Genomic DNA, 288,358 nt, shown 5'->3' with positions numbered 1-288,358 from the left:
AGTAACCAGTGCCGGACTGGGGTAACTGGGGCCCACCAGAGGAAATGATCCTGGGGGCCCACGGATGAAGAACCAGTGAGAAACGACATGTCAGTCAGTGTAAATGCAGGTTTTAAAACTGGGGGCCCACCGGAGGATTCTCCGGTGCTCTGGTGGGCCAGTCCGGCACTGCAACTAGCATAAAACAGGTCTTTCACATGTATTTTAAGATGTTTTTCTTCCATATGCATGTAGCTAGAGCATGGTCAGTAAGGCTCTAAAACAGGGGTAGGGAACCTTGACTCTCCAGCTGTTGCAAAACTACAACTCCCATCATGCCTGGACAGCCAACGGCTGTCCAGGCATGATGGGAGTTGTAGTTTTGCAACAGCTGGAGAGCCAAGGTACCCTACTCCTGCTCTATAACACTTGAGTACTGTACATCATCCTAACATTTTTCTTACAATGTGAATGCATTAGCCTAAGAAAAATTCTAACTCCATTTCTTTGTAATTATAAGACTGTGTATTGGGATATGCAGATGGGTTCCTACAGCGGCAGCTTACAATGTACAGGAAATAGCTTGGTGGAAAACAGGAACCTGGACTATAACATGTAATCAGACTAGTGGTAGAAAAGAACAAGGACTGCGCAGATATCAGCTTGGGCCGTCATACAATCGACCACAATGCATCATAGAGATCAGCAGAGGGCTTAGAGGAGTCGCATGAAAGCATTTCCCTGTTTATTTTATTTATTTATTTTTTAAAGAACAGGATAGAATGTCCACAAAGTGACATTCCTGAGGACAAGGGCAGATGCAGATAAACATAAGGTAATCTCAGGGAAGCAGAGCAACGTTTTCATAGGCCTAGTAAATGTAAAGGAGGTGAATCTAGGATCGGTGAACGGACATTATAACTGGTGTCAGAAAGTTATATAGATTTGTAATTTACTTCTATTTAAAAATCTAAAGTCTTCCCATACTTATCAGCTGATGTATGTCCTGCAGGAAGTAGCGTATTCTTTTCAGTCTCTCTGCTGCCACCTCTGTCCATGTCAGGAACTGTCCAGAGCAGGAGAGGTTTTCTATGGGGATTTGCTGCTGCTCTGGACAGTTCCTGACATGGACAGAGGTGGCAGCAGAGAGCACTGTGTCAGACTGGAAAGAATATACCACTTCCTACAGGACATACAGCAGCTAATCAGTTTAAATAGAAGTGCATTACAAATCTATATAACTTTCTGAAACCAGTTGATTTGAAAGAAAAAGATCTTTTTTAAGAGTACCCCTTTAATCCAATTTTTGCAGTACCCCTCCCAGGAAGGCAAAAGCAATGGCGTGACATACAGTAAGAAGCAAATACAACCTGGATCCACTGTATAATAGAACATACTAAAATGCAACGTGGTTACAGCAGTGTTGGCGTTTTTTTTTCTAATTCTTTAAGTTTTCATTCATCTTATCATACTTTAACAATTCCACTTAAAAAAGTATTTATAATTACAAAAATTGTATAGGCTGTTGGCGTTTCTCACCACCAGGTGAGTTAGCGTCTATAAGAAGCAGGTTCTTCTTCTAGAAAGAATGTCTGATGTCAATTATCTATGTTTCTAGGTGTAAATGTTAATATCCAATATTAGAATGTCAACTACTGCCATGTTATAAGACAATACTTTACTATAAACAATTAAAATTATTTATTAAAAAAAAAAAGTAGAAAAAAATTCATTTTGTCTTTGCAGCGGCGGCACTGTCCTAATGATTGGCTGAGCGGCCGGTCACTTCAGACACTACCGGGAGCAGGCTGAAGCTAGCGGATATAGGGGAGCCCAGAGAGGTATGTATAGTTTAATTAATATGTATGTTTTTTATATATATAATTTAATACTGCATGGTGAAATAATAATACAATGATGAAATACGAGAAGTCATACTTATAATTAATCAAGTATGCAGATAGACCAACAATAAGAACTAATGCAGTGATTTGATTGTATAATTATATACATTATTTTTATATGTTGTATTATTTCTCATTTCCATTTTTTCTTTCTCTTTTTATATATAAAGCTAGATCTTAAAGGGGTAGTCCACCCAAAAAAATTTTCTTTCAGATCAACTGGTGCCATAAAGTGCCAGAGATTTGTAATTCACTTCTATTAAAAAATCTTAAGTCTTCCAGTACTTATTAGCTGCTGTATGTCCAGCAGGAAGTGGTGTTTTCTTTCCTGTCTGACCCAGTGCTCTCTGTTGCCTCCTCTGTCCATGTCAGGAACTGTCCAAAGCAGGAGCAAATCCCCATAGAAAACCCCTCCTGCTCTCCAGACTGGAAATAATACAACTTCCTGTTGGGCATACAGCAGCTAATAAGTACTGGAAGGCTTGAGATTTTTTAATAGAAGTAAATTACAAATCTCTGTCACTTCATGGCAGCAGTTGATTTGAAAGAAAAAAATTTTGGGTGGACTACCCCTTTAAGTTTACAATCTGAAGTTTTTTGTGTGTTGAGCAAATTAGAATATACCACTCCATTCTACCTATGCCAACTGTCTCTTGAGAGCCTACCACCTCTTTCTCCCAACACTTTTAATCTCACTATAGTTCTAACAGGTGCAGAACTAGGTAGTGCACTCGAGACTTTGACATATATCAGATTGTCCATAGACTTTGAAGTTGAGCACACCACACTATTTTCCTTTCCCAATCAGGGACTTGTTTACACCAGCTGTCTCAGAAGGGAGGGGGGAGGAGGGGGAGACAGAGAGAAAACCTCACACACAGATTTTTGTGTCTTCAGCAGAAAGCAGCAGCTTAGAATTGGGGGAAGGAGAGTGAATAGAGAATAACAAGTATGGAAGGAATTGTTAGCCTCAACATGGGCAGCAACATATCAAAAGTTATGTTTGAGTGGAATACCCCTTTAATGCATTGTTTTACAATATAGGGCCCTGCAATGAACTTTTCAAGTCTTATGGACAACAGGTTTTACGCCCACAACAACACTTTATCATTAGAACATCTTTTTTTTATATTTTAAACATATTGATGTCAGCATTGCTTTTACATTAGTGGGTATCAAGTCTATTTTTACTGGTTATATAGGTACAAGCAGATCTAAGCCTTGGAGTCCGGAGAGCCAGTAATATAACATCACAGTCTGACTGCAGATCACTGCTGCCTTATCTGCCCCCTGGTGGATACTTCGCTAAATAGAATTTGAAAATAAAATCACAGTTCCACAGTTTTAGTGAATGAAGTCTGCATATATTTTTGTCCAGTCACTGCCTGTTTACACTGCAAAACAGAGACAAGATTCACTTGTACTATTTAAAGTGATATTATCACCCCACCCCCCCCTTACACCATTCACAAGCTTTGATGATGCATATTCAATATACACCTGTATAACACTTGTCTGTGTCTTCTTTCTACTCAAAAATTGCTTCCTTTTATCAGTGGGCAGTGTCACCTGGGCGGGGCTTTACAGCAAGTTAGGGCCCTATTCCACCGGACGATTATCGTTAAATCGTTCGAATCTAAACGATAATCGTTCGGTTTAAATGCAGTTAACGATTAACGACCGAACGAGAAATCGTTGATCGCTTTATAAGACCTGGACCTATTTTTATCGTTGCTCGTTCGCAAAACATTCGCAAATCGTTCGCATTGAATAAGACATCGTTCAGTCGTTCGCAATAGATACGAACGCAATAGCGAAGAAATAGCGAAGAAAAAACGATTGCAAATAAGATCATAAGTAACGATTATCGTTCAATGGAAATGAGTGAACGTTTTCAGGTCTTTCGCAATAGCGGTCGTTTGAGATCGTTAATCGTTAACGATTATGCGAACGATAATCGTCCAGTGGAATAGGGCCCTTAGGCAGTTACCCACCTGGGAGATGGAGCCCAACTGCCATGAAGCCCCGCCTAGGTGACACTGTCCACTGATAAAATGAAGCATATTAGAGGCCCTATTCCACCAACAGATCTGACGACAGATTATCTGACAAACCCAGGAACGGACTATAATCAGAGAACAGGTCATAAAGGAAAGACTGGATTTCTTCTCTTTTCAAATCCACTCCTGGGTTTGGCTTCAAATCTTTGGCAGATAATCTGTCGTCAGATCTGTTTGTGTAATAGGGCCTAAAGGGTATATTCACACGAACGGGCTCGCAGCGAGATTCTCGCTGCGAGCCCGGCAGGTCCTGGCAGTTCCCATACACTACATACTTGCTGCGGTCTAAACGACTGCAGCGAGTATGTAATTATACCGCCCTTAACCCCTTCTGCTCCCGGCCGGCTCCGCCGCTGTAAGCATACATTACCTGTCCTTGCTGCACGGGTTCTGCGTCCTGCTCTCCCGCCCGGCCAATCAGTGGCTGGGGCTGGGCAACACACTAATTGGCCGGACAGGAGAGCAGGACGCCGGACCCGTGCAGCAAGGACAGGTAAAGTATGCTTAAAGCGGGGGAACCGGGCGGGAGCAGAAGGGGTTAAGGGCGGTATAATTACATACTCGCTGCGGTCGTTTAGACAACAGCAAGTATGTAGTGTATGGGAACTGCCAGGACCTGCCGGGCTCGCCCATGTGAATATACCCTAAGAGTAGAAAGAAGACACAGATAAGTGTTATACAGGTATATATCATATGTGCACCATCTAAGCCTGTCTATGGTGCGGAGCAGCACACAGAGTAAGAAGGGACAGTATCACTTTAACCTTTAGAGGACCGGGCCAATTTAAATTTTTGGCGTTTTTGTTTTTTCCTCCTTGTGCATAAAAGGCCATAGCACTTGCATTGTTTCACCTAGATACCCACATGAGCCCTTATTTTTTGCGTCACTAATTGTACTTTGCAATGACAGGCTGAAGTTTTGCATAAAGTGCACTGTGAAAAAAAATCTGTATGTATATTTCTCAAGTCGTTACGATTACAATAATATACAACATGTATAACTTTTATATTATCTGATGGCCTGTAAAAAATTCAAACTATTGTTACCGAATATATGTTCCTGTATTTAGGGTTACATAAAATACATGTAACAAAAAAATATAAGTGCACGTGAAAAGCAGATATATATACATAGTGGTAAGTATTACAAATATAAAAGATACATCAAATTGGAACATATGGGTTAATAATCACTCAGTTAGTCAGCTTGTTGAATAACCGAATGAGTGCATAGGGGCAGACATGCTGGATAGTCCATATTGTGAGCGTGACGGTGGAACGCACAAAACTCGCGTGCGTATACGAGACCAATAGGAGCCTTTTAGGGTGTCTTATGTCAATATTGATAATATGTTTATAGAGGCATAAATGTACATAAGTAGGAGCGAGTGAGTTCAGCACACAGTCTCAGGCATCACGGTGTTGCTTTCCTCTGGGCACATTAGTCAACAAGCTGACTAATTGAGTGATTATTAACCCATATGTTCCAATTTGATGTATCTTTTATATTTGTAATACTTACCACTATGTATATATATCTGCTTTTCACGTGCACTTATATTTTTTGTTACATGTATTTTATGTAACCCTATATACACAGAAATTTAAAGTTTCACTTTATTTTTCACATTGATTGATTAATTTATTGTGTGTAATTGAGTGCCAATATATACCATACACTGTTTGTAGTATTCACTTGCCTGAGAAAGGACCCCATCGACGGGTCTGAAATGTCGCTGCTTGTTGTTATGAGCCAATAAATCTTTGCACGGATCACATTTTTGGAGTGCTGCAGTCGATTTGATATTTGGTTTATCATTAGCTATATATAGCTTTCTATATAATATCTTTAAATCTACCTATTTATTATCCATCTATCCGCCATGCTTCCACTATCACATATAAGTGCAGCGCTAAGAGCACAAAGTCCTGCAAAACAGCAGCGTGGCCATATAGTTAGCATATAGTTGGTATGGTTGAAAAAAGACACATGTCCATCAAGCTCAACCAAGGAGAAGATTAATGAGGGAAAGAAAAGGATGATGGGTAGTTACTATATTCTATAGTTAGTTGTGGTAGCATCACCATGGCAACCACAGACGCTGTATGCCGTGCAGTCACTGACAGTTGCAGAGCGGTTGTAGGACGTGTGCAGGTTGTGTTAGTGTAGTGAACCACATGTGTCCCTCTTTGGTCGTCCAAAAAGTTGTGCTGGTTACAGGGCCGGTCTCAGCCATATCACATCTACAGCTACCTGTACTAATGTCCCGGTCAATAAAGGGTTAATATATCAGATCAATGAGGGCACCTGTAGTCACCATGGCAACCGTGATTGATTATATCATGAAGAAGGTCCACTGTGGGCACCTGTGGTAACCATGGCAACCATGAGCTGTGGGGACAATCGCTTATATTATAAAGAAGGCTCACTGTGGTCACCTGTAGTCACCATGGCAACCATGAGCTGTGAGGACAATCAATTATGTCATAAAAAAGGTCCACTGTGGGCACCTGTAGTAACCATGGCAACCGTCAGCTGTAAGGACAATCGCTGGGTTCACACTACGTTTTTTTATCCGTTTTTTTTTATCCGTTTTTTTTTGCAAAAACAGATGAAAAACGGATAGAAAAAAACGGATGCAAGTGTGTGCATCCGTTTTGATCCGTTTTTCCATTGACTTCCATTATAAAAAAGAACGGATCAAAACAAGATCAACCTAATTTTTGTGTCCGCTAAAAAAAAACAACGGATCCGTTCACACACGCATCTGTTTTTTCTATCCATTTTTCAGCCGTTTTTTGCAAAAAAAAAAAAAGGATAAAAAAAACGGATTGCAAAAACGTAGCGTGAACCCAGCCTTATGTAATAAAGAATGTTCACTGTGGGCACCTGTAGTCACCATGGCAACAGTCAGCTGTGAGGACAATTGCTTATGTCATAAAGAAGGTTCCATAAAAGAATGGCACACTGCCTGGATCACTGCCTGCCATCTTAGATGCACCAGAGGACCTTGAGCTTTACTACTTTACTCTTCCCGACCCTTCATGTAATTTCAAGGTTCTAGCAAGGTGTTGTCTGCTTTAGACTACCCCTTTAACCCAGTCTCCACCTTCTTGAGAGGTGGACCTGGGTCTATAAGGGAGAAAGGGTACTTCCACCCAGCCACTAATAAGGAGACAGATATGGCAGCCAGATCTATCTCACATCCAGTGTAGTATATTTATAGTCTATTTTTGTTGTTATTGTCTGTAAATCAGATCAAATTTATAAATTCTTAATATTGGTAATACCTTCTAAGCCCGGGGAAGGGTAATTCTCCCACCATGGGTCCCTCAAGGTTTCCTCCACAGGGGGTCTTTTACTTGAGTGATGGAGGGTGACCTTTCGTGAGTTGGGGGTCTGTAGTTTTCAGTGTCACGTGATTTAAAATAAAACTGTAACCAATGCGTTTCTTTGGTTTCATTAATTTTGTTTGGGAGTTTGGGGTCCATCACACATTGCAGAGTCATAAAGCCGGACATCTGCCCGCCAAAGTTATACCTCCTCGTTTCAGGTGACTGGCTGATATCTCTCTATACGTTCACAATCAAAACCGGAAATTCAGGGAAATGGCCTATTCACTTCTCAACCAATGCCCGGCTGTTTAGGACACATTATTTTAACCCCTTAAGGACCCCTTAAGATTTAACCCCTTAAGGACCAGGACAATTCTAATTTTTCTGCTTTCATTTTGTCCTCCTTGTGTTTGCATTTTTTACCTACACACCCACATGAGCCTTTACTTTTTGCGCCACCATTTATACTTTGCAATGACAGACTTAATTCTTCCATAAAATATGCTGTAAAAAATTATTTGTACAGTGAAATTGAAAAAGAAGGTGCATTTTTTTTTTATTTTGAGGGGGTTTGTGTTTACACTGTTTGCCATATGGTAAAATTGGCATGTTATCTATGTTCCTCAAGTCAGTACGATTACAATGATATGTAACTTGTATAAGTTTTATTTTATTTGATGGCTTTTAAAAATATGAAACTTTTTTAAAAAACTAAAAGTTCTTCAAATTGCTCTATTCTAATCCTTATGACGCTTTTATTTTTTGGTCTATGGGGCTGCGTGAGGTGTAATTTTTTTTCTGTTCTTTATATTAGTACCTTGCTTGCATATATGTGACTTTTCGATCACTTTTTATTACAATTTTTCTGGATTTGATGTGACCAAAAATCTGCAATTTTGTCGGTTTACTGTGTGAGATGACGGGCGATTACGCACATGGAGATACCAAATATGTTTATTTATTTATTTTTATTTATAAAATGGGGAAAGGGGCGTGATTTTAACTTTTATTAGGGCATGGGGTTCTTTATTTTATTTTATTTTTTTAATATACATTAATTTGAAGTCCCCCTGGGGGACTTCTAAACCAACTACACTGATCTCTCATAGACATCAGTGTAGTATACTTAATACAGTACTGATCAATTAGATCAGTGCTGTATTACTCTTGGCTGCTGAAGCCCAGGTCTATGGATTACCAAGTCGGGATCAGCATCAGTCCGTCTGTGGTCACCATTGTCACTCTAAAGTGCCGTCACTCAGCTTTTCCAGCAGCCTGAATAGAAAGCCTGTCTTTATGTATATGGGGGGATTTATCACTATATAACTAGGAAAACTTGGAATTCAGCAGGCTAGGAAAGCTGGGTGCGCCAGAGGGCAATTTTGCAAAGGACAACCTAAAGGCTAAGGCTGGCCCTGGGCGCTGGGATACTGCAGCCTCAGCTACTATTCAGTTCAATAGTTGCCGCTATACTGAGTATGGAGCCTACTGCCTCCACCTCCCTTCTAAGTGTACTGCAGTCATTGAATAGCCAGCTCCCCACCAATCAACTATTGATAGCTTATCTTGTTAAAAATATGCTAGCAATACAGCCGTATTTTCAATGTAATAATGTGCTGCATTAAATTCAATGGGAAATTAGACGGCAGAGCACACACCATAATGAATAGTTGCCATAGCTGATTCCAACCATCAAAATAACAAACATCCTCATTATCTACAACCTGCCTTTGCAAAAAAAAACTGCATTTTTTAAAATCTGTTCACGCATTATTTTCACTCAAAATTATGGTCATTTTGTGTGTGAACATAGCTTAAGGGTTACATTCACACATACTCAATCGACTACTGATTTAGGCTATGTTCACACAACATACTCAAAAACAACGTCCGTTCCTTTCCTTCTGCAATGAAATGTATTGAAGGTAATGCAACAACGGCGGTAGTGTTCACACGATGCCTTGAACAATGGGTGTTGTTCAATACATTGTTTGAAAACAATGGCCGTCGTTGCATTGCCTTCAATGCATTTCATTGCAGTTTTAATGGAAAACAATGGCCGTTCTTTTCAAAAATAGCACATTGTTTGAACATAGCCTGATTTAGGCAAAATAACGGACACTGTTTTTAAAATAATATAATTTTAAAATATTTGTTTTACAATGACAGCCGCCACTAATGTTCATGATCATTATTTACGGCCATCAGTATCAAACAACGGCCATTATTTGGCATAAAAAAGACGTAGCCTATAGATACTAAGTAATTTATGACTTAAAAACTACTCTAATGATCCCTCATATGACCAGGGCTTCAGGTTACAGTATTTACAAGGGATTTTCCTCTTGGGCCGATGTAACTTGAAACCAGCTTCCCGGTTCACTGTCACATACAAGGTCACTGCTGATCTGTGTGAGTGTGATTGGCTGGAAAATACCTTTATTACTGAAGAGCAGGCAGTGATTGCCTGTATAGTAGCACCTCTCTACAGTATAGTGCAGTGCTACACGTTCTCTACTGCTCTTTACCTGCTCCAGGTTTAGCTTCTCTGTTCACATTATAGAGAGTGATTCACCAGTTTCCAGCAGCTAACCTGACTTTTACAGTATAAACTGCTATTATGGAACTTTAACTATTTTTTTAATTTTTTTTCACTTTTTTATTTACTTTTCCATAAAAATTTTTGTAAGAGGGATAGTTTTTGAAGGCAGAAACATTTTAGTTTCAACCACCCACACAACACATTTTCCTGTATAGCTCTACGAAATGCTAACCTTTGCTGCTCAAAATGACTAGAAATAATATAAAATAGCTACATATAATAGGTACCATAAGCATCTTATATTATTAGTTAGCAAGAAAAAAACAACTTTCAAATCAACTGGTGCCAGAAAGTGCCAGATTTGTAATTTAGTTCTATTAAAAAATCTGTCTTCCCGTATTTATCAGCTGATGTATGCCCTGCAGGAAGTGGTGTATTCTTTCCAGTCTGACACAGTGCTCTCTGCTGCCACCTCTGTCCATGTCAGGAACTGTCCAGAGCAGCAAATCCCCATAGAAGACATTGAACCAGAAAACCGCTGGGTGATCTTCACTGCAGTTGAATTTGGATGCGGGCGCATATGTGTGTGCCCGCATCCAAATTCACCCCTGCACTCAATGGCTCGAGCCGCACACTCCATTGTGTGCACTGACAGGTTTTGTGTGGCCACTATTCATTGAATAGCGCCCGCAGAAAACTGTCATGTCAGTTGTTTGCGGCGCCGCTAGGGATCCCGGCTGGAGTGTACACTATGTATATACACTCAGGGATTCCATAGAAGGCAACACAATGTAAGTTCAATATTAATCACGGCCGTTGTTACAACGGCTGTGATTCCTACAGAACTTACGTAGCAGGAACATAGCCTAAAACTGTAGAAGCCTCTGAAAAAGCACTCTGGTTATGTCCATACTTCCATCTATTGAGGATGGTAACAGTGGAAGGTCTGTTTGCATTTTTTGTTACCCATAAAGATCCTTTTAGTTCACTGGTGCTAAATGCGTAGTGTAAAATAGTAGAAATTTGCATAGTTCACGGTCATAGATCAGGCAGGCAAAAATGTAGCACACAGAATACTCAACGCTCTGTAAGGAACAAGCTTTATAAAATACACTACAAGGGCCAATACAATCATATCAGCTTAACTTTTAGTCATTTTTAAACAATTCTCTTTGTAGTAAGGCAGGGATAGGGAACCTCCAGGCCTCCGGCTGTTGCAAAACTACAATACCTATCATGCTTGGACAGCTGAAGCTTTAGCTACAGGGGCATGATGGGAAGTGTATAGTTTTGTAACATCTGGAGGGTCAAAGGTTCCCCATCCCTATATTAAAGGGTACCTGTGACAAAGCTGATATGTCCCCACCAGTATGCCGAAGAAGTTGGTACCAGAAGTTGCAGTGGATACCTCCTACGTCACCCAAAGCATCTGATTTGGCCTGGGACATATCCATGGCAAACCAATTGTCCGGTACCAGCTCATTGATAGGGACATACAGTATAAGCTTTGATATGGTTTAAAGAGACTCTGTCAGTAGTTATATGGCGTCCTACCTCAGGGCAGCATAAACTAGTGACAGAGAAGCTGAACAGAATGATGTATCACTTACATTGTCCTGTGCAGCTGATCCTGAGATCTCCTCCTGAATAACATGGACAATAAGTAGTCCTCTCCATTATGTGCATGAGCCCAGTAGTCCTGGATATTCATGAGAAGCAGAAAACTCCGCCCACCAGCTGCTGATTGGCAGTTATCTATCCATGCTGTGTATAGGAGTCAACTGTCAATCATCAGCTGGAGGGTGGGGGGAGGGGTGTGGCAAGAATCTTATTCTCCTGCATATTAGGAGAACGGCTGAACAGAAAAATGTAAGTAATACACCGATCTGTTCAGCATTTATATCATTAGTTTATGCTGCCCTCATTTAAGGCAGTATATACCTAGTGGCAGATTCCCTTTAAAGGGAATCTGTCAGCTCCCGGGCACTACCTAAGGTGCTGACAGTGTGCTGTAGCTGGCAGCCCCTAGTGAGCATGGTGCCTTTTTGGTAATTTTCCGTGCAGCGGATTATGTACAATCTTATGTCACAGAGCAGTTGTTCGTGCCACACTTGACATGCATCCTTCTCCCTCTTCATGAATAATCAATGCTGCCCGGCCTCCTGCTCACTCAGCTGTCAGATTGCAGATCAGTCCTCTGTAGGCAGGTTATGTCTGAAAGAAACACTCAGGTATAATTGAATCTCTCCTCCCTAATGTGTTGGAGCTGTGGTCTAGGGGTTACTCACCTGTCTAGAGACCTGCAGCAGTTCATTCTCTGGTTTGAATCTCCTGATGGAAAATAAATAGAGGTCTTTTTTTCTGATTATTGTATCATTTTTAAGTATATGTTCACACACAGTATTATTGCTCAGTATTTTGGTCAGTATTTTGCAACCAAAACCAGGAGTGGATTGAGAACACAGAAAGGCTATGTTCTCACACTGTTGAAATTGAGCGGATGACCGTCATTTAATGGCAAATATTGTTGTTTTAAAATAACAGTAATTATTTGCTAATAAATGGCAGCCATCCACTCAATTTCAACAATGTGAGAACATAGCCTTTCTGTGTTCTCAATCCACTCCTGGTTTTGGTTGCAAAATACTGACCAAAATACTGAGCAATAATACTGTGTGTGAACATAGCCTTAAAAATGATACAATAATAAGGAAAAAAAAGACCTCTATTTAATTTCCATCAGGAGATTCAAACCAGAGAATGAACTGCTGCAGGTCTCTAGACAGGTGAGTAACCCCTAGACCACAGCTCCAACACATTAGGGAGGAGAGATTCAATTATACCTGAGTGTTTCTGATCTGCAATCTGACAGCTGAGCGAGCAGGAGGCCGAGCAGCATTGATTATTCATGAAGAGGGAGAAGGATGCATGTCAAGCGTGGCACCAACAACTGCTCTGTGACATAAGATTGTACATAATCCGCTGCACGGAAAATTACCAAAAAGGCACCATGCTTACTGGGGGCTGCCAGCTACAGCACACTGTTAGCACCTTAGGTAGTGCCCGGGAGCTGACAGATTCCCTTTAAAGAGAAAGTGGAGAGGAGTCAAGGAAACAGTGATGTCTAAGACGTCTTCAATGGTTCATCATCCAGTAACTAATTATCAGGGAATATTTGAAAAAAATACCAGGTGTAAATGTAGCCGTATAAAGGCCATTGGAGCAAGAAGTTTCGTATGGTGATACAACGGTCACGCCAAAAAATTCCAATTAGGTGTATGGGGCGATCCATGATTTTTCAATCTCTATCAACTTTTTTTGTACACTGGAATATAAAACCAGGAAGAAAGGTGATGTAGGTGTGTGGCACATTTACTGATGTCTGATAAACAGAGATCACCATGTGACCCAAGGGTTGTTAGGACAACCCTGGAGAACCTGCACAGGCAGCATATGGAACAGGTAATAATTTGGGAGGAATATAAATGTCTGGGGGCCTCCCAAGACTCCACGTTCAAATTACTTTAGTGGAAATAAAAGTCAGGCATGATAGAATTACATGATAGAATCTCTCTGTTATGTCCAGCACGTGACCCGCGGCTCTATTCATTCCTTTTGAGCTGACGGAAAGAGCCTAGAACATCGCTCTTCCGGCCTACTCGGCTCTTTCCATTGCTCCATAGGAATAGATAGGGCCGAAACGGCGGGGGGTACAGAGGTCGGACCCCCTGTGACTTTCTTCATTTCCCCTATCCTGTGGATAAAGAAAAAGTGAATTTTTCCTGGAATACCTCTTTAAATTTGGTGCAATAGGGTCAGCGGGAGCGGGAAGGGGGGTCTGGGATATCAATGGGGAGGGTTTCAGTTTTGGATGTAATACACTTGGTCAACAAAAGAGCGGGCTGTCCCCATACTATTCTGCCTATAGACAAGAATAGTATACGGACTGATCCCCTGTAAACGATGACGTTCGGTCTGCAGCAACCACTAGGTGGAGCCTATGGATTTATAAAGCCTCCATTGTATATGTCAGTATCTGTATTCCACTACAATTTTCGCCGTGTTTGAAGGGAAGCATTACGAGCAGTCCCTTACTGGCTCCTATAGTCTTTCCTGTCTCCAATGATCTTACACTACAGATACAGCTGACAAAGGTCGGTGAGAACCCAAATGTCCTGACGGGTCTATTATTATTAACGTTTGTGCTGATTCTCTAAGTGATGGAATTTCACCGCGTCTGCAGAAAATAAAGGAGCATTTTCCTTAATGCATTAGGAGCCTGTACGTCCCTCCTCTCAGCACCCGTCACTCACCCCGGAGTGCTGACCTTACATTAGAGAACTGACATTCTAGGAAAGATGGGATCAGGATCAATTGTTAACACCACCTGCGATAGTACCTAGATGTGGAAGCCGGCAGGTAACTACCATGTGACACAAGCTCGTGCTCAGGTGTCAGGTGTCACGCTTCAGGTACAGGATACATACCGGTTTTCGGGTGGGTGTTACTTGCACAGATTGATAAAATTCAGGCTGAACCCGGCTGCTCCTCTTGATCTTTCGTTTTCTTAGAGGGGAAGATGTATCCTGGTCGCTCTGGTGGATGTCATCCAAGGGCTTGGTCTCTTCCACACGGGCTCGGGTATACCTCCGCAAGTGACGAGGGCTTGACCTGAATCCCTAGCAGAAAAATAGGAAGTCTTGTTATATATAGGAAAGCAAAAAAAAAAATGTGTTTACAGGTTACTGGAAAGCTGCAGTAAATGAGTAAATGCACACCCAGGTTAAAGGTAGGCAGGGCGAAATGAAAGTGTTTTTTTCTTTTGCAGCTTATCCTCTCAAGTGCAGAGTTGTATCCCTTTAGGGTCCTATTACATGGAGCGATTCTTAACGATTAACGACTAACGATAAACGATCGCAAACGAGATTGTTTATCATTAACCTGAAATCGTTCACCATATTACACAGAACGATGGTCGTTACTTACTACGATCGTTATTGCGATCGTTACTATGATCGTTTATTCCTTCTGATCCCAGCAAAACAATGAACAATGTGCAATTACACTGAACGATTAGTTCACGAATGTGGAATTACAGCGAACGATTAGCGAACGATTAATAATAATTTTAGGTTCAGATCTAATTCAACGATCAACGACCTACGAACGATTTTTCGATCGTTGCCTGCAATTACACAGAACGATTAGTGTTTAAATTCGACCGATATAACGATTTTTCGTCCCGTGTATTAGGGCCCTTATCTACAAGGTCCTCGCGTATCCTTCCCTTTAGGAGTACCAGACCTTCTGACGCGGGGTACTAGCCTGCACGTACAATGTGTGAGACTGATGGCACGTGCAAAGTTATTACCCTTAAAAAAACGGCCAATGTTGTATGCAGAAATGACCTACTTCAATTATGGGAATAACCCAGAGGGAGCCGTCCTATTATAGAGCGATACAGCGGCAGCTCAGAGAGTCCATCAGCAGAATGCTGGCGACACAAGGAATCCTATCTACCTGCAGCTGCCCGTCTCTGTTATCGGACAGTGGTAGATGGAGAGAAGAACTTTTCTGATAATATCTGTTCTAGGTTTCATCACTAGCAAAGACGTGTATTCTTTACTGTAAGAGGAGTGAGACTATGGGACTCTCTGCCATATCATGGTGTCATGGTTGATTCATAAATGGAGAAGTCTGGCCATTTTTAAAATCCAGCAGCCGGCAGGGGGAGAATTCATTATAAGTACGGACTTACCTCTCCCTGTGCCCGAGGTGAGTGGTGGGACCAGCCTCAGGATCCCCACTGGAAGGCATTTTCCCTGAGTTGTGATGACAACTGTCCCGGCTGATGGACTGGCCACTCAGCCAATCAGAGCAGCCAGTGACCGAGTGGCTGAGCGGCCGGTCCATGACCACGGCCAGGTCGTGACATGTGCAGTGCCGAGAATAAAAGTGTCCGGACTTCTCCTTTAAAGAGGTTATTTAGTGACACAGTGCTCTCTGCTGCCACCTCTGTCCATGTCAGGAACTGTCCAGAGCAGCAGCAAATCCCCATAGAAAATCTTTACTCGAAAGAATACACCACTTCCTGCAGTACATACAGCAGCTGATAAGTACTGGAGATTTTTTAAATAGAAGTAAATTACAAATCTCTGGCCCTTTCTGGCACCAGCTGATTTGAAATAATTTTTTTTGTATGAAATACCCCTTTAAAGTGCTGCCAGCAGAGTCTGCCAGCAGCTTATCCCTGTTTCCTGTAAACATATATGTGTGATTTCCTTAAAAACATAAAGTGAAGGTCATCTTTAGAAGTAGATGATTGAGTACTGTTAGCAGTGCCCTAATGTAATGATATCAGTATCCTTTACTTTACAAGCATTTGAAAAACTCCAATATAGGCACCATCAGTAGATTATAGACAACATCAACAGAATATACATACCATCAGTAGAATATATAGACACCATCAGTAGAATATAGACAACATCAATAGAATCAGGGGCGTAACTACCACTATAGCAGCCATAGCGGCTGCTATGGGGCCCGCCGCATCAGGGGGTTTAGTGGTCAGTCGGGGGGGGGGGCCCAATCAAACGTTTGCTATGGGGCCCAGCCATTTCTAGTTACGCCCCTGAGTAGAATATATAGACACTATCGGTAGAATATATAGACACCCTCAGTAGAATATATAGACACCCTCAGTAGAATATATAGACACCCTCAGTAGAATATATAGGCACCATCAGTAGAATATATAGGCACCATCAGTAGAATATAGAAACCATCAGTAGAATATATAGGCACTATCGGTAGAATATATAGGCACCATCAGTAGAATATATAGGCACTATCGGTAGAATATATAGGCACCATCAGCACAAGACTCAGTGAGATTCATTGACACCACAATTGCCCTACTATTTATTCTCTGCTCCTTTATAAAGGGAGTGATACCTACAGTACAGTGAATCACTATGGGAAGTAGCTATGGGATGGAACTCCACTACACTGGCAAGACTGGGAAAAAACATGGACACTTTTCCCATAGGAAATGGCTATAGATGTTTCCAGCTTATACAATGAACCCTGGAATAATGGAAGACTTGTGTGATCGCACCTTCCTGGCTATGTCCTCCCCTCCCATAAAGCAGCGGTGCCTATGTAATTATATGTATAGATATCACATTGCAGAATTACTCATATTCTTATATATTACAGAAATAAATGCTGTGACACTGACCTATACTCTAATGATACCCGAGGGCTAAGAATAAGGAAGCTAATCTAGTAGATATAGTGTACACGTATACATTTACATTGACGCTGCACTTTATGATCATATACTACATGTGGTTATCTACACAGATAGCTGGGAAATGCTATATACACTATATACACCCAGGCATCCATTACCTACACTATACACTATATACACCCAGGCATCCATTACCTACACTATATACTATATACACCCAGGCATCCATTACCTACACTATATACTATATACACCCAGGCATCCATTACCTACACTATACACTATATACACCCAGGCATCCATTCCCTACACTATACACTATATACACCCAGGCATCCATTACCTACACTATACACTATATACACCCAGGCATCCATTACCTACACTATATACACCCAGGCATCCATTACCTACACTATACACTATATACACCCAGGCATTCATTACCTACACTATATACTATATACACCCAGGCATCCATTACCTACACTATATACACCCAGGCATCCATTACCTACACTATATACACCCAGGCATCCATTCCCTACACTATATACACCCAGGTATCCATTCCCTACACTATACACTATATACACCCAGGCATCCATTCCCTACACTATACACTATATACACCCAGGCATCCATTCCCTACACTATATACACCCAGGCATCCATTCCCTACACTATATACACCCAGGCATCCATTCCCTACACTATACACTATATACACCCAGGCATCCATTCCCTACACTATACACTATATACACCCAGGCATCCATTACCTACACTATATACTATATACACCCAGGCATCCATTACCTACACTATATACACCCAGGCATCCATTACCTACACTATATACACCCAGGCATCCATTCCCTACACTATATACACCCAGGTATCCATTCCCTACACTATACACTATATACACCCAGGCATCCATTCCCTACACTATACACTATATACACCCAGGCATCCATTCCCTACACTATATACACCCAGGCATCCATTCCCTACACTATATACACCCAGGCATCCATTCCCTACACTATACACTATATACACCCAGGCATCCATTCCCTACACTATACACTATATACACCCAGGCATCCATTACCTACACTATATACACCCAGGCATCCATTACCTACACTATATACTATATACACCCAGGCATCCATTACCTACACTATATACACCCAGGCATCCATTCCCTACACTATACACTCAGGGGCGGATTAACTTTACCATAGGCCCCGGGCTGTTCACCAGGCCTGGGCCCCCCACCCCACTGTAACTATGGCAGCACTAGCCTTGAGTTCATAGTACAGGATAGATAATGTCATGATGTCCTGATTTGTGCAAAATTGCCATAAAAAAAACAGTGATTTTTTGCAAATCATGGCAGAAGTGTAGCCAGGAGACAGTACACCACTGAAAGTATAAGTCTTTTTGGGTGGTCATGGGCCCCCCAGGGGCTCAGGGCCCCGGGCTGCCACCCAAAACGCCCCTATTATAATCCACTACTGTATACACTATATACACCCAGGCATCCATTACCTACACTATATACACCCAGGCATTCATTACCTACACTATACACTATATACACCCAGGCATCCATTACCTACACTATATACACCCAGGCATCCATTACCTACACTATACACTATATACACCCAGGCATTCATTACCTACACTATACACTATATACACCCAGGCATCCATTCCCTACACTATATACACCCAGGCATCCATTCCCTACACTATATACACCCAGGCATTCATTCCCTACACTATACACTATATACACCCAGGTATCCATTACCTACACTATACACTATATACACCCAGGTATCCATTCCCTACACTATACACTATATACACCCAGGTATCCATTACCTACACTATACACTATATACACCCAGGCATCCATTCCCTACACTATACACTATATACACCCAGGCATCCATTCCCTACACTATACACTATATACACCCAGGTATCCATTACCTACACTATACACTATATACACCCAGGCATCCATTCCCTACTTTATATATTCCTGTAAATACTTTAAGTAAATGTATCATCAGGTACATTTGCTTTAAGTGTTGCACATGAACAGAACGGCGCCAGTACCACGCCCCCTTTTTTTTAACAGTAGCCTGGTTCCCGCACACAGCGTTGCTCTATCACCAAGCATCGGTCTGGACTGGAGCACAGGAGGTGCGCCAGCCCGCCCTCAGTAGGAGGAAACCCCCCCCCCCCCTGCTATGACAGAGTTCTCCCACTGGGGGCGGCCCGGAACACCTCCGGTACTTCAGCCCAGATCAGTGCTTGGTTATAGACCAACGCTGTGTGCGGGAACCGGTTCATAAAAAGGACCGCGGCACCATATTCCTTGCAACAGCGCCATTCTATTCAAGTGAACACTTAAAGCAAATGTACCTGATGACACATTCGCTGTAAAGCAGACACCAATTTTTATTTTCAGAAATAATATATTTGGGGTTATGGTAGAGTGAAAGACGCCATTACTAAGTACAACTATTCCTGGAAAAACAAACCCTTACATGGCCCTGTACATAGAAAAATTAAAGTGAAAAATTTTAATTGGCGCGGTCATATGGGTCGCCAGGTCATTTTACACCGGGTCATGAGGGGTTAAATCGCACATCCAGACCCCGGCCACCTTCACCTAAAAAACATTTCCCAAATCGTCCTTTTCTCCCCCGACTCCACAACACTGCTAGTCAGTGCTCTCATCATCTCCGGCATGAACTACTGCACCATCCTCCTCTACGGCCTCCTATATATATATATATATATATATATATATATATATATACACCTTGAAATGCAGATAGTAAAAGCTCCTCTCAGCTCCTGGACACCTGATCGGAGTCGGAGAAGGACATGACAAGGACGCAGCGGACACTGGGTGACAATACAAGATAAAACCAACAAACCATATAATAGACGTTACTGTCAGGTTGTCGGCACACACCGCTCCAAATAAACACAAGCCATAATTATATCTTCCATGGTGACTCAGAAGTGGGGGTGCAGTGTGCGGCCTACTGAGGGAGACTCCTCACAGCTGACCCCGCCACACACCATGACTACACCGTCTGGCAGCCATAGCGGCATTTCTCCTGCATTGCCTCATATATCCCACATCATCAGTCTCAGTAAAACATGGGGGGGAGGGGGGGTTACCAAATTAACAAGTCGTGAGAACTATTTAAAGGGGATCTGTCTGCAGCTTTTGCCTGTGTAATGGAATGTATGTGTACAATAGGGCTTCTTACCTTAAGGGCCCTATCAGCCGATCAGGCCCGACTGTCACTCTGTGTAATGGAGACAATGATCAGCCGATGAAACGATCATCGGCTGATCGTTTCTTTAGGCCCTGACCTAAAATCATTGGCTGTCGACCGCACATCAATATGTTTAATAGCAACGGCTGACGATTTAACAAACAGTTAATACATTACCTGGTCTTCTCCAGCGCTCTGCTTGCTCCGTGATTGGCTCCGATAGTCCGCTCTAAAGCTTCAGTGTGCGGCACTGGGGAGGAAGCAAAGGGCAGAAGGAGACCAGGAACATGGCCAGGTAATGTAAATAATTTGGGCAAGTGCTGCACGGACATCGCTAACGATGTCCTTGCAGCCCTTGCTAAACGATTATCAGGCCGTGTAATAGGCCCAGTAAACGAGCAACGATCTAGGCGATTGGCGCTTGTTCATAGTATTGATCAGGCTGCCACTGTCTAATAGGACCCTCAGGCCTTATTCACACGTTCAGTAAAGTTGTCCGTAATTGCAGATCCATAATCACGGTTCAACTTAGAGCACATGGATTTGTATTGGGCTATTCACACAGTCCATTTTAATTTTGACCCGGATAGGCTCCTGACTATGGCACAGGAAGGGCCCTGTTACAATTTTTTACATGTAATTACATATACTGCTCCCCCTGCTGGACCCTGCAGGTATAGACCGGGTCGTGACATAACATTTTTTTTTAGAGAAATTGAAGCCTGCCTGATCTACTAAATTGAGGGAAATAGCACTATATGTGCATTAACCATAATTGGTGTACATTAGGAATTTGTCTAACCTTCATTATGTAATAACATATTAAAAAATAGATTTGGGCCTGAGTTCTCCTTTAAAGGGAACCTGTCACCCCCCGTGCCGGGGTGACAGGCTCCCGACCCCCCGTTAGAGCCCCCTATACTCACCTAATCCCGCCGGGTCCCGCTTCTGGAGGTGGTCGGGTGATTGAGATCTCAGTCGCTGCAGCCCGGCGCGCGCGCTTCTTAGATGAGTCCAACGCTCATAGAGAATGGCGGAGCGTTTGACTCTCCTGTCATTCTCTATGGGTGTTAGACTCATCTCTCAGCGCGCGTGCCGGGCTGCAGCGGCTGAGATCTCCGTCACCCGACCACCTCCAGAAGCGGGACCCGGCGGGATTAGGTGAGTATAGGGGGCTCTAATGGGGGGTCGGGAGCCTGTCACCCCGGCACGGGGGGTGACAGGTCCTCTTTAATACGAAATGCTGCTCACAGTGGCCATGATTTTTAGCCCAGAAACAGCCCAATGAACATAGTAGAGTTTACATACTGTATACTGAAGTCAGAACAGCAAAGGGTTCAGATAATATATCATCAGATTTAGAGTTTAATAAATGATTCATCCATGTATTCATTATGCATCACTTTGCTAGGGGCATTCATTCACATATTCTCACTTACAATATATCAATTAGTTGTGTAACACGCTGAAGCAGGGACGGGGAACCTTCGTCCCTCCAGCTGTTATACGTCGGATACTTGACAACGAGGGATGCCGCTTCATAGCCCAACAAGTTGTCAATAGGCCAATTATCTTGAAGGTGCAGAACGGGGTTATATTGTGACTCCATTTGTTTATTTCCTTGACCACACTTCAGGTGGCTGCTGTCATGTGTCATGCAGGTAAGGTGCTGTGATATCACATCTGGGTTTGTAATGTGATATCACAGCACCATCATCATTTATGTTTCCCCACCCTTGGCAGGGTAGTCACTGTGTGATGTCACACATATATGATGAGGTGTTACATCTTGCCTTGCAACAGAAAAAAAGAGGTCATGTGACATCTGTCTCAGAAGGGAGGGGGAGGGCAGAGGAGTGGAGACAAAGTAGACCAGGAAGTGAGGATTTTCAGCAGCCTCAGGATGTAAAGGCCCTATTACCCCAAGCGATTATTGGCCGTTATGGACGATAATAGCTTGGTGCATTAGCTACTGTTGAAAGGCACCGATCAGCCAATATGCGCAATGTCGACTGATCCTTGTCTTTCAACATGTTAAAAAAAAAATTAACAATAGCGACTGTCTACTGGCTGTCGCTTCATGTAATAGGAGTTGCGGCAGAAGACCACTGCTATCTCCTACGGGCTCCCCAGACAATATGAAGATCCTGCACCTCCCCACGCCTTTCTGCTCTTATCCGCTCGCTGTCGGTGCGTGTAATAGCGCCGGCAGAAAACGGATATTGAGGAACAAGCGAGCGCTGATCTGAAAGGTCGGCGCTTGCTTGCTCCACTTAATCGGCCAGTGTAGTAGGAGCTTAAAGGGAACCTGTCACCCCCACTGGAGCCCCTTATACTTACCCCTTCCCCGAAGTCCCAGTCCCGGACCCCGTCCCGCCGCCGAGAAATCCCCGTTGGAAGCTGTGCTAGGAGCAGTCATTCCCTATGGGCGTCGGACTCATCTCTGGTGAGCGTACGCACAGCATCTGACACGGATTTCTCGGCGGCGGGACGGGGTCCAGGACAAGGACTTCGGGGGAAGGGATAAGTATAAGGGGCTCCAGCGGGGGGTCGGGTGGGCTTCACCCCGGCAGTCGGGGTGACAGGCTTCCTTTAAGTCAGGATGTGCTACAGACAAACGGCGCAATTCATGTAATAAAAACCTATTACAAACAAGAAATGAAGAAAAGGTAAGAGGCACTCACCATTTTGGAGTCTTCTTTGAAGTTTCACTGCACTGCAGACAGCAAGGATGCCAAACAACTAGTGAAACGTGCGCCAGACGCTTCACTCCCGCATGCGTGCTTCTCCAGCTGTCACACGTTTCACTAGTTGTTTGGTGTCCTCGCTGTTGTCGTGCACTCCGTTAAAGCTATAAAGAAGACTTCAAAACAGTGAGTGCCTCTTACTTCTTCTTCATCTCTGGATGATCATTCAGCATTCTGCATTTCTTTGATTAACCCCCCGTTAGTCATCCGGCTCCACATCTGCACTATAGACTGATCACCTAGAACTCTAGTAGTGCAGATTCTCTCTGAACAGCGTTTATTACCCAGGGTTCCCCTTTAAACCCACTTGTGATGTCACAGCAGATCCTCTAAGGTTGGGTTCACACTGTATTTTTCCAGTCCATTTAACGGATTCATTTTTAAAAGGTTACTTATAACGTACAGAAAAACGTGGTTAAAAAGCCGGTTCGTTCTTCTTTTATAATGCAAGTCAATGGAAAAACAGATTGCACAACATTGCATACGTTTTTTGCGTAGCTTTTTTCAATAAAACAGATATGTTAAACAGACTGCAAAAACGTAGCGCAAAGCCAGCCAAACAGACACAGTACTGATGTCACAGTAGCTACCCGGGCAGACCCCAATAACAGGGGGCACCATTAGAAGAACAGTATATGGGCTAGCTGTACCAACCCACCAGTATGGATATACTATATGGGAGGGGGAGCGCACAGGGGGATATATACTACTGGGGGGGAACTCACAGGGGGGCTATATACTACTGGGAGGGCTATATACTACTGGGGGGAGCTCAAAGGGGGGCTATATACTACTGGGGGGATATATACTAATGAGGGGAGCGCACAGGGGGCTATATACTACTGGGGGGCTATATACTTCTGGGGGGAGTGCACAGGGGGTCTATATATTACTGGGGGGAGCTCACAGGGGCCTATATACTACTGGGGGGATATATACTAATGAGGGGAGTGCACAGGGGGCCTATATACTACTGGGGGGCTATATAGTACTGGGGGAGCGCACAGGGGGGGCTATATACTACTGGGAGGAGCTCCCAGGGGGGCTATATACTACTGGGGGGACTACATACTACTGGGGGCGCGCACAGGGGTCTATATACTACTGGGGAGCAACAGTGGGTTGCGATGAGTACCCCTGATATAAAGAAACACTGCCCCAGTGTAATAAAAGAGTAATTAGAAGCTGCTATTATTTATTTTAAAATAGCAACAGCCCCCCAGTGTCCAGGACCCCTTAACAATGTACACATATGGTATGTCTGCCCCTCATCACTTTTAGGCTATGTTCACACAATGTACTTTTTATAAAAACAATGGCCGTTCTTTTCACAATAAAATGATTTGCATTGTAGTCAATAAAAACAACAGTCGTTCTTCACGCAATGTATTGAACAACGGTAGCTTGTTTGCTACGGCCGTCGAACGGATGATCATGTCAATTATTTTTGGCCGTCGTCCATAGAGTTCAATGCAATTTGCATTTAAAACAACGGCCATTCTCTGTATGTTGTGTAAACATCTGTGAGTACTGCAAGCCTTTCCTTCTGTGAGATATTGCTATGTATGTGGACTTTACACTTGTTGAACCACCTGTCTGGGTGTGGATATATAAAAGACAGCGCACTACCTCCGCTCTTGTGATTCACATTATTTTTATAATACCTCTATTTGAAGAAAAAGTAATAGCTTAAAGGGGTAGTCCAAATAAATATTTCTTTCAAATCAACTGGTGCCAGAAAGTTATATAGATTTGTAATTTACTTCTATTTAAAAATCTTGTCTTCCCATACTCATCAGCTGCTGTATGTCCTGCAGGAAGTGGTGCATTCTTTCCAGTCTGATACAGTGCTCTCTGCTGCTACCTCTGTCCATGTCAGGAACTGTTCAGAGCAGTAGCAAATTCCCATAGAAATCCTCTGAAGTCCTCCAGACTGGAAAGAATTAACCACTTCCTTCAGGGCATACAGCAGCTGGTAAGTACTGGAATACTTGAGATTTTTTAATAGAAGTAAATTACAAATCTCTAGCATGTTCTGACACCAGTTGATTCAATGCAGTGCAGGGGCATTACCATCCAAACAGCATCTGCCAGCGTCCGCAAAGCCCCGCACATGGTGCCATCCATTAATGTGCCCACACAGTGCCAGGACACAGAACTGAGTATTTAGATAGAACTCCTAGCAGCAGTCAGTAACAGACTGTATATAGGCGTCTATGTAACTGTCACTCATATATACTTACTAGAGATGACTTTATACCAGGTCCCAGTTTGCATGGTGTTTGACTAAGATATATTTGCCGTCTATTTGCTGGAATAATTTACTGTGGATCTGTCAGATATTTACATGTTAAGCTTCCTCCAGGCGTTACGACAGACGCTGCTCTCCTGTACTGATCGGCGTATGTTCACACCTATCACCAGGCATCTGTTCTACTCTGCAACTCAACTTCTTTTCTTTGCCACTAAAAGGGGTTTTACTATAATTATAACTTATCCACGCACCATCTATGGGACAGCGGCACGGATCCTGGACGGCTGCTGACACTCCTATCACTTACACTAGGATTTGGGAAATCCGTACAGTCATAGTCTCTTTGCTATTAGTGCAGGTGCGGAGTATCAGTCTGGTAACCGGGCTCACAGGGGGCTAGTACAGTCGTGTCCTAGCTAAAGGGAAGGTATTAATGGTTTTCCTTTTACTACCGCGTTTCTCCATAAATAAGACAGGATCTTATATTATTTTTTTTCTCTGAAAAAAGGGATATAGGTCCTATTTTTGGAGAAACCCAGTATGTCCCTACACTGTAGCCCCCACTCTATATGGCAGTTAGCAGCCATACTGTAATTTCCCCTGTAGTTAGGCCTCCATACTGTATACCATTCCCTTCTCTATAGCTCTTCCCCTATACTGTATACATAAAAATGAAAATTCCGCTGTGGATATGTAATCCTATAGACCTTCACACTAGCAGGATCCGCAGCCGATTGTGCTGCAAACTCGCAGCGTGAAATCCGCTGCAGATCCGGTACATGTGAAGCTAGCCTTAAAGGGGTAATCCAGGGGAGGGGCACTTTTTCGCGGGTCCCGGTTCCCGGCCACTTCCTGGTGTCTGACGGGGGCCCAAGACGTGACGTCTCAGGTCCACTCAGCCAGTCAGTAAAGGAGGCGGGATCCGTTTCAAGTTCGCTCAGATCCCAGGGACCGGAGCGCCACGATGCAGGACCCGCCGCTGGAACCGGGGAGGTGAGTGGACGTCTTTTCCCTCAGCCACGTCCCCCCCGGTCCCAGCAAAAAAGTGCCCCCCCCCCCCCCGCAGGAGTACCCCTTTAATGTGTTTCCGGTAAGGAAGGGCTTATTGTGGCTTAGACTGCAATAAAGGTAATAAGAAAGTATATTTCCCGGCCCAGTCCCTGCTGCTGCTATATTCCCTGGTGTCCAGTCCCTGCTGCTATATTCCTGGGCGTCCAGTACCTGCTGCTATATTCCTGGGTGTCCAGTCCCTGCTGCTATATTCCCAGGCATCCAGTCCCTGCTGCTATATTCCCAGGCATCCAGTCCCTGCTGCTATATTCCCGGGCGTCCAGTCCCTGCTGCTGCTATATTCCCTGGTGTCCAGTCCCTGCTGCTGCTATATTCCCAGGCGTCCAGTCCCTGCTGCTATATTCCCGGGCGTCCAGTCCCTGCTGCTGCTATATTCCCGGGCGTCCAGTCCCTGCTGCTATATTCCCAGGCGTCCAGTCCCTGCTGCTGCTATATTCCCGGGCGTCCAGTCCCTGCTGCTGCTATATTCCCAGGCGTCCAGTCCCTGCTGCTATATTCCCGGGCGTCCAGTCCCTGCTGCTGCTATATTCCTGGGCGTCCAGTCTCTGCTGCTGCTATATTCCTAGGCGTCCAGTCCCTGCTGCTGCTGCTATATTCCCAGGCGTCCAGTCCCTGCTGCTGCTGCTATATTCCCAGGCGTCCAGTCCCTGCTGCTGCTATATTCCCAGGCGTCCAGTCCCTGCTGCTGCCGCTATATTCCCGGGCGTCCAGTCCCTGCTGCTGCTGCTATATTCCCGGGCGTCCAGTCCCTGCTGCTGCTATATTCCCGGGCGTCCAGTCCCTGCTGCTGCTATATTCTTGGGCATCCAGTACCTGCTGCTATATTCCTGGGTGTCCAGTCCCTGCTGCTATATTCCTGGGTGTCCAGTCCCTACTGCTGCTGCTATATTCCCAGGCGTCCAGTCCCTGCTGCTGCTATATTCCCAGGCGTCCAGTCCCTGCTGCTGCTGCTATATTCCCGGGCGTCCAGTCCCTGCTGCTGCTGTATTCCCGGGCGTCCAGTCCCTGCTGCTGCTATATTCCTGGGCGTCCAGTCCCTGATGACATGTCTGTCCGAGACAGGAACTATCCAGAGCAGTAGTAAATCCCTAATGAACACCTCTCCTGCTCTGGACAGAGGTGGCAGCAGAAAGCACTGCGTCAGACTGGAAAAGATACACCACTTTCTGCAGGTCATACAGCAGCTGATAGGTATGAGAAGACTTGAGATTTATAAATAGAAGTGAATCTAAAAAGTAAAAAACTACCAGTTGATTTGAAACCAGTGGCGTAGCTACCATAGAGGCAGGCCAGGCAGCTGCTATGGGGCCCCTGCAGCAGGGGGGGCCCAGGGATGCCCAAGGAAGATAAGAACCATCCAGTGCACTTCTGCTTAACCCCTTATGTACTGCAGTGTGTAAGTGTTACATTCTGCAACATAAAAAAGGGTTAATATGCAGAAGACAATGAGATCTCTGCTTCACGGCTCTGACAACCCCTGACCTCTGTTCTCAGAGTTCAGCGCAGAGGTCAGGGGTTATCAGTGCACAAGCTGTGAAGCATAAATCTCCTTGTCTTCTGTTTTTAACCCTTTTTTTGTGCTGCAGCATGTAAGTGAAGTTTGGATCACTTACACACTGCAGTACATAAGGGGTTAAGCAGAAGGTAGTCTGCTCCTGCACTATGGCTCCTAATGGGCCCTTATAGTTAAATACAGTGCACCGACAGAGCAAGCAGCCATTGGCTCTCTGCTCTGCCAGTCACTATTGTGATTCTGTCTCTGGCAACAAGAGATTTTTTGGCCACATCACCGAGTATATATATATATATATATATATATATATATATATATATATATATATATATATTACTATGACATAAAGTAACCAGATGGAACTTTCTGCAACTTTTCGCCCCCATAGAGTGGTATGAACAGTTACATGCACACATTATGGAGATAAGGAGACGGTGGTGAGACGGCCGGGAGCAATGTGGTGGACGTTCTGCTCCAATCCTGCCAGTGGCGGCTGCGGGCACAGGGGTAGTGGGCACAGACCATGGCATTGAATGATGCAGTTACCTCTGAGCGGAAGTGATGGGATCTCAGCAGGGCATCTGCAAGGAGAGAAACCCACAGTCAGTGACAGCCATTGACTTTGATAGGGATTATCAGACATTATCCTCTTATACACCCTGGCATGGCAGACTGGCATGGGGTGGCACAGCTGGTAGTTTCCTATAGGATGGGTGGAGACCAGTCTGCCGCAGTCCTGTAAGGAATCTGCCACATGGACAGGCTGCCCTCCTCCTCCTGGCAGCACTGGCAGCTCCTAGTGACAGCCGACACATCACATGACACACAGGGAATAGTGTAAAGATGGTGTCTTACATGTCCTACCTCTGCTCCGGGGCCGGTAGCTGAGCACCGTCCGCATCGGGTGTCTGCCCTTCTGGAGCTTGCGGTGCCAGCAGAAGAGGAACGAGATGGTGGCGATGGTGCCCAGCATGAGCAGCAGGAAGAGCAGCGCGCACTGGATGCTGTAGGGTCGGAGCAGCACCAGGAAGGCAGCGGCGATCATGGTGGCGGAGAGCACCGGGGTACACCGAGCACTGAGTACACCGGGCACCGAGCACTGAGTACACCGGGCACCGAGCAGCCTGGGACTCAGCTACATGGATGAGGCTGTGCTCGGCGCTGTACACCGGGGGGGGGATGGGATCGGTGCTGTACACCCGGGGGGGATGGGATCGGTGCTGTACACCCGGGGGGGATGGGATCGGTGCTGTACACCGGGGGGGATGGGATCGGTGCTGTACACCCGGGGGGGATGGGATCGGTGCTGTACACCCGGGGGGGGGATGGGATCGGTGCTGTACACCCGGGGGGGGGGGATGGGATCGGTGCTGTACACCCGGGGGGATCGGCTGCGGCACGAGCGGCGCTGCACACTGGATGACAGCCACTCCAGAATAAAACTTTATCTCCCAGAGTCCCCGGCTGACTAGTCACCTCAGCATCAGCAGCGGCCGGGGCAGGAGGCAGGATGCTCGGCTCCTCCTCCTCACAGCGGCGCCCCTCCCCCCCCCCCCCCCCCCCCCCCCCTTCCGTGCTGCAGAGACCGGAGAGAGGATGGTGGCTGCAGGAGCCTTATACTCTGCCTTATATCCACTCTGCCTGCCATCCCACCTACCATATACTCTGCACACCATCTACTCTGCCTGCCATATACTCTGCACACCATCCACCCTGCCTGCTATATACTCTGCACACCATCTACTCTGCCTGCTATATACTCTGCACACCATCCACCCTGCCTGCTATATACTCTGCACACCATCTACTCTGCCTGCTATATACTCTGCACACCATCCACCCTGCCTGCTATATACTCTGCACACCATCTACTCTGCCTGCTATATACTCTGCACACCATCCACCCTGCCTGCTATATACTCTGCACACCATCTACTCTGCCTGCCATATACTCTGCACACCATCTACTCTACCTGCCATATACTCTGCACACCATCCACTCTACCTGATATCTACTCTGCCCACCATATACTCTGCACACCATCTACTCTACCTGCCATCTGCTCTGCACACCATCCACTCTGCCTGCCATCTGTGGTGTCCCACCATGGGTGTTGCTATTGGTTGAACCCTTCACAAAAGCCTGTACTTATTGTAAGTCAGTGGTGATGTAGTAATGATAAAGTTTCGCCACTAGATGTCGCTATTACAGATATATGCACTTAGCTGCACGGCTGAAGTATAGAAAGGGTTATTGTTTATCTGTCACGTGGATCTGTGAACCTATGGGAGTATCTTCTTCTTCTGTCCTATCATCTCTTACATTACTTCTTCTTCTGTACTTTTCACCCACTCACAGCACATTTTAGATATGCTGGAGATAGGAAGTCACATGGGTAGAGGAAGTGTAGAGGTCTGTAGTCACTAGACTCTGTAGGGGAAGGACGCAAGCCAGAACGCTCCCTACAGTAGTCCCCTTTGGGCCCTGCCCCTCTGCCAGGTCCCCTCAGCCTTCATAAGCAGTCTTAGGTTCCTGTATGGTGAGGAAGCAAGCTAAGACACACCTAACAGTTTCTCCTCAAGCACCTTACTAAACACTATGCAGTGTTAAGCCCCTCACAGACCCTCACAGTCAGAGATAATCTCAACCAACGTCGTGGACTAGGAGAGCCACAGTGCAGGACAGTATCCACAGACAGCAAACAAGCTAGGAACTGATCCGGATAGAGCAAAGTTGCTAGAAGCCTAGGAACTCTATCTAGCAGCGTGGTTGTTAGCAGGGAAACGTTAGCATTCCACTCATCCCAGGTAACAGGGTCTGGGGCTTGTGTCGCCCTCATAGGACGGGTCACCTGACACTGGTGGGCATAAGGTGGTGTGAAGACCCAAAGGTCAAAACACGGGCACAAGTATTCTCTACTTCTTCAGTATTCTTCTACCTCATCTTCCAACATCCCGGCAGAGCACAGTACTACTTGGGTGAGGACTCTCACGACATCCTCCTCTCTGCTCCACTGATTCTTCTACGTCTCCCTAAACATGCAACTCAGTCAGCACGACTGTGCTCTTCACTATACTCCTATCACAGATCTGGATCCTGTGTTGTCAAGTGTATTATCCAGTGTTTTATCAAGTATAACATATCCTGTCAATGCAAAGTTGTATGTTCTGCTGCACACAAGAACTTCCAGAGTAAACAAGAGATTATTTATGGTAAAGAGACTGTGATTCTTCTCCCCGCACCAACACAGTATACACGCACTCCTTGGGACATTTCCCCTTTCTGTGGGTGGCGATACCGATAGTCCGTGAGGGTCACTACACCACTCCGGCCCACCGTGATATCATCACAAGGGACCCCGTAGCAGGTCACTGACCACAGGGGAACAAGGTACAACCGGCCCTTTAAACTAAAAGCAGGTGTGCCACCATACTTGTGTGCCCAACCGGCCCTGGCGTCACGACATAACATTACTCGGCCCGGCTATATCTCGGCCAACCACCACTGGAGTGGCATCACACTCTACCATCTAGCAAGTGACTGGCCATAGCTCCACCATAGCATACTATCCCTCCTCCATCCCATGCTATCCCTCCTCCATCCCATACTATCCCTCCTCCATAGCACACTATCCCTCCTCCATAGCATACTATCCCTCCTCCATAGCATATTATCCCTCCTCCATAGCATACTATCCCTCCTCCATCCCATGCTATCCCTCCTCCATCCCATACTATCCCTCCTCCATAGCACACTATCCCTCCTCCATAGCATAATATCCCGACTCCATAGCATACTATCCCTCCTCCATCCCATACTATCCCTCCTCCATAGCATATTATCCCTCCTCCATAGCATACTATCCCTCCTACATAGCATACTATCCCTCCTCCATAGCATATTATCCCTCCTCCATAGCATACTATCCCTCCTCCATAGCATACTATCCCTCCTCCATCCCATACTATCCCTCCTCCATAGCATATTATCCCTCCTCCATAGCATATTATCCCTCCTCCATAGCATACTATCTCTCCTCCATAGCATACTATCCCTCCTCCATCCCATACTATCCCTCCTCCATAGCATACTATCCCTCCTCCATAGCATACTATCCCTCCTCCATAGCATACTATCCCTCCACCATAGCATACTATCCCTCCTCCATCTCATACTATCCCTCCTCCATAGCATACTATCCCTCCTCCATCCCATACTATCCCTCCTCCATAGCATACTATCCCTCCTCCATAGCATACTATCCCTCCACCATAGCATACTATCCCTCCTCCATCCCATACTATCCCTCCTCCATAGCATACTATCTCTCCTCCATCCCATACTATCCCTCCTCCATAGCATACTATCCCTCCTCCATCCCATACTATCCCTCCTCCATAGCATACTATCCCTCCTCCATAGCATACTATCCCTCCACCATAGCATACTATCCCTCCTCCATCCCATGCTATCCCTCCTCCATAGCATACTATCCCTCCTCCATCCCATACTATCCCTCCTCCATCCCATACTATCCCTCATCCATAGCATACTATCCCTCCTCCATCCCATACTATCCCTCCCCCAGAGCATACTATCCCTCCTCCATAGCATACTATCCCTCCTCCATAGCATACTATCCCTCCTTCATCCCATACTATCCCTCCCCCATCCCATACTATCCCTCCTCCATCCCATACTATCCCTCCTGAATAGCACACTATCCCTTCCCCATAGCATACTATCCCTTCTACATAGCATACTATCCCTCCTCCATAGCATACTATCCCTCCTCCGTCCATACAATCCCTCCTCCATAGCATACTATCCCTCCTCTATAGCATACTATCCCTCCTCCATCCCATACTATCTCTCCTCCATAGCATACTATCCCTCCACCATAGCATACTAGCCCACCTCCATAGCACACTATCCCTCCTCCATAGCATACTATCCCTCCTCCATAGCACACTATCCCTCCTCCATACAATACTGTCCCTCCTCCAGAGCATACTGTCCCTCCTCCAGAGCATACTGTCCCTCCTCCATAGCAAACTATCCCTCCACCATACAATACTGTCCCTCCTCCATAGCATACTATCCCTCCTCCATAGCACACTATCCCTCCTCCATACAATACTGTCCCTCCTCCAGAGCATACTGTCCCTCCTCCAGAGCACACTGTCCCTCCTCCATAGCACACTATCCCTCCTCCATAGCATACTATCCCTCCTCCATAGCATACTATCCCTCCTCCATAGCATACTATCCCTCCACCATAGCATACTATCCCTCCTCCATAGCATACTATCCCTCCACCATAGCATATTATCCCTCCTCCAGAGCATACTATCCCTCCTCCAAAGCATACTATCCCTCCTCCATAGCATACTATCCCTCCTCCAGAACATACTATCCCTCCTCCATCCCATACTATCTCTCCTACATCCCATACTATCCCTCATCCATAGCACACTATCCCTCCTCCATAGCATACTATCCCTCCTCCATAGCATACTATCCCTCCTCCATAGCATACTATCCCTCCTCCATAGCACACTATCCCTCCTCCATCCCATACTATCCCTCCTCCATAGCATTCTGTCCCTACTCCATAGCATACTATCTCTCCTCCATAGCATACTATCCCTCCTCTGTAGCATACTATCCCTCCTCCATAGCATATTATCCCTCCTCCATAGCACACTATCCCTGCTCCATTCCATACTATCCCTCCTCCATAGCATACTATCTCTCCTCTATAGCATACTATCCCTCCTCCATCGCATACTATTCCTCCTCCATAGCATACTATCCCTCCTCCATCCCATACTATCCCTCCTCCATCCCATACTATCCCTCCTCCATCGCATACTATTCCTCCTCCATAGCATACTATCCCATCTCCATAGCACACTATCCCTCCTCCAGAGCATACTGTCCCTCCTCCATAGCATACTATCTCTTCTCCATAGCATACTATCCCTCCTCCATAGCATACTATCCCTCCTCCAGAGCATACTATCCCTCCTCCATAGCATACTATCCCTCCTCCATAGCATACTATCTCTCCTCCATAGCATTCTATCCCTCCTCCATAGCACACTATCCGTCCTCCATAGCATACTATCCCTCCTCCATAGCATACTATCCCTCCTCCAGAGCATACTATCCCTCCTCCAGAGCACACTATCCCTCCTCCATAGCACACTATCCCTCCTCCATAGCATACTATTCCTCCTCCATAGCATACTATCCCTCCACCATAGTATACTATCCCTCCTCCATAGCATACTATCCCTCCTCCATAGCATACTATCCCTCCTCCAAAGCATACTATCCCTCCTCCATAGCACACTATCCCTCCTCCATCCCATACTATCCCTCCTCCATAGCATTCTGTCCCTCCTCCATAGCATACTATTTCTCCTCCATAGCATTCTATCTCTCCTCCATAGCATATTATCCCTCCTCCGTAGCATACTATCCCTCCTCCATAGCATATTATCCCTCCTCCATAGCATACTATGCCTCCTCCATAGCATATTATCCCTCCTCCATAGCACACTATCCCTCCTCCATTCCATACTATCCCTCCTCTATAGCATACTATCCCTCCTCCATCGCATACTATTCCTCCTCCATAGCATACTATCCCTCCTCCATAGCATACTATCCCACCTCCATAGCACACTATCCCTCCTCCATAGCATATTATCCCTCCTCCATACAATACAATCCCTCCTCCAGAGCATACTGTCCCTCCTCCATAGCATACTATCTCTTCTCCATAGCATACTATCCCTCCTCCATAGCATACTATCCCTCCTCCAGAGCATACTATCCCTCCTCCATAGCATACTATCCCTCCTCCATAGCATACTATCTCTCCTCCATAGCATTCTATCCCTCCTCCATAGCACACTATCTCTCCTACATAGCATACTATCCCTCATCCATAGCATACTATCCCTCCTCCAGAGCATACTATCCCTCCTCCAGAGCACACTATCCCTCCTCCATAGCACACTATCCCTCCTCCATAGCATACTATCCCTCCTCCATAGCATACTATCCCTCCTCCAAAGTATACTATCCCTCCTCCATAGCATACTATCCCTCCTCCAGAGCATACTATCCATTCACCATAGCATACTATCCCTCCTCCATCCCATACTATCTCTCCTACATCCCATACTATCCCTCCTCCATAGCATACTATCCCTCCTCCATAGCACAATATCCCTCCTCCATAGCATACTATCCCTCCTCCATAGCATACTATCCCTCCTCTATAGCATACTATCCCTCCTCCATAGCATACTATCCCTACTCCGTCCCATACTATCCCTCCTCCATAGCAATCTGTCCCTCCTCCATAGCATACTATCTCTCCTCCATATCATACTATCTCTCCTCCATAGCATACTATCCCTCCTCCGTAGCATACTATCCCTCCCCCAGAGCATACTGTCCCTCCTCCATAGCATACTGTCCCTCCTCCATAGCATACTATCCCTCCACCATAGCATACTATCCCTCCTCCATAGCATACTATCCCTCCACCATAGCATACTATCCCTCCTCCATAGCATACTATCTCTCCTCCAGAGCATGCTATCCCTCCTCCATAGCATACTATCCCTCCCCCAGAGCATACTGTCCCTCCTCCATAGCACACTATCCCTCCTCCATAGCACACTATCCCTCCACCATAGCATACTGTCCCTCCACCATACCATACTATCTCTCCTCCATAGCATACTATCCCTCTACCATAGCATACTATCCCTCCTCCATAGCATACTATCCCTCCTCCAGAGCATACTATCTCTCCATAGCACACTATCCCTCCTCCATAGCACACTATCCCTCCTCCATAGCATACTATCTCTCCTCCATAGCATACTATCCCTCCTCCATCCCATACTATCCCTTCTCCATAGCATACTATCCCTCCTCCATAGCATACTATCCCTCCTCCAGAGCATACTATCCCTCCTCCATAGCATACTATCTCTCCTCCATAGCATACTATCTCTCCTCCATAGCATACTATCCCTCATCCATAGCATACTATCCCTCATCCATAGCATGCTATCCCTCCCCCAGAGAATACTATCCCTCCCCCAGAGCATACTATCCCACCTCCATCCCATACTATCTCTCCTCCATAGCATACTGTCCCTCCTCCATAGCATACTATCCCTCCTCCATAGCATACTGTCCCTCCTCCATAGCATACTGTCCCTCCTCCATAGCATACTATCCCTCTACCATAGCATACTATCCCTCCTCCATAGCATACTATCCCTCCTCCAGAGCATACTATCCCTCCATAGCACACTATCCCTCCTCCATAGCACACTATCCCTCCTCCATAGCATACTATCTCTCCTCCATAGCATACTATCCCTCCTCCATCCCATACTATCCCTTCTCCATAGCATACTATCCCTCCTCCATAGCATACTATCCCTCCTCCAGAGCATACTATTCCTCCTCCATAGCATACAATCTCTCCACCATAGCATACTATCCCTCCCCCATAGCATACTATCCCACCTCCATCCCATACTATCTCTCCTCCATCCCATACTATCTCTCCTCCATAGCACACTATCCCTCCTCCATAGCACACTATCCCTCCTCCATAGCATACTATCCCTCCTCCATAGCATACTATCCCTCCTCCATAGCATACTATCCCTCCTCCATCCCATACTATCTCTCCTCCATAGCATACTATCCCTCCTCCATCCCACACTATCTCTCCTCCATAGCATATTATCCCTCCTCTATAGCATACTATCCCTCATCCTTCGCATGCTATCCCTCCCCCAGAGCATACTATCCCTCCCCCAGAGCATACTATCCCACCTCCATCCCATACTATCTCTCCTCCATAGCATACTGTCCCTCCTCCAGAGCATATTATCCCTCCTCCATAGCATACAATCCCTCCTCCATAGCATACTATCCCTCCTTCAAAGCATACTATCCCTCCTCCATAGCATACTATCCCTCCACCATAGCATACTATCCCTCCTCCATAGCATACTATCCTTCCTCCATAGCATACTATCTCTCCTCCATAGCACACTATCCCTCCTCCATAGCACACTATCCCTCCTCCATAGCATACTATCCCTCCCCCAGAGCATACTATCCCTCCTCCATAGCATACTATCCCTCCTCCATAGCACACTATCTCTCCTCCATAGCACACTATCCCTCCTCCATAGCATACTATCCCTTTTCCATAGCATACTATCCCGCCTCCATAGCATACTATTCCTCCTCCATAGCACACTATCCCTCCTCCAAAGCACACTATCTCTCCTCCAGAGCATACTATCCCTCCTCCATAGCATACTTTCCCGCCTCCATAGCAGACTATCCCTCCTCCATAGCATACTATCTCTCCTCCATAGCATACTATCCCTCCTCCATAGCATAATATCCCTCCTCCATAGCATACTATCCCTCCTCTATAGCACACTATCCCTCCTCCATAGCATACTATCCCTCCTGCATAGCACACTATCCCTCCTCCATAGCACACTATCCCTCCTCCATAGCATACTATCTCTCCTACATCCCATACTATCCCTCATCCATAGCACACTATCCCTCCTCCATAGCATACTATCCCTCCTCCATAGCATACTATCCCTCCTCCATAGCACACTATCCCTCCTCCATAGCATACTATCCCTCCTCCATAGCATACTATCCCTCCCCCCGGAGCATACTATCCCTCCTCCATAGCATAGTATCCCTCCTCCATAGCATACTATCCCTCCTCCATCCCATACTATCCCTCCTCCATAGCATACTATCCCTCCTCCATCCCATACTATCCCTCCTCCATAGCATACTATCCCTCCTCTATAGCATACTATCCCTCATCCATAGCATACTATCCCTCCTCCATAGCACACTATCCCTCCTCCATAGCATACTATCCCTCCTCTATAGCATACTATCCCTCATCCATAGCATACTATCCCTCATCCATAGCATACTATCCCTCCTCTATAGCATACTATCCCTCATCCATAGCATACTATCCCTCCTCCATAGCACACTATCCCTCCTCCATAGCTTACTATCCCTCCTCTATAGCACACTATCCCTCCTCCATAGCATACTATCCCTCATCCATAGCATACTATCCCTCCCCCAGAGCATACTGTCCCTCCCCCAGAGCATACTATCCCACCTCCATCCCATACTATCTCTTCTCCATCCCATACAATCCCTCCTCCATAGCATACTATCCCTCCTCCATAGCATACTATCCCTCCTCCATAGCATACTGTTCCTCCTCCATAGCATACTGTCCCTTCTCCATAGCATGCTATCCCTCATCTATAGCATACTATCCCTTCTCCATAGCATACTATCCCTCCCCCAGAGCATACTATCCCTCCACCATAGCATACTATCCCTCCTCCATAGCATACTATCCCTCCTCCATAGCATACTATCCCTCCTCCATAGCATACTATCTCTCCTTCATAGCATACTATCCCTCCTCCATAGCACACTATCCCTCCTGCATAGCACACTATCCCTCCTCCATAGCATACTATCCCTCCTCCATAGCACACTATCCCTCCTCCATAGCATACTATCCCTCCTCCATAGCACACTATCCCTCCTCTATAGCACACAATCCCTCCTCCATAGCATACTATCCCTCCTCCATAGCACACTATCCCACCTCCATAGCATACTATCCCTCCTCTATAGCACACTATCCCTCCTCCATAGCATACTATCCCTCCTCCATAGCACACTATCCCTCCTCCATAGCATACTATCCCTCCTCCATCCCATACTATCCCTCATCCATAGCATACTATCCCTCCTCCAGAGCATACTATCCCTCCTCCATAGCACACTATCCCTCCTCTGTAGCATACTATCCCTCATCCTTAGCATACTATCCCCCCCAGAGCATACTATCCCTCCCCCATAGCATACTATCCCACCTCCATCCCATACTATCTCTCCTCCATCCCATACTATCTCTCCTCCATAGCACACTATCCCTCCTCCATAGCACACTATCCCTCCTCCATAGCATACTATCCCTCCTCCATAGCATACTGTCCCTCCCCCATAGCATACTGTCCCTCCTCCATAGCATAATATCCCTCCTCCATAGCATACTATCCCTCCTCAATAGCACACTATCCCTCCTCCATAGCATACTATCCCTCCTCCATAGCATACTATCCCTCCTCCATAGCACACTATCCCTCCTCCATAGCATACTATCCCTCCTCCATAGCATACTATCCCTCCTCCATCCCATACTATCCCTCCTCCATAGCATACTATCCCTCCTCCATAGCATACTATCCCTCCTCTATAGCACACTATCCCTCCTCCATAGCATACTATCCCTCCTCCATAGCATACTATCCCTCCTCCATCCCATACTATCCCTCCTCCATAGCATACTATCCCTCCTCCATAGCATACTATCCCTCATCCATAGCATACTATCCCTCCTCCATCCCATACTATTCCTCCTCCATAGCATACTATCCCTCATCCATAGCATACTATCCCTCCTCCATAGCACACTATCCCTCCTCCATAGCTTACTATCCCTCCTCTATAGCATACTATCCCTCATCCATAGCATACTATCCCTCCCCCAGAGCATACTGTCCCTCCCCCAGAGCATACTATCCCACCTCCATCCCATACTATCTCTTCTCCATCCCATACAATCCCTCCTCCATAGCATACTATCCCTCATCCATAGCATACTATCCCTTCTCCATAGCATACTTTCCCTCCCCCAGAGCATACTATCCCTCCTCCATAGCATACTATCCCTCCACCATAGCATACTATCCCTCCTCCATAGCATACTATCCCTCCTCCATAGCATACTATCTCTCCTCCATAGCACACTATCCCTCCTCCATAGCACACTATCCCTCCTGCATAGCACACTATCCCTCCTCCATAACATACTATCCCTCCTCTATAGCACACTATCCCTCCTCCATAGCATACTATCCCTCCTCCATAGCACACTATCCCTCCTCTATAGCACACTATCCCTCCTCCATAGCACGCTATCCCTCCTCCATAGCACACTATCCCTCCTCCATAGCACACTATCCCTCCTCCATAGCATACTATCCCTCCTCCATAGCATACTATCCCGCCTCCATAGCATACTATTCCTCCTCCATAGCACACTATCCCTCCTCCAAAGCACGCTATCCCTCCTCCATAGTATACTATCTCTCCTCCATAGCATACTATCCCTCCCCCATAGCATAATATCCCTCCTCCATAGCATACTATCCCTCCTCTATAGCACACTATCCTTCCTCCATAGCATACTATCCCTCCTCCATAGCATACTATCCCTCTATAGCACACTATCCCTCCTCCATAGCATACTATCCCTCCTCCATAGCATACTATCCCTCCTCCATCCCATACTATCCCTCCTCCATAGCATACTATCCCTCCTCCATAGCACACTATCCCTCCTCCATAGCATACTATCCCTCCTCCATAGCATACTATCCCTCCTCCATAGCATACTATCCCTCCTCCATAGCACAGTATCCCTCCTCTATAGCACACTTTCCCTCCTCCATAGCATAGTATCCCTCCTCCATAGCATACTATCCCTCCTCCATCCCATACTATTCCTCCACCATAGCATACTATCCCTCCTCCATTCCATACTATCCCTCCTCCATAGCATACTATCCCTCCTCCATCCCATACTATCCCTCCTCCATAGCATACTATCCCTCCTCTATAGCATACTATCCCTCATCCATAGCATACTATCCCTCCTCCATAGCACACTATCCCTCCTCCATAGCATACTATCCCTCCTCTATAGCATACTATCCCTCATCCATAGCATACTATCCCTCCCCCAGAGCATACTGTCCCTCCCCCAGAGCATACTATCCCACCTCCATCCCATACTATCTCTTCTCCATCCCATACAATCCCTCCTCCATAGCATACTATCCCTCCTCCATAGCATACTATCCCTCCTCCATAGCATACTGTTCCTCCTCCATAGCATACTGTCCCTTCTCCATAGCATGCTATCCCTCATCCATAGCATACTATCCCTTCTCCATAGCATACTATCCCTCCCCTAGAGCATACTATCCCTCCTCCATAGCATACCATCCCTCCACCATAGCATACTATCCCTCCTCCATAGCATACTATCCCTCCTCCATAGCATACTATCTCTCCTCCATAGCATACTATCCCTCCTCCATAGCACACTATCCCTCCTGCATAGCACACTATCCCTCCTCCATAGCATACTATCCCTCCTCCATAGCACACTATCCCTCCTCCATAGCATACTCTCCCTCCTCCATAGCACACTATCCCTCCTCCATAGCACACTATCCCACCTCCATAGCATACTATCCCTCCTCTATAGCATACTATCCCTCCTCCATAGCATACTATCCCTCCTCCATAGCACACTATCCCTCCTTCATAGCATACTATCCCTCCTCCATCCCATACTATCCCTCATCCATAGCATACTATCCCTCCTCCAGAGCATACTATCCCTCCTCCAGAGCATACTATCCCTCCTCCATAGCACACTTTCCCTCCTCTTTAGCATACTATCCCTCATCCATAGCATACTATCCCCCCAGAGCATACTATCCCTCCCCCATAGCATACTATCCCACCCCCATCCCATACTATCTCTCCTCCATCCCATACTATCCCTCCTCCATAGCATACTATCCCTCCTCCATAGCATACTGTCCCTCCCCCATAGCATACTGTCCCTCCTCCATAGCATACTGTCCCTCATCCATAGCATACTATTCCTCCCCCAGAGCATACTTTCCCTCCTCCATAGCATACTATACCTCCACCATAGCATACTATCCCTCCTCCATAGCATACTATCCCTCCTCCATAGCATACTATCTCTCCTCCACAGCACACTATCCCTCCTCCATAGCACACTATCCCTCCTCCATAGCACACTATCCCTCCTCCATAGCATACTATTCCTCCTCCATAGCATACTATCCCTCCTCCATCCCATACTATTCCTCCTCCATAGCATACTATCCCTCCTCCATAGCATACTATTCCTCCTCCATAGCATACTATCCCTCCTCCATCCCATACTATTCCTCCTCCATAGCATACTATCCCACCTCCATAGCACACTATCCCTCCTCCATAGCATACTATCCCTCCTCCATAGCATAATATCCCTCCTCCATAGCACACTATCCCTCCTCCATAGCATACTATACCTCCTCCATAGCATACTATCCTTCCTCCATAGCATACTATTCCTCCTCCATAGCATACTATCCCACCTCCATAGCACACTATCCCACCTCCATAGCACACTATCCCTCCTCCATAGCATACTATCCCACCTCCATAGCACACTATCCCTCCTCCATAGCATACTATCCTTCCTCCATAGCATACTATCCCTCCTCCATAGCATACTATCCCTCATCCATAGCATACTATCCCTCCTCCATAGCACACTATCCCTCCTCCATCCCATACTATCCCTCCTCCATAGCATACTATCCCTCCCCTAGAGCATACTATCCCTCCTCCATAGCATACTATCCCTCCTCCATCCCACACTATCCCTCCTCCATAGCATACTATCCCTCCACCATAGCATACTATCCCTCCTCCATAGCATACTATCCCTCCTCCATCCCACACTATCCCTCCTCCATAGCATACTATCCCTCCTCCATAGCATACTATCCCTCCTCCATAGCATACTGTCCCTCCCCCATAGCATACTATCCCTCCTCCATAGCACACTATCCCTCCTCCATCCCATACTATCTCTCCTCCATAGCATACTATCCCTCCTCCATAGCATACTATCCCTCCTCCATAGCATACTGTCCCTCCCCCATAGCATACTATCCCTCCTCCATAGCACACTATCCCTCCTCCATCCCATACTATCTCTCCTCCATAGCATACTATCCCTCCTCCATAGCATACTATCCCTCCTTCAAAGCATACTATCCCTCCTCCATAGCATACTATCCCTCCTCCATAGCATACTATCTCTCCTCCATAGCATACTATCCCTCCTCCATAGCACACTATCCCTCCTGCATAGCACACTATCCCTCCTCCATAGCATACTATCCCTCCTCCACAGCATACTATCCCTCCTCCATAGCATACTATCCCTCCTCCATAGCATACTATCCATCCTCCATAGCATACTATGCCTCCTCCATAGCATACTATCCCTCCACCATAGCATACTATCCCTCCTCCATCCCATACTATCTCTCCTCCATAGCACACTATCCCTCCTCCATAGCACACTATCCCTCCTCCATAGCACACTATCCCTCCTCCATAGCACACTATCCCTCCTCCATAGCACACTATCCCTCCTCCATCCCATACTATCCCTCCTCCATAGCATACTATCCCTCCTCCATAGCATACTATCCCTCATCCATAGCATACTATCCCTCATCCATAGCATACTATCCCTTATCCATAGCATACTATCCCTCATCCATAGCATACTATCCCTCCTCCATAGCATACTATCCCTCCTCCATAGCATACTATCCCTCCTCCATAGCATACTATCCCTCCTCCATAGCACACTATCCCTCCTCCATCCCATACTATCTCTCCTCCATAGCATACTATCCCTCCTCCATAGCACACTATCCCTCCTCCATAGCATACTATCCCTCCTCCATAGCACACTATCCCTCATCCATAGCATACTATCCCTCCTCCATAGCACACTATCCCTCATCCATAGCATACTATCCCTCCACCATAGCACACTGTCCCTCTCCAGCAATGTACTGCAGGTCTCTCAATCACCTTGAAGCATTTTCTGAGTGATGCTGCCACCTGCTGGCAGCACTTTTATTTTCTTTAAAGCAGTGACAATTACAGAGGTGAACTACCCCTTTAGTGAGCATTATCAATAAAACTGCCCGTTATTTTGAAAAATTTTCAAAAATTGTATGGTCAACTCAAAACATGCGATCAACGACACAAACAAATTTCCGTTAGTTGTTTGTTCATTGCCTGCATACACGCACTATGTTGCCATAAAGCATGTCACTAAATGCAGTTAAGAACAGCCCAGGCAAGAATGTACCCCTTAAGTCTAAGAATTTTTTTTATTTTTTGTCAAGGATTTGTATTATTTTAGACAAGTTGGACAACAAAGTGAGCACATTGTTTAGAATGCATGGTCAATGGCAAAATCACATTTGTATGCATTCCTCCTTAGAAGTTTCGGTAAAAACACACACATATTTTCTGTACCGTCCATTGCCAGTGCATACTGTCATATGCGAATTACTGTGTAAAAGGAGCAAAACAATTCTGTAATCCAAATTCATCACCTCCAAATGTAATGTCATAATAACTGGATATTCTCTGAATTTCTAATGTATACATCAACAATTCCTAAAAAAAAAAAAAAAGCTGTATATGCCTCATAAATATAACGTACACAACCCCATTGCTGATGGAGGTCCTGACCATCTGAAGTCCTGAGGTTGTACAATAAGGTGTGGACCTCTGCCCAGTGCACTGTAAGGCCTTATTCACACGTTCAGTAAAGTTGTCCGTAATTGTGGATCCACAATCACAGTTCAACTTAGAGCACATTGATTTCTATTGGGCTATTTACACAGTCTGTTTTAATTTTAATCCATATTCCATTCCGTAAAAAAAGGACATGCTCTCGTGCGGATTGTCATTGCGCTACGGATTACCAATAGAAGTCTTTGGGATCAGTATTTTTCACAGACGTCACGGCTCCTCATTAACCCCTTAAGGACAGGGCCAATTTCCATTTTTGCGTTTTAATTTTTTCCTCCTTGTACTTAAAAGGCCATAGCGCTTGCATTTAGCGCTTTTATCCTTTGGTCTATGGGGCTGTGTGAGGTGTCATTTTTTTGCACTATGAAGTGTACTTTCTATCGGTACCTTGATTGCGCATATGTGACTTTTTGATCACTTTTTATTACAATTTTTCTGGATTTGATGCGACCAAAAATTCACAAATTTGCACTTTGGATTTTTTTAGCGAAATCAGTAATATAAATTAATAGTTTATTAATAAAATGGGAAAAGGGGGGTGATTCAGACTTTTATTAGGGGAGGGGATTTTTTTATTAATAAAAAATATATATATTTTTTTACACACTTACTAGAAGTCCTCCTGGGGTTAGGGTTATTCCCCCTGGGGTTAGGGTTATTCCCCCCTGGGGTTAGGGTTATTCCCCCCTGGGGTTAGGGTTATTTCCCCTGGGGGACTTCTAGTATCACTACTCTAATCTCTCATTGAGATCTATGCAGTATAGATATACTGCATAGATCAATGAGATCTATGTTCTATTGCTCTCGGCTGCTGCCACAAGCAATAGAACGCCAACCCGGGATCAGCGGCATTATGGCGCAGACCCCGGCCGGGTACAGATGCGGCGATCGCTCCTCCGTGATCACGTCGATCCCCTCACTATACCACCAACGATGGGAAAAAGGAGCCTTTTTTTTTCATATTCAATAATTTTATTAAGAAAAAGAGTATACAAAAGTATTGGCGAAGTGCCGATAGCATCACATTTCCAACAATACAACAGGAAAATCAAACAATTGAGCGCACAGGCTATAATCTAATAACACTTCTTCAAGATACATCAGTAGAGATGGTTAGTGCCTAAATGACATAACAAGTGAGGGAGAAGCCAAACGGCAGCGGAAGACCCCATAAGAGCACATAGTGTTCCACTAATTATTAGGGAAACCCAAAAAAACAATTCCCATCATAATAAGCCTGTTACGGCAACTTCAAGTAAGAACCGAGAAAAAAAAACAAAAAACAAGTAGAGATAAGCAGGAAAGTATGAGAACGTAACCAGAAGAGGAAAGAGACAAGAGAAAAAGTAGAAGAGCCAATGCCAATACAGACCTTTCACAAACCCAAAAAGAGGTGTCCCAAGCAAACAGCACTTATAGGGACCTCAGACTAATGACCAGGGCGGGAGGCGAGACTACTATATTCCGGTGAGTCCAAGAAACTCGACCAAGGCGACCACAGTGAAAAAGGAGCCTTTTAAATGCAGCTGTCAACTTTGACAGCTGCATTTAAAAAGGCTAATTGCCGCGGTCCCGGGCTGCAGATAGCACCCTGGATCGCAGCGGTTCAGAGCGGGGTCGCCGCGCTAGGTTTCGCCTCAGGCGGCAGAAAACCTAAAACCTAGGATCAGCCCTGCATCCTGCATATAACATAACCCATTTGATCTTTGTGAAAATATGTGTTGGTCCTAATAGGTTAGCCATGTTTCCCTGCCTGGAACGCCTTCACCTTAGTGACTAATAAAAATTATTAATTTCCTTCAAATACGGTCAGATAACGTCCCATCTCATGAAGCCTCAGAATAACCTACACATTGCCCATCTTCATTTGTTTTTTGGTTTAAAGCTCCTCTTTTTTTTGTCCTTATTTTGCCTTCTATAGCTGCTTTCCCAAAACAGAATTGGGCTCTTACCATGTTGTGCATTATTTATTGCCTAATCCCTTCCCCATCCGCAGGAACCTGCAGGCCTTTCTATTCCGGGATGTAAATAACCCTTTATAGAAGGACTTTATTTGGCGCTCGGTTAGAAATAGTAACCTCACTTGTCCTATGCGTCTCTGCACAAAATATTATCAGTCTATCAGTGTATAGCCATTTATACCGGCTAACACAAGGCCCCGTCTATCAGCCAGCTTCCACTACTAAGCCTGTAAAAAAATAAAACATCACACAATAGAGAAAAGTCTTTTAATATAAGAATAACACCCCCACGCCTCTCGTTGACCATTTTATAAAAAAAAAAAAAAACAATGCTGGTCATCAGTGTAGTCCACCAAATACAATGCAATTCTCTGGATACCGATATCTAAAAAACAAAAGGAAAAAAAACACAAAAAAAAGGCCAGGAGCAGAACACCCATCATTGTGACAGGTGTTCTGCCCCTTACAGTATGCAGCATTTTGGCAGATGCTGCTTACAGTCTGCCACAGAAGGGGTTAAGTGAACTTAACCCCATGGGAGCAACATTGATGTCACAATGTACCCATCCCAGCAAGGAAGGGGGTTAATTGCCACCATTCCTTGCTGGGAGGGGTGCAGTGCTGGGGGGAGCTCTATTGATACTGACCCCGACATCTGCTATCTTCAGCAGAGCCTGGCACACTGGGCTACAAGTGACTATTGAAAGCTAGAGACGGGACCTCGCTGCAGCTGCTGATTGGCTGTCATGGGTCATTTCAGCCAATCAGCGGCTGAAGCAGTGTCCCTGCTCAGCCGCTGATTACAAGAAGACGGGGAGACGACTGGGGGGTAAATTAACAATTGCCTCAGTCCCCCACCCTCCTAGAATGGAGAACAAGGGGGTGATTTAACACCCTGGGGACCAGACTGTGCCGCTCTGCACGCCCTCCCCCTGTGCGTTGTGTCTGCCAACCACTCCAGAGCAAGGACTTAACCACTTCCTTTCTGAAGAGGGTGCATTTAGGTCGGCAATTTGACCCAAACACAGACTTCTGCATTTTTGGGGAAAAACACTGACTTGAAAAACTGTTTACAAAAAAAAATCATTCAAAAATCAAGTAAAAAATGGCACAAAAAAAACGTGCCACATTGGCATTTTTTGTGGCTTTTTTTGTTTTTCATGTTCGAGGAAAACCCATAGTATAACGTCATAGGCCAAAAAAAATATTAAACAGAAAACAATATCAAATATATGTACTAAAACATAAAAATCAAAAATTAAAAAAAAGTAGAACTTGCCCTTCCATCAGTTTTCTTCATCGCTTAAACAGGGCAGAGCCAGCGGTGCATACAGCATCCAACTGGCCGACCAAAGGCTCGGAGAATCCTCAGTGGGCCCCCAGCTTTAGAACCTGACTGACATGTAGTTTCTCAGCCCTCTCCTTCTGCAGTTCTGACTACATAGAGAAATTTGACAAAGGAAGAACCAAACTCCAAATGGGGTGGCTTGTTTTTTTGCCATTGAAAAATATTACTGGTACAAGCCTCTGTAAATACCTACCAGCTTTGTGGCAACAGATAAATCTGAGGATGAGGCTCCTGGAATAGAAGCATCTGGGATGACCCCAATGTAAGGGTCTACACAGGGCTGTGAAATCGGAACAATCAAAACGTTCCATCTTGACGGAATATGGTACCAATGGAAACTAGAGATTGTGTCCTTAAAGAAGCAGTTAACTTTTTTTTTTTGGGGGCCCCCCCCCCGGTAGCCTGCGGCATGTATACTTACAGAAGATGATCGGTGTCCCACGGCGTAGCTCCGGTACCGTCCCGCGGTGCCGTACAAATCCGGCGCGCGCTCACTTCCGCCAGCGCTGTGACTCCTCTTCTCGGCCTTGTAATTTGAACGCCGGAAGTCACGCGCTTCCATAGAGAATGCATGGAAGCGAGTGACTTCCGGCGTATAATGACAGGACAGAGCAGATGACTGACAGCAGCCGGCAGAAGTGAGCGTGCGCCGGATTTGAACGGCACCGCGAGACGGGACCGGAGCTACGCCGTGGGACACCGATCATCTTCTGTAAGTATACATGTCAAAGGCTACCGGGCGGGGGGGGGGGGGGGGGGGTCCAAAAAAAAAAAGTGAACTGCTTCTTCAAAGGGGTTATCCAGGTAACAAAAACAATATTCTAAACAATCCCCCTTACCAATACCACCCTATGTCTAATATACATGCATAACCTATTTTGCATATTTTGCACCCTTTCCCTGTTTTTTTTTCTCATTCTTATCCGCTCTTGATGTCTAAAATCCTCTACTCTGGGTTCACTCTGACCAGGCTCAGCTCCCTCTTCCCCCCTCCCTTGTAGTCTGAGGAGATGTGATCTCCCCTCTGGGGGGCGGGTTAGCTGTCTATTGATCTGGTAACCCAATCCTCAGGAGACATTATCTGAACATCTCCATGCACCTGTGCTGCTTCCATAGACTTACATGTGTCCCTGAGCCTAGGTTTCTGTAATATGAAAAGTTATTGTTCTACCTCTGCTTGCTGTCAGTGAATGCAGCTCAGGGGGAAAAAACAGCCCTGTGTTTACAGAGCAATAGTAATGACAGCAGTGGGCAGGAAAGAAAGCTAAGGAGGCGTGTGCACAAATGGACCAATCAGGGAGATGCATGATGTAGCTTACTGGCTGGCGCCATCTTGGATATAGATCAGTTTTTAGAAAAAACTGAGTAAGAGCAGATACTGTAGCATTTAACCCCTTTAACCCTTAGGCGACCCTGGACGTACCTGTACCTGGGCGGTCCCGGGTGCCGCTCGTAGCCCATGGCCGCTAATAAAGTAATCGGATGCAGCTGTCAAAGTTGACAGCTGCATCCGATTACTTGAATGCAGCCATCCCTGGTGTCTAGTGGGGTGTATCTCTTCTCCGGGACGTTGTCCTGGAGGAGCGATCCACACATCTTACTGCGTCCGGCCATAATGGCGCTGATCCTGGCTCGGCACTCGATTGCTTCCGGCTGCAGCAGCTGGAAGCAATCAATGTGCCTATCTCATCGATCTATGCTGCATATCTATGCAGCATAGATCTGTATGAGAGATCAGTGTACTTATACTAGAAGTCCCCCAGGGGGAATAACCCTAACCCCAGGAGGAATAACCCTAACCCCAGGGGGGAATAACCCTAACCCCAGGGGGAATAACCCTAACCCCAGGGGGGAATAACCCTAACCCCAGGGGGGAATAACCCTAACCCCAGGGGAGAATAACCCTAATCTCAGGGGGAATAACCCTAACCCCAGGGGGAATAACAGTAACCCCAGGAGGGAATAATCCTAACCCCAGGGGGGAATAACCCTAACCCCAGGGGGAATAACCCTAACCCCAGGGGGGAATAACCCTAACCCCAGGGGGAATAACCTTAACCCCAGGGAGGAATAACCCTAACCCCAGGTGGAATAACCCTAACCCCAGGGGGGAATAACCCTAACCCCAGGGGGAATAACCCTAACCCCAGGGGGAATAACCCTAACCCCAGGGGGGCTTCTAGTAAAAGTGTAAAAAAAAAAAAAAAGTGTTATTATCAATAAAAAGCCCCCTCCCCTAATAAAAGTCAGAATCACCCCCCTTTTCCCAGGTTATAAATAAAAATAAATAAATAAATAAACATGTTTGGTATCGCCACGTGCGTAATCGCCCGAACTATTAATTACTCACATTCCTGATCTCGTACGGTAAACGGCGTCAGCGCAAAAAAATCCCAAAGTGCAAAATTGCGCATTTTTGGTTGCATCAACTCCAGAAAAATTGTAATAAAAAGCGATCAAAAAGTCGTATATGCGCAATCAAGGTACCAATAGAAAGAACACATCATGGCGCAAAAAATGACACCTGACACAGCCCCATAGACCAAAGGATAAAAGCGCTATAAGCCTGGGAATGGAGCGATTGTAAGGAATGTATATTTGTTAACAATGGTTTGAATTTTTTACAGGCCGTCAGATAAAATATAAGTTATACATGTTATATATCATAGTAATCGTAACAACTTGAGGAACATGCATAACAAGTCAGTTTTACCCCAAAATGCAAGCGCTATGGCCTTTTATGTACAAGGAGGAAAAAACGAAAACGCAAAAATTGAAATTGGCTTAGTCCTCTAAGGGTTAATAAGGTATGCACAACACAAGACCAAATATGTTTATTTAGAACGTTGTAAAGGGGGTGATTTCACCTTTTAGTGGAGGGAGGGCGATATTTAAAAAAAACAAAACATTTATTATTTGTCAGATTGATCAGGCAGTACAGTACAAGCAGACCCACTAAACATCGCATTAAAGTAGTCACAGCTCTATGTCCCTGCAGAATATTACACCCACAGACCCTTCTCTGCAGAACATTGCACCCAGAGTGCGGTGACCTCCTGTAGATCACACTGCACAGACACCCTGGTAACACAAACAGCTGACAACTCCAGCAACCACATAGTGACAGCCCGGAGCCCAGCTGACAGGAGATGGCCCCGCCCACACCGGTCACATGGCTATGACGTCATCAAAGGTCCTTTCGCCCACTTGGAAATAGCAACTACACGCGGGAATCTGTAACTGTAAAAGTCCCGGGAGCGGGAGCGGCTGCCGGTAACGGGGTGCGGGGTGACGGTGAGTACCGGCCGTGCAGGGGCTCGGTATACTGTATACCTTCCTACAGATAGTGAGTGATGCATAGCGGGGTTGTATATACTCAGTGTGCTGTATATTATATACAGAGTCCCGGGTGTTATGGGAGCCAGTGATGGTGCACACCTGCCCGCCCGCCTCCATTCTCCTGCACTGAGTGACAGGGCGGCAGCAGTGAGGGTGTCAGACTGCAGAGAGCACGGGTGTCCCCCCCCCCCCATTATGTGTGTATCCCCCCCCCCCCCCAGTATGTGCGTATCCCCCCCCCCCCAGTATGTGCGTATCCCCCCCCCCCCAGTATGTGCGTATCCCCCCCCAGTATGTGCGTATCCCCCCCCCCCAGTATGTGCGTATCCCCCCCCAGTATGTGCGTATCCCCCCCCCAGTATGTGCGTATCCCCCCCCCCAGTCTGTGCGTATCCCCCCCCCCAGTATGTGCGTATCCCCCCCCCAGTATGTGCGTATCCCCCCCCCCAGCATGTGCGTATCCCCCCCCCCAGTATGTGCGTATCCCCCCCCCAGTATGTGCGTATCCCCCCCCCAAGTATGTGCGTATCCCCCCCCCCAGTATGTGCGTATCCCCCCCCCAGTATGTGCGTATCCCCCCTCCCCAGTATGTGCGTATCCCCCCCCCAGTATGTGCGTATCCCCCCCCCAGTATGTGCGTATCCCCCCCCCAGTATGTGCGTATCCCCCCCCAGTATGTGCGTATCCCCCCCCCAGTATGTGCGTATCCCCCCCCCAGTATGTGCGTATCCCCCCCCCAGTATGTGCGTATCCCCCCCCCCAGTATGTGCGTATCCCCCCCCCCCAGTATGTGCGTATCCCCCCCCCAGTATGTGCGTATCCCCCCCCCAGTATGTGCGTATCCCCCCCCCCCAGTATGTGCGTATCCCCCCCCCCCCCCAGTAATGTGCGTATCCCCCCCCCCCCCAGTATGTGCGTATCCCCCCCCCCCAGTATGTGCGTATCCCCCCCCCAGTATGTGCGTATCCCCCCCCCAGTATGTGCGTATCCCCCCCCCCCCAGTATGTGCGTATCCCCCCCCCCCAGTATGTGCGTATCCCCCCCCCCCCAGTATGTGCGTATCCCCCCCCCCCCAGTATGTGCGTATCCCCCCCCCCCCCGTATGTGCGTATCCCCCCCCCCCAGTATGTGCGTATCCCCCCCCCAGTATGTGCGTATCCCCCCCCCCCCCAGTGTGTGCGTATCCCCCCCCCCCCCAGTGTGTGCGTATCCCCCCCCAAGTATGTGCGTATCCCCCCCCCCAGGATGTGCGTATCCCCCCCCCAGGATGTGCGTATCCCCCCCCCCAGGATGTGCGTATCCCCCCCCCCAGGATGTGCGTATCCCCCCCCCAGGATGTGCGTATCCCCCCCCCAGGATGTGCGTATCCCCCCCCCCAGGATGTGCGTATCCCCCGTCCCCCCCCCCCAGTATGTGCATATCCCCCCAAAGTATGTCCGTATCCCCCCCCAAAGTATGTCCGTATCCCCCCCAAGTATGTGTGTATCCCCCGTCCCCCCCCAAAGTATGTCCGTATCACCCGTCCCCCCCCCCAGTATATGCGTATCCCCCCCCCCCCCCCCCCCCAGTATGTGCGTATTCCATCCCCTCCAGTATGTGTGTATCCCATCCCCCCCCCCAGTATGTGTCTCGTATTCAGGCATAGCAGAGCTAAATGTCAGATGTCAGCTCCTGAGCCCATGTCGTTAAGGGGTTAAGTGTCAGCCATCCACTCAATTTCAACAGTGTGTGAACATAGCCTTTCTGTGTTTTCAACCAACTCCTGGTTTTGGTTGCAAAATACTGTGTGTGAACATGGCCTGATACTGGAGTGTCTCCATTTGGGTCTCATTCAGCATCCATAGCTGTCATTGCTTCTCCTGTCTCGTTCTGTACAGATGTCCGATGATATAGACATGCTAGAAGGAGAAGACCGCAACAGTGAGGATGACATCCAGTTTGTCAGTGTAAGTATAGGAAACACAATGCATACTTTTTCATGTTTTTTTTTCCTGTCATTTTAATGGTACGTTCTTATAATTCAGATTTATCGAGATAGAAGTGGTTTATCCAGAATCATCTGGAGCCGCTGTGGCCCCTTTGTTCTGGTTCTGGCCCGAGCCGTCTCATAGCATTAGTGATATCTGGCACCCAGCCTGGACTATATCATTGCCAGCAGATAGTCAGACCAGTAGTCGTCCTGAGTCACGGTGATATAGCAGGTGACTAAGGGTCCTATTACACAGGACGATTATTGTGTGAAATATCGTTATATCGTTCGAATTTAAACGATAATCGTTCTGTGTAATTGCAGACAACGATCGAAAAATCGTTCGTATGTCGTTGATTTAGATCTGAACCTAAGATTATGGTTAATGGTTCGCTGTAATTCCACATTCGTTCACTCGAGTTCCGTGTTTATTCACTAATCGTTTAGTGTAATTGCACATTGTTCATTGTTTTACTGGGATCAGAAGGAATAAACGATCATAGTAACGATCGCAATAACGACCATCGTTCTGTGTAATATGGTGAATGATTTCAGGTTAATGATAAACAATCTCATTTGCGATCGTTTATTGTTAGTCGTTAATCGTTAAAAACCGCTCCGTGTAATAGGCTGTCTATATTACGAGGCGGCTGCCGGCTATTACAACCTTACACCCAGTCAGTAGCAGATACAAGGATTTCTTCTGCCAGAACTGCTATCTAGAATAAATGTTATACTATGTTTTTCTGTACAGGAAGGTCAGCTGAGACCTGTTCTGGATTGCGTTGACTTACTTAGTAGCGACGATGAGACTCAGGACTTGTACATAAATGTAAGTGTGAATTCTCTGTGTGTGTGGTCTGTATTTCAGTAGTGTCGTACTCTGCAACTGATTTTCTGTTTTGCAAATACCTTTCTAAGGGTGCCTTCACACCTACCGGATCCGCAGTGGATCTCACTTCTGCGAATTCGGAGCGAGATCCACTGCGGATCCGGTACCATTCACCCTAATGATAGCACATACCCGCATTGACATCCCGCTGTGAGTATGAGCTTTAACCCCCTGGTGCCCGCAGCCCCGCCGCATCCCCGCCTCCTGCAGCTCCGCCGCTGCCCCTATCAGCCCCGGCATCCCCAATCGCCGCCCGCAGCCTGCCCGCATCCCCCATCATCCCTGCATTCCGCACGCATCCCCGATCACCCCCTGCGAGGATGATGCGATCGGGGATGCGTGCCGGCTGCGGGGATGATTGGGAATGCGGACGGGCTGCAGAGATGATGGGGAATGTGGGCAGCGATTGGGGATGCGGGCGCCGGGGTTAAAGCTCATACTCACAGCAATCCCGCTGCGGGTATGTGCTATCATTAGGGTGAATGGTACCGGATCCGCAGTGGATCTCACTGCGAATCCGCAGCGTGAGGATCCGCTGCGGATCCGGTAAGTGTGAAGGCACCCTTAAAGAGATTCTGTCAGTAGGATTATGGTGTCCTATCTCAGGGTAGCATAAACTAGTGACCGAGAAGCTGAACAGAATGATGTATCACTCACATTGTCCTGTGCAGCTGATCCAGAGATCTCTCCCTGAATAACATGGACAATAAGTAGTCCTCTCCATTATGTGCATGAGCCCAGTAGTCCTGGATATTCATGAGAAGCAGAAAACTCCGGCCACCAGCTACTGATTGGCAGTTATTTTTCCATTCTGTGTAAAGGCAGTCACCTGTCAATCAGCAGCTGGAGGGCGGGGGGAGGGGTGTGGCAAGAATCTTATTCTCCTGCATATTAGAAGAACGGCTGAAAAGAATGATGTACGTAATAGACCGGTGTGTGTGTGTGTATATATATATATATATATATATATATATATATATATATATATATATATATATATATATATATATATATATATATGTGTGTATATAAAGGCTAAATAACAAATATGTACCCCTACATTTTCCCAAACAGACCTATATACAGATGAATGGCAGTGCAGTAGGAACCCCCACCCCAAACCTTTCACGCACTTTTTACCTCGAGATATTGATACCCCTTAAGAAAGCCAGAAGTGAAAAGTGCATGGAGGTCTGGGGGTGAGGGTCCGTTCTGCTTTCCTGTACTACTATACATATATACCTCAGCTCTGTGTCATTTTGTAACCAAAATACCGCCCCCATGTGGCTGAATGACTTTATACACTCACCGGCCACTTTATTAGGTACACCATGCTAGTAACAGGTTGGACCCCCTTTTGCCTTCAGAACTGCCTCAATTCTTGGTGGCATAGATACAACAAGGTGCTGGAAGCTTCCTCAGAGATTTTGGTCCATATTGACATGATGGCATCACACAGTTGCCGCAGATTTGTCGGCTGCACATCCATGATGCCAATCTCCCGTTCCACCACATCCCAAAGATGCTCTATTGGATTGAGATCTGGTGACTGTGGAGGCCATTGGAGTACAGTGAACTCATTGTCATGTTCAAGAAACCAGTCTGAGATGATTCTAGCTTTATGACATGGCGCATTATCCTGCTGAAAGTAGCCATCAGATGTTGGGTACATTGTGGTCATAAAGGGATGGACATGGTCAGCAACAATACTCAGGTAGGCTGTGGCGTTGCAACCATGCTCAATTGGTACCAAGGGGCCCAAAGAGTGCCAAGAAAATATTCCCCACACCATGACACCACCACCACCAGCCTGAACCGTTGATACAAGGCAGGATGGATCCATGCTTTCATGTTGTTGACGCCAAATTCTGACCCTACCATCCGAATGTCGCAGCAGAAATCGAGACTCATCAGACCAGGCAACGTTTTTCCAATCTTCTACTGTCCAATTTCGATGAGCTTGTGCAAATTGTAGCCTCAGTTTCCTGTTCTTAGCTGAGCAGAGTGGCACCCGGTGTGGTCTTCTGCTGCTGTAGCCCATCTGCCTCAAAGTTGGAGGTACTGTGCGTTCAGAGATGCTCTTCTGCCTACCTTGGTTGTAACGGTTGGCTATTTGAGTCACTGTTGCCTTTCTATCAGCTCCAACCAGTCTGCCCATTCTCCTCTGACCTCTGGCATCAATAAGGCATTTCCGCCCACAGAACTGCCGCTCACTGGATGTTTTTTCTTTTTCGGACCATTCTCTGTAAACCCTAGAGATGGTTGTGCGTGAAAATCCCAGTAGATCAGCAGTTTCTGAAATACTCAGACCAGCCCTTCTGGCACCAACAACCATGCCACATTCAAAGGCCCTCAAATCACCTTTCTTCCCCATACTGATGCTCGGTTTAAACTGCAGGAGATTGTCTTGACCATGTCTACATGCCTAAATGCACTGAGTTGTCGCCATGTGATTGGCTGATTAGAAATTAAGTTGTAACGTGCAGTTAGACAGGTGTACCTGATAAAGTGGCGGTGAGTGTATATGGGTCCAACAGAGGTGGACTCTAAACCTGCCGACCATCACATGCATCAGAATCACTGGTGAATGTAATTTACATTTTCCAGTTTTCGTTTTTCTTAGTCAGGTTCTTAAAGCATCACTGTCAATTCAGAAAACTTGACATGTCATAGAGACACGTAAAAAGTTTTGATTGGTTTGGGTCTGAGTGTTCACACCCATACCGATCAGGAGATAGAGTCGGGAGAAGAGGAGCTGCAGAGTCACGTGATCAGTCGGACTTACAATGGAGCCTGACTGATCATGTGACTCAGAGCCGGGAGAGGATGCGCTGCAGCGCGTTTTCTCCCAGCTCTATCTCCCGATCAGTACGGGTGTGAACACTCGGGCCTAGACCAATCGAAACTTTTGACATGTCTCTGACATGTCAAAAGTTTTCTGAAGTGACAGTGACGGTTTAAGTTTGTTATTAAAATGTCTGTTTCCTCTGTAATGTAGAGACCCATAAAGGACCATGTGGATCGTCACAAAGACCGAGTGACTTCGACCCTGGATCGTCTTGCGCGCCAAGTTGAAGAAGAAAAACAGCACAAAGCTGACAAAAACAAAGCATTTCAGGTGAGTTATTCTGAACAGTCATATGAATGTCGTTTTTCAGAGATTTTAAGAAACTCTGTAATAGGTTTTATTAAGCAAAAGAGTTTCCTTCTGTTCTGAGAACGCTGTTTTCCTACCTCCCCCCTCTTCTCAGGATTTCTGTGTGCATTATGTCCTATGAAGAGGGAGGGGTAGAGTGGGATGGATGAGCACAGAGAGGAGAAAAGCTGTACAAAACATCATCCTGCAATCTTCTCTCGCCAAGCTCCCAGACCAGTACTGAGCTTTCTGACAGTCTCCCAACGGCAGGGCTGCTTGTCTGCTCACCCTACTCTATCTCCCTTGGCTCCTTCCCGCTCCATAGATTATAATGGACACAGCAAACCCGTCTTCACTTTGCTGCTCTCTAATGAAGAGTGTGTGCTTTATTAGCTTTAGCTTTGTCTGTCCAGGCATGGTGGGAGTTGTAGTTTTCCAACAGCTGGAGAGCCAAGGTTCCCTATTCCTGGTGTAGATCATCATTAAACCCCATAATACTAGATAAAAGAAACAAAGACATCATGAAGACCCCTGAAATCAGATCCACTACTCCCCTCCAGTAACTCCTCCGCTTACAACACTCCCTTGGCACATATGGGCCTCTGGCATCCCACATCTAGGGCACCTAGAATTAGATCTGAGTCCTGTCTTATATAGGAAGGTTGGAGTTCTGTATACCTTGTAAATCAAATACAACTGGCATAGATGTGGTGCGCCACTGTGACCTTTGAAAAGGTCATTCCACAGGGAGCTGCTATTGTCTCCTGTATCTACTGGTGTCAGGTGACGCTGCAATGCTGTACAGATCACTTTACAGCAGCTTATCTTATCACCAGACACAACAGGAAGTCTCGGCTTAGTTTCTGTTCAAGTGGTGAGAATGAAAACTGCAAGATGTCAGGATTATTTTATAATATAGATAGAAAAAATGGAAAATTAGAAATGTCACCAAAAATTCTTAAAAAAATATGTTTAACATAAAAAAATTATTAAACCAATAAGTCATTGTCCGGAGACACATTCGCTTTAATTTTAAACGTAAAAACCCTGGAACTTGTTTTTTAACTCCGAAAATCCAACTTTCTTTAAACAGAGATTTGGTCCCCCCTCCCTGCTAATCCACAAAAAAATATCCCAATGGTTTTAGTTTGCGTATTCTGTAGAGGTTTGGTCTCTTTTCACGTAGTGTGCCGCTTTACAGAAGATACGTTTTGTTGTGTAGGAGAAGATGAACCATCAGCACGCTCATGGTCTGCAAGAGCTGGAATTCATCAAGGATCTCCCTGGCATGCACGATGCGCGGATGTGCGTCAACGAGTGGCTGAAAATGCCGGGTAAGCAATGAAAAACCGGATGCAACTGTGTGCATCCGTTTTGATCCGTTTTTCCGTTGACTTCCATTATAAAGAAAAAAAAAGCTCAAAATGGACCCGTTTTTCTTTAGCATACACAAAAACATGGTCGACCTCATTTTTATGTCCGTAAAAAAAAAAAACGGATCCATTTTTTTAAATAATGAAAGTCAATGAAAAAAACGATCGAAAATGGATGCACACAGTTGCATCCATTTTTTTCATCAGTTTTTCAACCATTTTTTGCAAAAACGTAGTGTGAACCCAGCCTCATTTGGCCTCAAAATGCCCGTTGTCAAAATGCTGAAAAAAAGACTTGTGAGTAGTCATAGGCTATATGTAGATTTTCTGCTGATTTTATTGTACACATTGTAAGGGGTGACATTTGTGGTAAGATCTGTTTTTGTGGGAAAACCCAGACAGTCAATCTGTCCTCAAGCAGATTGATCTGGGCTGTTGAGTCATTGGAGATGACCCTATCTGACTGCTTGACCAAAGGGGCCGCAGCACTGCGCCTTCATGGTCTGAAGCTCTCTATATAAGTAATAGCAATTACATAGCAGGAAAGATCTTTCTTTTAGTATGATATACCTGACAAGGTTAATATTACGGACATGATAGTAACATAAATTCTTCCATTTTAAAATGTAAGGCCTCAGACCGGGCAGTGTTTCCGCCAGCCGAAGAGTTTTCTCTAGATCCCATGAAGACAGTCCCATAAGGAGTCAGCCGATCACTTGTCCTGTTATGCACTGCAACAGAAGGTTTGACAATGGACAACTGCTGCTAGGTCATCTCAAGAGGTAAGAGGAATACACAGTCTTGTCTTACTAAGCCAATATACATACATGTCGGGAAAGGATGTCCGGATGAGCCCTCTCCAAGTGCAGTGGGCGCCAGCTATATTTTACAGCAGACACTTTCCAGCAGCTTCTGTGATAAAACTTCAAGTGACCCCCTTATTCTATGTGCAGTTCTCCACACCATCCACAAGTCATAAGACTGGTCTGGTTGACGTTCTGCTTCAAAACCACTTCCTTTCATTAGTGGACAGTGTCACCTAGGTGGGGCTTCACAGCAGATGGGACATCTCCCCAGCAGGGATATAGGGCCCATCTGCCACAGCCCTGCCTAGGTGTCACTGTCCACTAATAAAAGGAAGGGAGAGAAAGGGCTCTATTAAACCGAGCGATAATCTGCCAAATAAGGCCCATTCAGCAGGGAACGGGTATTGAACATGACATCACAGGACGTAAAGAAATCAGAGATAAGCCAAAAACCAATAATCTGAGTGCGTATACAACATACAACACCCACAGTAGTCAATGCCATGCTAGTTTATTAAAAAAGTCCAGATAAAAACTATTTTTAAATTTTTTCATTTCTTAAGGTTTGATCACTCCCCATGTGACCCGACTATCGCTCTTCATGGTGTGTGTGATAACTTATACGCCTGTGTTCTGTGCCTGAAGCGGTTTCCGAGCATCAGAGAGTATAATGATCACCTCTCAGCAGCGGTAAGTTATCTGCAACAGAAAGAAACATCAGAGAACGATTATGTTCCTAATAATATTTACATTTCATTTGATAAGAAAACTTGTGCAGTAATGTTAGTAAGGCCGGGTTCACTCTATTCACTATTATTTTCATCCGTTTTTATAGAAAAACGAATGAAAAAATGGATGCATTTGTGGGCATCCGTTTTGATCCAATGTTTATCCATTAGCTTCCATTAATCAAAACACTTCCTTTTTTAGCGTACACAAAAATGTGGTCGACCACGTTTTTGTGTATGTTAAAAAACGGATGCATTTTGATCCCTTTTTTTTTTTCCTATAATGGAAGCCAATGGAAAATGACAGATCAAAGCGAATGCGCACAAATGTATCTGTTTTTAATCCATTTTTACAAAAAAACTGATTATTCGTTTTTAAGTGTCACTGTTTAAATTTTTCTGCAGAAATCAATAGTGCAGGCGATTTTTAAGAAACTTTGTAATTAGGTTTATTAGTCGAAAAATGCATTTTTATCATAAAAAAAACAGTTTGAAACTCTCCCCCCTGTCTTCATGGTTGTCTATGGAGAGGGGAGGGGTGGAGGGAGATGAGGCACCAAAACAGGACAACAAAGAGTTAATTTACAGCTACATCACTGGGCTATCTCCTCTGAAGTCAGCGCTGACCTCTCTGACCTCTGAGGGCTTTCACACAGGTCCCGCTGTGTAATCTTTTCTTCTCTGCTCTCTGCTGGTGACTAATCTCCCTCCTCCCCTCTCCATAGGTTACACAGGGATCAACTGATGTAAAAGAGTGGAGATTTCCTGATAATGAACAGTGAATGAGAGAGAGGAGGGAGGGGGGGGGGGGGGACCTGGGGAAAGTCTTTTTGAATGCAGATAATGGCATATTTGCCTAATAAACCAAATTACAAAGTTTCTTAAAATCGCCTGGACTTAATAAAAAAAAAACAAAAAAACAGTGACACTTTAAAACAACAATGGCCATTTAATAGGGTTTCCAAACTATGGCCCAGATTTATCAAAATGTGTAAAATAAAAATAAGTATGAACAGCCCACAGCAGCCAATCACAGCTCAGCTTACATTTTACTAGATCTGACAGCTGAGCTGTGATTGGCAGCTATGGGCAGTTTACATGGGTTTCTATCTTACACACTTGGATACGTCCGGGCCTGTGTATGTATATGTTTGATGTTCCTTACTTTTACATTGATGATTTGTGAGTGAGATTAGTTTTTAAACTGTCGAGTTTTTTTTGTTTTTTTTTTCTCTAGGTAAATTTGGCGGATGGCCATGAAAAGCAAATCCCCTCACTGTGTATCCAATGCTTTGCCTGTCCGTGCTGTTTTCTACTCTTTTACCAAAGAGATGAATGTCTGAAGCACATGTCTCTGAAGAATCACTTCAAGAGAACCATTGTTTTCAGAGGTATTGGTCTAGGGACTTCATATTTGATTTTCACATCTGGAATGCTGTAGAAAGTTTATATTTTCTGTTCGTAACTTATTATTGTTTGTATTAAACATTCAACTCAGTTTTCATTAGCACAACCTCCTTACTAGTGCACATCCTGTAACATAATTTCTATTTCTGCTGTACTATCTGGCAGGCTTTTCAGCTAAATTTATCATCTTCCAGCTTTGTGGCTCCTGTGGGTGTAGTGATTGGGGTTATAGTAAAGAAGGGGTAGACGGGAGAAGAGAGTAGGCTGAATTGCTGGCACAGTTTTTCAACATTGTGACTTGGTGTAAGAGCATTGCTTTGGTGTAAGAGCTCCCTGTACTGGGTGGGAGGGGGAGTGGGGGAGGGGCATGGTCTGTATAGCAGGAAGTCTCCCTCACCTTCCAAATCATAGCAGATCCACTTCAGGCTGAGGCTTACATCAGGGGACAGGACTGTGGAAGTAATCTCTCCATAGCTGTAACCCCTCTCTCCCCGGACAGAGAGCGCTGCATGTATGTGCCTATATATGCCCTGCTCATTCCTTCATGCTCCCTGCAGTCTCTGTCAGTCATGATTGGTCCATGCTGAACACACCCCCTTCCCCATTGCTGCGATGTGACCACACAGACCTCTGACAGCAGCCCTGCTTATCTATTCTAGCCTGTTGTACTACGCTACTGCATTATGGGCATCTGCAGCTCCATCCTGTATCTACAAACTGCTGCTGTGTTATCAGGGTTATGCACTTACTATACATTATGCACAACATGTTGATTGCTATACTGTACAGTAACTTATAATATCACAGATTCAGCTGCTTCTAAATGTTTGTTTCATTTGTTTTACATGTTATTCAGAATATAAAATCATTATTTTTGGGGTGTAAAACAATTTGTCTGCATTTCTATGATTTCTTATGGGAAAATGTGCTTTGGTTTAAGAGTGGATTTGGATTACAAGCGCCGTCCCGGAACAAATTATGCTCGTAATCCAAGGCACCACTGTACTAGGAAACAGTATTAGGGTCTATTCACACGTACAGGATCTGCAGCTGATGCAGATATCAGTGAAACTAAATGAACATAGCATCAAACCTCCCGCAGATTCTGTACGTGTGAATGGACCATAAGGCCGGGTTCACACTGGGTTTGCAATGCATTTTCCTCATCCATGTTATGCAACAAATGGATGATAAAATGGATGCATTTGTGTGTGCACCCATTTTTCAATTGACTTCCTATATATATATATATATATATATATATATATATATATATATATATATATATATATATATATATATATATACACATATCTCATCTCTCTCTCTCTCTCTCATATATATATATATTTATATATATAAAATCAAATCGCATCCTCTTTTTAGTGTACACAAAAATGGGGCTGATCATTTTTTTTTTTTTTTTTAATGGAAGTCAATAGAAATTGCTGCTGTTTTTTTTAAAAAAAAAATGTCAACATGTTGCAAAACAAGATACCAAATCTGTGGAAAAAGATAGGGGTTACTTCCTTGGGGGGGATACAGTCGTCTTGTACGTCAGCAGATCTGCAAATATGAAATGGTTCACAACTCAAACATGCAAACTCAACAATATAAACCCCATTTTTACCATAGAAAAAAATGGTACTGCCACTAATGTAGTGACCCGTATGATAAGGAAAAATTATTTATAGTGCAAAGAGTATTAAGAATGTCAATAAATTACATATACCCTGAATTGGAAATAATAAAAACTGCCAAAATCCAGCCCTTAAGTTCAAGTTACATTGTAATGCCTCTTGTGTTTCTGTTACAGATGAGAAGGGCGTCCCGTGTCCTATTCCTATACCGACATTTGCTAAAAACGTTCTGATCGGCCTTTGTAAAGACGTTCCTTACCAAACTGTTTGTACATCTTGTCGTCTTGTGTTGCGCTCTCATGTAGAACTCAATGCACATTTCAGGTGTGTATGTTTATTAAATTATTATTATAACTAACAAAAAAAAAAACAAGAAATAAAATTCCTGTGCTGTTTTTATTATTATGGGCTGCCAAATCATAGGGATTTTAATATTTGGCTGACTGCTAGGCTCAGGTAGTGTCAGCCTGATGGAGGACGCCTCAGTCTATTTACCCCTCCTCCCACTTTGTTTACACCACTTTATGAAATAGAAGTTTAGTGTCATGACATAAAAAAACAGTAAATATATAGTTAAAGGGAAACTATCATCAGGTTAGACTAATCTAACATGTCGATTGCTCCCTATAGCGCACGGGGTGCCTTCATGCTAAGTGCAGATCTTGTGCAGTTTGTAGTTAAATCCTGCTTCTGGTAAGGCCATTTGGAGCACTGGGGATGGGGCTACAGCCCCCAGAGCACCAATCTGACTTGTCCCTGATAATCATTAAAAGGGGTGGGCCAGCCGGGGGATGGATTGGTGCTCTGGGGGATGGTAGCCTTGCCCCAGTACTCTAAACGAACTAAAAAACCTTCTGACAAAAGTGGAAATGAGGAACAAAAAAGTTGATTTAAGTTTAAATAATAGATCTTTAGGAACTTAAAGGGAACCAATCACTGGAAAAACGCATATAGAGCTTTTGAAATGTGCTGTTAGAGCACACAACACACTTGCCACACGTGTTTCCATAGCCTCCGTGCCTTCCCCGTGTAAGCCGCAAAGTAACTTTATAAAACTGGCGCCCTGTATGCTAATTACCTGAGGTAGTCACCTGGGCGGTGTTCGGCTAGTAGGTAGTCACGGTCCCCTGGGCGTTCTTCCGCTGTAATCACGCCCCTCTGGGCGTGATTCAAATGTCAGAGTGGCTGTGGCGTCACTCGGGAGCGCGCCGTGCCCAACGTCGGCGCGCTTACGTACTGATGCCGGACGCCGCCGCACATGCGCAGTGCAGCCGCTTCCATTCCGGTTGGACTGCGCCTGTGCAGAATAGCCTCGAACTCCGGCTAACAGGCTATTCGAGGCTATTCTGCACAGGCGCAGTACCGCCAGAATGGAAGCGGCTGCACTGCGCATGTGCGGCGGCGTCCGGCATCAGAATGTCACAGCTACTCGGCCATTTGAATCACGCCCAGAGGGGCGTGATTACAGTGGAAGAACGCCCAGGGGACCGTGACTACCTGCTAGCCGAACACCGCCCAGGTGACTACCTCAGGTAATTAGCATACAGGGCGCCAGTTTTATAAAGTTACTTTGCGGCTTACACGAGGAAGGCACGGAGGCTATGGAAACACGTGTGGCAAGTGTACTGTGTGCTCTAACAGCACATTTCAAAAGCTCTATATGTGTTTTTCCGGTGATTGGTTCCCTTTAACCCCTTAAGGACCACTGGCGTACATTTACGCAGTGATCAGTGTATTCAATCTAATGTAGTAATGTAAAAGTGTGAAAAAAAAAATAATCTATAAACGTTTTAAATGCCCCAAAGCCCCTCCACCAATAAAAGTGAAAATCACCCCCTTCCCTTCCCATTTTATACATAAAACACATAAAAAAATAATAAGGTTAATTAACATATAATATACTGTAGCGTGCGCAATTGGCCGATCTATTAAAATAAAACAATATTATTCCTGCACGGTGAACGGCGTGAACAAAAAGCGTCCAAAAAAGCAGGGATTCTTTTTATGAAATCACTTTTTATGTTTAAAAAAATGAATAAAAAGTGATCAATACGTCTGATCTAGAAAAACATTTTACTAATAAAAACTAGAGATCATGGCGCAAAAATTGACGCCCCATACAACCCCGTAGGTTAAAATAAAAGAAGCGCTATAAGAGTCATAATTGGGCCATTTTAAATACACCTATTAGCAAAAAGAAAAAAACATTTTACTGCTAGTAAAAATAGTAAAACTTTAGAAAACCTAGTAAACCTGCATATCGCTGTGTTCAGACCAACCTATAGAATAAACAAAAAATGCCAGTTTTACTGTAAAGTGCATTACGTAAACATGGAACCCCCCAAAAATTGCGGAATCGCATTTTTTGACCCAAATTCACCACATTAATGATATTTTGGGGGTTCCATCATTCATTTAATGGCAGATTAACAATGCCATTACATAGTACACCTGCTCCTGAAAAAACAAACCCTCACATGACCCTGTAGGTGGAAAACTAAAAGAGTTATGGGTCTTAGAAGGCGAGGAAGAAAAAACGAAAGCGCAAAAGTTACAAATGGCCCGGTCCTTAAGGGGTTATAGAAGAGGTCCAGCCGGGGGGGGGGGGGGAGGGGGGGGGAGAGAAAGTGCTTAGCCGGACTTCTATTCTAATAATACTGTTACTTTTGACTTCCAACATAAGTTCACTTATACCGACACGATGCTAGCTCTGCTACATTCAGGAGCATATGCCAGCCGTGCATAGAAATGTGGTCACACTTAGGTAAAGTTCACACAAAAAACCTAATGGCCACAAAGCTGCAAAAAGCAAAAAAAAAAAACCAAAAAAACAAACCTCCCTTAGTAAGCTGTGGGATCCGTTCATAATGTAAAAGATAGAAGAAACTGACCTTTTATTATACACCTATTGTCAATTCCAGATGAAATGCATTCTTATTGTTCTGTTCAATTTAGAACCCAGTGTCGAAAGGCCGGTCCTGTTTCCCTCTCTGAGAAAAGCATCGGAGATGTCGCCACGGTGTTCCGACTAAAGGCCTATTGTCCGTATTGTAAACAAGCTTTAAGCACTGACGCCCACATCACAAAGCACATAGAAAGGACCAACCATAAGGTAAAGCGCATTGCCTCCATAGAGGAATCCATCCTCGCCTTCTGTTACATCAACGAAGGAACTAAAACGCCTTCCGATATCCGCCTGTCTGCAGCCAATGCCAGACTCAAACCTTGCACGCTTAAAAGGACTTTACGCGACGCCGATGTTCTAAGTAATATTTTACCGAAATGCAAAAAAGAGAGCAGTACGTCAACTATTAGCGGATGCCCTGTGAAGACAGAGGCGGATGTCCTGGTGAAAGCGTGGTTCTGTGAGTGCACGCAACAGTTCCCATCGGAGAAACACGCCGAAGAGCATATGATGACAGCCAACCGAATCAGTCACAAATGCCTGGTGTGCGGCAAGCTTGCTGATAATCTGGGCATTATCCACCTACATATGAGCAGGTTCCATGGCGGGGCGCATCTGAGTAATTTCCGCTTCTGGTGCCAAATTTGCCAAGTGTTGCTGGAAAGAATTGAAAATGTCATGGCGCATGTTTCAGACTGTCATGGAGGTCATTCATTCTATTATGAAGATGATGTGGTGGAGCAGCCAGCCACCACTGCTGAAGCAAAGACGCCTCCCCGTGTACCATCAAAAGACGAAATCCCGGCCGAGCCACGGCAATCTTCTAAGGGCTCGTGGCAGTGTCATATATGTGAAGAAATGTTTGATTCGGAGGAGACGGTTCAGCAACACTGCAAGTCTTTAGCCATACATCAGTTCCATAAGTACATCTGTGACACTTGCAAAAAGAAATTTCACAAGCTCGAAACGTTGCTCAGGCACTGTCAGCAGCAACACGATGGAGACCTAAAGCTGAAGTATTTCTGTGGCCTTTGTGAAGATCTCTACTTGGATGAAGAGCGGGAGTTTCTAGACCACTACGAGAGCTTCCACGGCTTAGATTATGGCTTTGTTTCAGATCAGGTCCAGTCCCCGTCTAAAAATCCGGAAGTGCCATCTACTAGCGCGGACGGGACAGAGAACCGCCTGACGTGTGGCTGTCTAACCAAATACACCAACAAAGTGAAGAGGAAGGAGGACGGCAAGCTATGCTTGAGGAATCTGTTTGAGAAAGGAAAGCTCTGGTATAGCTGCTGCTCATGCCCGGCCACTGAACAAACCCTCGAAGGAATAAGCAGCCACTTGTGTGATAAAAACGGGGAATCCAGCGGCACTAACTTTGTCGTGAAGTGCAGCATTTGTGCAAAGTCCTTCAACGATGCCAGTGGTGGTCACCTCCATTATCACCATAAGCATTGTTTCCTCGTGAAACCGAGCATCAGTAGTAATCCTTGCACGTCCAAGGACGAGGTGTTCATCTTCAAAGGCAGTGACGCAAGTGGAGAGAAGAAGCCAATGACGGGGAAAACCAATGCAAAGTTACATTACGAAGTTACTGGGAGATCTCCAGCGCTCTCTGAAAACGTGCCCAGGTCCTCTTCTGTTCATGAAAATGGAAAAGTGCCCGTGGGAAGTAGGGGTACAGGTATGGTACTTTCCTTTTTTCACATAGAATTTCACATATTTGGGAAGATCAAGCTTTTGCCCATAGGAACCAATCACAGCTCAGCTTTCAAATATTAAAGGGGTTATCCAACTTTTGAATTTTTTTTTTATATATTGCTTTTTTAGTAAACATAATAAACATGTTATGCTTACCTTTCCCGGTGCAGCCTCTCCGGTGCCCCCACTGACTCTGGAGGGGCAGCCTGCTCAGCCAATCACTGACTGAGATGGGACAGCCCTGTGGCCAGTGATTGGCTGAGTGGGCTGTAACTACTGAGACGAGTTCATCTTGGAAGTAGCGGAGCTGCAGTCAGCGGGGGGACATCGGAGAGGCCACATTGAGACACCAGGGGAGCACAGATAGGTAAGTATAACATGTTTATTATGTTAAACCAACAGGTCAGTAATATTTATAAAAAAAAAAAATTTAACCACTGGATAACCCCTTTAATGAGTCTGGTATAATGAAAGCTGAGCTGTGATAGGATCCTTTATCTAGGGTCACATAATACTTTAACTTGCTTTGGCATTTTTCATAATGCCACAAGATCAAATATATACTGCAGTATTTCTGTATTCAGTCTGTCATTTGAAAGTTTCACAGGCCACCTATTAGGCCCTAACCAAAGTAAAGATGGCAGACAATGGGCTTTCATCAGGCCCCTGGCTGCTATAGAATACCTGTCATACCTGATGAGGTGGCAGAGAGAGATGCCACCCACTGACCAACCTCTTAGATGCCTCAGTCACAATTGACCAATTGAAAGTTTTTATAATAAACTTTTTGTAATTTTTTTTTTCTAATTTGGCATTTTAGTGTCTATTTTAAACAATCATGAAATCTTAAAGTTTTCATTCATGGAATTCACCAGGAATGGGACCTATTCGGGGACTATGCAATATTTTAGCGTCAGCTGATCTGCAAAAAGGAATATTCAGCCAGATTTTGAAAAATGTTTTGGAATGATGGGTACATCTAAAAAGAGAAATGGATGTGTCATGGTCAGATTTTTTGTGCCGAATTAGAACTTTTTTTTTTTTTTTAATGATATATTTTTTATATGTTTAGTTCTTTTTAGTTGAAGCCTTTTGATACAATTTCTTTAGGAACGTCTCCTATGATGTTGGAACCAGTTTCGGCTCTCCCTAATTGCAAAACTGAGAGTAATGAAGTAGAACTGATGGATACAGGTATTTTTTTTTTTTTTTTTAATCTTAGTAAAGTTTCTTCAAGTTACCTATGTAGTAAAGTTTCTTCAAGTTACCTATGTTAACATACAGTAATATATTGTGTACAAATTCATATGTTCACACCAGCAGACACATGAATAGGCTGTTTCTGAAGCATGGAACTTCATTGCTGCATGTGAATATACATTATTTATATAGGTGCTGCTGTGCAGGTACCTGATGTTTGCCGTCAATGGAGACAGGGACATGCACATAGTGTTTTTTTTTTTTGTTTTTTTTTTACTTGCTAATTTGTATGTTTTACAGACAAGTTAAAGAGACTCTGTCAGTAGGTTTATGGTGTCCTATCTCAGGGTAGCATAAAGTAGTGACAGAGAAGCTGAACAGGATGATGTATCACTTACGTTGCTCTGTGCAGCTGATCCAGAGATCTCCTCCTGAATAACATGGACAATAAGTAGTCCTCTCCATTATGTGAGTGAGCTCAGTAGTCGTGGATATTCATGAGAAGCAGAAAACCCCGCCCACCAGCTGCTGATTGGCAGTTATCTATCCATGCTGTGTATAGGCAGTCAACTGTCAATCAGCAGCTGGAGGGGAGAGGTTTGGCAAGAATCCTATTCTCCTGCATATTTGGAGAACGGCAGAACAGAATGATGTAACTAATACACCGATCTGTTAAGAATTTCTGTCACTAGTTTATGCTGCCCTCATTTAAGGCAGCATAAACCTTGTGACAGATTCCCTTTAAAGTATACATTTTCTGCCCCTATCTAGGTGTCGGGGAAAATGAATTGCCTGATTTGGAATTTCTTCAAACAATGACGCACATCGTGTTTGTTGACTTGGACAATTGGGCCCAGTTTTTCACTCATCTGCCGGGACAATTGAACCAGGGAACTTTTGTCTGGGGATTTCAAGGTAAATCTTTATATCTATAGTGTCCATATTGAAAATATTCTCAATTCAGACCAAATTTACTGCCTCTTCCGTCCTAGGCAGTCAGACGGAATACGCCCCATTAGGGTGATTTCACATGTCAGAATTTTTTCGTGCTGGACTGTCACAAATATGCAGCAAAAAACATATGCATTACATGTGGATTTTGTCGCATGATTCATTGTGGATCTTCCCGCTATACACAGAAAGTGGGGAGGACATTCACAAATCTACAACAAAATTCAATAATTATAGTTATACAAGAATATATATACCATTACCTTTGTTTGCAGTAGTATAGGGACGCTGTAAACACCATCTCTTGTTCCAGAGAGCCCAGCACAACTATGTGTAATATGTTGGCCCAATCATCATCTGCTCTGAATAGACATAACATATGACTATCTTTTTGAATAAATTTGTCCCATGTCTATGGCCGTCGGTTCTTACTTTTAAGCGATAGGCACAATAGACGAAGGATCTGTTTATTTGGATGTGTTATTTGGACAATGTTACATTAACATGGATCCTTGTATCTGTTTAGGTGGGAAAAACAATTGGAAGCCCCCCACGACCTGCCAGATCTATAAGTATCTCTCAAACACTGGCTGTTTTTTCCTTCATCCTTGTTGCACTAATAGGAAAGATGCAGCTGACTTTGCTATTTGCATGCATGTAAGTTCCAGTGTTTAGAGTGTTCTTTTTTTTTATTTTATTTTTTTATATGCATTATGGGTTTTTTCCGTTTGTAACTCTACAATCTCCAGCCACCACTAAGGGATCCCACTGCATATTGTGCTAGTATGAAAAAAAAAAAACCCTGTAAACTATATGCAGATGGCAAAATGTTGATTATGTAAATAAAGCTTGGACTCAATTACATCTTGGATGCTGTTGGACCACCACCTTATGTCATTAGGCATGTCACTGGTGAGACCTGCTGTGATCAGGGGATATAGCTGGGGAGAGAGCACGGTGACTATGCTATCCACTCCCCGGCAGTTCGCTAATTCCGATAATTTAGCCTCATTATAGTCTATAAGGCTAAATTGTTGGAATCAGCAAGCGGCTCGGGAGTGGCTCCCACAACCACCACGCCCTCTCCTGGGCTTTATCTTGTGATAGAAGCGGGTCGCGGCAGTGAGAACTGCCGTGATCAATAATTTTCACATGCCTGATGAAATGTCAAAAGTTACTTTTGAAGAATCTGACTCTTTAAAGGAATATTACCATCTGAGTGTGTTCTCCCCTAGCTATATCATAGGGAATAACAAGCTGATCGTTTGGGAGGTCAACCACCGGGACCCCCACCAATCCAGAGAATGGGGTTTCAATCGCCCCACAATGAATGGATTGTGGACTGTCCTCCATTCATTCTCTGTGGGACTGGCAATTCTTTCAAGTTTAGGGCTTATCACTCTATTCATTGCGGGGCAGTTGCGTCCCCATTCTTGAGATCAGTGGGGGACTCCCAGCGACAAATCTAACCTGCTGATACCTTCCTCCTCCGCGCCCCGTGTGCAATAGGGGGCTATGTCTCTTACCTTCCTCCTCGGTGCTGTTAGCAGTGTAGTCATCAGTCCAGAGCACTGTTAGGAGAACTGCCCCGCAATTGTGCAAGCCAGCCCGCTCCTTCTAATGATATTGGAGTGGGCAAAAGAGGGGCAGAGCACCGTTAGGAGCACTGACCCGCCCCTGTTACGTGAGATGGCTTGCGCTCTGTGGGCGTGGCAGTGCTCCTCAGGTCCTCCGGACTGAGGATTACACTGCTAACCGCACAAGAACTGCGCAGACGAGGAGGGTAAGAGACATAGCTTCCTCCTGGGCGCCCTATGCACAGTAGGGGGCTATCAGCAGGTTAGATTCATCTAGTTCCCCTTTAAAGAAGAACTAACCGTAAATTAGAAGATGAACCAACTGTTATGTTTCCATAGTGCACAGGACACTGAGAATGAAGGTAGCTTTCTTTACTTCATCCCTAGCGCCATTTTTGTTAAATCTTATTAATATGTACTGGGGCAGGACTACAGCCCTGGGTATACATTATATTGGTGACTATTGTGAACAGTTTGGCGACTGATGTTACACCTTTGTGGCTTTGTGGTGTTTGTGCTTTCAGGCCGGTCGCCTAGATGAGAAGCTGCCCAAACAAATCCCTTTCACCATCCTTTCCGGTGATAAAGGTTTCTTGGAATTGGAGAACCAGCTGAAAAGAACCCAGCGGCCCTCTCATATCCTTAATCCACACCACTTAGGGGGAGACATGATGTGCGCCTTACTGAACAGCATAGCCGAGACATCACAAGGTATCCACCCTTTATTACGTACAAAAGGCAACAAGTATTCAAGACAAAAATTTTGACTGCTTACCTAATAAAATTGCCCATGTTCGCGATTTTTTTTGTATATTTTCCTTTATAGTCATTTATATCAGTAGTGAGTAGAGGCCCAGGCTTTTGTAAGTGAGTGACTGCTATGGGGCCCCATAGCATAAAACTGTACAGGGCCCCATGAATCCTGTACACACGCCCCTCCCTTTGTTCTTCCAGCTCTCCGGTGCACAAGTGACGTCACCAGGGAGCTGGAAGAACGAACACCAGGAGACTGAACCGGGCCAGGTGAGTATGTGTATGGGCAGGGGTTTATGGCTGAAGGTACGATGCAGCCTCCGGCCCCAAGAGACTGGCAGGGATCGAAGCCAGGGGCTTCTTGCTCAGTCGATTAGAGCACTGCAGCATTTAATTGTAAGCGTTCATCACAAATCACTGTTAAAGGATCAGGGGCCTGCTGTCCCCCTTAGTGCACAGGCCCCGTAGCAGTGGCATGGTCTGCCTTTATGGTAACTACGCCACTGCCTGGTAGCCTATTCTCAAGTATATGCCGACCTAAAGAGGTACTGTACAAAGTGTTGTACATTTAGTTTAATACTTGCTATCTAACCAAATAGTGAGACCCCTTATAGCTCAGAAACAGAAGCGTATAACAAGAAAGCAAAAGCCCCAATGGAAACAAGGGACACCTGAGGCTACAAAATCATATTGAAAAAAGTTGATTGTTTTGGCCTCGCGTACACGTACAGATAAGTCGCTTAAGCGCTCTCTTAGAGTACGACAAGGGATGAGTTTTTCTTTTAAATAATAGATGTTTAGATGAAAAGATAAGTTGTTAATGCAATCGTACTTACGATCGTAAATATGGTCGTAATTGTGTTTGTATCTATATACTGTGAAGGATGAGTGTTTACGCTGAGAGATTTGAGAGCGATTAACAATGATTTTGAGGTCAGTTTAAAGATGCGATGAACAACATACGAATACATTTTCCTTCATAGTTTGATCATTGCTGCATTTACACCAGAAGATTATCGATTAATTTGAATGATTTTATGATCTTTTTTGCACAACATTCGTTCCGTGTAAAAAGCCCTTTAGGGTCCTATTATTCGAAGCGGTTTTCCGTTTTCTCTCCGATTAACAGGATACACTACGAGCGCTTTTAGGGAACCACCTGAAATCATTCACCATAATACACGGAAAGATAGTTGTTAGTTACGATTGCAATTACCATAGTTTGTACAAGACTTGTGCAAAATGTAAGTAAGGAAATGTAAAGATTTAACCAAAGTTTGCTTTCCTGGTTTACCTTGAGGAAAAGAATTTGTCTACCTACTGCATGAAGGAGCGGGCTAGCTAGACTCACTTTATTAGCTTTCATGAGAAGGTAAGCTGTATACAGGCAATTCTCTTTTTAATTTAGATAGATACAGTTGTGTCCTAAAGGGAACGTCTTGTATTTATTTTAGTGTAAGGGTATGTGCACACTACGGAATCCCGACGGAACACCCATCACAGATTTTGCAGCTCGCAGCCGTATGCATCTCCGCTGCTACCATAGGCTTTATTCTATGGTTTGACAGATTCTGCCTTCTACCCGAAGATTGAGCGGGTTCATTCTTTGGGCAGACGACGGAATCTGGCAAACCATAGAATGGAGTCCACCAGAGTCCGCGAGCGGGTGTGAGCTGCGGAATCCGCAATGTGTTTTCCATCTGGATTCCGTAGTGTGCACATACTGTAAATGAGGAGAGGGAGGGGAAAAAAGTGTACTCACCCTGCCCCAGTCACCTGCTGCTGCCCCTCACATCTGCTTGGTCCCGCTGCATGACGCTGCCTGGTCTCTTTCCTGCAGCAGTGTCTCGGCTCAGGAAGTGCCGTACAGCGGGACCAGGCATCATCAGAGCAGTGGCGTTGGGGGATCAGGGTAGGTACACAAAAATGAGTCATTGGAAAACCCCTTTAAATTCTTTACCTTCTAATAATATTGAGATTTTTGCTTCTTTCCTCACAGTTTTATGCTGCTTCAAGTGGACTATAAAAATCTCAGTGTATTACTTATTTAGCAATCTATCTAAAATAAATGTTTATACTAAAAACCTAATTTAAGCGAGATCTCACTTACTGACAGAGCCAGGTTTAGGAGAAGGGAGAAGTTGGGGTTGTCTGAATATTGAGGTGGGGGGGGGAAAGGGGGCTGCTGTTTACAATAGAAAAAAAACTTTCCATTGATGTCAGTGGGAGGTGTGAAAAAAGCATGGTTTTCAACAACCAGGTCATGTTTGTCTACATCAGGGATGGGGAACTTTTGGCTCTCCAGCTGTTGCAAAATTACAATTCCCATCATGCCTGGACATGATGAAAATTGTAGTTTTGCAACAGCTGGAGGCCGAAGGTTCCCCATCCCTGGTCTACCTGGTATAAGAAATAACATCACCACTTCTTCTGAGTAGTTCTGCCTTGAGCTCTCATTGAAATTACTGGGGGCTTAAAGTGACACTGTCCCCCCTTTTTTTCATTCTGACTTCTCTACACAGGTGTAAAGGGTAAATTTAGCAGTTTTCATACCTTATTTTATATCATACATCATGGTGCTTGTTATATCATACATCCATGGTGCTTGTTGGTGATTTTTTTTATCATCTGAGGATTGTGTTATCTGGGCGGGGCTTCACGGCAGAAGCGCCACTGAGTCCCGCCCACAAAGCCACCGTTGGTCCCGCCCCGTGACGTCATCGGTGCATAGGCCCTGCTGAACAGGCTAGCCCAAAGGTCTAGGCCCCACCCCCTCTAGGTAGGCACATACCAATGGCCGCTGAGGGGGCGTGGCCTATGTGACGATGACGTCACGGGAACGGGCCAACGGTGGTGTTGTGGGCGGGGCTAAGTGGTGCTTTATCTGTGAAGCCCCACCCAGATAGCACAATCCGCAGATGATAAAAGATCACTTTTTACTGGAACAAGCACCATGACTTATGATATAAAATAACGTATGAAAACTGCCAAATTTACTTTTTACACCTGTGTAGGGAAGTCATAATACAAAAGGGGGGGGGGGGCAGTGTCAAGAAGCAAAGAAGTTAAAACCAGATGAGTACCACTTACACGTATATTGGAAAGCAAATGTGCTGTTTTTAGTAAAGTAACTTACATCCCTGTACCAGTTTTCACCCCCATGTGTCTATTCACTGGTTTCCTCTCTGCACTGTGACATTGCTGTTGCTATGCAAAAAAATACTTTTAAACTTGAAGCCCTGTGCCAAACAGGAGTATCTGTGCCCTAACTTTGCACCACCCCTCCCGTCCCTCCTCCCCACCCTCCTCATCATTAGGAATGCCACTGAAACATTTTCTCCATGCTGAACATTGCACAGGTGCCTTAACGATCCAGCCCATGTGCCAGGTTGATACAGGTGAGGATTAGGAGACAATCTGCCTGGAGCATTCCTAATGATGAAGAGGGTGGGGAGGAGGGATGGAGGGGGTGGTGCAAAGTTAGGGCACAGATACTTCCGTTGGGCACGGGGCTGCAAGTTTAAAAGTATTTTTTTAGGACAATAACTGCATCACCTGCCAAACGGACCTCAGGACAGATCTTTGATTAAAAGCAGCTATCCGAAGGTACAAGTGGTTTGGGGGGGTCAGATGGTGGGTACAGAGTCACTTTAAATAAAAATCACCCTGAAGAACAACCTCAAAGCCTGCACTAAAATCTATCCTCAGTGATATTTTTAAGGGGTTATCACAAGATTACAACCGATTGCCTACCTAGGATAAACCATGATTGTCTGATTGCTCGGGGGTCTGCGTGCTGGGGTCATGGGGTTATTGTGGGTCCTACATGTGTGTAGAGCAATGGCCTCTGGTCCCATTCACTCTGGGGCTGACAGATCCTGTAGATGAGGGCCATAGCAAGTGGGTGAAGTGGGCATGCACTACTCCATATAGACAAGGCATTTGGGATCCCTATTCTCATATAACTGGCGCAGTCTTTTTTTTTTTTTTTTTTTTTTAACTGCCGCACGCACATGGCGCTGGTCTATTCCCGAGCGCAAGCCCGGCATAAAGCACTGGGGGCGGGACCACTCTGTAACATGGCTCCATTGATTCTCCCTCCCCCCCCCCCCCCCCAAAAAAAAATACACTTTTAGTTTTTTAATATTTTGGTAAATATTTTAAAATTTGTAAAAAATGTTTTTATTTATTATAAAAATACAATTTTCTCTTTACAGACTCTGATGACGAGAGAAACACAGCTGCATTGGCTGAAGGTTTGTCATTACCATTTTTCGTCCAATTTAATGGGATCCTGTCAAGTTGAAGATGCAATTATATACGCCAGAATCATATCCGCCAGCAGCATGATATAGAGCGGAATACGCTGAGCAGACCGATTTTATATAATTATTTTGGGCTAGTCAGGCCTAATATTTAGTAAAAATTGGGGAAAATAGTTTTTCTTTCATTAGGCACATACTGTCTTTACATATACTAAAGGTAAGATAGGAAACCATTCTATAGGCCAGCAATACGAAACTCATCTTATAACTAGATTGCTGTTTTTTTTTCCACAGAAGCCAACATTGAAGAAGCGATCAGAAGAAGCTTGGTGGAAATGTAGAGGGAGGAGAGAAGCTCTGTGAACATTGCGCCTTAGTATGATTAATAATAATAATAATAATTTCAGAGATGCATCCCAGCGGTAACATCCAGGAGTTTCTCTAGGATTTCTCCCATACGTTCCTCTCACATTTTTCTTTCTGTATAGTTCTCTTTATATTGTCTTTTATAGACTTCTCTTAAAGGTTTGTTTTTTTTCTTGTTTCATGTCGTTTCCCAGTTCTAGGTTGTATAATATTTTTGTTATATATCTATATATGTGTGTGATATAATGTGCTAATAAATATGTATACTCACATTTAAAATGAGTGTAATTTATCATACTACAGACGATCAGACTACAAAATAAATTTTTGTAGGCACAGACTAACGCAAGTTGCCTTTTCCTAAGCCATTTTTAACGATCAACAAAAAACGATCACAAACAAGTTTGTCGTTAACTTGAAATCGTTAAGCATATTACACAGAACTATAGTCCTTAGTTACGATCATTACAACAATCATCTACTAATCACAGCAAATGAAGGAATAATTTGGAATTAGACTAAACAATTAGTGAACAAATACGGAATTAAATTATGTGCCGAAAGGACAGGGAGGGCCCTGTTATTTTTACATGTAATTTCTACATATACTGCGCCCCCTGCTGGATCTTTCAGGTATAAACCAGGTCGTGACATCACTTTTTTTTTTTTATTTATTTATTTTTTAGAAAAATCGAAGCCTGCCTGATCTACTAAATTGAGGGAAATAGAAGTATATGTGTATTTCCCATAATTAGTGTATATTAGGAATTTGTCCTAACTTTTTTTATTTAATTTTATCAAGCAGTTTTTGTATTTTTGAGGCAGGAGTGGTTTAAAAGGTTCAGAAAATAAAAGGGAATGACTGATATTACTGTTTGCTGAATTTGCTTCTGGACTTTGCTTCTAAACTGTGGTTAAAATTTTTGTGTGTAAAGGCATCCTATTTTTCTATCAAGATGGCTGTACAAGGGTTCGTTTTTTTTCGGGGGACAAAATGTGCTTGTTAAAGGGGTACTCTGGCAAAAATCTATTTCTTTCAAATTAACAGGTTTGAGAAAGTTATATAGATTTGTAATTTACTTCTATTTAAAAAAATCTCCAGTCTTCAGTACTTATCAGCTGCTATATGTCCTGCAGGAAGTGGTGTATTCTTTCCAGTCTGATACGGTGCTCCCTGCTGCCACCTCTGTCTATGTCAGGAACTGTCCACAGCAGCAGAAAACACCTCCTGCTCTGGACAGTTCTTGACATGGACAGAGGTGGCAGCAGAGAGCACTGTGTCAGACTGGAAAGAAAACACCACTTCCTTCAGGACATACTGCAGCTGATAAGTACTGGAAGACTGGAGATTTTTAAATAGAAGTAAATTACAAATATATATAACTTTCTGAAATCAGTCGATTTGAAAGAAAAAGATTTTTGCCAGAGTACCCATTTAATGGTGCCCTTTATTTAACCATATAAGTATTAAAGGGGTTATCCGGCGAAAAAAAATTATTCACAGAATAACACACATTACAAAGTTATACAACTTTGTAATGTATGTTATGTCTGTGAATGGCCCCCTTCCCCGTGTTTCCCCCCACCCACGCTAGACCCGGAAGTGTGGTGCATTATACTCACCGCATGTCGTGTCGTCCACGGTCTCCGATCGTCAGCAGTGACGTCTTCTTCGGGAGTTTGTCGGATCTTCCCGAGTGCCGGCCACCCTCTGCAGCGTCATCCGAAGCTCAGCCGCGATTGGCTGAGCATAACTGTGCTCAGCCAATCGCGGCTGAGCGGCTGATGACGCGGCCACGTCATCAGCTGCTCAGCCGCGATTGGCTGAGCACAGTTATGCTCAGCCAATCGCGGCTGAGCTTCGGATGACGCTGCAGAGGGCGGCCGGCACTCGGGAAGATCCGCCAAGCTCCCGAAGAAGACGTCACTGCTGACGATCGGAGACCGTGGTCGGCACGCGACAGGTAATGTATAGCGCACCACACTTCCGGGTACACGGGTGGGGGTGGTGGGACACGGGGAAGGGGGCCATTCACAGACATAACATACATTACAAAGTTGTATAACTTTGTAATGTGTGTTATTCTGTGAATAATTTTTTTTCGCCGGACAACCCCTTTAAGAAACAAAAAAAATATTTTGAGCGGGAAAAGGCAAGCAATCCTGCCATTATGGGTTTTGTTTTTAGGTTGTTTACTGCTGCTTGCTGTGTCAGAGATGGTTTGCAAAGTGAACTGTAGTTATCTGTACTGTTTAGCGGTACCAATGAATTTTTGATCATTTTTCATCCTGATTGTTGCCCACCGGATTGATTTGTAAGATTGCTTGTAATAGGAGATGTTCCTGATGACTGGGGAATGGCCAGTGTTTTACCCACCCAAAGGAAGGGAGTACAGAAAATGACCTCTGTAGTAGTGTAAAAAAAAATAAAAAAAAAATATTTTAACGTATTGGGAAAAAAAACAACAAAAAATAACTAAAACTGAAAATCTGAAAAACAGAAACTTGCTGGATCCAAAACCACACGTGTCTAAAGATAATAATCCAAATCACCACTATCCAAAGATAACAGGCAGAAAAGCAATAAATCCAATGAAAAGTAATAGCATAAAAGAGGAAGAAGGACAAAGTACAAACACTGAGAACAGACCAGAGAGAAGAACAGAAAAAGGGAGGAAACGGGGAGGATTATGTTCCAGAGTTCCTTAAACATAACCTTGTTGCACACAGTACGGGTGGTATTACACGGGCCGATGGGGGCCCGATAATACCTGTAAACGAGCAGCGATCTGCTAGATCGGCGCTTGTTTACTGGACCTATTAAACGGCCCGATAATCGTTAAACTACGAGTAATAGCGGTGCGTGGCCGGCGACTGACGATATACATTACCTATCCACGTTCCAGGGCTGCTGCTGCGGTCTTTTTCTCCCCGTGTCCTGTACGCTCTAAGTTCAGAGTGGCCTGTGATTGGCCACTCTGAAGCTAGAGCGCGCAGGACCCGGGGAGAGAGAGACCGCAACAGCAGCCCTGGAACGTGGATAGGTAATGTATATCGTCAGTCGCCGGACGTGCACCGCTATTACACGTAGCGGTGCGCGGTCGGCGCCTGAAGAAAATAGATCCAAACCTATATCAACGATCAGCAGATGATCGTTGTCATCGGCTGATCGTTGTATTTATTACATGGAGCGATAATCGGCCGATTTGGCCGATTATTGTTCCGTGTAATAGTACGCTAAGCGTCCCAGGGGGACCACACCGACTCACACGCTTCCATTCTATTGTTTAGCGATGCAGTTAGAAAGTCCAATGTTCTCATGAACTTTAGTCGGAGCGATAATTCGCCCAATCAATCGTTTTACGATTTTGAGGCAACGATTTTGTTTTTAGAACGATCAGCATTTAGACGAAAAGATAAATAGTTTGAAAAAAAAATCGTTATTGTGATCGTTTTAAGATCGCTTAAGCCCATTTCACACATAGGGGGAATCTGTGAAAGACTGTTTACACAAAGCGATCTGCTAATTATTAGCGAAACGATTTGATAACATGTTGAAAGACCACAATGAACGATTTCTCGTTCGTCGCTTGATTGTTCGCTGTGTTTACACGAGCCGATTATCGATTATCGCTCAGGTCAGCACGTGCTTGCTGTTGGTGGGTGTAATAGCGGGGGGGGGGGGGGGGGGTTAGGGTTAGGGGCAATTGGCCCAGATACGGCTGATAATCTCATGGTATAATAGGGGCTTACGTCATACACTGATAGAACAAGAACATCTGAGAAGATCAATAAGGTAATATACACAGTATCTACTAGAATAACTTATCAGTACTTATCACCACCTATTACCGAAGATACAGGAAAGAAAAAAGGAACATTGACCCCTCTTAGGTTTCGCTTTTCCAGACATTTCAGTCTCCACCTTTGGCTTTCTTACAAGATGCCTCTTCATACCTGAGACCTGTAGGGTTAATAGTATACATCAGTGATTTTCAACCTTTTTTTGAGCCGCGGCACACTTTTTATACTTAAAAAATCCCGGGGCACACCACCAACCAAAATGGCACAAAATGACACTAAACAGTACATATTATACATATAGTTAATAATATAGATTCTAAATGTATTTATACTCACTCAGTGTGAAACCTGGGCCTGTTTTCTTCTCCCCCCTGTGCTTCTCTCCACCATACTTCTCTCCTGTGCTTCTCTGCACCATACTTCTCCCCCCTGCTTCTCTCCCCCATACTTCTCTCCTGTGCTACTCTCCCCCATGCTTCTCTCCACCATACTTCTCCCCCCTGCTTCTCTCCTGTGCTTCTCTCCACCATACTTCTCCCCCCTACTTCTCTCCTGTACTTCTCTCCAGCATACTTCTCCCCCCTACTTCTCTCCTGTGCTTCTCTCCACCATACTTCTCTCCTGTGCTTCTCTGCACCATACTTCTCCCCCCTGCTTCTCTCCCCCATACTTCTCTCCTGTGCTACTCTCCCCCATACTTCTCCCCCCTGCTTCTCTCCTGTGCTTCTCTCCACCATACTTCTCCCCCCTACTTCTCTCCTGTACTTCTCTCCAGCATACTTCTCCCCCCTACTTCTCTCCTGTGCTTCTCTCCACCATACTTCTCCCCCCCTGCTTCTCTCCTGTGCTTCTCTCCACCATGCTTCTCTTCTGTACTTCTCTCCACCATACTTCTCCCCCCTGCTTCTCTCCTTCGCTTCTCTCCCCCATGCTTCTCTCCACCATACTTCTCCCCCCTGCTTCTCTCCTGTGCTTCTCTCCACCATACTTCTCCCCCCTGCTTCTCTCCACCATGCTTCTCTTCTGTGCTTCTCTCCACCATACTTCTCCCCCCTGCTTCTCTCCACCATGCTTCTCTTCTGTGCTTCTCTCCACCATACTTCTCCCCCCTGCTTCTCTCCTGTGCTTCTCTCCCCCATGCTTCTCTCCTCTATACTTCTCCCCCATGCTTCTCTCCTCCATACTTCTCCCCCATGCTTCTCTCCTCCATACTTCTCCCCCATGCTTCTCTCCTCCATACTTCTCCCCCCTGCTTCTCTCCCCCATGCTTCTCCCCACCATATTTCTCCCCCTGCTTCTCTCCTGTGCTTTTCTCCCCCCTGCTTCTCTCCTGTGCTTCTCTCCCCCATACTTCTCCCCCCTGCGCACCACGCAACCGCCCACATTATAATCCGCCACTGATCGCTGCGCATTGCCGGGGAACAAAACACAGGGGCACCATAGTTTGGGGAACTTTCCCCGCAGCATACCCGACCATGTGTCGCGGCACACTGGTTGAAAATCACTGGTATACATAATACATAGAAAGCAATTCTTTCCGGCACAATGATTTGGCACCTTTCCTTGTTTGAATTGCGCCCCATCTCACGAATAATAAGAGGAGATCACTGTGACATCTTCTGGTAGAGACATTCTTATGTAATTCATTGTATGTTGCCTACTTATTACATGGGAGAAACCACTGCACGTGTGCGAGACCTTGTGGCAAAACATACATCAGATGTAAGAATATTCTGTTACCAGTACCTTATCTTCTTCCCACAGCATGTATATAGCAGCCTTCAGGAGACTGGACCTGGATACAGTAAGTATAGCTGTTATATAGCTGCCTTCAGGAGACTGGACTTGCATACAGTAAGTATAGCTGTTATATAGCTGCCATCAGGAGACTGGACCTGGATACAGTAAGTATAGCTGTTATATAGCAACCTTCAGGAGACTGGACCTGGATACAGTAAGGATAGCTGTTATATAGCTGCCTTCAGGAGACTGGACCTGGATACAGTAAGTATAGCTGTTATATAGCTGCCTTCAGGAGACTGGGCCTGGATACAGTAAGTATAGCTGCCTTCGGGAGATGGATCTGGATACAGTAAGTATAGCTGTTATAGCTGCCTTCAGGCGACTGGACCTGGATACAGTAAGTATAGCTGCCTTTGGGAGACTGGACCTGGATACAGTAAGTATAGCTGTTATATATTTGCCTTCAGGAGACTGGACCTGGATACAGTAAGTATGGCTGTTATATAGCTGCCTTCGGGAGACTGGACCTGGATACAGTAAGTATAGCTGCCTTCGGGAGATGGACCTGGATACAGTAAGTATAGCTGTTATAGCTGCCTTCAGGCGACTGGACCTGGATACAGTAAGTATAGCTGCCTTTGGGAGACTGGACCTGGATACAGTAAGTATAGCTGTTATATATTTGCCTTCAGGAGACTGGACCTGGATACAGTAAGTATGGCTGTTATATAGCTGCCTTCGGGAGACTGGACCTGGATACAGTAAGTATAGCTGTTATATAGCTGCCTTTGGGAGACTGGACCTGGATACAGTAAGTATAGCTGCCTTTGGGAGACTGGACCTGGATACAGTAAGTATAGCTTTGTTTTACAGCATGATTACAAAAAAATGAAACTTGCTCTATATCACATCTACTGTTGATTTAGATATTGAAAGTTATAAAAAGTTATAACGACAGCGACACTTAAAGAGAATTAAGATCGTTTTGGTTATAAAGCGTACGTAGGGGTAAGTTCATACCTAGGTATTGAATGGAGTGTCGTTGCCAATCAAATGGGAAAGAGGCTTGTAATTTGGAAATAGATGACTGCGGGAGATTAATGTGAATCCTTTTCAACTCCACAGGAACTCCAACCCCCCCGAACTTCCCCCTCAGGAAGAGGCAATGCCCAATGGAGGATTGGGAGAGTTGGCATGGTAGCCACAGGGGGCTGAGGTAGGTGACTATAGCCTGTTTCTTATTTTTACACCAGCCATAGAGAATTTTCCTTTTCTCTGGACACCCCTGTCATATTAAAGGGGGCCATTCACCAGGACTGATGTTATAAATCTAGTTTCCTACCATATGTTTGTTTCAAGAACCGAGATGAGTAGATGCATGAAAAAACGCCATACACATACACGGCCCTCTTCACTGCTGACAGCCAGACACCACACATACATACCCCCCCCTTCTGCTCACGGTCTGAGACCACACATACACAGCCCCCCTCACCCTGACACCACACATACACAGCCCCCCTCACCCTGACACCACACATACACAGCCCCCCTCACCCTGACACCACACATACACAGCCCCCCTCACCCTGACACCACACATACACAGCCCCCCTCACCCTGACACCACACATACACAGCCCCCCTCACTGCTGACACCACACATACACAGCCCCCCTCACCCTGACACCACACATACACAGCCCCCCTCACTGCTGACACCACACATACACAGCCCCCCTCACCCTGACACCACACATACACAGCCCCCCCTCACCCTGACACCACACATACACAGCCCCCCTCACCCTGACACCACACATACACAGCCCCCCTCACCCTGACACCACACATACACAGCCCCCCTCACCCTGACACCACACATACACAGCCCCCCTCACCCTGACACCACACATACACAGCCCCCCTCACTGCTGACACCACACATACACAGCCCCCCTCACCCTGACACTACACATACACTGCCCCCCTCACCCTGACACCACACATACACAGCCCCCCTCACCCTGACACCACACATACACAGCCCCCCTCACCCTGCTGACACCACACATACACAGCCCCCCTCACCCTGCTGACACCACACATACACAGCCCCCCTCACCCTGCTGACACCACACATACACAGCCCCCCTCACCCTGACACCACACATACACAGCCCCCCTCACCCTGACACCACACATACACAGCCCCCTCACCCTGACACCACACATACACAGCCCCCCTCACCCTGCTGACACCACACATACACAGCCCCCCTCACCCTGCTGACACCACACATACACAGCCCCCCTCACCCTGACACCACACATACACAGCCCCCTCACCCTGACACCACACATACACAGCCCCCCTCACCCTGCTGACACCACACATACACAGCCCCCCTCACCCTGACACCACACATACACAGCCCCCCTCACCCTGACACCACACATACACAGCCCCCCTCACCCTGACACCACACATACACAGCCCCCCTCACCCTGACACCACACATACACAGCCCCCCTCACCCTGACACCACACATACACAGCCCCCCTCACCCTGACACCACACATACACAGCCCCCCTCACTGCTGACACCACACATACACAGCCCCCCTCACCCTGACACCACACATACACAGCCCCCCTCACTGCTGACACCACACATACACAGCCCCCCTCACCCTGACACCACACATACACAGCCCCCCCTCACCCTGACACCACACATACACAGCCCCCCTCACCCTGACACCACACATACACAGCCCCCCTCACCCTGACACCACACATACACAGCCCCCCTCACCCTGACACCACACATACACAGCCCCCCTCACCCTGACACCACACATACACAGCCCCCCTCACTGCTGACACCACACATACACAGCCCCCCTCACCCTGACACTACACATACACTGCCCCCCTCACCCTGACACCACACATACACAGCCCCCCTCACCCTGACACCACACATACACAGCCCCCCTCACCCTGCTGACACCACACATACACAGCCCCCCTCACCCTGCTGACACCACACATACACAGCCCCCCTCACCCTGCTGACACCACACATACACAGCCCCCCTCACCCTGACACCACACATACACAGCCCCCTCACCCTGACACCACACATACACAGCCCCCCTCACCCTGCTGACACCACACATACACAGCCCCCCTCACCCTGCTGACACCACACATACACAGCCCCCCTCACCCTGACACCACACATACACAGCCCCCTCACCCTGACACCACACATACACAGCCCCCCTCACCCTGCTGACACCACACATACACAGCCCCCCTCACCCTGCTGACACCACACATACACAGCCCCCCTCACCCTGACACCACACATACACAGCCCCCTCACCCTGACACCACACATACACAGCCCCCCTCACCCTGACACCACACATACACAGCCCCCTCACCCTGACACCACACATACACGGCCCCCTGGTACAGGCATCTTAATAGTTGAACGCAGTTTGCCAAGTAGAGATGCTGATGTGCCCGGATCTCCAGAGGGTTACAGCATGGCAGGATATCAGCCCAAGCCGCCGGGCACAGCTGTGTTATTACAGACCGGGAGAACGGCTGTGGGGGGCAGGGAGGAGGGCAGCGGGGGGCAGGCGGAGGGCAGTGAGGGGCAGGAGGAGGGCAGCGGGGGGCTGTGAGGGGCAGGAGGAGGGCAGCGGGGGGCAGGCGGAGGGCAGTGAGGGGCAGGAGGAGGGCAGCGGGGGGCTGTGAGGGGCAGGAGGAGGGCAGCGGGGGGCAGGCGGAGGCAGGAGGGGGCTGAGGGGGGCAGCAGGGGGCTGTGAGGGGCAGGCGGAGGCAGCAGGGGGCTGTGGGGGGCAGCAGGGGGCAGGAGGAGGGCAGCGGAGGCAGTGGGGGGCAGGAGGGGGCTGTGAGGGGCAGGAGGAGGGCAGCGGAGGCAGCAGGGATCCGCCCAGGTCCTTGTTAGGAAATGTCTCATCAGTCCGGCCGAGATGTGTCTAGAAGGATCCTAGCGGAGCTGCCATAGTGCCCGGACTGCAGCCATTCATTACTATAGGGGAGATGGCACAAGCCCGGATCCAAGCCAAGGCGAACGACGGGCAAAACGGGGGCAAGTTCTGCCGCTCCCTGTCCATGGCGGCCCGGTCCTGTCACCTGCTGGAGACGCTGGATGACCTGGAGATGAGGTAACAACCGGCGGGACAGGGCACTACAGCCTGGATATATATATACTCACATATACAGCCTGTCTCCTATAGCAGTATATATATATATATATATATATATATATATATATATATATATATATATATATATATATATATGTATATATTAGCAGTATATCCATGTATACTCATATATCATACAGCAGTGGGCACGGGGGTCTGTGGCATGGGCATAGTGCTTGGCATGAATACACTGGTCCCTGTGTAATATCTGCTGTCCTGTCTGTGACCCCCAGCACAGCCGCACAGGGACTGCAGGGACTGTCTCCTGGAACTGGGCACATTTACCTTTCAGAATCCTGGGAAAGTTTGTTTGGGACATAACAAATCTATCTATATTTATTAATATCCTGTATCACCATATACGCCTGATTATTGCTAGTGTTATAACTATCTCCAGCAGTACTTATAGGGACTCTTCACACAATAAGATTGTCAGTACCTTTAAGCCAAAACCAGACGTGGGTCTACAGCATAATAAGGAGCAGATGACGTAGTTATATATATATACACTGTGTGCCATTCCTGGCTTTGGTTAAAAATACAGATGTAAAATACTGCCCCAGATACGGCAGTATACATGCGGCGGCTGGAGTTGTTTGGCGTCTTCTTAGCTCCTCTGGTTTCCCATGGACGGTGGTCGGGAAAACTGCCAAAACCTTCCGCAAAGAGACAAATAGGACGCGCTGTAATTTCCGTAAAGTACATTGTGTCTGTAACAATGTCCTGGGACGGCTGATACACTATACTGCATGGTGGATGGTGCCTTATCACACTGGACTGTGACTGTACGACCACCACATCTACAGGGGGGCAGCACTAGAGAGAAGCGCAGGGAGAAGAGCTGAGTGGTGTCTGCATTGTGTAGAATCTTAGGAATATGATCCGTGGCGGCTGATGCAGGGTTGGGCCCACAGTGTTTTTTGTGAGATTTTTGGTGAGGCTCACCTGACAGGTTCGCTCTCGTTTGCTCCTCGGAATTGCTGCGTATATTAAGGGCTTAAAGGTGTTATCCAGCGCTACAAAAACATGGCCACTTTTCCCCCTACTGTTGTCTCCAGTTCAGGTGCGGTTTGCAATTAAGCTCCATTTACTTTAATGGAACTCAGTTTCAAAACCCGACCCAATCTGGAGACAACAGTAGGGGGAAAGTGGCCATGTTTTTGTAGCGCTGGATAACCCCTTTAAGACTAGATTGTTGCCTCCACCAGGGCTCGATCCGGAGCCTCCATCGGGGAGTCTGTTTGGTACCACAGAACTGAGCCGGAAGGTCCATCTAAGAACGGACACGAATTTCAGTGGGGTCCGTCCACTCTCATCCCACCTGACATCCATTTATTTTACTGGTGGGTGTGTGACGGATCTGTGACGGATGTGTGACAGATACGGGGGGGGGGGGGATGTTTTGTACAAAGGGTTTGCAATTTTCGTACACCAGAAACCTGGATACAACCAAGAAATTCCATACACCCAGGATAAATTCCCTCTAAACTTTTTATATAATTTTTTTTTTTTTTATTGACCCTGTCACTTGTCCTGGGAACAGACGTATCTGACCTGCAGTCTCCATTGGCAGTCCATAGAGACTGTCTCCTGCAATGGGGAGTGAAGCTCTTAGCTGAGCGCTTCTCAGGACTATGGAGGTCTCAAAACCCAAAGAAAACAAGGAACCAGCCCGGTTTCGAAACTCCTTGTGTTTTCAATAAAAGTGAAGTTTATCCTGACCCGTGTGACCTGCGCCTTGCCCGTGTGACCTGCGCCTTGCCGAACCTCTGCCTGTATGGAGTGCGGTGGTGTTTTGGATTTGATCTGATCAAAACATTTGACATGTCATTTATTTAATTATTTATTTATTTTTAAAGCGACAGGAACACAGCATGTTCTAGGTATGGTGTTTTTTATTTTTTTTCCTGTAACCTTTATATATAGGACTTCAAAAATTCCTGAAGAAAACATATATATATATATACACATACATTAGAAAACAGACATTCATTGATGTTTTAAAATCATTTTTTTTTTACACTGAAAACATAGTGTTAGCGAAAGATTCCTAAAACCACATATTTCAGCATCAGTACATGCTGGGAGTTGTAGTTGTGATTGCAGACCGCCGGTATACCGCTATACCGCAGGCAGCAGCTGTGACTAGCTGCCATATTATAGCTGCTCTATTCTTAGAAGACAAAATCACATCACTTCCATCACATTTCAGGAGCCGCGTTCTTGTCAGTAACGTGACGGACACCAGGACAGAGCTCCAGCACATCGGCGGCTGTCTTACAGATGGAAGCCCTGATGCAGATGTGAGCAGAGCCCTAGGCCCTATCTTACTGTCTTACTCAGTTTATATACATGAACAGATTTCTTATGCCATTTGTTAAAGGGGTTGTTCACCCAGTTTTTAACTTTCAAATCAACTGGTGCCAGAGATTTGTAATTTACTTCTATTAACAAATCTTCAGTCTTCCAGTACTTATCAGCTGCTGTATGTCCTGCAGGAAGTGGTGTATTCTTTCCAGTCTGACACAGTGCTCTCTGCTGCCACCTCTCTCCATGTCAGGAACTGTCCAGAGCAGCAGAGGTTTTCTATGGGGATTTACCGCTCTGGACAGTTCCTGACGTGGACAGAGGTGGCAGCAGAGAGCACTGTGTCAGACTGGAAAGAATACACCACTTCCTGCAGGATATACGGCAGCTGATAAGTACTGGAAGATATGGGACTTTTTAATAGAATTAAATTACAAATCTCTGGCACTTTCTGTCACCTGTTGATTTGAAAGAAAAAAAAAAAAAGTTGTGAACAACCCCTTTAAGCTGCAACACTCTGATATATGTGTCCTATTGTGTTCACATTAACCATAGCTGGAATGAGCTGCCCGGGGAGGCTGCTGTTTTCCTGTCGCTGAGATGCAAGGTTTTGCGCAGTAACAGATGGCGTTTCTCGTCATTGCGTCCCCTAAACCTCTGTAATAGAGTTTTATACCAGCCGAAAAGCCATCTGGAGACGGACAGCGCACAGCTGTATTATTACACTGAGAAGCAGAGGATTAGATCCTGGGTTACACAACCGGCTTGTCTGCTCGCTGGGCAATGACTGTCTGCTGCCTGGCAAAAAACCACAATCACAAAATAGGAAGTATAATAATAATAAATAATGATCAAAATCGTTATTTGCTGCCGTTATTATTAAAAGACAGCTGTCTTTCGGTGCTAAAGTGACGGCCGTAAAAAAAAAAAGACGGCCGCAAAATGACGTTGTGTGAACAGTCTAAAGGAGTATTTGAACTACTGTCTTTAATTCTTGTTTTGCTGAGTCTGTTGGGCTGTGACCTCACACGTCCATGTCAAGTGTGGCAGTAATACGTGCGGTATTTACGGACAGTCATGGAGAGGATGTACGTGTGTAGCACGGGGAGTGACGGGGCAGCGGGAGATGTTTGCATCTGTAGATTACTAGGTGGTCTCTTTTAGTCTTGGGATCCTTAGATAATCACAAAACTTCAGTCCCGTTGCCTCCTGACGCTTATCCTCCCCCTCCCCGACACTTCTGAAAAAAAAGAGGTCTGCTTGGGGGTTCCCCTTTAAAGGGGTTGTGTCATTAAGGAAACTAGATCTAAACTGATGCATTATAGGAAATTAAACATATTTCAAATATAAGCTAGCACTAATCTTCTAGATCGGCGCCCGCTTACTGAGCTTATTACACCGCTCTATGATATATATATATATATATATATATATATATATATATATATATATATTTCATGCAGATCTTGCTTGTATTCTGATGTATAAAGAAAAAAATGATGCTATACTTACCTCTCCAGGCTCCCCCCATTGTCATCCTGCCTGTTCCCCGCTCACCGCAGCTGGCACTTACACTGCCAAACCAGTCTCTGCAGTGACAGTCCGCTCAGCCAATCATTCACTGCGGGGCTGTCCCATCTCGGCCAGTGATTGGTTAAGGGTTCTGTTACTTTAGAGACTGGTTCATCCCTGTAAGCAACAGCTGCAGTAAGCTGGAAAACAAAGCCAGGAGGACACCAGGGGGAGCCTGGGGAGGTAAGTATAAGATTTATATCTTTATATTTTTGGGGTTTTTGGGGCCCTTTGGGTTTGGTCCTGTGACATTGGGGTTGCAGGGCCATTCTATGTCCTCCCTTCCCTGCTTGCGCTCGCTTTGCAGGGTTGGTGGTCGCTGATCGACACAGTGTGGAGTTAGTGTAGGGACCCATGTGAACCAGGTCACCTGCACGTGGTACATGAGGCAATATGGTTTGATCAAATTATATACCAACATCCTGGTGTTGGTTTGCGGTTTGTGAGGTGCAGTAGCTCCTTTCTCTCCATGTCATATTAATATCTTTATATACTTTCATCAGCCGTCGGCTGCACATCAGCTGTTAAACAGAGCGATGGTGCGGACAGCGGTTAACTAGAATATTTATTAATCTGCCATTTCTGTCCCTTTTTTTTTTGCGGGTAAAAAGACGGGACCAATAACTGTGTGAACAAGGTCTCAGGGTGTTTACATATAGTGTAGATTGGTTGCAAAAAAATTCTGGGACTGCGCCATTCATCTGAATGGGTTTTTCAGAAATCTATTCCCTTACTGCAGAAAGAAGTGTATTTATATGTATAGAACAGACTTGTCAGTCACAGACGAAATCGACCACTTGTGAACGCAGCCTAAGGCATTCCAGGTTCTTCCGCAGTTCCATGTGTTAATGCGAGAAGCTCGCAATGCACTGGAGAGAATGACTCTGAGCATCTGGATATTTGCCTGCCCAGCAGATATTACTGGAATGGTGATGACACCACAGCGGGCAGACGGCTGAAGCCGGGACTCCTGTTACTTGCTTCGTTGTCATGATCATTTTTTCTAACTTCCCAGTAATGACTCAGGTTACTTAGGAGATGTTCTTTGTTGCAGCCACCACATGGAATATGAGTGTAATTGTACGTGTAGCCGCATAGCTCAGCAACTACATCACTTATTAGGCTCTGTTCTCTGGAAAAGAAGTGATCACATCTGCGTACTTGCCAACCGTTTAGCTGGGACTGTCCTGGTTTTGATCAGACAGTTCCAGGAAATTAATGTCCTGGGTATGTCCCACCAAGCTCCACCCCCATGACGTCAGATCCGCCCCCCCCCCCAAGGCCTATAGTTAAAAGTAAACTGCTCTGCCAGTCACTGTTGTGGCCAGAGGGGGCATTCTGCCTCCAGCCATAAAAGGCGGCTGTTCTCTTCCACTGCAGGACGTCACTCGTGTATCCTGAAGAAAGATTAGATTTTGTGCTGCAGGGAGCCAGGTGAGTATGTCTTTTTTTTTTTTTTTTTATTACTACTAAGGAGGGGGTGGCAGATGACACTGAAAACATTGAAGACAATGGTTAAAATACTTAATTTTATAGTACTGAGTGGAGAAGCAGCAGGAAGTTCTTTTTGCTGCTTTTTTGATCTCCTCACTGTCTTGCACGAGACCCAACCAGCAGCACCAGAGAGGAAGCTCCTTCCTGGTCCCGTCCAGCCTGCAGAGAGCTGCTGTGTGTATAGGCCCTATCGGAGAAGTCTTCATGATGAGAAAGAAAAGGAAAACTGAGTGACTGTGATCAGAAAAGATGCCCCCTGTGAGTCACTGAATGTAGTTGCACTGTAATCACTTATCTCAATCATCTTCTCTGTCCGTGCAAAACTGCACATAACATATGTTTAAATAGTCAACCAAATAGTACAGTCCTTAGTGTGCATGGCAAATATAGACACCCAAGGATACAAACACGTCTTTTAGATACTGACCACAAGTGCTCTGGGAGACTGCAAATGTCCTTTTTGGCTTGTGGGTGCGAGTAAACTTTATATACCAACTATTGTCTGACTCCAGCACTATCACTACGTTGACCACATTTGCAGCAGAGGTTGTACCACTACATATACACACATGGTTGCACTAAATATGTTTTAGTCTATCTTTACTGTTAACCTAAATGACATACATACGCCTATGGCTAAAAATACTCCGTACAAATGCGAAGTGCAGCACTTTGTGCGACCTCTGGTTGAACTGCCCTGAATGTGACTCTTCGAAGGCCTCAACCAACCTCAAGATCCCCACGGCCTGCATTGCTGGTATCCATTACACTCCCTTGGTGACCTCTATAGACAAGTGTTCAGAGTGCATTTTTTATGACAGTAAAATCAGGAGTAAAGGGTCATGTGATGTGACTATAAAATGCATTTAAAGCCATAATAAACCATGTAACCCGGACAGGTGTTTGGTGATAGCTTTAAAAAAAGAATCGTGCTGAGTCTGTTTACCTACTGGATGGGCCTTGAACGGCCGGCACCTGCTTCCTGCCTGTCTACTATGTGTTGTGTGTCCTCCGTTTCACGGAGAGAACATAGAATATGTGAATGCAGCCTAACACCAAACGATTATTACCAGTATGGCCAATAATTATTTGGTGTAATAGGGCCCTTAGGGTTATATTACACGGCCCAATATTGGGAAGGAAGCGAGTACTAACCTGTCAGATCAGCAATTGCTTCCTCGCTGCCACTGCTATTACACACAGACAGAGTGCGGAGGGGGAGGGTGGTGGAGGGGCTGCAGGAGGGGCTGCTAGGGTGTCCCATTAAATAGAGCAGGGGTCTGCTGCCACCCCTACTATTAGGGCCCTATTCCACAGGACAATTATCGTTCGCTTAATCATTAACGATAAACGATCCAAACGACCTGAAATCGTTCACCCATTTACATGGAACGATAATCTTTACTTATGATCGTTCTTGCGGTCGTCTTGTTGTCGCTATTGCGTTCGTCACTACTGCGAACGACCGAACGACGTCTTATTCAATGCGAACGATTTGCGAACGAGCAAGGATTAAAATAGGTCCAGGTCTTATTAAACAATCAACGATTTCTCGTTCGGTCGTTAATCGTTAACTGCTAGTCAAATGAACGATTTAACGATAATCTGAACGATAATCGTCCCGTGGTATAGGGCCCTTAGACTTTCGATGTCTTTATAGTTTTGGTAACACATTGAAAGACAATGATGTTGCCTTCTAACATGACCTATTACACCAAACTCTTATCCGGAACAGCTGGCAATCGGCCGATAATCGTTTAGTGTAATAACCCCCTGTTCTAGGCTCTTTATTAATGTCTTCGAGCTGATGGTTAATAGGTAGTAAATTTGATATGGGATATGTCACAGAATACCTAAGTTGTGGACTTGTCATCTTATTCTAAGGAGTAATTGGTGCATAAGATATTGGGGGGGTCTCCAAGAATAACACTAGATGGTGGGATGAATTCTGCAGCTGGGGTGGTTGCACTTCTGCGAGGGGATGGTAACGGGATAGCATGCTGTGCCTGGATAAAGAAAGAATCAGAAACGTGACAGATCCATTGTCATGTCCCTCATGTTACAAAAATAGAATCTGTGATGTCAGAGGAAACATCTCTGTATGATACATGTGAATGAGTGCTTATGCAGCATGTGTTTTGTATTCTGCAAACCCGTTCACAGGGGTGTAACTAAAATTTCATGGGTCCCAGAGCTAATTTTGCCCCCCCCCAGGATTGTAACTTCTGCTGTCACAGCATAACCACATATCACCAGCACGAAGGGGGACATTAATTAGGACAGGCGTACTCGTCTTAAATTAGTCCCCACCTGATTTTCCCCAGCCGAATTCACTAAGAGACGCACACCTCTCACTGGCCATGTGCCCGTCCCTGCACCCGTGATTTACAGGCGTATATAATTTATATTGACAGCATTTGGTGAACACGCTTTTACTTTTATAGGATGGTGGGCCGTGAATGTTTAGTAGCAATTTTCAAAATTTTTGTGAAAATTTCAAGCTCAGAACTTTTTTCTGAGTTCAGTTTTTGGAGTATATTTTAGAGACCTGTATACTAGAAATCCTCAAATTTCTCCTGATTTTGAAATCTTTACCCTTTCGAGTATTTAAATTGACATTCATACCATTTTTTTTTTTAAAACCCTTTGGCCATTTCACAGGAATATCTGCAAAGTAAGGGTGCGTGCACACTACGGAATTGCCGTGTATTACCCGCGGCGTATTCCGTCGCTCGTCCACTAACGCGGCGGCGCGCATTTCCGCCCGTGCCATAGCATAGACACTATTCTGTGCACAGGCGGATTACGCATTCCGCCGAAAGAAGTGACATGTCAATTCTTTCGGCGTAATGCGTAGTCCGCCTGTGCATAGAATAGTGTCTATGGCACGGGCGGAATACGCCGCGGGTTATACGCGGCAATTCTGTAGTGTGCACGCACCCTAAGAGTGAAAAGTTTGAATTAGCAATAGGGGTCAGACATTTTTAGAAAAAGAAAAAAAAACTGCCAGGGAGGAGGTGGCTGAACATAACAACAGGCACTTACCTCCCCAGCTCTAGTGCTGGGGTCCGCTGTCTTCCACTCGGGCTCCCGGCCGCTTCCTGGTCTGACGTGTCAGCCCTGCTCAGCCAAGGCGGGACCCCACTACAGCCGCTGACTGGCTTATCGGACCTTACATGTCAGACCAGGAAGCGGCCGGGAGCCCGAGTGGAAGACAGCGGACCCCAGCACTAGAGCTGGGGAGGTAAGTGCCTGTTGTTATGTTCAGCCGGCTGTTTAAAAAAAAAAAAAAATGTCCAACCGCAGACTTCCCCTTTAACCCCTTTTATTTTGAACATCAGCTACTGACAATAAACTGTGATAATTGACTATTTCATGGGCAGATGGTGAGAAGTGTCCCTGAGATGAGGCGGTGAGGATCCATACTTTCTGAGTGTATGAGGTTCTGCTTCCTTTCGTACAGAGAAGAAGAATAGCAGCAATAATCTGTATATCATCCATTATGGTATCTCTTCCTAGAGTGCAGTCCCTGCGTGACTCGGCATCCGCTCTGGAGCTGGAGAAGGAGTCTCTAATAGAGACGATTCACAATGTCAAGAACAGCCAGGACATGAGGAACATAAGTGATGGTAAGCTATACATTACTGAAGGATCTTCTAATGGGAGGACACAAGGGATTCCGCTGCTATAATACATGGAGACGGCCAGCTTCCTGGGCCACATATGGCTTACAGCTGACAATTATTCCTATAGTGACCTCTGCGATTCTTCCCTCATATATGGCTTAGGATGTGCTTCTTACAACTCCCATCTATCCATCCATATCATCAGTTAGCCCTGAATAAAATGAAATCAGATATTTATACCTATTCCTATAATGTAGCTGTCATTTCAAACAACTTATCAGAAATAAATAATACAAAACGAAAGTCCGTAATAGATTTTATTAGGCAAAAGAGCTTCCTTCTGTACTGACAAGGCTGCCCCCCCCCCCCCCCCCAACACACACACACTTCCTATCAGCTCATTATTAAAGGGGTTGGCCACTTTATAGTAAAATAGTTTAGTGTACAGTATTAGTAAGTGTTCTCACTGTATATACTGATAGCAGCTCACTGTGTACTCACTGTATATACTGACAGTATCTCCTTGTGTACCTCATAGAGCTAAAACCAGATTCCCCTTATCCAGGCTGTGCTCTCTTGCTCTGTGGTGATTCTGTCCATAAGATGGCCGACATGGAGCAGAATGTGACCATGCCCCACCTCCCAGTGTCCACTACACCTATAGAGGACACTTGGGGGTGGGGCATGGTCACATGCTCCTCCGTGTCTGCCATCTTATGGACAGAATTACCACAGAGCAGGACAGCACTGCCTGGAGGAGGGGAATCTGATTTTAGTTCTATGAGGTACACAGGGAGCTGCTGTGAGTAAGTATAATGAGTACACTTACTAATACTATATACTGAATAATTTTACTATAAAGTGTATAGCCATCTACAGCAGAATGAAGCAGAGTGAAGATGGGTTTGCACTGCCCATTATAGTCTATGGAGGGCCAAAGTGGAGAGATGAGAAACAGCCTGTGCAGACTTTCTGGCCAAAGAAAATGCTGGATCGACATGTTACACTGCTCAGTGCTGGTCTGGGAACTTCTGAAGGTTTGCTACAGTTAGGAGTGCAGGATATTGTGTGTGTGTATATATATATATATATATATATATATATATATATATATATATAAAAGGCAGCACCACACTGCAGCTGAGTATAGAGAAGGCAGACGCAGGGATGGAGATTGCAGGGAGGTAGACTGGCATATACTAGTGATAGAATGGTCAGATATAGTCCTTCTCCTTGTATACATACAGAGGACAGGGCATTCTGTAAACTCACCTGAAATAAGTTACATTTTAAGGGTATGTTCACAATGAGTTATTGTGGCGGATGTCTCCGCTGCGGAATCCCGCCTGCCTCAGTGTCCCATAGTTTGTCTATGGGAAAGCTCGCGCACCTCTGCTCCCGCCGCTCTTCAAGCACAGAATTCCGCCACATTTACTCAGTGTGAACATACCCTAAAGGGGCATCTTATAAATCATTCCAAAATGTGGTTAAAAACGTAGGCCTACATGTTTCAGGAGAAACACCCCCTTTTCTCCCGAAACATGTAGGCCTACTTTTTTAACCACATTTTGGAATTTTTTTCTATGCTGCAATAAAAGATATTCGTAAATGGAAGCTGTGGATTTCCTCTATTTTTTCTACATTGGATTCACCGGGGTGCAGCCCGCTGCTATCCACTTCCTCCTTTCAGGATACCACACCACAATCTGACAAGCCAACTACCGTGAGCTGATTTACTTGTATATATTGGACTATCTTATAAATCAACAGGTTTCAGAAACTTATATAGATTTGTAATTTACTTTTATTCAAAACGCTCAAGTTTTCCAGTACTTATCAGCTGCCGTATGTCCTGCAGGAAGTGGTGTATTCTTTCCAGTCTGACACAGTGTTCTCTGCTGCCACCTCTGTCCATGTCAGGAACTGCCCAGAGCAGGAGAGGTTTTCTATGGGGGTTTGCTGCTGCTCTGGACATTTCCTGACATGGACAGAGGTGGCAGCAGAGACTGGAAATAATACATCACTTCCTGCAGGACATACAGCAGCTGATAAGTACTGTAAGACTTGAGATTTTTAAATCTATATAACTTTCTGAAACCAGTTCATTTGAAAGAAAAGGATTTTCTTTTATAACTTTTATAAAAGTTTATTTCACTTGACTCTAACTTGCGCTCTTGTCATTCACTCACTGTTATATTTATTTAAATGTCAAAGGAGAAAGAGAAGAACTGACACTGACAGCAGAACGTCTGATGGACCGCACAGTGACTGTAGAAGTCTCGGTGGAAACCATCAGAAACCCCCAACAAGCCTCGTCCCTACAGCAAGCCACCCTGATCATTGATCAGATCCTTCAGAAAGTCATGGACAACCTGGAGGGCGGCAGGAAACAGCTGATGTCCCTGTACGCCGCTTGTACTTCTGATGTCCCATCTGCACCCATCGACCAGAAGTTCCAGTCCGTCATTATAGGATGCGCCATAGAGGACCAGAAGAAGATCAAGAGAAGACTAGAAAATCTTATCAGGAACATTGACAGTTCTGAGAAGTCTATTACACTGCTGGAGAAGCAGAAAGCGGCCCCTTCCCAGAACAATAAGATGTAGGAGGAGACGGGTGTGGTAATGGTGGACACCACTGCAGAGAGGGAAGGCATCAAAGGAGGATACTGCAATCTAATGTACCTGTATGGCGGTAGTCATTAATATTCATGGAAGTGCATTCTAGCCGAAACCTCAATCACTTGACTTAAAGGGCTTGTCCTATTAAGCCATCTCTATACTATATTATAGGATATGGCTCTCATGGATAGAGGGGTCACATGGGACATCACTAAGAGCCGGAGACACTGACTTGTAGAAGCTATTTCTCTAGCTGATGTGATACATCCATCATCCATGTATTACTACATGAACAGCCATTTATGTGAATAGTTTTTATGTAGTACAACATTTAGGCTGGAGTCATACACAGAATGTTAAAAAAAAAACGCTGTAATTTTTGGCGCCTTTTAATCCAGTTTTCTGAGCCAAAGTCAAAAATGGATTAAAAAAAAAGAATAAAATAAAAAAAAAAAAAAAAACTCAGGCTGGGTGCACGCTGTTTTTGCAATCCGTTTTTGCATTTGTTTGCATCCGTTTTGATCCATTTTTCCATTGACCGCCATTTAAAAAAAAAAAAAAAGGATCAGAACGCAGTTTTTTTTTTTTTTTTTTTTTTTTTTATAATGGAAGTCAATGGAAATCAAAACGGATGCACACAAATGCAAAAACGTAGTGTGAATCCAGCCTTAGGCCATGTTTACACAACATATAACACCTGCCATTCTGTGACCCGGCTGGGTGTTACTGAAGATCATCCCGGCCGGTACTGCAGTAGTGGCCGGATGATCTTCACTTCTGCTGAATTTGGATGCGGGCGCATTACTGTGTGCCCACATCCGAATTCCCTGCTGCACACAATGGATCATGCGGCCGGAGTTGCACGCTCCATTGTGTGTACTGACAGGTTCTTTGCGGCTCTATTCATTGAATGAATGTCAGTTTCTTACGGCGCCACTAGGGATTCCGGCCGGGTTGTATACTATGTGTATACACTATGGCCGTGATTCTATAGATGGCAGCACAATGTAAGTTTCATATTAATCACGTCGTTGTTGCAAATCGGCAACAACGGCCATGATTAATATGAAACTTGCGTTGTGTGAACATAGCCTTACCCTGCAGCTGAAACTGTTCCTCTAAAAAAAAAAAAAAATCATGTGTTTACTGGGGGTCTTGAGAGTGGTGGGATGTCTATGATCATAACCCCTTTAATAGTTTCATTACCTGGGACTTCCTAGGGATTTGATTGTCTGAATGTGGTTCAATCAGGCCGTATCCATAAGATAGCATATCAGCATATCCCCCAGTTCAGCATTGACATTTATACTCAGATCAGCCAAACCTTGATATTCATCAGATTAAGAAAAGCAGAAGCCACTACTAAGCTGTCCTGACTGCGGCCGATCACTCAGGAAAACAAGGGCTGACATGCCCGATCCTTCTTGTGGAAGCAACCAGTCCCCGGTATACTCACTGTGACACTACAAGATGCCGTATACTGTACTGCCGTATACTGTGACACTACAAGATGCTGTATACTCACTGTGACACTACAAGATGCCGTATACGCTGTATGTGTCTTTGGCAGATGGTCATTTTTCATGGCTTTGCACAGATTTTAGCTTAAAACCTAATAGAAATTCATTTTAAAGACTATATAATAAAACTTGTATAATGGAGTTACTGACAGGCAGATACCTGTGTATTATTGCCTTGTATAACACAGAATGTGGGGACAATGCCATCTCTGGGTTATGTGGCAAGGATTTACAAGGTTTTTACAATGCAGGAGAAGAGTAGTTTTTAATTTTTCCAATACATCCCCTGTTCGGATTCTGCACCGAAACATCTTTAGGGTCTGTTCACACTGAGGAATAGGCGAGGAATTGAAGAGTAAAGTTTTTTTGCTTGAAATATCCTCTTGTTCGAGGGGAAAACAGAAATTCAAAGCCCCATTGACTTCTACGGGATTTCTCTTGCAGAATCTGACGAAAGATATGTCAATTGTTTTGGCGGAAGTGGAACATTCTGCACGTAAATTCTGCAGTGTGAACAACAGAGCGAAAATCCAATTGAACACAATGGGACATTGCTCTGTACATATATTACAGGCGGAATATGCGTAAAATTAAGCGCAGATGCAGCTTGAAATTTCAATTGTGAACATACCCTTACACCAGTGCCGGACTGGCCCACCAGAAGACCGGAGAATCCTCCGGTGGGCCCCCAGCTTTATAACCTGCACTAACACTGACTGACATGTCGCTTCTCCTGGTTCTTCATTGGTGGCCCCCAGGATAATTTGCCCTGGTGGGCCCCAGATACCCCAGTCTGACACTGCCAGCACCCCCTCTCTGCAGACCAGTCAGGATGGGTCGTATTTTCCACCATGTTATTATACGCCACAATTATTTAGGACCTCATAGTGTGTGGTGTTTCTCTATTACACAGTCACAGCTCACAGAAGTTTCAGAATTATTACTATAGCTTGGTGCACGGGTCGTTGATCCTCGATTTTAGAAGCAGACGTGCCATTTTGCATCATGTAACTTCATACATAAGGCATTACGGGGTGTTCTATAGAAATTCTCATTCATGTGACAGTATACACTCCTGTGCACTTAGAAATAAAAAACTACTAACTAAGGAAATAAATCATCTCCTTGTCATTGGTTTTCTCTGCAAAAAAATCCAGAGTTGTTTATTAAACTATTGGGTCACTTACTGTTTGCTGCTGTAATAGAGGGATAACCTGTCATGTGATGTCCAAAATGTGCGGCAAATCTCGGTAAAGGTGGAGGCTACATGTCACATACACAGGATCCCCACATTGGTGCTGAGCTGCTAATGTAAAAAAAAAAAAAAAAAAAAAAAAAAAAAGCGTTGTACCTAACGGTCGCTCATCCAAATCCAATTGAAGTATCCGCGTGGATTCCGCAGTGTGAACATGTTTTTAATCATTTCAGTAATTTGTAAACAGTCCTCAGGTCACAGCCATAATGGGAAAAGGCAGAGAATTCTTTATTGCGATAAGTGTAATGGTTTACTCTACAATGTCCCATGGGAACAGCTTCACAGACACTGTCAAAGAATACAAAGGGAGCAGTTTTTGGGTTCGGCCTTTTTTTTTTTATTGTATTTGGTCAGCTACATAAAAATACAGTGGTACCTTGGTTTAAGAGTAGCTTGTATTAAGAGCATTTTAGTTTAAAGAGGATGTACCGCCAGGTACATCCTCTTTAATCTGAACCCACAGATCGAACGGCGCCGTCAAGGGGAAGCCGGTGCCGTGGTCCGTTTTTTGGACCATGGCCCGATTCCCGTGCACGGCGCCGTTCTATGCACCGGAACCAGACGATGCTCAAGCAGTGGAGGTAGGCTGGGCCGTAGTTTTTCAAAATTGTAACTTGGTGTAAGAGCATTGCTTTGGTGTAAGAGCTCCCTGTACTAGGTGGGAGGGGGAGTGGGGGAGGGGCATGGTCTGCATAGCGGGGTCTATAGCACTGTACTCTGACCCAGGAAGTCTCCCTCACCTTCCAAATCATGGCAGATCCACTTCCGGCTGGGGCTTACATCAGGGGACAGGACTGTGGAGGTAATCTCTCCATGGCTGTAACCCCTCTCTCCCTGGACAGAGAGCGCTGCATGTATGTGCCCACACCTGTCCTGCTCATTCCTTCCTGCTCCCTGCAGTCTCTGTCCGCCCTTGTGTTTCCCATTCTCCCTATTCTAGCTATAATGTGCCTGCACTTACACTGCTATACACACTGCTGTATAGAAAGGTTTTTGCCATTGTCCTCCTGCACAGCTCTGTGATTCTCACTTCTTGATTGGTCCCTGCATCTCTATTCTAACCTGTTGTACTACACTACTGCATTATGGGGATCTACAGCTCCATCCTGTATTTACAAACTGCTGCTGTGTTATCAGGGTTATGCAGTTACTATACATTATACTCCACATGCTGATTGCTATACTGTACAGTAACTTATATATCACATATCCAGCTGTTTCTCAATGTTTGTTTAATCTCTTCTACATGTTATTCAGAATAAAAAATAATTATTTTGGGGGTGTGGAACCAATTGTCTGAATATCAGTGATTTCTTATAGGAAAATGTGCTTTGGTTTAAGAGTAATTTGGATTACAAGCTCAGTCCCGCAACGAATGCTCGTAATCCAGGGTACCACTGTATATGTATAAATATAATGCTGTTTTCTGCTTTGCCACTAGATGTCAGCACAGAGCTAAAACCAACATTAAATTATCACCTTATAATACTTTTTAATGTGTCTGTAAATAAATACATAAGTAAAGAATATTCCGTTTGGTCTGAAACATGGTGCTAGAAAGATAACGCTCATCTCCTGGCAGAACTTATAGGTGCTTCTGCCTAGCAGGATGCTCACTGGCACACAAGGATGGGGTTAAAGGGAACCATTCACCCCGTGGCCCCCGTTAGAAACAGACAAACAGTTACATAAAGGTCAATATACTTACCATATCGCTCCCGGTCCCGTCCCGGATCTCGTTGTTGACACGGAGAAATCGCTGATTCTTCTTCTCCCGCCCATTATGGTAATGAGCTGAGATGAGTCCAACGTCCATAGGAAACGACGGACGAGTCCAACTTATTCATGAGGTCCTCTTCTCGTCGCCGCCCATCCACGCCTCCTGGAACTTGATTGACGTCTTCAGTCTTCAGTCTCCTCACGAATTCCCGCGCAGGCGCTGTTGCGAAGGTCTCGTCATCTCTTCTGCGCCTGCGCAGTAAACAGGATACGTGCTCGTGACGTTCCTGTGTACCGCGCATGCGCGAAGTCCAACACGTCACTTCAGCTCTGACAATCGGCGCACGCGCAGTAAACATTGAAGCTGTGGAGCGGCTTCAATTGTGAACTGCGCATGCGCCGAAAACGACCGTCACGGCGCCTGCGCGGGATCCGGCGAGAAGAAAGAAGACGAGGAGGAAGAAGACCCGGCGTCAATCAAGTGTCGGAGGCGGGGAGTAGGCTGGACTTCGGGCCGGCGGCGCTCATTACCATAATGGGCGCGAGAAGAAGAATCGGCGATTTCTTCGTGTCAACAACGAGATCCGGGACGGGACCGGGAGCGATATGGTAAGTATATTGACCTTTATGTAACTGTTTGTCTGTTTCTAACGGGGGCCACAGGGTGAATGGTTCCCTTTAAGGTGATTTTCATACACCAGTGTTTCAATCAGTATTTATTAGGCAAAACGAGGGGAGAATCGAAAACAAAAAAGAGGTACGGATCTTTCCAGTATAGTTTTTATCTTGTTTTTTTCTGGTTTTGGCTTATAAATTCTGATGATAAATAGGGAGCAAATACTTCTGTGTGAAAGCTTTAAAGTGTCACTTTCATTTCATTTTTTATTTTTTGCAGAAATCGATAGTACAGACGATTTTAAGAAACTTTGTAATTGGGTTTATTTGGCAAATTTGCCATTATCTGCATTCAAAAAGACTTTCCCCACGTCCCCTCCCCTCCTCCTCTCTCTCATCCACTGCTCAGAATCAGGAAATCTTGACTCTTTTACATCAGTCGTGCCCTGTCTGTTCTATGAAAAGGGTAGGGGGAGGGAGATTAGTCGTCAGCAGAGAGCAGAGAACAAAGGATTACACAGCAAGGACCTGTATGAAAGCTGGTATTCAGAGGTCAGTGCTGACTTCAGAGGAGATAGCCTGGTGATGTAGCTGTAAATTAACTCTTTGTTGTCCTGTGTTGGTGCTTCATCTCCCTCCACCCTCCCCTCTCCATACAAAACCATGAAGACAGAGGGGAGAGCTTCAAACTGCTTTTTCATGATAAAAATGCATTTTTCGGCTAGTAAACCCAATTAAAAAATGTTTCTTAAAATCGCCTGTACTATTGATTTCTGCAAAAAAAATAAAAAAAAAAATAATAATTAAACGACAGTGACACTTTAAGAGTCAGTAATGTGGGTGAAAAGAATGGTGAGCATTGTATAGTGGCCACATTGTAACTGCTGGTATATGCAAACCAATGGCTGAAGAAGCTGGATGGTGCCCTAGGTAGTCCGGGAAACAATGGATACAGCCATAGGCTGCATCCAACTTCTTCAGTCACCGGTAATCAAATGCCAAATGATCAGACTCAAGGATGCTCGAGTTGCGCTCATCTCTACTGGTCACTAAAGTGCTGTAGGCCAGGCTTCTGCCTTTATGTGGCAGCACTCTAGCAGCCCAGCGTGGGTCTCCAGTGCTGAGATTGCACAAGCCTGGCTGTGAAAAAAAAATCACACATATTTGGTATTGCCGCATGTGTAACAACCTGAACTATGACAAAGCGAATATCGCGAAACAGCTGTCTTTGAGGGTGTTTGGCGTCCTCGCCGCCTGCTATACTATGTTTTAAAGAAGAAGATAATAAAGACTACTGCATTAACCGGTGAGTGCCCTTGCATTTTTCTATCACTGAAGAACCTGAACTATGAAACTTCACTATTATATATCCCACATGGTGGCTACAGACACTGACTAAAATACAGTGTGTGAACACCATTGAGCAGAAGGCTGTAGCCTTCTTCTGCTCGCTGGACAATCCCTTTAAGTAAGTTTTCTGTTTTGCATACCATCAATTTGTTGAGCTGTGAGGAACCCTCCAAGACGAGGTGGTTTTCTTAGATGTCCCGGCCACCTGAATGTTCATTTAGAGTTTCTTCCCAGAGCTTCACCTGCTCATCTTCAAAGGGAAAACAAGTGTCCAAACGCTCCTCTGGATTATCCAGTCATCCTAATAGGCATCCTATTGTTTTCCTGGGCAGTTACCAAGAGTCTTCTCTTTGTTATTATGCCCTGATCCTTTCTCATAAACCTCAGCTGTATCCCTGCTGCTCCTCAGGGCTCACAATATTCTGTGTGTTCAGATGATTATATGATTTATGACGATAATTATCGCTCTGTGGAATAGAGACAACGATCAGCCGATGATCGTGTCATTGGCTGATCATTTATTTAGGTTCTAACCTAAAATCATCGGGCACCGATCGCGCATCACTGCATGGAATAGCGATGCACTAGCATGTTGCAGGTCTCCTGCGCTCCTTCTTCCTCCCCCTCCCGAGCAGCAGCTTCCGTGCAGCCTGTCTGAGCTGACAGATCGCTCAGCCAATCACTGGCCAGGACCGCCGTGCGGTCTGTCAGCTCAGACAGGCTGCACCGAAGCTGCTGCTGCTCGGGAGGGGGAGGAAGAAGGAGCACAGGAGGAGACCTGCAACATGCTAGGTAATGTAGTGTTTAAACAAGGGCTGCAAGGACATCGGTAACGATGTCCCTGCAGCCCTCGCTAAGCGATTATCGGGCCGCGTAGTAGGCCCAGCAAGCGAGCGCTGATCTGCTAGTTTACATTATTGATCGAGCCCCCATCGGCCCGTGGAATAGGACCCTTGCCTGTCAGATTATCTGCCAAATATTTGGAGCCAAAGCCAGAAACAGACTATAACCAGAGATCAGGTCATAAAGGAAAGCCTGAGATTTTTCCTATTTTCAAATACATTCCTGGCTTTGGCTTCAAATCTTTGGCAGATAATCTTTCTGTGTAAATGGACCCTATTACACGGGGCGACTAGAGGAGCAAACAAGCTCTGTCAGCGTTTGTTTTCTTCTCGTTCCCTGCTCGCTGCTATTACACGTGGCGGCAGCGAGCAGGTAAGTGCAGGGGAGGCGCCCAGGTGATTACTGATCGTCCGGGCAGCCCATTTTGGATAGCAGCGCTCTGCTGCCACCGCTCCTATTCCACAGAGCAACGGCAGCAGATTGTTGCTGTATGAGTCGTTTGTCTTTCAACATGTTGAAGGACAAACGACTGCAACGTTCAGCCAACGTCGTTCATGATGGCTGATCGTTGCCTTCTATTACACGGAATGTCCGTTACGGCCAATAATCGTTCCGTGTAATAGATCCTTTAGTTTCAATAAACTGAATACGGTTAGGGTCACACTATGTTTTTGCAGTTGTTTTTTTTTTTTTTAAAAGACAGATGCAATTGTGTGCAATTCGTTTTTCCCTTGACTTCCATTATAAAGAAACGGATTATAATGGATGCTTTTTTTTAGCGTACCCAAAAATGTGGTTGACCAGATTTTTGTGTATGTTAAAAAAAAAAAAAAAAAAAAAAGCACATTTGTTTTGATCCATTTTTTTTTTAAATTTAATATTGGAAGTGAAAAAACGGATCTGTTTTTGCAAAAATAAATGAAACAAAAAAAAAAAAAACTGACTGTAAAAACATAGTGTGAACCCAATCTAACAAATGCGACCAGTGTGTTTGCCTTCTAAGGGCCCTTGCACACTAAGGAAATCACGCGGATAACTTGCTGCAGATTCCGTTGCTCCCCTGCTACTGCTTGAAGTTGCGCTGGTCCCATAGACTCCATTCTATGGTCAGGAGGGTTCCATCATCCGCCCAAAGAATTGACATGGACGGCTGAATCTGCCCAAGCATAAAATGGAGTCGTTCTGGTAAATTCACTTTAAAATAAAAATACATTTTGTCTGATTTACATCATATCGTCTCCTATTATGTTCCCTTATACTTTGTACAGTCAGGTTGGTGTGAGCTGAGCCTTCTGGGCAGTTATTATCCATTTTGCAGGAATGTGGTTTCTTTAGATGTCTTGGGAGAATCATAGGCTTGGGTCGTTGGGTGTGGTGAGGATTTCCTAAAGGGGGAGGGGGGGTCTCTGGTTATAAATTGACACCCACACCCAGCTATATATGCTGCCTACAAAGAGGAATCCTGAGTCCCTTCCTGTGTGTTTAAATTATATAGGTATGCGAATGGATCACTTCAATCCATATATTAAAGGGATTATCCAGCGCTGCAAAATCATGGTCACTTTTCCCCTGTCGTCTCCAGGTCAGGTGCAGTTTGCAATTTAGCTCCATTTACTTTAATGGAACTGAGTTTCAAACCCCACCCAATCTGGAGACAACAGCGAGCATATACTTTACCTGATCCCGGCTCCGGCTTGCTGAAGACACCGGGAACTGCCGGAGCCGGGATCAGGTAAAGTATATGCTCCGGCGGCCGGGGGGTTAACGGGGCGGGCTGGGGACAAACACGCACCAGGGATGTACATCCCTGCTACGATTTTGTCTACCATTGAAAGAATAGGGCCGGGATCCGCAGCGAGTCTTGCTGCAAATACGGCAAGTGGGTTTGTACCCTTAAGCTTTTTATACGACCTGATGCACACCACAGCGCAGATTCCGATGATGCAGTCCTTCTTACAATCTGCCGCCCAGTTCCCAAGATCTACAACATTACAAATATGTAACAAATATGGGAGTATGGGGCTGTACTCACCATCCCGGCCTGGCTCTGCGGGTGATCTCACGCTGCCCATGAACTCTGTCCTACTGACGGAACTGAGACAGAAGGTGGGAGTGGGTGAATACAGAAACTATAAGTCAATCACGGGAGATACCAATGTGCTGGGGGGAGTTGAGCCCCCCCCCTCCAGTGCACCAAAAGGCCTCATTTGCATATTTAGAAAATGGCGCTTATCTCGGGAACCAGGCTGTGGATTGAAAGAAAGACGGCACCATCGGAATCTGTGCAGCGGGGTGCATCAGATCATATGAAAAACGTATTTGTTGAAGTAGTACATTCGAGGGGTAAAGGGGTATATATCCATCTCAACTAATATAGATAAACTTGTAGGGCTCCTCAAGGTTAAAGAGTCTGTCTGAACCGGACTATTAGCAGAGACTCCAGCAGCCACGGAAGACGAGTACAGACCTCTGGCTGCAGAAGTGACCTATTAGTACCCAAGCAATCACATTGCAGGGGTGACAATCGGACACTTCACAGGTGCGGAACTTGTCCTTCATCCATTTCAATGCAGCATTAAAGGGGTTAGATGACTGGCACCAGCAGGATCGCTAGTGTCAGTCATTAGCAGCAGGGTTACCAACCCCCGATTTGTATGTGTTGTTTTCTTTCCAGTTTGACACAGTGCTCTCTGCTGCCATCTCTGTCCATGTAAGGAACTGTTCAGAGGAGAAGTTTTATATAAAAAGAAAACAACATTTCCTGCAGGACATACAGCAGCTGATAAGTATGAGAAGACTTGAGATTTTTAGACAGAAGTAAATTACAAATCTATATAACTTTCTGAAACCAATTGAATTGAAACAAAATGATTTTAGCTGGATAACCCCCTTTAAAAAAAAAAGTGACAAGTTCCCTTTAAGGTCCTTGGCCTGAATGGTCCAGGAGGAAACGCCACCCAAATCCAATCTGTCAAAGTCGTTTATTTACACAAAATAATGAACAAATATTCCAGAATACAGACAAGCAAATATGGATTCCCATCCAAACCATTCTAGTAAATTATAACAATCCAAGCAGAAATCCTCTAAATGTACTAAATAATTGTGGTAGTGTATAGCCGTGACTTGTGGTAGTGTATAGCCGTGACTTGTGGTAGTGTATAGCCGTGACCTTGCATCCTGTCCTGCACCTGCTAGTTCCTACAATGTCTGCACAGTCCGTACCCACATGGTTTGGAGAGGTTGCCTTTAATGTGCACCTGAGTTGAGGTTTGTCTAAACATTAACCATTGAAGTGTTAGATATAATGTTCTACTTACAAACAGCGCTGTAAAATATATATATAAAAAAAACTATTCATACACAAACCTCTAACTTCTATTGTGTAATATGGAGCAGAGGCTGCATGGTAAAGGCCAAGACGTGTGTACTTTGGTATAAAAATACTGCACCCTGTTCTTCAATATGCAGAACCTTCTTATTATTTTTTTCTTACAGACTCTTTTATAGGAAAGGAACATAAACCAAAAAATATGTTTTATAGGGTTTATTTCAGGAGCTGCAGAAAATACTACGGACAGACTACTGTTAAATTGATGACAGGTTCTTTAGTTTCTGAGTTTGTCAAAAGGTGGAGCTTAAAGGGGTATTCTACTTAAACATAACTTTTGATATGTTGCTGCCCATGGTTAGACTAACAATTCCGTCCGTATCTATTCAGTCTCCTTCCCCCATTTCTGAGCTGCTGTTTTCTGCTGAAAATACAAAAATCTGTGTGTGAGCTTTTCTCTCTGTCTCCCCCTCCTACAGTGTTGCAGATAAAGCCAGTCAGGGACTTGTTTACATCAGGTGTCTCAGAAGGGAGGGGGGAGGAGCGGGAGATGGAGAGAAAAGCTCACACACAGATTTTTGTGTCTTCAGCAGAAAGCAGCAGCTGAGAACTGGGGGAAGGAGACTGAATAGATAATAACAAGTATGGAAGGAATTGTTAGTCTCACCATGGGCAGCCACATATCAAAAGTTATGTTTGACTGGAATATCCCTTTAATGTGCAGCTCAATGCCAGCCAGCTGCCATACAGCCAGAGACAAGTCCTAGGTTTAGGGGTTTGGGGTGGGGGAATGATTGACATTTATTCTTTAGCTTTACATATCCCTTTTGGTAAAAAAGAAAACAAAAGTGCAGAAGAGCAATAACCAAACTGGATTTTCCCTTTACTTGCTGGCTTCCAGTAGTCTGCAGATGTCGTCTCTGTGGCTGCTGTGAAACCACAACTCCCATCCAGACTACAGTGTCATGGCAGGAGTCACAGATTGTAGATGGATCTAAAATATTGAGAACCAGTTCACGTCAATGGTTTGAAGGTGAATGACCCTTGTTGTGTTTGATCACGTATATATTATCAAGTATACACGGTCTTTGACAAACGAAACAGAAAACAAACGCCACACGTTGTCACAAGAAGGCATTGAGAGTGCTGAGAGTCTTAGTAAACAGTATGCAATAAAAAGGCAACTATACAAACTGAAATCCAATCTTCAAAAGAAATATCCACTTTTAAAATTCAGCAGAGAATATTTTAGGCATTCCTATAGTCTGGCACTTAAAGGGGTTATCCAGGATTAGAAGAAAAAAAAAAAACAGCTTGCAAAAACAGCGCCACCCCTGGCCCCAGGTTGTGTATGGTATTACAATTTAGCTATATACTGAGCTGCAAAACCAAACCCAGACTCAAGACAGGAGTGGTGCTGTTTAGGATTGGGGGCATGTTTTTCTAAGCCCGGATACCTCTTTAATTGTAGCAGAACTTGCTAACCAGTGTGGAAGACAAAGTGATCGGCAATTCCTTCATGTTGGGTAACTTGTCTTCCCTATTATTTTCTTTCTGTTATCCATCTCTCCACTTATCTGGAATATTTGGTAATCTGGATCATGCTGATGCTGGACTAATGGAATAATCTTACAAGGCATAATAAAGAATGGACACTTAAAAAACAACAACCTCATTTTCTGGAATGAGCAAAGACTTCCATAATTACACAGCCTCATCCTCCAGACCCAGATCTTTTTTTCAGAAAACAATAGTACAAGTGATTTTAAGAAACTCTGTAATAAGTTTTATTAGGCAAAAGAGTTTCCTTCTGTACTCAAAAGCTGTTTTGAAGCCTCCCCCCTCCCTCACTTATCTGTGTCTATTATGGTCTATGGAGAGGGGAGGGCTCAAGGGGGTGAGGGAGCAGGGAGAGAAGACAAACAGCTTGTGTATAGCAGAGAGCATAACACTAAATCCTGCAATCTTCTCTAACCAGGTTCCCAGATAAACACTGACCATTCTGACCTGTGAATCCAGTGTTTTATGTGCCCAGACAGCCTCCAAACTGCACAAGCCCTTTCTCTCCTCTTCTTGCTCACTCATCCCCCTTGGCCCCTCCTCCCTCCATAGGATATAATGGACACAGCAGAACCAGTCTTCACTTTACTTCTCTGTAATGAAGACAGGTTTGCCTGATAATGCACAGATAAGAAGTGAGGGGGTGGCTGGGAAAGAGTTTTTGAGTACGAAAGGGAACTCTTTTGCTTAATAAAACCCATTACGGAGTTTCTTAAAATTGCTTGTACTATTGATCTCTGCAAAAAAAAATCAAAATTAAATTAAATTAAATGACAGCTACACTTTAAGTTATACACTTGTAAAATATAAAGGTCCTGAAAGGAAATGCTTTCAAAAACTTTGTCTTAGCCACCAAACAGACAGCAGGCGGCTCACACATGGCGAGAAGGCCAACTCTGACATGTACAGGCTTATGGTGCCCTACACTGTGATGGACAACTAAAACAGTCTAGATAAACTTTAAAAAAAAAAACGGATAGAAAAACATTTTCAAGCACATAATAGCAGCTCAATGACAAAGCAGTTTGGCACGATGCACATCAACTTGTAAGGTCCCAAAAACATAGATATATCTGAACATCTTGAAAACACATTAAATTTCTATGTAAAACTGAATAGATTTTTTTTTCCATACATGGGGTTATAATAAAGATCTTCTATAAAGAGTCTAATGCACCTTCTTACAGACAACAGGCAATGGATCTGTGAGCTAGATGAATATTGCACAAGTACCGTGTCATGTGTCACCCGGTATCAAACAGATGCTGCAAAAAAGCATCTAGATCATTATGTTAAATATCTATTCTCCAATAAATACTACAAATGTGGAGGTTTCTGAAAACTGTAGCGGGCAGCATTTGTTAAAGTTGGTACACCATAACATGCAATATCACTGGCCGCCACTAGGTGGCCTAACGTTTCTTTAGAGGTAATCCGCACTGCTTTCTCTTGACGGTAAGAAAATTCTGGTAAAACTGACTGTTGTCTCTGGAATTGGCTGTATTCCTCTTGTCAATTGCACTGTAGTCCCCGACTCGGAGTTCTCCTTTTCTGGTCTGTTAAGAACAGTCTTACAGTAACGTGCAACTGCTAAAAGGACTTTTGCTTTTCTTGGTCCTCTGTTTGTTTGGCCTTAGATTGATGACGTCTCCTCCATTGACCGCACTGGATTTCTGACCAGAGTGACTACCCCCAGCAGTGTTAAATACCCCTGAAAAAACACATACATAATAAAGATTACAACTCACTCATTATAGTATAAAATATAAATATACTTTATGGTTGTTTATCGCTTTCTTATACCATTTTATTTTAGATACATGGAATAAAAGATATAACAGGTGCCAGTAATTTGTAAATTACTTCTATTAAAAAAAAATAAAAAAAAAAAAATCAAGTCTTCCAGTACTTCTCAGCTGCTGTATGTCTTGCAGGAAGTGGTGTATTCTCTCCAATCTTACACAGTGCTCTTTGCTGCCACCTCTGTCCATGTCAGGAACTGTCCAGAACAGCAGCAAATCCCCATAGAAAACCTCCTCTGTTTTCCAGACTGGAAAGAATACCACTCCCTGCAGGACAAACAGCAGCTGATAAGTACTGTAAGATTAGATTAGAGATTTTCTAATAGAAGTAAATGGACACATAAAATCAACTGGTGCCAGAGATTTGTAAAGATTTTTTTTGTTAAATACCCCTTTAAGAACTTTTAATACAAAGTACTTACCAATTTTGTTGCTACTAGTGTGTACAACTTCTGAGTCTTCAGCGTTTTGTTGTTTTAGCCTCTGTAAGTATTTGTCAGCCAAATATTTGAAAACTGCAACAGAACATTTGGTAGAATACTGAACGGATGTAATCATGATGGACACAATACAGTATATGGTATACACGGACATGCTCTTGGGTAGCTCTGGTAAAAATGGCGACTTACCTTCAGTAACATTTAGATCTTCTTTCACCGACGTTCTGTAGAATCGCAGCTTTAACCTTTTTGCCAGAGCCTCCGCTTCTTCACTAAGGTTAATAGAAGGAGATAAATAGGATTTAGATTAATGTACAGTATATACATGGGATGCAGCGCGTTTACCTGTCAGTAATTTAGTAAACTAATGAATGTTATCATCATTACGCTAAAAAGAAGCAAAAACTAAAAAGTATCTAAAACATTTAAAAATAGAAGAAAACATGCAGAGCAGAAATCCTTATTCAGGCACAAACTCTAGTGCCACCTGCTGGTAACAGGTAATACTACTGACCAGGGATGGGAAACTTCGTACAAAACTACAATTCCCATCATGCCTGGACAGTTAAAGCTTCGGCTGTCCAGGCATGATGGGAATTGTAGTTTTGCAAAAGCTGGAGGGCCGAAGGTTCCCCATCCCTGCTATAGACAAAGAACCCAATGTTCAGGCACCTACTACACGCATTGCATAATTAAACTTGTAACGATCAAAAGATTGCAAAATGCTGTGATCACACTTTGCAATTTGATAATGTGGTGTCTGTGTGACTCAGGGGGGGTTTAGTCTGGAAACAGGGATGTAATGAGAAAGTCATGAAATATTTTATACCCTTGGGTATGTTCACACTGAGCAAATCTGGTGGAATTCTGCGGCAGAATCCCACTTGCCTTCTTTATGGGAGGGCTCGCACACCTCGCCTCACGTACACTCTTTGAGTGGAGAGCAGAGGTGCGTGAGACCTCCCATAGAGACCCTGTTTGACACTGAGGCAGGCGGGATTCTGCGGTGGAGAGCTCCAACACGGAATTCCGCCGAATTCCCTCACTATGAACATACCCCTTAGGGTGTGTTCACACATACAGGATCGCAGCAGATTTCATGCTCCGAGATCCTGTTATTCTGTATTTTGCATTTTTCATTCTCCTGCGAGCATGTAAAGTCCCGCCCCCCATAAATTCTTTACCCCCCCAAGCTCCATCCTGCTTCCGTGGCTTCCAGATCCCGGACAAACTGCTCAGCCAATCAGTGGGTGTGGCGGGACAAAGCACTGATTGGCTGAGCAGAACATCAGGGAGCCGGGAGCCACAGAAGCAGGCCGGAGCTTGGACGGGTAAAAATAACTGGGCAGAGGTGGGTTAAGGGGGGCGGGGTTTACATACTCGCAGCGGAATTAAAAATCCCCTGTATGTAAATCTATTCAAACTGACAGTGCCGCATTGCAGCAGATTTTGTTGCAAAACGTGCAGCGTGATATCTGTTGTGATCTGGTACATGTAAATCCACCCATACTCCACAAGCTTATTACTATATTACACTAAGAAATTATTTTTTATAGAATGCAGCATTCATCTTCACATTGTATATACATTACTAATTGTAAAGTGTTATATAATAAACTCTTAAAGGAGAAGTCAGGGGTCGGCCTTTTCTTTCAAGAGAACTGAGGAGGAGGTGGCTGAACATAACAAGCACCTACCTCCCAGGCTCCAGTGCTGGGGTTCACTGTCCTCCGCTCCGGTTCCTGGTCCCCCAGCCGCTTCCTTTTCTGAGTGTGGATGTGATGTGTCAGGCACGCTAAGCCAGTCAGCAGGGTCCCACCTCAGCCGCTGATTGGCTGAGCAGGCCTGCAGCCAGGGAACAGGAACCGGAGCAGAGGACAGCGAACCCCTGCACTGGAGCCGCTGCATGTTGTGTTCAGCCACCTACTCCTCAGCTGTTTGGGGAAAAAAAAAAAAAAAAAAAGCTGACCCCAGGCTTCTCCTTTAAAGTGTCAGTCTCATTAAAAATAACTTTTGACATGTCATCAGACATGTCAAAAGTTATTGATCGCAGTGGGTCTCACTGCTGAGCCCCACTGTAATCAGGACATATAGCCAGTGAGAAAGAGCGACAGCAGCCGTACCATTTACTCCCCGTCTGTATACGACAATACACCTCCTCTCCAAGTATGGGTCAGCTGGGCGCAGTTTCGAGACACTTGATAAAGAGACCAGACCGGTCTCGAAACGCGTTGTGTCTGAATAATAATAAATTATTGGTTATTTATTTTTACCTTATGGTAAATATCTTTCCTTCCATTGGACCTGCGCCCAGCTGAACCATACTTGGAGAGGAGGAGTATTGCCGTACACTTTCTTTCTGGCTCTGTTTCCTGAATGCAGTGGATCTCAGCAGTGAGACTCACTACGATCAATACCTTGACATGTCTGATGAAGTTATTTTTAATGACAGATACTGTTAAATTATTATTAGGTCATGTAATATTCTCATTTAGACATGAAGACATCTTTGGAATTGTATGAACGTGAGCCCCACTTTGTTGGGGCAGACCTGCAATACCAGACAAAGCCCGGGCATAGGAAGGGCACTGCTATACGGACTTACTTCTTAATAACAGTTTCATCCAGCAAGTCGATTTTGTTTTGAACAAGAACAGTGGGAATATCTCCAACTTCGGCCATCACCTTCTCTCTCCAGCTGGGTACTGCTTCAAATGATTCCCTATCCGTTGTAGAAAACACCAGCACACAAGCTTGGGCACCTTGCAAAAAGAAAAAAAAGAAGGGTGCGTTTATTATCGACTTATGAATCACAGGGTGTGCACATTACGTGTCTATACACTAACCCACTATCCATACAATACTAAGCTCTAGGGGCTCTTTTCTCTCTCACAGCCTGCATAGATGAGGGTGTTCAACTACTACATCCTCTTTATAAGGAAGCTATGTGCCCGCCGAATCCTATAACATCTCTCAAGTCGCATTTTTACAGAGGAAAGAAGAGGCAGACATAAATACAGACTGCAATCAGACTGGAAATCATAGGCAGAGGAAACAGACAGGGAGAACAGATCTGGGGTTGTCACAGACTATCAAACTGATGGCGGCCCTGCAGCAGGGACCCCCGCAATTATTATAGCGGAGCTCCCAAGACCCCTGTTCTTTCTCAGTGTACAAATACTGTGAGAACTTTGTTCATGGTGGACGGAGTTTTCTGCTTATAGCTTTTACTATACATTTCAATTTATCTATCTATGCCACCATTAAAATGGTTGGGGACCTTTGCATAGTAACTACAAATGTGACAGCAAGATGACCCCATGGTAAAGGAACAGACAGTGCTGCTTCTGCCTCTCACTGTGAACAATGTAGGAAAGGTAGTATAGCTAGTATGGTTCCAATTGAAAAAAGCGCAATGGGATCTGTTGGTGCTATACAAATAAATATTATTATTATTATATTAAATTTTACATTTAATAAAAATTAAACAAGGAAAAAAATTGCAAATCACAATACAGAAAATAATTTCTATATTAAGACGCACAATGTGTCACATTCCCTTGACGCCCGCTTTGCAAAATAATTGCCTCTTATTATACATGTGACCAGGTGGGATTATCCTGGTCACACGGCATGCTAGGAAATCCCAAATGGCAGCATTACTGAGAAAAACTGATGATAATGAGAATAATGATGATATTTAGGTCTGAAGCGAACTGAAGTGGTCTGAAGGGTGCTCCGGTTTCCTCCCACACCCAAAAACATACAGCTGCGGAATCTAAGTGCGCTATACAAATAAAAAAATAAAATACTACACATTAGCCCAAAATATCAAACCAGGCCTTCTTGAATGAATATACATTATTATTAGAGATAAGCGAACCTGGAGCATGCTCGAGTCGATCCGAACGCAAACTTTCGGCATTTGATTAGCGGTGGCTGCTGAACTTGGATACAGCCCTAGGGCTATGTGGAAATCATGGATATAGTCATTGGCTGTATCCATGTTTTCCAGACAACCTTAGAGCTTTATCCAAGTTCAGCAGCCCCACTAATCAAATACCGAACGTTCGGGTTCGGATCGACTCGAACCCAAACCCGGTTCACTCATCTCTAATTATTATATTATATGTAAGCAATATAGGGGGCAGCTGAGGGCCTGCTCTAATATACCCCAAAATGATGCCAGAACTGATTTATTGTTGTCAATGGGATTATTCATGGCATCCAGTGTGTCTGCTGTAATGGCAGACCAGTCCAGACTCACCAGATAGAAGGCCTCTACAATTTTGAGCATATGTCAAAAAGGCAATAAATTTCTTTTACACAAAACAAAGACCTTACAATGGAATATACGGTCTGCACAATGTGTATCAGCTGTGTCATCAGGTGTGCTCAACCTATAAACAGAAACGGAGCAGGATGCTGCACATATATGGGAGTACAACAAGATGAGTGTCAGACCTACTGATGTCATAGACAATCCCGAATTCTACCTACATCGCAGAGCTCATTCATACGTGCCAGGAAAAAGCCCTTTATAGGACACGCTTCTTGTCCACAGACCCGCAGCTGAACGGCTACTTACAGAGTACCTGTCATTATTAGTAACTTTTGTCACAAGTTATTGTTAATGACAGGGACTCTTTAGAGGAGCTCGACAATGTTTAAGAACCTCATTTTGTATTAGTATGCTTTGCCATAAGTTCTCTCCATAGCACCACAGATACATGGAGGAAGTATGGCAAACCATAGCGCCACAGAGACATGGAGGAAGTATGGCAAACCATAGCGCCACAGAGACATGGAGGAAGTATGGCAAACCATAGCGCCACAGAGACATGGAGGAAGTATGGCAAACCATAGCGCCACAGAGACATGGAGGAAGTATGGCAAACCATAGCGCCACAGAGACATGGAGGAAGTATGGCAAACCATAGCGCCACAGAGACATGGAGGAAGTATGGCAAACCATAGCGCCACAGAGACATGGAGGAAGTATGGCAAACCATAGCGCCACAGAGACATGGAGGAAGTATGGCAAACCATAGCACCACAGAGACATGGAGGAAGTATGGCAAACCATAGCGCCACAGAGACATGGAGGAAGTATGGCAAACCATAGCGCCACAGAGACATGGAGGAAGTATGGCAAACCATAGCGCCACAGAGACGTGGGGGAAGTATGGCAAACAATAGCACCACAGAGACATGGAGGAAGTATGGCAAACCATAGCACCACAGAGACATGGGGGAAGTATGGCAAACCATAGCGCCACAGAGACATGGAGGAAGTATGGCAAACCATAGCGCCACAGAGACGTGGGGGAAGTATGGCAAACAATAGCGCCACAGAGACATGGAGGAAGTATGGCAAACCATAGCACCACAGAGACATGGAGGAAGTATGGAAAACCATAGCGCCACAGAGACATGGAGGAAGTATGGCAAACCATAGCGCCACAGAGACATGGAGGAAGTATGGCAAACCATAGCACCACAGAGCACCCAAACAAAGTACGCAGAGGCAATGCAGGAGGAAGAATGAGGTGTATATATTGTTAATATAACACTGTCATCATGAGCCTGGAAAAAAAATTATATTATATATATATATACACAAACACATTTACACAAACACATTTTTTTTATTTCTTATTTACTTTTTGGGTTCCGCATTTATTTCAGGATCTATCTATCTATCTATCTATCTATCTATCTATCTATCTATCCGCCCGTCTATCCAGCTATCTATCTATCTATGTCTGTATCTCCCCCAGTCCATCCATCTTAATCTCCTGGTCTTATTACTGTGATACTTTTTGGCATGATCTGTAGTTACCCTTTCTTTTATACTATGATTTTTCCATAACGTTGATGATTCATTGCTTGTGATCATTACAAGATCCCTGCAGATAAACCGCTCAGCTCTCCTGTGATTTATCTGTATCATTATTAGGACCAAAACAGCTACTAATCCTCTGCACCGAACACCTTCCTGCACTAAACCCGTCCCACATGACTTACCGATTCCTGCTCTATTCTCACACTGCAAGCAGGCTGCTGTATTATAGATGTCACACCGCTGTATTACAGATGTCACACTGCAGGCAGGCTGCTGTATTATAGATGTCACACCGCTGTATTACAGATGTCACACTGCAGGCAGGCTGCTGTATTATAGATGTCACACCGCTGTATTACAGATGTCACACTGCAGGCAGGCTGCTGTATTACAGATGTCACACTGCAGACAGGCTTCTGTATTATAGATGTCACACCGCTGTATTACAGATGTCACACTGCAGACAGGCTTCTGTATTATAGATGTCACACTGCAGGCAGGCTGCTGTATTACAGATGTCACACTGCAGGCAGGCAGCTGTATTACAGATGTCACACCGCTGTATTATAGATGCTACACTGCAGACAGGCTTCTGTATTACAGATGTCACACTGCAGGCAGGCTTCTGTATTACAGATGTCACACTGCAGGCAGGCTTCTGTATTACAGATGTCACACTGCAGGCAGGCTGCTGTATTATAGATGTCACACTGCAGGCAGGCTGCTGTATTATAGATGTCACACTGCAGGCAGGCTGCTGTATTATAGATGTCACACTGCAGACAGGCTGCTGTATTATAGATGTCACACTGCAACCCCCAAATTACTATATTAAATCAGAATTCTGCAATTACATTTGGTAATCTGTAATTGCCCATCTGTGTAGTGATAAAACTATACCTGGGCAATAGCGGAAGCTGCTAAAAACCTATGCTTTACTCCATATGAGAGTCCAAACTTCATGCTGGGCCGTAGACCTGGCTGTAACTAGTCACTGCTCTCTGCCCCTGTCAATGCACTCTGAGGGGGTGATTGACAGGTAGAGACGCCACTAACAAGTCTCTCTGCCTGCCAAAATATCTCTGCAGAGCACACAGACAGGCAGAGAGCCGTGACTAGTTATGGCCAGGTCTCTTCACAGATGTCTAGTTACAGCTGCTCTCCCGGCCTTTTTTCCTGGATATACAGACACCGATGATAAGGTAGGGGAGCTGTGCAAGAGATCGATACTGTGCAGCTGGAAGCTTTATCAGCACAATTATGCAGATTGGTTCCCTCTAAAGCCTATATCTGTGCCGCCAGTTTTCAGTAGCCTATTATGCGAGCATGACATACAGTAGGTACAGTACCTTTAGCGATCTCTGTAATCCGTCATGTTGGTAAAAAAATTATCTTAATTTCAAGCTGACAGTGTCAAAGAGGCGGATCTGAGACACTATCTGCGCCTGCCCCATCCTCCGCCTAGAATGATTGACAGTTGACTCCTGCACGGCTTAACATAAGCCGGCTGTCAATCCTTATGGAGGAGGCAGGTGGCCTAAAGACAGAGTGGTGGATTCTACTTAGGAGTATACTGCTTGTAATTCAACTTTCAATGGAATTTATATATCTAAGAAATGGCAACATGTCAGTCAGGGAAAAGATATAGCCTTCTAGTTACTCCTGATTTTTGGAGGGAAACATCCTCGAAGCAGTGCTGTCAACAGGAAGGAACACATATTTACCTAACAATTGTTTTCTTTAAGGGGTATTCAGGAGAAATAGTAAAAAAGTAATTTTTTAGGTTTTCATTGACTGGCAGCAGTAAGAGGTGACACTGCCTTGGTTATATATCCATACTGCAGCATTATTGATACTGAGCTTCCCCTAATATATGCATAGTAGCATTAGAATAGACATTACAACTGAGAAAGCTGCCTGTGGAAAGAGCGCAGCATAGTGAAGCAGAGTGAGCGGGGATAGCTGTCAATCAATGCTTGCTCTGCCTCACTATCCGGCTGCTGCAGCACTCTTTATACAGTCTATGTCTATTCTAAGATGCATATATTAGGGGAAGCTCCGTATCGATAATGCTGCAGTACTGACATATAACTGTGCCAGTATAAGAGCTTCTGAAGGTCTGTCGTTCCAGACGCAGCCACCGGTGGCAGCAGAGAGGTTATGTCACTCCTTACTGCTCCTTACAAATAATAATAATAATAATAATAATAAAAATAATAATAAATAAAGAGTTTCTGGATAATTTCATGACATGATCACATGATACAAACCCCTGTAATATGCTTTAGTTATAGCATCAAACTCCTCTTGACCGGCTGTGTCCCATAGCATGAGGCGCACGTCTTCGTCATTCATCCTAAAAGACAAAATACAGCCACAATGTATGATCATTCATAGGGCGTACAAAGCTTCCTTCACATGGTTTTTTGCATGCTTTTATTTTGCCTGAACATTGCTTTGGTCATTCGGCTTGATGAAGCCATCCTCCTGCAGAAGGCGGAGTGCAATGGGTATAAGCTGACAAGGCGTTTTATGATGAGCCCTCAGGGGCCAGACCACAAAGTTACAGTGCAACTTTATTACAGATCAGCCCATTAGCGTCTTAACACTTCTAATGTAACGCTATAAAACCAGGAGAAAACATTGTGCTGATACCCACTGGGCAGACACTGCTCCGCAGTATGAGGCTGGGTTCACACTACGTATATTTCAGTCAGTATTGTGGTCCTCATATTGCAACCAAAACCAGGAGTGTATTAAAAACACAGAAAGGATCTGTTCGCACAATGTTGTAATTGAGTGGATGGCCGCCATTTAATGGCAAATATTTGCTGTTATTTTAAAACAACGGCTGTTATATTGAAATAATGGAAGTTATTTACTGTTATATGGCGGCCATCCACTCAATTTCACCATTGTGTGAACAGAGCCTTTCTGTGTTTTTAATCCACTCCTGGTTTTGGTTGCAATATGAGGACCACAATACTGACTGAAATATACGTAGTGTTAAGCCAGCCTAAGGCTGGGTTCACATTAAGTTTTGGCAATCCGTTTTTTTCATCCATAATTTTATTTTTATTTTTTTGCAAAAAATGGATGAAAAACAGATGCATGTGTGTGCATCCGCTTTGATCCATTTTTCCATTGAATTCCATTATAAAAAAAACCGGATCAGAACGGATCCAATTATTTTTTTTTTTTTAACGGACACAAAAATGAGGTCGACTACGTTTTTGTGTATGTTAAAAACACTGATCTGTTTTGATCCGTTTTTTTTTTTATAATGGAATTAAATGGAAAAAAACTGATCAAAACAGATGCACACACATGCATGCGTTTTTTCCATCCGTTTTTTGCAAAAACGGATTGCAAAAATGTAGTGTGAACCCAGCCTAAGGGAATAAGAGAACATAAAACACTAAGAACGGCAAATAAATAATGTCTGGAATTAGAAACCCATATGGAGGATATTAATAGTATACACAGTGATGGATGTCCCATAACGCTATCATACATCAGATTGACAGAAAACAGTTCTAAGGCTGGGCTCACACTACGTTTTTTTTCGTCTGTTTTTGCAAAAAAACAGATGGCAAGACAGATGCATTTGTGTGCTGTATTTCTTTTTTCATTGACTTCCAGTATAAAAAAAAAAAAAAAAAAAAAAAAAAAGATCAAAACGCATAATTTTTTTTTTTAAATGCACAAAAACCCGGTCAACCACATTTTTGTAGATGCTGTTTTTTTGTAAACGTAGTGTGAACCCACACACACACACACACACACACACACACACAAGCGGCGCTAAACAAAAGGCCACTTTAGTGATATTTTAAATTCCCTGTGGATAATTTACAGAAGATGTGAAGGACGCGTTCTGCCAAGTTTTGTGAAGCAGTGGTATAAGGCAATTATAAACATGCTGAAAATAGCACAAAAACACCGTCAGCACATAGCAACCAGTCAAACATTTACTTTCACAAGTCTAACTTGCAGCTAATGGGTGAAAGAAAGCATCTCATCCATTCCTATTGTATTACACCCAACCTTAAAGGAGAACTACTAGTCTGTTGTCTTTAACAGAAAGAACATTGTTGGTTTATTTGGCATTCACATCGTTATTTTTGCATACAGCAGATTGCGAGTGTATTAGTCTGGCCACACACAAGGTAATCATTGGATGATGGTCATACGAACAGTCGTCTATCCATATGTTCAATAAGTTATTGTTTCCAACACCTAAGGCTGGAGACGAGTCACTGTGTGTTTTTTGCAGTCTTTTTTTCAATCGGTCTACTGTACTTACTGTATGCCCACAGGAGGTAAGTGGTGATGCTATTGCATCACTACTTAAAGGGAATCTGTCACTAGGTTTATACTGTCTTATGTGAGGGCAGCATAAACTAGTGACAGAAATGCTGAACAGGTCGGTGTATTACTTACATGATTCTGTCCAGCCGTTCTCCTAATATGCAGGAGAATAGGATTCATTCCACACCCTGCCCCGGCTGCTGATTGACATCTGACTGCCTATACACAGCATGGATAGAGAACTGCCAATCAGCAGCAGTAGGTGGGCAGAGTTTTCTGCTTCTCATGAATATCCAGGACTACTGAGCTCATGCACATAATGGAGAAGACTACTTATTGTCCATGTTATTTAGGAGGAGATCTCTGTATCAGCTGCACAGAACAATGTAAGTGATCCATCATTCTGTTCAGCTTCTCTGTCACTAGTTTATACTACCCTGAGATAGGACGCCATAAACCTAGTATCAGAGTCTCTGAGTTTGAGAGCAGAGGTATGACTGAATTTATTAAAACAGAACTGTAGGAAAATGGTGTAAGAAAACCATCTTCTTCCTCGGTGTTCGGCAGGCTATAGGAGCTTAGCAGGATTCTCCTAAACAGCTGAAAGTTTCCTATTTCAGACACTGCTGAAACCCTTAAAAATATACAGATTGGTCTCTGTATTCCACAGAGCCAGTGTTTCACTGAAGTTATGTAGAAAGGAACATTATAAATTAGAATACATTGTAGAAATGGCAGCTAAAACAAATGTGTTGTAAAAATATTTAGATAAAAGGTCTAATATATACCGGCCAATAAAAGGGAAGAATAAGTGAGAAACAAGTTCCAAAATATACATACTGAATTTGCCTTTCTAGGAAGTCCACGCCGATGGTTTTCTTATAATCCTTTGTAAATATTCCCTTGCAGTACCTCTGAATCATACTCGATTTCCCAACAGCACCGTTCCCGACAACCACCACCTTAATGGCCACCTCCATATCCTCTTCCAACATCTTGCCGGTTTGTAGTTCACCACTGCCGAATGAATTTAGCCTGAAGACACAAAAAAAATATACAGAAGCTTCAAATTTATAACATGAAAAAAAATGCAAGCGGTTTATATAGAAAAAAATCCTTAATCCCAATAAATACCACACTGGGGTGCAACGCCCCCTTGAGTGCAGAGCCTGACATAGCACCATTTTTAAAGGGGAACTATCAGCAAGTTAGACAAATTTAACCTGCTGATCCGTTTTTCGCAAAAAATGAATGCATTTGTGTGCATCTGTTTTGATCTGTCTTTCCATTGACTTTCATTATAAAAAAAAACGGATCAAAACAGATCCGTTTTTTTAATGGACACAAAAATTAGGTCGACTACTTTTTGTGTCTGTTAAAAAAAAAAAAAAAAAAAACGGTTACTTTTTTTAATAATGGAAGCCAATGGAATGCATCCATTTCTTTCATCCGTTTTTTGCAAAAAACGGACTGCTAAAATGTAGTGTGAACCCAGCCTAACTTCACCGAAACGGTGCAGGAAGGTATGAGACATAACTTCCTCCTTTGAGTCTCCTGTTCAATAGGGACAAAAGTTCCCCTTGATTTTTTTTTTCCTTAGCTGCATGGAGATGAAACTGTAGCAGCATGCAGTGCTGTCATCCTAAACTAAACACGCCACCGTCTCTAGGACCAGTTTTATGATGTTAAATGATATGATGTTAAATCAAGACAGTACGAAGAAGGTAGGTACTAGAGATGAGCGAACCTGGAGCATGCTCGAGACGATCCGAACCCGAACGTTCGGCATTTGATTAGCGGTGGCTGCTAAAGTTGGATAAAGCCCTAAGGCTATGTGGAAAACATGGATATAGTCATTGGCTGTATCCATGTTTTCCAGACAACCTTAGAGCTAATCTCTAGTAGGTACCGAAACAGAAAACTAAGGGCAAGTAGACATCACATTAGGTACAAGAAACAGGCCAACTATACTGATTTAGTGCAAGGTTACTGTCAGGGAGTCCTGGGGTCCGGGAAGATGTCAGTCCCTTCTCTCGACCCGCAACCCCTGTCCCTACCTGCTTGCCCCCCTAGGCTAAACCCTAGGGCAGCAACTGGGCAACAGTCCCTAGCCTAACTAGGGATACGGGGAGGTAACAGAACACACAGACAGGTATATACAAAAAAGTCAGGCAGTCCGAGTCGGCAATAGGAGGTCACGTCAAAATCCAAATCAGCAAACAAAGGGTTAACAGAGTCCGGTCCGAGCACAAGAGGTAACGCAGTACAGAGGATGAGGCAGAGGCAAAGCCCAAGTCCAAGATGTCAAATAGCAAGTAGAACAATAAGATACGCTGGTGTAGCTGGAGACCAAACATACACTGGCAATTATAGGGAGTAATTTACCAGCTTAAATGCTACCAGAGCTCCCGCCCCAGCCCCTGATAAGAGCAACTCCACAGAACAGTCTGCAGCCCTCAGGATATGCTGGGAGTTGTAGTGCCTGCAGCTGCTGTAGTTGGGTCCTAGGTGCATTATACACTGGATGCTTTGTGACATATAAGAATACATAGATCTGTGGGGGCTCAGTGCAGGGAAGTGACCCCAAAACATCACTAATAGGGGATAAGGGGAGATGTTTTTGTTCTATCCCCTATTAGTGATGTTCTGGGGTCACTTCCCTGCACTCAGCCCCCACAGATCTCTGTATTCTTATATGCCACAAAGCCTCCAGTGTATAATGCACCTAGGACACAACTACAGCAGCTGCAGGCACTACAACTCCCAGCATGTACTGACAGTCTGCAGCCCTCAGGATATGCTGGTAGTTGTAGTACAGTGTAGACAGATGTATTGCTGGACCTTCAGGGCTGATGGTTGTCACCCACAGATTGCAGCCACCAGGAGACTCTGCACACACTGATTTATTACAGGGTTGTCCTCTCAGAGACTACAACTCCCAGCATACCCTGAGAGCTGTATAAATGGAGGGTGTTCTGAGATTTGTCACAGATACAGATGAATTCAGGAAAGGAGCGGGTCAGCATGTCATGTCTCACTGGTTGTATATTGGTGGGCTCCAGGTACCCCAGTCCAACACTGGACAGAACCGGTCCCCAAACTAAGACATCCCCGGCCTCCTTCCTTCCTCCATCACGTCTGTTTGATGAGAACAGCGGGCATCAAGCAGAGGGCCCCCAAGTGCCAGGGTATATACCATGCATGTACAGTAACGTGTGTGGGGGGGGGGGCACCTCTGCATGTAAAGTGCCTAGGGCAGCATGAACTTTAAATACAGGCCTGCTTAACCCCCACGAGCACCAGAGAGGAGTCAGGAGAAGCATTAAGTCGGCTCCCTGGCAGCATAGTATGAAGTGTGTGAATCAGGTCAAAGGGATAGGGTGTCAAATTCACACACAGGGAACGAACTCTAAGGGTGGTATTACATGGGCCGAGCAGGGCCCGATAATACCTGTAAACGAGCAGCGATCTGCTAGATCGTTGCTCTTTTACTGGGCCTATTACTTGGCCTGATAATCGTTTGACAAGAGCTGCAAGGACATCGTTACCGATGTCCTTGCAGCCCTTGCTAAACTGGCATACATTACCCATTCACGTTCCAGGGCTGCTCCTGCCGTCCGCTTCTCCCGGGGTCCCGCACGCGCTCTAGCTTCACAGTGGCCTGTCAGCTGATAGGCCGCTCAGCCAATCACAGGCCGCGGCGGTCCCAGGAGCAGCCCTGGAACGTGAATGGGTAATGTATATCGTTAGTCGCCGGCCACGCACCGCTATTACACGCAGCTGTGCGCGGTCAGCGCCCGACAAAAATAGGGTCTAACCTATATCAACGATCAGCCGATGATCGTTGTCATCGGCTGTTCGTTGCATTTATTACACGGAGCGATAATCGGCCGAATCGGGCCAATTCGGCCGATTATCGTTCCGTGTAATAGTACCCTCAGGGTACTATTCCACCAACAGATCTGACGACAGATTATCTGCCAAAGATTTGAAGCCAAACCCAGGAGTGGATTTGAAAAGAGGAGAAATCCAGTGTTTCCTTTATGACCTGTTCTCTGTTTATAGTCTGCTCCTGGGTTTGGCTTCAAATCTTTGGCAGATAATGTGTCGTCAGATCTGTTGGTGGAATAGTACCCTAAGGGTGGTATTACACGGAACGATAATCGGCTGAATCGGCCCGATTTGGCCGATTATCGCTCCGTGTAATAAATGCAACGATCAGCCGATGACAACGATCATCGGCTGATCGTTGATATAGGTTAGAACCTATTTTTGTCGGGCGCCGACCGCGCACCGCTGCGTGTAATAGCGGTGCGTGGCCGGCGACTAACGATATACATTACCCATCCACGTTCCAGGGCTGCTCCTGCCGTCCACTTCTCCCTGCGTCCCGCGCGCGCTCTAGCGTCACAGAGGCCTGTCAGCTGTCAGCGGCGGTCCCGGCCTGTGATTGGCTGAGCGGCCTACCAGCTGACAGGCCTCTGTGACGCTAGAGCGCGCGCGGGACCCCCGGGAGAAGCGGACGCAGGAGCAGCCCTGGAACGTGGATGGGTAATGTATGCCAGTTTAGCAAGGGCTGCAAGGACATCGGTAACGATGTCCTTGCAGCTCTTGTCAAACGATTATCGGGCCGTGTAATAGGTCCAGTAAACGAGCAACGATCTAGCAGATCGCTGCTCGTTTACAGGTATTATCGGGCCCTGCTCGGCCCGTGTAATACCACCCTAACAGTTATAATATCAATGAGATAAGGTACTGCAATAAAGCGTATTCGCTTATGGGACATCACTCAGCTATTGCCGTCAGTCTGATGAAGAGAGTGGTGGCTATGGAAGAGCATTACTGCTTCATTCACACAGGGATAGGTGGGGGTCCTGGTGATCAGACATTTATTAAAGGGGAAAAGTTGTTTTTACGCATTACTCAGAAAGCCCAATATTTCTATGGGAACAACTACAGCTAGTGGCAGAGGGTGTAAGCAGTGACAGACCCCACCCCATTAATAGATGGATGGTCTCCTATTGTGTACTCCTTCTGGGGGACCAGCAGATTTTTGGAGCATGTGGATGGCCAATTTTAAAGGACAAGTGCCATGAAAAACTTTTTCCCAGTAATTGAAGCACATTACAAAGTTATATAACTCTGTAATATGCTTCAATCACCTATCTGCCTCCATTCCCTGTCTTTTCCCCCCTCCACCCCCACCAGGAAGTGTCCTGACTCACACAGACCTAATTACTGTCGTCACTGTCACCAAGCTCTTCTCTCCTTATCCTGTTACAGCAGCCCCTGCCTTGTCAGGTGACTTAGCTTGCTCAGTTCCCATTGGCTGAACAACTGCAAGCCATCACTTGGACTGGGGGGGGGGGGGGGGGGGGGGGGGTGCTGTAACAGGACCAAGAGCAGCCCTCCTGCTGATGACTCATCCTCACAAGGAGCTGCCTGGTGACGGTGATGACAGTAATTAGGTCTGTGTGAGTTTCTTACACTTCCTGGTGGGGGGTGGAGGGGGGAAAAGACAGGGAAGGGAGGCAGATAGGTGATTGAAGCATATTACAGAGTTATATAACTTTGTTATATGCTTCAATTACTGGGAAAAAGTTTTTCATGGCACTTGTCCTTTAAGGTGAACTGTATTATTTAATTTCCGTTATGGTAAAAAAAGCTTTTTAGTCTAATGCTGGTTAAAAAAAATATCCAGTCTGCACAGTGCCCGTTGTCCAGCAGGAGAGGTTTTCTATGGGGATTTTCTGCTGCTCTGAAATGTTCCTGACATGGACAGAGGTGGCAGCTGAGATCACTGTGTCAGACTCGGAAGAAAATAATACTTCCTGCAGGACATACAGCAGCTGATAAGTACTGGAAGACTGGAGATTTTTTTTTAATAAAATTAATTTACAAAATGAAATTAAATTTGTGAAAACCAGCTGATTTAAAATAAAAAACTATTAGTTGGAGTACCCCTTTAATTTCCCCCAACCCTGAGAGCTGAGGAGGAGCAGTAAGTGACCTGTCAGCACGGCCTCTATTCCAGCATCAAATATGAATGTAGGAATTCTGCTCCTGGATGTCTCACTTTCTGAGATCAGGTATCCAAACATAACAGGATTGCTGCTGATGTAATGGCGGCTTGTAGTCTTAGGGTTCTCACTCTCAGGCTGTATGTAGGTAGAAGGAACGCAACATGTATATATTCAAAGTGTATGAACACAATTGTTTCTATTCCCTCTATAGTCTCCTCATCTTGTATATATACTGTATTGCAATAGATGATGGCAGAATAGGATCACAGTTTTAGGTGAATGAAAAAAACCCTGTAGAATGACAAGTTTCTGTTACTAATTTTCAATTTATGTTTAAAGTGTCACTGTGGTTTTTTTTTTATTTTTGCAAAAATGAATAGTCCAGGCGATTTTAAGAAACTTGGTAATTGGGTTTATTAGGCAAATATGCCATTATCTGCATTCAAAAAGACTTTCCCCAGGTCCCCTCCCCTCCTCACTGCTCATTATCAGGAAATTATCAGGAAATCTCGACTCTTTTACATCAGTAATGCCCTGTGTAACCTATGGAGAGGGGAGGGGGGAGACTAGTCGCCAGCAGAGAACAAAGGATTACACAGCGGGACCAGTGTGAAAGCCGGTATTTAGAGGTCAGAGAGGTCAGTGCTGACTTCAGAGGAGATAGCTCGGTGATGTAGCTGTAAATTAACTCTTTGTTGTCCTGTTTTGGTGCCTCATCTCGCTTCACCCCTCCCCTCTCCATAAGAGAACCATGAAAACAGTGGGGAGAGCTTCAAACTGCTTTCTCATAATAAAAATGCATTTTTCGGCTAATAAACCAAATTAAAAAGTTTCTTACATGTAGGACAACCCTCAACAACCAAAAATAAAATAAAATAAATTGTCGGTAGTTTTAGAACTGGGTCAGACAGGTAAAGAAAGCTATTATTTTTACCTAACGTCACAGCACCCCTTTAAGGGCCACACAGTGATTTTGACTGCATAACATGGACATCATTGCATTGAGTAATCGCATCTAATGATTCCAACAAAAAGCGCCTGCAATTTAATTTTCACAATAAAGTTGCACACAAGCCAGACAAAAATATTAAGTAGGGCTCCAACTAGGGATGGTCCGAACCGAGTTCGGTTCAGGTTCGTACAAACCCGAACCCTCGGTAATGATTCCTGCTGTCTGCCCGCTCCGTGGAGCGGGCGGATCCAGCAGAAGGACCGCCTGGAAAACTGGGATACAGCCATAGCCATAGGCTGTATGCCAGTTTTCCAGGCGTTACTCCAGCGGGACTCTGCTGCCGAGCGTTCGGGTTCATACAAACCCAAACCTCAGCAAGTTTGGACCATCCCTAGCTCCAACCTATTGTACAAGGCAGCAGAAAGATCTGTCCGTACTCTCGTGTCCCCTTCACTTCTTGCTGCTCGTATACCTCTCTGTATTCTGCTAACCAGCAGCTTTATATGCAATATATAAACAATGGGAGAGATTTATCAAACATGGTGTAAAGTGAAACTGGCTCAGTCGCCCCTAGCAACCAATCAGATTCCACTTTTCATTCCTCACAGACTCTTTGGAAAATGAAAGGTGGAATCTGATTGGTTGCTAGGGGCAACTGAGCCAGTTTCACTTTACACCATGTTTGATAAATCTCCCCCAATGTCTGTATCAAATCCTAAAAATTTTGCACAATAATATAAAAAGCCAACAAAAAATATAGTAAATAAAGTAAAATTCCACTGATCCAGCATTGGATAATTCAGAATCCTGGTAATAGGACACTTGTTTCTGACCAAGATTTATCAAGCTGCCTGAAATGTACACTGACTTTTTCCTCACAGCGACCAATCACAGCCCAGCTTTCATTTTCCCAGCGGTGGTTAGGATCTAGAACATAATCTGTGATTGGTTGTTATGAGATGAACCAGACGGTATCAGTTTGATGAATCTGGGGCCTAGGATAGTGTGCATTTTTTACAAGACCAGACGTAAAAGACTATAATTTGGAAGGTGAGGGAGACTTCCTGGGTCAGAGTACAGGGCTGTAGACCCCGCTATGCAGACCATGCCCCTCCCCCACTCCCCCTCCCATTTAGTACAGGGAGCTCTTAAACCAAAGCAATGCTCTTAAACCAAGTCACAATTTTGAAAAACTGTGAACTCTTAAACCAAAACGCTCTTAAACCAAGGTACCACTGTATAACTTTCTGACACAAGTTGATTTGAAAGAAAAAGAATTTCACTGGAGTTCCCCTTTAACGGAAAGCACTAAAACTACCTCGAAGACACACAACAAAGTTATAGCTGTAACATTGACCTGGGCTTCCTCACTGTATCTTCCTTCACAAAGACGCCAGATGACAAGGAAATGACTTTGTATATGAAACAGCAATCTGAAGGGTTCTTCTGGAAAGCAGGGAACGGCTCGGTTATGGATGCTTCACATTCAGGAGAAAAATATTTTTGTTGAAAACACATGTTCAGGGCGTTAACACATGAGACTGCACTATTCCCAATCTGCTGCGTATAACAGAAACCTGAACCAGCGCCTGGGAGGAAACACAGATTTCTCCAGCACAGGAATCCCCTGCCATTGTTATGTATCTAGATACAGAGACGTACTCACCAGTCTCTGCACTCCCAGCACGCAGAGACTCCAGGGCCGATCAATGCTCCCTAGGTGGTGGGTCTGTGTGTCCCAGCTGCTGGATAGTTACCATGGGAAGGTCAAGATAAACAGAAACTACACTAGGGGAGAGATTTGGCCAAAACCTTCCCCTTCAGACACGGCCCTTGGCTTAGGTGTGAGGTCAGCAGGAAATGGTGACACCTCCCTCTACACTCCATTCATGTGTATCAAAGCTACTGCCTGTTAGTCATTACCAGTGTAAAACATGAAGGAAGGGATACTATACTGGTAACTAAATGAAGGTACTATTCAGATATAGACACATGTACACATAGAGAAGTATATGTTATATTGCGGACATGGAGAGAAAGGAGCTGCTGCACCTCACACCTATGGCTGACACTAATGCCTCTCGGCTACATTTAAAATCCAAAGCCAGGATGTTGTTATATAATTTGATCAAACCATATTGCCCCATGTACCACGTGCAGGTCTCCTGGTTCACATGGGTCCCTACACTAACTCCACACTGTGTCTGTCAGCGACTGCTAACCACGCAAAGCGAGCACAAGCAGGGAAAGGAGGCTATAGAATGGCTATGCAACCCCAATGTCACAGGACCAAACCCCAAGGGCCCCCCCCCCCAAATCCAGCAGGTGCTGCCCTTGGAGAAAGCAGCCACCAAGCAACACAAGTGTGACCCCAATTAGCAGGAAGCATCTGTGCACACATGGCAAGTACCTCTTATTCTTCCCATTCTACCAGCAGGAGCCATGGATAGTAGTCAGACCTTGTTCACACTTGTGTTGCTTGGTGGCCGCTTTCTCTGCCGGCGGTGCCTGCTGGGTTTGGGGAGCCCTTGGGGTTTGGTCCTGTGACATTGGGGTTGCAGGGCAATTCTGTGGCCTGCCTTCCCTGCTTGCGCTCGCTTTGCGGGGTTGGCGGTCGCTGACTGACACCGTGTGGAGTTAGTGTAGGGACTCATGTGAACCAGGAGACCTGCACGTGGTACATGAGGCAATATGGTTTGATCAAATTATATACCAACATCCTGACGTTGGTTTTTAAATGGATGGCCGTCATTTAATGGCAAAAAATGTCCGTTATTTCAAAACAATGGTCATGGTTTTAAAATAATGGTAATTATTTGCCATTAAATGACGGCCATCCACTAAATTTCAACAGTGTGTGTGTGAACAGAGCCTTTCTGTGTTTTCAATCCACTCCCGGTTTTGGTTTAAAAATACTGAGCAAAAATACAGTGTGTGAGCATAGACTTAAAGTGTAACTATCGTTTTTAAAAACTTTGACGTGGCATAGCAACATGTCAAAAGTTTTTAAAAACGTCAGTTACACCTTCGTTCTAGTGATTGGCGGGGTTCTCAGGAGGGGACCCAGACATTGCCCCGAAGTACTGGAGTGCTTCAGGCTGGGCTGCTGTCAGGGAATAAGCTATCACCACGCGCGGGAAACGGGCCATGGTTCAAAAAAAGGACCGCGGCACTGACATTCCCATGCTGGTCCATGCATATAAAAAAACTTAAAGCGATGTACCTGATGGTACATTCACTTTAAAATGAGTCACAAGTATGGCCAGGTGGTAGGGGAAGCTAATCGTATGCTGGGCTGTATAACTAAGGGTATAACCAAGGAGAATCAGGAGAAATGACTATTGTGGGTATAACCAGTAGGGAGAGGAAGATTGTGATCCTGCTGTATAGAGCTCTAGTGACATCACATCTGGAATACTGTGGCCAGTACTGGAGACCTCACCTATACAAAGATACTGATAAAATAGAAGGAATCCAAATGGTGGTTGGAATCTGTATAGTCTGAAGGAAAGGGGGGGACATGATCAAAAGCTTTAAATGTGTTAAAGGGCTAAATAAGGTTCAAGAGGACCCCCCGCTGAAAGTCAATTTCCCCCGAGTTGTGATGACGTCACAACTCGGGGGAAAGTGCCTGTCCTGGATGATGGACTGGCCGCTCAGGCAATCAGTGACTAGAGCGGTGTCCAGTCCATCAGCTTGGTTGTTACTTGGACACCCCAGAGATCCTGGAGCCCGGCGGGGCACCCGCGGCCGCTCCTGCTGCTCATTGTGGACACGGGGAGAGGTAAGTTACTACCTCAAATCAATTTCGCCCCTCCCCCCTCAGGCTGCTGGCTTTTAGAAATATTTAATATTGTATAATTTATGTTTTATTTGTAAGTGGCAAAATTGTGAAAATTGTCTTGGCTACCAAGGGTGCAAAGTATTCAAAGAGCTCTGGCAGCAAAAGGGTTAGTGAACTCAGGCCCTCAGCGTATAACCAAACTGTAAACTAAAGCCTTGTTCACACAGTAAAGTTTTGTTGACATGCTTCATACCACACAATAGACTTACCTGCCCTGGAAAACCCCAAAGCAAATCTGCATGAAACCCTGTGCAGAATGTGTTACAGACTCTACCCCCCCCCCCCCCCACACACACACACACGGATTTCAGTGGAGAAATCTGCAACATAAAGTGACTGCAGAAATGCTGCACCACAGCTCGCTTTATGGCAGGAAAATCTCCGCTCTGAGTAGATGAGATTCCAAAAATCCCATTTACTTTGCCTTTTACTGCTGTGGTTTTGCTGTGTGAATTTCTACAGAAAAAATCCATCTGGTGTGTTAGGATTCCTAACAGGTTTTGGCTACAAAATCTTCTTTAAAAACAAATGGGAATGAGTGCTAAACCGGTCCCACATACTGTATACTTCTGTAGGGCTAAACAGGTCACACATACTGTATACTTCTGTAGGGCTAAACACGTCGCACATACTGTATACTTCTGTAGGGCTAACCACGTCGCACATACTGTATACTTCCTTAGGGCTAACCACGTCGCACATACTGTATACTTCTGTAGGGCTAACCATGTCCCACATACTGTATACTTCTGTAGGGCTAACCATGTCCCACATACTGTATACTTCTGTAGGGCTAACCACGTCCCACATACTGTATACTTCTGTAGGGCTAACCACGTCCCACATACTGTATACTTCTGTAGGGCTAACCACGTCCCACATACTGTATACTTCTGTAGGGCTAACCACGTCCCACATACTGTATACTTCTGTAGGGCTAACCACGTCCCACATACTGTATACTTCTGTAGGGCTAAACACGTCGCACATACTGTATACTTCTGTAGGGCTAACCACGTCCCACATACTGTATACTTCTTAGGGATCAAACCATGTCTCAGATACTGTATACTTCTTAGGGCTAACCACGTCTCAGATACTGTATACTTTATAGGGCTATCCACATTGAAGCCTGTATACTTCTGTAGCCAGTGACAACACTCCAGTTTTAGGAACCAGCTTCCCCCAAGTCCTGGCTCCTCTCCCTACAATGTGCCTGGATGCGGAGCTGCGGGTAGGGGAGGATGCAGACATTTCTATATTCAGGTGTCAGGGGGCTTCATTCCTCCACTGATGGGTGGGCTACCCTTCTGCCTCCTGTACAGGTGATGGTCTCTGGGTTCGGGTGGAGTACAGCCATGTAGACAGACATGGAGGGGGATTGTGTGTGACACTATGGGCTCGTTCACACAGAGCAAAAGCAGCTGAATTTCTGCGCTGAATCAGCGCTGAAATTTCAGCCGTTAAAATAGGTGCAGAGCTAATTTCCATTGTGTTGAATGGAAATTCTGCTCTGCAATTCACACGGTGGAATTTCTGCACTGAACTAATCCGCTTTCCGCCTATATCGGTAACAGAGGACATGAGGGGGATTGTGTGTGTGTGACACTATATAACAGAGGACATGAGGGGGATTGTGTGTGTGTGACACTATATAACAGAGGACATGAGGGGGATTGTGTGTGTGACACTATATAACAGGACATGAGGGGGATTGTGTGTGTGACACTATATAACAGAGGACATGAGGGGGATTGTGTGTGTGACACTATATAACAGGACATGAGGGGGATTGTGTGTGTGACACTATATAACAGAGGACATGAGGGGGATTGTGTGTGTGACACTATATAACAGAGGACATGAGGGGGATTGTGTGTGTGACACTATATAACAGGACATGAGGGGGATTGTGTGTGTGACACTATATAACAGAGGACATGAGGGGGATTGTGTGTGTGAGACTATATAACAGGACATGAGGGGGATTGTGTGTGTGACACTATATAACAGAGGACATGAGGGGGATTGTGTGTGTGACACTATATAACAGGACATGAGGGGGATTGTGTGTGTGACACTATATAACAGAGGACATGAGGGGGATTGTGTGTGTGACACTATATAACAGAGGACATGAGGGGGATTGTGTGTGTGACACTATATAACAGGACATGAAGGGGATTGTGTGTGTGACACTATATAACAGGACATGAGGGGGATTGTGTGTGTGACACTATATAACAGGACATGAGGGGGATTGTGTGTGTGACACTATATAACAGGACATGAGGGGGATTGTGTGTGTGACACTATATAACAGAGGACATGAGGGGGATTGTGTGTGTGACACTATATAACAGAAAACATGAGGGGGATTGTGTGTGTGACACTATATAACAGGACATGAGGGGGATTGTGTGTGTGACACTATATAACAGGACATGAGGGGGATTGTGTGTGTGACACTATATAACAGGACATGAGGGGGATTGTGTGTGTGACACTATATAACAGAGGACATGAGGGGGATTGTGTGTGTGACACTATATAACAGGACATGAGGGGGATTGTGTGTGTGACACTATATAACAGAGGACATGAGGGGGATTGTGTGTGTGACACTATATAACAGGGGACATGAGGGGGATTGTGTGTGTGACACTATATAACAGAGGACATGAGGGGGATTGTGTGTGTGACACTATATAACAGAGGACATGAGGGGGATTGTGTGTGTGACACTATATAACAGGACATGAGGGGGATTGTGTGTGTGACACTATATAACAGAGGACATGAGGGGGATTGTGTGTGTGACACTATATAACAGAGGACATGAGGGGGATTGTGTGTGTGACACTATATAACAGAGGACATGAGGGGGATTGTGTGTGTGACACTATATAACAGGACATGAGGGGGATTGTGTGTGTGACACTATATAACAGGACATGAGGGGGATTGTGTGTGTGACACTATATAACAGGACATGAGGGGGATTGTGTGTGTGACACTATATAACAGAGGACATGAGGGGGATTGTGTGTGTGACACTATATAACAGGACATGAGGGGGATTGTGTGTGTGACACTATATAACAGAGGACATGAGGGGGATTGTGTGTGTGACACTATATAACAGAGGACATGAGGGGGATTGTGTGTGTGACACTATATAACAGAGGACATGAGGGGGATTGTGTGTGTGACACTATATAACAGAGGACATGAGGGGGATTGTGTGTGTGACACTATATAACAGGACATGAGGGGGATTGTGTGTGTGACACTATATAACAGAGGACATGAGGGGGATTGTGTGTGTGTGACACTATATAACAGGACATGAGGGGGATTGTGTGTGTGAGACTATATAACAGGACATGAGGGGGATTGTGTGTGTGACACTATATAACAGGACATGAGGGGGATTGTGTGTGTGTGACACTATATAACAGGACATGAGGGGGATTGTGTGTGTGAGACTATATAACAGGACATGAGGGGGATTGTGTGTGTGAGACTATATAACAGGACATGAGGGGGATTGTGTGTGTGACACTATATGACGGGGATAGGCTCTCAGGGCTGGGGGCACAGGAAGGTGCTGCCATGCTATGGGCTCCTGCCTCCTCTGGTTGTCACCTGCCACAAGTAACCATAGTAATGTCTATTATCTATACACAGGGTGAGATAACAGCAGCAGCCTGGATACTACCTGTCACTGCCAGCTGTCCATAGAGGCCAGAGGCGCTGCCAGCTCCCGCTACCACACACAGGAGAGGGATCAGATGGGCACACACTGCCAGACACACTCATACACATAGATACAATTATCGGGACAGAAAACCGCGCCCATCCCGCGTCTCTTACCCCGCTCCCGGCAGCCAGCTCCCGGTGTGTCCCTGCCACACTCTGCGCCGCTCGGTTGCCAAGCGCCCGGGGAACGCGGGGAGGGCTGAGCAGGAAAACACAGCTCACAAGGCCAAAGTAGCTGCGACGCGGAGCCGATCGATGCTTTCTCTCAGCATCGTATACCAGCACGTAATGCCTGGAGGGCGGAGCTAGCCGTTGCTAGGTTACCAGAGAATAGAAACAGTATCCAACGAAGCTACGGATTGCTTGGCGCTCAAACCTGGCGCTTTTCTGACGTCACCAGCCCCGCCCCTCTGCCCGCAGCCAGTAGGACGCCTTCTGATTGGCCGCTCCGTGACGTGACTACAGGAGCCGCTCGATAAGCTCGGCGATCCCCGTGAGCGGCGCTAGTTCCCTTATTAGGTGACGGGATCCGCACGATGTCCGCGGCGGAGGAGGACACGGAGCTGCGGGATCTGCTGATCCACACGCTGGAGAATAACGGCGTCCTGAACAAGATCAAGGCGGAGCTGCGGGCCTCCGTGTTCCTGGCGCTGGAGGAGCAGGAGCGGGCGGAGAACAAGCCGTCCCTCATTAACGAGAGTCTGCGCCAGTTCCTGGCCACTCGGGATGGCCGCCTGGTCGCCGGCCTACTCACCGACTTCCTGCAGCACTTCCACCTGGACTTCACCCTGGCCGTGCTGCAGCCTGAGGCGTGTCTGCCCGGCGCCCAGGACCGCACTGCAACCGCCCGAGAGCTGCGGCTGCCGGAGCCGGGGAGGAAGGCGCCGCTGCTGCTGGAGCTGCTCCGACTCTTCCAGCAGAGAGAGGAGGCGGCGGCCCTGCCCCTGGAGCTGCCCCCGGAGCACACGGCCGAGGCCCGACACAAGTTCCGGCTGCGCTCCAGTGGGGAGGTGGGGGAGATGGAGCTGCGGGCGCTGCTGGCCGAGCTCTGCCCCCTCTTCCCCTGCAGCATGCTGGAGCGGTACGTCACCGAGGAGCTGGAAGCCGCGGGCAGGGACCGGAACATAGACGAGCAGCGATTCCTGGCCATGTACCGGCGGCTGTACCTCCTCTGCAGGAGTGTGGTGACCCGGGAGCCCGCAGATGACGTGACCCCCAGAGAAGCGCCCCAGCCCGACCCCGACAACAACAAACTGGATGAAGACGATCTAGACGCGGACTCTTTCTTTGACGACCCCATACCCAAGCCTGAGAAGACCTATGGCTGGAAGGAGGAGACCAGCAAAGACAATGGGGTCAGTCTCCCTAATAGCTCTCCATTTGGGTCCCCCAGGGTGAGTGATAAGGACAGGGAGGGCTCTCTGAAGGAGCTGAGGTCCACCTCGGAGAAGATGGCCTCCCTGGACCTAGGAGCTGGGGGGAATGATGAGGACTACATGGATGACTTCCACAGCAGCAGCCAGCGCTCAGAGAGGAGTGAAGTGAGTATAGGGGAAGACCTGGAGGGGGAGCTGTCTGTGGAGGACCTGACCACCAGTGACCACCGACTGGAGGAGCTCACCCTGGACAACTCGCTGTCTCACCTGAGCGATGTGGCCGACTACCTGGAGGATGTATCCTGAGGGATGATGGGAGCTCCTTCTAGTTGTATTGGATGGACCTGCTCAATCTGTCAGTGTGGGGCGCTGTATACAGCTCTGTTCAGGAGGAAAGGTGTCCCTGCCTGGATGGGGAATGGGAGGAAGTCAGACGCCTGAACGCTACAAAACCTGACAGTAAATGATGGTGGAGAAGCCCAGCAGGTTCCAGGGAGGTGTCGGGTGCAGCCTTATATCTGCCCATAGGACTAGTGACCTTTGTGAGACCTTCATATAGGATCAGAAATATTTTGTTATATAGATGGGTATTAAAATAAAATATTTTACATTGTCCTTTATGAAAGTGTTGGTTTAGTTATGTACTAATGTTATGGCCTCTTTACCCTCACTATGCTTATTCTGGGAGGTTACAAAGAAAATATGGCTTAAAGAGAACCAATCACCTAACTATAACTCCCTATTATGAAAGTACATCTCCCCTAAGTCTATTCATGAAGATACAGTCTGTATCTTTATACTTTACCTGATCCTCTGTTCCCTGGCTGTTCCGGTGGGCGCCGCCATCTTCGTGATGTCATCAAGATAACGGCGCCGCCGGAACAGAGGATCTGGTAAAGTATAAAGATACAGACTGCAAATGCATATTCTGAAAAAGAAAGCGTAAGGAGGCACTCACCGTATAAAATCTTCCTTTATTATAACGTCTTCATAAAATCACAAGTCAGAGTGTGTAGCAGACGGCGGGGCCGCCGCTCAGCAGCTGATAGTGTGACAGCTGTTTCCCGCGCGCATGTCGATTCTTCAGACACCAGAATCGCGCATGCGCGCGGGAAACAGCTGTCACACTATCAGCTGCTGAGCGGCGTCCTCGCCGTCTGCTACACACTCTGACTTGTGATTTTATGAAGACGTTATAATAAAGGAAGATTACATACGGTGAGTGCCTCCTTACGCTTTATTTTTCGGAATATGCATTTGCAGTCTGTAGCTTTATACTTTACCTATCCTCTGCTTCAGTGCCGCAAGGCCGGGCGCCGCCATCTTGATTACGGGCCTTGCGTTCCACCGCTGGAACGCAAGTGACGTAATCAAGATGGCGGCGCCGGCCTTGCTGCACCGAAGAAGAGGATTAGGTAAAGTATAAGATACAGACTGCAGAGGCAGTTTGTATCCTCATAAATAGATTAGAGAAGAGGGACTTTAGATAATACAGTGATCTTGCGCTGTATAGCTCGAGATCACTGTGTATTACAGAGCGGCAGGCAAAGGATCATGGGAACCTTTCCTGCCACTCTGCATGATGGGAGTTTCCTGTCTCGCGCCGGCTCTTTTGAAAAGAGCCGGCTCGAGACAGGAAAGTAAAAAGGGAATAATTCAAAAACGTGGCAATAAAAATAATGAATTATATTTGCAAATGTCAATAAAACTATGATTTGCATCTAATTAGGGAATAAAAATTTTTTTACTTTCGTCCATGATTGCTTCTCTTTAAAGGGAACCTATCAGTTAACCCTTTCCCGACTTGGGGTCATTGATTCCTCAAAGCCCAGGACCCATCGTAGATGACACAGGCGCAGCTCCTGCGCCTGTGTCATCCTGGATCGTTAATTAACGTCACTGCAGCATCAGGCATAGGCTGCAGCGATGTTAATTAACAGTGCAGCGGCAGGAGAGGGTTAAACAAACTTGTCAGTGACATGTTAGAGGTTTATATCAGTGGGGGCTGATCGCTAGAAAAAAGGGGCACCTTCATGTCCGCTAACTGGTAAACTAGCGGTAGGCAGAATTTTAATGGGAGCCTATGGAATTTCTGGCAGACATGATTGCTGGAAGTTCCATAGACTCCATTATAACTTGACCAGTGAGAGTGGAGATGAAGGGACAGAGCGCGTGCTGCAAAACATTGCTGCCCCTTCGTTCTAGTGATTGGCTGGGGTCTCAGCACTCAGACCCCCACCGATACAAACTTATAATCTGTCCCTATGACATGTCCAGACGTTTGTTTAAATGATAGGTACCCTTTAAAGGCTTAAAGGGGTTATCCAGCACTACAAAAACATGGCCACTTTCCCCCCTCTCGTCTCCAGATTGGGTGGGATTTCAAACTCAGTTCATTTGAAGAAAATGGAGCTTAATTGCAAACCACACCTGAACTGAAGACAAGAGAGGGCGAAAAGTGGCCATGTTTTTGTAGCACTGGATAACCCCTTTAATCCCATATCCTGTAAATTAGGAGTCCTACGGACGGGGAAGCCCTGTAATGGAATGTTTTCATGTATCATACCCCGGGAGCAGAGAACTGAATCTCCGTGACACTCTAGTGAGACAGCTGCAGAGATTCAGACAGTTTCCCCGATCCCAGTATGATATTGATACATCATGCCGGGAGGGATCACATTCCATTACAGGGCTTCCCTGTCCGTAGGGCTCCTAATTTACGGGGCCCTAAGTGTCTCTTAAAAATGAGTTGCTTGACCTTAGAAGCACCAATATAGTTTTTTGTTTAGGACCTTGTTGCTGATAGCGACCAATCACAGTGCAGCTTTTTTCTTTTGTTAATTGCATTGGAGTTTGAAACCGAGAAGCCAAGCTCTAGTTACTATGGTTAACCGGGTAATTTAGAACTATGATAGATAAAGGCCTTGTGTTTTGTTGCATTCCTTATGCTGTTAGATGCTTCCAACCAACTTTCTATGAGAAATCCTGTGTGTGGATACTATGTAATATGAGCCAATTGTCCTGCAGACTGGCGAGTGACAGCAGTGCTCACACAGAATTGGGAAGCTCCAGTGTTGTCACCTACTTTGTGTTGCTAGGCACCTGCTTAGTCAACTAAAGACTATACAAAGCAAATTTCCCCTTTAGTACTCTTTTACATATGCCTTTGTTTGGGGGGGCTGCAACTACTGGTTTTGCCCATAGGGACCAATCACAGCTCTGCTTTCATATCTTAATGAGCTCTGGTAAAATGAAAGCTGAGCTGTGATTGGTTGCTATGGCCACACCAGGCAGTTTGTGTCTCACTGTCCCCCCCAGTGGTTTTAAAGAAAATGTACCATCAGGTACATCCTCTTTAATATGACCGATTGATAAAACGGCGCTGTCACAGGGAAGCCGGTGCCGTAGTCCGTTTTTTTTTTAACCGCAGCCCGGTTCCCGTGTACAGCGCCATTCTATCCACGGGTACTGGGCCGGGGCTGAAGCACTGGAGGTAGGCCGGCCTGCCTCCAGTGGGAGGTAATTTCCTCCCCTTTATGACACGGCTGCTTTAGCATCAATGGAGCCGAATCATAGAGGGGTGAGGGTTTCCTCCCACAAGTGCTTCAACCTCTGCCCGGTACTCGTGGATAGACCGGCGTGGTTCAAAAAACAGACCGCGGCACCGGCTTCCCCATGACGGCGCTGTTCTATCCGTGGGTCATATTAAAGAGGATGTACCTGATGCACAGCCATAGCTGCATCCATAAAATATGCACAAGCCTAAGGGTGCGTTCACACAGAACGGATCTGCTGCGGATCCCTGCCCTGTACACTCTGGGCAGACAAACTTGCAGCGGGATGGACATCCTGCTGTGAGTATGTCTGTAGCCCGCCCCGTTAAACCCTCGGAGCGTATGCATCACCTTCTCTACACTCCAGCTTGCTTCGGGGCTCCTGGCACGTCCCGTTAGCCAATCAGTGCGCTGCCAAGCCGCAGCGCACTGATTGGCTGAGTGGGATGTGAAGACCCTGGGAGCCCCAAAGCAAGCCAGACCGGGGAGAAGGTGATGTATACGCTCTGGCGGGTTAGCGAGGCGGGCTGCAGACATACTTACAGGGGGATGTCCATCCTGCTGCGAGTTTGTCTGCCCAGAGTATACAGGGCAGGGATCTGCAGCAGATCCGTTACGTGTGAATGCACCCTAAAGGACAGAAATGGCTTCACATCGCACCCATGGTTGACACGAAAGATTGTTCAGCTACATCAAAAACCAACATCACAAGTTAGTATATAATTTGATCAAACCATATTGCCTCGTAACACGTGCAGGTCTCTGATACATGAGTCCCTAAAGGGAACCTGTCACCCCGTGGCCCCAGGCAGCAACTGACATACAGGGACATAAAGCTCAATATACTTACCACATCGGTCCCGTCCCACATCCCGCTGTTTACCCAGAGAAATCGCCCATTATGGTAATGAGCCGAGATGAGTCCAATGTCCATAGGAATCGACGGATGAGTCGAGCTTATTCATGAGGACCTCTTGTTGCCGCCCATCCATGCCTCCTGGAACTTGATTGATGTCTTCAGTCTTCTCACGAATTCCCGTGCAGGTGCCGTTGCAGAGGTCTCCTCGCTTCTTCTGCGCATGCGCAGTCAGTGAAGCTGTGGAGCTTTAAAAACACACTGACACACTTTAAAAGTGTGTCCAAAAGGAAGAAGAAAGGAATAATGCAATAAAATTGCATGTGTGCATTCAATGTGAAACAGCAAAGTGCGGTACTGTGATTAAGAGGTGATTGGATGGATTGGCATGTGCACTGCTGTTCCATGAGACCTTTAAGTAAGGCTGAGGTCACGTTGTCTCAAGCAGTGTTTTTCTTAGACGTCTACTTACAATAATTGGCATCCTTCATACATAGAGTCCCATGTAAAAAAAAAAAACATTTGCGGTATAAGTTTTTACGGGATACATCTCAAGCAGAGGCCAGAATGACACACTTTTGTTTTCTATCTGGTATAGGGGGGTTCATGGATCTACTCACCAACCTAGCAGTTTTGCCTCAGTCGTGGTCTGGATGAATGGCCTAGGCCATTACAGATTAAACTTAATCGTGGGTCTCTGCACTGAACCCCTGGTCACAGCCAGAACCCTGCTGCAACTGTGTGTTCCTGGCAGCTTAACACTCTACATGCCACTTTCTATAGAGCTCCCCCTGTCAGCATCCTCTGTATTAAAGCATGTTGGGAGATGTGGGTAGTTATACTTACCTCCCGGCCCCAATGTCTGTTCACTGGCACCAGACATACTAAGAGTACTCTGTTCAGCCAATCAGCACCTGCAGTGGAGCTCCACCTCAGCCGTTCATTGGCTTAGCTGAGCAGTCCATAAGGTCTGGTGCCAGTGAACGGACATGGAGTTCAGGAGGTAAGTATAACTACCCACACCTCCCAACAGGCTCCAATCCCCTTTAATCCTTCACATGCCGTGTGGTAGTGATAGCATGGCATGTGAAGGATCTGATGAGAGACAGCAGAAGTGTGCCGATGGTGGCCATGGCACCTTAATTAGCATGTTAGGAGCTCCGATACTGTGTATACTGATGGTGCTTTTACATGGAACAATTATCTTTTGTATTTTTGCAATAACGATCGCATTTGAGTGATAATCGGCTCGTGTAAACACAGCGAACAATCAAGCGATGAGTGAGAAATCGTTCATTTTGATCTTTCAACATCTTCTCAAATCGTCGTTGGTCATTAGCTAAAAATTCGCAGGTCGCTTCGTGCGTGTCAAAGAAGCCACAGTTAATGGAAAAATAAAAAGGGCTTTTAGAATGCAGCGACAAATTACATTTTCATAAAAAGGCTATGTTCACACAACGTATGGTTGTTTTTTGACCGTTGTTGCATTGAAAATTTTGCCAAATGTCAATTATTTCCACGGCCGTATCAACAATGGTCGTCGTTCAATACTTTGTGAACAACGGCCCTTGTTTGTATTGACGTCAATGCAACATTTTACTATGAAAAGAACGGCCGTTCTTTCCATTAAATGTACGTTGCGTGAACACAGCCAAATACTGAAAATAAAGATATAAAAAGAACTACATATTTGGGATCAGTGTGTTTTACTCCACGATAAAATACAATACCAGGCACTGCCACACATAAGTGAAAATAATAACATTAAAATAATAAAAACTTTTTTCAAGGCTAAAATTGGATCTGTGAAGAATTAAAAACAGCTATCACTCTGGCGTCATACATCAGCAAGATTTACTCAGACATACACATCCTCACGACAATTTTACACTAAAAACTGATCGATAAACCCCGTCTCCCGCCCCCATTCCTGTCAGTCAGCTCCGCACACTCCCTCACAGCGACTACACACAAGAAGATACAACCGCTTCCCGCGCAAAATTCTGAAGCATCCAAGCCCCGCCGCATGTCAGCCGGTTGGTCACGTGCCGTGATGACGTAGACAATCCGTCCTGACAAGGGGAGTAAGTTGCTGCCGGAGCGGGACGGGACGGTCTATCGGTGAGTAGATTATTATTATTAGATAGTGTTGGAGATTATATAGGATAATAGCGATAAGTAAATCAGTTGGATACAATAACCTTCCCTCTGAAGTCTTATGCTGATCGATCAGCTCGGCCGTTCATTTGCTTCGGTCTATGTTCGTTTTCCCGCGTTCAGTCCCGCGCTTGTACTGACAGCGGCTGCGGCTGTGCAGGTAGTGTGTATGTCCTGTCATAGGTGCTGGTAGCTGTATGTGTGTATGTATGTGTATGTATGTGTGTGTATGTGTATGTATATGTGCTGTCCTGTCCTAGGTGCTGGTAGCTGTATGTATATGTGCTGTCCTGTCATAGGTGCTGGTAGCTGGTGTGTGTGTTGTCCTGTGATCGGCAGCGGATCAGCTCTGTCCTGTCCCGCGATCGGCACCGGATCAGCTCTGTCCTGTCCTGCGATCGGCACCGGATCAGCTCTGTCCTGTCCTGCGATCGGCACCGGATCAGCTCTGTCCTGTCCTGTGATCGGCACCGGATCAGCTCTGTCCTGTCCTGTGATCGGCACCGGATCAGCTCTGTCCTGTCCTGTGATCGGCACCGGATCAGCTCTGTCCTGTCCTGTGATCGGCACCGGATCAGCTCTGTCCTGTCCTGTGATCGGCACCGGATCAGCTCTGTCCTGTCCTGTGATCGGCACCGGATCAGCTCTGTCCTGTCCTGTGATCGGCAGCGGATCAGCTCTGTCCTGTCCTGTGATCGGCAGCGGATCAGCTCTGTCCTGTCCTGTGATCGGCAGCGGATCAGCTCTGTCCTGTCCTGTGATCGGCAGCGGATCAGCTCTGTCCTGTCCTGTGATCGGCAGCGGATCAGCTCTGTCCTGTCCTGTGATCGGCAGCGGATCAGCTCTGTCCTGTCCTGTGATCGGCAGCGGATCAGCTCTGTCCTGTCCTGTGATCGGCAGCGGATCAGCTCTGTCCTGTCCTGTGATCGGCACCGGATCAGCTCTGTCCTGTCCTGTGATCGGCACCGGATCAGCTCTGTCCTGTCCTGTGATCGGCACCGGATCAGCTCTGTCCTGTCCTGTGATCGGCACCGGATCAGCTCTGTCCTGTCCTGTGATCGGCAGCGGATCAGCTCTGTCCTGTCCTGTGATCGGCAGCGGATCAGCTCTGTCCTGTCCTGTGATCGGCAGCGGATCAGCTCTGTCCTGTCCTGTGATCGGCAGCGGATCAGCTCTGTCCTGTCCTGTGATCGGCAGCGGATCAGCTCTGTCCTGTCCTGTGATCGGCAGCGGATCAGCTCTGTCCTGTCCTGTGATCGGCAGCGGATCAGCTCTGTCCTGTCCTGTGATCGGCAGCGGATCAGCTCTGTCCTGTCCTGTGATCGGCAGCGGATCAGCTCTGTCCTGTCCTGTGATCGGCAGCGGATCAGCTCTGTCCTGTCCTGTGATCGGCAGCGGATCAGCTCTGTCCTGTCCTGTGATCGGCAGCGGATCAGCTCTGTCCTGTCCTGTGATCGGCAGCGGATCAGCTCTGTCCTGTCCTGTGATCGGCAGCGGATCAGCTCTGTCCTGTCCTGTGATCGGCAGCGGATCAGCTCTGTCCTGTCCTGTGATCGGCACCGGATCAGCTCTGTCCTGTCCTGTGATCGGCACCGGATCAGCTCTGTCCTGTCCTGTGATCGGCACCGGATCAGCTCTGTCCTGTCCTGTGATCGGCACCGGATCAGCTCTGTCCTGTGGCTGTTCTGCATCACTCAGTAGGTGATCAGTGGGGGATGCTATATACTGGGTGCAGGGTTTAGGTTATATAAAGTGACCCCATGCATCTGACACAATGGCTCTCGCTTTACAATACACAGCAGACTCACTAAGTAGTTGGATGTCTGTGGACGTTGTTTGTGCTTATATTAACGGTAACCCAGGTTAATGTGACAGAAGGACGTGCACGAACGGCGGGAGAGACAGTAGTTACAGACCAGAACATAGGTAATAAGACGAGTCCATAAAGGTCATCCTATAACACTACTGTGTTGATCCAGAGGAAGGCAAAACCCCTCATAAGGCAGATTGCCCCATCACAGGAAGAAACGGCCTGACAAAGATTTTCTACTAAGGTCTCACAACCTGTGCTGGACGTCCATGTTCCATGTGAGAAGAAGGAATTGCTCAGTCTAACATTCATTTGTCTCCCTAATTTCTGTACAACATTGATCCTTTTACTACACAGGATACATGTATACATGTCCTATGGTCCTTAAAGGAGAAGTCCTGTGAAAATAAAAAATCACCAGCAGGCAGGGGGGTGCAGGAACATAATAAAAGTATACTTACCCATCCCCGTGCTCCCGCAGCGCTGCCTTACTGAACTGCAACATCACGTACCCGGCGTGTGGATTACCTGCTCAGCCAATCAGTGACTCGGACGGGACAACATTGCAGTCACTGACTGGCTGAGCATGATGGCAGGAGCCATGATGTGTTGGGAAGCCAGGAGAAAATAACATCTGGTGGCTGTCAGAGAGCGAGGGCATGGGTAAGTATATACTCTTCATTATGTTCCCCCACCCCTCTGCCTGCAGGTAATTTTTTTATTTTTTTTGCGGGACTTTTCCTTTAACCCTTTTGAGGACCAGGCCCAAAATGACCCAGTGGACCGCGCAAATTTTGATCTTAGTGTTTTCGTTTTTTCCTCCTCCCCTTCTAAGAGCTCCAGCACTCTCAGTTTTCTATCTACAGGGCCATGTAATGGCTTATTTGTTACAGGAATAGTTGTACTGTGTAATGGCGTCATTCATTTTACCATAACATGTATGATGGAACCCCAAATATATTATTTATGAAGAAATAAATTGCTGAAATCGTAAAAAAGGATGCAATATGGTAACTTTTGGGGGGTTCCTGTGTCTACGTAATGCACTATATGGTAAAAGCGTCAAGATACCATTATCCTATAGGTCAGTCCGAACACAACCATATGCAGGTTACACAGATTCTCTAATGTTATATATGTATTTTTTTTTTTTTTATGAAATCCTTTTTTTTGGCAATTAAATACTAATAAAATGGGCCTATTGTGACGCTTATAACGTTTTTTTTCCCCCCTATGGGGCTGTATGGGGCGTCATTTTTTCCGCCATGATCTCTAGTTTTTGTTAATACGATATTTGTGAAGATCGGACGTTTTGATCACTTTTCATTAATTTTTTTAAATATAATGTAACATCAAAACGGTAATCCGCGCACTTCTTTCCCTCTTTTCGTCTACGCCGTTCTCCGCTCGCAATGACGCTTGTTATATTTTAATAGATCGGACAATTACGCACGCTACGGTATATTATATGTTTATTTATTTTTATATGTTTTATTTATATAATGGGAAAGGGGGGTTGATTTAAACTTTTATTAAAGGGGTAGTGCGGTGGTAAAGAATTATTCACAGAATAACACATTACAAAGTTATACAACTTTGTAATGTATGCTATGTCTGTAAATGGCCCCCCCACCCGTGTACCCGGAAGTGTGGTGCACTATTCAAACCTGTCACGTGCCGGCCACGTCATCAGCTGCTCAGCAGCAATTGGCTGAGCACAGTTATGCTCAGCCAATCGCGGCTGAGCATCGGATGACGCTGCAGAGGGCGGCCGGCATTCGGGACAGTTGGAGCTGTTCGCTGTCCGTCCGAAGAAGACGTCACTGACTAAAGATCGGAGACGGGGGTCGGCACGTGACAGGTATAATAGCGCACCACACTTCCGGGTACACGGGTTGGGGTGGTGGGACACGGGGAAGGGGGCCATTCACAGACATAACATATGTGTTATTCTGTGAATAATTCTTTACTGACGCTCTACCCCTTTAAGGGAGGGGTTTTGGGGCAGTGTATTAGTGATTTTAACTTTTTTTTTTTTACACACATTTGAAGTCCCTTTGGGGGACTTTTACATACATTACTTTGATTGTTCCCACTGATCATTGCTATGCCATAGGCATAGCATTGATCAGTGTGGTAGGCGATCTGCTCATTGAGCCTGCCTGTGTAGGCTCAGTGAACAGATCACCAATTGGACCACACGGAGGCAGGTGAGAGACCTCCGGCGGTCCGTTTTAATGATCGGGACCCCGCAGGGGTTAATGGTGTTTAAGGGGTTAATGGCACGCTGCAGCACAATCGGTGCAGCCTGTCATTAATGGTGAGGTGTTGGCTGCTCACTGCAGCCGGCCCCCACCTGCTATGAAGCGCGCTCCGGAGCGAGCTTCATAGCTCAGGGCGTACAGGTCCACACCCGCGGTCGTCTGGGCACAGACTTCCAGGGTGTACCTGTACGCCCTAGGTCGTCTAGGGGTTAAAGTGTCACTGTCGTTTAATTTTTAATTTTTTTTGCAGAAATCAATAGTACAGGCGATTTTAAGAAACTTTGTAATTGATTTTCTATGGAGAGGAGAGGGGTTGAGGGAGATGAGGCACCAAAACAGGACAACAAAGAGTTAATTTACATCACCTGCTATCTCCTCTGACAGTCAGCACTGACCTCTGACATCTGAATACGACTTTCACACAGTTCCCAGTTGTGTAATCCTGTGTTCTCTGCTCTCAGTCGGTGACTAATCTCCCTCCTCCCCTCTCCATAGATTACACAGGGCTCCACTGATGTAAACTAGCGGATTTTATTGGACCCAATTAGGGATGGTCTGAACCTGCCGAGGTTCTGGTTTGTATGAACCCGAACGCTCAGCAGCAGATTCCCGCTGTCTGCCCGCTCCATGGAGCGGGCGGATACAGCGGGAGGAACGCCTGGAAAACTGGGATACAGCCTATGGCTATGGCTGTATCCCAATTTTCCAGGCGGTCCCCCCACTGGATCCGCCCGCTCCACGGAGCGAGCAGACAGCGGGAATCATTACCGAGGGTTTGGGTTCGTACGAACCCGAACCGAACACGGTTCGGACCATCCCTAGACCCAATGTAAGCCAAAAGTCCATACATTTTACATTTCTAAGCATATACAGTCTTTTGTGTGGCTGCCTGCAAAAAAAACAACATAAACTTAGAAATGGACCAAATTTAGTGACTATTAGACCGCATTGATCTGGCTCAGGTGTGCTGTGGTATATCCTGACACACTGCTTGGACTATTTTCTGATATACATTACAGTTGTCCTGTGAAAATAGCCATGACCAGGTCCCAGTATGGCGCCCTACACGTTGTCATCGCCGGGGGCTAGACATGGCTGCTCTAACTTATTTAGAGGAATCGTTTTGTAACCTGTTTTGTTGTTGCATTTGCAGGAGGTTTTCTTCTATTATTTACATCGCGTTTTAGACTTGAAAATGCAGTTTTCCAGGAATTCCCGACTTAAGATTAATACAAGATTAACTGGCGATCGGAAGGGGGATCAATACCCGTTCAGTCTGCAGTTCTACCAGTTACCACCTACCGAAAATATTTCACTGACTGAGTTTGAGACATTTGCCATCGAGAGACTGAAACGTGAGTGTTATCATTGTAATAACAATAGCTTTATTATTCTAGGGTGTGTTTGAAATATATCAGGACTTTCTCAGGCTTAACTTTAAAGGGGTACTCCTGCGAAAATCTTTTTCTTTCAGATCAACTGGTTTCAGAAAGTTATATAGATTTGTAATTTACTTCTGTTTTAAAATTTCATGTCTTCCAGTACTTTTCAGCTGCAGTATGCCCTGCAGGAAGTGGTGTGTTCTCTCCAGTCTAACACAGTGCTCTCTGCTTCCACCTCTGTCCATGTCAGGAACTGTCCAGAGCAGCAGCAAATCCCCATAGAAAACCTTTCCTGCTCTGGACAGTTCCTGACATGGACAGAGGTGGCAGCAGAGAGCACTGTGTCAGACTGGAAATAACACACCACTTCCTGTAGGACATACAGCAGCTGATAGGTATGGGGACACTTGAGATTTACAAATAGAAGTTAGTCACAACGCTATATAAATTTCTGAAACCCGTTGAATTTATACTGTACAAAAAGCCTCATCTACCTTGTAACACACCTTTTTAGAATCCCTTTAATATGAAGTTTTTTTTTTTTTTAATTGTAGTTTTAAAGACAATCGAGAACCTGGGTGTAAGTTATATGAAATGTTCCGATGAGTACAATTTAAAGCTTGGAAATGAACTAAAAAAGCTGAAGTTTTCAGAGGCAGTAAGTATAAAGTTCTTGCTTGTTCCTTCTGTATTACTGCAAATGAATCTAGAATTAAAGTGTAACTGTCATTTAATTTTTTTTATTTTTTTTTTGCAGAAATCAATAGTACAGGCGATTTAAAAAAGAACTTTGTAATTGGGTTTATAAATACATTTTTATAATGAAAAAGCAGTTTGAAGCTCTCCCCTCTGTCTTCATGGTTCTCCTATGGAGAGGGGAGGGGTGGAGGGAGATGAGGCACCAAAAGAGGGCAACAAAGAGTTAATTTACAGCTACATCACCGGGCTATCTCCTCTGAAGTCAGCACTGACCTCTCTGACCTCTGAATACTGGCTTTCACACAGGTCCCACTGTGTAATCCTTTGCTCTCTGCTGGTGACTAATCTCCCTCCTCCCCCCTCCATAGGTTACACAGGGCCCGACTGATGTAAAAGAGTCGAGATTTCGTGATAATGAGCAGTGAAGGAGAGAGAGGAGGAGGGGGGGGGGACTGGGGAAAGGCTTTTTGAATGCAGATAATGGCATATTTGCCTAATAAACCCAATTACAAAGTTGGACTATAAATTCCTGTAAAAAAAAAAAATATATATATAAACACACACATGACAGTGGCACACACTGTCATACACACTGATCAAATTGTGTACAGAATTTTTTTTTTTCATTGTGTAACCACATGTTCACTATTAGACTGGAGCTTTATTTGTCAGTATAAAAGAAGCTACAAAGGAAATCCAGTATATGACGTCCAAAGTGAAGCGTAGTGAGATAACAAACGGTAACACAAGACCAGAGCTCTAATATACATGTATATCTATTTGTGGCATCTGCAGGCTCGAGACGAGATGAATGATAAGGCGTATGACGCACGGAGAAAAGATCACATATCCCACTTCATATTGCGCCTTGCATATTGCCAGTCGTAAGTAAACTGTATATTTCTTTAAGACCACCAAGGGGGGGCCTTTTCCTTCGCTGTGCTATAAGGCTCATTCACACGTTCAGTGATTTTTCCGGTCCGTTATTGCATTTGCATCTGTATCCGCAAACGTATTCAACTGGTGTAAAAAAAAAGAAGTCCAGGTTTGCTTAGGCTGGGTTCACACTGCGTTTTTGCAATCCGTCTTTGTTATCCATTTTTTGCAAAAAAGGATGCATTTGTGTGCATCTATTTTGATCCGTTTTTCCATTGACTTCCATTGTAAAAAAAGGATCGAAACGAATCCGTTTTTTTTTAACGGACACAAAAGTAGTGTCAGCTACGTTTTTTGTGTCCGTCAAAAAAAACGGATCCCTTTTGATCCGTTTTTTTTTTTTACAATGGAAGTCAATGGAAAAATGGCTCAAAACGGATGCACACAAATGCATCCGTTTTTTTCATCCGTTTTTTGAAAAAAAAAACGGATTGCAAAAACGCAGTGTGAACCCAGCCTAAGGCTGCATTTACACGTTCTGTGTTCTGCATGGAACACGGACGTGGGATGCATGTAACGGACTCTCCCCCTTCCCGGGCAGCATCTGTGATACATGGTTTTACTCATGGATCCCATAGATGTCTATTGACTAATCACTATTTGCACTATTTTGTTGAACTGGTAAGGAAAAAAAAGTTAACTAGTTCGCTTAGATTTGATCCGCGATTAGATTGTGACATCTACGATGTCCGCAAAAAACACGTATCCTCTAGACTTTTATAGGTAATCCCTACCGCAATGACAATCCGCACTAGGACGTGTTATATTGGTTTTTTTTTGTGGTACAGATTGCGGATCCGCATTAGGATGGACTGTGTGAATAGCCCAATAGAAATCAATGGGCAATAAGTTGATCTGTGATTGTTGATCCGCAAGCACGGACAGCTTTGTGGGACGTGTTAATAAGGTCATACTGTTTTTGTTTAAGGGGTTATCCAGGATTAGAAAAACATGGCTACTTTCTTCCAGAAACAGCCCTACTCTTGTCCTCAGTTTGAGATTTTGCATCTCAGTCCCATTGAAGTGATTGGCGTTGAATTGCAATATCACACACAACCTGAGGACAGGCGTCGTGCTGCTTTTGCAAAATCCTGGAAAACCCCTTTAAGTATGTCTGTTTCTGGAATCGTGGCCATAAACAAACAAGGGAGAGTATGTAACTCTGCAGCGGATTTCACTGTGAGCTTGCAGCGTGAAATCTGTTAAGTGTGAACCCACCCTAAAACTGTAGCTTGTTAACATGGGCTCTGTGAAGTTAAGAAATAGAATGTGAATTTAATCTATGTATTGTATATGTATACGGATGCCTTTAGCTGTAAGCATCTGAGCCATAGAAGTGTGATAACTTACTTTGGCTTTCTTGTCGTAGAAAATTGTCCTGTATTTTTGTTTGATTACTTAGTACTCCAAATATAAGGATATATGGCTCCAAAACAAAAACAATTGGTTTTACAATCTGAGATGATGTACTCATTGTGACCATCAGGTGGCTCCTGTGTGTTGGATAGAAGTATATGGATAGCTGTAATTGTATAAATACGACTTCATAAGAAGATTTATGGTGGGAGGTCACGTAAATCAACTTATAGACCCTTAACAATCAGAATTTCCGTTCATACTTCTGAGTCCCCTGAATCCTGTAGATCCCGTATTTTTTACAATGGATAAAGGCATAGATATGTTATGATTACCTGGATATTTAGTGTCACTGTCGTTTTTTTTTGTTTTTTTTTTGCAGAAATCAATAGTACTTACTATTTACTAGTAATAGGCGATTTTAATAAACTTTGTAATTGGGTTTATTAGCTGAAAAATGCATTTTTATAATGAAAAAGCAGTTTAAAGCTCTCCCCCCTGTCTTGATGTTTCTCTTATGGAGAGGGGAGGGGTGGAGGGAGATGAGGCAGCAAAACAGGACAACAAAGAGTTAAATTACAGCTACATCACCGGGCTATCTTCTCTGACATCAGCACTGACCTCTGAATACCGGCTTTCATGCAGCTTCTGCTGTGTAATCCTGTGTTCTCTGCTGGCGACTAATCTCCCTCCTCCCCTCTCCATATGTAACACAGAGCTTGACTGATGTAAAAGGGTCAAGCTTTCCTGATAATGAGCAGTGAAGGAGAGAGAGTAAGGGGGAAGACCTGGGGAAAGTCTTTTTGAATGCAGATTATGGCATATTTGCCTAATAAACCCAATGACAAAGTTTCTTAAAATCGCCTGCACTATTGATTTCTGCAAAAAAACAAAACGACAGTGACACTTTAAGGCTTGGTGCTGGTGCTGCATACACCCCTTGCTGTAACCTGGGATTATAGCAGGTGTCAGAGATGAGAGTTGGTGCAATCTGTAACTTTTGGAAATGTACATCGAATGATTTTCACAACTCCAGTGGTATTTTGTGACATAGATATTTAGGAAAGTCATGTTAAGCACTGGACTGGATTGGTCGTCCACCTGTAATTCTGTCTTCTAAATGATTGTTTACTTTAGTTATAATAAACCTTTTTCTTTCTAATAAATATATATATATATATATATATATATATATATATATATATATATATATATATATATATATATATACATTTATTTATTTTTTTTCTTATATTTTTTTTAGGGAAGATTTGAGACGATGGTTCATACAGCAGGAAATGGACCTGTTCAGGTATCGCTTCCACATTTTGCCAAAAGAAAAGGTTCAAGACTTTCTGAAATTCAATGGTTTGGAATATGTCGCTGTAAGTATCTCTGTAGTGGAATATGTTGTATGTTTATTTCTTTTGCACCGTTCCAAAATGACCCCTAGAGTTCGCATTTAGGCGATGGCGGTTGCAGTGGCGTGGGTCTTGGCGTATGACAATCATGCAATTAAACCAATTCTCTTTGAGCAGCAGAAAAATCAATAGTCTGAAGTTTACAGCAATCCCCGACATCTGCTGGAACCTCCAGACGGTTGTATTAAATTTTAGCTAAAGCTCAGATTTAGATCTTGCTCTACGAAATCCAGATCAATACTGCATCTTTCTGGGCACCGAGGATTATTTTTATATAGTGTACTTTTTCCTCACCTTTCCGTAAAGTCGGGGAGAGACGCTCTGTCCTGTATAAAGTTAGGGGAGAAGTAGAGATGAATATTATAGTGGAACTAGACAGTGGTTATATAATAGAATATGGTGATGTGTGATGCATATTACAGTTCTCATAAGACTCCGCTAGACGGTCATGCTCAGGTAGCAATCCAAAGAATAGTCACTGGTTAAAAGCCTGACAAGGCAATTATGATGAGGCCAAATGTGGAGCATGAAACTAAACCCATGGAGACAGGAACCAGGCTAGAAGCTGGACTACCAGGAGCCGGAGACATAAGAAACATGGCCAGGGGATGTAACAAGGTAGTCGGGGTGCAGCGCAGTGGGGTAATGGGGCCCCAGGGTCACGACCAGGACAGCAGTATAGGACTTGGGCATAGTGGCCAATTCAAGACAAGACCAGAGTCAAAAGGCAGATTTTTTTTTTTCACTGCTTTTGTTAAAAAAACAACAACATGTTACATCATTTTTTTTCCATAATATTTTTATGTTTTCACTATCATAGCACAGTGATGGATTGTTTTTGTGTCCAGCATTCGAGTTGCTTTCCCCACTGCCTGGTTGCACTGGTGACTTATTTTAAGGCTACCCCTAAATCCTTCTTTCCTGAAGTCTATGCTAACACAGAACTGCCGATATGATACTCGGATCGAGGATTTATTCTATCCAACTGCATTATTTTACATTTGGAAACATTGAGCTACAATTTCGTTGTTTTGACCACGTATTCATATTGCACTTTCTGAAATATCACCTTTTTCTCACTTTTGTGTCATCAGCAACAGAAAAACCTTACCTACCAAACCTTCTCCTGTGTCACTATCCTTACCTACCAAACCTTCTCCTGTGTCACTATCCTTAGGCTAGGTTCACACTGCGTTTTCAGCATCCGTTTAACGCATCCGTTTTTTGCAAAAAACGCATGAAAAACTGATTGCAAAAAACGGATTCATTTGTGTGCATCCGTTTTTCCATTGACTTCCATTATAAAAAAAAAAACGGATCCGTTTTTTTTGGCGGACCAAAACGGACCAAAAAACGTTGCTGACCCTATTTTTCTGGACGTTAAAAAAAAACGGATCCGTTAAACGGATGCTGAAAACGCAGTGTGAACCTAGCCTTACCTACCAAACCTTCTCCTGTGTCACTATCCTTACCTACCAAACCTTCTCCTGTGTCACTATCCTTACCACCAAACCTTCTCCTGTGTCACGATCCTTACCTATCAAACCTTTTCCTGTGTCACTATCCTTACCTACCAAACCTTTTCCTGTGTCACTATCCTTACCTACCAAACCTTCCCCTATGTCACTATCCTTACCTACCAAACCTTCCCCTATGTCACTATCCTTACCTACCAAACCTTCTCCTATGTCATTATCCTAACCTACCTACCCTTCTCCTACGTCACTATCCTTACCTACCAAACCTTCTCCTATGTCACTATCCTTACCTACCAAACCTTCTCCTGTGTCACTATCCTTACCTACCAAACCTTCTCCTGTGTCACTATCCTTACCTACCAAACCTTCCCCTATGTCCCTATCCTTACCTACCAAACCTTCCCCTATGTCCCTATCCTTACCTACCAAACCTTTTCCTGTGTCACTATCCTTACCACCAAACCTTCTCCTGTGTCACTATCCTTACCCACCAAACCTTCTCCTGTGTCACTATCCTTACCACCAAACCTTCTCCTGTGTCACGATCCTTACCTACCAAACCTTTTCCTGTGTCACTATCCTTACCTACCAAACCTCCTCCTATGTCACTATCCTTACCTACCAAACCTCCTCCTATGTCACTATCCTTACCTACCAAACCTTCTCCTATGTCACTTTCCTTACCTACCAAACCTTCTCCTATGTCACTATCCTTACCTACCAAACCTTCTCCTGTGTCACTATCCTTACCTACCAAACCTTCTCCTATATCACTATCCTTACCTACCAAACCTTCCCCTATGTCCCTATCCTTACCTACCAACCCTTCTCCTATGCCACTATCCTTACCTACCAACCCTTCTCCTATGTCACTATCCTCTACCTACCAAAACTTCTTCTATGTTACTATCCTTACCTATTAAACCTTCTCCTATGTCATTTACAAACATGTTAAAAAGACCCACCACTTGTAACCAATCTCTGCTCGGAACATAAACCATTAACAACAATCATCTGATACCTATCCTTCAGCCAACCACAAATATATTGAACTATCCAGGGATCTATTAGGGGGTTGTTTGGCAAGGAATAGACCGCCAAAGCCTTTTGCTAGCCGGCGCTCACTTTCCTAGATCTTTTAAGACTTGGCGTGGACGTGGCTAAATAGTGATATATACAATATGGCCTAGACTGTTCAGCTGTACGTTGCGTGCAGTTGTGTTTCGCCCGCGCGACACAATCACAACCTTTCCCTCTCCTCAAGTCTTTGGGGGGGAGTTTCAGTGCCAGAGAGCAGGAGGTTTTACCTGTCCGCTTTTCAGTCTAATGTTCACTAAGTTAGCTTCTCTATCAGCTTTTTTTGGGGAACTGTATCAAAGGCTTTACTGAAGTCCAGATAGGCGATATCTGCAACTAATATATCTAATCCACACTAATATAATTAATATCCAAGAAATCAATTATATTCATGTGACATGATCTGCGCTCAGCAAAGCCATGCTGGTTTGGGGCCATTAAGTTGTTGATTTTTAAGGTGATCAGTTAACTCTTTTTTTAAAGGGGTACTCCAGCGAATATATTTTTTTTCTTTCATATAAACTGGTGTCAGAAAGTTATGTAGATTTTCAATTTACTTCTATTAAAAATTCTGCAGTTTTCCAGTACTTAACAGCTGCTTTATGTCCTGCAGAAAGTCATGTTGTCCTTCCAGTCTGACACAGTGCTCTCTGCTGCTACCTCTGTCCATGTCAGGAACTGTCCAGAGCAGCAGCAAATCCCCATAGAAAACCTCTCCTCTCCAGACTGGAAAAAAAAGATATACCTCTTCCTGTAGGATATACAGCAGCTGATAAGTACTGGAAGATTGGAGATTTTTTTTAATAGAAGTAAAGTCCAAATATCTGGCACCAGTTCATTTGTAGGAATTTTTTTTTTTTGTTGGAATACGATCACATATGATGCAGGAAAATCGATGGGTACATTCTGCGGTGAGTTCCTCTGCATATAATCCACCCAATGCTGCAGACTTGATGCAGAGGATTTCATTGCAGATTTTATGCAGCATCCAACGACAGAATAAAGTGAATATTATAAGGCAGATTACATGCTGTAGTGTAGATACAAGGAAGGGAATAGCAGTTTCCCGTGCTTTGGTTTTGTTCCTGTTTGATACCAGTAGGGGGAGCTCTTGTACCATTAGCGACCTCTATACCAACAAATCATATTTATAAAAATGGTCTGGAGGGAGAGTGTAACTAATAGCTAATAGTCTTTGTCATTTGCTTCACCTGAGAAGAAAAAAAATCTGCCCATTGTATTTGCTGTATGCTTAGCTTCTGCAATACATAGCGAGGCTTCTCAGAATACAATACTTACATAGTCTGTGAAGCTAGGCACAACTGTATGACTGTTTCATGGACTATATTAGTATATTACACCTCAAAGGGAATAAACAGGGAGGAATGCAAAGACGTATTCCATCCCCGTGTGCTGCCGATGTGTTTAGAGAAGAGAGAAACCGAAACCGTATATAGTGCATTTGTACCTGCAAAGCAAACACTGTGCACCACAAGCGCAGAACGATCAGGGCGCTGTTAGGATACACACTCCAGCTGTTAGTCAGACGGCTGTTGGAGTCACAATGGCATACAGTATCCATAAAGCAAATTATTGAAAATTATTATTAAAGGGGTTATCCAGTGCTACAAAAACATGGCTACTTTCTTCCAGAGACAGCACCGCTCTTGTCTCCAGTTTGCGTGGGGTTTGCCCCTTAGTTCCATTGAAGTGAATGGAGCTTATTTGCAAACCCCACCTGACCTGGAGACAAGAGCGGTGCTGTCTCTGGAAGCAAGTGGCCATGTTTTTGTAGAGCTGGATAATCCCTTTAAGAATAAAGCGGCACTCACTGACTTGTTTGTAGTAACATGTACTTTTATTTCATGTAAGAAAAGTGGGTTATGGATGCTGGCAAGTGTTAGGGCCCCATTACACGGAGCAATATTCGGCCAATTATGAATATGTGTAATAGAGAGAGCGATCAGCGGCTGATCGTTTGTTTAGGCCCCGACCTAAAATCATTGCCTGATGACCATACATCGCTACGTGTAATAGGAATGCACGGCTGACAATTTAACAAACCGTTAATACATCACCTGTCCATGTTCCAGGGCTCCTCCTGTGCTCTACCCCCTCCCCCGGTCTGTGCACTGCAGCTTCTAAGCGGACAGGCTGCTCATAAAATAACTAGCCAGTGATTGACTGAGTGCCTGTCCGCTCAGAAGCCGCTCTGATCGGCTTCTAAGCTGACAGGCGGAGCCCTTGAAGGTGGACAAGTAATGTATTAACTGTTTGGGCTAGGGCTGCACAGACATCGCTAATGATGTCCGTGCAGCCCGTAGAATGATTATCGGGCCCTGTAATATGCTCAGTAAACAAGTGCCGATCTATTAACTGGGCATGTGCAATAGGACCCTTAGGGTCCATTTACACAGAAAGATCATCTGACAGATTATCTGCCAAAGATTTGAAGCCAAAGCCAGCAATGGATTTGAAAAGAGGAGAAATTTCAGGCTTTCCTTTATGAACTGATCTCTGTTTATAGTCTTTCTGGCTTTGGCTTCAAATCTTTGGCAGATAATCTTTCTGTGTAAACGGACCCTTAGGCTACAGCTAGTTCACGTGCATGTTGTCCCCTCACCTTCTGCTGTATATCTGACGGTTTCATGCACTTTTTACCTCTCACCTGTACTTACTCAGAGGTTAGCTGGTGACTGGCTCTCCCTACACTCATAGGTATTTTCTGATTCTATCAACAATGGCTGGACCATCTGCAAATGAAGCTCTTACTGCATCTCGTGTAACCCCCAGTCCTTCTAGTCTGTAAGCTCTTGGCAGCAGCTGACTCTTTTTGTATCTTTATTTATGTGCTGGCACTATACAAATATTTGTTGTTGTTGTTTTTGTTGTTCCTCCTTTTCAAAGGTCTTGCTATAACACGTCACTAAATCCTGTTTAAAACCAGCTCCGGCAAGATGGATGCCCCCATAACAATGTACAAAAAGTGAAAAAAAAAATAAATAAACTAAGAAAATAAAAACATATTAGATTAAAACAACAAGTTTTACTATCTGCCGCTAATCATTAAAAGAAAAATTAACGGACACATCCCTTTTAAGGTCCTACAGTATATGCACTTATTCTTTAAAGTGAAGCTGTCATTTAAGTATTTTTTTGCAGAAATCAATAGTACAAGCGATTCTAAAACTCTGTAATAGGTTTTATTAGGCAATAAAGCCTCTTTCTGTTCTCAAAAATTTGTTTCCTACCCCCCCTACCTTTTTTATCTGCTCATTATCAGGCAAAGCAGTCTTCATTACAGAGGGGTAAAGTGAAGGGGTCGAGGGAGATGAATGAGCAGGGAGAGCAGAGAAGTGGCTGTTCTGTTTGGAGACGGTCTGGCTACAAAAAACACGGGATTCACAGGTCAGAAAGGTCAGTGCTTATTTGGGATATTGGTGAGAAGATTGCAGGATGATGTACTGTGCAGGGCTGCCTTTTCTCCTCTCCGTGCTCACTTATCCCCCTCAGCCCCTCCCCTCTCCATAGACCATAATGTACACACAGTAGGAAAACTGTTTTCTGAGTACAGAAGGAAACTATTTTCCTTAATAAAACCAATTACAGAGTTTCTTAAAATGGCTTGTACTATTGATATTTATTATTTGTGAAAAGTGACATTTATATGACAGTTACGCTTTAATATTGCTGTGTACTATTTCTTGTTTTATGTGCACTTTCTAATATTCTTGGTTCATTCTAGACTTTAAATATAAGCTCATTTGTACCTAGCAACAGTGCAGGACACACTTAACTTTTATTGTGTGTGTTTGTGGTTTTCAAAGTTTTTTTTAATATGCCAGCCTGGTCCAATGAAGCCATGTTACTTGTCACACCTGTCGGTGCACGGCTTGTAGTTTACTATAGATATAATATTTGCCGCACTTGCTGCACCCTGCTCGTTCGTTCATTTTCTCTTTCTTTTGGTTCTCGCTTTTTTGTTTTATATTTGAATGTAAAATCATAGCGGGGGTGGATTACTCTGATTTGTCACCGGCGGTAACTTACGGTTCTCAGCTCTTTCAGGGATTTTCCCCTATTTAATAAATGTATAGTTTTTATTATTTTTAGGGAAGGCTAACTGTTTAGTGCTGCCGATAAAACTCCCGCTCGTGATCTGACATAATGCTGGGCTCCTGGATAAGCCATTTTCCCCATAGTGGTGTTTCTCATTTCTTCCAGCCCGCAGATCCTGCTGGATAATTGCTTTGTGTCACACTGTATGGATTTCCTTGTATAATCACCGCACACCAGTAAAATATTCATAAATGCATTTCTGGGGGAAAACAGAGAATAGACTGCCGAGCCTTTTGTAAAAGTAATAGACTCTTCCTGGCATTGTAAAATACAAGGCACTATATAAAAGCGGCATCTCCTGACCTACTGTCACATACTGCATAAAACCGCCTAGATACGCGGATAGGGAAGAAATTACAACTGCTATTCTATGGTAAAGTATTTGCCCCCTTTCCACTTGACTGTATTTTCCATATTTTTCACACTTGAGTGGTTCAGTTCATCAAACTACTTTTTTCTGTTTTTGATAATTTTTTGGTGTGTGTTAAACAGACTTAAAAAATGCACTGTGACAAGAACGGCCGTTGTAAGCAAATAAAACAATGTCATAAAAAATGAACAGCATTGAAATCAAGGCAAACAGCGGCCATCGTTCATACAGTATATTGAACAACGTCCGCTGTTCGCAATGGACGCACAAATAATTGTCCTGTCAGTTATTTGGGCTCGTTATTCGGAAACAGCGGCTGCAAATAATCGACAGTTCTCCCGCTGTGTGTCTCTCATGTCGGTCGTAGTGTCACTGGAAATCAATGGTTTATTGATTTGCAGGCACGCCCATACGGCGGCCGGATTTCAACAATGTTAAAAAATTAATGTTTGAATGTGTAAAACAGCGGCCACAGTTATACATCGTGTGAAGATACCTGTCCGTTTATGGTACGTTTTCAGTATGAGTAGTCTTGCGTGTGCATGTTGGTTAGCTTTATTTATGGCCATTCTTAAAGGCTTTTTTTTATTTAAAAAAAAATAAATAAATAAAATTAGTTTCAGATTTATAGCAATAAACTAAGGAAATATGAAGATGACCCAGGCAAGCAAAGTGCATCATATCAGAATGCATATGAAAGTGCAAAATAACACTGCCAAGCTAAAATACCAGTCCTGAGCAGGGCCGGATTGACCACTAGGCCGCCCTAGGGTTGCCAGGAAACCATCCATACAGGTTGTATCCATGTTTTCCAGGACTTCTTAGGGCAGCATACAACTCTGATAATGTTGCAGAATCTGAACATTTTGACCAATTTGCTTCCTATTATCCATCACTACTTCCGTCCGTCAAATGGAAAGAAAAGGGCAGCGTTTTATCTATCTTGTCAAACTGGTGGACCCCATTATAGTCGGTGGAGTCCATTAGATGATTGTAGTTTTTGTCACTTGAGAAAGTTGGCTATGCCCTTATGGTTTCTGTTATTATTGAAATGTTGAGTGCAATACGAGCCGAGCCTTACCGGGTTGGCCAGGTTTTGTCATGTCATGAGTGCGTCTTTATAATAGCGCATGGACTTATGCCTGGGACTTGTGCAGGTAGGGGACTTGTGCACATCACAACCCGGGTCCCCACTCAGATTAGGAAGCGGCTGGGGGACTGGGAACAGACGGAGAGGACAGCGGACCCCAGTGCTGGAGTCTGTGAGGTAGATGCATGATATGTTCAGCCACCTCCTCTATGGCTCTTTGAAAGACAAATATCTGACCCCAGACTTTTCCTTTAAGGATTAGAAAGTTGTCTTTTCGGATAATTTTAAATGAATGATGTGAATTTCTTCCAGATAAGTAAAGAAGAAAAGGAGCAGCATTGGGAAGATCTGAATTCTACGCCTGGCGTGAGCTCAACCAAACTGGAAGACTGGGAATTTTACAAAGTAGGATTCTTATTACGTTTCTTTAGGCTTTTCCTTTTGAGTGAGCAGTCAAAGGTTTTTTGTATACACATCTGTGATTTCTGTGTTACAGACAGTAATGTTCCCAAAATCCAGCTATTTAAATCTACCTGCTACCTGGTAGAGTTGTTTTTTTTGTGTGCGATCAATGACACACGAACACATTTTTGTTAGTCATTTGATCGTTGCCTGCATCAACACGGAAAGATAATCGCTTAAAGGAGAAGTCCCAGCAAATTAAAAAATGGCAGGCAGGGGGGTGCATGGAAATAATAAACAACCTAAACACACCTGTCCTTGTTCTTCTGCTGCACCACTATCGGTTCCCGCTGACCACCAATGGAAGTCATTCATGGCTGGAAACCAACCTGAATTTTTTTTTTTTTTTTTTAATTTGGTGGAACTTCTCATTTATATTTGAAAGATTTAACGATTTTTCGCACGATAATCTTTCCATGCAATAGGGCCCTAACTGTTGGATAATGCAAAAGTAAGCAAATGCTTTTATTTAGCAAAATTGCTTACTTTTGCAGTTGTGCCCTGTGCTATGTCTCCATTGTACGCTGCTTCTTGCCTAGGCTATTGTTCACTACTGTGAGCTGTGGCTGGGCTGCTGAAGTCCTCAGTAGCTCGGACCTGGGTGAGCATGCTTCGGCTGGTAAGTACACTTAGCCAACTTCTATGTCTCCCTCTTGGATCACAGACGTCTCTGGGGCTTGTGGCCTGTCCCTGGAGCCATCTGTGATCTCAGTGAGAAATACAAAGATGCAGAGCTGATTCATCCGGCGTTGCTGCCTGCCGCAAACACCCCCCCCCTTTTCGCCAAACCAGGAAGTAAGAGTGGGCTGCAGCAATGCCAAGCTAAATCTGGCAGGTGAGAAAAGCCCTTTAAAGCTCTAAGAGAAGTCCCCAAAAATTGTAGGTACGTCACTGATGTTCACACTAATGGATTCCATACATAGTACGGGCTATGTATACCATTTATTCGGTTTGACGCTATAACACTGTGTTTTCAGTTTTGCTTAAAGTGAAAATGAAGTCACACCTGACAGATTCTACCAGCAGATTTGTGCAAGTAAAATCCGCAGGGGCTTAGAGAAGCCTGGGGGCTCTATCTCATGTAATTAACCAGTAGTGTGCCACCTTATGGGGATTGTTTACTGGATTTTGTTCCTCAGATTATTTAGATTTTAACGGTGACTTTATCTTTCCTCTTAAGGTTCCTTTTCAAGCCGCCCTTGACTTAGTGCGTCCAAGGAAAGTCTTCCTCTCAAAGGGGTTTGCTTTCATTCCACACAAGGATATTGTTACCTTAATCTTGAACGACTTCAGGACCAGACTGTCCAAAGCTCTTGCTGTAAGTTGAATTATCATAGTTATAGTTATAATGGGGATTTGCTGCTGCTCGGTACAGTTCCTGACATGGAAATAGGTGGCAGCCAAGAGCACTGTGTGAGGGTATGTGCACACTATGCATTTCAAGTGGATTCCGCCGCACACATCCGCTTGAAGTTCCGCCAGTCTCATAGGCTCCATTTTATGCTCAGGCAGATTCTGCCGTCCGCCCAAAGAAGTGACATGTCAGCTTCCTTTTCCTCCATTAATGACAGGCCGCATCAGTCATGCTCCTGTCTGTCTTTAACCCCTCAAATGTTGTCGATTGCAGCTTTTAAGTGTCAGTGACCGGAGCTGAGCTCCTGTCACTGTCCGTTCGAGACCCCTCAGTTTGACTTAAAAGGGTCCTGACCATTTCCCCTGACTGCTGGAGGTCTAATACTTACTCTGTTCAGTCCGATAAGCAGTATGGTCATAGAGTCTACCCCAGGCACCGATAACCCTGATCAATACTATGCCAAAGTATACCATTTTACAGTGTATGCAATCTAATGATTGCATGTAATAGTTCCCTGGGGGGGACATAAAATGTATTTTATATAAAAAAAATTTAAATAAAAGTTTTTAAAAATGAAATAGCCCCTCCCCCAATAAGAGTTTAAATCCTCCCCCTTTTTTACAATTTAAAAATTATTTAAAAATAAAATCAAAGTGCTATCACCCTGAGGCTGGGTTTCTCACTACGTATATTTCAGTCAGTATTGTGGTCCTCATATTGCAACCAAAACCAGGAGTGAATTGAAGACACAGAAAGGATCTGTTCACACAATGGTGAAATTGAGTGGATGGCGGCCATATAACAGTAAATAACGGCCATTATTTCAATATAACAGCTGTTGTTTTAAAATAACAGCAAATATTTGCCGTTAAATGGCGGCCATCCACTCAATTTCAGCATTGTGTGAACAGATCCTTTCTGTGTCTTCAATTCACTCCTGGTTTTGGTTGCAATATGAGGACCACAATACTGACTGAAATATAGGTAGTGTGAACCCAGCCTGAGGGTGGATTCACACACATTGAAATCACCACGGATTTCACCCTGCAAACGCGCAGCAAAATCCGCTGCAATTGCTGGTACTGTCATTTTGAATAGGTCTATGAATTCTGCTATGAGTAGGTAAACTTTTTCTAAACGACAGTGCCGGAAATCGCAGTGGATTTTACTGCGAACTCGCATCTTGAAATCCTGCTGCGATTCCGGTATGTGTGAACCCAAAGCAAAGAGGAAAAAGAGAAAATGAAAATTGGCTTTGTCCTTTAGGCCAAAATCCACGATGTCCTTAAGGGTCAGAAGCTTTACTGCTGTCTGCTTTTTCAGTTTGTAGTAAATCCTATCAAAAATAAAGCAAGAGAAAGTCTGGCCATGTTCTGTAACATTTCCGGTCCGTCCTGAGAGATGGCAAGTGAAGCCTGATACAGACAGATAATGGGATGATCTATTTCTGTACAGCCCCTTTAATAAGTGCATAGTAGTAGCCGATACAGTGAGAGAGGTTGATGTATTATTTAATGTGTAAATCTGCTATGCGCTCTCCTGTTTTTATTTTTATGTTCTCAAAACTGCTTTGCTTGCACACTTTCCTATTTAATCAATATATTTGGACGGATGATCAATGTACAGATATCTGGTGAAACAGCCCAGAACTTCTTATCCACTTTCATAGTAGAGCGTTTCAGTAGCAGGAATGCACGGTTGAGGGGCCTGGTGGCAGCATGTTGGTTATGGCGTGCAGAGTTCTGCCCATGGAGAAGCAGGCACTTAGTCTCTGATGCCCGGCTTACTTGAAAGCTTCCCCGCATTATCAAATCACTCTTATTCCTAAAGAAAGAAATCCACATAATAAGTGTATTAGAATGGCTGTATATGCAGCCACCTCATCTGTAATGTACGCTTTATAGCAGCGCCTCTCATACGTTTTGTATTCGAGCCTCACCCGAAAGAGCAAAGTGAGGCCTTGGACTCGCCAGACTGACCCCGAGGATGCCGGGGGCCTCGCCAGACTGACCCCGAGGATGCCTGGGCCTCGACATCTGTGGTGGAAGTCCATGCAACAGTATAAGCTGTACTGCGCATGTGCAGCGTAATGAGAACATGTACGGGAAGTGTGCAGGGTGATGCATCAGCACGTTTCCCTAGCTTTACCGGCGATTGTGATTGGTTCCCTTTAAATTTGGGATTGACTTAGAATAAAACAGTTTGGGGCTATGTTCCCACTTCAGCAAGATATCTTGGAAGGTGGCCTTTCCTGTAACATAGACGGCCGCTAAAAATAATTATGATCGGTAAATAGACGGCCACCTTCTACCAATGATTCAAGTTTTGTCTTTACTCCTGCAGGTCATTGTGCTTCAAACTCATAAAGCCAAAAAAACACCAGCTAAAAACATTCTTTGAACGTATGTGTGGGAATACACCCTTAAAGGGAACCATTCACCCCGTGGCCCCCGGCAGAAACTGACATACAGTGACATAAAGGTCAATATACTTACCACATCGCTCCCGGTCCCGTCCCGGATCCCGTTGTTGACACGGAGAAATCGCCGATTCTTCTTCTCCCGCCCATTATGGTAATGAGCTGAGATGAGTCCAACGTCCATAGGAAACGACGGACGAGTCCAACTTATTCATGAGGTCCTCTTCTCGTCGCCGCCCATCCACGCCTCCTGGAACTTGATTGACGTCTTCAGTCTTCTGCCGAATTCCCACGCAGGCGCCGCTGTGATGGTCTCGTCACCTCTTCTGCGCCTGCGCGGTAAACAGGATACGGTGTTCGAGCAAATCGGCGCACGCGCAGTAAACAGTGAAGCTGCGGAGCGGCTTCAATTGTGAACTGCGCATGCGCCAAAAACGACTGTCACGGCGCCTGCGCGGGATCCGGCGAGAAGAAAGAAGACGAGGAGGAAGAGGACCTGGCGTCAATCAAGTGTCGGAGGCGGGGAGAAGGCTGGACTTCGGACCCGGCGGCGCTCATTACCATAATGGGCGCGAGAAGAAGAATCGTCGATTTCTCCGTGTCAACAACGGGCTTCGGGACGGGACCGGGAGCGATGTGGTAAGTATATTGACCTTTATGTCACTGTATGTCAGTTTCTGCCGGGGGCCACGGGGTGAATGGTTCCCTTTAATAAATGAAGGCCTTTTTTTTTTTCTTTTTGTTAAAAGTTTAGACCACAGGTGTCAAATTCCGGCCCTCCTGTTGTTGCAAAACTACAATTCCCATCATGCCTGGACAAGCTTTAGCTACAGGGGCATGATGGGGATTGTAGTTTTGCAGCAGCTGGAGGGCCGGAGTTTGACAGCCCTGATTTAGGAAAGATTGTTGCTGTGAACCAAATCCAATGTGTTTCCAGCAAGTATTGTGTGAATACACGGCCTACAACACATCTTACTGTACGGCTCCACTCCTCTTGACACTTGGCTGCACTTAAACACAACAGATTTCATTCACGTTACCCACTAGTGGTGAGAAAACGGCAGATTCTTGTTGCTAGGAGACCGGTGAAATAGTTTTTTTGTCCGTGTAAATTCAGTTCTTTGACAGTTCTACTTTTATTAAATCTCCACAAAGAAATATGCCTCGCCTATTCAGGATGTAATGTAAGAAGAGGGGCGGGGGGGCCATGTCCAGGGGGCGCTTATTAAATGATGCACTCACTGCAAATAAATATTATCTAGTAACAGAGCAATGATAGAACGGAGCGAGAACGGCAAGCTATGCCACAGCCGCTGCGAAGCCCTTGACATAAGGGGAAATATGACTTGGCGATGTGATGCCGGATGTCGTGTGGTGGCAGACTTACCTTACTTCAGTTTCTAAAGTAATAAGGTGTCTAGAAAGAACTCCATCACACAGTCTAAGAAGGACTATACTATATACTAGTAAACTGGACATAGAGCACGGTTACCATACTTTTACTGTTACTGGACTCCAGGTCTACAGATTGTACAAGTGGGACCATGTGGCTGAATATACAGCACTTTTTTTTGTTATTGAAGAGACCCTGTCCGTAGGTTTGTGCTGTCCTATGGAAGGATAGCATAAACTAGTGACAGAAAAGCTGAACAGAATGATGTATCACTTACATTGTTCTGTGCAGCTGATCCAGAGATCTCCTCCTGAATAACATGGACAATAAGTAGTCCTCTCCATTATGTGCATGAGCTCAGTAGTCCTGGATATTCATGAGAAGCAGAAAACTCTGCCCACCAGCTGCTGATTGGCAGTTATCTATCCATGCTGTGTATAGGCAGTCAGCTGTCAATCAGCAGCTGGAGGGCGGGGGGAGTGGTGTGGCAAGAATCATATTCTCCTGCATATTAGGAGAACGGCTGAACAGAATGATGGAAGTAATACACCGATCTGTTTAGCATTTCTGTCACTACTAGTTTATGCTGCCCTCATTTAAGGCGGAATAAACCTAGAGGCAGATTCCCTTTAAAAGTGTGGATGCATTAGGGCTTGTGCACACTGGCAAAATATGTGTAATTTTTAGGTGAACCCCCCCCCTGCTTTTTAAAGTTTTCTTTGTTCCGGATAAAAATGTCATTCCTTAAGTAAGGTTCTGCAAGTAAGCATGGTGGCTTTCTTCCTCGTGTAATAGGGGCTTTACCCTGTTCATCCCTGCTGGTCTTTGTTTACACTGAGGCAATCAGGACATGACTGCTGCAGCCAGTCACTAACTTCCCTGGTGTCACACCATCCACTGTGGAGGCCAGTGATTGACTGCAGCAGTTATGCGGGTGTACAGGTGTGTTATCACAGCAGTGCAGTAAACCAAGACCAGCTGGGAGCCGGGGCATTTATCAGAGAAGTAATGGTTCTTCTAGAAAGATAGAAGATCGTCTGCAGAATAAGACCCCCTGGTCCATCTAGTCTGTCCTTTTAGTGTTTCCCTTCCTATTATCTTAGAATAGATATATGTATATACCAGGCAGTATTACATACCGTTATTGTAGATTTACCAACCACGTCTGCTGGAAGTTTGTTCCAAGCATCTACTACTCTTTCAGTAAAGTAATATTTTCTCACATTCCTTCTGATCTTTCTCCCAACTAACCTCTCACAGTGTCCTCTTGTTCTTAAGTTCAGGGTTTTTTTTTTCTAAAAACACTTCCCTCCTGACCCTTATTTAGTCCTGTAACATACTTAGAGGTTTTGATCATGTAGACCTTGTACAGCTTTTTGCAAATTGTTTAGGGATATTCAGATATAATTCAGGACCACTGAGTGTAGGATATTGTTATACAATTCTAAAAGTGTTTATATAAATATATCAATATTTTTCTCTGTTTTCATTGGGAAATGATCTTTTTTGTGTGGCGTTCTCCCTGTTCCGTTCACATTCGCACCACTGCAGTCACAGCTGTTTGGGATGTGTCACGTTATATTTGCTGAACCTCCCACGATCTGTCATTTAAATTTAATATGTAAAGGGTTGACTCCTGCTGTTTGGGCCATGTTCAGCTATAGAGATCCTGTATTGTTTTTTTATGACAAAGATCTGTCACTGCGTCTCTGAAGTTTCTATACAGCTTATCCATGCTGTAAAGTGTGACTACATTGGCACAAGGTGTTGAAAGTAGCAAGATACCAGCCCTTATACACTGACAGCCGTGTTTCAGAAGAACTATAAATGTAAAATTATGCTGGTGGTTTCATAGTAACCATCATTTATTGTGTGTGTCCATTGAGCCAATACCACAGAGAAAATAGTCTAGATTTTATCTGATACTTAAAGGGATATTCTAGTAAAAATCAATTTTTCCCCTATCCACAGGATAGGGGGAAAGTAGGAGATCGCGGAGGGTCCAACCTCTGTTCCCTTCCGCTGATCTTTGTATCGGGCCCCATGTTCTTTATTATGAATAGAGCTACCAGTATGACATGTGACCTGCGACCTTATTTATTCCTAAGGAGCGACTGAAAGAGCCGATTACGCCAGAGGAGCTGTGTAATTGTCTCTTTCCGTCAGCTCTATAGGAAGTTCTACCCGCTACTCTATTCCATACGCAGAAGCTGGGGCCTGATGCGTAGATTATTGGGGGGGGGGGGGGGGGTACAGAGGTCGCACCCCCCTTGATCTCCTGCTTTTCCCCTATCCTGTGGATAAGGGAAAATACCCGACCTGGCTGATGGATCGGCTGCTCAGCCAATCGGTGACTGCAGCGCCGTCCTGTCCTGGTCTCTGACTGGCTGTGTGGATTATCCATCAGTCTGGTTGTAATGTAAGCTGAATACATAGTAACGGAGTCCATAGCGCACTTGTAATTGCGATGCTTCCGTGATATGTTTATTAGGAAATAATTACATACGTAGTGAATAATTTGTACTTCAGCTTTGTTGCAGCAGATAAGTAATAAGATATGGTTCAGCAAAGGATACACAATGCGGCACTCGCTTAAAGTCCACTTTATTTAGCCATACAAAAATTAGATGATGCACAACAATACAAAAAGGCGACGATCGTTTCGCGCTTGATCGCCCTTCGTCAAAGTGAGGGATTACAGCTATGCAGAGATTACCTCCACAGTCCTGTCCCCTGAGGCAAGCCCCAGCTTGAAGTGGATCTGCCATGATTTAAAAGGTGAGGGAGACTTCCTGGGTCAGAGTACAGGGCTGTAGACCCCGCTATGCAGACCATGCCCCTCCCCCGCTCAGCCTCCCACCCAGTACAGGGAGCTCTTAAACCAAAGCAATGCTCTTAAACCAAGTCACAATTTTGAAAAACTGTGAGCTCTTAAACCAAAACCCTCTTAAATCAAGTTACTCTTAAACCGAGGTCCCACTGTATATACAAAAAATGTGTACCTTCTGCAAATGAAGGGGGGGATCTATTCCATTCCATGTTCTGCGACATTCTGTCATGTTGACAGAAAATGTTTAGAAGCTTCTGCTTTGAGACGTCGGTGTCAAAAACTGGTGATTTATGAGTCGTGTCACTCGAAATTCATTCCAGGTATTATCTCTTCAGTGTTAGAGCAGAGTAATTCATTGTAACATAGATGGATGATTTTTATAATAACATGCATACGCAAGGTTAGCAAGGTAATAACTCCGGCAGGGCAATATAAAACATGATTAACACAATTTTTTCCTTTGACTATTCTACATTCGGTTGAACTTGATTATTAGTAGTCCAAAAGCAGCTTTTTTTTTTTCTTTCTTTTCCTAAGAGCAGAAATTCAATTAGCATACCGCTGCATAATACATCATCCGAGCAGCGGAAATATAATATCCTGTGAAATATGTTTCATTGAATGTTATTAATTGAAATGTGACTGTAGCGTCTAGTTGTTGCTTATCAAAGGGCTATCCATTTATCATGAAAGAATTCCCATTTTTGCAGGTTGATTTCCTAGTTCAGAGTGTTAGTCACAGTGGAGTCTAAATAGCTGCATGGCAGCACAGTTGTAGATCATAATTTTTCAATAGTTATATAATGTTCCTAAGGGGTTAAAGGGGTACTCTGGCAAAAACCTTTACTTTCAGATCAACTGGTTTCAGAAACTTATATAGATTTGTAATTTACTTCTACTTGAAAATCTCAAGTCTGCTCATACTTATCAGCTGCTGTATGTCCTGCAGGAAGTGGTGTATTCTTTCCAGTCTGACACAGTGCTCTTTGCTGCCACCTCTGTCCATGTCAGGAACTGTCCAGAGCAGCAGCAAATCGCCATAGAAAACATTTCCTGCTCTGGACAGTTCCTGACATGGACAGAGGTGGCAGCAGAGAGAGTCAGACTGGAGAGAATACACCACTTCCTGCAGGACAAACAGCAGCTGATAAGTATGGGAAGAGTGTTTTTTTTTTTTTTTTTTTTTTTTACATAGACGTAAATTATAAATTTATATAACTTTCTGAAACCACTTTTGTTAGTGGATAGGATTGTTTTATAAGTCTCCAAAATGTCACTTCTACAAGAGATAATGAATACATAGAATACTAATAAATCTGCTAGAAACTGGTGATGATTTTTTTTTTCTATGTAGAGTTCAGCAGTTTTAAAACTATCCCCTCAAGGTATATAACCTATTAATATAGTTATGTCACTTATAGTACTGGCTTCCACCTGAATTTGTGTGATTCACCTCTGGCAGGAAATTGAAATTAGAACTGCAAAGTGTGTATTGTCTCCAGCACCCTACTCCTCCCTCTCTCCAGAGACAACACATCATCCTATGATGTCACAGGAGGCTTGGCTGGATTTTGTCTCTGAACTGTAGCCCCTCCCTGATCATCTCTGACCAGCCCCCTACATCACTATCTTACTGATTTATACATGTATATCTTTATTGGGACATTTAGGAGCAGTGGGGTATATTTACAGAATGTTACCTTGTGATAAACTCTGTTACTGATCAGACTGGGCATTAATGCAGCAGGTGCTGCTATTTCACTGATGAAGCAATAGTCTACAGTGAAATTAGATGTTCTGTAATAGTTTGGGTAGGGAACTGGCTGGAGCACTGGGGGAGAGTAGTAGCAAAACAATGCATTCTGGGAATTGTAGTACTTAGCAACTGCTCACCCAGAAGGAAACAAGTATTACTATATCTGTGCGGTTCTGCCACAGTGGTAGCTGATAGAAGTCCAGGAATTGTGGTCTCTGTGCCAATTCACATTGTCTCCTGCCCCTTCTGCTCTCCCAAATCTTTCATGCCTCTGTCTCACATTGTGTGTGTTTGCTGAGCACAGGCTGATGATTCAGACGGGGGGCAGGGCGTGATGTCACAGGAGGTGTGGCTGGATCCCCTAACCCCCTGAGTAATTCACCATCTCTGACCGGCCAGAAGCAGCTGCTGCAAGGACTGTGGACTGTGATGAACAGCTGAGGGAAAGTATTTCATTTTGGAACCAGTACTGCATTCTGGGAACTGCTCAACCAGGAAGTACAGAAAAGCAATACAGAACAAAACTCTCCAAACAAATGAATTTTTGGTGGTTTCAAAACTGGGATAGATAGGTAAGTAATGTGTTATGCTTCCTCAGAAGTTTCATTTTTTTTTTAACCTCTACCTGGAGTTCCCCTTTAATGTAGTGCCTTCTGTTTCCCAGTGGGCTTTAGAACAGGCAGCTTTTTTTGCATTGTGAGTGGGCTAGTACATTTATCAGTAGGAATGCTGGGTCAGCCGACTGCGGTGGGGAGACTAAATCAAGATAGCTGTGAATGTGTTTTTTATTTTTTTTTTTCTTCTCTCTGTCAGAAAGAGTAGCATCACATCTTGCAGAACCTGCACACATATTTCAAAGACAGATAAATCCTATAGCGTTGTATTGTCAAGGACACTGGCTTTAGCATTCAATCATTCGCTCTCCGAGAGGCGAAGTTCCTGAGCGATGCGAAGGTGAAGTATATGCACAATAACAGTGCAAAGTGCCTGACATGTTACTGCATTGATTTCCCGGAAAAGATGACAAAGTGCATTTAGAGACTGGAACACACTGTTTCTTATACACTGGTATTGTGATGGAAGGAACAGAATTCATATTGTATGCCTATGTCTCCAAAATAATTCATATGTTGCTCCAATTAATTAATAAATAAGACAGTTATGCCTGATATAACATGTACATTTTGTGTAGATTATATTGGTTATCTGAATATGCTGGGGACTCATTGGTGTGTTAGGGTGGGTTCATACTGAGCAATTCTCGCGGATAATGTCTGCTAAATTCCCCTGTCTGTTCGCACGCACGGACGGGCGCCTTTCCGACGGCTCCATAGACACCATTATATGGGCCGTCGTATTCGGCTATCCGCCGAAAGAAGTGACAAATCCCTGGTCTCCTACTGTAATGAAGAGTCAATGAGGCGTTGTGGGTCAGCGTTTGTGCCACACTCTGGCACACCTCACCGCTCTTTTCTCCTCCCTCTTCTTTATGAATAATCTCTGCTGCTCGATCTCCTGCTCGCTCAGCTGTCAGCCAGTGTCTCTGATTGCAGATCAGTCCTCTGTAAGCAGTTCGTCTGAAAGAAATATAGTTCAATCTCTGCACCCAAACTTGTCTACAGACCACCAGCAGTCCATTCTTTGGTTCAAATCCCCTAATGGAAATGAAATATAGGTCTTTATTTTTTCCCCTCATTATTGTATAATTTTTAAGGCTATGTTCACACACAGTATTTTTGCTCAGTCTTTTGCATCTAAAACCAGGAGTGGATTGATAGCACATAAAGGCTATGTTCAAATTTAGTGGATGGCCACCATTTAATGGCAAATAATTGCTGTTACTTTAAAACAACGCCCATACCATGCTCATTAGGGGACTGACAACTACAGCACGCTGTTGGCACCTTAGGTGGGTCCCGGGAGCTAACAGATTCCCTTTAATCTCTCCCCATGCTGCAAGCATACCTCCTGCCTGATAAACTGGTAGAAAAAAAAATTAACTAATTTGCTTAAATTTGATCCATGTTTTTCACGGACGTCACAGATATTACATCCGTGACGTCTGCAAAAAAACAAGGATCCCATAGAATTTTATTGGTAATCCGTATTACGATCCACACTAGGACATGTACTATTTTTTAGAGGTACGGATTGCGGATCCGCATTAGAACAGACTGTATAAATTAATAGGCGATAAGTTGATCTGCCATCACGGACAACTTTGCGTCACTTGTGAATAAAGCCAAATTCTTTACTATGTTCCCTGCCTGCCTGGGATCTTTAGTTATGGCCAGAGTTCTTACTTAAAGTGTCACTGTCGTGTTTTTTTTTTTTTTTTTTAGCAGAAATTCATAGTACAGGAGATTTTAAGAAACTTTGTAATTGGGTTTATTAGGCAAATATGCCATTATCTACATTCAAAAAGCCTTTCCCCAGGTCCCCCCTCCCTCCTCTCTCTCTCTCTCTCTCTCTCATTCACTGCTCATTATCAGGAAATCTCGTCTCTTTTACATCAGTCAGGCCCTGTAAAACCTATGGAGAGGGGAGGAGAGAGATTAGCCGCCAGCAGAGAGCAGAGAACAAAGGATTACACAGTGGGAGTTGTGTGAAAGCCGGTATTCAGAGGTCAGAAAGGTCAGTGCTGACTTCAGAGGAGATAGCCCAGTGATGTAGCTGTAAATTAACTCTTTGTTGTCCTGTTTTGATGCCTTATCTACCCCCACCTCTCACCCTTCCATAAAAACCATAAAGACGGGGAAGAGCTTCAAACTGCTTTCTCATGATAAAAATGCATTTTTCAGCTAATAAACCCAATAACAAAGTTTCTTAAAATCGCCTATACTATTGATTTCTGCAAAAAAAAATGTAAACGACAGTGACACTTTTATCTACATACAGAACAAATAGCAAGGTTTTGGTTTTTTTAATCTAAGAAGATATTACTCTAGGGCATAAGTGTCCCCTAGACATGGCGCCCCTCTCTGGGACCAGCACCTATCCTCAGATAGAAAAAGCTGCCGACGGGTTCCCCTTAACTCTTTGAATGCCACGATGAAGACTGCTGTCTGTTGTTCTAAAGAAATGATTGAATCTGAAATTTATCAGTCTTACTATGGAGACATTTTCTTTTAATCCATCCAGTCTTCAAGCCCGTAGTTTCCATCCCCCACCATGGTCTTACTGAGAGTATAAAAGTAGTCGCTAATTATACATGAAGAGTTTATACCCGGTGGTTACAGAGGTGAAGTTAATGATTCTTGACGAAAAGGTTTTACTTACAACTGTCTTAATAACAAAAATTAATTTTCCCTGACAGTAGATTGTGTTTAGAACCGTGTTTTTAATAAATCATCTTGACTACTCCTCAACCATGAAAAAACGGTAATGAATTTGGCTTTCGCCTTTTAGTCGCGCCTGCCGCACGGGGGGGGGGTGGAATGTTTTGGCATATTAACTGTGCACCTGGAAACACACAGAAGTCCAGGATGAACATATTTTCCTTTTTTAGTATAATTTCTGATTTCGTTATCTCCATAGGTTGATTAGGATAGACAGTTTTTTGTTCTTCCATTAGTACTTTTTGCTTTACAATTCCATTATGTCCGTATGAATATGCCGGTAAAATACAAAGTTTGTTCCTAATAAAAGTTTCATACCTACTTTCTGTTTTACATCAATATTTGCTTTTCTTCAGAGTTTCTTTAATCTTTGTTAGTACTCTGTTACTCAGCCTAGAAGGGAACCCGTCACTACTCCTAACTTGTCTGTTTTTTTTCCCTATGAAATAACAATTGTGGGACAGCCCTCCTTTTTGTATATTTTAAGGGATCCAATCAGTGTGGATATTGTTCCCTGCAGCAGAGTATAGATCTACTGTGCAGCTCGCGGAGCATACCTGGCACATCTGCAACAGTAGCTTTATGAGGGTAGGGTCACACTACGCAACCTGATCAGAGGATTACGTAGCTCGTTCACGGCCGCACGCCTTTCTGCCCTTGCCATAGACACCATTCTATGCACGGGCAGATTCTGCATTCCGCCCAAAGAATTGACTTGTCAATTCTTTCGGCAGAAAGCGGAATCGAGACGCCCATAGAATGGTGTCTATGGAGCCAGTGGAATAGTGTGCGTCCGTGAATGGGTATGAGAAATTCTCAGCTCTGGTTCCGTAGTGTGAACCTACCCTGAAGGTGAAAAAGTTTTATTATGCTCCACGAGGCTGGGAGGGGGGGTGTCAGATAGTCATTTGGGCAGGGAGCCACCCGGGGCTGGTTACGGCTCTCTGCCTGTCAGCTCGCAGTACAGGGATGATTGACAGGCAGAGAGACTAGTTAGTGGACAATCATCCCCGCACTGCGGGCTGTAACTAGACCCTCAACTAGATGAGGGGCAATACCCTGACACAGCTGTCTGTGGATGGATACCTGGCCTTGGGTTTTTCCCTTCTCATTACATTGACTTAAAGGGCCACTTAATATGGTGGTTCTGGAGTTTTTTTTCCTAAAGGAGCTGCCCCTTGGCTGGTTCCCTCCCGGAGGGATATCTTCGCTAGTCCTGTGTTTTGAGATTCTTAAATCAGGCAATGCACTGCATTTCACTGCATTGAGCGCTTTAACTCGCAGCCGAGATGTAGAGATAAATGTGAACAGCGCTCCAATGTGTGAGGTCTGCAGGACATAGGTAGATGCAGGGGAGTAAAGGAAGACTCTCACCTGGCGTGGCTGTGCAAATGCTAGGCACAACTCTCAATGATCACATGTGTGTGGACCGCAGCCACTCCCAGAACCAAACCGGTAATGCATAAAAAACAAATCCTCCACTCCAACCGCTGGGTAAGATCGGGCGCTGGTCCAAGATAGGCAAAAAGTAAATAATGAAGATAGATTTATTAAAACACAACGTGTTTCGAAGTCGTGCTGACTTCTTTCTCAAGTGCATAATAAAGAAATGTTTTTTCAGGATCTATAAAAAGGATGGTTTGCACATGCCCAGTAGCAGCCAGAATACAGGTGATGTCTAATTACATACATAGTACCTCCCAACAGGGAGCAGATCGAGTTACAAATAAACCTGTTTCCAATTAATACATAAACACTTCTACAAAACACAAAAAAGAAAAAACAAAACAGAAAAAACAGCAAAAAATATATATAAGAAAACACAAGATATATATATATTTTTACATCTATAATTATTTTTAAATTAGCTAATCTTACACCGCAGGGACTAAATGAAACCATTGAGAATACAAGATAGGCCTTTATTATTTCACTATATATATATATATATATATATATATATATATATATATATATATATATATATATATATATATATAAAATTTTATATATTTATATATATATATATATTATTTTACATCTATAATTTTTAGTATGTATCTTGTGTTTTCTTATATATTTTTTTTTTCTGTTTTTTTTCTGTTTTGTTTTTTGTGTTTTGTAGAAGTGTTTATGTATTAATTGGAAACAGGTTTATTTGTAACTCGATCTGCTCCCTGTTGGGAGGTACTATGTATGTAATTAGACATCACCTGTATTCTGGCTGCTACTGGGCATGTGCAAACCATCCTTTTTATAGATCCTGAAAAAACATTTCTTTATTATGCACTTGAGAAAGAAGTCAGCACGACTTCGAAACGCGTTGTGTTTTAATAGTTTTTTATCTTCATTATTTACTTTTTGCCTATCTTGGACCAGCGCCTGATCTTACCCAGTGGTTGGAGTGGAGGATTTGTTTTTTTATTTAACTCGCAGCCGGCAGTGTTATTTTTGGCTTGTCTCCCTGAGATCAGTGATCTGTTTCTCTTATGGATCTAGGCATTGCGCCCACCTAGCCAGAATCCTGCTCCACGCTGAAGAGGGGCAACACCCTAAAACAGCTGTATGTGGATGGTTACCTGGCCTTGTTTTTTCCCTTGTCATTACATTGACTTTTAGGGCCACTTAATATGGTAGTTTCCCTACAGGAGCCACCCCTGGCTGGGTCCTTCCCGGAGGGACATTTTGCTAGTCCTGTGTTTCAGTGAGGCTCCACGGGCTTTTCTTTTGCATATTCATTTTTCCAGGGAGCAATGCACCTAGGATTTAACTGCATTGAGCGCTGTAACTGGCAGCCGGCAGTGTTATGTTTGGCTGGTCTCCCTGAGATCTGTTTCTCTTATGTAACTAGATATGGGCAGCTTCCCACCCAGATGGCTAGTTGCCGCCCCTCTCCCGACCTCACGCTGCATAATAAAACTGTTTTCACTTTTAATAAAGCTACTGCTGCAGCTGTGGCTGGTATGCACCGCAAGCTGCACAGTAGATCTATACTGTGCTGCAGGGACTTTTAAGACTAAATTTGTGGTCCTAAAGAATCTTGACCTTATTGTAGAGTATAAGTTGCGGTTTGTGCCAGTTACTGTGATAGCACCAGAGAGTACAGAGTGCGCTAACCTATGTTTTTGGTACTGCGTCCTCTCTGCCTTAAGTGACGGGTCGCGGCAGGACTGTGTATGGGTTTGTAGACTGGTTTTGGGGTGTGCGTAACTCCTTTTGGGCCTGTTGCTATAGGTGTCTGTGAAAGAGAGTGCGGGAAAAAAGCTCCCCAGGACATGTGCTAGGGAATGGGCCGGAGGAGACTGTGTCTAAAACACATTAAAAATATGATGCAAGCCATGTATCAAATTGCAGTTTCAATAAGTTTGGTTGCATATATCCAGCCTGAACATTTGAGGATTTTTTTTCAGTGTATATAGGGGAATAGTGCTAAAATATTGTATTGTATATGGTCATAAAGAGCAGTACAAGTAGTGTTCGTTCGGCTCATTTCAGCAGATGTAATTACGCCAATCTGTTCAGTAACGTCTGCTTCTGCGTCTTGTCAGCTGATTTACCACTTTCTGTAAATAACAAAACAGGAATGTTGATATTTTCAGTTTATCCCAGAAGTGTGAATTGTCTTCGCTCGGAGAGGGTGTGGATTTGGGAGGTCAGCCATGCAGTAAATTTCCCAGTTGAGATCGGTTTCAGCACAGATGAGATCTTTGGCTTCTTCACAACCAACAGATTGAATGAAACTATTGTATTGCTCAGTTATGTGCGCAGGCTAAATTAAAGGGCAGAAAAGTGAAACATGTTTTTCTTTTTCTTTTTAAAATTCAATCACAAATTCTGCAGTTTTTTTCAAAACAAATAGTTCCTTACTGGTATTTAAAGGGGTAGTGCGGTGCTCAGAAATTATTCACAGAATAACACACATTACAAAGTTATACAACTTTGTAATGTACGTTATGTCTGTGAATCGCCCCGCTCCCCGTGTCCCACCACTCCCAGTCGCCCCGTTCCGTGTACCCGGAAGTGTTGGTGTATTATACATTACCTGATACGTGTCGAGGGCCGTCCGCCATCTTGTGCCATTTGTCATCTTCGGACGGACGGCCGAGTCGCGGCCGCCCGTGCCCCTCCGCCGCGTCACAACTTTGCTCAGCCGCGATTGGCTGAGCACAGTTATGCTCAGCCAATCGCGGCTGATGATGCGGCCGCGTCATCAGCTGCTCAGCCGCGATTGGCTGAGCACAGTTATGCTCAGCCAATTGTGGCTGAGCATTGGATAACGCTGCAGAGGGCGGCCGGCATTTGGGACAGTCGGAGCTGTTCTCCGTCGGCACGTGACAGGTGAGTATAGCGCACCACACTTCCGGGTACACGGGCGGGGGTGGTGGGACACGGGGAAGGGGGCCATTCACAGACATAACATACATTACAAAGTTGTATAACTTTGTAATGTGTGTTAGTCTGTGAATAATTCTTTACCGCTGCACTACCCCTTTAATGGTATTTATATTATTCACACTGCGTTTTGTTTTGTTTTTTAAACTGATCAAAACTGGGATTTTGATCTATTTTTCCATTGACTTCTATTATAAAAAACAAAAAGGGATCAAAAATTTTTTTTTTTTTAGCGAACACTAAAACGCGATCAACCACATTTTTGAGCATGCTTTCTTTAATCTGTTTTTTTTTTTTTATAACGGAAGTCAATGGAAAACAGATCAAAACGGATGCACACAAATACATCCGTTTTTTCATCAGTTCTTGATGTTTTTTTTGTTTTTTTTATAATGGAAACATCAAAATGCACTCTTGAGTGAGTACTCCATTTAATTTTTTGTCGCTGGTCTCCCTGAGCTCAGTGATTGCTGTGCTCTGCATGAATTGTACTTACTTTGTGGGAAAAAGACCCTCAGGCTTCCTCAGTGAGTTCCAGGCAGCATATAGACAACTTTTTACATGAACAAACTGAGGCAAATAAACTAAAAACTATATATCCCCAAGCTCAGCATATCAGATTCTACCTTATGCTGCCAACAGATAGGAGGGGGACTTAAGAGTGATCCAGGTGATTTAAGAGGATTGTATGTTGTTTTGCATAGTGTACCTTGGTATTTACCACTGTATATGCATTTATATGTATAATCCTTCACGTACATTCATCCTGCTCGATTTAGGTCGTTGCTATTTATGAAAAGAACCAAATGCATAGAAGCAAATGCAAAGCCGCATCTCTCTAGCTGCCAGCATGTGGGTTTTTCTTTACCATTTTCTATGGGGAAACCAGAGTGCAGAAGAGAGCAGCCTGTAGCGATCACCATAGTATAATGTGTACTGTCCACTAGAGTTGTGAAATAATAGACCTAAAATGCCATCTGTTTTTTTAATGCTGTAACCTTATGGAAACAAATGATTGTTCTAGTGTTTTTAAGAGGGGATCTGCCTGTGCAACAGAATAAGATAGGGCTATGTGTACGTAAGAACAGATGTTGGTTGGTAATAACGGCCCGATATTAGGAGCAAGTAAGCACCGACCTGCCGGGTCAGCACTCGCTGTTGGCACAAGCACATAGAGCATACGAGTGTGGGGGGGGGGTTGGTGTCGGGAAGGTGCAGGAGTGGCTGCCCGGACGATCTTAAGATTGTCCGGGCAGCCCATAGGAGAGAGTGGTGGTTTGCTCCTATTGAACGAAGCAACTGCCAGCAGACCATCACTATCGTTATCAGGATTTTAGGTTGTGCTTTAAATCAACCATCAGCTGATATAGTGCATGTTGGCTGACAAGTATGGTCGATAATTGCTTCAGGTAATAGTACCCTTACCTCCATGCCCCTCCATGATTGTTGTACAGAGCCTTGTATGCCAGTCCAGGGCTGGGAGGTGAGGGTAAGTACGGATGTGGAAAGGATCTGACACTTTAGCTGCTTAGCACCACCTCCTTGACACTTGGCTGAAAAATAAACTCTCCTTTTATAAGTTTGGTGATCACCATCAGTTCTGGGAAAAGGAATTGTTTGCTTTTTAGCCTTACAGCTATCCATTGGTGTCTGCAGTTCTTACAGCCAAAGGTTTCCCTTTAAGAGACAGGCCATGGTTAATGTGTATTATTTGAAGGCTCCTTGTGGCAGCAGTGAGTTGCAGTTAACACATCCCAGTGTCTGTATTACCAATTTGTTTTTATTTTGTATTTAGTTTTTTCTTTCTCTCTTTCAGTTGTCTGCTCGGTCACTGCCGATAGTACAGTCAGATGAAAGACTGCAGCCTTTACTTAGTCACCTCAGGTACGTACTGTATGTTGTGCAAGGCAAATCCCTAGCTATGCTGATTTGGCCTACATGAAAATTTTAAGCCATTTTTGTTAAATTTAAAAAAATTACTCTGCAGCAATATTATAGAAGTTCAAATCCTGTCATTATCATCATATGCAAGGAGTTTGCATGGTCTCCCAGTGTTTGCATGGGTTTACTCGAGGTATTGCATTTTCCCCTGCCTGTATCTGTTATGTGCAGAATCTTTAGTGTATCCTGAGAGTTGCAGCTTTACTCTGCTCCCCCCTGCCGCCGCCATGCTTGTCAGAGCTGACAGTGAGACAGACTGAAGCTGTATAACACGGAAGTACACTGAGAGTATGCAGGAGACGTTCTATGTCACTGATAGATCATCCTTAGAAATTGAAGCAGTCCAATCACAGTGGGATGAAATTCTTCCCACTTTGCCAGTGATATGGGAAGTGTAAACTGCATAAAAGAGAGATCTGTCAAATTAAAAAATTTGCCAGAAGCCAGCGAGGAACCTAATAAACAAGGGTTACTTACCTCTCCCCGTGCCTCTCATGTCCCGCATCACAGGCTCCATTTTCCTCCTTAGTTCCGATGTCGTAACGACTCGGGAGAAAAGTAGGGGATCGCAGAAGGTTGAACCCCCCCCCCGCTAACTTCTGTATCGGGCCCTCAGCTTCTTTATTATGAATAGATCTGTGGGTACGGCACATGACCTGCAGCTGTATTCATTCCTATGGAACCAAGTACAGAAATCTTCCGGCTTACTCGGCTCTCTTTGTTGCTCCATTGGTAATGAATAGAGCCACGCGTCACCTTTCCTAATACAGAAGCCGGGGCCGGGGTACAGAGATCAGACCCACCCACAATCACCTACTTTTCCCCTATCCTCTGAGGTTGACTATGTTTTTGTGTATGTTAAAAAAACAAATCCGTTTTGATCCGTTTTTTTTTTTAAATAATGGAATCCAATGGAAAAACGGATCAAAACGGATGCACGTACATGAATCCATTTTTTGAAAAAACAGATTGCAAAAACTTAGTTTGAACCCAGCCTTATCCGTAACTTTACATCTCATTCTTGCTATTACATGATTCTAAACAGTTGCAGACTGGATCTACAGGACCTTGTCATCTTTGTATAGTATAGTTAGCTTTTGTGGCAGCCATATTTCTACCAGTTTTAAAATTTATTACCTAAATGTTCCCTTTTTTTTTTTTTTTTTTAGCAAACTAACAAAAAAATATATATATATATATTTTTTAAATTTTTATGGAAGTGGTATATTATGTATTTGTTGTTTTTTTTAGATGCTTATGTATTCTTTTCTGTCTGATCTGTTTATGTCTGAATTAGTAAAGTCTGTCGGGGAGCTGTGGGAACGCTGTAGCGCAGCAGGCTAGTAATTAATTTGACACTCCTGGCTGCTTGTTTTTTAAATACTGGCTTAATTTAATTGCGTTTAATACCGGGCTACCGTGAGTTTTCATTTGACTTAAAGCTTTAAGCATGTTTTTAATTAAAAATTTTTTTTCTGTGATTGGGCAGTGATTAGTATTACTCTGCAGCCAACCATCTATTTTTCTCTAAGTTCTGTCTGAGCAGATATTGCAGATGATGAAATGAGATTTTTATCAGTTGGCTGTCATAATAACCTGTGTGTGTACAGCTAGTTATACGTTTTCCTATCCTCCACAGGTCTGATTTCATGTCCTAGTCATAAAAAGTTTACTGGCTCAAAAAAAAAAGTAAAAAATACCCGTAATTCCTTCTGTCCAATGTTTCGCAATGCGTTGTGTGAACATAGCACTTAAGAAAATCACAGGATAGGGGAAAAATACAGATCGCGAGGGTCTGACCTCTATATCCCCCACTGATTTGCTTATCGGGCCTTGGCTTCTATATTATGAAGAGCCGTGGGTATGGCACGTGACCTGTGGCTCTCTTCATTCCTATGGAGTTAATGTAAAGAGTTGAGTACAGCGCTCTCCGGTGTAGTCGGGCCCAATATGGAGATCGGCGGGGTGATACAGAGGTCGGAGGTCAGCACATCCCCCCCCCCCCCCCCAAAAATAAATAATTTTTTTTTCCTTTATTTTCCATCCATCGAAACGTCCAAGGCAGATACAAACAATAAGACGAAACTGACGCGTTTCTGGCCTTAGGCTCTTAATCATAGCTAGAAAAGTTTTATTGGATGTGCCGACCTCTTTGTTTATTCCATTAATTTCCATTAAACTCACATTTCCATTTTACTGCCTAAATTTTTTGTCTCCTCAGTTTGCAGTGAATTTGAGTATAACTGCTCTGATTGTTTTTATTCCTCCTAGCCATTCATACGTTGGACAAGACTTTAGTTCGCAAAAAAATACAGGAAAAATTTCTCTCGACCAGATTGATGCAGTAAGTATTGGAAAACTTTAAAGGGAATAGGTCACAAAGATTTCTTTTACCTATTAGAGTCAGATACTAAAACTTGTTTATTTATACTAATTCTTCTTATTTAATAGTTTTTCTATTGTTATGGGGGTGGCCATCTTGCCTGAGCTGTTTTTAGCAGCACTTAGGGGTATGCTTTACAGCAAGCCTCATGGACATAGACGGCAATAGACAGATTCTGTCCTCCTGAGATGATTGTAAAGCATTTCTGAGCGCGCTGTGTGACCTTTTGAAGAGGTCATTCCACAGGGAGCTGCTACTATCTCCTCTATCTACTGGTGTCACATGACGCTGCAATGCTGTACAGATCACTTTACAGCAGCATCCTCTTATCACCACAGACACAACAGGAAGTCTCCAATTAGAAATAGCCCTAGTGGTGAGATTGAAAACTGCAGGATATCAGCATTATTTTCTAATATAGATAGGAAAATTAGAAAAAAAAAAAATCACCCAAATTTTTTTTTAAACAAAATATGTTTTAAGGGTACATAATTTGTGCAGTGTGAGAGCTGCGGCTGATTACTGTATAAATAGTTTGTAATGAGTGCTCTTCTAAACTTCTTTCAGCTTGCTTCAAAATCTTTCCCCCTCTGCATGCGTCAACTGCACAAGTCTTTGAGAGAGCACCATCACCTTCGCCATGGTGGACGCATGCAATATGGCCTGTTCCTCAAAGGGATTGGTCTGACGCTAGAACAGGCTCTACAGTTCTGGAAGTTGGAATTTACAAAGGGAAAGGTTGACTCTGAAAAGGTATATATCAGGTTTTTTCACTACTTAATTTATGATGTAATAAATGGGCAAGGGTGAGCACTAGTAAAAACGCTCTCCATCTAGAACAGATGCAAAAATATTTCATAAGATTATGTAATGTAGTGCATCAGAAAGTAAAAGGTAAGTACTAAAAAAGATTGTAGTACAGGTGATTTTAAGAAACTTTGTAATTGGGTTTATTAGCCGAAAAATGCATTTTTATCATGAGAAAGCAGTTTGAAGCTCTCCCCCCTATTTTCATTGTTCTCTATGGAGAGGGTAGGGGTGGAGGGAGATGAGGCACCAAAACAGGACAACAAACAGTTAATTTACAGCTACATCACTGGGCTATCTCCTCTAAAGTCAGCACTGAGCTCTCTGACCTCTGAATAGCGGCTTTCACACAGCTCCCGCTGTCTAATCCTTTGTTCTCTGCTGGAAACTAGTCTCCCTTTGCTTTTTTCCTGTTCTCCAACTTCACCATTAAGATGAACGTTAAAGGGTGGCAAATACTTAATCCCGGGGACAGGTGTAAATTACACTATCCAAGGGTCTACATACAGCTATACTTTAAACTCTGAACTTAACTTGAACTTGCTGTCTCTTCATGCTTTTCTGAACATAATAAACAGGTGCTCCCCGGTGTCGTCCTACGATCCTGCCACCATTTCTGAAATGGACTCATCTCGATAGTCACAGCCCGCTTGGCCAATCACTGGCTGCATTGCTGTCCTTTCTCAGTTTGTGATTGGCTGAGCAGACTGTGTCTGCCAAGACTACTCCATGTGAGAAGTGGAGCTGGGATCGTTCAGCCAGGACCCGATGATGACGAAGGAGGGCACTGGGGAGCACGGAGACGTAAGAATAGTCTGTTCGTTATGCTCTGTGCCAGGTCAGCAACATATTAAAAGTTTAATTTCATTGGAATACTCCTTTAATGAAAGGGCACCAATTTTGTCTGCGTGTATATGCATACTATACCTGCCTTTTGAGATAGCTGTGTGTATTGTTTGGCAGCAAGTCGGGAGTAGCCGTTAACCTTCAGCCGTCTGACATTTTCTGCCTGAAATCTGATTGCCAGTATAGTTTTTGCAGAACTGAAATATGCACATTGCGGATAGTGTGTGACAAAGCCGTATTGAGCTGAGGCAGTGTTCACTAATTTAATGACTGTATGCAACAGTCCAAGAAGACTGTAATATAAAATCAATTTCACGAAACAGATGGAGAGTTATGGATTTCTTGTCGGGAATTCTAATAGAGTGTTGATAGGTTTGTATAAGATAAAAATAAAGAACTGAGCCGGTAAAACTATTTCTCATCTAATGTACGGCGCTCACTTTAAGTCTAAAAGAATTTGAGATTTGGAAGTTTCTTAAAAGAGAAGTCCGCCGCAATTTTTTATTAAAGTATTGTATTGCCCCCCCCCCAAAAGTTCTACAGATCCCCAATATACACTTATTACAGGAAATGCTTATAAAGTGCTTTTTCTCTGCACTTACTACTGCATCAGGGCTTCACTTCCTGGATAACATGGTGATGTCACGACCCGACTCCCAGAGCTGTGCGGGCTGTGGCTGCTGGATAGGATGATGGCAGTGGGATGCTCAGTGTCCCTCCAGTGCCCTGTGTCCCTCAGTGTCCCCCCTACCATCATCCTCTCCAGCAGCCACAGCCCGCACAGTTCTGGGAGTTGGGTCGTGACATCCCCATGTTATCCAGGAAGTGACATTACCATGTTATCCAGGAAGTGACATTACCATGTTATCCAGGAAGTGACATCACCATGTTATCCAGGAAGTGACATTACCATGTTATCCAGGAAGTGACATCACCATGTTATCCAGGAAGTGACATTACCATGTTATCCAGGAAGTGACATTACCATGTTATCCAGGAAGTGACATTACCATGTTATCCAGGAAGTGACATCACCATGTTATCCAGGAAGTGACATTACCATGTTATCCAGGAAGTGACATTACCATGTTATCCAGGAAGTGACATTACCATGTTATCCAGGAAGTGACATTACCATGTTATCCAGGAAGTGAAGCTAGACTTGGGTGATATAGCCTAAAAAAAATCTTGATTATCTACTCTGTTTACCTGGGTGCATTTGGCTCCTAGATCCAGGCTATGTTCACACTCGGCCCCCATATCTCTCTCTATCTATCTGTCTGTCTGTCTGTCTGTCTGTCTATCTATCTATAATATATCATCATCCTCAGATGTCAGAGGTGGCTTGGCTGGATCTTGTCTCTATTCTCTAAGCCCACCCCCTTGACTGATGTCCCCATCTCCGACCAGCGCATTCAGCCTACGTGGCCATCTCCTGGTCATACACACATGTACATATACTGTAACTTTGAGACATTTAGGGAGAGTGAGACATGTTTACAGCATGTTGCCATGTGCTGAGCATTGCCATTGCGGACATGTGCTGTAACTTTACTGTGCAATAGTCTGCAGTGAAACTAGTTGTTCTGCCGCAGCTTTGGGTGGAGAATTGGCAGGAGTGCTGGAGGAGGGCGGAAGGCACTATCGGAGGAGTGTAAGTGGTGGCATAGTTACAGGTAATAGCTACAGTGGTTTGCTTACATGGTACTAACCCCAGGCAATAAATTCTCTAAATTGTAGTACGGCGCAGCTGCTCGGCCAGGAAATACAACCACAAAATACAGGACAAAGGCCCCCAAAACATAAAGATTTTTGGTGGTTTTAGATGTAGGCAGACAGGTTAGCAATGCTAACTTTTAAATAGCCAGGATCATGTCATGGGTGTCAGCTGTATTACACAGGACCTGCTGCATATGGTGCAGGAGTGACTCCCTGAGCCTGTTCTGTATTTTCCCAGTGCACTTTCAATGTACTGTACATATGCAATTTAATGCCAAGTGTTTGAAGTCCTATATGTTTAAGGTGTTTTTTTGCACCTTGTGTTGCAGCATAACCTATAGACCCCAATGTTGTTAAAAAACCAAAACAAGCTTATGGTATATATTTCCTTACTGGATGGTTCTGAATCGAGATATCCAGTCTGCTATACTATTCTATAGAAATGGTAACCAGAACATATTCTGGGGGCCCATGGATCTTTTTGACATGTTTACCGAGCTAAGGGAAACTCTGGTCATGTGAAATATTTTATATATTGCTGCCCTTGTTTACAACATAATAAACATGCTATTCCTGCCTCACCATGCTTCCCTGGTGTCCTTCTGTGGTGTCTCCAATTCCCACTCTTAACGCCTACCACAGCTTCTGAGATAGACTTGTTTCGGTACTGACAGAACAATGCCATATCCAGTTATTGGCTGAGCTTGCTGTCACTGCTGCGACCAGTCTTTCTCGGAAGTGGCGGCAGGGACTTGGAGACACTACAGAAGGACTCCAGAGAAGCATGGTGAGGTAGGAATTGCATTTTTACTATGTTGTATTCGAGTGCAGCATAAAAAGTTTTCCATGGCCAGAGTACCCCTTTATGGTACGTTCACACTAAAGAATCCACGCGTAAAACTTCCAGCGGCTTCCACCACGTTCCCCTGCTTGAAGTTCAGCCCTTCTCATAGGTTCTATTATAATCACAGGTAGATTCTGCCATCTGCCCTGAGACATGACATGTCAATTGTTTGGGCGGACGGCAGAATCTGCCTGAGCATACAGTGGAGCCTATGGGATGGGGGGGAACTTCAAGTGTAGGCATGTGGCGGAATCCACTGGAAGTTCTACACGCAGATTCCATAGTGCACACATACCCTAAAAGAGTACCTGTCATGAAGATTTCTTGTGTAGATCAGCCGTGCACAAGCCCTATTAGATTAGGGCTTGTGCCTGAACCTCTGGGAGAGTGGAACATGTCCACGGCTTTGGGAAACACTGCAGAATTCTGCTGCTTAAAATCAGTGGGGTGTATATCCTGTGTGAACACAACCCAACCCACTTCTGGTTTTGGGTTTTAAAAAAAACAAACAAAAAAGCCTACTCACACGGGAAGAATTGTTACCGAGTAGCCACGCTATAGATCAGCCTCCACTTTATTATTTTTTTATGAAGTGATGCTGAATGTAATTACCGGGCTGCACATCAGATAATTCTGAAGGACTTGCTAAATTTCACTGTTCCTTTGCCTTCTGTATTATTATTGAATATTGACTTTTTGAGCAATGCAAAGAATCAGTAATTTTGTTTTCCCCGTTAATAGTAAAGTACAGTACACTGGAATTGTTTTTAAATGGAAATCCAATAGTCTGTTCTTGTCTGGTATATTGGAAGCCCTTCTCTTCATTTATGTCATATTGATCATAGGGACATGTAGTGTTTTTTCCCTATATTTAATCTTAATGTTTCTTTTATTGTGCAGCTTTTTTTTTCATGACATAAAGTAAAAGCAAAAGATGTGACGCTCATTGTGTAGTGTATGTAAAAAATACACGTCAGAAAAACAAACCAAAAAAAAAACTTGACTTGTGAAGGAGTCCTAACAGCGGATACAGCTTGGTCAATGGAATAAATTTCTACATCTTGGAACTTGCTGGATGCTGTTGGACTCCTCACATTGCGTCCATCGGTCAGCATAGGGACAGCCGACCCTCCAGCGGGCATCCCCCTTCCACCTATTTGAGCCATATATCTGGACCTGGTCCCAAGTGCTGTTGGATTTTTTTTTTTTTTTTTGCTTTTGATATGTCACAGGGATATGTCTCACTGCTAAGACCCCCACCTATCAGGACAACCAGCAGGGAACAGTATGTAGCAATGCACTGCTCTTCCCTGTTGTCAGTCCTCTCCATCCAAGCAGCCCATAGACTTATTATAGGGCTGCCTGGACAGAAATTGTTGCAAGTCAGGGAGTGAAATGCGTTACTCAACAGTTCCCCTGGCTCACTCTCCTGATCGGTGGAGTGTCTGATCAGAACTATACAGCTTCCTGCAGCTCTGTCTGTTATATGTGAGGATTTGTTTTTATCTATATTATATATTAGTTACCTCCTTTTTTTTTTTTTCTTTTTTTCTTTTTCTTATTTTTTTTCCGCCTCATTTTGGGGGCTTCAGAACTAAATACTAGTTTTTTGTAGGCATTTGGTCTCAACGTAGAATGTTTTTATATGGTTGTTCTAGAATCAACTAAATTTGTAACTACTGTGGCGGCTATTTTGCTTATACCAAGAGCAGCTGAAAAACAGCAATTGTGGTCAGTTTACCAAACGGACAATGTGCACTGGGTCCTATTTTGAAGCATAGAGAAAGAGCAAGCGACATGAGTTAGGACGTTCTGTCCGAAACGCGTCTGTAATTTTTCTTGTGAATATCGATATTTTTTTAAGAATATTTTTTAACATGTTGTAATAAAGACTTTGGATTTTTACTAACTTTGGAGCTGGAGAATATCCTTCATTACATTGCCAACTATTTTGCTTCTGCTTACTTGAAAAGAACTAAGTTGTAGAACCAGACTAAGTAGACTAACCCTACTAAGTAGGGGTAAGTACAGAATTGTACCTGGCAAACAAGAAGGGCATGCAGTGGTGGTGCCTGGAGTCATATCCAACCAGTCAAATACTGACAGGGCGAGCAAGACATCCTGGTGCCATCAAAACTGACAGCCACATTTAATTCGCCTATAATACCTGAATTGATGGAGCAGTGGGGACAACGGCTTCCTACAGAGAAATTGCGTGGAGACTATCCTCTCTCTGTGCAGTCTGAGGCCTCCCGGGGTGCCTGACATCAGCGGTTGCCACAGGCTACCTTCAGCAGCCTGTGCAGAATCACGGATCAATTCAGTACATATGTACTTCATTGGTTCCTATAAGCAATCATGGTATTACTCATAGAAGCCCTAATGGGACTACAAGAATGTGTAAAAATAAAAAAAAATATACATACACACACACACACACACACACACACACACACACACACACACACACACACACACACACACACACACACACACACACACACTGGTCCCTCAACGTACAATATTAATTGGTTCCAGGATGACCATTGTATGTTAAAAAATATTGTATGTTGTGACCAAAATTCTATGCAGCACAGGACATGTAGTATCACACCATACTCTGGAGAATCACTACTAGACAGCCAACCAGTGCAGGCATGTCACTAATACTGGGGTTTTACCAGTAAAATATATGTGTGTGTGTGTATGTATGTATATGTATACCCAATAGAGAGTGTTTGGGGTGAGCTGGACCGCAGAGTGAAGGCAAAAGGGCCAACAAGTGCTAAGCATTTCTGGGAACTCCTCCAAGACTGTTGGAAGACCATTTCCGGTGACTACCTCTTGAAGCTCATCAAGAAAATGTCAAGAGTGCAAACCAGGAATCACAGCAAAAGGTGGCTACTTTGAAGAACCTAAAATATAAGACGGATTTTCAGTTGTTTAACACTTTTTTGTTAAAGGGGTTATCCAGCACTACAAAAACATGGCCACTTTCTTCTAGAGACAGCCCTACTCTTGTCTGCAGCTTGGGCAGGGTTTTGCTGCTCAGTTCCATTAAAGTGAATGGAGCTTAATGTATATGTGTGTGTGTGTGTGTGTATATATATATATATATATATATATATATATATATATATATATATATAATACACACACACACACACACACACTCACCGGCCACTTTATTAGGTACACCTGTCCAACTGCACGTTATCACTTAATTTCTAATCAGCCAATCACATGGCGGCAACTCAGTGCATTTAGGCATGTAGACATGGTCAAGACAATCTCCTACAGTTCAAACCGAGCATCAGCATGAGGAAGAAAGGTGATTTGAGTGCCTTTGAACGTGGCATGGTTGTTGGTGCCAGAAGGGCTGGTCTAAGTATTTCAGAAACTGCTGATCTACTGGGATTTTCACGCACAACCATCTCTTGGGTTTACAGAGAATGGTCCGAAAAAGAAAAAACATCCAGTGAGCGGTAGTTTTGTGGGCGGAAATGCCTTGTTGATGCCAGAGGTCAGAGGAGAATGGGCAGACTGGTTCGAGCTGATAGAAAGGCAACAGTGACTCAAATAGCCAACCGTTACAACCAAGGTAGGCAGAAGAGCATCTCTGAATGCACAGTACGTCGAACTTTGAGGCAGATGGGCTACAGCAGCAGAAGACCACACCGGGTGCCACTCCTTTCAGCTAAGAACAGGAAACTGAGGGTACAATTTGCACAAGCTCATCGAAATTGTACAGTAGAAGATTGGAAAAACGTTGCCTGGTCTGATGAGTCTCGATTTCTGCTGCGACATTCGGATGGTAGGGTCAGAATTTGGAGTCAACAACATGAAAGCATGGATCCATCCTGCCTTGTATCAACGGTTCAGGCTGGTGGTGGTGGTGTCATGGTGTGGGGAATATTTTCTTGGCACTCTTTGGGCCCCTTGGTACCAATTGAGCATCGTTGCAACGCCACAGCCTACCTCAGTATTGTTGTTGACCATGTCCATCCCTTTATGACCACAATGTACCCAACATCTGATGGCTACTTCCAGCAGGATAATGCGCCATGTCATAAAGCTAGAATCATCTCAGACTGGTTTCTTGAACATGACAATGAGGTCACTGTACTCAAATGGCCTCCACAGTCACCAGATCTCAATCCAATAGAGCATCTTTGGGATGTGGTGGAACGGGAGATTGGCATCATGGATGTGCAGCCGACAAATCTGCGGCAACTGTGTGATGCCATCATGTCAATATGGACCAAAATCTCTGAGGAAGCTTCCAGCACCTTGTTGTATCTATGCCACCAAGAATTGAGGCAGTTCTGAAGGCAAAAGGGGGTCCAACCCGTTACTAGCATGGTGTACCTAATAAAGTGGCCGGTGAGTGTATGTATATGTATGTATGTGTGTATGTGTATATATATATATATATATATATATATATATATATATATATATATATATTTTTTTTTAAAAGGAGTGTGGAAACACCTGAACTATTAAAATATTACATTGCTGATTTTGCACGGTAAACAACGACAGTGCGAAACCCGGCCCCGCCCCGCTAAAATCTCAGAAAACAATTAAATAAAGTGACCAAAAAGTAACTTGTACCCAAATGTGGTACCGATTAAAAACTACAAATTATGGTGCAATAATGATCCCTCACACAACCCTACAAAGAAAAAAAAAAAGGCTATAAGATCCAGAAAAGGGCAGTTTTAAGCACCTGTGTAAATTGTTTTTTTTTAAAGCAATAAAATAAAAGCTGTATAAATTGGGTATTGTTGTACTCATACTAACTTGAGGCAAACAGCTTGTAGATAATCTGGCCCCCTCCAAACTGCAAAAAAAAAAAAAAAAAAGCGCTCAGCCAGTGTAAATATTTTTTGGCATTTCTGCTAGTTATGATCTAAAAGCATATGTGTTTCTATGGTCCTTGAATATCAATGACTTGCTTTTCCTTTGTAGGCACATAACCTGGTTATGCTACTTTACACTTTAGTAGACAATAGAATGACTTGAGATAAGAAGCTCCCTTGTCAGAACAGCAGTCCTAGCAATTACAAGGAAGGTCCGTAGAGACTGTTTTAGATGTATGCTCACTCTCGACCCTTTTTTGCACACTCCACATTACCCACTGCACTAATCTATTTCTACACACTTTTGGTGTGACTAAGGATGCTAAGATCCCAGCTGTTCCCATGGTACTCCAGTACAAAATTATTATACTGTACCTTAAGGCTATGTTCACACTACGTAAAAAAAAAACACGGCTGTATTTCATAACAAAGGCAGTATTTGTGCAAATAACTGCCGTTATTTCACAAATTACGTCCGTTGTTTGCGCAAATACGGCAGTTGTTAGGACATCCGGCTTTGCTTTTTACATAATGTGAGCCCGGCCTAAGTCATTATTAGAGATAAACAAGCTGGCTTATGATCTATGTCTGTATCCCAGCTTTCCAGGCGGTCCTCAGAATGTATCCACCCTCTCGCTGAAGCGGGCAGACAGCTGGAATCAGAAGCCCTCAGTTCAGGTTTGTACTAACCCGAACCTCATTCAGCTCGCTCATCTCTAGTCATTATGTAGCCTCTGGGGCCCTGATTCCAAATGTATTGTAATTTTTATTTTTCCATACTCCTCACTGGTTTTGAAGGGTTAAGGGGCCGTGACTTTCATGCAAAATGTATTTAAATATAGGTGGGATTAAGTTTTACAGCAGCCTGTGTGCCACTTTCTTGGTTGTCCAGTGTAAAATGTCTTTTGCATGATGCTGCAGGGGGGACATAACAGTGCTGTTATACTTACCCGGCCTGCTCCGCCGCAAATGCTAGTTCCTGAGCTGTCCATGGCTGCCTCTCGTTGATGTGCTCTGCGGACAGGAAATGAGTGCTCAGTGTAGACCGTGCCATCCGCATGTTATGTCAGTGGAGGTTTATAAGAAGGCGGCCCGGGAACCGGCATTGGCTGTGCAGCGGGAGACCGGTAAGTATAACACTATGTCCCCCATAACCCTGGCAGCATTAGGCAATAGAAACTTTTTGTATGCATGTCGTGTACAACCTCTGAACTACTAAAAGAGCAGGGCAGCAACTCTGGCAAGATAGCTGCCCCTGTAATCCTATAAAATGATGAAATAAAAACAGATAAGAATAAGTCAGGTGATACATTCCCTTTACATACATTACTAACATGGTTAATAAGTTTTTTACTTTCACCACATAGAAGAATTGCTTGTTACGAAGCAATATGCTGTATAACCAGTAAATTCTTTTTAAAAATTTTTTTTTCTTCTTCTGGCTTCAAGATCACTCCGGGCACTTAAAGGCGTCACATCTGCTTCATACAACCTTGGCAGCACATCTAAATCTCATCTGTTTAACTTTTCGGCAATTACAAATTTCTGTTTGCCTAAGTTGGCGTTTGACCTTGTAAACTAAGGTCCCTTTAGGTGGAGCGGTAGATAAAGTATTACTAATGAGAATATCTCCGGGACGTAGTTATGTAGATTCCGAAGAGTGATGGAGTTTTAATTATTCCATGCGGCTAATGGGAATGTCGATTAAAGCTAATTATACCACGGCGTATTTCACTGTAAAGGCGCTCTTTTTGAGACCCTTAATAAGTACATTTATGGGTGTACCCCAAGGTTAAGCAAGTTGGGTAAATGTTGACTCTGTTTAATTGACTTTTTATTTTAATAGTTTCTGTTTAGTCTCAACAAATTGGCCACATGTTTAAACAAATGGCCTTATTTTTGTGTAGAGTAGATGTCCATCTCTTTAGTTTGTTCTATAAGTATGTGCTTATACGTGATCCGGACCTCTTCATAGATGGGGTCTGAAAGTAGCCACATTAGAGAAGCCATAAATCTATAGTTCACGTTTCACAAATATGTTACCCCAGATTAAGTGCAATGCAGGAAACATGGCAACTTGGCTGAGGAACTTCAAATGTGTTGCTTTAGAACTGGAGCGATTGGAGGGAGCAAGAGAGCGCCGACCTCGTCTTAAGATTGTCCGGGGAGCCCATAGGACATAGCAACGTTCTGCTGCTCCTATTACACAGGCCGACGGCAGCAGATTGTTGCTATAGTTGTCTTTCAACTTGTTGAAAGACAACGATCAGCCAACATCGTGAATGTCAGCTGATTGTTGCTTTTTATTACACAAAACAATTATAGGCCAAATATGGCCAATAATCGCTTTGTGTAATAGGGACTTTAGACTCTGATACATCTTTTTACTGTTCACCCAGTTCTTAAAGCATTCTAAGCATAATCTATATCTGGAGAGTCAAACTTTAAATACATAGTGGGCCAAAATGAAAATAAAAATTGGACAAAGTCGCGAAGCAACCCTGATATTTATGGAAGCGTGCATGGAGCATCAGGGAAGCGGCCCCATGACTGCCGCTTGTACCAGCCCTGATGTACAGATCAGTCTGTCCACAGAACTTGCCCCCCATTTCATATCTATAGTTCACTATGTGCACTTTTAGAACACCTCCTACCAACATATATACAAGCTACCCATCCATAGATAAAATGGGCTGTATAGCTAGAGGAATAACCAGTAGGAAGAGGGAGTTTGTGATCCCGCTGTATAGAGCTCTGGTGACTTCACATCTGGAATACTGTGTCCAGTTCTGGAGACCTCACCTATACAAAGATTCTGATAAAATAGAACAGGTCTAAAGTCGGCTACAAAAATGGTGGAGGGTGTGAGGCATAAACCATATCAGGAAAGACTCCAGACCCCCCCTTAGAGCCCCTCATACTTACTTGATTGCGCCGGGTCCCACTTCTTCGGCCGGTCCTGGGACAGTGGTCTTTTTCTGCTGACAATCTTCTATATTTCTGAGGGGTGCGTAGATTTGCATCCCTGCTTCAAAGAAAGACTTTGGGTGCTATTACACTGGCCCATGGGGGCCCGATCAATACTGTTAATTCTGCTAGATCGGTGCTCGTTTACCGGCCTATAACACGGCCCGATAATCGTTTTTACAGTACCTATCCATGCTCTTGTCTCCTCCTCCTGCTCTCTGCTTCCTCTCTGGTCCTGCCTGCTGCAGTTCAGAGCGGCCCGTCAGAGCTGACAGCCTGTTCAGCCAATTACTGACCGGGAGCGGCGTGGCTAGAGATTGGCCGAGCGGCCTGTCAGCTGAGACAGGCCACTCTGAAACTAAAGCACGCAGGACCAGGGAGAAAGCAGAGCGCAGGAGAACACTGCTTTATCAGCTGATCGTTGTCGCTATTACACAGAACGATAATCGGCCGAATTGGGCCGATTATTGCTGAGTGTAATAGGGCTCTTAGTTTGATTATAGAAATATAAAATATTTCTGAGTTGCACTTTCCCTTTAAATGGTTTTGTGTGTGCCCGCAGTGTGTTACAAGATGACGTGTGTAAAATTCCAGGATTGACTGTATTTTTCCCCCTACTACCCCAGCATCTTAGAATGGATGGCTTTCTCCTCCTGCTGTTTATTCTATGCCTTTGTTGGCTGTAAATTATATATTCATAAGTACGGTAGTATCCCATCTGTTTCTGCAGCGTGCGGCTCTTCTGTTCTGGGGATAATTATTTGTACAGCACATCTCATTAGATTACTGAATAATTCTACTTCACGGCAGGAACAAGTAAGAGCTGTGCTAAAGGTTGACTGCTCAAAGGCATAGCCAGACATTTTATGGGTGACAACTTCACTCCGAAGATCACAAGTGCGGCTAGCCACTCACTTAATATGGAGATTAATTTCCTTTAAATCAGAAAATGCCGGAAAAGTTTCTCTCCCTGCTCCGCTTAACATGCAAATACAAAGGCTTATGCTAATTTTAAAATATTATATATTGAGCGGGGGAAAAAAATACTACTTTTATGTCAGATTTGAATGGGTTGTCTGTTGTGCTATTGTGATTTAGAATGGCATTAAAGTATTATCAATTTCACGTCGTGCTAAGATGAGCTGGGGGGGATCTGCAGTCACAGTCGATGATAAGGTGAATGGCTGTGACCGACCGTGTGAAAAACTGACAAACTGTTTTTTGTTTGTTTTTTTTAAATGAAATTTTTTTATTTTTTTATTTTTTTATTTTTTTTAAGCAGCTGCCCTAGACTCTTGTTTGTTTTCAGCTCTGTAAACAGTTGGAAGCAAATGGCCATCCATTTAGGGATGAATAATGCAGAATGAAAGTTTTTGATCAGTATCCATCAATTTGCAGATGGTGCTCATGGCTTTGAAACACTTTACATATCACAGCATTTTCTGGATAATTTCCTGTCTAGTTAACCCCATGTGCACCAACAATTTTGGCAGTCCACGATAACACACAGTGCAGTCAGCAAAATCTTCAGTATGAAGGTGTGCGGGGTTTGGAATCTCATGCAGTGATCACTTACATACAGGGAGGTCAAACATGGGCCCTCCAGCTGTTGCCAAACTACAATTCCCATCATGCACTCTGTAACTGGCACAAGCTGCAACTTATGCTCTACAGCAGGGATGGGGGACCTTGGCTCTCCAGCTGTAGCAGAACTACAACTCCCATCATGCCTGGATAGCCAATGCATGGTGGGAATTGTAGTTTTATAATTGCTGGAGGGCCAAGGTTCCCTACCCCTGCTGTAGAGTATAAGTTGCAGCTTGTGCCAGTTACAGAGTGCATGATGGGAATTGTAGTTTGGCAACAGCTGGAGGGCCTGAGTTTGACACCTATGATTTCTAATATTCAACAGTAGCAAAAAAATTTTTTTCACCTTCCCGTGTAATCTGTTTATCTAATCTGCCATATTATCCCCTATAATCAAACATGAAGTAGTTGTCATACTAAATGATATTCATCCAAAGGGGTACTCTGGCAAAAATCTTTTTCTTTCCAATCCACTGGTTTCAGAAAGTTATATAGATTTGTTATTTACCAAAGCAGGAGAGGTTTTCTATGGGGATTTGCTGCTGCTTTGGACATTTCCTGACATGGACAGAGGTGGCAGCAGAGAGCACTGTTTCAGACTGGAGAGAATGCACCACTGCAGGACTTACAGCAGCTGATAAGTAGAGGAAGACTGAAGATTTTTAAGAAGAAGTAAATTACAAATATTTTTATAACTTTCTGAAACTTCGCTGGAGTACCTCTTTTTTATAGTAGATCCCATTTCTCTCTAATAGTAGAGTCCATTTCTCTGTCATTATTCAAACGCTTGTAATGCCGTATTTCATTCTGCTTGATCCACGGTCACTAGAGTTTGCTCCATTATTTTTTTTCTTTTTTTAAAGGGGAGCAAATAATTTTCTGTTATGCACAAAAAAAGCCATCAGTAATTTCTGAAGTTTGGGATTCTCAAGGCCAATTCTAATGTTTTGGAAACACTTGAGAAGTATCGCCTGCATTTCTCTCTGCTGGAATCTAATCCTGTTCTTGGCAAATTGAAGAGATTTACAAGGATTTTAAAGTGTACTTCCAGCTATGCAGTCCCACACGTTCTGTAAAGTTTGTTGTGGAGAGACTGCTCGTGCATGGAACTTCAGGGTCGTACAGCGGCCTCTGCAACCAGACCACACTGTGTGAGCTGCATCTCTCCATGCCCTTTTCCCAGTTAAAGGGAAAGTGTCACCTAAATTTTCTTTTACAGATTAGAGTCAGATACTAAAACGTATTCTTTTATTCTAATCTGTTTCTATTTTCTGACTTTAATTTTTTTTTAATTTTACTATTTGTACATTGTTATTGGGTCGGCCACATTGCCTGAGCTGTTCTTAACAGCATTAAGTGACATGCTTTACAGCAAGACTCATGGACATAGACAACAATAGACATACTCTGTCCCCTTGACATAAATGTAACCTTTGTAACCTGTAACCTTTGAAGAGGTCATTCCACAGGAAGCCGCTATCTTGTACTGTAATGCTGTACCGATAACTCTCCAGCAGCCTCCTCTTATCACTACAGGAAGTCCCAGCTCAGCATTAGTCCCAGTGGTGGGAATGAAAAATACAAGATCTCCACAACTATTTACTTATATTAATTCTAAAGTTTCGGGTCTTAAAGGACAAGTGCCATGAAAAATTTTTGGGATTTTAACTAGGGTGTAATACCAGTAAAGCCATGTTTTTGTAATAGACTCTACATGTGTAGTGCTTTTTAAACATTTCAATGAAAAAGATATAGCATTTTTCCACTGTTGTGCAGTTATAGAGCATTTAAGTTCGTTTTCCCAAAGGGAAAAGGGTTTTTCATTTTGGAATAATATATGATTATCCATGACATTGTAGATTGGTTTAAAGGACAAGTGCCATGAAAAACTATTTCCCAGTAATTGAAGCACATTACAAAGTTATATAACTCTGTAATATGCTTTAATCACCTATCTGCCTCCCTTCCCTGTCTTTTCCCCCCTCCACCCCCCACCAGCAAGTGTCCTAACTCACACAGACCTAATGACTGCTGTCACCGTCACCAGGCAGCTCCTTCTTGTGAGGATGAGTCATCAGCAGGAGGGCTGCTCTAGGTCCTGTTACAGCAGCCCCACCTCCCCAGTCCAAGTAATGGCTTGCAGTTGTTCAGCCAATGGGAGCTGAGCAAGCTGAGTCACCTGACAAGGCAGGGTAGGGGGGGGGGGCTGCTGTAACAGGAGAAGGAGCTGAGAGAAGAGCTTGGTGACGGTGACAACAGTAATCAGGTCTGTGTAAGTTAGGACACTTCCTGGTGGGGGGTGGAGGGGGGAAAAGACAGGGAAGGGAGGCAGATAGGTGATTGAAGCATATTACACAGTTATATAACTTTGTAATGTGCTTCAATTACTGGGAAAAAGTTTTTCATGGCACTTGTCCTTTAAACCGATCTACAATGTCATGGACAATCATATATTATTCCAAAATGAAAAACCCTTTTCCTTTTGGGAAAACAAACTTAAATGCTCTATAACTGCACAACAGTGGAAAAATGCTATATCTTTTTCATTGAAATGTTTATAAAGCACTACACATGTAGAGTCTATTAGAAAAACATGGCTTTACTGGTATTACACCCCAGTTAAAATCCCAACAATTTATCCTACAAGCTCAAATTTATGCTGGAGAGAATGGAAAGGCATCGGTGACCTATCACATATATTTTATGGTTCTGTCCTATAATTAACAAGTTTTGGAAAGACGTTTATATTATCAGAAATTGTACACCGAACTGTATCTTACGATCCTACATTGGTCTTACTTATGATAGATATTGTATCTGCACCAATAGAAGAGAGATTTATAACATTTATAAGCTACCAGTGATTGCGAAATTGGTACTTTCAAGATATTTGAGATCAACTACTTGTTCAAACATTAATGAAGTTATATTTACGAAGAGTATATAGCTATTGGTTCTAACACCATTCAAATTTTATAAGAATTGGGAACTATGGAAAAAATATTACGAAAAGAAATTTAATTATTGTCTCCTTGCCACCTTGGAATATCACTACTAGAGATGAGCGAACCGGGTTCGGGTTCGAGACGATCCGAACCTGAACGTTCGGCATTTGATTAGCTGGGGCTGCTGAACTTGGATAAAGCTCTAAGGTTGTCTGGAAAACATGGATACAGCCTATGACTATATCCATGATTTCCACATAGCCTTAGGGCTTTATCCAAGTTCAGCAGCCACCGCTAATCAAATGCCGAACTTTCGGGTTCGGATTGATTCGAGCATGCTCCAGGTTCGCTCATCTCTAATCACTGCTTAACCCTTGACTCTTTAATAAAACATATTCAAATAATATTAGTGATCCTGACATATAAACACAAGTTATTTAGATATGTATATAACATACCTGCCTATAGTTAGACCCTTTTGGTCATGTATATGTGGTTTTCTTTTCCTTCTTTTGTTTGTTGTGTGATATATGTTATACATATAGGGAGACCTTACTATGTACCCCTATATGTCGTTTGCACACAGACTGTTGTAAAACTTAATATATTACGATATTATTATTAAGTCTGTTGTTTAAAAATTGTATTAATACAATAAAAAACATTGAACCAGAAAACTACAAGATCTAAGGATTATTTTATAATATAGATAGATATAGATATAGAGAAGCTGACTCCTTTTATAAATTAGTAACAGCAAAGAAACCTGAAAAAAAAACAAAAAAAAAAGCAGCTATGTTGGAACTCGAGGTGTATAAGTAAGTGTTAGTATTACCAGACTTTAGTTTCTTCAAAAAGCTTCTCAAAGTTGTCACAAAGTCTACATAATAAGTATGTGACTAAAAGTCCACGCAGATTCTTATTATGACAATTGTCCTTGTGTTCTTAAAGTGACAATAAATGCAATTCTGGCCACTTGGTTGAATCTCTGTCCACATATTTATATTGTTTCTGAACTATTGGGAGGGTAATGTCCACTCCTGTATATTCGATACTGGTGAGCTTGGTTTTAATTTTCTGTTTGGAAATCACGGCAGTCACGGCTATGTGCCCATTGCAGTTCCTGACAGAATGCATGTGGGGAATCCATTTACAGGCATATTATGTATGCCATGTGTGATATGACGTGAGAAAATAAATCTTCAGACTATCCTGACCTCTGCATAAGATGAGAATATACCAACAATGACCCCAGTGAATAGTGTCCCAGTTCCTAGCTGCTTTCGCCTATCATTGTTTTTATATAGTTAGATATATACGTTTTGGCACCGCTTTTTCCAGTATTTGAAACCAAGTTTTGAAACAAATGTAGTAGATAGTTGAGGGTACTCACCGGGTCGTTGCGATACTTTTTTTTAATGTGGATAAAATACGTAGTTACATGTCATGGGACAGCAGATGCCAAAATCCTACATGCAAACCACACACATGACTGCTATTTTGCGCGCATGCGCGCTTCATCAGAAACCAAGTTTTGACGTTAGTTCTGCAGCGGTGCTGTATAGTGTATGAGCAACGCGATACTGCCGAATCAGTATGTAATTTATGCATATACTTTCAGCTGTGTAAAGTCCTTATTACACCCAGCGATTATCTGCCATATTTGGTCGAATATCACTTGGTGTAATAGGTAATGTTAAAAAGCCAACAATCAGCCCTTTCCACCTCCGACCTGACAGGTTTGCGCTCGCTTGCTCCTCATATTGGGCCGTGTAATAGGGCCTTAAGGGTGTCTGCTAATCATTTGGTCAGTTTCCAGTTGTCAAACCTGTAGTAAACCTACAAGAGTGTTCACACGTGGCAAAATTTTCTGTGGCTTGAAATCTTTTTCATATCGGTGAAGGTGGTTGGTGGTTCAACATATGAATCCATTTCAACATCTTGTTTCAATAAATGGGACACTCTCAAAAATCTGCAACATATCGATGACTCTAATAATCCCGAATACACAATGATATATTTCAAGAATGTTTCCCGTCTATTATAGCAGTTTTATTCTATCCTTGATTTATTTTTTGTGTGTGTTTTGTTTATATCTTTTTACCTCTGCCCAAATATTCTGACAAATGTAATTTTTTTTTCAGTTTGACAAAACCTATTCTTACTCCATTCGTCACAACTACGGAAAGGAGGGAAAGAGAACGGACTACACGCCGTACAGCTGCATGAAAATTATTTTATCAAACCCACCGAGTCAAGGCGACTATCATGGTAATTTTATGAACGAACATTGTAGTTTAAAAAGAATATATACAGTGGGGAAAAAAGTATTTAGTCAGTCACCAATAGTGCAAGTTCTCCCACTTAAAAAGATGAGAGGCGTCTGTAATTTACATCATAGGTAGAGCTTAACTATGGGAGACAAAATGAGAAAACAAATCCGGAAAATCACATTGTCTGATTTTGTAAGAATTTATTTGCAAATTATGGTGGAAAAGAAGTATTTGGTCAGTAACAAAATTTCATCTCAATACTTTGTTATATATCCCTTGTTGGCAATGACAGAGGTCAAATGTTTTCTGTAAGTCTTCACAAGGTTGGCACACACTGTTGTTGATATGTTGGCCCATTCCTCCATGCAGATCTCCTCTAGAGCAGTGATGTTTTGGGGCTGTCGCTTGGCAACACGGACTTTCAACTCCCTCCAAAGGTTTTCTATAGGGTTGAGATCTGGAGACTGGCTAGGCCACTCCAGGACCTTGAAATGCTTCTTACGAAGCCGCTCCTTCGTTGCCCTGGTGGTGTGTTTTGGATCATTGTCATGTTGAAAGACCGAGCCACGTTTCATCTTCAATTCCCTTGCTGATGGAAGGAGGTTTGCACTCAAAATCTCACGATACATGGCCCCATTCATTCTTTCATGTACCCGGATCAGTCGTCCTGGCCCCTTTGCAGAGAAACAGCCCCAAAGCATGATGTTTCCACCCCCATGCTTTACAGTAGGTATGATGTTTGATGGATGCAACTCAGTATTCTTTTTCCTCAAGTTGTGTTTCTACCAAACAGTTCCACTTTGGTTTCATCAGACCATAGGACATTCTCCCAATACTCTTCTGGATCATCCAAATGCTCTCTAGCAAGCTTCAGACGGGCCCGGACATGTACTGGCTTAAGCAGTGGGACAAGTCTGGCACTGCAGGATCGGAGTCCCTGGCACTGGCGTAGTGTCTTACTGATGGTAGGCTTTGTTACATTGGTCCCAGCTCTCTGCAGTTTATTAACTAGGTCCCCACGCGTGGTTCTGGGATTTTTGCTTACCGTTTTTGTGATCATTTTGACCCCACGGGGTGAGATTTTGCGTGGAGCCCCAGATCGAGGGAGATTATCAGTGGTCTTGTATGTCTTCCATTTTCTAATTATTGCTCCCACAGTTGATTTCTTCAATCCAAGCTGGTTGCCTATTGCAGATTCAGTCTTCCCAGCCTGGTGCAGGGCTACAATTTTGTTTCTGGTGTCCTTTGACAGCTCTTTGGTCTTCACCATAGGGGAGTTTGGAGTCTGACTGTTTGGGGGTGTGCACAGGTGTCTTTTTATACTGATAACAAGTTTAAACAGGTGCCATTACTACAGGTAATGAGTGGAGGAAAAAGGAGACTCTTAAAAAAGTTATTACAGGTCTATGAGAGCTAGAAATCTTGATTGTTTGTAGGTGACCAAATACTTATTTTCCACCATAATTTGCAAATAAATTCTTACAAAATTAGACAATGTGATTTTCGGGATTTGTTTTCTCATTTTGTCTCTCATAGTTGAGGTCTATCTATGATGTAAATTACAGACGCCTATCATCTTTTCAAGTGGGAAAACTTGTACTATTGGTGACTGACTAAATACTTTTTTCCCCACTGTATTCAGTATGTTCATATCTCAAAATTGATGACTGTTTCTATAAAATATATAATTGTGACTTTTTGTAATGTGTGTTAAATAACCTAAAAATGCAAGTCGTTTAAAATGAAATTGCTGTGCCTCTCAAGACTGGAATTTTTCTATGGATTTTTATTTTTATTTTTCTCTTAGATATAGTAAAAACTGTAAGGGTTTCTAATTATAGAAATTTTTTTTTAAAAAATTAATATTTTTTTATACTGTCAGTCAGTGGGTAACTGTGGGTTCTGTAATACGGCATACAGCTGCACCTGTTTTTTGTCCTTTATAACATAGCTGTTATACAGTGTGTGCGTGTGCGCCTATACTGTGCTTAGCTTACACATACGGAGTTAATGAATCCAGTTTATCGGGAAGGAATGGCTTCGCCTTTTATCATGTTCCCTGGAAATCTTTAATCTGTAATGCTCTAATAAACATGCGAGTCTTCTGGTGAAAAGGAAAAACAATGGAGCAGTCACAAGCGAGAAGAATACACTTTCTTTTTATCAGGATGGGTTTTTCGAGGCAATTAGTAGTAATTTAGTCAGTTTAGGAGTCCTGAGTCTTAGTAAACAAACTTTTTATTTTTTTATTTTTTATAATTGCATTCTTCTTCTATTAGGTTGTCCTTTTAGGCACAGTGATCCAGAGCTGCTCAAGCAGAAGCTGCAGTCATGTAAGGTTTCCACAGCGGGAATAAATCAGGTATGTAAAAATTATTATTATCATCGTTGTTTTCTGTAAAGATGCGAATCAACATAACCTTGCAGGAAATCAGCTGAAAATGACATTTTCAAATTGAGTTTCTATTTAAAAAAAAAAAAAAAAAAAAAAAGCTTTATATAAAAATGGGGAGTATTGCTCACAAGGCTAAAATTTTTGAACAACTTTGTGTGTGGTAGAGATTGGGTCTGACTCACCCTATCATTATGGTTAATAATGGGGTGTCTGGGCTATTGTACTACTGGTGGATTAAGGCTCTATTACACAAAGCGATTATTAGCTGTATTTGGCCATTACGGCCAATAATAGCTTTGTGTAATAAAAGGCAACAATCAGCCAACATGTGCCATGTCATCGGGTACATCCTCTTTTTAATCTGACGCAGGAATAGAACGTCGCCATCACGGGTAAGCCGGTGCCTCGGTCCGTTTCTTGAACCGGGGCCCGGTTCCAGTGTACGGCGCCGTTCTATCCACGGGTACCAGGCTGGTGCTAAAGCACAGGAGGTGGGCTGGCCTGCCCCCAGTGGGCGGAATTCCCTCCCCCTATGACACGGCTCCATTAGAATCAATAGAACCGCGTCATACAAGGGCGGGAAATCCCGCCCACTGGGGGCCTGTCGGCCTGCCTCCTGCTCTTCAGCTCCGGCCCGATACCCGTTGATAGAACGGCGCCGTACACAGCAATCAGGCCGTGGTTCAAAAAATGGACCGCGGCATCGGCTTACCCTTGACAGCGCCGTTCTATCCCTGCTGCAGATTAAAGAGGATGTACCTGATGGCACATCCTCTTTAATGTCTTTCAACATGATTAAAGACCTGACAGGTCATCGCTCGCTTGCTCCAGCTGATCACCCCATGTAATAGGGGCTTTAGGAAATGCAGGATTACGCACAACAATTACACAACAGTTTATACTTATTTTACTGAAATAGCTTAGCTTCACGGTCTGTGCATTTTGTCAAACAGAAAACTACAAGGACAAAGTAAAGATGGACAACAGGACTACTCAAAGTTTTGGGATATGTAAAACACCTGGTTCCTCTCCCTGACTTGAACCTTCTTGTTAAGATATAAACTAAGGGATGTTCCTATAACAGAATCAGCTTGGACTCTTCTTTTCTGGTCCTCGGCAGGCTGCAGCTGCCATTCCACTTTTCCGATTAGGCAGCACCCAGGTATACCTGAGAGACTGCCATTCGAGGTCTCAACCTAATGTTCCCTTTTCACAGAGCGATTATCATTAAAATTTTTGCAATAACGATAATTGTTCGTGTAAATACTGCGTACAATCAAGTGACGAGCGATAAATCGTTCATCGTGATTTTTCAACATGTTCTAAAATAGTCGTTGGTCGCTCGCTGAAAATTCGCCGATCGCTTTGTGTAAACAGTCTTTTAACGATTCACCCTATGTGTGAGATGGGCTTAGGCGATCTTAAAACGATCGTAATAACAATTTTTTCAAACGATTTATCGGTCCATCTAAACACTGATCGTTATAAAAATCACATCGTTACTTTGACATCGTTAATCGTGTAAAGGGACCATAACAGGTCGCACGGACATCGGTAACGCTGTCCATGCAGCCATTGCTAAACTGTCATCTAGCCGTGTAATAGGCTTAGTAAACAAGTGCCGATCCAGCACATTATTGATCGGGCCGCCATTGGTCCATCTTATAGAACCCTTAGACTACCTTTGTATATCAGGCATCTGTCAAAACCCTATCACCTCTCCTAGTTGAGGGGATTCTGCATTTAATTATTTTTAACTGGGAAACCTTTTTAAACAAAGAGTACATTTTCTTTGCGCCCCCTGTGAGCTTAGCGACTCAATCCCCATCCACCATAAACAGATGCATCTGCAATCTCTAATGATCCTCTGCTCTATGTACCGTCTCCAAAAACCAAGTCCACAAATAAATCTTATAATGTGCAGCAGCTTGTAGCACTCCAATGCTATGCACATCATTATGTTCTCCTAATGCTAGTAGCACAACCCATTACTGTGTCTTTATGGGATGCTTTCATCTCTTTTAGCCCGAGATCTTGTATCCGCATGTAAACACTTCAGTATCATTATCATAATGTAGTCATTTGTGTGTGTGTTGCGCTAGTTCACGCTCATACCAGTAGAGAAATCATTAGCAAATTGCTCCGTCCTTTGGTTACTGGGCATACATGTGTTTAGAGTCACCAGGAGGTACGGCTCTTCTGGATGACAGTGATAGAATAGCAGCAAGTGAAAGAAACAAAATCTTTACATCTGACTACAGTTTTATGCAGTGTGCCGGAGGGGAGACCATCTGGGCTTGGCGTATGTGGGGTTTGTTCATGATCTGGAATCAGCCTGGCAGCCACTTACATGATTCTTACTGCTGAAATCTAACCCGTTTTTATATGTATCGGTGCTTTTTGTATTTTCTAAATGCTGGGAATGTGTGTTTTTTTTTATTCTGAAAAGAAATAATATGCAGAAAAAAAAATTTGGGCTGTGTTCTATTTGGCAGTATTATATATATTTTTTTTATAGTTTTTAATCTGGCACTGCTATAATTTATTACGTCATGTAAATGGAGGATCCAAAAAACTTTCTAATGGGGCCTTCTCTTACCCGTATCATCTCTTGCCCCAAACCGACACCTTAGTCATTCAGCCTACGGCCCTTGCATTTGGCAGTATTTTTGCTCTTTAATTTTTCATTGTTATTTGTAAGCCAGTGCTAGGAGTGGATTGTAAGTATTGCAGAGATGCCTATCTCTCCACTATAACTTTTTCCTGTGTATAGGTTTTGCTCTTAGTTTTGGCTTCCATGTTCTTGTGCCAAATAGTGCAGTGTGAAAATCGTCTTAGGCTAGGTTCACACTAGCGTTATACCCTCCGCTAGTTTCTATTTTCCACTTGGATAACAGAGAAACAGAACCTGGTGGATCCATCATACTCCCCATTAGGGTATGTTCACACTGAGTAATATAGGTAGAATCCCCCCTGCCTCAGTGTCAGTGTCTCTATGGGAGGGCTCACGCGCCTCCTTCTGTTGCTTTCTGCTCAAAGAATTGGCCTGTCAATTCTTTGAGTGGAGAGCGGCGGGAGCGGAGGTGCTCAAGCCATCCCATAGCCATAGAGACACTGAGGCCGGGGTGGATTCCGCCTATATTACTCAGTGTGAATATGCTCTTAATTTCAGTTGATTTTTTCTTGTGCTTCGCTTGTCAGAGTTGTGCTCCCTTTTCATCAAATCTGTCAATGTTCCACTTTTAGGACAGGATAAAAATTTGTGCATGCACAAATTTTCTGTGCGGTCAAAAAAACTAAAGTGCACTTCTCTTTGTATATTTATTTTTTTACATTATAGTTAATGAGGATGCATCTAAACAAGGTATTTCTGCTTACATCCATTATCAGTTTTCATCAGTTTTTTCCACTGAGCATGCACCGAAGACGTGAGAAACCAAGTTTTTGCATTATTTTGCAGTCTGCAATTCAATTCAATTCAATTATTCTGGACGGATCCCTGAGCAAATGAGAAAAACGCCAGTGTGAACGCACCTATAGGCCTCAGTTATGCTTGTTTTTTTTTTCCTCTTAGTCACCTGAGAAGGGCTGAGTTGTGATGCCAGGAACATACCATGTTCCTTCGAACTCTTAAGGGTGCGTTCACACGTACACTATATGCAGCCGATTTGATGGCACAGATTTGCTTTAAATCTAACCAGGGCCATCAAATCTGCTGCAGATCTGCTGCATATAGTGTACAGGTGAACGCACCCAAGGGGGAAAAAAAAAGGTCTTGGGCTATGTTCCCACAAAGTATTTGCTCAGTTATTTGGTCAGTACCGTATTTTTCGGACTATAAGTCGCACCGGATTATAAGTCGCATTATCAATGAGCGCCTGCGAAAGCATCTAGATTCATATATAAGGTGCACCGGATTATAAGGCACAGCACATTTAAATGAAACAAAGCTCAGACCATAAGCCAAACTTTATTCACCCCTTTCACAATAACTATCAACTTGTTCAGTTGTAACTGCAAATCGGTACACTAACTCTTTCAGTTCATTCCTCCACCACAAATCCTTCATCTTCAGAGTTTAACAGTTTGGCGATTTCGTCATCGAGCATGCTCGGGTCCCCCTCATTATCCGAGACGCTCTCGTTGCTGCTGCTTAGCTGTTCAATGATGATTCCAGCCTTTCTGAAAGCTTTGATGACACTGGAGACTGATACCTTTTCCCAGACATCTATGATCAACTTGCACGGCGTTGCCTCTCTGTATTGGTGAATGTGTGGTCACCTTCTGTCATCCAGTACTCCCACGCAGCTCGCAATTAAATTTTAAATGACCTGTTGACGCCAACGTTTAAAAGCTGGAGCTCTTTGGTTAATCCACCCGGAATGACGGCAAGCACCGAATTAGTTTTCTTCACTTGGGCTTTGATAGTATTTGTCACATGGGCACGCATGAAGTCACAGACCATTAGGGATGGGGATTTGAGAAAAAAGCCATCCGGTCTCTATATATAGACCTCCTTCAACCACTCAATCATCTTCTCCTCATTCATCCATCCCTTTGGGTTAGCCTTGACAATGACACCAGCAGGAAGCTTTTCTTTTGGCAAAGTCTTCCTCTTGAAAATGACCATGGGTTGTAGGTAGCCTGACAGGCGAAAACCACAGTGAAAGATGACTTCTCGTTTCTTGTGCTACGTATAGATACCATACTGGTCCCTGTTTTCTCAACAGTACGTTTTACGGGTATATCAAAAGTGAGGGGAACCTCATCCATGTTAGTGATGTGTTCTGGCTGGATATTCTTTTCGAATATATACCATTGAGACTCTTCTCTGTTCAATAACCCACTGTTCTATCTTGTCCTCCAAATGTGGCCATCTTGCTTTGTTTCCTCGGAAACTTACTTTAGTCGTCTTTACCTGGCGTAGGGCATCTTCTTGTTTCCTCCACTTACGCACCATAGATTCGTTAATGTTGAATTCTCTTGCAGCTGCTCTATTTCAATGCTCTACTGCATGACTTATAGCTTTAAAGAGAACCTATCACCTAAAAATCACTGTCCCTATTATTAAAGGTCCTCTCTCCCTAAGTCTATTCCTGAAGATACAGACTGCCTTTGCAGTCTGTATCTTATTCTTTACCTAATCCTCTTCTTCGGTGTAGTAATGCCGGGGCGCCGCCATCTTGATGACGTCACGCTGGAACACACGTGCGTTCCAGCGTGACGTCATCAAGATGGCGGCGCCCCGGCATTACTGCACCGGAACAAAGGAGTAGGTAAAGTATAAGATACAGACTGCAAATGCAGTCTGTATCTTTATGAAGTCTATTTATGAAGATACAGACTGCATTTGCAGGCTGTATCTTATACTTTACCTAATCCACTTGTTCCGGTGGAGCAAGGCCGGTGTCGCCATCTTGATGACGTCACTTTGCGTTCCACCGCTGGAACGCAAGTGACGTATTCAAGATGGCGGCGGCCGGCCTTGCTGTACGGAACAAGAGGATGAGGTAAAGTATAAGATACAGACTGCAAAGGCAGTCTGTATCTTCATTTTGTCTATTTATGAAGATACAGACTGCCTTTGCAGTCTGTATCTTATACTTTACCCAATCCTTTTGTCCGCTGCCGGGCGCCGCCATCTTAATTTAGTCACTTGCGTTCCAGCGGTGGAACGCACAGTGACGTCATCAATATGGCGGCGCCCCCGGCATTGCTGCCACTCTGCATGACGGGAGCTTCCTGTCTCGCGCCGGCTCTTTTGAAAAGAGCCGGCGCGAGACAGGAAAGTAAAGTGTGTATATCTAAAAAATACAGTTAAAAAAATAATTAAGTGTATTTGCAAATATTAATAAAATTTAAATGTACAGCTAATTAGCAAAAAAAAAATTTTTGAATTTCGGCCATGATTGGTTCTCTTTAAGCCTCAAATCTGCATCATAAGCATGTCTCTTAACAGGAGGCATTTTTAGGGTAGTATAGGTATAAAAATGGCTGAAACGCATATATTCCAGGGGCTCCTGCCCTCAGAGCTGTACGTATCAACACACTCAGTGAGGCTCCTGAGGCCTTAAGGGTATGTTCATACTGAGTACCGTAAATCAGGGGGAATTCAGCGTAAAAAAACTCTGCTACGGAATCCTGTTTGCTTTAGTGTGCCATAGCCTTTCTATAGGCAGGTGGGATTCCGTGGTGGAGAGTTCTGTCGCGGAATTCCGCTTGATTTACAGAGTTTGAACTTGCCCTAACTCAAGTGATGAATTAATTCACATATAAGGCGCATCGGACTATAAATCATAGGATTTTATGTGCGCCTTATAGTCCGAAAAATACGGTATTTTTCAACCAAAACCAGGAGTGGATAGAAAACACAGGCTCTCTTCACACACTCCTAAAATTGAGTGGATGGCCGTCATTTAACGGCAAATAACAGCCTTTATTTCAAAACAATGCTTGTTTTAAAATAACTGTAATTATTTGTCATTAAATGATGGCCATCCACTCAGTTTCAAAAGTGTGGGAACTGAGCCTGTGTTTTCTATCCACTCCTGGTTTTTGTTGCAAAATACTGAGCAGCAATACTGTATGGGAACATAGGCTTAGGGTAGCTTCACACGTAGCAAATCACAGCAGATTTTAAGCTGCGAAATCCACTGCGATTCCTGGCACTGTCATTTTAAATAGGTTTACATACCGGTTGTGGTTGGACAGCACTCTGATTGGCTGAGCGGGACGTCAGGATGCCGGAAGCCACAGAAGCAGGCCGGAGCACGGACTGGTAATGTATTCACCGGGCCGTTGCCTATTAGCGGGGATGTTGCTTTAGCGAGTATGTAAACCTATTCAAAATTACAGTGCTGGGAATTGCATCAGATTTTGCTGTGGAACTGTGTGAAATCCGCTGCAATTCGCTATGTGTAAAGCTACCCTTATATTGAAGCATAAAGGACACACAGGTGGGGAAGGCTGTTGATTTCCCTGTTGTACATAGTCCTAGAAATTACAGGTGCCTCCTCTGACGGTTTCTATAGCTATAGAAGATTATATGAAGTACGCTGCTTCCTTAAAGTGTCACTGTCTTTTCATTTTTTTTTTTTTTTTGCAGAAATCAATAGTACAGGCGATTTTAAGAAACTTTGTAATTAGGCAAATATGCCATTATCTGCATTCAAAAGGACTTTCCCCAGGTCCCCCCCCCCCCCCCTCCTCTCTCTCATCCACTGCGCATTATCAGGAAATCTCGACTGGTTTACATCAGTTGGGCCCTGTCTGTTCTATAAGGAGGGAGATTAGTTGCCAGCAGAGAACTAAGGATTACACAGCTGGAACTGTGTGAAAGCCGCTATTCAGAGATCAGAGAGGTCAGTGCTGACTTCTGAGGAGATAGCCCGGTGATGTAGCTGTAAATTAACTCTTTGTTGTCCTGTTTTGGTGCCTCCCTCCACCCCTCCCCTCTTCATAGAGAACTATAAAGACAGGGGGGGGAGAGCTTCAAACTGCTTTTTCATAATAAAAATGCATAAACCCAATTACAAAGTTTCTTATCGCCTGTACTATTGATTTCTGAATAAAAAAAATTAAACAGTGACACTTTAAGAAAAGCTGGTTCGATCATAAGGCCGGCATCTCTTACAGGAATATAATGTAGGGCACATATGTAATCTCTTTGGCTGTAACAGGGAAACCAAGCAGTTAGCACTTCTGACTATATCTTCAGCTTTATCCCATTCTGTATGTGTAATGTATTTCTTCAGCTTTCAATAAGCGAGGCGCTATCTAATACTGTGGACTGAGGGGATTTGAGGCTGACTCCATTACCGCGCCTGACATGGGAAAGCATGGCTCTAGGAAGGAGGGGGTAAGATGTCACCTTTCTTGAAGTATGTACTCTAGCAGAGGTTATCTCTTCATAGCAGCAATTTCCGGAATATGATAAGCCGGCAATGGAGTTCTTTTGATTGTTGTATGGGACTTAGATAGGGATGTTGTCTATCCTCTATAAAGGTCAAGCAGCATTGCATTTTGGTGATAAGAATTGGAGAGCAATCAACCCTGAAGAGATTACATAGAGTCAAAATTAAGAAGCAAATTGTATTTTGACCAGGCTGTCATCCTAACAGAGGCTGAACGGGGAACTTTCCCATGGAGTTACTTGGTAGGGCTCCGTCCAGCTAGCCATAACATTGTTTAATCTGATTACATGGCCGTGTTGTGTTCCCGCTGTGTACTCATACATAATTCAGGCTTAAAGGTGGTGAAACCGCATCTATACTTAAGATGATTCTTTAATACCAGGTTATTAGCTTTATCTGTTTTAATGCCGTCCTCTTTGTGCTCCGCGCAGTTTCACTGAACATTAATGCACTGGTTAGAGAGATTGGACACAGTAGCACTTCTGCAAACAGCAGCTTGGCATATCACGACTGCCGTAGGGGAGCATTAACTCCTTGGTTAAGGGGCCAGTATTTGTGGGACATGATGGAATTTTAAAGTATATTATTTAAAGGGGTTTTCCAGGCAGAATAGACTGAGAGATGACTTAAACAGTCACAGTGAACAGAAGCAGTTTCTATGTTCACTGTGCGGCGATGATGACGTGTGACTACAGCTCAAGTGAGCTGCGATTATAAGTGGCCACTGCTACAAAGTGAACTGCGCCTAGCTAATCAGGGACTCTCCTATCCTGTGGATAGCCCATAAGTCTATTTTAGTTGGAAACCCCATTTAACCCGTTCCCACGTCTGAGTGTCTAATTTTGTGGTAAGTTTCAGCAAATAGACATACAGTTAAGCCCATTGATGACACAGGCACAAAAGCTGTTCCTGTGCCATCCACGGTGACTCCTTCCCCAACTGCTGGGACCTGAGCCGCGCTTGGATCCCGACCGTTAACCCTATAGATGCTGAGATTGCAATCTCACCATCGGGGCTCTCTGAACGATTGCAGAATCCAGATGGTTGCTTGGAAAACCGATGATGTCCCTGAGGCCTCCGCCAGCCTAGCTACGGAAGATAGAACACTTAAAAAAAATAAATAAAGAGTAAGGCTATGTTCCCACACAGTATTTTACAACAAAAACCAGGAGTGGATTGAAAATACAGAAAGGCTATGTTCACACACTGCTGAAATTACATGGCTGGCTGACATTTAATGGCAAATAACATATGTTGTTTTTAAATATTGGTTAGTATTTGCCATTATAGGACGGCCATCCACTAAATTTCAACAGTGTGTGAACATAGCCTTTCTGTGTGTTCAATCCACTCCTGGTTTTGGTTGCAAAATACTGACCAGAATACTGTGCGGGAACCTAGCCTAAAACTGCTTGTGATCTCAACCCCTGTTGATGATGTCTTAACATTTTCTTTTGCTATAGTGCCTCTTTAAGGCCCTATTACACTAAGATTATATGCCTAATCAGGCAGATATCTCCTAATGTACTAGAGCCAGCGATCGGTAGACGAGCAAGCGAACACATGGCTAAAAATAAGATGCCAATTGTCACACTTCTCTGTAATACACGACCATGGGCTGAATAAAGCAAAGGGCTGCATGGACATTTCTAGCGATGTTTGTGTAGTCCTGGCTGCACGATTATCCAGCTGTGTAATAGGTTTGGTCTAGTAGATTGTCGCTCCCTTTACGCACTGGTCAGGCCAGGTAATACAGACTTTAGTCAATGTGAAAGTGGCTATTACCTCTGTTATACAGATTATCACTGGAGGGCTGGAGGAAGCAAGGATTCTGATAAGTAAAGGAAAAAGCATTTTCAGCTGCTATAAAGCACAGAAACACCTTGCTGTATTCTTTACATTGACAATACGCAAAAAAAAGGGTGAATCAGTCATATAGATATTTTCAGGAGATTTAAGCAATCAGTGAATACAGCTTTGTACTCACAACATCGAACCCCCAACTCCCCCGCGCGCACACAACGCCAGGTTCAGGTTTTATACTTTCATTAACTCTTCATTTCTCTTTCTGTTTTAGATCTTGGACCTGGTAAAGAATATGCATTTTCAGCTTGCGTGCCAGAAGTACTTTGAGTTGACGCATAATGTAAGTTCTAAATATTTACACTTGGGGATCGTTTTGTGGCATTTACATGTGAAAATAGGAATTATTTGTAGTAACTCAATTGTAAGATTACTCTTTAGGAATATGCCCCCCCCCCCCAATAATTTCTGCCACCTGAAACTGTCATTTGGGCAAGCAGACGTTTCAGGTTTACCTAGGGTCCTTTTGCACGGCACAGGGCTGTGCAAAGACACAAACAAGCACTGATCAGTGAGATAGGCGTTAGTTCGTAGTGCCTTTACACTGTAATTGAAATGTTTGTACACTCTTTAGGAAATGGAATTATAGATTTTCTAACAATAGCAACATTAACCTTTTATCTGTCTACACACACACAGGGTGGGTGTCCACCACTTCTAAAGTAAGCATGTATAGGTCGATGCTATGTGTTATATGCTCTGAGACTGAAGTATGTAGTATGCTGCTCCCGCCACCAGATGCCACTGTGTTACCTGTCCTCTATTGCACAGCTGAAGGAGAAAACTATGCTTCGGGTTAACTGATTTCTGTATTGATTGTATGAACCTTGCTACCGTCTGGTGATTTGTACTGTAACCAATCCCTAAGTTAGCTACCTAACCTATCCTAGATGATTTTCTTAGTCCCCTTGTCTATTTAGATCCCCCCCGGAGTCAGTTGAGTGTCTTTCAAGTTGCTTCCTGTCAGAGTATTATATGAGCAAGACTATATGTACAGTGCCTGCTGCAGAGATCTTTCCAGGGCCTGGCCTGGACCTGTCTGTGGGACGATTTCTTATTTCTGTCACTACCCTAGCCATGTCCGGCTACATCACTTCGCTGTGAGGCTGTGGTGAAAAGTGGGAATAACCCTATCCACGCTCGGTGGCACCTTCTAAGTTCCTGTTCATCTCTCCAGGTCACAAGCCAGTAGTTAGAGGAGAGCTATTTGCCAAGAACTATACTGCAAGTGCTGGGTTTTACCCCAATGGTTAGTCTCTCCCATTTGGTGGGCCTATATTCCTGTTTCTGTGTCACTCTGTACCCAAAAGATAGCTAAGGCAGACATTCATTCCTATGGACAGAGGATTCTCTTCTTCTAACAGCCCCCAGCTGACAAGCCTCGAGTTCTGATAGAGCCCCTGACCTTTAACCCGCAGTCCACTGTCACCACCGCTAAGTAACCAAAGTACAAACAGCAACCACTTTATTCAGAGACTGACACTGGTAAAGATTTATGTAGACACTTAACAAAGCTGTGGCCCATATAAAGTATTGTATCCTCTCTATTATCTATCAGTGTGACAGCTGCTCCTTCAAAGTTGTCTATATCTGTGTCAGCAGGAAACTAAAAGTATTTGCCTCCTACTACTACGATTGAAACTGTGAAAGGATTATCTATTGTATTCCAAAAGTCTGTGTTTTGTGTACTGCACTTCAAGAGGTTACAGTAAAGACTAGTTTATGTTATCTGGTGGTTACTGCTGCACTACTTACACCTATTCTATTACAAAAGCCGTGTGCCGGTGTATCCAGGGGTGGGTGCATACCACTCTTGTGTAATATATAGATATAGAGAGAGAGAGAGATAATGTGTTGGTGCAAATAAATGCCCTCTAGATGCAGATGTGTCACCCTGTTAAGTGATACCGGTAACCACAAAGCATTGTGGGTTGTAAGGTTTGTAATATGAAGAGATTCTCTATCAGCCGCCTGCTCTAAACCGCTTAATTACACCCAAAAGAAATTCCGGAGTGTTCCAGCAGAGCAGTAATTGCTAGAAAACCACATTAGCCTTTTGCCTGAAATCGGAAACTTTTGTTTGTGTGAAGGTCATCGTGGACACATTGTGCTGAGGAGAGAGATAGCATCACTGACAACTTGTCGGGAGGCCTGATATGACCGATGTATGCTCCAGATTCCTATTGATCAGTGGTGACTGCATAGACATTAAGGAGAGGCTGAGATCTGTCTTTATATTAAGCGTCTCTATTGGCACCTGCACTTGCGTCCCATGTTTAATTGTGTATTCCCCGGATGTGTAGCTGTATTTAACATACATGCATGACCTCCCCCATCCCTCAGCATTCTGCTTCATTACACCTACTGCTATGTGGATATCTGATGGAATTTTAAGATGCGCTCAGACAGGGCTCATTGATCCCAAACCGGCAGCAAATGTGTGTAAATGATCTAGGATCTAAATAATGTCTCTCATAATGCAGTTTGTCTTAATTTCTGTTCGCGCAGTGTTTAAGTCTTCCATCAGATGTATATGGTGGAAGTTTGTTTCAGATGTATACTTCTAATGTATTAAAGGGGTACTGCAGCGAAAAGCTTTTTCTTTCAGATCAACTGGTTTCAGACAGATACATAGATTTGTAATTTACTTCAATTTAAAAATCTCCAGTCTTCCAGTACTTATCAGCTGCTGTATGGCCTGCAGGAAGTGGTGTATTCTCTCCAGTCTGACACAGGGCTCTCTGCTGCCACCTCTATGTCAGGAACTGTCCAGAGCAAGAGAGGTTTTCTATGGGGATTTGCTACTGCTATGGACAGAGGTGGCAGCAGAGAGCACTGTGTCAGACTGGAAAGAATAAACCACTTCCTGCAGGACATACAGCAGCTGATAAGTACTGGAAGACTGGAGATTTTTAAATAGAAGTTAATTACAAATCTAAATAACTTTCTGAAACCAGTTGATTTGAAAGAAAAAGATTGTCGCCGGAGTACCCCTTTTAATGTACTTAATTCACTGGGGAGAGTATGCTTCACGTTCTAAAATGTAGAGACCCCACCAGCCATCTGTATAACAACTGTATATGAGGTTATTCTAGCCTCACATCATATCCAAAAAGAGCCAAGAAGTAGCCCCAGCATTCTTAACCCCTTAAGAGGACAGTCAATTCTGGCCTTTAAGGGGTAGTGCCATGAAGCAAAGAAGGTATAATCATGTCTGTAGCACATACATATATGTAAAGGAGAACAAATAGGATGTTTTTAGTAAAGCGTAGAGTCTGAACCCAGAGAAGAGCCGAGAGACAACACTAAGCACGGTCCTTTCCCGGCTCTCTGTCTAGTGAACAGTTGGGCTCATAATGTAAGTCTATGGAGCCTGATTATGCTGACAGAGCGGGGAGCGGACATGCTGCAGTGCGGTCTTCTCCCTGCTCTATCTTCCGATCAGTACAGCTGTAAACACAGACCGATCAGAACTTTTAGCCTGTCTCTATGACATGTCATAAGTTTTCTTTAGTAAGAGTGACACTTTAAGCTGTTACAGGGATTTTACAGCATGAAAGGCACAACGTGAGGCTGTTCTGTGCTTATTTGTTACTTCTGTCATTTTGATTGACTTTCTACAGGTTGATGACTGCGGGTTTTCACTGAATCATCCGAATCAATTCTTTGCTGAAAGTCAAAGGCTGCTGACTGGTGGTCGTGATGTCAAGAAAGAACAAGCACCAATGGAAAGTTCTCAAGCAAATCCTCCAAGCCAGGTCACCTCAAGTTCATCTTCTAGTACAAATGTCACAAGCATAAAGTCTGAGGAAATGGAAGATCTTGACGAGTTAATGAGCGAATACTGAAATGGTGGGGCGTTTCTCACTCAATTTTTTGAAGAAAACATTATGAACCGTTCTACACAAACCAATTTATTTCATTTTTTTTTTTTTTTTTACTTTAACGGGTTTTTATTGTTTTTCATATGGAACAGAAATAAAAACCAGTGTATAAAGTGCAAACAGTGGAATACAAATGTTATCACATGGTTAAAGCCGAAACATTGCTAAATATCTGTAGTCATAGAGGCAAATAAAAGTATGAGGGAAGAGAGATAGCGAACCAGGGGAAACAAAGGAATCTGACAGACAATACACAACAAGGCTAGGGAGTAACAAGACAAGGGAATAGTGTTGACAGACAAATACAGTAAGTCCCAAAGTAGAGGAAAGGTCATGTAGCAGTGCTTGAAGAAGTTAGCCAAGGCTGCCAGGTGGCATCAGATTTGACCTGATAGTTGGGAAGAAGGCTGGGGAGCTTATAGTTAGCCATAATCCAAGTGAGTTTGCTTCTAATTCCAATGGAATACTTGAGGTTTTCCCATCTGTGAGCAATTGCCAGTTTGGTTATCAGAAGTTTTCTGGATCCCCTGAGTGCCTTCGGAATATGCACAATAGGAATCATCTGTATTGTTTTTGTTTTTTCTTAAGGATAACCCCATGGACTGAGTAGATAAGATGCCATTGAGTGGGTTCAAAGGTCCTGCCCAGATCAGTCTCCCATGTTGCTATATAAGGATATGTTCACACTGAGCAAATACCGCGGAATTCCTTGGCGGAGCTCTCCGCCACGGAATTCCGCCATGCTCAGTGTCCTGTAGTGAGTGAATGGGAGGGCGCGCACGTCCGCTTCCTCCCCCTCTGCTCAAAGAATTGAGTGGAGAGGCAGCGGAGGTTCGCGTGCTCTCCCATAGATGGGCAATGACACACTGAGACAGGCGGGATTCCGCCTGATTTGCTCAGTGTGAACATAAGGCAGTTTGGTGGGAGAGGTCATCAACTCACTGTAGACTGTGGAAATAATTCCGTTGCTGCCCCTCTGTGGTGAGTGGATCACTGCTGTTCCTTTTGAGAGAATTGGTAACAGTAGTGCTCCGTACGGGAGATTATTTATGGAGGGAGAGACCAGGTTCTACTTACTTATGCCCTCCAGTGCCTAACTTTTTCCCTCTGGCCATCTTGGGCGATACCACCGGAGACTTGAGGGGGGTGGGCAATGTTACTGATGTTGCTGTGACATCGGGCAGCTACTGGACATTGCAATGGGGCATGGTTTTTCCAGCCAGCAATCCTGGGAACTTGTTCCTGACCCCTTGTTTCAAAAGTACCTTCCGAGACAGCCAGAAGGAGGAGGAAGGGGAGTGTCAGAAAGCAGTTCAGGTTGGACTGCTTTGTAGAGGACCCCTTTAATAAACTACTATGTTCACAGGTTCGTGTGGAGTTTTCTCACAAATAGTAGACAGAAGGTCAGGGCTGTAGAGTTCTCTTGTATTTGTATAGTAAGGCAGGTGGTCCTTATTAATTCTGTCACACATACCATTTTTAAAACCACAGTCTATTGCACGGGTATGTGAAACGTGAACAGATTTTCAAGGCTGATCCAGCGTATAACACGTTGATGTCCCCTCCAATCCCTTTTAGGGCCATTAATTCCAAAACAACATTAGTAAAAATAAGTGACAGCGACACATCTGCACTACCAAATTAGTTTGTTATTCTAAATTTCTAAAAAAAAAAACAGCTGCTGCTGCTTTTACATCTTGTAGCGGCAGGGACGGCATCATGTTCATCATTTTCATGGCATATGTTGTCTAGCCAAAACAGGAAAGTAGCAGTAAGGGAAGAAGTTGGTAGAATTTTGTTTGGCGCAAACACCCTTCTGGATAACCGTCCCCATTCCCCTGTATTTGATCTGAATGGAAAGAACTCCCGGAACTGGTGTACCCCAAAAATAAGACCTAGCTTTATTTTGAAGGCATTTTGGATTACAAGTAGGCTTGAAATATAAACCCTAGTTAAAATCAGCTGACCAGATCCCTGACACTGGGTGCTGAGCGTCAGCCAATCAGGGCCAGACTTGTTATGCTCTGCACCCACCTACTCAACACAAGCTGCAGGAGGGGAAAGAGGATGCATAGTAGGGGACATTAAATATGGGGGGGGGGGCAGTGGATACATAGGCCAACTAAAGAGGGGGAGGGAGGTTTAAAGTTGGGGACTACCTGCAGAGGGGGGATGTATACAATATGGGGATCAACTAAAGAGGGGGAGGATGGTATACAGTATTGGGGCTACCTGCAGAGGGGCAATGTATACAGTATGGGGGAAGAACTAAAGAGGGGGAAGGGTGTATACAGTATCGAGGCATAACTACATGGGAACTTACAGTATACAACAATGGGACAGAGTATGGTGGCTAAATACCGTATAGAGTGGGGTTACAGTGTAGGGGCATATTTCAAATTTTTTTTCCAAAAATAAGACCCAGACCTTTTTTCCCAGAGAAAAAAAATAATATAAGTCCCTGTATTATTTTTGGAGAAATACAGTAGATGTCAATTGTAGGAGCACAACCTTACAGACAACAGCTGATCAGCTGGGACAACCTGTGATCAACTCATCCTTTTCCATTACTCATACAGCGTTAATGCCCTAGGTATACCAGGTAAGGTCACTAGACCACTAATTTCTTTTTCAAGTACAAAATAGTGTAAACGTTTAGATGAAAATGCAAAAAAAAAAAAATAATAATTAATTGGTGTTCTTATTTTTAGAACCTTGGGTGTTGAAAATTCAATGAGTGGTTAATCAAATGGTCTAAAAAAAAAGCTGGTTGGCATAAAAATCACATTCGACATGATATCTTGTGAAGAATAGAATTTCATAAAGCCGTTATTGTCAACAGATTTTGTTGAATGTCCATCCAGGGAATAAAATCAGTAATGCAATTTGAAATGTCTTCCAAACGGAGGAAGTTAAACATTTGGGAAACGCTGTTCTATGGCTGATAAATGACTGACTGGAGTTTAGTTTTGGTGTAATGAATTATACAAGACCAACTTGTATCCTTGAAGGTTAAACTAATAGAAAACAATTGTATATTTTTTTTACTCCTGTAACTAGCTATTTCTCTTGTTCTATAATAGCCTAATTCTGAGATACTATTTTATTTGGAGTAGGTGGCCATTAGTAAATATGTTCCCCCAATAAAAACTGAAATTCATATTTTTGAAGGTCACAAGACAAGTGTTTCAGCTGTAGAAAGAGAATGTTCTCTGCACTCACCAAATCTTCTGCCAAAGGTGATTTATTTACAAATATATACACGTAACACTTGGTGTGCACAGCCTGTTACATGTATATTTTTGTAAATAAATCACTTTTGCAGAAGATTTGGTGAGTGTCGGGAACGTTCTCTTCTATAGACTGTATCTCTCCCAGGCACCGCATGCCTGAGTGCCGACTGACTTTTGCTACTAGTGTCTCAGCTGAGCTGGTAGGTGACCATTTAGTTTGGATTAAAATATGCTTTTTGCATGAATAAAGGTAATAATTAGATTTTCAGGAATTTTTTTTTATTCTGTATGGGTATGATTTTGTTTTTTATTTTGATTTTCTAGATGATTTCTATGATCTTTGGATCATTGGAACTGCACATGGCATATCATGCTTCTGATCTGTAGTTTTTAACCGTATCGGACTCTGTGGATGGGACATTTTATTTGCTCTTTATTCTATTTTAGCTAATAGATGACATGACAAAAAATATGCAATTCTGGCATTTGGTATCATTTTTAGCTTATGCTGATCACCATGCAGGATTAATAATAATTCAGCCAATTCCACACGTGGCCGTATCCAACATGTTTTGTGTTTTTTCTGTTTTTTATTTTAAAAATGGGAAAATAATGCTGATATGATTAATTGATCAATGCAGTTCATAGGATGGATTTACCACAGTTCTGTAATTTTTCTACTCTCGTTCGTAAGGTTTAGAGATTCTCTTCAACAAGAGCTCTAGGTCTTTCCCTGGTAACTATAGACCAGTAAGCTTAACATCCTTTGTGAGAGAATTTTTTAGGTGGCTTATAAGGGACCACGCAGAAGAATATTTAGGGGGTTATAGTATATGCTATAGCATGGTTTTACTAAGGACAGAAATTGCCAAACCAACCTAATGTGCAGACAGAAAAGAACAGCTCAGCCTACTGACTACGCTCAGCTGTCATTTCCTGTCTGCAAGGCGTGTTAGCAGGCGGTCTGGGAACGGTCATTTGCGGTGAAGTGGGATGGGTAAATATAACAGCACTTTTTCATTAACCCTTTAAGGACCAAGCTAATTTTCGCTTTTGTGCTTTTTTCGTGTTTAAAAGACCATAGCGCTTAAATTTTTCACCTATAGAGCCACATGAGGCCTTATTTTTTCAACACTAATTGTACTTTGCAACTACAGACTCATTTTCGCTGTGAAATTAAGGGGGCATAACTTTTTTTTTTTTTCATTTCGGGGGTTTTTATGCCCTGTGGTAAAACAAAGTTGTTGTCTACGTTCCTCAAGTCAGTACGCTTACAATGATAGGCAACTTGTATAACTTTTTTTTTTATTATTATTATTTGACAGCTTTTAAAAAAAAAAGTTTAAACTTTTTTTTTTTAACTAAAGTGTTATAAGGATGGGAATAGAGCAATTTGAATAACTTTATCTTTTGGTCTATGGGGCTGTGTAAGGGGTAATTTTTTTCACCATGATCTGTACTTTCAATCTTATCTTGCTTATATGTGACTTTTTGATCACTTTTTATTGCAATTTTTTTTTACTTTGATGCTACTAAAAATCTGCAATTTTGCGCTTTGGCATTTTTTTTTGCGTTTACACCGTTTACCATGCAAGATCAGGAATGTAATAATTTAATAGTTTGGGGATTATGCTCGTGGCGAGACCAAATATGTTTATCTTTTTACTTATTTATTTTTATTTATAAAATAGGAAAAGGAGAATAATTTAACTTTTAGTAGGGGAGGGGATTTTTTTTATTAATAAAAAAATCTATTTTTTTTACACATTAAATTGAAGTCCCCCAGGAGGGGGTTCGAATACAACTGCACTGATCTCTCATAGAGATCAATGCAGTATTTATATAGTGCATTGATCCATTCGTTTAGTGCACCAGTTTTGAAGGCATTTAAATGAAGCTGTCACTTTGACAGCTGCATTCAATTGTCTAATTAGTGGGTGCAATGATCGGCCCATGCCTGCTAATAGCTGGGAGCATGGCGGTTCAAAGCAGGGTCTCGCTGTGACCCCTCTCTGAACCTCCCCTAAGGGCCCAGTGGCGCAAGGGTATGTCATTGGTCCTTAAAGGGTTATAAGGCATCCAAATTTTTTTTTATTTTTTTTTCTAGTGTAAGTAAATTTTTTTGTTACACCTCTTACTCCCCACCCCCATTCCCATCCCCAGTGAGCTCCAAGACGGAAAATAATAAAAATGTACATAAAGAAATAAAGTTAAAAATACGCAAAAGTACAGAAGTAAATTACGTTCTTTACAGCCATAGGTGAAAATCCATGGAGCCGGAAGAGAATATTTTTTATTTACAACTTTCCTAGCACCTCTTTGAAGGAGACTCCATTCAATCTTCCTGCTGAGTAATCTGCTGAATAATTGATTGTCTTATAGATTTCCGCAGGCTCTGCAACAGTTCTTAAAGCACACATCAGAAAATGCTCTCCCTTCTTCCACCAGACAAAGGCAGGGATTGTGCTTTTAAGTTTCCTCTTCCAGCTATCAGTCCATTGCTCTTAAAAAATACCAATACAACTGTTCCAGACAGCAGCAATACTTGAGATCTCCTTCCTTTATCTCATTAGTTAACTTTTCTGCAGATCGGAGATGTCATTTTCCTGCAGAATCTAGAGACAGGCAAGTCATCTAACTAGAAGACTTCATATAAATACCGGCTGATGTTTCTGTACAGTGCGGGAGAAAACTGTCAACCAGGTTCTGTAAAAGATGGTTAGAACAGTCATGGGTTAACCTTTTCCCTGCCAGAATAATTTCTACACTTGTGAAAAAACTTGAATCATTAGATGATATCAGATGATGTTAGATGATTAGATGATATTAGATCATATTGTCTGACCAAGGTAGAACCTTAGATACACAATCTGCTAAAAATAAAACCCCAAGATATAGAATAATTATGTGGTGTCCCACCACTGGTGGTTTTTCTCTTTTCTGCACCTGTCAAAAAGTTCTCAGATTAAGTGGTGGATGATGTATTTTACAGTTTCCCCACTAGGTGTCATTGTTTCACAGTGTCAATGTATTACTAGTATTGCACAGCTGAAGGAAGCAAAGGGTTAAGGTTTATGTGTACCATGAGAGGACACAAACAAAACCGTTCCTGCAGAAGCTAAGCCAGGGCCTGGAATTAGCCAAGACCCCTGTCAGGGGTCTCCACTAGTCTCCACTGTGAATAGATACAAGAGAGCCCAGCTCTCACAGAGAGTTCTTCTACAGCAACTACAACTTATACTATGCAGTGCTAAGCACAAGTAAGGGAGAGTAGCCACCAAGGAACACCCTAGCCCACTCCAGGAAAACGTCTAAAAAGTGCAGGACAGAGAGGAGCTGATCTAAGTAGGACAAAGCTACCATAAAGAAGGTCTACGTATCCTACTGCACAGTGCAGGTACAAGGCTACATTGGGTTTAGGGTTCCTTTGGCAAACTCCTCTCCTCTTCTCTATACTTTCTACAAGCACTACTACAACTACTTCTACTCCTTTTAGGTGCCTACCTCAAGCACTCAAGTGTGTGTCAAGATTTCTACTGTCTGATACGTGTACTGTAAACCTGCCAAAACACTACAGTAAAGTTGTTTTATTTTTATATTAAACACACAGGACTGCTTATTTCTACCCGCACCTGCACCTATACACACACCACCGCACACCTTGGGTTATTTTTCCCCCTTCTGTGGGTGGCAGTACCGACAATCTGGGTGGGTCAGTTGGCACTTGAGGTTGCCGTGACAAGAGTTCAGGGAACACACAACAACCCAGAAGGTCACCAACCATTTTGGGGAATACAGCCGGCCATATCTAAAAAGCAGGTATCAACATCACACCTGTGTGCTGGACTAGCACTGGCGTCACGACAATAACATCAACTACTGTCAGAGTACCACACATATACTTCCCGGTCTGCATAGGGTGATAATATGAGGGAAAGTTCCTCTATCCATTTTTCTCCCTCTCAGGAGGCTGAACAGGGGCAGAAATAACAGCAACAGGCTGTGAGCTGTCATCCTGATTTCACATTACTTCTTTACAAACATGAACCAGAAAGTAAAACTTTTCATGCTGGACCTTGACTTCCAATGATCTGGGTACCCTTATCCCAATGTTCTAGCCCATATATTTTAGATAGGGAAAGAGTCATTTATAGCAGGTACATTTGTACAATAGACCGGCATGGAAATGCTGGTGGTGTTGTTCCTGCGCACAACGCTGGTCTATTCCTGGTCCCCAGACTGAAGCACTGGAGGCGGTCCGGCCCTCCCCTCTAGAATCAATGGAGTTGTGTCATAGAGGGGCGGGGGTTTCCTTCCACTGTAGGTCATCCAGCCCACCTCCAGTGCTTCAGTCTAGGCTGGGGACTGGGAATGGACCGGCACTGTTCGCAGGAACCAGGCCACGCTTCAAAAAAAGGATAGCAGCACTGGCGCCATTTTATTAATTTGCAACACATAAAGTGATGTACCTGATGGTACATTCACTTTAATGCGTCACCTAACTGTGACTCCTGCTCCTTTGCGGCTGCCATTACTCATCAGCTGCAGTATGCGGTACTATCATAGCAGCCACCAATTAGACCGGCAGGAGGTTGTGTAGAAAAAAGGAACTGCATTTATTAACAGCCTATAACAGTCCCTAACTTCTTTTTTTCTCATACAAAAATTAGCTTACAGCCCTACTGTCCTCCGATCTGTCAAATGCCTTAATGTTCTAGTAACCCTCTTCCATCAGGTGTCATTTTTAAATGCTGTCATTTTTAATTTGCTGGCTGCTCCCTGCAGGTTCCTCAAAGGCATTGCTGCCCCCTTCCTACAATCTGCTTTACTGTTCCTATTGCCCCTTCCCAGTTCAATCCTCACTGTCCCTCCAGCCCCATTTCCAACAGATGTGTCATTATCCCTACTGACAACCCTATCCAACATCCCTTTGGCATACACAAAGGGGATCCCTAAATATGTTGGAGACAGACTCTACAAAGTCAGGGCTGGGGAAAGTTTTCATGGTCAGGGTAGGATGGAGAAGAAGAGAGTCAAGTACATGACGCTGAACAATCAGGTTAAAAAGGTCACCTGTGAGTCACTGAATGTAACTGCACTGATATCACTCATATGGTCTGCAAAGTGTAGAGCTGCTAAATCACATAGAGAAGATGCTATGCAATAAATTCTCAAATAACTTCAGACTACATAAAAATTCAACTAAACAAAGTTCTTTAAGAAAAGTAAGTAAATCCTCCCAGGATTATCATTTATTCTACTAGCGGCAACAGATGTTTCCCTCACCCAGTTGAAATAAACATGCATGCTCAGCTGAGCATGCATGTCTTTGTTGAAATTTTGTGAAATATAAGGTAAGTTTTGGGAATATTAAAAAAACAAGAATACCAAGTCCAAATAATAAAATATATCAGTTTAGGAAAATCTATTCTCATGAACACCACAAAAAAAGCTTAAACCAAAAGTACAAAAATGTATAAAAAAGATCAGTGATGGCGCTGCTATATAAAAAAAGCTGTACTTATTTAGACATAAAAAATATATGAAACAAAACATAAAAAGCTACGAGTTTCTGGATGGGACCGGAAGGAATGTCTAAATAAATATAGCTTTTATTAAATAGCAGCGCCAGCATCTTTTTTTTTCTTTTTTTTTTTTTTACATTTTTGTACACTTTCGACTTACTGAAAAGAAAAAATTACGTTTGTCATTTCGCTGTTCGGCTGCCCGTCAGTGCAATAATGGCTGTTGGTCCATTATTCTAGGTCAGGTGGACTGATCGCCCTATGGTTGTGTTTTTAATTGAAAAGTCCATTGAATTTAATAGTAAAAACAGTGAAAGGACAGTGAAAAAAAAGAAAAACTGCATGTGAACAACGAAAAAAATAACGTCCAGTGTTTACAAAAGAGGTCCGAAAATAATTGTCATTAATAGTCATTACTTTGACCGCATTTTATACACCGTGTGCATTGGACGTCTGTCATTCCATTGATTTCAATGCATTGCATTGAAGTCAATCAAATCATGGCAAAAATGGCCGTCTTTTTAAATAAAAAAAAAAGCGGACGCCTTTTCCGTTTTTTGAACATCGTGTGAACATAGCCTTTTAGTGACCCAGTTCAGTTACCTGTATTTAGTATCCAGTGGTTATTTACGTATCTTTTCCCTGATCCATAAAAAATTCACAATCAAAGGGTAAATACATTATTATTCTATTGCTGTTTTTTTTTTTTTTTAATATGTCAATCTTTAGACCAGCTATATTATAAAACCTTTTTATAGAACTGGTGCTCTAACCTTGTTTCTGTCGTGGGAGGAGCACATGAAAGTGTTGTATCCAAGTTTGCGGAGTGATTGAACTGAGATTTGAGAGTCCTGGTAATCTTCTGCAGGGACCTGCTGAGCTGGTTGCTCTTAATGTTGGAGTGTATTGTTTCAAAACTGCTGAAGTTTGAAATAAGTGGAATCTTATGTCTTCAGTAGTACTTGGGGATTATCTAATTATATTTTCCTCCTTGATCAGAGTTTCTCCGATGCAAGTAAATGTTTCGGTGCCTCGGAGGCATTGGGATGTAATGTGAAGCTTGCCAGTTTTAACACCAGTCATTTAAAATAAAAGACTATAGCCCAAAATTTTCTCTGATGGATTACACTATGTTCCCAAAAATGCGTCTATGAAATGTATAATACACGTCCATTACACAGTATGGCCTCCATGGGAAAGTTTGATATTCACAAAGCGCAAAAGTGAAGACATTTAGCTAAGATTCCCTTTCCTTTAATGGCACAGGCTTAGATTCATGCAAAATGTCTATAAAAGTTAGTTATGTTGGGTATGAGTACGTTGTGCGGACTTGGGATTTTAATACTATCAATGAACCATTATATCCACATTTTACCATCCATATTACAGCTGCAAGTCCTGGTTCTATGATCCAAACTAAAAACACCATAGGGATCTAGATGCTTTCAATTCTGGTCATTAAACCCCCAGTTGGGCCACTGTATTACACTCATTTCATCCTAACCTTAACGTGAATGTACCAGTGTAACATCTCTGTTTTTACCATGAATCGACCAGCGCCGGCACAGGGATGCCAGTGCCACAGTCCTTTTTTTGAACGGCGGGCCGATTCCTGCGCAAGGTGCCAGTCTATTACTGAGCACTGGCCTGGCCTGAAGCAATGGAGGCGGCCCCAATGAGAGGAAACCCCTCCCCTCCATGACTCTGCTCCATGGCTGGCCCAAATCCAGTGCTTCAGGCCGGGCCAGTGCTTGGTAATAGACCGGCACTGTGCACGGGATCCGGGCCATGGTTCAAAAAAAGGATTGGGGCACCAGCATCCCCATGCCAGCACTGGTCTATTCATGGTTAAAACAGAAGAGTGATGTAACGCTGGTACATTTGCTTTAAGGAAATCTTATAATAACATCTGTCCAATCTTTAAAAAGATGAAGGCTGCTGTTTACATTGGTTATTGGCAAGCTTAAAGGGGTACCCCGGCACTAATAAAAAAAACTATCAATCAATCATAAACATAGTTTTTACATTTACCATCCCTCCGGAGTCTGTCTCCAATTGAATTTCCCACTGTTTGCAGGTCCCTAAAGCTCCAGTTGGTGGCTTCATTTTTTCTTCACTTCCTGGTTTTGGCATGTCATTGTCACAAAATGGCTGCCACAGAAAAGCCTGGGGTCAACAGTCATTAGGTAAGCATGAGTTTACTTCCCTTCCTGGTGGGGGGTTGAGGGGGGAAAAGATAGGGAAGGGGGGCAGATTGGTGATTGAAGCATTTTACAAAGTTATATAACTTTGTAATGCGTTTCAATTACTTGGAAAAGCTTTTCACTGGAGTACCCCTTTAAGGAGTTTGTTTATATGATATAGTCAAGCATGTTAATCTCAAAGCTGATGACAAATTTATTACCCACCAACCGGCATACTCCCATTACATATATGGAGCATTTTCAGTTAAGCCATTTCTATGCACAAAAAATGCACAAAAAACTTTGTATGAGATGATTTCTGTCCTCTATTCTCTGTTATTATTCTCTATCATATATGAAGAAATGGAGTAAAGAGCTGGGGAGGGAATTATCTGTATCACATTGGGATAAGTCCCGGACTATGTGTTTTAAGACATCCATCTCATGCAAGGCCAAGAAAAAATTTATAAGCTCTCAATCAGATGGTGCCGTCTACCAACCGTACTGCTTAAGATATTCCTGGAGATGTCCGAGACTTGTTGGAGATTCGTGGCAGAAAGAGGATCACTAACCAATATTTGGTGGAAATAACCACCGATATACGATTTCTGGAGTAAGGTCATTGACATAATCCACAAATTAACTAATGAACGTTTGGAACATAATCCAGCTGCCTTGTTATTATCTATAATACCCATGCCGAAGAAGCGTCTGGCTAATTCCCTTCTGCGGCTTCTTCTTATGGCAGAACGCTCCGTGATTCCCCATCTATAGAAAAGTACTCTACCCCCTACAATACATAGCTGGTTTACTGAGGTAGCAGACTCCAAACAACATGGCTGACTGGGAAATTTCCTGTGGCTTAATGTATTCAAGCCAGTCAGTAGATGAGAGAAGAGGAGATATCCTGCCACCAAGCCATGAGGTGGGAAGAATGTCTGTGGTCGTTCAATGGACCACGATTCACATAAGGTCCTATCAGTTTAAATTGCACTTCAGATTAAGTGAATAGAATGAGTGGAAGATGGAATAATTTTGTTGTGGGAGTCCCTGGCTAGTTCAGCCTTAGGGTCCCATTACACGGTGCGATAATCGGCCAAATCAAGACAATTATCACTCTATGGAATAGAGACCATGGCGGCCAGTGATTGGTGGAGCGGCCAGTCACCTCAGACAGGCCGCTCTTTAAGTTGCAGCATGCGGGACCGAGAAGGAAGCAGAGCAAAGGAGGAGACCAGGAACGTGGGCACTGTTTGGGCACAGGCTGCACAGACATCGCTAGCGGTGTCCGTGCAGCCCTTGCTAAACAATTATCAGGCTGTGTAATAGGCCCAATAAACGAGCCCCGATCCAGCAGATCATCACTCATTTATAGCATTAATTGGGTCACCATCTGCCTATGTAATAGCATCCTTAGCTATTTGGGCAAGGAGACACATGGTACCTTTCATATATGAAGCTGTGCTTCCATGATGCTTTTGTTCTATAGAACAAAGAGAGACTTCCCAGCTTCTGAAGTGCTGCAACTAGGTTGCGGTATGGGATTTGGGAGTAAGGAGATGTTCCAGCTTGATGCATTGTAGGAGTTTGGGAAAGCCTCTTTGACTCTTTGTACTATAGAATAAAACCACTATGTGTAGGAAGCACTCATGGATAAATTAAAGATACCAAGTGTCTCCTTGTCCTAACAGCTGTCTAACAATGAGCAGTTTGGAACATAAATTGCTGCTGGCAGATTACCTTTAAGTACAAAGTTGTAGGAGTGTGCCAGAAAACCCATGGCATGGTGGCATGGTCCTTTATTTGAACGGCCACCTGGATCCTGTGCACAGCACCGGTCTTTTCCTGAGCATCGGCCTACTCCGGACTACCTGGGGCAAGCCCCCCAGTGCCATTAAAATTAATGAAACTGCATTACAGAGGGGAGAGGAGAACGTTCCACTGGTGGGCCGGTGCTCGGAAATAGACCGTCGCCGTGCACAGGTATCGAGCAGTGGTTCTAAAAAAAATTTTAAAAAAGCCAAGGCGATGTACTTAGTGGCACATTTGCTTTAAGACCAGTTCCCATGCACGGCGCTGGTCTTTTCCCGAGCACCGGCCCACCCCAGACTACTGGGGGCAGGCCCCCCAGTTCCATTAGAATTAATGGAACTGCTTCACAGTGGCGAGAACATCCCACTGCGGCCCGGTCAGTCAGTGCTCGGGAATAGACTATGATGATACATTCATTTTAACAACCCTGATATGTCACATGGATTCCTATTTGAAACCCAAAGCATTAGGATGGTTTTTTTTTAAGTTTTCATGTAAATTGTCGTATAATTTGTGTAAAATACTTTGTTTACTCTATGCACATTTTTGATTTATTTCTTAAGTAATATAGTCTGAAACTTTGTTACTCTGTATTGTGTTATAAATTCTAAGACCTGAAACACCGTAGTAAATCTTACAGAAAACAAATGCGGTGCTCAGTATTATCTCAAGGTGTAAACAGGCTTGACTAGACGCGCTGATCAATTCATTCCCGGCGACTGCTGGGGAACAATGTTACTGTGGAAGTGCGCCAAAAAACATAAATCACCTCTCATTGTCTTAGTCAGCAAAGTTGATACGGAAGAAAAGCAGTGAAATGAAATCACAACTGTAATTCAGTTTAGTATCTCCAAACAATTTGTTCGTGTTACTGTCTACGGTGCCTGGCACTGACAACCGGTTTGATTAAAAAGAGTTAAAGGTAAATCTCTTCCCTCTTCTGGTGACAGTGCGGGCCTGTATATATCAACTGATGTAATAACAAACACAATCAGGGATTTATCATCCCTGCACCTGGCGTACATCTGCAACCCTGATCTACTAGGCTGGTTCACTCATGTTCAGTTCAACTGTAGTCACATGATCTGTCCCATTAGTACTGGCAGTTGGTTTTCACTTCACATGCAAGCAAGTGGGATTGTGGGAAAGTGCCGCACTGTTGCATGGCAACCACAGGGTCGCAGGTCAGAGAGGAAACCAGGAAGTAATCAGACAAATGGGGAAGAAAAAGTGTACAGAGATGTAAGTTTACTAAAAACAGCACATTTGTTCTTCTTTACATATATGTATGTGGTACACACCTGATTATACCTTCTTTGCTTCCTTACACTACCCCTTTAAGACTGACTTACAGATATACCAGTATTGGCTATGTTCACACACTGTAATGAATTGGCGTACAAGTACTTATATTAGGCCCCGCCCCTGTTCCCCGGCAGCATTCACTACGAGGCGCACGCCTCTTAATGAATACGGCCGGGCGCCCGAATCTGCGCTTAGCGTACGAAATCTACACCTGCGAGCAGGCGTAAATCACGATAAATGAGGCGCGGGAGAAGGCCTCACCTCCTCCCGGCTTTTCACACCCCCGCAAGCTCCGCCAGCCCGCCCATCGGGCCAGCGGGGCGTACGGGAGGCGTATGCCATGGAGAAGGGGCGAATCTGCACCTTCTCCCTGGCGTACACCTCTGGCATATGTTTCGTAAATGTCCCCCTTTGTCTATTTTCTGCGACCATTGTTTGTGAACAACAGCTGTACAAAATAGGCTGTTCACACACTGTGTGGCCCTTCTGCCGGCCGTAGTGTGAATGGAAATCAGTGGTTAATTTTCATGTTCCTATGGCCAATAATGCATAACCAGCCGGAGGAACTCGTAATAGAGTGGCTGTTGTGTAACACTCAAAACAACGGCCGCGTGAAACAACCACTGTTGTTTTTTATTGTATGAACATGGCCATAGGCTGTAACATGTCTTAGTTCAGTGTGAGAGATTTCCTTAAACGGGGAAGCAAAACACCCATGGATGAGCAGGGTTTTCTAGTGCAAGCACTAATCTTTTTTCATGAGATCATCCCTTTGAGAGAAAACCTTAAAGGGGTACTCCAGCGCAAAATCTTTTTCTTTCAAATCAACTGGTTCAGAAGGTTATATAGATTTGTAATTTACTTCTATTTAAAAATCCCATACTGCTGGATGTTCTTCAGGAAGTGGTGTTTTCTTCTCAGTCTGACACAGTGCTCTCTGCTGCCACCTCTGTCCATGTCAGGAACTTCCAGAGCAGGAGAGGTTTTCTATGGGAATTTGCTACTGCTCTGGACAGTTCCTGACATGGACAGAGGTGGCAGCAGAGAGCACTGTGTCAGGCTGAAGAGAATTCATCACTCCCTGCAGGACATACAGCAGCTGATAAGTACGGGAAGACTTGAGATTTTCAAATAGAAGTAAATTACAAATCTATCTAACTTTCTGAAACCAGTTGATTGGAAAGAAAAAGATTTTTGCTGGACCACCACTTTAAAAGTCTGTATATACAGTATTAAGGCCTTACTATAGGTGTTGCGCTCATATCCCAGTAAGTTTTACGACTCCTAAGCAGATATAACTTTAGTGCCATGTAATGAGTATAACTCCCCCCCCCCCCTTCTGTATTCCAGTGCTTGATGCCATCTGATAGATAGGGATGTTTGGTGTAATACTAGACCCATTACTGTCGGTGACCAAATGTGTTGTCTGTCAGATGTTCTGTCAGTTCTGTAATGGATCACTCAGTTATTTCCAGCAAAGAGATAGAAAAGTAATGGTTTTTCTGCGGCTCTGGCGCTTCATTTCCTGAGAAGCTTCTATGCGGCGTATACATCACTGCTTTGAATAACTCGGTTATGGAATAGCCGCATCAATTGAGCGAGATTGTCAGCTCCGTTCTTTTGATCAATTACTGTGTTTCTTGTATACAAGCAACACAAACATCACTTGCTGTATCAAAACCAAATTACCTTTCATCAAAGATGTCTTCGCTAAGTGGAATTCCATCTTACACATGACACATTGCTGTGAAATGGAAAATAGGCAAAGAGTAATGGTACCAAACATCAAAGACTTAAAACAAAGAGCCGGCCATAAAACAGCATTGTCTACATAGCAATTTATTCCTCTTCTTCCCCTTCACAGCTCCAGCCTCTTCTGCTATTGTTTCCCAAACACTACTAGAAATTAATGCAAGAAAATACATTATGCAATGTATTTCCTGTTATTTATATATATATATTATGTATACTGTTCTCTAGTCTGATTCACCAGGCGGTAGGTTAGACGGTTGGGGTAACCTCCGGAGGTGTTATGGCAGAGGAACATCCGGTCACTTGCTAGATGCTCAGCTAACCACCAGCTCTGTGGTGGTTGGCCAAGATGTAGCCGGGCCCTAGGGTGTCGTGTCGTGACGCCAGTGCCGGTTGGGAACACAGGTATGGCGGCACACCTGCTTTTAGTTTAAAGGGTCTGTTACACCTTGTTCCTCTGTGGTCAGTGTCCTGCCGGGCTTCTACAGGGTCTCTTGGGTTAGTGTCACGGTGGGCAGGGGTGGTGTAGTGACCCTCCTGGACTATCAGTACTGCCACCCACAGAAAGGGGAAATGTCCCAAGGAGTGTGTGTATACTGTGTTGGTGCGGGGCGAAGAATCACAGAGTCTCTTTAGAAATAATCTCTTGTTTACTCAGAAAGTACTTGTGTGCAGCAGAACATACAACTTTGCCTTGACAGGGTACGTTACACTTGATAAGACAGCATCCAGATCTGTGATAGGAGTGTAGCGAAGAGTACAGTCGTGCTGACTGGGTTGTGTAGTGAGAGATACAAAAAATCAGAGGAGCAGAGAGGAGGATGTTGTGAGAGAACCAACCCAAGTAGTAATGTGCTGTTCCGGGATGTTGGAGGATGAGGTAGAGAGATACTTTAAGAAGAAGAAGAGAATACTTGTGCCCGTGTTTTGACCTTTGGGTCTTTGCACCACCTAATACCCTACCAGTGTCAGTGGACCAGTCCTAGAGGGCGACACAAGGCCCCAGACCTTGTTACCTGGGATGAGCAGAATGCTGAGGGTGTCCCTGCTGACAACCGCACTACGAGATAGAGTTCCTAGGCTATTAGCAACTTTGCTCTTCCCGGATCAGTTCCTAGCTTCTTTGGCTTTTGTGGATTCTGTCCTGCACTGTGACTCTCCTAGTCCACGGCGTGGGTTGAGGTTATCTCCAACTTATCCTCTCCTGTAAGGGGTCTAACACTGCATAGTGTTTAGTGAGGTTACCGAAGAGAAACTACTAAGTGCGTCTTGTCCTCCTAACCACATGGGAACCTGGCTAAGACTGGGCTTCTAGAGGAGGGGGACCTGGCACAGGGCCAGGGCCCAGAGGGACGACTGTAGGGAGTGTTCTAGCTTGCGTCATTCCCCTACAACGTCCAACACAAAAGACCTCTACACTTCCTCTACCTATGTGACTTCCTATCTCCAGTGTATTTAAGGTGCGCTGTGAGTGGGTGAAGAGTGCATACAGAAGAAGTCAAGTGAGAGCAAGGGACATACTAATAATCAATAACCCTTTCTATCATTCAGCTGTGCAACATCTTAGATCAGACATCTATGATAGCGACATCTAGTGGTGAAACTTTATCACTACTTTACTTACAATAGGTACAGGCTTTTGTGAGGGGTGTAACCAATAGCAACACCCGTGGTGGGACACCACGCGGTAGTGCACTAATCTAGAGCAATATGATCAATGTGATGCAAGACATGATGTTGTGAAGACTGTAGATTACTGCAAAGTTAGGGCCCTATTACACGAAGCAATAATCGGCCAAATCGGCCCAATTTACTTTTTTTTCATGCTGTAAAACAAAGCTATACTTACCAGAAATCCAGATCCAGTCTGGATATTCTTATATCCAGGTCCAGTCTCCTGAAGGCTGCCATATAACAGCTATACTTACTGTATGCAGGTCCAGTCTCCTAAAGGCTGCTATATAACAGCTATACTTCCTGTATCCAGGTCCAGTCTCCTGAAGGCGGCTATATAACTGCTATACTTATTGTATCCAGGTCCAGTCTCCTGAAGGCAGCTATATAACAGCTATACTTACTGTATTCAGGTCCAGTCTCCTGAAGGCAGCTATATAACAGCTATACTTATTGTATCCAGGTCCCGTCTCCTGAAGGCCACCATATAACAGCTATACTTACTGTATCCAGGTCCAGTCTCCTGAAGGCAGCTATATAACAGCTATACTTACTGTATGCAGGTCCAGTCTCCTAAAGGCTGCTATATAACAGCTATATTTACTGTATCCAGGTCCAGTCTCCTGAAGGCAGCTATATAACAGCTATACTTATTGTATCCAGGTCCAGTCTCCTGAAGGCAGTTATATAACAGCTATACTTACTGTATCCAGGTCCCGTCTCCTGAAGGCTGCCATATAACAGCTATACTTACTGTATCCAGGTCCAGTCTCCTGAAGGCCACCATATAACAGCTATACTTACTATATCCAGGTCCAGTCTCCTGAAGGCAGCTATATAACAGCTATACTTACTTTTATACAGGTCCAGTCTCCTGAAGCTTTTTAGTCTTGTGCTGGCCAGTACCAAGAGTCATGGCTCAATGTATCATCAATCACATGACTTCTCTGTGAACGCAGATGACCTGGAAAACACTGGACCTCCTGTGTTTAGACTCTGAAAAAAAAAGAAAAAAAGAATCAGAACACAGAAAGTGTTGATTTAGGTTTTAAAAGTTATAATGACAGGGACACTTTATATCAGTATATACTATATGTAAAACTATAAATTACACACACACACAAACTTGTGAAGACATGTCAGGACACACTTTTTTTTAGGATACACTATGGGGGAGATTTATCAAACATGGTGTAAAGTGAAACTGGCTCAGTTGCCCCTAGCAACCAATCAGATTCCATTTTTCATTCCTCACAGACTCTTTGGAAAATGAAAGGTTGAATCTGATTGGTTGCTAGGGGCAACTGAGCCAGTTTCACTTTACATCATGTTTGATAAATCTCCCCCAATGTTTTTTTTTTTTTTTAAAACCTTTTGTCATATTGAATCTGTGGTTTTTAATCCAATAACATAAAGGTTGCATTATGCATCCAACATACTTTAACTTACAGCCACATTCTAGTACATAGATGATACATTGAAATGCACATGTAATTGATTTTATTAAGGATTTTTTGCGAGTGTTATTGCTATGGAATGTGGTTCAGCCATGGACTAAGTTTATATAGCATTTGCATTGTTTGTTTTTTTTAAATTTCCCCAGGGAGGTTTGTCAGGAACTGTGCAGAGCAGGAGAGGTTTTCTATGGGGATTTGCTGCTGCTCTGGACAGTTCCTGTCTCGGACAGAGATGGCAGCAAAGAGCACTGTGTCAGACTGGAAATAATACACCACTTCCTGCAGGACATACAGCAGCTGATAAGTACTGGAAAACTTGAGATTTTTAAATAGAAGTAAATTACAAATCTACATAGCTTTCCTTTCTGAAACCTGTTGATTTGAAAGAAAAAGATTTAGCATGGTCTTATGTGTTGTTTTGTAAAGTTGACACTTCCAGAACCTAATTTCTCTTTCAATTTGCAATTACGCTCTGATAAAGAAAATTAAAACTAGGAAGAGCAATTTCCCTTCAGCCGGAGGTCCCTGTGTTGCAGATGGGAAGTTTAATGAAAATATTGTGCAGATACTTAAATCTAATAATGAGAAGATTCCAGCTCCATTATCATTCTTCCAGGAACGTTTCTTCATCATCATTCAACATATTGATAGGAACAAACATTAAAAAAAGAGCAGCGCTTGGATTCCAATATATGTTATTGATGGCAAAGAGACTAAACATACCACATATTAATCAATAGGGAAGCAAGTCATAAAAGAATTATTCTAAAATAATATGGTTGTGTATTACTTAAGGGCTGGAGATTAGAATGTTTTTACCCATCTCTATCTCATCAGCAAAATGTGGTGAGATTTTATTAATTTAGTGAAAGCCGGGGTATGACACGACCTTCCATCATCAGCGAAGGACACAGCATGGGGATTATATATATTGTATACTTGCCCTTTGTATTCTCAGAGTAACTTTGGGAGTCGTATTAAAGGAAAAATCTTTATTCTTTCAAATCACCTGGTTTCAGCAAGTTATATAGATTTGTAATTTACTTCTATTTAAAAATCTCAAGTCTTTCCATACTTATCAGCTGCTGCATGTCCTGAAGGAAGTGGTGTTTTCTTTCCAGTCTGATACAGTGCTCCCTGCTGCCACCTCTGTCCATGTCAGGAACTGTCCAGAGCAGCAGCAAATCCTCATAGAAAACCTCTCCTGCTCTGGACAGTTACGAACATGGACAGAGGTGGTGGCAAAGAGCACTGTGTCAGATTGGAAAGAATATACCACTTCCTGCAGGACATACAGCAGCTAATAATTATGGGAAGAATGGAGATTATTAAATAGAAGTAAATTACAAATCTATATAACTTTCTAAAACCTGTTGATTTGAAAGAAGAAGATTTTCACTGGAGTAATCTTTAAGCAATGAAAGCAGGACTGACTGATAATTTTTTTTAATTTTTTTTATAAACTCATGGGTGTATAGTTCAGATTTTCCTTATCAAAAACTCTTCTTTCCATAACGTCCCAAGGCAGCACAACACAGAGTTAACATTATTTCTCTTTTCCTACTAACAGAAGAACAAACAAATAGTAATACAAGTATACTAGCAATTAAGAGTAATTAGCCCCAGGCACCTCCCCCACTGGCTATATAACCCTTCAGAGAACACACACAAACATGAAGTATGCAGCAATAATATTTAATGAGGGTGGGTAGCTTGTGCTGCCTTGGGACGTCAAGGAAAGAAGAGATTTCGGTATGGAAAATCTGAACTTTTCATTCGTCCCTTCGGCAGCACAACAGAGGGACATATAAAGCAATGGAAATAGAGGGAGGGAATTTACGTAGTCGCCAGTTCCAGGGCACTTCTGCCAAAGGACGCCTCTTGCCTAGCCTGTAATGCTTGATGAAGGTCCCCGGTGATGACCATGACGCGGCTCTGACGATTTGGTCCATGGTGACTTGTGTTAGTTCCGCCCAGGAAGTAGCTGTTGATCTGGTCGAATGGGCTCTGATGCCTTCTGGAGCAGATATACCTGAGGAAGAGTAGCATTGGGCAATGGTGCCCTTAATCCACCGGGCTAAGGATGCTTTGGAAGCTGATTTCCCTTTGTTGGGACCAATATAATGGAGAAAAAGAGAGTCCGAACATCTAAAGTCCTTTGTCTTATTAAGATAACTTAGGACAGCACGTTTAATGTCCAGGGTATGGAGTTTTTCATGAGTCTCATCTTGAGGGTCTGGGAAAAAATCTGGGAGAAAAATCTCTTGATTGATGTTGGCGAGGGATGCCAGCTAAGGGAGGAAGAAAGGTCTCATACGGAGGATTAGGCAGTCTTGCATCACTCTAAGAAATGGATGTTCCGCAGAAAGAGCTTGTATTTCTCCCACCCTTTTAGCCGAGGTGATGGCCACCAAAAATAGAGTCTTCCAAGACACAGATCTGATGTCAGCTGTTTGTAATGGCTCAAATGGAGACTGAGACAGAGCTTCTAACACCAATGGCAAGTCCCAGGAAGGTAAAGCAATCTTGACAGGACGGCAAAATTTTTTTAGAGCTCTAAAAAACTTTGTGACCAGAGACAAGTTAGAGAATGCGCCATCAAAGTGATGATTGATTGCCGAGAAATGGACTCTTAGAGTGTTAAACCTGAGGCCCATGTTGAAACCTTCTTTGAGAAACTCCAAGTCATGAGAAACAGACAGAGAGGATGTTATGGAGATTACACCACTTGTTAAACTTCTTCAGGATATGGCTGTATACTTTCACCGTAGCAGGCCTATGGGCGGCCGACCGGATATGAATTACATCTTCTGATAACCCTATAGACTGTAGGGTTAACCTGTCAGTAGCCAAGCTGTCTATCTCAGTTTTTCTGGATATGGATGGAATAGGCCCGCTTGTAGAAGAATGTCCGGTCTTAACAGGATTTCCCAGAAGCGCCCCTTGGCCAGAGACACAGCCAGGGGAAACCATGCCCTCCTGGGCCAGTAAGGTAGGATCGCCAGAGCTAAATATTCGTAAGGTAGGATCGCCGCCCTGTATATTGAACAAAAGGTCTTGGTCTTGCAATTAAGCCTCGTCGCCATCACGTCCAACTGAGGTTCCCCGAACAAGCTGACCAGATGAGAAAACACCTCCGGATGAAGACTCCATTCCGCTGGATTCAGCTGCTCTCTGCTCAGGAGATCGGCCTGGATGTTGAGAGATCCTCTGATGTGAACTGCATGAAGGTCCAGGAGATGATCCTCTGCCCACGACATCAGGAGACCGCACTCCTCCATCAAACCTGGGGACCTGGTGCCTTCCTGCTTGTTCACATAAAACACTGCAGGGAGGTTGTCCGACTGGACCAGGATGCATTGGTGAAGGACCAGAGGAGTGAAATGACGCAGGGCTAGGCGGATCACTCGCAGTTCCCTGCGGTTGGACGAGTACGAGGCCTCTTGTCTGGACCACCTGTTTTGGACCCACTTGCAGTTCAAGTGGGCCCCCCAACCTACGGCTGACGCATCTGTGGTCAATACCAGACGCGGGATACTGGGCATAGACTTCCCCACCGAGATTTTGCCTGGCCGGAGCCACCACCGTAGATCTGACCTTGTGGGAGGCGATAGTCTCATCGAGATGAAGTTGATGCTGAAGCCCCGGAATCTGCAAACCTTTGCTGGAGAAAGGCATGATTTTTGCCTGTTGACAATAAATCCATGATTCTCCAGAGTCTCCTGAGTCAGACGTAGATGTTGTACCAGTACTTCTGGGGAGGGGGGCTTGATTAGCCAGTCGTCCATGTATAGTATGATGTAGACTCTGAGATGAGCAGCCAAGATCACGGTGACCTTGGTGAAGACCCGGGGAGTGGACGACAGGCTGATTGGGAGACAGGTCAACTGGTAATGAAACGTCTGGCCTGCTGCTGAAATTGCAACCCTCAGGAACCTTCGATCACTTCTGAGGATCGGCACATGTAGGTAGGCATCCTTGAGGTCCAGGGTCGCCATATAGTCGCCTTGATGCAGGATTGCGCCAACTGACCTTATCGACCTTATCGAAACCAGACTGCAGCAAACTGAGCGAGTCTGGCCCCCACGATTTTCCTGGCGTCAGAAGGATGAGATCTTTGCACCTCCCGAAGAGGGCTTTTTCTTATATGACAATGATGTATCGGCCTGGTAATTGGGCTTCCTCTGCTTGGACTTTTGCGGAAACCTTCTCCTGGCTGGAGACCTCCGAAAAGGTTTCTGTTGCGGGCGAAACCTAGGCTTCCTTGGGGGCTGAGGGAACGCCACCCCTTTCTTTGAGCTCATACCCTCCAAGATAGGGGAAAGTTGAGGCCCAAAAAGGTTCCCAGCCTGAAAAGGCAAAGAACAAAAGTGTTTTTTGGAAGAAATGTCACCTGCCCATTCCTTCAACCATAATGCCCTCCTTGCCGCTGTGGACGAGGCCATCATTTAAGCATTAAGGTGGATCATGTCCAGGGGATAGTCCAACAGGAACTCGGGAGCCAGCTTCATGTCGGGGATATCTTTCAACATATCCTACCGACGGACACCATCCTTGAGATCTTTGAACAACTGGCTTAGCCAGACCCTGAGTGCTCTACCGACTGACACAGAAGCGATAGAAGCTTTTACAGCTTGGGCAGCCCCCTGGTACACGCGTTTAAGAGAACCATCTGCCCGCCTGTCCATCTGGTCTCTCAGAAGCGCAGACTCGTCAGAGGGAAACATAGACTGGACAACCGGGCGCCCGCCATATCAACAATGGGAGTGAAATCCCACGCTTCTGAACACTCAGGGTCCAACTTATAGACCGACTTAAATCTGGACCCTAGGGCCGCCTTTTTCTCAGGTTTTGCCCACTCAGCCTGCATGAGGAGGTCCAACAGCAGCTCATTGGGCAGAGAGTGATGGGAACTCTCAGAAAAATAAAAAAGAGCCTCTTTTTTAGGAAGCTTGGAAGAACTAGGTTCGCCCTCCACTGTCTTCTTAACTGCTCTGATCAGGAAAGCCACTTGATCATTCTGCAGCAAATAATAATCATCGGGGAGCCTCCGATCGGGGGTAACCTTATCAGACAAGGCCTCAGAGACCGAGTCTTCTTCAGCCTGGGAAGACTGGAATGGCGAGGAGAGAACGGAGGCTGGGACAAGAGCTTACGACATGGGGATAGCCTGCTGATGGCTTTGTACCTCTCTGAAGACTTCAGAAAGCTGGCTCTTGAACCATTCCATGAATTCTTTGGCTTCTGACTGCAGGCTTCCACGAGGAGCTGGGGCAGCACAGTTACGGCAGACATCAGAAGCACAGTCCTCTGGTAGGGGTTGATCGCAGTTGCAGCACATCCTGTGTCTATCCTTGAGTCTTCTCTTCCCCGCTGAGGCATTGTCCCGCTGATTGTCCATCCTAAGAGACAAGCAGTAGAATACGCAGACAGAACAAATAGGTAAGGAGCAGGTGGGAGGCACACAGCCCTGGCCCTGCTAACATACCTTGTGTATACAAAGAAGGCGCTCCTGGCAGAGTGCTGGGAGCTACTCCTAGTCCACAGCACCTTTAAATATCGGAACCCGGGCAAAATGCGGAGGACGGACTCACCTAAACAGCCAATCCACTGTATTCGGCCCTGATGACGGCGGGACCGGAAGTGGGGCAGACGCTCCAGCAGTAACATTGCCATGAAGACAGGAAGTGGGGCAGAGCCGGGCAAGGGAAAAAAAACACCGCACCCGCCGATACTACGAGCGCGGGGACCAGAGCCAAGCCCCGCCAGCTCCCGGAGGTCACCAGACGGACTGCCAGCCAGGAGGACCCGATCTTCATGGCGCAGCGCCATGTCCAGGAGAGGGTATGTCCCGCACATGCCGATACTCCATGTGCCAGGCCCCTCCTCCTTAAACAACATGGCATGGCTGCAGGACGTCAACCTCCCAGCAACCCTGCTGGAGAAAGTGCCCTGCCACCGCATCACCCTAGACCTTCCACGGAAGGCAGAGCCCAGAGCAACCCCCTTACCTCAATGCCCGACACCGGACCATAGGTATGTACAGGGACCGGCTGAGCCGAGGACGCCCTCTGTATGCCAGGGGATTTTTTTAAGCGATTGAAGGTTCTTAGCAGGATCAGAAGAAAAAAAAACACGCTTGTGTGTGTTCTCTGAAGGGTTATATAGCCAGTGGGGGGGGGGGGGGGTGCCTGGTGCTAATTACTCTTAATTGCTAGTATACTTGTATTACTATTTGTTGGTTCTTCTGTTAGTAGGAAAAGAGAAATAAACCCTCTGTTCTGCTGCCGAAGGGACGAATGGAAATTGCGTTATTGCTTTATACAGGGGTATTCATAATTTATTTTACATTGAATTCTCTTTTACACATTTCAGCATGTGTAATGAAAGCTTAATCGTACATAATATTACAGTGTTATTATATTTGGAGAAGAACGGGGTGATACAAGTGGGGTAAATTACATAATACTATAGGTGTAAGAGTTTATCAATATTCTGTGCTATTGATCTTGAAGATCTGAAGTAAATATTTTTTTGTATTGCAGCAGGTAACATGAAGGACAGAGAGAAGAACCATCGGCTACAGGCACTTGAGTAAATCGAAGCTTTTATGTCCCAATTACTGTACAATATACCATTTATAATGCTGAGGAAACTTCAGATCAGCAATATGAACAGTAAACCAAATCTTTATCTTTACCTATAAAATCAGCAGGACATGGTGGTATCACCCCAGGCTGCACCCCAACACATTTCTGGTGACCAAACACTCTTACCCATGGCCAGCCTTCTGCTGATACAACATTGTCCTTTCGTGTTATCAATGAAGTTCATTTTGTGATATTTACTTGTCACTTAAGCTGGGTGTGGAGTGGTAAACCATTGGAGTGGTAAGCTGGCAGTATGAATCTACTGTACATTTAGAATGCTGGTATGTGTATATGATGTAGGGCCTGAAGACGACTGCTTGCTCTTAAAACAAGCATGATGTACTGGTGTGGTGTCCCACGACTGGTGCTGTCTGTGGCACCTTAGTAAGTTACTTCCACAGATTCACAATAGTGGGAGATGTAGTATTGTGTTTTCCCCACTAGGTGTTACTACTGTTTATGCTTAACCTGTTGCACAGCTGAAGTTACCAAGGGTTAATTGTACCACATGTTTATATGCTGACCAATCAGAGGTGCTTGTTCTCTCTTATCCTATCTCTTTTCTGTTCTCTCTCACACACTCAGCCCCACCACTCACAGGAGGTTTAGTTTTAGCTCTTGTAGGAGGAGTTAATTCCTGGTAGGAAGTGAGGAGTTAGTAGTTGGAGGTCTAAAAGGACAGATGTGTGAGACACTGCTCCCTTACAAAGTTTTTTCCTACTAGATCCTAAGATCAGTATGCAGTGCTAAGCCCTACTTAGAGGAGAGAAGCCACCTAGGAATAACCCTTGCCCACACCAGAAACAGTGCAGGGCAGTCTCCTAAAGCTAGAGGAACTGACCCCAGTAGGACAAAGCTACCGTGCAAGGTCTACGTATCCTACTGCGCAGCGCAGGACGACTGCGAAACCTCGGAAGTTTGCTACACACATTAACCGATGAATGGAGCTCATATTACCCACTTAGGATGGGTACCTTGCTACTAGGGGGCATGAGCCGGTTCAGAGCCACTATTGGCATACGTAAGTACCACTGTTTTCTTATCTCTTCTGTATCTGTACTTGTTCCGGCAGAGCACATTCACTACATTGGGCAGGGTTCCTCTGGCAACTCCTCTCATTTTCTCTCTCTACAAAGCACCTACTACTTCTACAAGCACTAGTTATACCTCAGTGTCAGCACCAAAGTTCTATGTCAAGATTTGCACTAATTTTATCACGTATACTGTTTTACTGGGTCATATTACAGAATAGTATTTTTACTAAACGCACGGGACTCAGGTCTATTCTGTCAGCACCTGCACCTACACACTACTATATACTTCGGTTATCTCCCCTTTTCTGTGAGTGGCATTACCAACAACCCGGGCAGGTCTGCTACCACTCCAGGCTATCGTGACAAGTGCCCAAGTGACCCTAAACACCCCTGGAGGTTACTGACCATTGGGGCAGCCAACCGGCCAAAACAGCCATCACACTGGGATGGACACAGGGAATTCATGTATTCAGACCATAAACACAAACACTCAAATTATAGTTTTAAAAACTTAAGGGTTTAGATTGTGTTCTATTAAAGGGGTTATCCAGGATTAGAAAAAAACGTCCGCTTTCTTCCAGAAACAGCATGACTCTTGAGTCCAGTTCTGGTGGGGTTTTGCAATTAAGCTCCATATACATCAGAAGAACTGAATTACAAAATCCATCTTTGCCACTGTGCTAAACATAGCTAAATACTTTTTTAAAAGGCAATCTGTCACTAGGTTTATTCCGCCTTAAATGAGGGCAGCATAAACTAGTGACAGAAATGCTGAACAGATCGGTGTATTACTTACATCATTCTGCTTAGCTGTTCTCCTAATACGCAGGAGAATAGGATTCTCGCCACACCCCTCCCCCACCCTTCAGCTGCCTGGATATATAACTGCCAATAAACAGCTGTTGGACAGAGTTTTCTGCTTCTCATGAATATCCAGGACTACTGAGCTCATGCACATAATGGAGAGGACTACTTATTGTCCATGTTATTCAGGAGGAGATCTCAGGATCAGCTGCACAGAACAATGTAAGTGATATATCATTCTGTTCAGCTTCTCTGTCACTAGTTTATGCTACCCTGAGATAGGACAATTCTCTTTAAGTATTCTTTTTCTTTTCTTACTTTAATTCTTGACACGGCAGATAAAATCTCATTCATTAAAATATTCACAATTAACCTATACATTGAAAGAAGTCAAAATCTTTGAAAGATTCACAATGAAGACTAAAGGGAGCGCGGCGGACATCCTGCATTTGGTAGCACTGTTGGCAGCAGATGCTTTGTTCTTCCAGCTATTCTGCTTCCCTTGTATTCCTTTGGGTGGAGGGATCGTTTTGCACTTGCTAAAGAATTGTCAAGCTCAGGTCTTGCATTTGAATTACTCCCGGTGCATCAGATCTACATTTTGAAAGTCATCTTTTCAGATAAAAAAAAAAAAAAAGAAGCATCAGTTGGGAAAAATAATCATCACATCAATTCAGGGTCAGGAAAGAATTTCCAATGCCACAAATGAAATATGAGCTGGTGGAGCCATCTGATAGAGAAGAGGAGAACATCACCATTTACAAGAGAATTCACAATGTCTTCCGCCCCTTCAGGGGATTTTTTTTTTGTCTTGAACGCTGAGATACGCCGTCTTTGTCCTTCATTGAGATGTATTACCTCTCCTGGTTTATATGTAAGAAATGTTGAATTTACCAAACCTGTTATTAATAACCTGTTTTGCAAATCCCTGTAGGACATCTGTAGCTGGGCGAGAAAGGTGGAGAATATGGGAGAAATACGACAAAGTACAAAACTGCCTGATTAAAAATTTTTTTTTTTTTACAGATACCACTAAGGCCTCATTCACACTTCCACAAAAAATGTCCGTATTTGCGGATCCGAAATTTTTGGGCAAATATACATCACATTGCTTTCAATAGGGCTATTCACATTTCTCAAATTTGCGTTCCACATTCATTAGAGCCTCCACCATCTGCAAACCGTCTGAAAAATTGATGATTGGCTCCATTGTCAGTTAGTGTGAAATTTGCTAACTTTTTATGATGAATCCGTGCACGTAATGAACATGTTCTGAATTCGAAAATCTGTAGCATGCCGATCTAAAAAGTGGATGAATCTTTAGCCAGGTCCTTGTTAGGAGCAGCACTAGTCTTTGGCATTTTTCCCCTTGGTCAGCCCCTTGCAGGCTCCATCGCTGAGACAGCTTCCCCTGAGGGGAGCTGCGGAAAGGATGTAAACTGGCGTGCATGATGGCTCCAACACAGAGAGGGAGAGAGAGAGGATCCTTTTCCCTACCTCTCTGTAACAATCCCTCAGATGTAGCTGCAGGATTCAGAGCAGTGCTGAGCAGTCTAACCTGAGAATCCAACACTTTCTGAGAGACAGTAAGCCTGCCGAGTCTGGTTCTGTGTGGCTGCACTTCCTCTCCTCCTTACTTATTCCCCTCAGTCCCTCCCTTATCCATAGACTTGTACAGGCAGTGTACAATCTGATAAATCCTCCCCTCCTCCTTACGCATGCTCCTCAGCCCCTCCCTTATCCATGGACTTGTATAGGCAGTGTACACTCGGATAGCTCTTCCTCTCCCCACTCATGCTCCTCAGCCCCTCCCTTATCCATAGACTTGTATAGGCAGTGTACAATCTGATAAATCTTGTCCTCCTCCTCACTCATGCTCCTTAGCCCCTCCCTTATCCATAGACTTGTATAGGCAGTGTACACTTGGATATCTCTTCCTCTCCTCACTCATTCTCCTCAGCCCCTCCCTTATTTATGGACTTATATAGGCAGTGTACACTCAGATAGCTCTTCCTCTCCTCACTTATTCTCTTCATCCCCTCCCTTATGCATGTATGGTGAGCCCCCCGGATGATGTTGTAGCGGTGGGACGGCCGGTCACTTGCTAGATGGAAGTGTGACACCACTATTTGTGGTGGATGGCCAAGCTACAGCCGGACCTTAGGGTTTTGTCACGTGACACCAGTGCCTGGTGGGCACACAGGTGTGATGGCACGCCTGCTTGTAGAGTGTAAGGCTGGTTGTACCCTTCTCCCCTGTGGTCGGTGTCCTGTCGGGTTGCGGCAGGGTCCTTTGGGATAGTGTAGTCACAGGTAGTCAGAGTGGTATAGTGACCCTCCCGAATAGTGGCAGGACCCGCCACCCACAGATAGGGGAAATGTCCCAAGGTTGCGGTGTATGTGCTGTGCAGGTGGTAGCCAGTAATCACAGACTAAGTTGCTAACGTTGACGGGGTTTATTACTTGTTAAGGTGTAGCAGGGAATACAGAAAAAAATGGAAATGGATCCCTTAGCTCCGATAAAATGTAGAAAATTTATTGAAACATAAAAAATAAAGAGATAAAAATCATGCCCATAATTAACCCTTAATCACAGCCCATAATTAAGGGTTATACCCGAAACGCGTCGGCATGATTTTTATCACTTTGTTATTTTTTATTTATGTTTCAATAAATTTTCTACATTTTATCGGAGCTGTGGGATCCATTTCCATTTTTTCTATATTACTTTGCCGGGATACGGCCCGAGTATTCTCCACGTGCTCCTTCCTGAGACACAGATGGTGCAAGAGAGACCAGCATTATGGGGGTGAGCTTACAAACTTGCTCTGTTGTAGCAGGGAATACAACGAATCTTGAAATACACTGATACAGTTCCAATAAATACACAAACATAGAACCACCAGATCTGTGAGATAAGTGCTGAGTAGGATGTAGTAGAGTTGATAAGGTTTGTACTGAGGTAGTAGAGAGGAGGGTGCCGTGAGAGTCTCAACCCAATAAGTAATGTTCTCTGCCGGGAGGCTGGAGTGCATAGAAGAATACTTGTAGAAGAAGAAGAAGAAACAACCTGTGCCCGTGTATTGACCTTTCCTATAGTCTTCACACTATCTTATACCCACTCGCTTTGGCTGAACTGTACTGATGGGTGACACAGGCCCCAGACCCTGTTACCTGGGATGAGAGGAATGGTCAGGAAGCACACCTGTGCTGTGAGATGGAGTTCATCGACCTTTTAGTAACTTTGCTCCACCCGAATCAGTTCCTAGCCACATAGTTACATAGTTAACACGGTTGAAAAAAGACACATGTCCATTAAGTTCAACCAAGGAGGGGATGGATACAGGGACGGGGGAGGGGTGATAGGTTCTACAATATGCATTTATATTATTTTGGTCTAAGAACTTGTCTAGCCCTGTTTTGAAGCCCTCTACTGTTTTTGCTGTGACCAGATCCTGTGGTAGACTGTTCCACAGATTCACAGTTCTCATGGTAAAGAAGACTTGTCGCCTCCGGAGATTAAACTTTTTTTTCTCGAGGCGGAGGCAGTGCCCCCTTGTCTCTCCAGGCGGAGGCGGTGCCCCCTTGTCCTTTGAGGGGGTTTTACCTGGAACATCTTTTCCCCATATTTCTTGTAGGGGCCATTTATATATTTAAATAAGTTAATCATATCTCCCCTTAAACGTCTCTTCTCCAGACTAAACAAATGTAATTCTTTTAATCTTTCCTCATAACTAAGATGCTCCATTCCCCTTTATTAGTTTAGTTGCCCGTCTTTGTACCCTCTCCAGCTCTAGAACGTCCTTTCTATGAATCGGGTTCCAAAACTGGACGGCATACTCCAGATGAGGCCGCACCAAAGCTTTATAAAGCGGTAATATTATATCCCTGTCCCCAGAGTCCATGCCTGTTTTAATGCATGACAATATCCTGCTGGCCTTAGAAGCAGCTGACTGACATTGTGTGCTGTTCTGTAGTCTATTATCTACAAGTACACCCAGGTCCTTCTCCATCAGCGACTCTCCCAGAGTAACTCCCCCCAGGACATATGATGCATGCGGGTTATTAGTACCCAGGTGCATAACTTTACATTTATCCACATTGAACCTCATTTGCCAAGTGGACGCCCAAACACTCAGTGTGTCTAAGTCATCCTGTAACATCTGCACATCCTCCATAGACTGTACTGTACTACAAAGCTTGGTGTCATCTGCAAAGATAGAAACATTGCTGTTAATTCCATTCTCAATACCATTAATAAACAAGTTAAACAGAAGAGGGCCCAGTACTGACCCTTGGGGTACACCACTTATTACCGGGGACCATTCGGAGTAGGAATCATTGACCACCACTCTCTGGGTACGATTATTAAGCCAGTTTTCAATCCAGTTACACATTAAACTTTCCAAACCGATAGACTTTAACTTACCCATCAGACGTCCATGAGGAACTGTGTCAAACGCTTTTGCAAAATCCAGGTACACGATATCCACAGCCGTGCCGCCATCCATGCTTCTACTTACCTCTTAATAGAAACATATTAGGTTGGTTTGACAGCTTCTGTCCTTAGTAAAACCATGCTGGTTATAACTTATAATACTATTACCCCCTACATATTCCTGGATGTAGTCCCTTAAAAGCCCCTCAAATAGTTTCCCCACAATGGACGTTAAGCTTACAGGTCTATAGTTACCTGGGGAAGTTCGAGAGCCCTTTTTGAAGATCGGCACTACATTTGCCTTACGCCAGTCCCACGGCACAATACCAGTAAGCAAAGAATCACTGAATATTTGATACAAGGGTAGAGAAATTACAGAACTGAGTTCCCTAAGAACTCTGGGGTGTAATCCATCAGGCCCTATAGCTTTGGTTACATTGAGTTTATTTAATTTATCTTGGACCATATCTATAGTAAACCAGTTCAGTACATTACATGTGTTAGCAGCACTGGCCCCACCCACCTCAGTACTGGCCCCACCCACCACAGCTCCATCCTCTTCTTTTGTATATACAGAACTGAAGAACCCATTAAGTAACTCAGCTTTCTCCTGATCCCCAGTTATTAATTCCCCGTCACCATTATTTAGGGGTCCTACATGCTCTGACCTTGGTTTTTTTGCATTAATATATTTGAAGAATTTTGGGGGGTTTCTTTTGCTATCTATGGTCACCTGCCTTTCATTGTGAATTTTTGCTGCTTTTATTACATTTTTACAGGTTTTGTTGACTTCTTTGTAATGTTTAAATGCTACAGCTGACCCCTCTCATTTATATTTTTTGAATGCCCCTTTTTTCTCATTTATAGCCCTTCTAACCTCGGTTGTAAGCCATGTGGGATTGGATTTTAACCGTTTATATTTGTTACCCATAGGAATATATTTGGCAGTACAGTTATTTAATGTGGATTTGAAGATTTCCCATTTATTAGCTGTATCCGTATGCGACAGCAGCCGCTCCCAGTCTATGCCCTGAAGTTCTGCCCTTAACCCAGGAAAATTGGCCCTTTTAAAATGAAGAGTTTTTGCCCTCCCAACATGTTTTTCTTTTCTACACTTTAAGCTAAAAGTCACTATATTGTGGTCACTATTCCCCAGGTGTTCATGGACAGTGACATCCCCAACCAGCTCAGCGTTGTTAGAAATAACCAGATCCAACAAGGCATCACTTCTAGTTGGCTCCTCCACAAACTGGCCCAGAAAATTATCCTGCAGGAGGGTAAGAAATTCCCTCCCCTTTGTGGTTTTAGCTGAACCGTGACCCCAATCTATATCTGGGTAGTTGAGGTCCGCCATTACCACTACTGTCCCCTCCCGGGCAGCCCGCTCTATTTGTCTCTTCAACTGACCATCTAACCCCTCAGTAATGTTGGGGGGTCTATAGATTACACCAAGAATATTTTTTTCACTCTTTACCTCCTTCTGTAGTTCTACCCATAATGCTTCCACATCATCACAGTCATCGCCCACTATTGCATCTTTTACACTCACTTTAATATCATTTCTGACATACAGACATACTCCTCCTCCCCTTCTGCCCACCCGGTCCCTTCTGAACAATGCAAATCCCTGAATATTGACAGCCCAGTCATGTGAGGAGCTCTTTGGCTTTTATAATGGAGACTGTCCTGCACTGTAGTGACTCCTAGTCCTCGGCGTGGGTTGAGGTTATCTGTAGGCTAGTCCTCTCCTGAAGGGCTTAGCAGCGTATCATACAGCTTGTTTAGTGCTTCAAGAAAGAGGGGTGTGAGAGCTGACTGCTCTACGTCCTACCCATGCAGGGCACTGACTAAGAACTAACGCTAACTTGGAGGCTCCTCCCCTTCCTGTCCAGTGTGTGTGTGTGTGAAGTGCGCTGTGATTGGGTGGAAAGAGTGCAATAGAGAAGGGGGGAAAGAAAGCGAGGATAAGATAGAAGAAAGGAGTGATCCTACTGGACAACAGAACAGAACACACACACACACACACACACAGAAATAACCCTTGAAATACTTCAGCCATGCAGCTTCTAGACCTTAGTTACACACTATAGCGACATCTAGTGGTCATCTTTAGTAACACAACAGCTGTGGTAAGATCACAGACAAGTACAGACTTTTACGAGGGGTATAAAGAAGAGCAACACCCACAGTGGGACACCACACATGGACTTGTATAGGCAGTGTTCAATCTGATATCTCTTCACCTCCTCCTTACTTACCACCCTCAGCCCCTCCCTTCTCCATAGACTTCCATAGGCAGTGTAGCATTTCTGATCTCAGCGCAGCTCCAGATCTGTCTTGACTCTGTTGATGATAGATTTTCTTTGTGCTGAAGGAAGCATTTTCTCTGGTAGAATATATTACAAAGTTTCTTGCTTTTACTATTGATTTATGCAAAGTTGTTTTAGATGACAGTCACACTTTAAATAGTCGCTCCATTCTTCCTCCTTACAGCTATATTACAATCTCTCGATAACTCACTAATACATGTCTTTGATAAACCTGTCAATAACAAAGGAAGAATCCCAGCCAAGTCTTATCCACAGAGAGACAAGAATATACATTATCCAAAATGGTTTGCATTATTTATGTATAGTTTTATTAATATTATAGTTTATCTATCTATCTATCTATCTCCTATCTATCTATCTATCTATCTATCTATCTATCTATCTATCTGTCTATCTACTATCTAAATATCTATCTATCTATCTATATATCTCCTATCTACCTACTGTATCTCCTATCTATCTATCTATCTATCTATCTATCTCCTATCTATCTATCTATCTATCTATCTATCTATCTATCTATCTCCTATCTATCTATCTATCTATCTCCTATCTATCTATCTATCTATCTATCTATCTATCTATCTATCTCCTATCTATCTATCTATCTATCTATCTATCTATCTATCTATCTCCTATCTATCTATCTATCTCCTATCTATCTATCTATCTATCTCCTATCTATCTATCTATCTATCTATCTATCTATCTATATCCTATCTATCTATCTATCTATCTATCTATCTATCTATCTCCTATCTATCTATCTATCTATCTATCTATCTCCTATCTATCTATCTATCTATCTATCTATCTATCTATCTATCTATCTATCTCCTATCTATCTATCTCCTATCTATCTATCTATCTCCTATCTATCTATCTATCTATTCATCTATCTATCTATCTATCTATCTATCTATCTATCTATCTCCTATCTATCTATCTATCTATCTATCTCCTATCTATCTATCTATCTATCTATCTATCTATCTATCTCCTATCTATCTATCTATCTATCTATCTATCTATCTCCTATCTATCTATCTATCTATCTATCTATCTCCTATCTATCTATCTATCTATCTATCTATCTATCTATCTATCTATCTATCTCCTATCTATCTATCTATCTATCTATCTCCTATCTATCTATCTATCTATCTATCTATCTATCTATCTATCCATCTATCTCCTATCTATCTATCTATCTCCGATTTATCTTCTATCTAAATATCTATCTATCTATCTATCTATCTATCTATCTATCTATCTATCTATCTCCTATCTATCTATCTATCTATCTATCTATCTATCTATCTATCTATCAGAAAAACTGCAGCACTCAAGAAGAAGTGAATAAAGGTGCCAATGGTCTTGTCTTGAATTGGTGTCACAATATCCAAAAAACTAGCACTGTAGCACTCCAAGAATAGTGGAAAAAACTAGTGACTTTATTGAGTATATGCTTTTTTTTTTTTTTTTTTACATATCTTTATCTGTAAAATGGTAAAGGGTTTATTTCAACTTTTATTAGGGTAGGGGCTTTGTAATTTTTTAAAAAACATTTTTTTCGCTCACTTTTTAAGTCCCCCCCCAGGAGACAGGAAGGGGTTAATGCATCTATTAATTCAGCCTATCTTGAAGAAGCCATTAAATACGGTACAACGATGAATAATCTTCCAGAAAGTATCGGTGCAGTAAGAGATAATGCAGTGCGTGCTGCAGAAGGTGCTTCAGGCAGAGCTTAAACTATCCAAAGAATTAGTTCTTAAGTATTCAACGCGACTATACATTTTTAAGACTATGTCCAATTTGCGTAAAGATTATATGAAAATTCTGAAAATACAGAATCCCGGGGAAGCAGTGTTATAATGGTATGTCAACGACAACATCTTGATGGACTGTTGAGTGGGACCCAGCAACGTTTGCAAATCTATTTGGTTCCATGTATAATAAGGCCGGGTTCTCACTACATATAACATCGGTGGGATGATCTTCATTTCCGCTGAATTCGGATGCGGGCGCACCCGGAGACATGTCAGTTTTTCATGCGGCGGGATGAAATCAGTGAAAGCCGTGATTTATACAAAACATACGTTGTGTGAACATAGCCTAAGGGGGTAATAAAGATTATGTATTAGGGCCTGTTCACACTGAGCAAGATCGTTGGAATTCTGTGGCGGAGATTTCCTTAGTGTGCTGCTGTAAGTTAATGGAGAGGGCACGCGCTCGTCCACTGCCGCCGCTCTCCGCTCGAAGAACTAACGTTTTCATTCTTTGAGCAGAGAGGAGAGGCAGCAGACGAGTGCGCGCTCTCCCATTCGCTCAAAGCAGGACACTGAGTGCGGTGGGATTCCGCAGCGGAGCGCCGTGTTTCCTCTGTGTGAACTGGCCCTTATTCCTGGCCCTACAAGTGCAGGTTTCCAGGGTGCCCTGTACATTATAGGGCTATGTACACACACAATAAGGAAAATATGGCAGTATTTGGAGTGAAAATAAAGCAATATCTGAACCGGTGAAAAGTTAGGCCTTAGTTGGTAAGTAATGAGTGGCAGCACAGTGGCTCAGTGGTTAGCACCTTAGTCTTTAAATCCCACCAGGGGCAACATCTGCAAAGAGCTTGTACGTTCTCTTCATGTTTGCATGAGTTTCCTCCGGGTACTCTGGTTTCCTCTCAGAATATACAGATAGTTAAATTTGGATTGTGAGTCTTAGGGCTCATTCACACAGAGCAAAAGCAGCTGAATTTCTGCGCTGAATCAGCGCTGAAATTTCAGCCGTTAAAATAGGTGCAGAGCTAATTTCCATTGTGTTGAATGGAAATTCTGCTCTGCAGTTCACACGGTGGAATTTCCGCACTGAACTAATCCGCTTTCCGCCAGAAGAATGAACATGTTCATTCTTCCGCTAGCGGAAGCCTATACAAACCAATGGGGCTCTGATTTTCTGTTTCAGCGCCGAATACAAGCGTAATATAAGCGGAAATGGGGAAAAAAGGGGGGGAGGAGGATTCTAGTATATATTCTGGTATAGTCTAGTTTACTCGCCAAATACTCGCTGAATTTCAGCGCTGAATGCATGCAGACTCCTCGAGTATTCCGCGCTGAATTTGTCAAGAGCTGATTACGAGCTGAGCACTTTCCTAGCGGAATACTCAGGGATTCTGCTTACATTCTGCTTATATTCTGCTCGGAATTCAGCGTCAGTTAATTTCAGGCGGAAATATTTCCTCGCATAATCCGCCCCTTTTGCTCTGTGTGAACATAGCCTTAATGGGGAGATCAGGTGGCGACAAAGTGGAATCAGGTGGTGCTAATAAACAAATAAAAGCATTTGTTTGGATTGTAGTTATCTAGTATGCCCGTTATTCTATTCCAGGGATGGGGAACCTTCGCCCCTCGAGCTGTTGCAAAACTGTGACAGAACCCCCTCCCCTGTGTGACATGGCTTCATTGATTCTAATGGAGCTGCCACACAGAGGGGAGGGGGTTCCGTCACAGTGGGGGCCGATGGGCACACCTCCATTGCCTTATGCCTGGCTGGTGCTCAGAAATAGACCGGCGTTGTGCGTGGGAACTGGGTGGCGGTTCAAAAAAAGGACCTTGCGGCACCGGCATCCCCAGTGCCAGTCTATTCATGTAAAAAATGGTGAGGTACCTAGTAGTGCATTCGCTTTAAACTTTTCTAACATATCTTCTGGTTGCAATGGACAACTGAGCCAGTTTCACTTTACACCATGTTTGATAAATCTTCCCCTTAGTGTTTTTTTTTCTAACGATAAATTCTGATAAGATGTCAGTTGTCAAGTGTAAAGTGTGCGCAACAATGAGGTAAGACACCTGGGAACCAGGGCTGTGGAGTCGGTAAGCCGCAGCTCCGACTCCAACTCCGACTCCTGAATTTTATCAGGACCGACTCTGACTCCCGACTCCGACTCCTGCTCCTTCATAAATGGCCGGTCACATACCAGGGGAGTTATTTATCACACTGGCTCAGCAGCTTCTCCCTAATGTCCTACATCCTGGGGCAATTTCTGACGGAATAAGGAAAGATATAAAGCAGCTTCTCCTATGTGTGCAGTGGATGCAGCCAGTCTCCAGTCTCCATGTCCTGAACAACTCAGAACTAGACTAGATGGAGCAGGTGGTCTTTTAGTTTTTTAACTAAATATTCACCATACACACAGAAACACTGCTAACAATACCAGATACCTGTAATATAGAGGTCAGCCATAGTGATATAGAGGGGGTCACACATAGTGATATAGAGGGGTCACTGTGGGTGTGGGGGCACGCCATAGCGCACACACACACACACACACACACAGCTTTCTGCAGCCATAGCACACATACACACAGCCTGCTGTAGCCATAGCACACACACACACACACAGTCTGCTGCAGCCATAGAACACTGAAGAAAAACACCACATTGAGGACAGAGGTTACTGCTACACTACTTATGTCTCCTCCTCCTCTATATTACACCGGATATCTCCATATTACACTGCTGCTCATATACAGTCATCCAGCATTAAGGAAGAAAACAGCACAGATCTCCCCCCCCACACAATGGACTCTTCCAGCTCAGAAACAAACTGCCAAATAGTGACCGACAACTTTTCCATGACCCCCTTATGTAATAGGGCCAGTGTCCTATTACTGATATATCCCCCGACCACCCTTATGTAATAGAGCCAGTGTCCTATTACTGATACATTCCCTGACCCCCTTATGTAATAGGGCCAGTGTCCTATTAGAATGTTGCTCATAATATATATTGATGAGCAAAACCTATAAAATTCATATCAAAACTCAATTCTAAATTGTTCTAAGATTTTTTTAAAAGCTGGAGTTGGAGTCGGAAAAATTTTTCCGACTCCAACCAAAACTAGCTCTGACTCCAACTCCGACTCCACAGCCCTGCTGGAAACAGCCGTCCTGTTCTGTCAGATTGTTCTGTCTTTGGAATTCTAACCGCACATTAAAGGCAGCTATTGTTTTCAGATGTCATAGAATTAACTGTTGTTTTTTTGTACTTGCTCCAAATGTTAAATATGTAACGTTTCCATAATACAGTGTAATAGTCTCTATGTACAGGACACCCCATTATTCTCAGCATCACAAGGCTGCACTATATTCCTGATAAATTTAAAGGGAACCAATTAGGCTGGTACCCTGGAGCGCTGTTAAATATGCCGGCACGTGGCAGGTAGTCATCTTGATAGCATCTAGGATGATTGACAGGGAGTGATACCAGTAACAGGCCTCGCCGCCTGTCAATCATTCCCGCTGAGTGGGCTGACAGGGAGAGAGCGGTGACTAGACATGGACGAGGGGGCGCCCCCCAGATGATTACCTGCCGCCCCTCTCCCTCTCGCGCGTCCAGAGATTAAACTTCATTTTCCCGGGTATAAAGCTTCTGCTGCAGCCGCGGTTGGTACACGCCACGAGCTGCACTGGAGCTTTATACAGCGACTAAATAAACCCAATTGAGCTGATTGGTTCCCTTTTAGGTATTAGTTGATATTATAAGTTTATTTTTTTTTTGGAGTCTCAAAACACAGAAATAGCCAGATATCCCTCCAGGGGAGGAAAGCCTTATGCCAAGGGGGTGACTCCCAGTGAGGAGATCACCAAACCACCCTGATACGTAGCCCCTTAAGTCCCACTCGGTTGCGAGTTCTGGAACAGCAATAGGGAAATACCAGGGTGGCCCCTTTTTGCATCAAAGTCTAACTCTGTGGCAAGTATTGCGATATGACAAGGGTTTACCAAGGCAGGCTTCCATCCACAGACAGCCATTTCAGGGTAGTTGCCCCTCATCAGTGTGGAGTAGGATTCTGGTTAATGGGGGCAATGAAAAATAGACCAACAAAACACAGCAATCGCCAAGCTCAGGGAGACCAGCGACAAAAAATCAAATGGAGTACTCACTTAAGAGTCTCCACTGATACATTGCCCCTATAAATTTAAATATGCAAAAGAGGGGTCCGTGGAGCCTCAGTTATGAATCTCAAAACACAGAAATAGCCAGATATCCCTCCAGGAGACTCGTAACTGAGACTCCACAGACCCCTCTTTTGCATATTTAAATTTATAGGGGGCAATGCATCAGTGGAGACTCTTAAGTGAGTACTCCATTTGATTTTTTTGTCGCTGGTCTCCCTGAGCTCAGCGATTGCTGTGTTTTTTTCATACTAGTATAAGGAAAGATGCCTGTGGTGTACTTTGGTAATGGGCAACCAACATGATATAATAGTGTGGACGTGTCCAATAGCCTGAGAGCCAGCATGGTGCACTTACATCATGGTTTCTGCATCCTGTTGAGAATCAGCAGTGACGCCTACCCTTTTGTTGTATAGCAGGGGTAGGAAATCCCCATAGAAAACCTCTCCTGCTCTGGACAGTTTCTGTCTCGGCCAGAGATGTCAGCAGAGAGCAATGTGTCAGACTGAAAAGAAAACATTTCCTGCAGGACATACAGCAGCTGATAAGTACTGGAAGACTGCAGATTTTTTAATAGAAGTACATTACAAATCAATATAACTTTCTGAGAACAGTTGATTTAATGTTTATTATAATTATATTTTTTTATTTAATTTATTTTTATATATTTAATTTCAAATTTATTATTTTTTTCCGCTGGATTTAAGGTACCTATATGACTTCACTAATGGTGAAGGAAATTATGAGCTACCAATGTCACTTTAGTTTTTAGCATCTTCTCTTCATTTATCACAGAGCTGTGTACGAGGAGACCATGCGGACTCGGCAAATTTTATACCAGATGCTTCCTGCGTAAATACAGTAAATTCTGCTGACTGGTTTATGATGGTTTATGGCCATTATGGTTTGTGCTTTCCTGGGTTGAGCAGGATCCCTGGAGATTTGTGTCCTTCCAATGTTATGGGAATTTCTTGGAAAACGCTGATATTTTCTGCTTTCATACAACAATGCAACAATGCCGGCTGAAACATGATGTGATGTTCACCAAACATGACTTGTCATAGAAAACCTAAATGACCTGAACAAGTTGTCACCATCCATCACTACTGGATATATTGAAGCAATAACTGCAAGCCACACCTTGACTGTCTGCAGGCCAGGCCTAAACCAATTCCTATCCCTAAGGGCCCTAGGTTTTTGCGGACCCTTGAACAACAGAGTCTCAGCGGGCCCCCAACCACTCGTTATGCACCCATCATCCAAACACTATGCACAATCACTTGAGACACCACTAAAATACACAAACAAACACACATTACTGACTGACTGATATTGACTGACTGACAGACTGAAACTGACTGATATAGACACTTACTGGCGTTACTGCACGCACATTACTGACACCCACACATACACACCGCACTTACAGCTCAGTCTTCTTCCTCTCTGCCGGTTCGTTCTCCACACTGTAAGGTTGAGGATCTGCGGGTCATGTGACCAGGTCCTTAACACCGATCCCCCTTCTCTGTGCAGGATGCTGACAGGTCCTGCTCTTTCTCTTTTTTCTGATGTTCACCCAGCTCACCCTGCACTACAGTGAGGGGGGCTGAACATTAGTGGTGCTGTGGTCCCCAACACTTGCCCAGGCAAGCCCAGTACTGGCGTCGACCCTGGACGTATTGCACGGCCGACATTAAGGTCAGCAGGTCAGCACTCGCTTGCTCCACATTCTCTGCCCACTGTTGGGGATATTACATGCACCAATAGCAAGCACAGGGGGGAGGGGTCGCAGGGATCCGCGGGAACGGCTGCCCAGATGATCTTTACATTGTTCAGGTGGCGAATAGAACAATAAAAGATAGCGCCCTTCCGTTGCTGCTGCTCCGATTGCACAAAACGACGGCCAGCAGACCATCGCTATCGTTTTTATTTTAATCCAACATGCTGAAAGACAACGATCAGCCGACATCGTGCATGGAGGATGATCATTGTCTTTCAGAATCAGCTATAACGCAAAACAATCATCAGCTGGAACGGTCAGTAAGTAGCCAAATTTTGCGAAACAGCAGCGACTCTTTCATAGTAGAAACGGAGAAAGAACAGATAAAGAAAAAAAATGTGTGTGAACAACTAAAAAACAACGTCCTCTGTTTGCAAAATACGTCCGAAAATAATTGACATGGTCATTATTTTGACGTTAGTGCAGACAACATCCGTTATTTAATACACTCTGTGCATTGGACGGCCGTCATTCCATCGCATCAAAGTCAATTAAATTGCAGCAATAACGGACGCGGAGGCCTTTTCTGTTTTTTTTCTCTTCGTTTTGTTGCGTGAACATAACCATATGCTGTACAAAAAAAAACAATTTAAATCTACAAAAAATTCTATTATATAGACATTTGCCCCCCAGCGGGATGTTCTGCTAGCGACAGGCGACACGCCATAGTAACGTATTTTCCATTAGATTCATGATGATGGCGACTCTTCACAATCACACCAGATCTCATATTTGCAGAAGAGACGTTACTACTGTATATCCTGTAAACATTATCTCTCAGCAAGAGAAAAGAGTCAGTAAGGCGTCCCCTGACGCTGCAGATACGCCGTATACTTGTTCAGCTCTCAGCAATGATTAGACGTGTTTTGTTGTTCCCTCTAATTGGTGCTGGGGGAGGTCACAGGATGGAGCCGGCAGGTTTTCCCTGCATATAGTTACACAGCACCTTGGAAATTGCATTGTTTGAGGCCGTGGGCAGGACGTTGCTGCTAATGCTAATGTGGAACTACATGGAGACTTGGCTTTCAAATGAACTGTATCCATAGAACCTCAGGCTACTGGTGTCTGTGTCAGCCTGAAATGACTTTTCCAAAACTAAGATGTTTGTGTTCACGCTGAGCTGTGCTACGGACGTACACAATGGGAAACGGGGATTCTTTCCAAAGACCATTATATTTCTACCCATTAACATTGTTACTGACAAAGTAACTTTTGAAAACCAGGAAGAAGTAAAGTAACGGGACTGTTCACACGTCAGTATATTTTACACTCTGTAAATTTAGATTCTGCTGTTTTTCATTTCCAATCCGCAAATTTCCATCTGTATTTAATCTGTAATTTTGCTGATCCGCAAAAATGAAAAAGTGTTGTTAACCCCTTCGCGTCAGCCATTTGGCTATGTACGTTCCTGCTGCAGATGCCCCATGCAGCAAGAACGTATAGAAAATTTCCTGGCTGTGAAGGGGTTTTAACAGGGGCAGATCAACTTTACTATGGGCCCCGGACTGTTCACCAAGCTTGGACCCCCCAACCCACTGTAACTATGGCGGCACTAACTTAAGTCTTTTTCCTCCATAATGCAGCCTGTAAAGGACCTGTGGTGACATCATTGTCACATGATAAGGTCCTTCAACATATTTACTAATGTTACTGCATTGTCTCCTGGCTGCAGTTTTGCCCTGATTTGTGCAAAAGTGCGGTAAAAAGCAGCGATTTTTATGCAAATCATGACTGAAGATAAGTCTGTTTGGGGGGCCATGGGCCCCTCACGAGCTCAGGGCCCCGGCCTAACGCCCGAAACGGCCCTATTATAGTCCACTACTGGGTTTTAATGTGTGCAGGGCTGTTTCAATGCAATTGGCCCTGCACACGTTACTGTCATTAGACCTGGTAATGACAGGCAGCAGCGGTTCCGCAGCTGCCTGTCATTACCCCTTATATGCCGCGAAGCATAGCGATCGCAACGTTTAAAGTAGTCAGTGACAGGACGGGACCTGATCACTTGTACTAACAGATGGGAGTAAGCCACTTACTTGCGTCCTGTCAAATCTGTAGATAGAAAGTCTATGTACAGATCGCCGATAATACTGATCAATGCTATGCTATAGCATAGCATTCATCAGTATAAGCAATCAGAGCATTGCATATATAAGTCCCCTAAGGGACTTATATATGCAATATAAGATGTGTATAAATAGTAAAAAAAAGTTTAAAAACATTTTAAAAAACCCTAATAAAAATGCCCCAATAAAGATTTATATTACCCCCTTTCCCATTATGGAAATAAAAATATAAACAAATATATAAAAAATAAACATATTACATATCGCAGCATGCGGATCTATTAAAATGTAACAATATGGTTCCTGCACGGTAAACGGCGTAAATGAAAAGTGAAAACAGAAAAAAAAACACTGGGATTGCAGATTTTTTTAAAATTATATTTAGAGAAAAAAAAACGAATAACTAGATCATGGCGCAAAAAATGACACCCCAACAAGCCCTGTAGGTGGAAAAATAAAAGCGCTAAGGCTCTTGGAAGGCGGGGAGGAACATTGCATTAATTTGACGTGGACATCCGTGCATCAATGACATTTAGTCACGAATGGGTTAATAATAATCTAGCCACTATTTGCGGATTGGGATCTGTATTTTTTTGCGGATCCCATCCGCAAAAATACAGATCCCATGGTATTCTATTGGTTTGTCCCTGGAGGAATTTCAGTCCGCACTAGGGCCTGTCCTTTTTTTTGATGCTATATGGCTTCTCTGATATATGGTGCTGTTATCCATAACTTTAATTATTGCTACTTATTAGAGATTAGCAAGTATTGTGCCGTATGCCGGGGTAACTTTGGTGTTGTTGTTGCTGCTGCATGGGTGTAGAGAACCTTGGGCACTTGTCATGGTAGCCTGGACTGGCGTTGGAACCCACCCCAGTACAAACAGGCACTGCCCTTGAAGTTTTGGATAACACAAGTGTGAGCTGGTGTGTAGGTGCGAGTGCGGAATAACAGACTAGAGTCCAATGGCTTAACCAGAATAACATCTGTTTACTTAAAATCTCCAGTGCAATACAGTAGTAACACTTTAGTAACTGCAGGTGCAGGCAAGAGGTAATAGTAAACTTTAGAAGTACAAGTAGAGTGGAGTAGAGGAGTGTCTTGAGGACGCTGTCCAATGTAGCTGTGTACTCTGCTGGGATAGTGTAGTACTTAAGAGAAGAAGAGAAGATACTCTTACTCATGTATTGATCCCTTTTTGATCTGACCGCCTTATGCCCTATAGTGTCGGGATACCCATCCTGCTAGGGTAGTACAAGGTCTCAGTTTCCTGCCCTGGGTTGAGCAGACTTCCCAAGGTTTACCAGAATAGCAGTGTGTTACATTAGGATACGTAGGCTTCAACTGCAGCTTTGTCCTACTGGGGTCAGTACCTAGCTCTGTTTCGTGTAGAGAGTATCCCTGGTGTGGACAAGGTGATCCTCAAAGGATTTCCTTCTTCCTGAGGGGTCTAGCACTGCATGTTAATGGTGGTTATTTGCATAAAAAATTATGGTATGATTAAGACTCTTGGCTCCTGACAAGGGTCCTGGCCTGAGCCAAGTCCTGGCTTCACTGCAGCAGGAACTGTCTCTGTTTGTGCGTCTCTTAACACTGACTGAACTAGAAGACCCTCTCACCAGAAACTAGCTCCTTTTAATAAGGTTCTCTTAACTAGTGTATGATTGGTAGGGCTGTGTGTGTGTGTGTGTGTGTGTGTGTGTGTGTGTGTGTGTGTGTGTGAGAGAGAGAGAGAGAGAGAGAGGTAATAGGGCATAAAAAAGAGGGAAACAGGCCTGCACCTGTGACAGGAGGAAAACAACCATGTAACTTAACACAGTTAACCCAATGCTTCCTTCAGCTGTGCATAACATAAGACATACAAAAAATACAGAAAATACAGTAGTGACACCTAGTGGGGAAAAACAAACATTACAACTCTTCCTTATCCCACTGTGAGAACCTAAGCGAGTTACTTTTCCCAGGTGCATAAAGAACTTAGTGGCACGCCTGTTCTGGGACAGTTGTATATGAATAGAATGGCATAGGGACATGGATGCCGGTGCCACGTTCCTCTTTTTGAACCGTGGCCCAGTTCCCTCACATGGTGTCGTCTATTAATAAGCACCAGCGCCAGTGGGGGGAAACTCCAGCCTGTCTATGACGCGGCTCCATTGATTCTAACTCTTGTTTGTTGGCTGATTTGATCTTTTGTGTGGTCCAGGTGATGTTCATTTGACAATGATGTACTGAATGGCCCACATGATTGATCAAGTATTTACAACCTATTTCCTGAAAATATTGGCTGCCAGAATGAGTATAAGTGGAGCTAGTTTTTGTTATGGGACCCTGTGTAAGGACCCTATTACCCTATTATACAATTATCGTTATATCATTCAAATTAAACAAAAATCCTTTCCTGTAAAGGCAGGCAACAATCAACCAACCAACGAGAAATCGTTCATCGTTCGCTTAGTGCTTACACCAAAATTATCATTAATCATTCGCTGTAATTCCGCATTCATTCACTAATCGTTCAGTGTAACTGCACATCGTTCCTTCTTTTGCTGGGATCAGATGGAGTAAACAATCGTAGTAATGATCATAACTAATGACTGTTGTTCTGTGTAACATGGTGAACAATTACAGGGTAAAGGGGTAAAGGCGAAAATCTTTTTCTTTTAAATCAACTGGTTTCGGAAAGTTATAAAAATTTGTAATTTACTTCTATTTAAAAATCTCCAGTCTTCCCCTACTTATCAGCTGCTGTATGTCCTGCCGGAAGTGGTGTATTCTTTTCAGTCTGACACACTGCTCTCTGCTGCCACCTCTGTCCATGTCAGGAACTGTCCAGAGCAGGAGAGGTTTTCTAGGGGGATTTGCTACTGTTGTGGACAGTTCCTGACATAGACAGAGGTGGCAGCAGAGAGAAATGTGTCAGACTGAAAAGAAAACATTTCCTGCAGGACATACAGCAGCTGATAAGTAGTGGGCAGACTTAAGTTTCATAAATAGAAGTAAATTACAAATCTATATAACTTTTTAAAACCAGTTGATCTGAAAGAAAAAGACTTCACTGGAGTGATCGTTTATCGTTAAAAATCGTTGCCCCTGATCAGGGCATTTAGTTTTGGTGAATCTAAAATTGTTGGTTTTCTTTAAGACATTGTGGACTAGGTGATGAAAACTCCAATTTTTACCATAATCATCAAATAGCTCAATGTAAATTAATAAAAAATTGACGAAATAAGGGCACGTTCATATCTGGAAACAAACAAACAAAAGAGAATATATATGATGTAAGTAAATACACTTTGTAGATGCGGATTTATTCTTGACATTATCTGTATCTTTTCATACATAAAAGTTAGAAATACGATACTAGCGGAGATGGGTATATTGTCTGAGCTGCACGTTCACCAGTGTTCAGAGACAGCACGCTCAATTGTAGCCGCTTTTGGCAGTTTTATGTTCTTGTTATCAACCTGTTCATCTTCTCCGGGGGTTTCAGCATTTGTAGGATACTTCTTCTGCCTCCTCAAATCAAAATAATAAGGCTCCGACAAGAGATCCTTCTATTTCTTGCCGTCTGTAATTGACATTGTTTATGCTAACTTTTACATGCGATGCTTCAAGAACTCCATAAAGTATATAAAGTGTGGGGAAATAAGGTACCATATCATACCGGGGAGAATCTGAAACGTGTCGGACTGGATTATTTGGGGCCCACCAGAGGAAATGATCCTGGGGGCCCACCAATGAAGAACCAGTGAGAAACAACATGTCAGTCAGTGTTTGTGCAGGTTGTAAAGCTGGGGGCCCACCGGAGGATTCTCCAGTCCCTCGGTGAGCCAGACCAGTACTGTGTCCAAATACCGGGACACAGACATGTTTATTTTTTTGGTGCATTCGCCATTGAGTTTTTTTTTCTATACTTCAAAAGTTAATTTGCAAATCTGAAAAAGTAACCTTCTTACGGCTTTACATGTTACCGAGAGATGAGAAGACCACCGCACGGCTGTATCAGTAAAGCCCCACAAAGATTTAAAAACTTTCATCTCTCCCGACATCATATTGATACATGACGCCCAGAGGGCTGCAAGTCCACTGTAACCTCCGGGGATTACGGAGTGTTAGAATACGGCCGTAGCAAAAACTTTGGGAAATTCTATTGTTTACCTCATTGTAAACTATTACTGTTAGCCTCACTTTAATCACATTAAAATAAACTATGTCCACACATGGCAAGAACAATGGCCGTCGTTTGACACGGCTGGTGTTTGACGTGTCAAACAACGGCCGATGTCTCGGATGTTTACTGCAGTATTGACCGGGTGGACATCACTTTATATGAATTGGAATGCGGGCACATTTGAGTGTGCCCACACTCCAATTAGCCATAGTACACAATGTAAAGTACGGCCAGAAGCCAGGAGCCGTACCTTACATTGTGAGTATAGGGTATTCTGTGCGGCGACTGTTCACTGAATATGGGCCGCACAACATAGACCTGTCAATTATTTTGTGCAGCTGCAGAGTACCACTGCTGTAGTATAAACAGTGTTTATACACCACGGCCGGTGTTCTATATACTTCAATGCAGTCGAGTGTTGTTAGTTAACAACGGCCGTTGGTTTACTAACAAATACGTTGTGTAAACGTGGCCTAAGAAAGTGGAATTACAAAATTATGACTTTCCATTCTGAAGAAGACATGCAAGGTTGTGAACTTGACGTGACCCATTCCAGGTGGTGATATGGACCAAAGTTAAGCTTGTGCTTGTTGTTTCTTTTGTTTCTGTATTGACAGTTTTGCATTGACTGGAAAATGATAAATTGCTCATTCTATAATTCATCATGAAGCAGTTGCCTGAGTAGAGTCAGTGAAATCAATTGTTTTTGCCCATAAGATGCATTCTCCCAACGGCGCATTGCAGAATGTCAGGATGACAGAGACTGCCCGGACTTTGGTAGCAATGCTTACACACAAGATAGCCGGGCCCTAAGTTTTACACCGTATCAAGATGAAAACCCGACTTTGTAGGGAGTATCCATCAAACTCAGCTTTCATTTGTGTCTGCTATCTTCCTTTCACTTGCTGTAAGAAAAGCAATAAAGATCCGGGAGGGAAAACAGAGGGAAGTCATTTGTCAGCGCACATATAATAACCTTCGACTCCCAGACACTGTCATAGTTTAAAAGGGACTTGCATCTAGCAAACCTCGTCTCTTCTCTCACCCTTTTTTGTACACGCCGCAGCAATCATTTAAGGGAAACGGCCACATCAATATTTCGTCTACACTTTAGCCGTCAAATTTATGAGTAAACCCCGAGCACATCGCTGCTTAAACTTCTGGCCTGAAATACTTATAACTTTTGATGAATGAACAAGGTCAGGCTAAAATTGAACGGCTCTCCCGGACAGTGAATACTTCACTAAATACATGATTAACCCCTTCCCGTCAGTAATACGTATATATACGTTTCTACTGCACATACCCCATGCAGTAGGAATGTATATATACGTTCCTGACTGCAGGGGCTTACTGATGTGTGCAGGAACGCTGCTGTGAGAGCGGTCCTGCACACATCAGTGTGTCCGGGGACAGAGGTAATGAGAGGCAGCTGCGATCCCGCAGCTGTGTCTCATTAACCCCTTAAACGCCATCTATAGCGATCGCAGCATTTAAGGTACTCAGTGACAGAACAAGTTTCTGTCACTGAGTGATCGGCACCCCTGCAGCCATGCTGCGGGGGTCTCGATCGCATGTACCGTTGGGCAGGGATAAGCCTCTTACGTCCATCCTGTCAGTTCGGCAATCTGTGCATAGAGTCTGCTTTCAGGCAGGCTCTATGCATTGATCGCCGATAACAGTGATCTATGCTATGGCATAGCATATATCAGTATATGCAATCTATTGATTGCATGTTTTACAGTGAAAAAAGTGTAATAAAAAAAGTTTTCAAAAGTATTAAAAAAACTTTATAAACCACCCTCCCAATAAAAGTTTAAAATACCCCTCTTGCCCATTATAAAAATAAAATAAATAAATAAATAAACATATTACATATCATAGAGAGTGAAATTGTTCAACCTATTAAAATATAACCTTATTGTTCCCACACGTTGAACGGCGTAAACGGAAAAAAAAGAAAAACACACAACAGGATTGCTGAATTTATTAAAATATATATCAGATAAAAAAAAATAATCAATTTGTTATTAATAAAAACTAGAGATCATGGCGCAAAAAATGACATCTCAACCAGCCCTGTAAATGGAAAAATAAAAGCGCTATGGCTCTTAGAAGGTGAGGAGGAACATTGCATTAATTTGACCCGGACATCCGTGCATCAAAGGGCTCTGTTTTGAAGGAGTTAAAAAAAGCACAAAGGGATTTTTATGTACTTAAAAAAAAAAAATTACACCTAAATATTGGGGTCAGAATATGAAGATGTTTTTGATAATATGTTAAGGATGTTGTGTCATCGGTAAACAGATTAACTTTCTCCTATGTCACTTACAACCATATTAAAAGAACTTGACCCAGGAAAGACGCGGTTCAGGGAAGAAAAAGAGCACTGCACCTCACATCTATGGCTGATACTAGTGCCCCTAGGCTAAATAAAAAACACATCAGAATTTTGTGTTTGAATTGATCAAGCCATACTGCCCCATGTACCATCGTGCAGGTATCTGATACACATGGGTCCCTACACTAAGTCCACACCGTGCCAGTCAGTGGCTACCAACCCTGCAGGCGTGCACAGTCAGGGAACGGGGCCATGGGACGGCCCTGCGACCCCCATGCCACAGGACCAGACCCAAAAACACCACACCAGAACCCGGCCAGCACCGCCGGCGGAGAAGGTCGCCCCCAAACAGCACAAGTCTGGATGAGGTATTACACTCACCATAGCTGCTGCAAACAGAATGGGAAAAGACAGGAGGGATTAAAACCATGTGCACTCAGGTGTCTCCTGCTAATTGCGGTCATGTGGGTCTCACCAGGAGGAGTGCAAAACACGGAGAAAAGAGAGAAACAAAATACGGTTCAGGGAAGAAAAAGAGCGCTGCACCTCACACCTATGGCTGATACTAGTGCCCCTAGGCTAAATAAAAAACACATCAGAATTTTGGGTATGAATTGATCAAGCCATACTGCCCCATGTGCCCTTTATAAGACCCACATGACCAAAATTAGCAGGATATGCCTGTGCTCACATGTCCGGACCTTATGTCTTCCCCATTCTGTGAGAGCAGCAATGGTAAGTGTAATACCATATCCATACTTGTGTCGTTTGGGGGCAGCCTTCCCCGCCGGTGGTGCTGGCTGGGTTTTGGTGGGGCTTTTTGGGTCTGGTCTTGTGACATTGGGGTTGCAGGGCCGTTGCATGGCCTCCCTTCCCTGCATGTGCACGCTTTGCGGGGTTGGCGGTCGCTGACCAACATGGTGTGGAGTTAGCGTAGGGACCCGTGTGGAACAGAGGACCTGCGCGGCGGTACACGGGGCAATATGGCTTGATCAATTCATATACAGACACTCTGGTGTTGATTTTTAATATAGGCCAAGCGGCATTAGTGTCAGCCATAGATGGGATGTGCAGCCGTTCCATTCTCTCCAGTTCGTGTTGACCCAGGAAAGACCCTTGCAGGACACAACTTTTTACCAGTCTCTACTCAGAATGCACACTATTAAACACAATTTCTGATATTTATCCATGAGCCAACCAAAAATCCACTTAACTAACATGGATTAAGCCCAGTTTTTACTAACTTCTCAAATTAGTGGTTGAAACTAACTTGATGCTTATAGATATTTTTCCAGAAGGAAGGGTAACACATCTTCAAGAAATAGCCTGATGTTATAACCATCCCAGATGTTGAAGAAGCAACAATGTATGCCAATTTCACCATCTCAGACGATTAAGAAGAATCCAAAAGCCTGAAGCCAATAAACATAAAAGAAGCAAAGCCACCCCTATACATTTCATAAGTAGCGTCCATTGCTTTAAAAATAACGGCCATTATTTGCCGTTAAATGGCGGCCATCCACTAAATTTCAGCAGTGTGTGAACATAGTCTTTCTGTTTTTCAATCCACTCCTGGTTTTGGTTGCAAGATACTGACTAAAATACTGAGCAAAATTACTGTGTGTGAACATAGCCTTATTACTGTTTATAGGAGGATGAGGAGATAAAGGAGTCTGTGTGAAGACCCTATTACACGAAACGATTATTGGCCGTATTCGGCCAAAATTGTCCGTTACGGACGAAAATTGTCTGGTGTAATAGAAGACAATGATCATCCGACATGAACGATGTTGGCTGATCTTTGTCTTGTTGTGTTTCAACATGTTGAAAGACAAACGACTATAAAAGCAGCGATCTGCTGCCATCGCTAAGTGTAATAGGAGCGGTGGCAGCAGACCGCCGCTATCTTCAACGCTCCGCTATCAGCTCCACGCGACCCCCCTGGCTCTTAACCGCTAGCTGCCGACGTATGTAATAGCGGGAAACAAGGAGTAAGCGAGTGATGACAGCACTCATTTGCTCCTCTCCATTGCCCCGTGTAATAGGGGCTTTAGACACCTCTCACCCATGCAGGGTATGTTGGCCGTCTGTATTGTTCCTCTGCTAGTGATAGCGCTTTAATGGATGCAGAGCTCGGCAATAGCGTTTTAATGGGTGGCCGCAGGTCCGCGATGCATGTGGGATCTTTCCTGGCCATAGGTTTGTTCTGGCTGGTCTCCACAAATATTGATTATACCCATACTGTGCACTGATGTGTGTATACAGCTGTAAAGGTAGCATCTTGTAGGCCAATGTTATATATATGTCTTGTCCTGGATTATCACCACTAGGATAATATTCAGTGTCCTCTGTGTCTGGTAGAAGTGATTGGTTTAGACTTTCGGTTACAGTCTGAGCATAGACGACCCTGTCTGTCAGTGAAGGTCAGGAGGTGTCAGCCCTGAGCGCTCAGCGTGTCTAAATTGTGACTTTGATCTATCAAGCATAGAGCAGTGTGAAAATCTTCACTGACTCCGTGTGGGGATTTTTTTTCCAGGGCATTTAGAATCAGCTCACTCAGTTGTTACCAAAGAAGAAGTAAATCCAAATCACACAAAATGAATGTGAAAAAAAAAAAAAAAACACACGCACAAACAAACAAACTAAAAAAACTCTCCGCCATTTGGATACTGAGAGAAATAAACTATTTATATTTAAAAATTGAATCTACATTGAATCTCCCCCTCAAAACTGATAAGTCCTCTTTGAAGGCATAGTTCACCATTTTTTTCCTCTTTCAAATTAACTGCTGCCAGAGATTTGTAATTTAATTCCATTAAAAAAATCTCCAGTCTTCTAGTACTTATAAGCTGCTGTATGTCCTGCAGGAAGTGGTGTATTCTCTCCAGTCTGACACAGTGCTCTCTGCTGCCACCTCTGTCCATGTCAGGGACTGCCCAGAGCAGCAGCAAATCCCCATAGAAAACCTCTCCTGCTCTCCAGACTGGAAAGAATACACCACTTCCTGCAGGGCATACAGCAGCAGATAAGCACTGGAAGACTTAAGATTTTTTTTAATAGAAGTAAATGACAAATCTCTGGCACTTTCTGGCACCAGTTGATTTGAAAGACTTTTTTTTTTTTTTTATGAACTACCTCTTTAAGACGATACTAAAAGGTACACTCTTACTCCCTTTTTGCATTATGACTTCTCCACACAGGTTTAATGGGTAAATTTTGCAGTTTTTATAAGTTATTTTATATCATAAATCATGGTGCTTGGTCCAGTAAAAAGTGATCTTTTATTATCTGTGGATTGTGGCACATGGGCGGGGCTTCACAGGTGAAGCACCACTTAGCCCCACCCACATTGCCACTGTAGGCCCCCCCGTGACATCACCGCTGCATAGGCCTCACCCCCTCGATGGCCACTGGAACAGGCCAGCCTAAAGGTCTAGGCCCCACCCCCTCTATGTCAGCCCATATGAATGGCTGCTGAGGGGGCCTATGTGGCAATGATGTCACAGGGCAGGGCCTGTGTTGGTGATGTGGGTGGGGCTAAGTGGCACTTCACCGTGAAGCTCCGCCTACGTAGCACAATCCACAGATGATAAAAGATCATTTTTTACTGGACCAAGCACTATGATGTATGATATAAAATAAGGTATGAAAACTGCAAAATTTATAAAGTCATACAAAATCATTATGAAAAAAGGGGGCAACAGTGTCACTTTAACAATAAATGATGATACTTTTTTTTTTTTTTTTTTAATTTTTATTGAAATTTACAAAAATACAAAAAGAACTTAAAACTCCATATAAAATCATCCCATCCATAAATAAATGATGATACTTAACAATAAAAGATGATGAAACTTGTTGTTGTAAAGGTTTGATTCCAAAAATGTTGAACTTGTTCTCAGTCAGAATATATATCGAATGACGTCTGTTTTACCTCTCTTGGCCGATAAGACCCCACCTTGGTTCTGTAATGAGCTAATATAGAGAACGCCTTGAAGAATTGTAATTAGAGCTGTAACCTTCTAAATCTGAGTCTACATCATTTCAGTTTTGCTTCTCATAAAAATTGTTCACTGGATTCCCAGTAATGTTCTGTGCAGAACTCGTGCTACATTAATCATTTACCTCTGCCTGAGCGTCGCAATCATAGCAAATAATTGTTCCTCAAAAGTTTTATGAGGAAAACCATAAACTGTGAAATTAAAGCAGGTTCTGCTATTCTACTTAGTATTTCAGGAAGATCACAGGAATATGAAGGTACCGTAGCAAAAAAAGCTCTAAATGACTTAAATGTGTATGCAGATTAACCGATCACGCTGTTAAGATGTGATGCAATAAAACATAGATCATAGATGGAGAAATTTACTGCAACATTTTGAATTCGTTATGTAACATAAGGAACTGGTGATGACGTTCTACCTCAATGATGATGGATCTTTCTCTGGTATACCGGTTGTACATCAAAATTCTAAATTCTGTATCAAAATTCTGATTAGTTCGGCATTCACATGGGGACAGACTATTGCATTTTCTGGATTTTAGGCTTCTTTTTTAAAAAAAGAAATTCAGTACTCCGTTATGAAGAATAAAAAATGACCAACAGAATAAAAGAAATCCTTTAAGTTATGTTGCTTAAATTTGTGATAATAGCCGCGGTGCTTGACTTGGCATCGTATTGTTTTATTAATTAGTATATTAATGTGTTCAAACATTGCAGTGTTTTTTTTTTGCTAGACTGCTATGACTTTGCGTTGAATTACAGAAAACACTTTGTGGCTTTGCGGCAATTTTTAAAGGGAAACTATCAGCAGTTTAGAAGAATTTAACCTGCTGATATGTCCCTATTGCACAAGAGACGCTGAGGAGGATGCTATGTGTTTTACCTTCCTCCTCTGTGCCGTATCGGTGCAGTAACTTGTGTGCTCCATGTTCCGGTAAGACCGTTGGGATCATTGGGGCCGTTATGTTCAGTGAGACTGTTGGGGGGAGCACTGGGGAACCCGTTAGAAGTTCTGCCTACCTCCATAGCGCCATTTCCCCCCCAGCCGGCCCACCCCTTTCTAATAATAATGAATGAAGAGGGACTGCTGGGGGCAGGCCATATTGGCGCTATGGGGGCAGGTCCTACTAACGGGTGCCCCAGTGCTCCTAATGGTCTCACATATGTATCTATATATAAAATAATATTTTGTGGTACATTCAAATTCAGTGTTTTTTAGCTGCATGGTTTTGATTCTGTGTGTTTTGTCTTTTGTTATGAGTTTAAAGCCCAAAAGAAACGGGAGAAAATACAAAAAACCTGCAGCTGAAAACATAGCATCAAAATGCTGTGAACACTGTAGTTGTGAATGTACTCTTATAAAGCTTCATGGCTTATAATGCACAATAAAATCACTTTTATCACTTTTATTATTCCAAGGGTAAAGTGCAAAAGTTTTTAGGGCTTCTCAGTCTGAATATTTCATGCAAACCTTGCTTTTACAGGCTGAGCCCTCCAGTACTGAGATATCTGTCTTTTTATTAATATGGAAATAAGCTCCAAAAGCCCAAGGGGTGTTTTCTCTGGATGCAACAGACCAGTAATGTACATCCCACAGTTTGCATGCATTGTCCTTGTGCTCACTTCTGCCAGCCTCCAGCTGATTGACTGACATCCACAAGGCTCCTTTGATATGCTATATGAGGCCATGTTCCCACTGTGTAAGTTTTGTAATAATCACGGCCATTATTACAGAATTTACTTAGTGGTCCCTTCTAAGGAATCCCGACCGGAGTGCATACACATAGTATACGCTCTGGCCGGGATCCCTAGTGGCGCCCAAGAAACTAACATTTCCATTTTCTGTGGCCGCTATTCAATGAATAGCGGCCGCAGAAAACCCTGTAAGTTTACACAATGCAGCGTGCAGCTCCAGCCGCACGCTCTATTGTGTGCAGTGGAGAATTCTAATGTGGGCGCACATGGACTTAATCTGTCTGTCAATTACATGACTGCCTTCTCTCTGTCAGCGCTGAGACAACCTGGAATGCACGGGACTTCCTGTTTTTTGACTCTTTTAGAAAAAACTGTCAGAACACAGGAAGTGCCGTGTTTTCCATGATAACTAAAAAAAAAAAAAGTGAATTGCTTTCTTTGTATCACATCTACTGTTGATTTAGATTTTGAAAGTTACAGTATAATGACAGCGACACTTTAATAAATAAACTAACTGTGTGCATAGTCTACGATATTATGATAGATTCTCTATAGTACGGATGAATATTCACGTACATTTCCAGTGACATTCATTATTCACATTTAAGAGGTGTCATATTGTTATAGCAGAAGAGATAATTACCAGATATAACTGTACGACACAATGAAATCTTACACATTTATATTCATTAAGTGCGTTCCGGCTGACATGAAGATGCACTGTGCTCGAGTGAGACTATTTGTTCTTAACGTATCTTCTTCTACCAAATGACAATACATCACAGCAGGGTATATTTGTGATGTACTAACCGAGCTCTGGCTGCCTCTGGTGTCATTTAACTTCAAATGTAAAACTTTTAATGGGCACAGAGAGCAATAAATGAATGGAACAAAAATAGTCGTGAAATATACTCATCTGGCCACAAAGTAGGGTACAGTGAAAGCAGTCAGATTCTGGCCCTATTGTCTAGTAGGCATTGTAGAAGCTTTAGGGATCTGATTAATATTTAGGAAATCAGAGAAATGCTGATCCCAAATATAATGTTAGATTTAAAAGAGAAGTCCAGTGAAAATTTTTATTAGCGTATTGTATTCCCCCAAAAGTTATACAAAACACCAATATACACTTATTACAGGAAATGCTTATAAAGTACTTTTTTCTCTGCACTTACTACTGCATCAAGGCTTCACTTCCTGGATAACATGGTGATGTCACTTCCTGGATAACATGGTGATGTCACTTCCTGGATAACATGGTGATGTCACTTCCTGGATAACATGGTGATGTCACTTCCTGGATAACATGGTGATGTCACTTCCTGGATAACATGGTGATGTCACTTCCTGGATAATATGGTGATGTCACTTCCTGGATAACATGGCGATGTCACGCCCAGACTCCCAGAGCTGTGCGGGCTTTGGATGGAATAAATGGAATGGAATACTGTTTCGCCTCTCTCCTCTCTCTGTCTGTGTCTCTTAGGACACATTTACCTCTTATATTCCACCGTATTTTTCACGTCCACTTAGCGGACGTCATTCACATACTGACGGAACGCTGGATACATATGCAGATCTACCTTATTATTATAATTAGAGATGAGCGAACCGGGTTCGAGTCGATCCGAACCTGAACGTTCGGTATTTGATTAGTGGTGGCTGCTGAACTTGGATAAAGCTCTAAGGTTGTCTGGAAAACATGGATACAGCCAATGACTATACCCATGATTTCCACATAGCCTTAGGGCTTTATCCAAGTTCAGTAGCCACCACTAATCAAATGCCGAAAGTTCGGGTTCGGATGGACTCCAGCATGCTCCAGGTTTGCTCATCTCTAATTATAATTTATCTGTTTTATGCTCACACATAGCGCTCAATTTCTTTATGATACCAACACTTAAAAAGTAGAATAATTGAACTCGATGGGTGCTACAAAGTTAATTGATGCATTACCTCTGGCACCTTGGCTCTCCAGCTGTTGCAAAACTACAACTCCCAAAGCTTTGGCTGTCCAGGCATGATGGTTGTTGTAGCCAAGGTTCTCAAGGTTCTTCAAAACTTCAAGTGTTAAGGAGGCTGTGTTGAGCCCCAGCATGCACGCCTCCTTCCTCCTCCACCACCCCCTGCCCTGCATAATTGATGTACAGGGCTTCTGGTAAACAGAGAAGAAAGCGAAATTGAACTCACCGATAAAATGTCTTCATCTTTTTTAATCATCTATAGTAAAAAACGGACAATAACAGACAAGGTGCAGACAGTGCGATAGCAGACGCCACGGAGGTAAGATGACAGACTGTTTCAGGCCTTTTCAGCATTTCTGCGGACCACGGGGTGATGTATTGGATAAATATGGAATGTGTTCCTAAAAGTCTACTCTGGCATTTTACTTTTTAAAAAAAAGTTATAAAACTTTGTAATGTATGTTAGTAAGTTATCTCGCCCCCCCCCCCAGTGAAATAAAGTATACATACCTAACTACTGTCGACCACATCCTCTTCTCCTGGCGCCATCTTGTGCCGATGTCGTCAGCATTACGATGTCGTAATGCTTTCCCTCTCTCCTCTCTCTGTCTCTCAGGGCACATTTACCTCTTATATTCCACTGCATTTTTCACGTCCACTTAGAAAGCGGACGTCATTCACATACTGACGGAACGCTACATACATATGCAGATCTTCTATACCTTATTATTATAATTTATCTGGTTTATGCTCACACATAGCGCTCAATTTCTTTATGATACCAACACTTAAAAAGTAGAATAATTGAACTCGATGGGTGCTACAAAGTTAATTGATGCATTACCTCTGAGGATCTCTTACTGGCGCGGGAAAATTATGCACTTCAGCTGGAAAATGTCTCGGCTCTTGTAGTCTAGTAATTTAGCTGTGATATTATCTGTCACCCTGTTGTGATGTCATTAGTCACAATATATCAGTTTTGCAGAACGATGTTTGAAGGAGCCTTTGTGCAATCTTTCCATTGACATCTTATATAGTCTACGCATATGTCAAGTAAGCGTTCAATTGTAAAAGTACTTCACCTGCAGTAATACCATGAAATGGAATGGTAGGAAGCCATGAGAAGCTTTGTATAGGAAAATATCCTACATAAATACAAGTGGCATATTTATTAATATATGTGATATAGCTCTGCTCTCTGTACATAAAGGGGAACACAGAACCTCTCCTGACATGGTAGATTTAGTACTTCTATAGCAATCTATAGATCTGAGCTGCAGCAGCCCAGAGTAATACAGCTCTGATCTAATGGATCAGTGCTGTATAAAGTATAGTGCACGGATCTCTATGAGAGATCAGTATAGTTGTATAAGAAGTCAAATGTATTTTTTTTTTAGTTTTTTTATTAATAAAAGAAATCTATTATATTTAGATCTTGCACGATAAACAGCGTAAGCGCAAACTTGCAGATTTTTGGTAGAATCAAATCCAGAAAAATTGTAATAAAAAGTGATCAAAAAGTTGCACATATGGAAGCAAAGTACCGACAGAAAGTACAGATCATGGAGCAAAAAATGACACTTGTCACAGCCCCAAAATAACCTCAAAATAAAAATAATTGAACTTTTTTTTTCAATTTCTCTGCACAAATGATTTTTTTCTGGTTTCACAGCATATTTTATGGAAAAATTATGTGTCATTGGAAAGAATGATTGGTGTTGCAAAAAATAAGGGCTCATGTGGGTCTGTAGGGGAAAAAAAATTGCTATGGCCTTATAAACACAAGGAGGAAAAAAAGGGACAAAGATGAAAATTTGCTAGGTCCTGAAGTGGTAAGAGATGCACCCGAAGGCCAATCAGTCCACCTAAACTAAAATAATGTACCAACAGTTCATTGCACCGACAGACGGCCAAACAGTGAAATGACGGACGTAATTTTAAACTCAATATGACGGACTTAATTTTAAATGGAGAGGAAAAGACGTGTGAACATAGCCTTTTTGTGAAACACCACAATTTCCAATCTGGAAAAAAATTGCAATTTTTGACAATACGCTTGTCCAATAAGTATCTGTTCAAATCCTTTTCCAAGATGTTGGGAAATCCTTCTAACAGACATTTACTATTTTGAAGATTTTTATTTTCACAATTAGGCTGGGTTCAAACAATGTATTTTTTTCACTAACTAAGGGTATGTGCACACTGATTAATTTTGACGAAAACTCTGTTGCGGAATTCTCAGCGCGTGCCCTCTCCGCCCATGTCATAGACTCCATTCTATGCACGGGCGGATTCTTTCATCCGTCCAAAGAATGAACTTGCTCATTCTTTGGACGGATGAAAGAATCTGCCCATGCATAGAAACGAGTCTATGACATCAGCGGAGATGCGCGCGCTGCAGTCCGCCAGAGGACACGAGCTGAGAATTCCGCAACGGAGTTTATGTTAAAATTACTCAGTGTGCACATACTCTTACTTCAGTGTATACACTCCAGCCAGGATTCCATAAAAAACAATGTAATTTGATTTTTCACTAAAGAGTGTCCGTTGTTGCGATCCTGCAACAATGCCGCTATTTAGTGAAAAATCAAATAACATTGTTTTCTTCGGAATCCCGGCTGGAGTGTATACACTCTGGCCGAGATTTCATGTAGCCACAGTCAAAACTAATATGTCAATTTTGTGCGGCCGCTATTCATTAAACAGCGGCTGCATGAAATTACCAATACAGACAATGTCAAGTGTGGCTCCAGCCGCACTTTACATTGTCTGCAATGGTTATTTGGAACATGGGAACACCCAAATGTGCCTGTATTCCCATTCAAAAGAAATGAAGTTCATCTGGTCGGTATTGCAGTACAGCAGACAGCAGCTGCTCTGTGACACGGCCAGGACACAGAACGGCCAGTTTCTTACAGAATGTGAACGTTGCCTTATATTGTAAAGCATCATAGATAACAACTTGATGAGCTGTTTTTTTGCCACATATTGCAGGTTTTTTTTAATCTACATGTAAGAGTAATACAATCTGTTGTCAAAACAGCCATTACAAATGATACAGCCCTGCAGAAACTCCTCTAGGAATCATTGGGAAATACATACTGTAAGCCATTGATAAAACTCAGTGTATGCTAGTAATCTTATTTTATGTTGTTGTTACGGGATAATTTCTCAACACTGGAGCAAATGTTTAACAATCTTAACAAGAGAAATGAGTAGGGGAGCGGCGGCAACGCTGGGATATAGAAGACATCTTACCTGCATTATAGAGATAGCACGCAAGACAGACGTTTTCAATTACCGTTAAATGTCAAGCAATAGTATTACGTTCTCAGAGCGCTATCCTTCCAGCTATAACCGCCTGCTTTCCCTGCCATACTGGGGAATGCATTACATGTACACTGATGAAGTGTATCTTTCTGAGGGTACCTGGGTTCAAAACTAGTCTGAACCTCCGGGGAGAAATGCATGATGTGGCGGTAGGGCGGCATCGCTAGCTTTCATATTAGCATACATCTTATTCTCTAAGCACAATGAGAATGTAGACACATTGAATGTTATTTATCGGATAAAGGATTCAGCAGATGCAGCTCTAATAGAGGTCCAGGTTTGTCGGTATTCTATTGTGAAAGTGATAATGCTCTTTATTAGAAAATTGTGAGTTACTTGAATTACTGAGTTTCATTATAGGCGGCGCATCATCACCCTTAGAGACAGAGCCAATTTCAATTTTTGCGTTTTCGTTTTTTCCTCCTTGTGCTTAAAAGGCCATAGCACTTGCATTTTTTCACCTAGAAACCCACATGAGCCCTTATTTTTTGCGTCACTAATTGTACTTTGCAATGACAGGCAGAATTTTTGCATAAAATACACTGCGAAACCAGAAAAAATTCAAAGTGTGGTGAAATTGAACAAAAAAAACCGCATGTCTTTTATTTTTATTTTTTTTAGTTTTTACGCTGCTCGCCCTGGGGTGAAACTGACTTGTTATATATGTTCCTCAAGTCGTTATGATTACAAAAATATGTAACATGTATAACTTTCATTGTATCTGATGGCCTGTAACAAATTCAAACCATTGTTAACAAATATATGTTCCTAAAAATCGCTCCATTCCCAGGCTTATAGCGCTTTTATCCTTTGGTCTATGGGGCTGTGTCAGGTGTCAGTTTTTGCGCCATGATCTGTACTCTCTATCGGTACCTTGATTGCGCATATGCGACTTTTTGATCACTTTTTATTACATTTTTTTTGGATTTGATGCGACCAAAAATGCACAATTTTGCACTTTGGGATTTTTTGGCGCTTACGCTGTTTACCGTGCGAGATCAAGAATTAGATAATCTAATAGTTCGGGCGATTACGCACACGGCGATAGCAAACATGTTTGTTTATTTATTTATTTTTATTTATAACATGGGAAAAGGGGGGTGATTCAAACTTTTATTAGGGGAGGGGGCTTTTTATTAATAACAACACTTTTATTTGTACTTTTACACTTATACTAGAAGCCCCCCTGGGGTTAGGGTTATTCCCCCCTGGGGTTAGGGTTATTTCCCCCTGGGGTTAGGGTTACTCCCCCCTGGGGTTAGGGTTATTCCCTCCTGGGGTTAGGGTTATTCCCCCCTGGGGTTAGGGTTATTCCCCCTGACCCCAGACAGGGTAAGATGTGTGGATCGCTCCGGAGTGATCCTCCCCACTAGACACCAGGGAACGGCTGAATCAAGTAATAGGATGCAGCTGTCAACTTTGACAGCTCCATCCAATTACTGTATTAGCAGGCACGCGATCGGACCGTAATAGCTTCGAGCGGTACCCGGGACCGAGGCGGTTCAGAGTGAACACATGGAGGCGGCCCTGGACGTACGGGTACGCCCAGGGTTGCCTAAGGGTTAAAGGGGTACTCCAAAAATCTTTTTCTTTCAAATCAACTGGTTTCAGAAAGTTATATAGATTTGTAATTTACTTCTATTTAAAAATTTCAAGTCTTCCCATACTTATCAGCTGCTGCATGTCCTGTAAGAAGTGGTGTATAGTTTTTAGTTTGACAAAGTGATCTGTGCTGCCACCTCTGTCCATGTCAGGAACTGTCCAGAGCAGGAGAAGTTTTCTATGAGGATTTGCTCCTGCTCTGGACAGTTCCTGACATGGACAGAGGTGGCAGCAGTGAGCACTGTGTCAGACTGGAGAGAATACACCTCCAGAGAACTCCTGTGTCACCAATTAGTTTAGTCGGATTTATAGGAACACCTGAACAACTAGGTAATAGGCTGAATCGATTGTATAGCTGTACAGTCAGGGTACACGTCCAAAAACAAATCTATCCCAGCACAATGAATCAAAAATAAAGGGGGCAATAGTGCCTAAAACGTAACTTTTAATAATTACGGTAAAGATACACCAATAACAGTGTGCCCAACAACAAAGCTACTAATATTTACAATACTGTTGGATCGTCGCACATCCAGAATGCGTACGGACCAACGAGTTAAAAAGGTCTGTATAATTAGGTACTGAGGCTGTGCTGCCCCTCGTCAGTATCCAGTATAACAATGTGAGCTTCCAACGCGTTTCTGCCACCAGTTACTGTGGCGTCATCAGGGGAGTGATACCAGCAAACATGCCACATACAGTGGATACATATGCTTATAAATACCAATATAAATACCTGCACAGTAATACCCAATGGACTTTAATAACTTTGCACATTTGTGTATATATATGTGCTTGTTTCAACTGGGTATACTGTAATGATAATAGGGCTAAACAGTGTGTTGTACAAATCTTGCCGCTATGCGGCTACTCACTGGCCCTTGTTAGTACCAAGCGGAAAATTGGTCCATAGGAGACATGTGTGCTCCCATGACCTGTATTAGGGCTGTGCTGAATGGATACTTTGGCAGCACTAACAGCGTATATTATCTCTGGATTCAATATCATGTCTGCGTCTGCAGTGGCTGAATCCCAGAATTCCAAGCGGTCCCCGGGCACTCTCCTCCTTTCCCATGGACCTGGAAGGCATCAGCAATCTAATGCGGAAGGTTCAGGAATGTTCGAGTTCGATCTAACCTAGGTGCTTCCTGCTGATTAGGGTCACATGAGTCTTACAAGGAGGAGTGCTAGCCACTCAGAAAAGGGAGAAAGAAAATACGGACATGAAGAGAAAGGAGCTGCTGCACCTCACACCTATGGCTGACACTAATGCCTCTCGGCTACATTTAAAAACCAATGCCAGGATGTTGGTATATAATTTGATCAAACCATATTGCCTCATGTACCACGTGCAGGTCTCCTGGTTCACACGGGTCCGTACACTAACTCACAACTGTGTTGGTCAGCAACCGCCAACCCTGCAAAGCGAGCACAAGCAGGGAAGGGAGGCCATAGAATGGTCCTGCAACCCCAATGTCACAGGACCAAACCCCAAGGGCCCCCCCAAACCCAACAGGCGCCGCCGGCGGAGAATGCGGCCACCAAGCAACACAAGTGAACAAGGTCTTACTACTCACCATTGCTCCTGCACTGTGTTTGAATGTAAATAAAACAAAACTTACTGCAGGACATATAGTAGCTTATAAGTATGATATATGAAAGGTACCATATGTCTCCTTTAACAAACAGCTATTTAACAGCAGTCTGGAACAGCATTGCAGCTGAGGCTTTAAGGCTAGGTTCACACACGGTAAAAAGGTTCATGGACACAATAAAAGCAAAATACAGCCCAAAAATAATGACAAAAAAAATGTCTGCGTGTGCATTGTAAAAACAAGCATTTTTTTAAGCTGGCTGTGTTTTCATAGATTTTTATGGTTTTATATATTCTTTTACATACACTGTGTTCCAAATTATGATGCAAAAAGTGTTTAGGAGTGATAAGGTAAGAATTTTTTTGTTTGTCAGTTAAACTCATTGATGGTGATGGGTGTCAGGGCTCTTTATATCACTGAAAGCGATTGCAGACACCTGTGCTAATTAGTTTGGCAGGTGTGTCCAATTAAAGGCAAGACTACTTAAGAAGGCTGTCCCACATTATTAAGCAGCCTACATTTTCAGCCAAAATGGGGGGAAAAAAGGATCTGTTGGCTGATTGTAGCTGATTCCCAGCACCCACGTGTGCACGCTGATAAGGGGAAATGGCGGAGTCTTTCCAACAGGCAATTACATCAGGTTAAAAGAGCAGCTGCAAAAATGCCTTGTCATAGCAGCAAAAAAGTTTTCGAAGCTGCTGGTGGCTCCAACGTCCCCCGAACAACAAGATGCAGGGTCCGTCAGAGGTTTGCAGCTGTGCGTAAGCCATCCTGTCCACCTCCTCTATCCATTGCACACAAGCAGAAATGGCTCCAGTGGGCCAAACAATACATGAAGACTGACTTCAAAACTGTTTTGTTCACCGATGAGTGCCACGCAACGCTCAATGGTCCAGATGGATGGAGTGGAGGATGGCTGGTTGATGGACACCCCATGCAAACACGGCTACGGCGCCAACAAGGAGGAGGTGGAGTATTGTTTTGGGCTGGAATCATGGGGAGAGAGATTGTTGGCCCCTTTAGGATCCCTGAAGGGGTAAAGATAAACTCCATAATGTATGTGGAGTTTCTCAAACAAAACTTTTTGCCATTGTTCAAGAAGAAGAACCATGCATTCCGCAGCTAGATCATTTTCATGCCTGATAATGCACCAATGTCTCATGCTGCAAATAACACATCTGCATCTCTGGCTGCTATGGGCATTAAAGGGGACAAACATATGGTGTGGCCCCCATGATCCACTGACCTCAACCCCATTGAGAACCTCTGGAGCATCATCAAAAGGAGTGTCTATGATGGAGGGAGGCAGTCTATGATGCAGGAAGGCAGTCTATGATGGAGGAAGGCAGTCTATGATGGAGGAAGGCAGTCTATGATGGAGGGAGGCAGTCAATGATGAAGGGAGGCAGTCTATGATGGAGGGAGGCAGTCTATGATGGTGGGAGGCAGTCTATGATGGAGGAAGGCAGTCTATGATGGAGGGAGGCAGTCTATGATGAAGGGAGGCAGTCTATGATGGAGGGAGGCAGTCTATGATGAAGGGAGGCAGTCTATGATGGAGGAAGGCAGTCTATGATGGAGGGAGGCAGTCTATGATGGAGGGAGGCAGTCTATGATGGAGGGAGGCAGTCTATGATGGAGGGAAGCAGTTCACATCTAAGTAACAGCTCTGGGAAGGTATTCTGTCCTCATGCAAAACAATTAAAGCAGAAACCATCCAAAAACTGACAAATTCAAAGGACGAGAGAGTTCAGAAGCTCCTTTCTAACAAGGGGTCCTATGTGCAAATGTAACATCACCTAGAATACATTTTTGACTTGAAAACTGTTTGATTTCAGTTTGTAATAATCTGCTAATGCTTATAATTAGAGATGAGCAAAATTAGGACTTTTGGTCCGAAAGCAGTTCGCTCGATCGTGATACCTGTGATCCCGGGTGCATAGTTGCGATCCTAAGAATTTGCGGCTAGGATATTCCAGGGAATCGATCTGGAATTCCCTGGAATATCCTGGCTGCATATTCCCGGGATCGCAACTATGCACCTGGGATCACAGGCATCACGATCGAGCGCATCTTTACTTATAATGTCACAAATGATCATTTTTTGTTCTCAATAAAAATGAAAAGGTTGAAAACGCTGCTGTGCATAATAATTTAGAACATGGTGACTGGAAAATTACAATGACTTCAATTTATATAGGTTAATTTGGAAAATATGAGAAAATATTATTTACATAATAATTTGGAACTAGAGATGAGCAAACCTGGACCATGCTCGAGTCCATCCGAACCCGAACGTTCGTCATTTGATTAGCAGTGGCTGCTGAAGTTGGATAAAGCCCTAAGGCTATGTGGAAATCATGGATATAGTCATTGGCTGTATCCATGTTTTCCAGACAAGTGTCTGTTGTTTTCCAACCCTTAATTATAACTTTCCTGGCACAAAACAAAAGTATATGGAAGAAAAGCCTTTTATAAGCACCAGTAAGAATGTCTATAATCCCCAATAGACATACCTAAGGAGACAGCACTCTTGAAAAGTTAAAGGCAATCTGTCACGACCCGGGCCCTACCTGAGGTGCTGGCAATGTGCTGCAGTTGGCAGTCCCCTAGTGAGCATGTTACCTTTTGGTAATTTGTTTGTGGAGTGAATTATGCTCAATCTTGCGTCTCCTACTGTAATGAAGAGTCAAAGAGGAGTTGTAGCTCAACATTTGTGTCGCACTCTGGCACACCTCACTGTTTCCTCTCCTTCTTCATGAATAATCAATGCTGCCCGGCCTCCTGTTCACTTAGCTGTCAGTCATTTACCGTTGAATCTCTGAGCTTAAATGGGTTGGAGTTGTGGTCTAGGGGTAAATCTTCTGTCTAGAGACCACCAGCAGGTCTTTCAGGAAATGGATATTTCTGGAAATGAAATATAATTTTTTTCTCATTATTGTATCATTTTTAAAGGTACTATGAATTCTTAATCAGGTCCAAATTAGTTTTAAAATTCCTTTTTTTAATAAAATAATGTGAAA

At 43.8% G+C, this 288,358-nt stretch overlaps 6 protein-coding genes across 26 annotated transcripts in view; 4 read left to right on the top strand and 2 right to left on the bottom strand.

Annotated features, from left to right (window-relative positions):
• Positions 1-29,032, bottom strand: part of DST (dystonin) — a 398,894-nt gene extending 369,862 nt beyond the window's left edge. For all 14 annotated transcript variants that reach the window (XM_069974481.1, XM_069974486.1, XM_069974484.1 and 11 more), the window contains exons 1-3: positions 28,852-29,032; positions 28,534-28,568; positions 14,309-14,500 (exon numbers count right to left, since the gene is read on the bottom strand). In XM_069974481.1, the coding sequence (XP_069830582.1) occupies positions 14,309-14,500; positions 28,534-28,568; positions 28,852-29,032 (408 nt within the window). The remainder of the gene's footprint in view (positions 1-14,308; positions 14,501-28,533; positions 28,569-28,851) is intronic.
• Positions 29,033-51,115: 22,083 nt separating this feature from the next.
• ZNF451 (zinc finger protein 451) lies at positions 51,116-77,216 on the top strand. Of its 3 annotated transcripts, XR_011363610.1 has the most exons (17): positions 51,116-51,223; positions 53,146-53,214; positions 53,992-54,069; positions 57,128-57,247; positions 58,488-58,599; positions 59,270-59,420; positions 60,008-60,134; positions 61,410-61,563; positions 63,396-63,543; positions 66,175-67,808; positions 68,936-69,019; positions 69,797-69,940; positions 70,503-70,633; positions 72,078-72,264; positions 73,607-73,678; positions 76,524-76,562; positions 76,866-76,914. XR_011363610.1 is itself a non-coding variant. In XM_069974479.1 (16 exons), exons 2-16 carry the CDS (start codon positions 53,146-53,148, stop codon positions 76,910-76,912), a joined length of 3,225 nt encoding a protein of 1,074 aa, XP_069830580.1. In that variant the 5' UTR covers positions 51,116-51,223; the 3' UTR covers positions 76,913-77,216. The 3 variants fall into 3 exon arrangements, 2 of the variants coding, with proteins under 2 accessions (XP_069830580.1, XP_069830581.1); XM_069974479.1 differs by lacking the exon at positions 73,607-73,678 and having other exon boundaries at positions 76,866-77,216; XM_069974480.1 differs by lacking the exons at positions 51,116-51,223; positions 73,607-73,678 and adding an exon at positions 51,228-51,275 and having other exon boundaries at positions 76,866-77,216.
• A 9,242-nt stretch (positions 77,217-86,458) lies between these two features.
• BAG2 (BAG cochaperone 2) lies at positions 86,459-98,818 on the top strand. The gene is made up of 3 exons (XM_069974478.1): positions 86,459-86,695; positions 95,630-95,739; positions 97,951-98,818. The coding sequence occupies exons 1-3, from the start codon at positions 86,571-86,573 to the stop codon at positions 98,340-98,342; spliced, it is 627 nt and encodes a 208-aa protein (XP_069830579.1). The 5' UTR covers positions 86,459-86,570; the 3' UTR covers positions 98,343-98,818.
• Positions 98,819-111,272: 12,454 nt separating this feature from the next.
• RAB23 (RAB23, member RAS oncogene family) lies at positions 111,273-145,590 on the bottom strand. 5 transcript variants are annotated; one of them, XM_069974477.1, is made up of 7 exons: positions 145,517-145,590; positions 123,789-123,983; positions 120,908-120,993; positions 115,398-115,554; positions 112,982-113,064; positions 112,775-112,867; positions 111,273-112,261 (listed from the first exon to the last, which is right to left on the bottom strand). In XM_069974477.1, the coding sequence occupies exons 2-7, from the start codon at positions 123,941-123,943 to the stop codon at positions 112,122-112,124; spliced, it is 714 nt and encodes a 237-aa protein (XP_069830578.1). In that variant the 5' UTR covers positions 123,944-123,983; positions 145,517-145,590; the 3' UTR covers positions 111,273-112,121. The 5 variants fall into 5 exon arrangements, with proteins under 5 accessions (XP_069830578.1, XP_069830574.1, XP_069830576.1 ...); XM_069974473.1 differs by lacking the exon at positions 145,517-145,590 and adding an exon at positions 138,284-138,577; XM_069974475.1 differs by lacking the exon at positions 145,517-145,590 and adding an exon at positions 137,854-137,935.
• CEP43 (centrosomal protein 43) lies at positions 137,866-139,530 on the top strand. The gene has a single exon (XM_069974471.1). It carries the CDS (start codon positions 138,066-138,068, stop codon positions 139,209-139,211), a length of 1,146 nt encoding a protein of 381 aa, XP_069830572.1. The 5' UTR covers positions 137,866-138,065; the 3' UTR covers positions 139,212-139,530.
• Positions 145,335-220,714, top strand: PRIM2 (DNA primase subunit 2). Of its 2 annotated transcripts, none has more exons than XM_069974469.1 (14): positions 145,335-145,436; positions 150,700-150,901; positions 151,483-151,586; positions 152,423-152,511; positions 155,184-155,304; positions 163,787-163,879; positions 165,117-165,254; positions 183,235-183,302; positions 185,631-185,703; positions 186,310-186,495; positions 204,467-204,593; positions 206,875-206,957; positions 216,981-217,049; positions 220,390-220,714. In XM_069974469.1, the coding sequence occupies exons 2-14, from the start codon at positions 150,742-150,744 to the stop codon at positions 220,612-220,614; spliced, it is 1,536 nt and encodes a 511-aa protein (XP_069830570.1). In that variant the 5' UTR covers positions 145,335-145,436; positions 150,700-150,741; the 3' UTR covers positions 220,615-220,714. The 2 variants fall into 2 exon arrangements, with proteins under 2 accessions (XP_069830570.1, XP_069830571.1); XM_069974470.1 differs by lacking the exon at positions 145,335-145,436 and adding an exon at positions 147,075-147,169.
• Positions 220,715-288,358: the final 67,644 nt, after the last annotated feature.

The sequence above is a fragment of the Dendropsophus ebraccatus genome, chromosome 6, assembly GCF_027789765.1.
Source record: "Dendropsophus ebraccatus isolate aDenEbr1 chromosome 6, aDenEbr1.pat, whole genome shotgun sequence".
In the NCBI taxonomy this organism is placed as follows: Eukaryota; Metazoa; Chordata; class Amphibia; order Anura; family Hylidae; genus Dendropsophus; species Dendropsophus ebraccatus.
This window is presented reverse-complemented; position numbering and strand designations above follow the sequence as displayed.

Coding starts and splice junctions, on each gene's coding strand:
- ZNF451 (XM_069974479.1), top strand. CDS start 53,146: ATGTCCGATGATATAGACATGCTAGAAGGAGAAGACCGCAACAGTGAG. Junction 59,421..60,007: donor CTGCTAGGTCATCTCAAGAG/GTAAGAGGAATA, acceptor TCATTTCTTAAG/GTTTGATCACTCCCCATGTG. Junction 72,265..76,523: donor CATAGCCGAGACATCACAAG/GTATCCACCCTT, acceptor TTCTCTTTACAG/ACTCTGATGACGAGAGAAAC.
- BAG2 (XM_069974478.1), top strand. CDS start 86,571: ATGGCACAAGCCCGGATCCAAGCCAAGGCGAACGACGGGCAAAACGGG. Junction 86,696..95,629: donor CTGGATGACCTGGAGATGAG/GTAACAACCGGC, acceptor ATCTCTTCCTAG/AGTGCAGTCCCTGCGTGACT. Junction 95,740..97,950: donor CATGAGGAACATAAGTGATG/GTAAGCTATACA, acceptor TAAATGTCAAAG/GAGAAAGAGAAGAACTGACA.
- RAB23 (XM_069974477.1), bottom strand. CDS start 123,943: ATGTTGGAAGAGGATATGGAGGTGGCCATTAAGGTGGTGGTTGTCGGG. Junction 120,994..123,788: donor TTCCTAGAAAGGCAAATTCA/GTATGTATATTT, acceptor TTTGTCTTTTAG/GATGAATGACGAAGACGTGC. Junction 115,555..120,907: donor AACTAAAGCATATTACAGGG/GTTTGTATCATG, acceptor TCTTTTTGCAAG/GTGCCCAAGCTTGTGTGCTG.
- CEP43 (XM_069974471.1), top strand. CDS start 138,066: ATGTCCGCGGCGGAGGAGGACACGGAGCTGCGGGATCTGCTGATCCAC.
- PRIM2 (XM_069974469.1), top strand. CDS start 150,742: ATGCAGTTTTCCAGGAATTCCCGACTTAAGATTAATACAAGATTAACT. Junction 150,902..151,482: donor TGCCATCGAGAGACTGAAAC/GTGAGTGTTATC, acceptor TTTTAATTGTAG/TTTTAAAGACAATCGAGAAC. Junction 185,704..186,309: donor CTCTCGACCAGATTGATGCA/GTAAGTATTGGA, acceptor AACTTCTTTCAG/CTTGCTTCAAAATCTTTCCC.